We start from the raw sequence: 270484 nt of genomic DNA on the forward strand, positions 1-270484 counted from the left end.
TGAACTAAATACTAACCATAATTAGCAAATAGTCGATGAGAACGGAAAGAACCGAACCCAAGTGTGCTTCATGTATGAATTTATGTTTAGATATTTACAAGCAAACAAATGCGCGTATACATACAATACATATTCCTAACTAAAAATGAAATGAAAAATGAAAAGAAAACCAAGCGACAAGAAAAACTTACAGAATTTGCATATTACTCTTAACGATTAACAAAACTATTGGTGTCTATACATACATATAGTATATTATAATTATAAAGAACTATACCCCCTATATACTATATATACTATTAACTTTGTATGTATGTAAAACGAGTACAGACTTTTGAGAACTGCAAAACGTATCGTCAAATATCCAAAGGCAGACATATTTGTCGCAGCTACAACTTGCTATAAAAGCAAAAACAAAATATTAACAATATATATACATATTATTAAGTGCTCAAGGTGATAGTTGCACTCAGACACCCAAACACACACATACACCCATACAGTACACACACAGATATATATATATCCATACTCGCTGATTTGCTTTTGGTCGAAACTACGAAGAGATACTACTGAAACCCCAAGGGACAGACACTCTGGAATCTGGAATTTCTTGAGTAAGTGCCTTAAAACGAATGTCAGAAAGTCAGAAGAGTGGAGGAGCGGTAAAGGGTGTTTGAAGCATGACAAAAATACACGATTTTTTCGATGCATTTGTTGAAGAGAAAGATAAGATGATACGACCTTTGTTCAAACTTTACTAAAGTGTTAGCCCCCGTGCAAACCAAACTAAAGTGTAGTTCCAAACTGAAATCAAGCAAACAGAAACAGAATAGTTAACTTTATGCTCCGATCTATAATAAGAATATAATTATATATAATTACCGTATACCTTTACCGTCGCATTTCTACATACACAGGAGATGTGTAACAAGTATTTGTGAGTGTTTATTTTAGGCCAGTCTACGTTTTGCTCAACGCACACACCAACCACACACACAACCACACACACAACCACACACACATACTGCAAACGAAAGCCCACACATAGTTACGAGTACACACACCAAAAAAACACAGAGAGATAACAAACGCTTTAGCAGAGTTAAAGACAATTTGTGATTGTTTTGCATGTACCCTAACATTAAACGAGTATACAAGAAAAGAATTAACAATTAACAAGCATTAAAAAAGAAGAAGAAGCCGGAGAAGAGAAGCGAGCAACCAGTACGAGTAATAGCATTAATTGTCTAACAATAAGATTTGTGCATTATACGATAGAAATTCACTTTGAATTCGTATTGAAGTTTATCAATAAAGCGATACAATTTGATTCATATTCGAAGAGAACTTTTAATCAACTCCATATCCCATCCCCAATGAAACTCTTAACATTTCATTTAGTATTTTCCTTTTTATTTCTTAATTTTATTTATTTATCACAATGTGGCCCTAAAAAGTATGCTACAAAAAATAGTTCTTTAAAATAAAATCAGCTCGACTTGGAGGTGGATGTGGCTGCTCTTGAAGCACTCACCGTGGCCATGGTCAGTGTGGTGGTGCTGGTGGTGGCATGTACAATAGTGGAGCCACCATGTCGTGTCTCCATGTGCCTCTGAAGATCGCGGCGTCGGGCCAGGGACTTGTGGCAGATGCGACACTGATAGCCCGCCTCCGATTCGCCTTCGATGTCGACATCGCTGCTGCCACCGCCGCCCTCTCCTCCTCCTCCACCCACTGAACTGGGCTGGGTCTGGAGATGAAGACGCACATGCTTGTTAAGGTTGCTCGGATCGCCGAAGGGGCGCAGGCAGAACTTGCACTTGAGCGGCTTGAATCCGGTGTGGGTGCGGATGTGGATCTTCAGGCCATACTTGCGGGAGTATACCTTGCCGCAGTAGATGCACAAGTGTCCCTGCTTGGAGGCCCCCATGTTGCTGACAATGGCTTCGATCTGCGCTGCCGCATTCATGGGATGCGCTCCCAAGGGTGCGGCTGCCATCGATATGGAGGGTAAGTAGGAAAGCGCGCCAGAAGCCGCCGCGGTGGCCGTGGCCAGAGGCCTCAGTGTCTGCATGGCCGTGATCGGGCGAAAGGCGGAGAAACGGGGAGGAATCTGCAGCGGAGGCGAGTGGGTGGGCGAGGCCGAGGATGTGGAGGAAGCCGCTGGAGTAGGCGACAGGTGAGTGGCAGTTCTTTGGTGGCTTCGGGCAGCCGCTTTCAGGGCGTAGTGTAAGCGCATCCAGAGTATGTCCATGGCACTGCGCCCACACCCGAGAGCCAGGTGGATCTTCAAGGGATGTGGGGTCTCAAAGGTGAGATGGCACAGGTGACATGTGTAGCGACTGTTTCCTGGAAGAGAAACAAAAAGATAATTCAAATTAGTTGAAGATCAGATCAGAAGAAATCCCTTGCGTCGTGCTGTGTGATCCTTACCTTGTATGTTTAGTGGCGTGAGGAAGGGTATGCCCATGAGCAGCACCAGCTCTTCTCCGAACCAGGCCACAATCTCATCTTCCCGAGCCACATCCCGCACAAGTCGCAGCCGCACTTGTCCGCCATGCAGCTCGAAGATCGCATTGAAGCTGTAGACATCTTCGGAAAGCTTGATCTGGCGCAACAAGGTGGCGGACATGATCAGTTCCCCGTTGGACACCTGACAGTAGGCTCGGGTGCCGTCGGTGGGTGTTGCCGTGGAACTGAGGAGGGCTTGCGTGGGCACGGAACTCGAGCAGGTGTCCTTCGGAGAGTACTGCGAGGTGTAGACGCCAGGACGTGGATTGCCCCGCACCCGCTTGACCGGGTTTTGAGTACTCGTCGTGGGCGTCAGCGTGGTCACTGGCGATGTGGTGTTGGTTGTGGTCGGCGATAGGCTGGAGCTGGGCAGCAGCTGCTCGATGCGGAAGATCATGCTGGCCGCCGAGCGCTTCTGTCCGGTTGCCGTCTCTTCCAGCTCTAGACTATCCAGATGAGCGGTCGTGTGCATCGTTCGCGTTCGAATTCGATTCTGCGTTCCAATTGGAAGCAGCGGTCGCTATTTATACCTCATCCGCATCCGCATGTGCACATCCGTACATCCTGCTCCCTTATTTGGATTTGTTACGGCCTTGCAGTGTCACAACACGGCTGGCGTCAAGTGCAAGAATTCCCAGCCCAGTCGAGTCCGGCACGGGCACTGGCACGGGCACGGGCATGGGCTCTGGCACCGGCTCCTGACATAGCTACGCACTTTGCAGCCGCCTCACTCACTCATCCACCTCATCTCTCAGAGCAACTCATCTCCCTTGCTCGCTCGCTCGCTTCGGGCATCCCCTTTTTCAGGTCTTTGCCTGGTGGTGGCTTGGCATGGCAAGTGCAACATCATGTCCTCCCAAATCACCAAAGCACTAAGCCAAGCTAAGCGGCCTGTAGCAAGTGTGCGTATTCCTATGCCAATCTCCTGCCCTCCCTCCCCGTTTGCATCCCTGCCACACCCCCTCACTCTCTCTTGGTCTTTGGTTGGTCCTTTATTTTTTGGCTTTTGGGCTGCGCCTCAAAGGAAAATGTATTTAATTGAAATTAAACGATCGTTTGTTGTTATATTCCCGGATGTTGTTGCTGTAATGCCACCATATACAAATCGCATTCGCTATACTCAATGTCCTTGCCACTCCCTCCCTCATTATGACGCACACCGCTCCCTTCGCTCCCCCCTGCACTCACACCCCGCATTATTCCGAATTCCCTGCTAATGCCTTAATATATTGGCGTGTATCGTTTCACTATTTGCGGTTTGGGGTGGGTCGTGATTTCTACGGATTGTGCTGTTGCTACAGTACACTGGTGCGGAATGAGGGTAGAGTGGCGCCCAAAAGTGATATTAATTGAGCGAAGGAACTAATAGATTCGATTCTCAAAAAATATAGAGATTGTTTTACTCTCTAGATATAAGGCATCATACTTTGGACTGAATATTTGATAGTAATTTTGGATTAATCCATTTTACTCCTGTCAGGCGTGTCTGTTTTGGATCCACACTCTTTTCATATTCCTCATTTGAAGCTTCATTGATTACTACAGCATTTACTGTGCCACATTTCTTGGCGGGCCCAAACTGCAACCCATCTAAAACTACTCCGCTCCTGTCCGCTGACAAATATGCTACGAGGCTAATGTTTTCATTATTGCGACACAATCGCGGCGGCATGCCACCCCTGGGGGAGCGATCAACAGGATAAGGGCCAGGGATTGGCAAAAACATGTGTTGCCAGTCACACAGCCGCCGTTCTGGCTTGACGCTTGAGGCTGGAGAAGTGGCTGCAAGGAGTTCTGAATGAAGGACCCCTTTTTGTAGTACCGAACAGCCCTTGAGCAAGGTGTACCAGGCCAGAACCAGGCCAGGACCAGGACCAGGACAAGGACCGGGCCAATTTCGGTTTGGTGTTTGCTTGTTCTTAATAAGTAGGCCGCCACCTGGAGGTTTTTCATTTAAAACATTTTAATTTTCACTCGAATCCGAACCATTAATCGTATCTTTAGCGGTAGACATAGCCCCCACCGTCGTTGCCGCCTCCCGTCTCGTTGTCATCGCATCCGTGGCAGCCGCCACCTGCAGCCAGCAGGTCTAGTGCTTCTTGAATCTCGATGGGAATGGGTGGGGGCGTGGGCAGATGATCCCCCATCGGCTGGAACCCGTTCTCATCGGCAATGTAGGTCAGCGAGATGGCATCGCCCTCGGGACTAGTGTAGGAGAACGAGCCCTCGGCCACCTGCGCCTCGGACCCCTCCTCGCCAGCATTCTTCAGGTAGCCCATTTCCTCGGCTATAATGCCATTCCCGGTCTCGTATTCGTACTGTTGGGAGATCGGAGAGGAGATTGGTTTGGTCTTAGCACTGGTTGTCCACTTACCTTATAAGAACCATCGGTGTTGACTTTGGATTCCAGCTTGATGATCGGTATATCCTCTCCTCCGCCTCCACCGCCACCGCCTCCCCCACCTCCTCCATTCCCATTTGATGGCGGTATATATCCGTTGTTAGGTGGAGCTGGCGGCGGTCCATAACTGGGCTTAGGCGGTGCTGGTGGCTTCTTTGGAGGCGGTGGTGCTCCATAGCTGGGTCGAGGAGGAGGCGGTGGTGGCTTTGGCTTTCCATTGGGCTTCGGAGGACCATAGCTAGTTTTGGGCGGCGGCGGTGGCTTTGGAGCTGGAGCTGGTGGCTTGGCGGGCAGATAGGTGGCCGGAGGACGAGCACTTGGATAGCCGGCAGGCTGGGCCCAAACGCAGCCCAAGGCGATGCAAACAGCGAGTACCAAGAGAGTGAACAGCTTCATCTTCAATGCGAACTGTGGCTGCTGGTCATCCACCCATGGGGTTTTATACACCCCACTCTCGTACTCTGGCGTTGACCGCGACCTGTTGCCCCCCTCAGTGGGTCAGGCACGTGCCACGGCTTCCGATTGTAATGGGAAAAATGCAATGAAATCGAAATGCAAGCTGAAAACTGGGCCAATGCAAGTGCACTGGGAGAAATCCCCGTCAGATTACCCTCCAGCCAAATGCTAATAAATTGAGTGTGCAATCTCAATCGCCTGGAATCGCTTTGAATCAAAAAACCCCTTTTGGCTAATCGCTAAAAACAACAAAACCCGCCCGGCCACAAGCCAAAACTTTTAATTCAAAAGCAATTTTCAACAGGATCAGGCAACACCTGCATGACCAACCCGGTCTAGGGCAGGCCGGGGCTCGGCAGGGCAGGGTCCAACCCCGCCTGATCCTTTGCCTAATGCACTTTGCCTGTTGCCAAGGGGGTGCTAAGCCCTGGACCCGGTACAAGGTACACGATACACGGGACAACACCCGACAACAGCGACAGGGCTGTCGGCTTTAGTCAATCGTCTATTAACTTTTTGCCAGTTCTCGTTCTCCTTCTGGAGCGAGGACAGTGGGTCCACTTTCATTATATTGGAAACTGAAAAGGCAATGGCTACAGTTTCTCCATCACTAACCTCTATACAGGGCTTACTAATGTATTTGAATGCTTTGGCACCACTGTGCCCTTGGCTTTGGCTGTGGCTGCTATTGTGTGTGTTTATCATTTGGTAGCTCAGCTTGTGCCTGTCGTGGATGCCGCTAATATTGAACCCTCCCCCAGATACCATAGTTGCAGTCATAGTCCATGGCATGGTATACAATGGCATGGCTAATGGCAATGTCGTTTGCAGCTTGTCCTACTTGTAATGTGCTGGCGCACAGCTGACGCGCTCCCATGGACCGACCGAGAGTGTGTGGATTTTGTGAACCTGTCCGGACCGAGCGCAGCGTCAGCTGTGGCCTGTTCGTAGCCGTAGCCCTGTGGCATGTGGAACGTACCATGTAGCCACCAAGCAACCACCACCCGGGAGAACCAGAAGAGCTGCACCGGCTGCATAAACCAACAATAGTCGGTCCTAGGTCCTTGGTCCTTCGGCGGACGCTTCGATACGCACCCATTGCGCATATTCCACGCCCGCATTCGCATTCGCCGGGCATCGAGCACGGAACGATTCTTCATAAGGCGAATTCTGACAGAGCGGAAACGATCTGATTGCAATTTTTTCATTTCATTATTCAAGTTGTGGCTGTGTTGTTTTTGGCTAGGGTTGGCCGATTAAGTTCTTCTAAATAAACATTTAGATGAAGCCCGTTGATAAATTGGCCGCTGGCCCTCGCTGACAGCCTCAATTTGATGCGCGGGAATCTCTGCAACTGTTCCAAGGTCCATCAAATGCTAAAATAATAAGCCACATGGCCATGGCCCATGGGTTTTTCCTTAGATTAACCACGAGTATCTTCAGAAGTATCTCTTGAGAAGTATCTCTTCAGAAGTGTATCGCCGATTCAATGTGTGGGCTTTCTTTTGCTTGATTCTCTGGCTGCTTGCTTAGAACAAAAGTTGGGCCATAAATAATGACGTAATCCGACTACGCAGAATAATATTTGTTTTCATTATACATATGTATCTCTTTAACTTATTTCGGCTGCTGTGCTCATCCCAGGGGCCGCTGCTCATCTTCAGTTGGAGTTAAAACACGAAGCGAACAACAACGATCACAAAAGTTCTAAGCTACTCGTACATATATTCCAAATCTATTCAGTCCCATAAAAGTGCAATGAAATTGGTTGGTATTCGTATTCAAGTTGATTATTTAGTCGTTTACCGATGATAAACTTTTGATTTTTGTTGTTGTTTAGTTAAGACAAATCTTGTGTGTGATTTTGCTGTCGGCTTTGGTCTCGTCAGCGGCTCTAGAGAAGGGTGAGCGTGAGGAGGCACTACACTTCAAGTAAGTCCGATGCGTTCTCTTCTTACGAATAAAGGTCCATCCTTTCCCTTTATCCTCATAAGTTTTCACACGGAAAACGGTCATCAGAGGACCGAGGACATAACCTACACGGTTAGGCCGGAAACGGATCGGGACGCGAAGGAGAAGGGTACCCCCAAACCCGTGGAGTATCGTGGCGGATATAGCTTCATCTCAGCGGATGGCTACGAGTATCAGGTGCTCTACAAGGCTAATAAAAATGGCTTCCAGCCCTATGTGACGGCGCATAAGATCAAATCGGATAAGATCTAAAGACTAATATTTCTTTTGTGTTGTGATAGATGATAAATAAACCGAATTTTTAACTGTGTATTAAGCGTGGCTTCAAAGCTCTCTACGTTCGGGTGCCTGTCATGGCTAAGACAAGCTTTTGATCGTCGATCGTTAATCTTTTGGATACGGACAGGGAGATTGCTACATCAGCATATTAATGAGGGATACCCTAACCATATCTGCGGCTATTGAGACTTTGGCAAACAGCTAAAAACTGGTTTGGACCCTATTTAAGGTCTATTTTCAAGGCTATTAAGATTCATTCCTCCCATTTAAAAAGTGGTTTTGTGATTTGAATTTCATTTTTGGTCTTAGGGTATACAATGGTCAGTTTTCCCTGTAGAAAAACTTTCTTTTCGTGTGGTTGCTTGATTAGTTTTCCATTTTGTGGCATTTTAAATGTAATGCACATTTTCGAGAGTCGCTTGCGGTCGCGTGTGTGGAACTCTTTTCTGTTTTATTATGCAAACAAAATTAGAGACAAGGGATTGGGCAACCACCGTGGGCTTACTCAGCAGTTCCTCGAGGGCCCCGTCATTAAAGGTGGTCGCAGATGAGTCTCTTGGCTGTGGCCTCGACGAAGCAGATTCATTTGACTGCTAGCCGCGTTGGTCGTTGGTTGCGTTGCTCTTCGGTGGATATCTTCGAACAATACCCGGTACCCGTAAAGATGATGAATATATTTTTTTTTGTTGGCACTAGCTGCAGCAGCGGCCAGGAGTCTGGAAATTGTCTCAATATCAACAACAAGTTGGTCCACGGATTGGTCCTGTTGCTGGCTTGCATTTTACTAGGCGCCAACATCAACAGCGCATCCTTTGCCCCTGGCACTGTGCTGGATATCATGCTCGGTGAAACTACTGTGGAGCAGCTAAAATATATACCCCTCGCCGACGGTTATGAGTTTGGGTGAGTTTGGGTTTGCTTTTGGTCACATTCTCCTTTTGAATACTAATCTTGAACCCATTCTTTGTTCAGTTACACCCTACCCAATGGCGCTCATCGCGATGAGATTGGAAAGGTGTTAAGTGGCACTTCGGCCGCCAAGGATCTGGAGAACGCCAACAACTTGGCACGCAACCATCGTCCCTCCCGCGAAAATGGCCTAAAGGTGCGCAAGCTCTCTGGCAAATCCCTCGCATCTCTGGCTGGTTAAGCACCCCCTCCCCATCCATCCATACATCATTTTTTTAAAATAGTTTTCCTCTTGGAATTAGCCGCCATAGTGGACAAAACTGTGCCAACTGCTTTAGGTTTATTTATTAGTATACATACATATGTGCAATCTTTGCAAAAGCCAATAAACATTGATTGATCAAGCAAAAGTGATATGGTATGTACATATGTATATGGTTCGTAAAATTCGCATTTCTGATGCCAACTTGTTTGTTGCGCATTGCGCAATGTGTTCAGTTAATGTAAACAAAAGGCGAGGAGATGCAGATAAAATGGTGTGTAAATAATGTGCAAATTTTGATAGATAGGAGTTTTGACTCGCTACAGGTCACAGGTTCAATCAAATCGAAATTTTCATAGCCATATTAAACAGACTTAACAGATGTTGGATATTTTCTGGGGTACGGAGATAACGTTTATATTAAATGCTTTGGGGAAACAGCTTATACCAGACACAACTATATATACTCCTATGGCAAGGGCAGTACCTTTTTTGGTTAATTCAAATTAGTTGCTAGAAAACAATCAATGACTACATCTTTCACTAAAAACAAACAGCTATAAATTCTTCTGGAGCATTTGTGAGGCTTTGAAAATTAATTTTAAATGATGGCAAAATCATATAAACCTACAAAATTAATGAATATTTGGGTGGGTGCTGCGAACCCATTTACATTTATCAGAAAATATGATGGAATTTCAATTAATCAGAAATTTTTAATGGGAAAATTGCATTGACTTTAAGTTTATTTCGTATTTAATTATTTAGTATTTTTTAATTGAACTACAAAATATTCACACATACTTAAATTTTTAGTTCCACTGCCTGAAAGTATGCCATTGAAGCAATGGGGGGCTTAAAGCCATTCAAGTTTTTTGCTTAAGTCTTTTGACTTGCAGCAAGAAAAAGAATTGAAAACAGGTTTTTAGTTTTAAATGCTTCCATCGTCAATTAAGTGTACAAAGCACTCGTATTTTATGAACTAAAATTTAGTAATAAATGTTGTAAGTGGAAATGCAGGCAAAGTGCAGATAAATTTAAATTAAATTGCACTTCACGGCTATCAATCGCTCGGTAGGCGTTTTTTTACCCCGAAAAACAACATTTATTGTGACCAGCTGAAGATGCATCAAATACAACCGAAATATAAAGAACCGAAAAAATGGTCAGAGCCAGCAATAAAATTAAATTATACGCACCATTCATAATGTCAAGTGTCAGGCAGAAGTATTAAGTATTTCTGTGTTTCTGCTTTTGCGGCATGCAAATATTACGAAACGAATGCTTCGAATGATAATAAAGAAATGAAAAAACAACACCAATGTGACATTTACATACTTCAAGAATTGCGGGAGTGCGGGACAGGGGAGGGGGGCAGAGCAGGGGCGGTATAGAAAGAGACGGGGAGACAAGCTATTAAAACATTGCCATTATCGCGCAAGTGCTAATTTTGCAGACCCACTTGAAGAGGCAGCTTGAGGAGAGGACGGAGAGGCGGCCGAGCCGGCGGGTTGAACGTGAAAATCCGAATCCGAGTCCGAAATACGAAACCCGAAACCCGATTCCGCGGCCGAACTCGTGCCGAGCCAAAGCCGGTCTGGGATCCACTCTGTGGTGTGGTACGTGCCGCCTGGGAGCGAGCGAGTTGGCAACAGCAAACGGCAGCTGAATGGGCAGGCGGACAGTCGAGCTGATAGACGGACAGACTGACAGACAGATGGACAGACGGACAGAGCAGAGAAGCAGCATCTGGCGCTGACCTTGAAGACGTAAATGTGAAGACGCATCCATATAAATATGTATTATATCTGTGGCTGTGCCTGTGGCTGTGGCTGTGGCTATGTCTGGGACTGGGGCCGATACCTTGGTGTCTGTGTGTATAGAAAGCGACAGCGGAGCCCAAACAAGAGAACCTCTTGTTCTCAATGTTGAAAAACCTGTCGATTGAGGCTTGATTAGAACAGTTATGTAAATGATTGCATAAATTTATATATAGTTAAACGATAAGGAAGAAATATATTCACGCTGTTCGTCTTCTGATACGAAAAGAGTATATCTGCATATGTACATATGTATATGTGGACGGGTATCTGTGACAACGCCCCCGCACTCACGAACATACCGTTTCACACACGGACCGATCAATCAAAGCCAGATTAATTATGCAAATCAAGCATGATAAATGCAGCTCGCTGCAGATGCCCTCCAAAAGCCGCAGAAGAAGATCAACTAATAAATATTATGCAGTCACAAGAAATAATGGAATCAGCTTTATTTTCAAGGGCCGAACCTTAATAGCAGAAGCTTAAGCTCCTGTCAGTATTTAAGGGTTGGGGATGCCTAGAGCCCGTTTTCGGTTGGTCATATTTTTTGGAAACGTAAATAATATGGACATTCTTCTCTAAGACTTATTGTTCTCCTTAAAGTCCACAGAATTTTGGCACGATTTTCACCTTCGTCGGTCTGTCTGTCTGCCAGCTTCTTAAAATAAGGTTAGCTTTGAAGGAAACCAAACCTATAGGAAAAAAGTCAAAATGCCAAATTGCAGCTGCCAGAAAATCAAAGAAGAAAATGTATTTTCAAACGGCATTTGAGGAAATGCCAAAATAAATGTCCAACACCCTGCCAATACTTAGGAATAAGATGAAGCAGTTGGCACAATTTCAGACATTGTGACCACGAGTGCCCACGGAGATGAGATGAGATGAGAGGAGAGGAGGATGGCGGAGAAGGAGGACCATGGCGAGCCAGGGTCCGACAGATGACCAATACAAAAACTCGACTGACCGGCTTGGATGAGGCTTCTTCTTCGGCCTGTAGCGGTCAACGAAGGTGGCATAAATTGGCAAACAGAAACGGAGACAGAAAATAAAAAAAAAACCCACCACAAAAGTCAGAGATTTAAATTGCATGCGAGCTGTAGTTGTAGGTTACTCGATGGATTTTCGTATTTTTTTTTTACTATTTTGGTGCTTGTTACCAAGCACATGGAGGCAGCAGCAGTAGCAGCAGCACATCAATCGAACGCTGTAAAGGCCGTTGCATATGCCAAAAGTCATGCTGGGGCTCCGTCTTCTTCACTGCCGCCTGTCCAGTCCATCTGCGACTGCCGTGTACTTTGGCCATCACACACAGTCATATGTGTATGTACCTGCCACAGCCGCATCCTCAGGCCCAGATTAGAGACGGAGTGGAGTGCCCATGTCCGCGGCTTGAACTTGCTGCCCTGCAAATTGCAGCTCGACAGTACTTGAACTTTGTTGTGGGTGGCTGCTGTTGCAGGCACAGTGCTGGCTCGGTCTCGGGTTTCCCATCGTTCTAGCTTCCCATGGCATCTGTCCCCAACCTTTTCCCATGCCTCATCTGGCTGGCTGGCTGGCTGGCTGGCAAGCATGAACTTTTTCAAATTTTCTAAAGCTGCCACTGTTGGTTGCTTTGTTGGTGGCGGCTGGCTATAATACCTTTCAGCCGAGTACATCGATGCACAAAGCCGCTTTAAATGTTACTTGTCGCAGCGACTTTGGCGACTTTGGTGCATCTTTGGTAAATTGAAAAAAAATAAGTAAAAAACACTTACCCGGCGACCGCCAGAGCCACGTTTGTTAGCTTCTTCCACAACTGTGCAAATTTATGACGTTTGCAAATGCAGCCCGACTGCAGTATAAAATGCAGTGGATCCCAATGCATCGCCACCATTAGACAGTCGGTAGTTTGTCCATTCGCAGGTGAACGCTTCGAGAATCGCGCAACAAGATGAAACTGGTAACGTTAAATCGAGGATTACGGTTACCTTGTCGAGGATAACATGATCTTTGGTGTCCTTTGCACAGATGCTAGTCGTTGGATTTATGGCCCTGATCGCCCTGGCCACCGCCCGTCCCCAGAATGATGTGGAGGTGCTGGAGTACGAGTCGGAAAACATTGGCATTGGCGGCTACAAGTTCAGTTACAAGCTCAGCGACGGCACCACCCGCTCCGAGGAGGGTACGGTCAACAATGCTGGCACCGAGAACGAATCCATCTCCATCCGCGGGTCAGTCAGTTGGGTGGCACCGGACGGTCAGACATACACCATCAACTTTGTGGCCGATGAGAATGGCTTCCAGCCGGAAGGTGCTCACCTACCCAAATAGGATGATTATTCCCCCTGGAAGATGATCCTGTAAATACACCATCCCCCATCATGCATTCTGCATCCTGTATCCAATTTCCACCTGCTTTCCGCCACCACCACGCCGTAGCCTTAGGACGAGAATGAGGGAGGTGCTGTGCTGTGCTGTGCCAGTTTCCTCAGTTAGTAAGTCGATCAGTCAGTCAAGTCAGTGTCGTGCATTGTTTTTTTTCTTATTTGTTACTCGCATTAAAGCCGAACTTTCGATTTTCGAAACACCACATCTACATTTATTTACAAAATACAAGGAATATGACAATAAGCCAACGTTTAGACGTGGGGAATGTGTGCGCCCTGAGGCTGGAATCCATTCTCATTGGCGGTATAGGTCACGGTGTAGGTCTGGCCATCGTCTCCCACATAGGTGTAGGAGCCGGACACCTGGAGGGCATCCTCTTCGGGGCCAAGTTTCTTGAGTGTGGCCTGCTGCTCCTGCTTGCTGCCATCGCTCGTCTCATAGGAAAAGTTGTAGCCATCGGCCAGGACCTGCGATTCCTGTTTGACGATCTGCACCTCATCGGCGGGTGCCGCGAAGCACATGGAAATCGAAAGGAGGGCAATCAGGAAGACACACTTCATCTTTGGGCTTTGCTTGGTACTGCTCTGGTCTAGTCTCTCCCCGACATGGCGTTTATATGGAAAAAAGACCATTGCTTAATGCAATTAGCACTTGGAGTGAAGACATCATCATATCATCCCGATATGACCGGCTCCAGCTGAGGTCGGATAGTGTTAATTGAATCTCTGCTTGAGGGGCAGTGAAAATGAAAAGCAAACAGTCCAAAAAGATTATCGGATGTCTGTTAAGAATTGTGGTTTCTTCGAAGAGGAGTCTCCCCAAGATCTTGGACCTGGTCGATATGCGAAAACGATTTACAAGAAACAGTTTCTATGTCTTCCAGATATGTATGTAGATATGTATACATCTATTTTTAAAATGTTTTAAATGAATTTCCATACATGTGGTTTAGAGGCCCAAACTTGTATTGATTTCAAGCTGTGTGTCTTTCATCGACATTTGATTTTAAACTAGTTCCCGACGTTCGACGTCTCAACTCAAAATCAGACTATAAATAGTCATATGACCAAACCAACAGCATTAGTTATCTTTGAAGACTTCAACGATCCACACAATCCTTTCAACATGAAGTTCGTCATCGTCCTCGTTGCCCTTTTCGCCCTGGCCGCTGCCCGTCCCAACCGCGATGCGGAGACCCTCCGTTACGATTCGAATGTCGAACCCGAGAACTACAACTACAAGTAAGTCATATAATAAATTCAAAATCCAAGGATCAGCTCCTAATTTGAACTATTTTTACAGTGTGCAGACGAGTGATGGAAAGTCGGTTGCAGAGGAGGGACATGTGGAAGACTTGGGAACTGAACAGGAGGCCATCGTCGTGAAGGGCTCTTACTCCTACATTGGCGACGACGGTGTCACATACTCCGTCAACTACATTGCCGACAAGAACGGATTCCAGCCCCAGGGCGCTCATATTCCTGTTGCCTAAGTTTATGAAATTAAAATAAATCAGGTCATAAGAATAACATTTCGTGTTATACTTTTCCAGTGGATATTTTTGTTCTATAGTTTCCCATTTCAGCATTTAAGACAGATATAATATTTCAAAAGAAATATTTATAAGCAGTATCAATCGATCGTTGATCTTAATTTTACTGCTTGAAATTCTTTTCTTTACCAAAAAACGTTACTCCTCTCTCATCACCTAAAAATTGGGTCAGGGCATAAAGATTATATCTAAACAAGAAAAAGCACTCCTGACTGGAATTGTTATTAAAATTTGCTTAAAAAAAGCCAAAATTAATATTAAATTAGACAGTCATCCAGAAAATATCTAGATCTAGATAAAAAGAACAAACTTTGCCGCAAAGAAAAGATCAGTTTTTAATTTGAAAGCTTAATACTTCCTAGACGCTAAGCTAAAGCTACAAAAATTTGAGGTCCTATTTATAGTTGCATCTATCAGTTTTTCAAAATTGAAAATTTCAATAAAACCAGATGTACTTATGTTATGTGAAAAAAGAAGCACAACCTCTAGAAAAAATACGTAATAAATAGAATTTTTTTGAAATTATAAAACAAAAACCTTGCCTTAGAAGAACAAAATTAACTTGTTACAAAAATTTAAAAAACTAAAGCTATCAGAAAAAGTCAGTTGGGTTGAAAGTGTAAAAATGCTGTTGCATGGTATAATTATTGGATATCTGAAAATTTTAAGTACATACTTTGCATAAATATGTTTCATCTTGTTCTTTTCGCTACGGATACCTAATATATGTCTGAAGTGGAGGAACTATAGAACAATTATCCAATGGAAAAGTATAACACGAAATGTTTTTCTTATGACCTGATTTATTTTAATTTCATAAACTTAGGCAACAGGAATATGAGCGCCCTGGGGCTGGAATCCGTTCTTGTCGGCAATGTAGTTGACGGAGTATGTGACACCGTCGTCGCCAATGTAGGAGTAAGAGCCCTTCACGACGATGGCCTCCTGTTCAGTTCCCAAGTCTTCCACATGTCCCTCCTCCGCAACCGACTTTCCATCACTCGTCTGCACACTGTAAAAATAGTTGAAGTTAGGAGCTGATCCTTGTATTTTGAATTTATTATATGACTTACTTGTAGTTGTAGTTCTCGGGTTCGACATTCGAATCGTAACGGAGGGTCTCCGCATCGCGGTCGGGACGGGCAGCGGCCAGGGCGAAAAGGGCAACGAGGACGATGACGAACTTCATGTTGAAAGGATTGTGTGGATCGTTGAAGTCTTCAAAGATAACTAATGCTGTTGGTTTGGTCATATGACTATTTATAGTCTGACTTGGGGTTCGGCAGCTGGAACTAGTTTAATGTCTTGCAAATTGTAAAATATGTAAATGCAATGCAGAGCAGAAGAAACGAGAAAAGCTGATGCTAATTTGTAACTTTTTTGTTTATCGTTTGTGTGTCGACTGCATAAAAGCTATTTGATAAAGTCGTGGGCACAGTAGGAGAAGAAAATTGAAGCTTTTTGGATTTTTTGTTTTAAACAAATTGATTTTTTCTTTATTCATTCATCATCGTTTGTGTGGAAAAATCCATATTAGGCAGCAGGGGCCACGGGCAAGTGAGCGCCCGAGGGCTGGAAACCGTTCTCATCGGCAACGTAGGTGACGGTGTAGGTGACACCATCATCGCCGACAAAGGAGTAAGATCCATGGACGACGATGGCCTCATCCTCGTGGCCAGTGTTCTTCAGCACACCATCCTCCTGCTTCTTGGTGCCATCGCTGGTCTCCAGGGCGAAGCTGTACTTCTCAACTCCCACATCGGAGTCCAGGCGGACGATCTGCACATCACTGGGGCGGGCGGCGGCCACGGCGAAGAGGGCGAAGGCGAGAACAATGACGAATTTCATGTTGAAGGTGCTGTTGTGTTCCTTAGAATGCTGACAACTGTCTGATGCTCCACTGCAGTTTGGTGGAGGCATTTATACTCGCTTACTTCGCGAAATGCAAAAGTCAAAGGTGCACAGAATTTGGCAGATAGTATTTATGTATGTAGATCAGTTTAGATAATGAGCAGCGCATCGCATCGCATCGCATTATTGTTTCCGGTCAAACTGGAATACCGGTATGAATCGGAATGCGCGTATCTAACTATTGTTGTGTTGTCACATAACCAGATCTACTCCTCTGCAGTGGGATGCGAGATGGAGATGGGATCTCTGGAAGGAAGGCAGGTGGAATGGAGGCATGATTCAGCTCGATTTTCTTGCCGCGTTTATTTAATAATCAACTTAAAACCATTATAGATAGAACAGCTCTCGGTTTGCGCTTCCAGCTTCCACTTTAGTTGCCAATGGGCACATTGGGCAGATGAGCGCCCTCGGGCTGGAAACCGTTCTCATCGGCGATGTAGTTGACGGTGTAGGTCTGACCGTCATCGGCCACAAAGGAGTACGATCCGCGGACGACGATGGCCTCCTGCTCGGTGCCGACGTTCTTCAGCTCTCCCTCCTCCTGGTGCTTCTTGCCATCGCTGGTCTCCAAACTGTCAAAAGGATGTTGTTAATGGTAATCCTCAAAGCCGACCGAACCGATTAAATGACTTACGCAAAGTTGTAGCCCTCGGGCCTAACGTCCGACTCCAGGCGCAGGATCTGAGCATCCGCATCGGGGGCGGGGGCAGCCAGCACCACGGCGAGGAGGGCAGCGAAGACGAGGGCGATCGTGTACTTCATGGTTGATTGGATTGGAGTACTGATTGTGCTTTGATTCGTGATGAACTTGCGACCGAGCGGCTAGTCAATGTTACTTGATTTGTGATGTCTGTGGCCATGTCCAGGCGCTTATATAGTCGGGTCGGAGGCCGTCGATTGAAGAAAAGTTAGTCGAAAATAAAAATGACTAATTACACGCCGAGCACCAAAGCTAACAAATTGTCTTGAAAAACGCACCAACAACAGATGAAACAACGAAAAAAACAACAACAAAAAATATACACAACAACAAAGAAATATTAACGAAAAACAAAAACTTCTAAGGCAAACAAATCGATGCCGTTTTTAGGAAATACCTCATCATCATTTGCATTTTTCGTGAATCAATCAAAGCAATCGTTTCCAAGTTAAAGAAGACAACAGCCAACAAATTTTTGATAATCCACGGGTGTATTCATAGTTTTTGGTAGTGGGAGCGAGCGAGGGAGCGGGAGAAGAGGGGTTAGCCCCTGCAGCAAAATTCAGTATCAACAATCATATGTGCTCTGACAACTGGAAGTTAGTTTTCCTTCAATTAGTAAGTAGCTGAGAAACCAAAGACTCCCATATCGAAATATATGAAATATCCTTATGAAAATCTCAAATTAAACAAAAAAGCAGTCTGGCGGTAAGAAACTCGAAGAATCGTACATGTATATATTTTTAGTACGAGTGGTATTATCAGAATGTCTGTTACGTTACGTTTCACTCGTACGACAAAATGTTAAAACAAATAATTATTAAAAAGTTAAATTCTGAAAAAATTGTGTTTTTTAAATAGTACTATAATTATGTAGCCCTATATTTACCAACAAAAAGACAAAAATCAAACGTATGGTTTTAAATACGTCCAAAATATGCTTTGGCGATACGTTACAAAAAACAGAAGTGGTTTTTGAGGTTGGGCTACAAAATTGCCAAACTTGGTGAATTGTGTAAGACCAACTGTATAACATTTTTTTGTGCATATATATGAAATATTCAGTGTTCATGTTCCAAGCTTTTTTAAATACCCGAATCTTCAAATACATGTGAATAAATGTGAAAGCTTGCCAACGATGTCTCACTTATTTTCCAGAAGATAATCCCACCTTAATCCAATCGAAACAATTCTACTTTTTTGCGTGAATGAATCTTTTTTTATTATAATGTTTCTGAGAGGAAAACTTAAACATAGTTAACACATTGATGCTGGATGGACTGGAAGGTACTTAGACTTCCATCTAAATGCGATTCCATATCGAAAGGGATTTACTGAACGGCACGGGGCAGATGTGCGCCCTCTGGCTGGAAGCCGTACTTATCGGCTAGATAGGTGATGGCGTAGGTCTGTCCATCGTCTCCAACATAGGAGTATGAGCCGCGCACCACAAGCGCCTCGTGGTCGGTGCCCACGTCCTTCAGCTCTCCCTCCTCCTGGTGCCTCTTGCCATCGCTGGTCTCCACGCTGAAATAAGAGAAAAAACCAGTAAGTGTTACGACCTTGACACAGTGACAAGTCGGTTGGGGGATTGGGGGATTGGGTGATTGGAGAGTGAGAGGTACTTTGCTTAATAAAGGCAAACACTTACGCGAAGTTGTAGCCCTCGGGCTGAACATCCGAGTCGAAGCGCAGCACCTGCGCCTCCTGCTGGCTGGCCGGAGGAGCAGCCAAAGCGGTGGCCAACAGGCAGGCGACGGAGAAGGCAATGGTGAACTTCATCTTGCTGGAGTCGGAGTTTTTGGCTGGGACTAGGCTTGGGTGCTGTGCTGTGTGTTCGAGGAGCTTGCAGTTAATGCATGCAATTCGAATATCGAGTGGCCAATTTATAGCAGCATCGACTCGCGATTTTCGACTGGCGACGACTCCTTTGGCAATGTAATGTAATGTAGTGCGTGTAATTACCAGAGAAACCGAAACTGAAACTGAAACCCAAAGCCGAAATTGAAAGAGTAAGGGCTCGCGCACACTGTTGCTGAAAGCGGAGCTGAAAGCGGAGCTGAAAGCTTATTTTTCAGCTCTGAAAAAACAAACACACTGCACCGGTGCAAGTGCGCACATTGCAGACTGAGCTGAGCTGAAAGCTGAAAAAGCTCGCTCAAATCAGCTCAGCTTAGTTTGATCGATCAAGCATGTTTGTTTTTTCAGCAAGCTGATTGCTGATTTTGTTCAAGTGTATTGGTTCATAAGTGATCGAAAATGGGCTGCAAAACATTTTTAAGCGAAATTACGGTAAACCCAGCGCTGGGGAATAAGCGGGACTATTAAACATATTTGAATAATAGTTTTATTTCTATAATTTCTATGAAGGCGATGAATTGGGCAAAAAAGTTTTATTATTTACCATTACCAATGTAATGTAAAAATGTAATAATTCGTAAAATAAAAGTAATACGAATACAAACTCAGCGGAAATGTGGTTAAAATACAAAAGAAAGAAGAAAACTTCCGTCTGGCTACTGTACGTGCTGTGAAGTAATAATTCATTAACAATATAATAATAATAATTATAATGATATCTATTGATGCCACTTAAGGAGATAGACAAAGGGAGGCAGTGGTTTTCAGCTTTCAGCAATCAGATCAGCCGACAGTGTACGCACCTGCAAGCTGATTCTGCCTGAGAAAAGCTCTCAGATCAGCTGAGCTTTCAGCTTTGATTTCAGCTCCGCTTTCAGCTCCGCTTTCAGCAACAGTGTGCGCGAGCCCTAAGTGCAAGAGCAAGAGAAACCTGTTTCTCATTTCTTTCCTTTGACCCAAAGTCAGAGTCTTAGCGGCGCCGCGGTTACCTAACCAGGTGACTGCTTGTTTGGCGATTGATTGATTGCTCAGCGACAAGCAAAAGGTACATAGACTCATTTGTTTTATACAAATTAAACACATAAAGTGCCCAGCCCAAGCCCAAGCCCAGTCCCGAGCCATGAGTTGCGTTACTTTGCCTAGAAACAGTCCGATGAATGGTGCAATAATTGGGTCAAAGCTTGAATTTAGCTCAAGTGCAAGTGAAATGCAAAGCCAAAGGTCGGAAAAAGTATATATTATTTACAATATCAGTTATCATTCGACTTGGACTCATCCAAGAAAAATAGAATCTTCCTCTATCAGAAAAGTGCAGATCTTACAGCTCAAGCTAAAGGAATAGCTCCCTGAAATGTTAGTTCCTTGTATCCTCATTTCCATGTCGATTATCCACTCTGAGCCTATCCTTCCCAGTCCATCCCGCCATATATTTCAAGGCATATTCAAAACAGCTGCTGCTTTCAAATGACAGACAACGCCTAGAGGTACACTTTGGTTTTAGAGGGTTAAGGCGAACACAACACCATTTGAACTTTTTCGAACGTCTTCGCAATGTGGCTGCTTTCAATTTCATTTGGACTTGATTTGGGGTTTTTGGTGGCACTTTTTTCGTTTGCTTTGTTTTCGAGTCATTTGGTGGCTGTTCGCAATTTTATTACACACTCGCCGCGCTTTTGGCCGTTAATTAGCCTCAAAGTTCGACTTAGTATCAATGGTTGGGATTGGGGGACATGGATATATTGTACAGACTTTGCGCAACTCGCGTTAGTCGCATGCGCGGATCGGCACAGGACAGGTACGGTACGACAGATAGATGGCCAGACAAACGTTGATCCCCATCCTGGCCGGCTTCTGCCTGTGCCTCTGTCTGTGCTTCTCGGATGCAGATGCGGCCAGCGATGGTTCCAATGCGGCACAGATATTGAAATACGAGAATGAGAAAATGGATGGCGACGGCTATGCCTTTTCGTAAGTATTTGGCTGTGGATCTTGATCGGAAAAGTACTCAAAGATATGTATATCGTTTTCCCACAGGTTCGAGACGAGCGATGGTATATCGCGGCAGGAGACAGCCACTCTGAAGCATCCCGGTACGCCGTTGGAGGCCATTGCCGTCCAAGGCAGCGTCAATTGGGTGGGACCCGATGGTGAACACTATAAACTCAACTATCTGGCTGATGAGAACGGTTTCCAGCCGCAGGGCGAGCATTTGCCACAGTTGGAAGCCACTCGCACGGCCTGAACACTGATCACGTGATAGCATTGGACTTTGTGAAACAAATTAAATCACCAAATATGTAGCAGGAGGAGCAGAAGAGCAGCAGGAGAGGAGGAGAGAAGACACAATAGAAATTAAATATAAAATAGCATATAGACACATGAGCTCGTCTGTATACTACCGACGACGGATAGACGGTGGAGTGCTGTTCGGGCATAAATTTTCACCCATCGAAATTGAATTGTATTCTAAGCATGGAATTAGCATATACATCTACATATACGAGTATCTTCGAAACCAGTTTGCACAGCCACTGCCCCTGTCCCTGTCTTCCTCCGTCGGAGTATGTCTTGGATATGGGGAGCACGGGTATGCCGTAACAGAGTAGCTTCAGTCTGGGAGCTGACCGAACCGGTTCAATAAACACCCAACAAAGGTTGCCAAAAAACATAAAAAAATCCAGCAACAATTAAAGAAGACACAATGCTGGCAACGAAAGTGAGAACTCGCAGTCCCGGGAGACCCTTGTTATTGTTGGGCTATTGAGTAGCCTCTCCTCTTTTATCAATCGCTAAATATGAAATAATCAGTCCTGTCTCAGCCTAGACATGTCACTTCAGATGATTGACGAGTGTGTGGGTCCACTGTTTGGGGGTGGCAGCGCCTCGACAAATGACCTGCAATCGCATTACTCATACGCCCGATGGGTTATTGTAGGGCATAGCACGACCGCAGACACTGAACTGAAAGTGTCAGATATTGGCTGTTGTTGCCGCTTCTGCTTAACTGGTAAAAAATCGTTTTTCATTTTATTGACTAAGGTCATCAACCAACACACAGGCCGATGCTGACGTTGAAGCTGAAGCTTCGATGCTGGGGCGCTGAGGCGCTGAGGCGCTGAGGCACTGAGGCAGTGACGATGCTGGTGATTGTGATGGGCGATGATGAAGCCGCGTAATCTTGAATCTCTCGTGCCGCATCTTCACTTGAACAGCAAATGCAGCTGTTGAGGTTTTTCGTATCGTTTCGTTTCGTTGAAATATCTTTGGAGGTTAAAACGCCCAGCCTTAATCGTGAATTATGTCAGCATTCAGCAGCAGTTGTGTCAGGTCGGAAATGCTTATCCAACAACTAAAATCTGCACTTAAGTAATTTAAATATTATTAAATTAAATGGAAGGTATCCAAATTAAAGTTTTATTTAATGAAATTCTTGGTAAATTCAGGGTTCTATGAACCCAACTACATGTTGGATCTTTTCCTGTTCTTTGGATGTTATTTGTTTTTCATGGGTAGCTATGTTATCCACACTTCCTTACTGCTTAATAGTTGAGATTATCTTTTAATTCCTTTGATACAACTTAATTTTTACCCTGGCATACGACTGCAAAGGGTATTATGTTTTACAGCATAGAAGGGGATATATGATTTAAACAAACATGATTTCAATCATTTTCTAATTTTAATAATAAATTTGTTTCTAAAGCTTCCAAAGAATCAATCGGTTGAAAAGCAAGACTTTTTGCGATTAAAGTTTTGTACTTTAAGAAATAATTCCATTAGAAATTACCTGTTGTAGTCCATATACACTGATATCTCATTATAATATCTATACTATAAATACTATATCTTATAGTTTTTATTTGTATAATTGTTCGTAAGTAGTTTTTCCTTTCAAAAAGCAACAAATTCTATCAAATTTCGATGGATAGCAAAGGGTATCTAATGTTTCGTCTTCCAATACTAGACTTCCTTGCTCGTTTTTTGTGGCTTATGTTTTCATAACAATTTGTTTATAAGTACAAACATAGCCATTGACCTATTGCCACATATATCGTACGAAATATGTGGCTTGTGTGTGTGTGTCTTTGTGTCTGTGTGTATTGTACTTATAGACAAACACGCGCATTGGCCAAATATTTGTGAAGAGGCCCAAACATTTCATTATCACTTGCCCCATCATGCCCCATCTTCATCGCCATCGCTATCGCCATATCCATCTCCGATCTCCATCTTAGCTCTCCATCTCCATTTGTTGCTTCCAGCTCCCGTGGCGAAGCAATTGAGATGAGATTTGAGCGCACATCAAATGCCTAATGGGTTTTATACTCGTATTTTTTTGTGTCTTGTTCAATTAAAAGCTTAAGACACTCTCCAGCACACTCGTACACATTCGCTTGCCTTCAATTATATGCGTATGGGTGGATTATTAGGTGTTTGTTAGGGGCCACCTCTCTACGAGTCTTTTGTGGGGTTTCTTCACGGATCGACGGCTCTCTGTCTATATAAATATGTGTGCGTGTGTGCGTGTGTGTGTGTGTGTGTGTGTGGTGTCTGGGAAGTACTTGGAGCTGGTCGGGCTGTTATAAATAGCTCAACGCTCATTACAGGGCAACACACAACTCGTTAGCACCTAATTGTGATAACTACCGGAGCGTGCAGTGCAAACCTAAGTCAAAACTCCACAAAGGATATTTTTAAAAGTCAAACAAACAATATACAAAAATAAACATGCAGTCCATCAAAGTTTGTGTCCTGGCATTGTGCGCTTTTGTCCTTGCGGCCTCGGTCAGTGCAGCTCCCTTGGATGACTCGAAACAGGCCACAATTCTTCGCTACGACAACGACAACATTGGCACCGATGGCTACAACTTTGGGTGAGAGTTTTGAGAAGACACTTCATGGATGGAGAACACCTGGAATAGATTTTCTTACATCCCTTTTTCCTCCCTGATTTCAGCTATGAGACAAGCGATGGTGTTACACGCCAGGAGCAGGCTGAGCTGAAGAACGCCGGCACCGATCATGAAGCTCTCAGCGTGCGGGGATCCGTCAGCTGGGTGGCGCCCGATGGCCAGACCTACACCCTCCACTACATTGCCGATGAGAATGGCTTCCAGCCCCAGGGCGACCATCTGCCCCACAATTAAAATGCTAAATGTGGCACATTTTGTGGCCTACGCTTAAACAGTATTTGTTTTTTTTTTGTAAAATATATAAATATCCTAATAATATGTATAATCAGCCAGGCTCCGTTTTTCACATTCACAAAAGTTTTCCGATTTACTTTTGAATACACATAAATTGGGGCTCCCGTTTTCGCATTCCACAAGATTTATTCGATTTCAAAACGAAAAAATTTTCGTTGTATAAAATTTCGTGTACTTTTACTTTCGTACTACAGCGAAACGAACCTTAATTGCAAAAGGAAAAAAATAGACGACTTATTGATGCATTAACATAAACTTGACACCTATATCATTGTAATTTAACTTTAGCTTTCTTCAAATTTGACTCGGAAAAAAATTGGCCATGGTAACAACATTTTTTCAGCAAAAATATGTGAAAACTGGAGAACCTTTAAACGAAAACGAAAAACGGAGCCTGCCTGAATATTAATTTTAAGGTTTTATGACGTCAATGTGAGTGAAGGAACTGGATCAAAGAAGTTCTTAAAATGATCAGCGTTTCTTCAACCCGGATCAATGTGAATGCTATGCAAATCTTAAGATTCGTTTTCTTTTTGTGTGGAATAATATCCATAACATGTTTGGAGCATAATGAAAAGAAAAGTATGACACAAAAGAAGTTTTGGGCTTCTGTATGGCTTTGATATGTTTCTCCCTATATTCTCCATACGCCCCGTTGGACATAGGCTAGCAGGTATCGTTGTCTCGTCCGGATGACCTTCGTATGGCTGAAATTTGCAAATTTTTGGCACGTTGAAACTTGTTTGGCTTTTTGTTTTCTTTGTAATTAATACATAATTAAAGCCGCGCATATGGAAATATGTGCGAGCGATCTGGCCACGAATGAAAACGAAGTTTCTGAAGGTTAATTTCTGGCGCTGATTTAAATTTCATGCGGTGCTAATGAAATTTGGAAGATGCCAGCCAGAAATACACACACAAAGCACACACCACACAGTCCAACCAACAATCGCATTAATATGCATGAAATAAAAAGTGACAATGATCAAACTAGTTTGGGATAAGCCGATTCCGATGCCGATCCGATCAATCGCTCGTACTGACTTCTGCTTCTTCATTTAATGATGCTGCCGCTGACGTATGTAGTTGCCATGCCCAATTGCGGGTTGAGTATGATCTGCATAAATGTGTGATCAATTTACATATCTATTATCATGGAACTTCTGCTGACCAGCCGCTTACATTTTGCACGCTTTTCCCTTATGCGGCTGCCCGGAATTGTGTGGGTTCGAATGTTCTGCAGGCTTGAATGTTCATCTCTTTACATTGTAATTGAAATCTGTTTTTGAATTCCTTATCAGGGGTACACCCTCCTATCGAAGAACATTTCAAATTCTTCACACAAGTGTAAGGTGTTCAAAAAGGGATTTGTTTCTTGATAAAAGGATACCTTATTTTCTTCATTATTATTATGTAAAATATAATATAGTATATGTTATATTATTCCCTTGAATGCAGATGCCCTCTCGCCCACTGAGAATGGAGACCAAGAGCACAGCTGGGCTTGCATTTACCCCAAGTATTCAGCTCTCTTGGTAGATCAAATCTATTATGTTTGGTACGTGTTTGACTAGTTCCGCTGCCGCATATTAAATAATAGCAACATATTTATCTCTATAAAAGAGTAGACCTAGTCATAGTTGAGTATCATTCGAGAACCGAAGACCAAACAACAAACAACCAACAATCACCATGAAGTTCCTCATTGTCTTCGTTGCCCTCTTCGCCGTGGCTCTTGCCGCTCCTGCCGATGATGTGACTGTCCTCCGCCAGATTTCCGAAGTCGGACCCGAGAGCTTCAGCAATGCGTAAGTTGTTCAAGTTCAGCATCAAGGATCGACTCTAATCTTTATATATTTTGATAGCTACGAGACCAGTGATGGAACATCCGTCCAGTCCGAGGGACAGCTGAAGAACATTGGAGCCGAGAACGAAGGCATCGTCTCCAGAGGCTCGTACAAGTTTGTGGCCGATGATGGACAGACCTACACCGTCAACTGGGTCGCCGATGAGAACGGTTTCCAGCCCTCCGGCACTCATCTGCCAGTTGCCATTTAAGTTAATCCACAGAAGTCAACTTTGATTCAGTCCCCTGTTAATATCCCCAAAAAATATCCCAAAAGCGATCTAGTCTTCTCGATCCAGTTCGAAAGGATGAAAGTCCAAGTCAATTGTTGAATATTAAAGAAAATAATGAGTACCTAACATATGATTATATTCAATTTCAATGTACAACAAGGTTGGTGGAGGGATCGACTCAGAACCGCTAAACATAAGGCACTCCTTCAGGCTCCCAACCCATTGCAGCCTCTTCCAAGCGGAAGTTATTGCAATATGGGAAGCTCTGAACCGCCTTCAAGCAGTTACCTTCGTGGCAAAGCGAAATAATATCTAAAGCGACTGCAGAGCTGCGATCAAATCGCTTATTGCGGCAGACTGCCGAAAATTTCTTTACGAGAAGGCTCAGCAATTTTCTATCATCCTTCGTTGGGTTCCGGGTCACCAGCACATTGAAAGTAGGACATAGCAGACGTGCTGCCCAGATCTCCAGGACATAGAGGAGATTCGTATGTCCATGGCCATCTGTAGGTTTGTCATAAAAGAGCGATAAGGCGACTCACAGAAAATATTTGGCAGCTTGTGCTACAATGTCGAATAAGTCGGCCAACATGTCGGCACCTCTGAGCAGAAAAAGGTGCAGCAAGTCGTACGTTCCCTCAAAGAACATTACGCAAATTGGCACCCACGCAAATAGGCTGGGAGCCCCATGTAATGATTTTGTCCGTAGCTGTAGAGACGAGGAAGAGGAGGAGACGGTGGAACAGCTGCTCTGCTCCTGTACAGCTCTCAGCACAAGGCTACAACACTTGGGCTTGCCCTTCATAACTTTCAGAAAAGTTTTACAAATGAATTGGCACGAATACTAGTTTCTAGTTTAGATATCCAGACCCAAAAGCAAAGCATCTTATTTATTGATAACCGTATTGTTTATTGAACCACGTCAAGACACGTTTTCTTTTTTTGCGGGAAAAATGTTTCTAAAAGAAAAACTTATGATTTAAGTTCCTTGGTTCCTGGACCTTGAACGCTTTTTACACGACACTTAGCTCACATTATCTTTTGGTCTATAAGGTTTTCTGATATCGCATACGGGCATATCCCGATATATGTATCGCGATATGGCTCTAAAAGTATGTAGCGCTAAAGCCACTAAAGCTCTTACAAAAATCACGGAGTGTTACTAATTAATGTTATTTAACTTTCACAAAAAAAAAAATAAAAAAAAACAAAAAAAAAAAGTCTGCTTAGTAATTCTTTTGGTTCTGTTATAGGCTGTTTTTTTTTAAAGTGCAAAATGGTTTATAATTATGAGGCACAGACCTCTAAATAACCACCTACTTTTTAAACTGAATCAGATTTTGTATATATGTATATTGAATTCAATTTAAAACAGTGCCCTGGCAGCACAACAGCAGCGGACCATCTGCACCAAAGTCATGGCGGGAAATGGTTTTATGCAAACATAGTATCACAGACTAGACTATTAACGACTCAGCCCTAACCCAAAACCAATATCACATTTTTTACATTATGCTTTGGACATGTTTAACCAGTTCGGCAGCGATTTGAATAATCGCAAAGAGCTTGCGAACTATAAAAGGGTTCGAGCAACCATCAGTTGGTACCATTCGTCGCAATCTGTTCGAGAACCGCAGACCAAAACCACCAACAACCAACAATCAACATGAAGTTCCTCATTGTCTTCGTTGCCCTCTTCGCCGTGGCCCTCGCCGCTCCAACCGGAGAAGTGACCATCCTCCGCTCTGAGTCGGATGTTGGACCCGAAAACTTCAGCTATGCGTAAGTCCTTAATACAAATCCACATCAAGGATCAGCTCTAACTATGACTCAATTTGGATAGATTCGAGACCAGCGACGGAACTGCCGCCCAGGAATCGGGAGTCCTGAAGAACGCCGGCTCCGAGCAGGAGGCCATCGCAGTCCAGGGCTCCTACAAGTTCATTGGTGATGATGGCGTCACCTACGAGGTCACCTACATCGCTGATGAGAACGGTTTCCAGCCCTCGGGCGCTCATCTGCCCGTGGCCCCTGAGGCTTAAGTTGAGTTGCTTCCATCGCAAGCAGCTTTAAAGCCATCCAAGTCCCTTGTTACCTTCCCCAAAAACTTCCTCAACCCCGATTTTCGAATCCTTATTTTAAAGGAAAGAAAACTAAGCAAAAGACCCACATTTTTTTTTTTTAATTTGTTGAACAATAAAGAAAACTGAGTACCTAAACTTAACAGAATGGTTATTTTTAATCAATTGGAAATTTAGAAAAGGAATAGATCTGTATAAAATATAGATCTGTTATTTGATCAAAACTATTTATATTGCACTATGATAAATTGATGTTGAAGCTACTAAATAATAGTACGAATGTCGTGGCGAAAGAAGTGAGTTTCAGAACGTCTGGGAACGGTCGGGTGATTGACTACTAATTGATTTTAATACTAAATAAAATACATGAACATCTATTCAGTCTTTCGATGATAATATGAGAAATGACAATGGCAGAAACACAATGCACGACGAGCAATAGCAAAAGCTAACATAAAAGACTGTCGACTAGAGAACACCCTTGTTTCTAAAGTTCTTAGTTACAATCTTCTATTGGTGGATTTATGGATGGGATATCCTAAGTGATCCTAAGTGTGGTATTTATTTAATAGAATATGTACACATTATACAGAGATGATGACATAGAATGCAGAGGCTTGTAAAGAGCATTTGTTACATATACTCTCCCTAGCCGATTGCACCCTGATGATGGGTATGAAATGTGTTAATCTGTAATTAAAATGTGTTTTATTGAATTTTTCATTATTCTTGATTCGCTTTCTTTTGTTTTTATTACTATTCGTACGAGTATTTTGCATTTTTTGCCGATGAGGACATTATCTAGAAGTTCTGACGATCCGCCGCCGCCGTATAAAAGGGCCCGAGCAATCGATCAACAGCTCAGTAAAGTGCAGCTAAGTGTGAAGTGTGACTGAAAATGCTTTCCCATTCTACGTGTCTAATTTTATTGCTGACAGCAGGTGTCTGCCTGGCCCTCCCAGCCGGAGACGATGCCCAGGCGGAGACCCTGAAGCTGGAGAGCGAGAACAATGGCGTGGACAAGTATTCCTTCGCGTGGGTATAGCTACATGGGAGGTGTGTTTGAGTCAATCAGCTAATTGTGGACTTTCTTTAATGGACTTTAGCTACGAGACCAGCAATGGCATCTCACGGACTGAGGAGGGCGTTGTAAAGCCCGGCGCCACCGAGGATGATGGCGCGATCTCTGTGACGGGCACCACCAGCTGGTCGGCCCCTGATGGCAAGAAATACGAGATTAGCTTCACGGCCGACGAGACTGGCTATCATCCAAAGTTCCGACTGGTGGCCTAGGATTAGGACTTGCTGTAGCCATCGCTAGTTTAAGCTGAATAAAGCGAGCATTCCCAAAAACCAAAAAATCATTTTTTCCATCGGTTTTAACTGTGAGAGTATCAAAGCTGAAACAACAGAATCCACACGTTTTAAAATATCTTTGGCTCTTCTCTGACGTCATTGGGACTACTTTGTGCGAAGCTTTGTTACAGATTTATTGAAAGTTAAAAAAAAATACTAGGCAAATAAAAAAAGTGTTTGTAAATTTAAATAATGAAATATTTATGTGTTTCGATTCTTTTCAAGTTGACTTTTCAGCATAGCATATATTAAAACTTCGTATTAGGCTCTTAAACGACCAAACTCCAAGCAAAAATGAATACCCAAAACCAGACACATCACATTAACATTGACTTTGCCGATTATGTTTTGGACTCGGACATGTTTGACTAGTTCGACCGCCGCACTTTGAATAATCGCGAAGAGCTTGCGAACTATAAAAGGGTTCGAGCAGCCATCAGTTGGTACCATTCGTCGCAATCTGTTCGAGAACCGCAGACCAAAACCACCAACAACCAACAATCAACATGAAGTTCCTCATTGTCTTCGTTGCCCTCTTCGCCGTGGCCCTCGCCGCTCCAACCGGAGAAGTGACCATCCTCCGCTCTGAGTCGGATGTTGGACCCGAAAACTTCAGCTATGCGTAAGTCCTTAATACAAATCAACATCAAGGATCAGCTCTAACTATGACTCAATTTGGATAGATTCGAGACCAGCGACGGAACTGCCGCCCAGGAATCGGGAGTCCTGAAGAACGCCGGCTCCGAGCAGGAGGCCATCGCAGTCCAGGGCTCCTACAAGTTCATCGCTGATGATGGCGTCACCTACGAGGTCACCTACATCGCTGATGAGAACGGTTTCCAGCCCTCGGGCGCTCATCTGCCCGTGGCCCCTGAGGCTTAAGTTGAGTTGCTTCCATCGCAAGCAGCTTGAACGCCATCGAGTCCCTTGTTACTTTCCCCAGACCGATTTCCCAAACCTTTTATTCAAAAGGAAAAGGATCTTAGTCAAAAGCCCTAGTTTGTTAAATATTAAAGAAAAATGAGTACATAAACAAAAGGTGTTTCGCAATTACACTTCCTCCAGAAACTATATAAAATAGTGTGGCACCACGGATGAAATATTACAGATAGATAATGTCAATATGGGTTTGGCTTTTAAAGCTGATCAACTATATTGAAAGTCAGATGCAATCTATACATATAACGAGGGGGAACGTTGTGAGTCGCAGCTACGGCCGCGATACTCGACACTTAGTCTGTATGGCTCCTCTCCACATTGCACAACGAAGAGTGTTTCAGAGAGACACGGAAAATGAGTAAGCACGTGGACGGTTTTACGTAGCCACTGCAAATTTATTTGTTTCTTCTGGCTATATTAATAATGCGATCTGATCTAGATATAGAATAAATATAATATAATAATATAGAATCTGTGGATGCCACAGATTTGCGTTCTTTGCGGGCCAAAATTTTGAATTTTACAGGCGATCTTATAGATCTTATAGATCTCTGAGAACTTGGCGTCAAAAAAGGCTGATACTTGATGCTGATCAAGAAGATACACTACTGGTCAATATAATAAGTACATATGTATCTTGCTAATTTTTTATGGAATAGCTCGAATTTTTTTGAATATATGAATGCCAATTGTTTATTTTTGGAAAGGTTAAAGTCTTGTCAAATGTTTAAATAAAAAATTTAAGTGAGAAACAGTCTTTATTTAATTTCATGAATACATTTTGTATATACTATGCGGGTTTGGAAACGCTTCCTTCTGGGCGTTTCACACGTCCACTTTCCCACAAATTGAATATATCCAATTTTATATACAAAATATATATGTATACTCAAAATTAATATTTTCCGTGTATTCAGCTCTATTCGTAGATCAAATCTATTATATTTGGTACATGTTTGACTAGTTCCGCTGCTGCATATTAAATAATAGCGACATATTTATCTCTATAAAAGAGTAGACCTAGCCATAGTTGAGTATCATTCGAGAACCGAAGACCAAACAGCAAACAACCAACAATCACCATGAAGTTCCTCATTGTCTTCGTTGCCCTCTTCGCCGTGGCTCTTGCCGCTCCTGCCGATGATGTGACTGTCCTCCGCCAGATTTCCGAAGTCGGACCCGAGAGCTTCAGCAATGCGTAAGTTGTTCAAGTTCAGCATCAAGGATCGACTCTAATCTTTATCTATTTGGATAGCTACGAGACCAGTGATGGAACATCCGTCCAGTCCGAGGGACAGCTGAAGAACATTGGAGCCGAGAACGAAGGCATCGTCTCCAGAGGCTCGTACAAGTTTGTGGCCGATGATGGACAGACCTACACCGTCAACTGGGTCGCCGATGAGAACGGTTTCCAGCCCTCCGGCACTCATCTGCCAGTTGCCATTTAAGTTAATCCACAGAAGTCAACTTTGATTCAGTCCCCTGTTAATATCCCCAAAAAATATCCCAAAAGCGATCTAGTCTTCTCGATCCAGTTCGAAAGGATGAAAGTCCAAGTCAATTGTTGAATATTAAAGAAAATAATGAGTACCTAACATATGATTATATTCAATTTCAATGTACAACAAGGTTGGTGGAGGGATCGACTCAGAACAGCTAAACATAAGGCACTCCTTCAGGCTCCCAACCCATTGTTATTGCAATATGGGAAGCTCTGAACAGCCTTCAAGCAGTTACCTTCGTGGTAAATCGAAATAATATCTAAGGCGACAGCCAAACTATTGATGCTGATTGATGCTGATCAAGAAGATATACTATACGGGGTCGGAAACGCTTCCTTCTGGGGGTTACGCACGTCCACTTTCCCGACAAATTTAATATACCATTTTGAGTATCTTGTATAAAACTGCTCTGTTGGTTTGTAGCTCACATAAAAACACGAAAAGCCCCGCATCGATTGATCTGAAATTTCAGTCTCAGAAAAGCCGCGGCAAGAGCAGTTGCTCCACGTTTATACCCGGTACTCAGTCAGTATAAATATATGTAATCTTATCTTACGTAATCGCCGGAATTGGTATCAGAGCCGATGTATTGCGATGTCTGCCGCAAGCTGTCTCTCTCTGTTTGATTTTTGCTATCGCTGGGGGCTCTCTCTTTGAATTTAGCTGGCACTCTTCATGAGAGATGCCCAAAGAATACAGAGAAAGAGAGGAGCCACGACCGCTAAATGTGTTCTAATGCTAATGAATTATGAATGCTAATGAATTGTTTTATTCCAATTTTATAATATTCCATCTGTTTTCATTTTTTCTCTACTGTTTTTTATTCCTCTACAACTGTCTCTCTCTCGCACTTCTCACAATAACAGCTATCTCACTCCCTTCCGACAGAGGCACACACATCATGATTAAGAGTGAGAGAGAGATAGAAGGAAAGAGGGAGAATGAGTAGTCGCGTGGAAGGAGTAGTGTAGCCGCTCTAAATCGTTTTGTTCATTTTGGCTATAATAATGAACTGATCCAGATCCAATCTGCTAGATATGGCCATTCTTTTTGATTCCGCGTTTGGGCTTTTCTCGTCTTCAGAAATGTATGTGTACAGATATGAACAGCCACAGATTTTCGCCTTTTGTGGGCCTGCGTGGCCAAATTTTTAAACAAACGTGAATCAGTGTGAGTTTGTTTGGAAAGTTTGTTTCTCCACACGGACAAACTAAGCATCCGGGGTAATGCATCTAGAGGTGTATTGGGAGACGGATATGGTCGGAATTCGGTTTTGGCGAGAACGGGAGAAGATCAACTGAAGATTTTAAATATTGTATACCTACTAGTATTAGATCCTCATTTCTTATCAGTGCAGCCACAATATGCGCGAAACGTGACTGGGTACAGCTAGTAAACACACATACATACATACATCAAAATAGCAAATAGCGAACCTCAAGGACCCGAAAAGAAGATCGTTGTACGGAAAATTCGTAATATAAAAACCGTAAAAAAATATTATGTTATATTACAAACTATGTAATATTTTATCAGGGCCTTTTTATGCGCTTCACAAAGGTCGCAGCTAAGCAAGCATTTTTTCCCATTATTCATGAATTTTTGTGTGGCACTGAGTGTGTTTGAGTAATCAATCGCACTCTCTTTCTCCTTTTCTCTCTCCTACACCCACGCCCTCTCTTCCACACACATGCTCTCTCTCACACACACTCTCAAATGAGTTTTCTCTCTTTCTCTCCCCCACGTACTCTTCACTCACTGACTTACGCTGCAGCGCGCTGGTTCCCTTCTTCAAAAAGCGTTGCCTACCTCCAGGCTGTGCCACTAATATGGTGTGACAATCGAATGACTTAGGAAACAAACTTTATATTTTGTATGGCATACTTTTGGGCGTACTGCTAGCGAGACTAATTGACTCGTGCCAGCTCGTGCCTTATTCAAATTATTTATTTATGCTCTCACTCTGAAAAGCAACAGTTATTGCAATTAATATGCAAATTTGTGCACACATCATCAGTCATTGCCAAACTTGATAGCAATATTTCAATTACAATTGGCTGCCAGCATCCGGCAGAGGACACGCTGGCCGCTGATTGCGATCGCGGGTCGATAATATGCACCCTGAAGTGCAAACACCTTCCTCATTGCATTCTGATTTGCTCATCCATCAGATTGCGTGGCTGCCCATTGATTGACTCCAACAGGTTAGCCGACAAGTGGCCGAGAGTCGTTTAATTAACAGCAAATAGTCAATCGATTTGATTGCTGTGGCTGGACCCACAATCTACAACCTACAATCGTTCCGTTTTGTATGTGTCAAGCAATAAATATTTTATCAGCTATTTTATAAAATGGCACATGCAGAATGGGAAATTAGCCAAAAATGTCTCGAAAGAACCACATATTGGTCGATGATTGACGATACCTCAAAACCCAGAGGCGTAGTTCAAGAGCAGAGGGGAGAACAAGTGAAAAATCTGTTAATACAGAAACGCAGTAGCATTATCCATTTGTTCTGGGAATCGAAGAATCAGTCGAACAAACAGAGCACTAAATAAATATACATATGTATATGTACATTTATGTATGTATGTATATACATATGAATCTTAAGAAGCTCAACACCCTCTGACTACGCGCATGATTAGATCAAACGGAACAGAATATTGGTGACTATTGAATGCCTTTCATTTGATGTTTACTCGTAAGAGTACATACATATAATGAGCCAAAACTCATCGCGAGAACTAAGGAAGTTGATATATAAATTTGCCTCTAACTAATTTGTAAACTATTTCATTGCCTTTGCTTGGGGTCCCGTCCCCGTTGATGCAAATAATATTCTTGAAATACATGACAAATGATTTAAATAAACGCATAAATAATCATGCAGTGTGCATGATATTATATACGAGTATAAGCACAGGCTTGGATGATGTTTCGAGAGGCTTGATGCGGTTGTTGCTGTTGCTGTTGCTGTTCTCGTCTTTGCTACCAGATTGGTATGGCAGACGCAGACGCAGACGCACACTTACATATACACATACAGAGCCAGCTGAGCGAGACAACAGGCAGGGGCTGTGGAAGACGAGCGTCTACGTCCGCTTCTAATGTTTTATAATGTTTAACTAATATTATCAACATTGTCAATTCGCTGCCGAACATCGTGGGGTGTGTTCCATTCTGTGACGCTTGCTCCGAAACGAAAAATCTCGTGAGAAACGCGTCGTTATCCGTTTGAAATTCAAATACCTCTACTCATATATAGATGCCCAATTATTTATTGTTTTTTTTTTTCGCTTGATCAAAAGAAGTCGATAATTGTATACTAAAGAGGCGTGAAAATAAAATAAGTTTGTGTCTAATTTAAATACAAATACAAATCGAAATCGACCATCGAAATGAATCTTAAATCAGTGGCCATCGTTTGTGCTGTAAGTGAAAGTGATACGAGTTTTTTTTTTTTTAAATTATTTAAACGCATCCATTTCAAGCTTCTGCTGGCGCTGTGTCTGAGCCATGTCCTGGCCGCCGTGACCACCGTGCGTCCTTACAAGTTTGGCTTCACCATCGACGAGCAGCAGCATCGGGCAGAGCAGAGAGGTGAGTGACAGACAGCTGGGCTAATGACGCTAATTAAACCATTAGCATATCTTGACTACTGTGCGTTCACTTATTGACACCAAAACCGAAATATGTAAATAGAGATGCGTCATCGTCGTCCCAGTGGTCGTTAGAGGCAGCTGGTGGCAGATGCAGATGCAGGAATGCAGCCAGTCGCTGCAAGTGCAACAGCATTAGCCAAAAAAAGGCAATAACTTTTGACTTTTGTACCGAGTGGTTTGTGCAATGCCACACAATACACGTTTCGTTTGCTGCCTCAGCTGCTGCTGCAGGGGCGCTGCACCTAAGCGACAGGTCACCAGCAATTGAAATACTCGCGACAGTCAACAGTCAACAGTCACCGTCACCGTCAGCACTGGACGGTCTCGTCCCGGGGACGGTCAGCAATTAGCGGATGTCTGGCAGAAGACCATTCCATTGTCTATATGGCATGGTCGTTATGATTTTTATTTCTATGCTGAATCGGTAATAAAGTTTTCAGAAAAACGAAAACAAAACTCGAACCATTTGCATAACATGTAGCCGTGTCACAGAAGCGTTGCCTTATTTATGGTTTTTCTTTCTTTAGTTAATGCTAATTCACAAAATAAAAAAACGACCGAATTTCAATATTTATAAGTATAATTCTGGCATATAAAATGCCAGAGTTGAGTCCACAATTCGAATTTCGTTCAAATTTCATCGATTATCGACTTGGATAACGTGTTGTGAATGTTTGCTTGTGTGGGAGATGTGTTTGTTAGAAGTTGTTCCATAACAAACCTCTTTTATCAAACATCGAAAATGATATCATTTATTTTCTATTACACCGTTTTTCGAGCATACTTTAAGGCGTGAGCCCCTATGAATAAATCTGAATATTAAGTTAAATTCGATGTCAGTATGCAGATGACACTTATTTTTATTGCCGAAATAAAAACTTTGTTCATTTATATTGATTTGAATTTAATAGTTTCCATTATTCGGCTAAATTCAATGAGCAATTCGAACGGCAATCTATTAGAACAAAAGAATAATTATTTTTCCATCCAACTGAAATCGATCGTGACAAATGCGAAAGTGACACGATGCCATATCCGAAATATAAAACAAACAAGCGAAAGCCAATTGATTAAAGCCGTTCAAACGTGTTAGCAAGTACGGGTTAAAGCCAGAACCAGAGCCAAAGCCAAAGCCAAAGCCAAATCCGAAACCAGTTTAAGCCCCAAAGGCCACAGAGGCCAAAAACTCGGAATCGTAAACCAATCGAGTGGGTGGCTAGCCAGGATGCATGATTTGCAGTCACACCTCTTTTGGAGAAGATGTACTACATATGTATGTAGTATAATCGAGCCACGCTAAAAATCTTGAAGAATGCTGCTCAGCATAAGATCTATTCATGCGTAGGCAGGTGCCGAAGGGTTAGGGGCGACGAGTCGCCGGATTTAAAACCAGCTCACAAATTATGAGCGTCATTATCGATACAGTTTATTAGATCTTAATCTTTATGGGCCTGTCGGGGCAGGTTGGTTATGAGAAGAATTCCAATAAACGGATCGCCGCCAAATTCGCTTTCATATTCGAAGCGAACATAAAAGAATGTATATGAATCTCAGCTAATCTCGTTTCCCGATTCGCAGATGAACGAGGCATTGTCATGGGCGAGTTTGGGTTCATCACCGCCGATGGTATTTATCATGTGACGGTCTATGCCACCGACGAAGAGGGCAAGTTTCGCATCTTGTCGATGAAGAGTTATCCCTATGCAGGACCCATCGCACCAAGTGAGTATCCACGTTTTACCTAAACGGATATCTGCCGCCTACATTGCCACATCTCTTTCCAGAGACCGTAGCTGCCACCGCCACCAGCACACCAAGAGCCCCGCAGCCGTCAGCTTTGCCCAAGTACAACTTCAACACGGAGGCCTGCTCGGGGTGCTTCCTGAAGAAGTCGCCAGTGTCGGGCAGTCCCAAAACTGAGATTCGCACGCTCTCACAGCCGCTGGCACCGTCTTCGTCTGCCTTTCCGCTGGCTTCCGGACCCGTAGGTAAGCTAACGCCCAGTCGGCTGCAAACGGGCTCGCAGGACTATGGACTCAATGTCCAGCTGCCCTTCCGACAGTCCATTGCCCAAACCATTGAAGTGGCATCGCGACTGGGTCAGAGCCACAGTCACAGTCCAGCACCAACACAGCACAACACGAACACAAACACAAACACGAATAGCAACACCAATTCCTACACTAACACATACACCAGCACCTATGCACCCACAACGAATCCAGGGCCACTCAAAAAGCGGATAGAAGTTGGTCTCGACTTGGCCATGACCACATACACCACATCCAAGGCCTCCGTCACGGGTCACGTGATCAGTCAGATGCAGAATTCGAAAACTCCCAGCAGCAACACAAAAGTAGACTACGATGTGGGCATCTTCAGAACGGGTGAAAAGGTTTCATCGTCACCATCGAATGCCCTCAACTATGCCACGACGGCAGCGGCAACCTTTGCCCCGTTGAACATCAAACTGGATGCGGATGCTGTGAGGCAGGCGAGTGCACTCGTTGCCGGCATTAAGGCTCCACCGTCCTTGGCTGATCAGGCAATTGTCCCGCCAGCCCCAATACCCGCGAATCAGGTGAAAATCTTTGCCGCTGCTCCAACCAGCGAGAAGAGTTCCCCATTCACTTCCGCTGTTAGCCACTCGAATGTGCCGCTGGCCAGTAATGTTGTGCACCAGACGCATCCGGCCGCGTTCCCCAGCCCGGCTGCGGCTCATCCTGCTGGTGGACAGAGATTCGGGTTGGGAGCACAACCCTCAGCACTATTCCCACATTCCGCACCGACACAGACCACACAACAACAATTGCACACAGGAACAACATACACACTGGGCCCACACCAGAGATATCCCTTAAGTAAGCCAAAGCAATGGGAATTACTATTACGACAGTCTGAATCCCCACGATCCTGAGAAAATCCCACACCGATCTGGCCCCATATATCTGAGATATAGCGTTCCGAAGATTTTTATGTGCAAATCATTCGAATATTTGTTTTTTCTGTACGCTATATCTCAGCTATACGGCAGCCGATCTGGGCGCGGCACGCCTCTCCGTGATCGGGAGAGTCCTGCCAATCGACTGCCATCGGAAAAAAAGACATCCATTCTCTCACGATTTTCGCAAAAAATCATGATGGTTACATCATTAAATTTGCAAAAAATCTACCTCATATAAGAAGTCGAGATTTTGGTGCCGAATGACAGTCTGGATCCCCACGATCCTGGGAAAGTGGGTCCTGCACCGATTTGGCGCCGTATATCTGATGATTTCTGATGTACATATGTATAGAGTAGAGTGAGGGGGAAATTTTGTTCAAAGACCTCATTGCACAGTGGCGCTGAAGTAACGTTTATTTTATTGCGATTATTTTTGGAACCAAGCAACTACGTTACATGCATTTTACATGGAGGTTTGTATCCTTACTAAAAATTTCCCATTTATCAGATATACCAACGCAGACCGGACTTTCTGGAGCAGGCGCTGTTCGACCAACCGGAAATGCTTTCCGTAAGTCCATGAGGGTGAAATGAGACAAAATCCTTTAAAGACAATATATATATTTTTTCTTAAAATCCGTAGCAACGAAGTTTGGTGGAAACCCTGCCGTTGAAGCCGGAAGCTCTGCTGGAAGCCTTCCTCAAGGAAATGCAGGTAATAGAGGCGTATCTGGTTCACGACTGGGTGGCGCATCAGGTGCCGCATTCCCTCAGGGAAATGCAGGAAATGGAGGTGTATCTGGTACACCACAGAGTGCAGCATCAGGTGGAAGCTTCCCGAGTGGATCTTCGTCATTCGGAGGAGTATCTGGAGGGGCTGTGACGACTGCAAGTCGCCCAGCTGGATCAGCAGCTGGCGGTGCAGTAACAGGTGGAAGCTTACCAGGAGGATCCTTTCCACATGGGGGTTCTTCAAGTGGTAGTGGGGCTGCAGGAGCAGTATACCGTGGAAGCGGACCAGGTGGAAGCGGTTCTGCTGCCAGTGCATCGGGTGAAGTGGGAGATCTGTACAAATTCAAGTACATTCTGGACTACAACGGGCACGAGGAAAAGGGCAGTCGGAATGGCGACAAAGAGGGAAATTACTTTGCCATCGGCGAGGATGCCGTGCGACGGACCGTCGAGTACATAGCGAACGAGTTTGGCTTCCAGCCGCACATCAGTTGGCAGAAACTGGATGACAAGAACGTGCTGCCAGAGGGCAACAGCCTGAAGCACTACGAGTTCAAGTGGTTCAAGGAAGCGCAGTGAACTTCCCAGTGATACCAGGAATTATTCCGATTTCGAGTGTAGATTCTTGTCCCACTTGCTGTAAATAACAATTTGATGATTTGTCGAATATACACAGAGATTAACAAATAAGAACGGATACCGTTTTGAATTGGGTTTTATTTTGGTTGAAAGTTTTTGCCTTAAGTTAACTAAATTCTTAGAGGGTTTCGGTGTGTGGGCGTTGCTGATGTTTTTTAATTCTTGAGGGGATTACATTCAGAATTTAAAAATTGTATACATCTAGATCGATGGCGTTAAGATCGCCTTGTGGTATTTCTTGTATGGATTTGCTGCATTTGCTGCATTTGCATTGGCATTTGCATTTGAATTTAGTAATTCACACACATTGAAATGGTTACACACATACATATTTCATATTTGTAGGTAATGTTATAGTTAAACGTGGACTTAGGGTTTAAAAAGATTTATTTTTTTACACACAAATATACTATATACTTATATATACTGTATGTATATGCGTATAGTATGTGTAGATTTTCGATTAATAGTATGTTATTTATTTAAATATTCGGTTCGTATATTATTTGGTATTCAAAAAAAATTATGTAAGAGTTTAACTGTACAATCAACTATCACAGTCAACCATCTCGAAAGGATAAGCGATAAGGAAAAACCTAAGGATGTCTCTTAAACGACACTTCGTATGCCCCCCAAAGCAGGGGTGTGGGCACCGAAACTGAATGCATGAACCATTTGAAACACACATAGAAACTACTTTTTATTGCTAAACATTATTACACTTAGTATGTAGATTTTGCATAAAAAAAAAAAAAAAATGTTTTGCATATGGCAAATATTTATGTATATATATATTTATTTACATATCGTAAATTGAAGCGAATATGTGGGAAACTTCTATAACTAGACATTCACTGTGGGTTTGTGGGCCTGTGGGCTTGTTTGGTGCTACATTCTACGAGTAGTTCTGAATCTGCTCTGGTTTCTGGATCGTAGTCCTCTAATCGTATTTCTATTTACACTTCTTCACAGAGAAAATGCTAACAACAATTGAGAACAATATAGAATTATTCAAGTGGAAACTTGAGGATTCTATTGTAGGAGAAAGAGTTTTCCAATAACTTTTTTGCTTGGCTTTCTTTTTCGTTTGGTTGTTTATTCTGTTACACTAAAAACACTAAAAACACTGAGAAGTTTGGGTTTTGTTTTACGCTTTGCAGACTGCAGGTTTTGTTTGATAACTACGGGTTACGTTACTCCTAATTCTTATCGTCTCTCCATCGTACGTACGTATACGAGGATTGGTATTGGAGCAGCAACTACGAAAAAAAAAAACATCTATTCTAATCACTCACTCTCATGCACTCACACACCACACCGCACTCTTCGAATTTTTTGTCTCATTCGCGCACACATAAAATACTCTGTTTGGGGTCTTATTTTTGGGGGTTGGTTTTGCTGGTTGGTTCCATTCGCTAAAGTTCTAAGAATAAAATCCGCTCAAATATTCGAGTTTCTTGCGTTTCGTTTGGATTCATTTTCTGGTGGTTCTGGTTACAAGTTCTGGTTGCATTTACAGTAAAAATGTGGCCTGCTCGCCGCTCTTCATGTCCAGATAATCGTAGAGGGCCCGCTCGTTGGCGCCATAATTCCCTGGATGGGCAGGATGTCCGTGATGAGCCGGATGACCGGGATACGGCGGCATGTTGTCCAGACTGACGGCAGTGCCTGCGGCGGGAGTGGCCGCCGGCGGCGATGGTCCTGCGCCCATCGTCAGCCCGAACTTCTCCAGGTGACATCATTTGAGCAGCGTCGGCAGGCTGCTGTTCATCAGGCGGTTGCCCACGACCAGGGAATTGAGCGTCGAGCTGCCGCCACCCACCCCGACGCCCACGCCCACGCCCACACCCACACCCATGCCGGCCACACTGAGACCCCCGATGGCCCCGAACCCGGCACTGGTATGGGCCGGGGCCGCCGTCAAGGTGGCCGTGGCTATATTCAGATTATTGCTTACACTGGTCGCACCCCCGGCTCCACCGCTGCTGGAGACATGCGAGGAGCCATTGAGGTTGCTGTTGCTGCCGGCGCTGCCGAAGCCACTCATCAAACTGCTCACGCCACCGCCCCCGTTGCCACTGCTGGTGCTGCTGGATGTGGAGCCCAAGCCGCCTGTCGCCGTCCCCGATCCGACTATGCCGCCGACGCCTGTTGCTGCAGTGCCGCCGCCAATGCCTGTGGCACTGGCGATGGCGTTGCTCTCATATTAGAAGGCGCCACCGGACGATGATGGTCATGCGTAGTGGGGATAGCTGCTCAGATGCGGCGCCACATGAGAAGGCGTCACATGGCTCATCGAGTGCGGCTGATATAGATTCGTGGCCGGACTGCCCCAGTTGCCCCACGAGGCAGCCGACGGGAAGATGGAAGCTATACAGAAAAAGAAACAAAATGTAAGTTGAATTGGGATACGGCTTGGGATTTGAGAATCTCCAGCTGGCAGTATAGAGATGCTTACCCGATGACGAGGTCATGCCATGGTGGGGACTCATGAACGAGCTGAGCTTGGCGCTGTGATGATATGGTGTCATGAACAAGTCGCTCTGATACTTGTAGGTGGGATCGCTGGCCGCAGGCTGTGTGGCAGCTGCCAGGCCTTGGAAATCGAATTTGTACGCATACCGCTTGCCGTGCACCTTGGTCATGATGTTCTTGTCGTAATAATATCTGCAAAGATGGAGGAATGGGGGATGAATCTATGTTAGTATTTGCCAGGCAACCCTCCGAGTCAGCAGCTGATCGGAATGTGGGAAAAACAAACAAAAGCCAAGTCCATGGACATGGTCATGGTCGCCCCCCACAGATGGACAATAAATAATTACAAAATAATGCTCGCTTTATGCGTTTTAAGTTAATTTGCTGACATTAAGCGATTTTAGTGCCGCTCCCCAGACACTCTATCTCTCCCTCTATCTCGCTCGGCAATTAAATGGCAACGCCTTGTGCACAAGCTCAAATAGAAATTTCTGCTTTCTGACGGGGGGAATACGAGAACATATATTGTGTGGGCGTCCAAGAAATAGCAACGAAATTTGTTTGCATTCGAGGGGTTGGCTGTGATTTCTTTTCATTAAGTTGGCAATCCATTATAAACCATGGCTGATGGCAAGGTTTCAGGCACATTAAAGCTCATTTGAAAGGACATTTCGCACATCCTTTTGTTCGTTTGCTGCTGCGCTTTAAAATGTCCGCAACTTCCGCTGCAGCGAAGAGGAAAAAAAAATCAGGCAAATAAATTACAAAGGAGCGCACTGGCAAACATTTCAATGCATCAATGCAAATTGGCATAATGCGTGCAGTTCTGTTCGTTCGCTTTTTGTCTCTGTCTCTGCTCTGGGCATAAATTATGCCAATTACGTCCATAAATTAAAACCATTAAAAACAAAAGCTGGGCGAAAAATGCAGGAAAAAATCGAAAAAGGAGAGAAAATGCCACTGCGACGGCGACTGCTCTTTGCACAAACAATCAAAGCCAATCAATAGACTGATGACAGGGACAAAGGCGCACAATCAAGGAGGAGGGAGAGAGAGGGAGAGCAGTGGCAGTGGCAGAGGCAGAGACAGAGATAAAGGACAAGTAAAGGAAGAAAAAGGATTAAAGTAAACCCATTTCGAGGATTGGCCACACAAAAGGGCAGCTGGCTGTGAATAAACATGTCAAATGAAGCATTAAAGCACTTGTCCTTGTTGTCTAGCTCTTTCTCAGTGTGTGTGTGTGTGTGTGTGTGGGTGTTAATTTACACACCCATCCATCCACATATGTATGTATGTACATGTGTACACTCACAGCCATGCATCCACCCACACCCACACCCACACACACACACACTCACACGCACACGTAGCAAACTTTGCTGCGCTCGCATTTCTGTGTAAACATGAAAGCCAACGATGATGATGTCTCTCGCTCGTGTTCAATTGTTCAATTGAGTTGAAATGTGCAAAAGGAACAGACATGTTGAGGCTTCCTGCACATCACATCAAAAAGGATTCTCTGGCAAGGATTTCTCGCCTTTTTACATCTTTATTTACATGTGTGTGGGAGAGCGTGTTGCAAATTGGCTGCCAGGATTTTTCCACTCGAATTCGCATCATTGGCCCTCGTTGGCCGTTTGATTGCAAGTGACAGTTTCAAGGAGCTGGCCTAAAAGGGTTCGCCTCTCCCCGGTGTTCTCGCTGTCCTGCCCAGGGATTAGGCCAACTATACTTTTACTCTTGGGGCCATGTTTGCTCAACAAATTGACCGTTGCACAAATAGTTGTTGGTGCATATGCTGCTGTCATCTGTTCGTAACATAATTTAGGAAAGAAAATAAAAAAAAACTGAACGTAGAAATAGGGAATGCGAAATCGAATTAGAGGGTTCGGCAATTGGATTTTCATTTTATTGGATTTTTGATTACATTCCCGAGCAATTTATGATTGAATCTCTGCCTAGGACCAAGGCACGCCCACACAATCAAGTGGGCTAAACGATGGTCAGCTTTTGGATTGCGCCATGCTTTCTTTATTTACTTATTGTACGAGTATATATGGTTTATTTTTTGGTTATTTTTCTGGATATTTTGTCATCAAAGAGGCTAATCATTGACGGGACAAATCATTTACTGATGAGCCGAGCACCAAATTGCACACATGCTCGCATTTTGATGATGCGAATGCCACAGATATCGACTAATTAGGGAGCACTTGAGTGCACAGGGGCAGAAACCACCCCGAAATAGCACAGATACAGATACGAGTATAGTATAGATACAATTACATATATGAATGTATGTATGTAGGATATAGCTCACCTCAAGGCGCGACTCAGTTTGTCGTAGTTCATGTTCGGCTTGGACTTGCGCTCGCCCCAGCGACGGGCCACCTCATCGGGATCTGTGAGCTTGAACTCCCCGTTGGTGCCCTCCCAGGTGATGCAGCTGGCGTTGTTCGAGTCCGACAGCAGCTCGAGCAGGAATTGCCATAATTGTATCTGTCCGGAGCCTAAAAGATTGGAGAGTGAGAAGTGAGTTATAGCACAATATTATATATACATATACATATATATACGGTATAGAGACATTTAATGTCGGTCTCTGTAAGCCTGGCTAAATGTCCATCAAAAGAGCATATCCTTTTGGCGTTTCGGGCTTAAATTAACTACTGCTGCGGCGGCTGGCAGGGGATGTGGCCAAAATGTAAGCATTTTGTGGCATGCAAAAGCCCCATAAAGCATTTCCTGTACGGATTGCTTGCCCCAAAGAAGCCCCCCGCTGTAGGATCCCCTCTTGGCAATTCGATAAATAACTGTGACTCCATTCCATGCTGGTCTCTGCTCTTGGCGGGGGCAATCTATGACGGCTGCCTCAAATTGTTGCAGGAGAAGTGTAGCGCAACGGAAATGGCATTGCATGTAAGTGTAATGGAAGTTGGGAATGCTTCTCCCCCGTCTCCCCCCTCCCACTCTTGGGGCATAAAAATAGATGTTCTGTCTTGCACTTTCACTGGAAATTTGTCAGAGTCAAGCATACATATAATTTCAGCTGATCTATGACTGAGAAAGCCACCCACTACAGCTCTCTCCAACAGAGAGTACCACTAGAGAGGTATTCCTCCTTCACGAACCCTGGATATGGAGAAGGAATAACGGAATAAAGGAATAAACTGTATAAATAAATCCCAACTTTTTTGGTTATTGCGTCACTGAATATTAGCCCAGCAATATGTATTCGCCCCCCACTTCATGAACCATAGTTCCCCATTTGCCCTCTGACTTTTGGGCTTTCTCATCCCACGCCCAAGCCAAGAAAATCAAAAATTCCTACTCCAATCCGCCTTTGAACTTTGGCATTGTGCGTGCTAAAACATTTACAGAATTATGATTGTGTATTGTGAGCGGGATTCGCTACGCATTCGACGCAGACATCATAAATCGCTTAATCATTTGGCAATTAGGCCGTGGAAGAAGCCCAGGCCCTGCCACGACAACGGGCCACCAAATGTAGTCTCTCTCCTTTCTCTTCTCTGTTTGCTGTCAGACAAAAGGCTCGGGCACAAAAAAAGGACACCACACCGCACTCCGTGCACGGGAGAAGGACGAGCCAGTGGGGGGTGGCTTGGAAAACTTGAGGCAGCTGTGGGGCGGTGGGTGTGGGAAATGTGCGACTTTGGTGGTGGCTTAGCGCTGCTCATGTGTGAGAACGTCATGAATATTGCGTTAATTGCAAATCATGGCCAAGTGAATGTGTTAAGTGCCAACACGGCGATTTACCAACGATGACGATGATGAATGATAATTGTCCTTGGGCTGGGCAGAAGACACACTCACACACAGAAAGAGATAGAGCGAGGGCGTGGCTAGACAGAAGAAACGCCGAAAAAGTTGGGGCTGGGCAGGCAATTGACACGCTATTAACTTTAAACACATGAACAAAAGCCCATTCAGAAGTCATTTCATGATCGATATACATATGTACATACACCAGGGTAGCCCGCAACATCTCTCGCACTTTTTTAAAGCGATCCTGTACAAAATCCAAAGTCCTCAGACTTGCAGACTTAATGAATTCGTATTCTTACGTTTATTGTGAAATGAATTCACTTAGTTATCACTTTGACAAGTTTATATTGAAAGCTTTCAAGTAGTGGAAGAAAATTAGCCTTGGTTTTCAAGGAACAAAAATATCGGAAGTTTATATTCATTCAAAAATGTAAGGGCTAATCGTAGGATTGTACAATGCACTGAAGCTCGGTTCAAGGTAATTGAAACAGTTAAAAAATCCCACATAGGAGGGCAAAAATGCAACTTTAAGAGTTAAGGAGAGAATTGGTTGGGTGTGTGAGCTATAGCGGGCTACCTTTAAGTTTTAAGATTTGTATCTCCAATATATATCCTATAAAAGGGAACCTGGACGATGAGAAAACCATTTCATTTTACTGCATTTTTTTAATACATTTTATGTGCGGCTGCTTTAACTTTGATAGTCAGTATCGATTCGTCTATTGATACAGCTCAGTGATCAGGAATGCTGATCCCTGTGCAAAAATGTGCCAGAGGCCAAGATAAAGCCACACCTCGTCGATTGCTTGCTCAGGAGTATCCCCAAGGAGTTAACTAATTTCACTTGAAAGGCGCTAAGGTTAAACCTTTGACTACAAAAAATATGTTAATTTAATAAATCCCAACGAAAAAAATGACTAAAACCGGAAGTAATTAGCGCGGCCAGGGCTTTGATGTGAGGCTGCTGGGAGTCCCTATTTTTACATAATTAAGGACATTTTTTTAGTTTCTTGTCTTGGCTCATTTAATTATGCAGCGACTCTTGGTTCGTTTTTTTTTTTGTTTTTTTTTATCAGTTTTGTGGTTGCATGCAACTTGCAGCTGGAAAGGCACACACACACATGCAAATAAGTGTGGCATGTCAAGTGTTTGACCAGCTTGCAGCGGCGGTGACCGGACTTGGCTAACAAAGCGGTTCCGTGTCGAGAGGAAGCCATAATTAATCAAAAACAGCATTTTTGCCACCCAAAAAGCGAAAGCGCAATGCATGTGTGTGTATGTGTTAGTTTCTATCCTTTTTCCCTCTCTCTCTCTGTGTATGTGTGTGTTTGTATCTCAGTGAGCTTTTGCGTTCAACTTCAAGTTGAAGTTTAGAGCCAACTCTTGGCAACGGGCTAAACCGCACAACAAACAGTCGAAAGAGAAGTCTAAAGAAGCCCAAAGCCAGAGAGAAAGAGAGCTAGAGGCAGAGGTACAGACACAGGCACAGGCATAGGCACAGGCAAAGGCAGAGCCCGATTCGTGTAAATGTCGCGCCGGAAAATGTTGGGCGTCTGGGTTTTTATGCTAATTCCGTTGAAGCGCCATGTTTCGATGGTGCCCTGGGGCGGGGCGGGGATGGCATGGGGCCGTGGCAGGCTGGGGGTTGCGGTGGGTGGAGCTCATGCAACAATAATGGCGGCGTCAAAAGCTTGCCCCAGCGCAGGATCAATAGGAGTTATTGATTTTACCCCCAACGCTGGTCAGAGAGACTATGAAAAACCTCTGCAATTGACTTTCATTTGTGCGGAAAATTCAGCTAAAATGTGCACAGAATTTAATACAATTCAATAATAATTTGGATTTATTTTGTGAAAGTGTTCTAGAAGCATTAACTCGATGTCATGCCCACTAAACTCTCAGGCTCCAGGGATTATTTATAGGATACTTTGTGTAATACGAGTTTTCTCCCTCTCTTCTTCACAGAGACTTCATTAAACAGGATCCAATAAAAGTTTCGGCTATATGTACATACATAGTTCTTTAATTTTCAATCTCACGGTCATTAATCTCTGAGGCTGTGAGAAAAAGGCTTACACATCCATTGACCGATTTATCAAATTTTATATTAAGAACACGCCCACTTTTGAATACCCCTTTGACTTCGCTTGCATCACTTTTTAATGGATTTTCATGGCGTTTAACAGCAGGGCGCGTGCCCAGAGTTCAGACACTTTCCAATTCCCAAGGAATGAATGAAACAAAAGGCCAAAAGCTGCAAAAAACAATTGCCGAGACACGCCCATACAGACACGGACACAGCCATACACACACACAATCTCTCCTCTGGCACACACTGATGTAATAAATTTACGAAAACACCTTTCGCATAAATTAGAAAACTGCACCCCAAAAGTCAGAGCAGCGAAGGGTTAAGCTCGCATGCAATGGGTTAATTTGTTAGGGTCGTCGTCCGGGCAATGACTAAGTCGAGTCGAATCTCAGCCAGAAATTGATATGATAATGAAATGCAGCCAGAGTCCGTAAGTGTTTTGGGGTTCCACTTCCACACCAAAAGAGATTGGGGAGAGTCCTAGGCCAGGCCAGGCCAGGCCAGGCCAGGCCAGGCCAAAGGACCGAACCCGAACTAGAGAGCCCGAGCCCATGGCTTAGTCACGTGGCCCACGCAATTGGAAAACTAATCGCAGCACCTGCATCTTTATGCTTTTCTGATTGTTCCACTCACCTGAGCTGGCCAGCCTGCTGCTGGTGGGTCCGAACATTTGATATGGATCTGTGGGAGAGGGTTGCAACAGAAAGCGTGGCATTAGTCGAAGTCTTTTATGCAAATATTTTTTAATGAAGGGTGCCGCCTTGAAAACGGCATCGTAAACGGGAAACATTTTTATAGAAAAGGAAAGGAAAGGAATGGAAAAGGCAAAGCAATGGCAAGTTTTAGTTTCCGTTGATGAAATGAAATGCATTACTAGGAAACTGTAGAATACGAGTATATATACACGGGATATATGAGTATATGTATACGTAGACACACATATACATGTGTATATGTATATGTGCATGCAGATGCTTCATTTGTGCGCATTTGTCGAGTGCACTCATACACCAACACTCACATCTACACTCAGAGAGCGACTCACTCACACTCAAAATATCCATTTCACTTATTATCCGGCGCGCGTTTCCTGCATGCAAAAGCCCAGATTTTTACCCCCTGCCCCCCCTTCACGGGGGTTACAGGAGAAAGGTTACTCTGTCTCAATGCAAGCCCTGATTGCAGCGAAACATAGCCCGAGACCGAGACCGAAACGGAGACGGAGACGGAGACCAGGACCAGACACACTACTCAACATACGACACAATTGTCCATAATTCGCATCATCTAGCCAGCCAGGAGTCACCGTATCCGTCTCCACGTCGCTCTGCTCGTTCTAGCCATTGTTTCGCAAACAGTTTCTCAGCCTCATTCGAACATGGCATTGTATTGTTCTCTCAACAGTTCTTTAATGTCCCGAAAAAACTGCCCCCTATTCCGGTATTCCGGTATTCTGGGACTGACTGGCTGGCTGGCTGGCTGCCTGCCTGGCACGCGTCTTATTCATCCACGGCCGTCAATTTTTGACAGCAACAAAAGCCTGGCCAAGTGCGTCTGGGTCTCCGTCCCTCGCTCTCGCCCTCGCCCTCCCCCCTCCACAGTCTTCTAATTGAGAATCCTTTATGGTATTTTCAATTGTTTCCATTACGCTTCAATTCAACTGCTCGGATTGGATCGGATCGGCTCGGCTCGGCACGGCACTTTTGTTTCCATTACCATTTCCAGTGCTCAAGTGGCGTATTTAAGGTTTGATTTTGCGACAGTATTTGCTCGATTTCTGTTTCAGTTTCGGTTCGGTTCGGTTTCGGCTCGTTTTCAGTTGGGTTTCAGTGTGAAATATTCGAAGTGAATTTTAAACCGTAAGGGAGGAAAGCTGCTTTCTAGGACTCTTGGATGGACTGCATCCCAAAGTGAATGAGTGAGTGAGTGTGTGAGTGAGTGAGTGAGTGGCGGCATTCGTATCGGAAGGGACGGAACTCAAAAACCCAAAACTCAAGTGGCACTTGCAGCGTGCGTCCGATACAATGCCGAAACTTTATTAGTGTTGGCAAACAGAGTTTCGTTTCAAATTTGTTTAATATACAATTTTTTGCCTGCGTGTTTATGTTTAATGTTAGGCTAAACAATGCGGCACGTGATCTGAAGGATCTCCCATACACACGGGCATTTTTAATAGAGAGACGAGAGCCAGGAGTGGCATAATATGTACATATGTATATGTACATGTTTATGTGTGTGCGAGGTACTCACCAGGTTGCCGTAGTTGCGAGTGCGGATCATGTTTGATGCTCAAGGCATTGGAACTGTAGCCTAAAAGGGAGATAAAAAGAATATTGAAATAAAATGTGTTTTAAAGAAAGTTAAGTACAAAATACTGAAGGAAATGTTGATTAGTTTCTTAGCTCGGAGAACAAGATTACGATCTGGGCAGCCTACAAGGACATATGTATAATAGTCTGCCAAGGATGGTCCTCTGTGGTATGCCTTGGTATACAACTACTAAGGGTCGTAGCAGCAGATCTTCCGATCAATCAGAGACATGCACTCATAGAGCTCAGAACGCTTACCAAAAAAGGATGCAGGCGGAGGAGGAGACCTCACAGTTTACATATACTTTAATAATAAACGAGTATATTCTAATCATTAGGACTTAACCGAGCTGTCAGTTAACACTCTCAGTTGAACAATCAAAGGCAATCATCAACTCAACCGCAAAACAAACATTATCTCAGCAATGCCATCAAAGAACTCGTCAAATCGAAGGAACGGAACGGAGCCGAGCCGCAGAGCCGCAGAGCCGCCCAAGGCGTTGTCCTGGGCGACAACTGTGACATGAGCAACGATGAACACTGAACACTGAACGCTGAACGCTGTGGGATCTTTCATTTTAATGGAATATGATTGCAGAGAGCGAAAACAATGCCGCTGGCAATTCAATTTACAATTTACAATCTCGGCGCGTTCAACTTGTGGCAAACTTCACGCTTCATACGAAATTAAAGCCGCCGGCAGTAGAGGCGGTAGAGGCAGTAGAGGGCACAGGAGAAGATTTTCTGGGTGGTTCAGCACCGCCCGCTGTTGTTGTTTTCGTTGTCACTTATTGTTCTTAAAAAACGACAACTTTTCATATGACATTTTTTGGTTTTGCGCTTTGTGTGGCCACTCAACTGCGAAGAGCACAAAAGACGACCGATTGCAGCAGCCCAGACCCAGACCCAGACCATCACTAGTGGGTGGAGAGTGGGCTTGCTCTGGTGGTTCTAGTGGGGTTGTGCCTGAGTGGAGTTGAGTGAGGTTCAGTTCAGTTCGGTTCTCTTCTGTTCTGTTAGATTGGCGGGGTGGTGGCAGTGGCTGGATTGCTGGAGTTGTGAACAAACTTTAGCTGTGCACAATTTTGATGCCATCAATGGCCAACACCTAAATGCGTTCAGCCAAGCTGAAATTTGTGTCTATTCTCTTGCCTGTGACTGTGTGTGTGTGTAGAAAATTTCATAAATTTCCAGATTTAAAATGCCTCCGGGCTATAGCCCATGGAGTGGGTGTCAAAGGACAATATAATTTCAATTAGCATTGGCCATAACTAGCCTAATAAGCGATCCTTTTGCCGCTTAACCTAACCCCTCTGCTCGCTTCAATGCCTCGCAACCCCACAAACACGTGTAGTCGTCACCTTTTTCAGTGTTTTATCTATACATCATAGCCAGCCACAGAACCAGAACCAGTACCAGAACCCCCCACCCCAGCCAACTGTCTGTCCGTCTGTCAATATTCTATTGATGCTTGTTGATTTGCTTCAATACATCTATCAGGGCACACATTTTGCATGCTTCACTGGTCCCCGGGTCCTGCGTCCTTCATTCGTGTGAATTTCCATCTCCTTGGGCCTGTGGGCCTGTAGTCGTGTGTGTTTTGCATATTTAATGTTAGCTTATGGGTTTTTTGAGTGCCTTCATTTGATGTCTTCGGTTTTGAGGCATAATTTGCTATAATTTTGGGCTTGGAGCAGAACTTTTTGAGTTTATTTGATGCCAATTTGTGATCATTGAAACTTTGGGAATTATTCAAGTTTTGTTTGAGAATTTACAGCAGGCTCGTAGGATTTATATTGAGCGGAAACCGAAAACATTTATATGAAAAGTAGATGAAGTAGTAGTAGTAGTAAGATGAAGATAGAAGGGAATCAAGTTTTTTGACAAGTGTGGAGCAGTCAAATGAAATACTTTTTATCATTTTTATAAAGCATTTGTGGCTTTGAGAGGCTGAATACCAAGAAGAGAGAACTTTATGATTCTGAAAACAAGTTGGGTTCTGTGCAAGCTCCTTAATCTTTTGCAATTGAAAAGCAATTCAAAAATGCCATCAAATATGGTTTTGATTTAACCATAATCAATTTCTAAGGTGCCCTCCAAAGTTATTTAGGTAATCAAAAGTTAATGATTCAAATGTAAGGATTACATTTCCCTCAAGATTGATCTAAGGTGTTTTGAAGTCTTACTTTCATTCCAATCACTTTTAGCTGTGTTCACCATAATGTGTGTTCTCCAATTACCATCCATATCTTCACTCAATTGATATTATTTTAAACTATATATTCACTGAACACTCACCTTGCGATTGGGTCGAACTGTGGGAACCCCACGACGATTTGTAGGAGGAATCTGCAACAGAAAGAGAATATATTTTGAGTACGCATTCGAATTCTCTTCACTGTATCTTGTACATAGAAAGATGGCGTCAAGAAGCATTAGCCGACGGCAGAGTACGGGTACTAGTAGGTCTTAAGAAGCTAAGGCATTAATTTATTTACTTGGATTCCATGCGGCATTGGTCAGGACCGCGGCCGACGGTCGTGTTGGCTCACACATTGCCCACTCACCTGCGAAGAGCATTGAGAAATTGCTGAAGCCTCCCGTGGAGCGTGACAAGTAATCAGCGGAGGACTTGATGTCCAGCATTGTGGCAGCGGGGCAACCGCCGTCGGTGCTGCACAAAAACGTTGCTTCGCTCGCTTCGGGATATACTCGCAGGCAGGTAGGTGTCGGTCTCCAATCCGTTTTCCTTTTTCCGTTTTCCGTTTCGGTGCCGAACAATTAGTTGGAATTTCAAATTCAAATTACAATTGCTCTTTGTCTTTCCTTTTCGTTTTTTTTGTTCAGCTGTTGTTGTTTTTTGGCAAGCGGTAAATTGGTCGCCGGAGTCCGGAAACTAATAACACGGAGGCAGAGGCAGAGCGAGAGACGGTGACGGTGACGGTAACGGTGACGGAGAGGCGTCTCCAAGTGTTGTCCACAATTGAATTTATTTAAAAAAAAGGCAATACCGCAAACGAGCAGCGAGCCGACGCGCAGCGGAACAGGAAAAGGAACGGGAACGGGAAAAGTGACGATCGGAACCGGTTACCGTTTACCGGACACCTCGACTTCCGCTCGAACTTTCCAATGCACTTCTGGACCCTTCCCTGCCGTTCGCGTGTCCAACTGATTTATATGTGTCAATGGCTGTTGGTATGTGTGTGTTTGAATGTGTGTGTGTGCTGTGTGTGTGCTCTGTGTGTGTGTTTTTTGCCCAGTATTTCTTTGCAAGTGTGCGTGCGCTTGTGTCTGTGTGTAGGCCCACAAAATCGCGTAAATCACTTTGGCTAAGAAAGGATGCTTCTGGCTTCTGGTCTACGGGTATATGTTCGGGTATTGAGCTTAAGCAGTGACACCGGATTGCGTCCGATCTGTGGCACGGCAGCGTAACAATTGATTTCATTCCGTCGTCAAATCGCGCATATCCTGCCCAGGCCACCGTCGTTGTCGCTGTCGCTGTCGCTGACGTTGACGTAGCCGTTGCCTCTGCCTTCGCCTCTGCCCATCGACCAACCCCCAAAGCTTCTCTAATGCCTGCTTCCACATGCCACATGCCATAGTGGGGGTGGCTGGTGGCTGGTTGGGCAGTACTTTGGTGGGTGGTGGTTCGCTCCTTTGTATGTATCTATCTGTCTGGCTGGCTGGCTCGCTGGCTCGGGTTGGGTTGGGCATGTTGCTGGCTCTGTTTGGCATCGCTGCTGCTGCTGGTGTTGTCCTTTGTTGCGCCCCAGGATATACTTAGGGTTTTAATCCACACCAAAAGTACATCCACCCTCTGGTTCCGTTTCGTTCTCGACTCGAATCACCAATCAGCATCGAGACAAGGTGTGGCCTATCCACGGAGTCCTCCGCTCTCGAAAGCTTTCTCTGCGAGACGAGAGCTTTCTGCAAATGGAGAGCTCCACAATGGAGGGGGAAAGGACGTTGGAGTCGGAGCTTAGAGAAGCCCAAACATTGGGTTCTAATTGTTCGAGTATGTCCTCATCAAAAGCAGCATTTCCAGCGATCTATATGGCTTACACTCAGAAATGAATATATAGTTTTATATTTTTGTATTACGCCAGGACAAAAGCTCTCTCTCAGGCTACCTCTTTCTGTCTCTGTCTCTGTCTATCTCTCACTCTCTCTCTCTCTCTCTCTCTGTCTCTCTGTCTCTCTGGGTTTATTGTAGGAGGTTACCGTTTCCACTTGACTAAAAACAAGCCACAGGCCGCTGGTTTGGGAGTTGACTGCCTCTGACACTGCCACCATCTTTCTCTCTGTCACTCTCTCTTCACACACACTATGCCCGTCTCTTTTGCGCGCGGCCACTCAATGGATAGGCGCTGCCGCCGCTCGTGGCAGAGCTTCAGAAGTGGCATCGCCTTTTTAGTGGGTGACACGAAGCAACAAGGACGGATGTATTATCCACTTCCTTTTTCCTTCCACCAAACACAAGGATATTACCGTTTCGTCGTTCGCCTACAACACCCCCAGCTCCTCCCCCGTGCAGCATGTTCCCCATCCCCACCCCCCCCAAAAAGAGTGGGCTGAGGATAGGGAAAGGTGGTGCCGGGAATAGGACGGGAGGAAGGTGGTGCTGGCTTTGAGGGGCAGTGAGGAGTATGGCAAAAACAATGCGCGAGAAGTTGGAGCTTCAAGGATTTGCAGGAGAAATCAACAATAGTTGATTGTGAAAGGCTTTGACTGTTGTAGGGGAAAGAGTGAAAGGTGGAGAAAGGCTAGAAAGGGTGGGAAGCGGAGGTGCACATGCGTTGGCGTCTACGCTGACAGCGCTGCAGCTGCTCAAGTGCAATTGTGGCGCTGCCTGCCTCATGCCTTTGTAGCAGCGCGCCTTGTCGTCATGCCCCTAGAAGCAGTCTACAGAAAATGATAGACACGCATACACACAAACACACGTAGGACAGACACCCACACCAACCTTCACTCACTCAAAGACACCCAACCATCTACACAGCTGCCTTTTGGGGCTGGCTGGCTGGCTTAATTAATTTTTGAATTCCCCATTGAAATTGTTTTTGCCTCTCTGTTTTCTCTGCCTCTTGCCGCTGGCCAAGTGAGGCGCTGTCTTTGTGTGCTGGTATGGTATGGTGTGGTATGGTGTCCCCCTCCTTGTAGGTGGCATGGGCTAATTCATAGGCGTCAACGAACAAATTGTAGTTCCTCACACATAAACGAAAAGCTTTACTAGTTTTCTTCTTTTCCCGTTGTTGCTGTGTGTGTGTTTGTGTGTGTGTGGGGCATGTTTTCCCTAACTATGGGTTTTCTATACCCTATAGAGGAGATTACCCTGTAGAGGAGATTGCCGTCTGGAAAATATTATAAACACCTGAAGAAGAATAAATTGGTTTTTGTAAAGTTTCCCTAGCATTCTATTAAATATTTTAGAGAGAAATTTTGGTAAATGTACTTCTGTTGGTCGTATTTTAGGAATAAACAATCATTTCAATTTATTTTGTTTTCCTAAATGATTAAATTTAATTTTTTTTTTTATTTTAATCAAATCGGAATCAGTTAACAGAGAACGTTAAAAATGTTTGGCTTGAGGGCATAAAATGGTTGAATAAAGTGTAAATTTCATAATTTTATTCCATAAAATTCCACAAAGCTTTATTCTTGTATGAACTTTAAAGTATTTCCATCACCGAGTACACATTCCCAATGAAATTGCCCACGAAAAATATGTTAACATTAACGCAGTACAGGGTGAACATTGTATAGTTTTGCCGTGTCCAACCCAGCCTTAGAATATGATAACACTCGTCGAAAGCATCGAAAGCAAAAAAATTTCGTTCTGGTCTGTATTATCTGGATCGCCAAAAAACAATTTTCATACATACAATCAAAATAGGTACCAAACAGTCGAGTTTTTCCACACTTATGTATGTATGTAGCTGTGGCTTGGCCTGCACTCGCATTTTGGTTTTAGTTAAAAACAAATTTCGCTTTTCACCCACGCATTCATGCAATCCATCCACATACAAACAAAGTAAAAAGTTTAGCTCAACTCGAGGAAACTTTTAATTTATGTGTGTATCAGTGTGTGTGTGTGCTAGTTCGTGTATCTGTGTGTGTGTGTGTGTGTGTTAGTTTGTGAGTTGCTTTGACACGCAGTTATTTAATAAACGTAGCTGGAAGGCAAAAGTGAGGTCTCGTCTCGTCTCTCTCTCTCTCTCTCTTTCCCCCACCTCCCACAACAACCTCTTGCCATCATAAGCTCTCAAAGAGTGTGTATGCTTGTATGTCTATGTGTGTGTATGTGTGAGCCCCTGCTAATGGCATCTAAAATGGCTAAATAGCAATTTGCTGTTCTCCGCCAGAGGAAAACCAAGTTTCACTTGGCTCAAAATGTTTGCCTGTGGCCCGCTGGACGTGGACTGGGCCAAAAGGGAAAGCTTTCCTCTGGATAAAGTTCTCCCTCTGCCTCTGTGTCTTAGCTACGCTTAACATTTTAATTGCATTCATTATGTAATTTCATTTGCACGCTTTTGGGCGAAAAAACTTTAAATTAATTTCTTTTGTTGTGCGATTTCCGCCATTTTGCGACGCCGTAACATTTCCGTCGCCCCCAAAAAGCTGTGGTTACAACGCCTCCGTTTACGCCTACGACTACGCCTATGCCCACGCCCACGACCATTCTTCTGCCCACCCGACACGCCCGCAAGTGAAGTGTTTTAAGTTGACTTTAAGCCACAAACATTCATTCATTCATCTGTCTTTGGAACAGCTCTCGCATCGTCCTTCTGCTGCTTCAGTGACAGGACCACATCTACACAATCAATGCATCAAGGCCTGTCCATTTGTGTTGTGTGTGCAGCCAAAATATTCAGCGGAGCGTCAAGACAAACATGACGACACCACGGCAGTGAATCACTGAATCACAGAACTATGGCCAAGACAGGGAGCATATTGTCCGGGTCTGAGTCCAACCACTGAGCCACTGAACCACCGAGCAGTTAATAAGAAACGCAATCAACGCTGCGATTTGTTTTCTCAAGGCTAGAGAGTGGGGGAGTGGGTGGGGGGGGGGTCCAGGCTGCTAATATCTAGTATGCGTCTTGTCTACGGAGACACTACACGAGCACGAGTATATGTGCAACACCGAAATGGCCCAGCCTACAATAACAACAACTGGAAGTCGGACACGTGGCCATTAATGACGTATGAATGATGTAACACGCGACGGAGTCGAAGTCGCTGCTGACGCGGCACGTGGCCCACGGGTCCGGCGAGGCATGACAGGCCAAGAGTCACCCGGGGCAGCTCCTCGTTGCGGGTCTTTAATGCTCTGCCACTCCGCCACACTGCCACTCCTCCTCCACCTCCGCCTCCTTCAAAGATTGCTCATTTTGCCTGCGGCCTTTGGGCTGTGCATTTTGTTATTGCCAAAATGCGTATTGTTATAATCGCCATAAAAATAATAAAAATACAATACACAAATTTCTGTTCGAGCATAGCCCAAGCCTGGTTCAATATTTGCTAATCAAATGGGCGGCAACGGTGGGGCATAAATCAACTCGAAATTGGCAGCTGTGAAAGTTTTTGTGGAGTATGTGATGAGAGGGTTAAGGAAGCGGCAACAGAAGGATACCATTGAAAGGATGGGTAATAGATTTTGGAGGGAGGTGAACTATGGAATGGCAGGATGTGTGGGAAAACCTCGAGGCAAAAGAATCTATTTAGTCTTTTGTTGAAGTTCTTCGATTTCTGGAAGCTCTTCTATAGCCAGATATAAGGAGACTCAACCATTTTTTATATTTATTCTGATCAAATATCTGTCTATAGCAATATGCTGATTTTTTTCGCAGTATTATAAACTATTTTTGTGGCTCCGAACAATGTTATTTAGTAGCATAAATTGAATGTGAGGAATTGTGAATTGGATCCGTGGTAATGAGAAAACCATTCGATGGTTCTCATGGCGTCTCAATTTCAGGTTTTGAACTTTTTCTGGTGCACAATACATACCATCTGACTAATGTTTTTCTAACTAATGTTAATTCTTTATCCATAAGTAGCACCAATAAGCACTTCGGATAAGCGGAATATTCACTGTTACGCTCGTACTCGAAAGCGAGACGAAAAACCAAGCGGATGATAATGCTGAATGAACTTTTTGGCGTTATCTGCCATTTTCTCTGTGAGTGTCAATTACGTACCGGCGCGCTTGTAATCGCTCCAAATGTCGATGTTGATTTCGTTCATCTCGTGGCTCTTGTGACTGAGATTCACGCTTCTGCGACATGCTCACACGCATACTTTCGTTATCTTTTTGGACTCGTTTGCCTGTTATTTCTGCTCTAATGTTACGCATGTTTCTTTCTTTATTCGTTCATGGCATTGTTAACTATAACACACACACAAATTGACCAAACTGCTGTTCTTACTGATAAAAATCGGTGTGCAAACAATTTACAGTCACAAAAACCCATTGACATGTGTTTACTTTTTCTTTTCTATATTATTCTCTAAAAAAACATCTTTAAAAAAGTGAAATAGTTTTTTGTTTCATACTTTTTCCCTTCTATATTCTTAGGATCACATCTATAATTCTGATGATATGATTCATCGATGCTTCTGATCTTTTCTTCTATCTTATCTAAAGATATTACATCAAGTCTCTCAATAATTATCATGTACGTAGCATTAACTTTCCATAAGCTTTCCCTGATCTGGTCCTCTACCTCTCTCTACTGCTCCTCCGCCCCTTTGTCGACACCTATTACACCTTCCTTATCAATGCCAACAGATCTAGATGACTCCCTGAAACTTGTTCCCACAAAAATAAGAACAATGTCAACTTTGAATTCACACAAATAAAGGGAACACGCCAAATCAAACAATCCCTAACCACAAAGAACCACAGAAAAAAGGTAAGCCCACGAAATGAAAGTGAAAATTGTAATAAAAACAAATTACGGACATGAACAAATAGGCAAAAAGCGTGAGAGGGGGAGAGGGAGGGTGAGGGTGAGAAGGAAGGGAATTCTCACAGAAACATATTGAAAGTGTCCTCGTGGCTGCCTATGTCTATCTGAACAATACAAGCAATAATTGCGCGATTGATAAACAGCAGAAGCAGTGGAAGGGTGGCACGAGTGCCACGGGTGCCACGGGTGCAGGGTTCATGGTGCGTGTCCTGCCTGAACTCCGACGACGACTCCGATTACCAACGTTTGACTTTCGGAGATAATTGCAGGAGAGCTCGTTTACATTTGGTTCTTGTTTTTTTGTGTGATTCTTTTATAAACTGAAAGCTAGCATATTCACACGGCATTCCCTCCGTGGGGTGCACACCCCTTAACCACATCTCCACCCCGCGCCACTTAAGAGCCAATGACAACAAACAGCAAACAAACAATTAACATACAAACTGCCATCGCAAAAGGGGTGGTGGTGGCGGTGGCGGCGGCGGTAGAGGTAGATGTAGAGGTCTATATGGTTCTCGTGCCTCTGTATAGGGCTATAAATTACTGCGGTTCGACTCCGAGCGACCCTCGCTGTCAATTGATAACGCAGATTGACTCTAGAGGGTCGGCGGGTCAAGGGTTCTCCCACGGCCTCCTCTCACGTGAGTTGTGTCACTTGAGATAAAACGTCCGAGCAACGGCAAGCCGTGGAGAGTAGTGTAGTGCAGTGCCATAGTGGCCATAAATTCAACAAGCTCATAAATTCAATTGACAACTAAATTGCAGTTCGCTTTTTGGCCCCACACCGAGACCGGAGACGCTTCGACACAGTCACCTCCGGCTCTGGGTGCGCTGCGTTTCCGCCGTGTAAAGGCTGCTCTCTGGAGGTGCTCCCCCTTCCTTCTTCTAAAACTTTCAAGTGCGCCGCAGCTTTTCTATTTTCTTTTACCTTTCTCTCCCGCTTGTATTTTCCTATTTTTCCTATATATTTTCTCTGATTTTTTTTCGTTATTTGTTTTTTTTTTTTATATTTCATGTCGGAAGCGGGTCATTTCCAGCGGCATAAATCACAAACAAAAAAGCGAGGCCTTCGAAGGCGGAAGCCGACCTGTTGCACTCGCTGACAGTTTTCTATTAGACTTGTGCACCGCGTTTTTTAATTATTTTTGTAAAGTTTTTGCGCTTTTGTTCGCGCAGGCAAATTTGTTTGTCTATCAGTGCGAAATCAATGCTTGGACTGAAAAACTAAATTAGCAAAAAATATTGTATATTTTCCAGCTTGTTGCCGTCATCGAAAGGCGGTGACGACGCTAGTGCTGGTCCTCAGGGGTTGGGCCAACAATGACGTGATTTATGACCGACTCGTGCTTGAATCTCAAAGGGTGGTAATGACTGGAATCGGCAGTTAAGTGAACCGCGAAAAGGGCCATGAATAAAAATATTTGGACATCAATAGGCTCGCGTATACACACACTCGCACATGAGCGGACATGAGCCAGGGAAACCCTGGGAAACGGAGTTTTTCCAGCACCAGAAAGTTGGCCAAGTTCGCTTTTTCTTTATATTCATGTATTCTTCTTTTTTCGCTTGCCATATTAATAAATATGAGCGAATAAATTTAAGCGTAAGCGTCAGCCCGCGAAGCTGTCAAAAAGGACTTCACCGTCCTTTGGCCCCGGCTCAGTGCGGCACGGCCCCGGCATCGCTACGGACCCGGCGCCAGTTGGCACAGCAGCATTTTCAATTTATTTTCACAGCCTGAAACAATTACGGGTGAAAAAACGAAACGAAGAATAAACTGTGCGCAAATGAAATCAGGAATTAAATTTGAAGTGAGCGAAACATACGGCGTCAGATAGAGACCGAAACTGGGCAACAGCACGAGACAGCGACTGGGCAACGTGGAGAAAGAGGGAGAGAGAGAGAGAGACAGAGAGCGACACGGAGGGAGGCTGAGAGACACAATGTGGCGCTTACTTGTGGGTGGCCAAAGGGGGTGTGCCACCCGCTGCGCGTTTTGATGGAGAGGCGTGGGATGGCGTCCAGATTATGTGATTACGATTACCGTCGAGCATTACGAGTGTGTGTGTGTGTGTGCGAGCAACCATAGCGAATAAACAAACGACAGATGATGATAGACATCAGAAATATGATTACAGAATTTAAAATATAATTAAAAAATGGCAGAGAAAGGAGTGTAATATAAAAGCAGAAAGGGAGACCCGCTCCTGAGAAATATACTTAAATATATAGAGGGAAAACATTTTAATTATTTGAGAATTAGAGAAAGGCCTGGCTTGGCTAAGATAACAGCTCGAACTTTCTCTTTGTGTGCAAGTCTCTTTAATCTTCTATAACCACACTAACCAATTATTGAGTTCTTCTATGAGTATAAATCAATCAGTTACATGTGTTCCATCCATATAATTAAACACGCAATCAACGAGCATAAATCTATCCCATCATACATATAATAAACAATAAATTCTATCAATTGTTACTCACTCAATCATGGATGTTAGCGATATCATGCTCCCGTTCTCCACCCTACCCTTTCTCATTATGCACACCTAACCGCTCAATTGTCCGTGCAAGAAGGGAATCCCACACACATCCAAGCCAATCCAATCCAATCCAATTGAGTCCCATCCAGGGAACTCCTCTCCTATCTGTTGTATCTACCACGCTGTCAAGGACGCGTGCGCCCTAATGCGCTTCACATAACATTTTGATCATTTTATGATCTGTCGATTAGCCTCATTGTTGCTCGTTGGCCATCCCTCGAGCGCTGCTCGACGACTGGTAGCCAGAATGTCTGGATGCGCTCGGGGGTTGTCCTCGTCCTGGCCGCACACACTTCACTTCACGTTCCCTGTGAAGTGTGTTTGTGTGAGCGTGTGACTAACACGCTTTAATAGGATTACCGCTGAAGAGCACTTAAGAGTCAAATTATCAACGGGGGCAGTCACAGATAGACAGAGAGTCAGCCTGACGGAGAGACTCCGAGAGGGAATGTTGTGACTGTTGCGTTTTGTATGTTTACAGTCGGCCTGGACAATGAACATTAACAGAAGGCCGTCCAGGCTTTTGTTTGCCAACTTTCCCACTGTCAATAGACTCAAATTCAGTTCCCAGAGGGACCAGGGCAATGGTTCGTATCCCAGATTACGCGCATTAGTCAGGCTTAAGGCATTAAGTCAAGTGAGCAATTGAGATATCAGCACTGGTTCTCATGGATGTGCAGATGGATCGGGAGAACTATAATGGGAAGCTCTTGCAAATAAGATAATTAGTCCCAAGTGTTGATAGATATGAATGAAGATATGTAGCTCATATTTTCACAATTCTTTTATTGTCTGACCTGGAACTCTGAGTGGCTGACTTTTTCGGATATAACTTTTATTTTCATGACTTTCGTCAAGAGGAACATTTTTTGACGAGAAGGTGATATTATGGTCTGGCACTCACTTTCTTATTCTAGGCCATACAATTTAATGCAAAAATCAATAGAGCATCCTTGCGAGGGTCCTTTAAACATGAAGAGTGGCACTAAAAAGTCAACTACCGAAGCTAACCGTGGAGTAATACCTCGAGAAATCTCCCATTTCTACCAGGTTGGCCGCAAGATGAACCCTCGAGGTATTACGACTAGCTTCGGTAGTTGCCTCTTTAGTGCCACTCTTCATGTTTTAGCCATATTTTGATTGATTTTCTATATATAAATATATATATATATAAAGCTGGTTCCGAGTTTTATTGCAGCTTCTCTATACATAATCTTTACCTCCGTTCATGTGTTGGATTGTGCAATGTTTTCGGCAACTAAGATATCACAATGATAAGGAGTTAATTATCGAAATTCTTCTTAGAACGTATCTATGAAAACGTTCAAAAATATAGTAAGGACATGCCATGAAGTACTACTTCCTTAGCTTTCAGAATAACCTTTTAGAACTTTTCTCCTCTACACAGTGGACAATTTTCCACCAAACCACCCCCTGGAAAATTAAATGTGCTCGTCAAGGACATGCCACCCCCTCCCCCCCAGGACAGAGCACATCAGCGCCCTCTTCTGGGTGAACAATGAGACTTCAGGTTGCTGTCCTGACTGAAAGCTGTCACTAAAGCTCAAAGGACATTTTTGACATAGTCACAAAGTTGAAACTTACACAGTGCCGAGCTGCCTGCTCCTGCTGTTGTTCCTCCAACACCGACACCGACACCGCCTCCTCCTCCTGCACCACCGGCGCTGCTGCTGCTGCTCTTACTTCCGCTGTGCCTGCCCTGCTGCTGCTGATGCTGGTCGCTGGAGGCGGACGAGGACGAGGGCACGGCGGAGTGCGAGGATGTTGTGGCGCAGTCCAGCGAGGATTTATCTGCAAGAAGCAAAGAAGCAAACAAAAGGATACTTTAATTGCCAGGCAGCGAAAATTTGCACACTCAGCACGGCACGCTTCGCCTTTTGCCACGGAAGTGAATGGAAAAAAGTAAAAATACTCTCGTATGCCAAGCAATAGAAGTGGAAGCTGGGAAAAAATCATAAATCTCGGCATAGATAATTGTCATCAGAACTAGCGACTGGTTTATTTATTGCCCGAATTATGGTTTCCATTTCTATCTCCCTCCCCCTGCAGTCACAACATGGGTGGTGCCCCAGCGTCACGCAACGTCGCTCGACACGAACCAGCGCACCCTCTCCCTCACCGTCGCCTCTGACTCGCTGACAGATCCTGTGAACCGCAAAGGACATAATCGCGAGGGTTGTCACTTCACAGACCAGTCGCCAGGCAGAAGCCAGAGGACACCATCCAATCGAGAGATGTTTAATTGCCGTAAATCTTTGTTTGATGTAAACAACAATAAGCCAGCAGCCAACGAACAACGAACAACAAAAAATACCAAGAGAAATTTGCAACGCTTTCAATTGAAATGTCAAGCCGGATGTGATACGAGTCTATGATAATGATAGCCATGAAGATGATGGGTATCATGAGAGGACGATGTTCTCCCATGAGAGCTGTCTGGAAATGGACTGTGTCATAATTGCAGCTTCTGAGCGGGATGGGGGAAATGTTTAGGGATCTGAGTATGTGAGCATCCTTCGCTATTATATAGTAGTAAGTCTCACGTTATACTGGATTTTCGTTTAACCAAACTGACTGTTTTAAACTAAGAGAAAGTAACAATTCAATGAGAAAATGTCCAAGATTATATCAGCGAATGTAGTCACAGAAGATCTATGTATATATTTAAAGGCTATTTCCAAAATGCTATTTCCCAATTTGTAGATATTGAGGAAGATGATATGGATCATAATCACTACTACAGGAATCCACATTTTCATGGTCTAAGATTTCCCATCTTTGTCTGCTCTTCGTTTTTCAGAAAATTTTCTCCAAAAGTATATTTTAGCATTTAGTTCAACGTTTGATCCAAAAATGTTTAAATTAGAATGGGTAAACATTTAAGAAGTCTTTCTAATGGAATGTATCCATGTGGTTTTTTTTTATATAACGTTTTTCATATCTGACTGTTATATAATCGTCTTTGTATGTATATGTACTTATATCTTTGCCTTGTGTTGGCTGGCAAGTGTAATTATTTTTTATGCGCTTTTGTGAGCCAAACGTCTTTTCTGTTCAGCACAAAAAATAATGAGTTACGCATGAAAAAATCTTTTCATGCCAAAGGCAGCGGCAAAAACTCAGCTACAGTTGACAGCATCAGAGTCAGAGGAGACAGGGAGACCAGAGAAGAAAGAGATGGGGCCGTGGGGGCAGAAGCTGAAAAGGATTCATTTCATATTTGCTTGAGCGCTTCGGAATGAGATGGGAGGAAAATGAGTTGGCGGCCATTTTGTGTCTTCCATTTGCGATGAGAAAAGTCAGAACTTGTCTACAGGGCTTACACACAACGATAAGGAAAGGAAAATCATCTTAAAGTCTGTGATATAATAAGACAACATTTAAAATGTACAGCATTTTGCAGTCAAACAAACAACTTGTCCCTCAGCAAAAAGAACCACCGACAACTCGGAGGCCTTGTCAGTCTTGTCTAATTGAAACCGAAGCAAAAAGAAAACAAGAGCCATAGCCAGGGCATAAATTTGCCAAAAAAGAAACTTTCTTATAGAAATAAATGGACATGGACAGCGCTTGACTGGGACTTTCAAGGCATAACAAACTCCTGCCAAGCACGCGATGAAATTGTTCAGTTTTGATGGTTCTATCAAAACCTGGTCGCGGACAGCAGCAGCAGGCCAGAACAGAACAGGCCAACAGCCACCGACCAAGGGCCACATTATAAGCCACATCCGCCCAGCCGGCTTAAATTGATAAATATGTAACCGAAAAAAAAATAAACCCCAAGAGCGAGAATAGAAGCGAGACCCCAAAAGACCTCAACGTTTATATGGATAATTCAATTTAAATTTTTTGTGGAATATTTTTTTTTTTGGTGTGTTTGTTGTTTCATTTTTCCAGTTGTTGGTAGAACAAGCGGAATTATGTACATGGCTGGTCGCGGTTTTTGGCCATTGTTTTGGCCATTAAATGTAACGGGGCTCGGACATATTCGTTTGGCCTGAACTAGCGGAGGAGGTTCGTGAGAAGGAGAGGAGGTGTGGCGGTGTGGCGGTGGGTATGGCACATATGCTGTTTGGATGTGTTTAAATAAATACGCGAAATTTGCCACTTTTGTGGCACAACATTTTCGGCAGTTCATTTTCGTCCTTTTGCCACTTGGGGATTCGTTTTCCCTTTGACCGGAAGCGCAGGATTTGTTTTTCCGCCATTTCGTTGACATTTTTGTGCTAGACAATTGCGAGAAGGTCAGTGGGTTGGTGGGTGGACTTGGGTCGAATGGAGAATGTGTTTCAACGGCTGATCCTCGGCGGATTTATATCGTCATCATCTGCTCGTTCCTTACCTGCTCGGACTTTGTGCTCCACATGGGATGTGCTGGACGCCGTTAGCGACGGCAATGCCGGTGCCGCACTAACCGCATCCAAAGTGCCGGATGTGACCTGGCCAGCACTGGACGTGATGACGCCATGCTGTGTGCCGGCGGGCGAACACCCAGCGGGTGGCTGCAATGTATCCAGACGATGGCGCTGCACACTGCTGCTCACTCCGGCCGTACTGCTAGTCACCGCATTGTAGTTGAGCACTCCGGCCACGCCCACACCAACGCCGACGCCCACACCGACACCAGGGCCGTGATTGTGCGGCAAACCCAGGCAATTGCCAGCTCCATTCCCGGTCTGAACGGGCAGGGTGTCGAGGCTGTCTGTCAGGCGCTGGCTGGAGTAAATGTCGCTGTGGATGTGAAAGATCTGTAATGCTGGAGCATCTCTAAAGGATCAAATGACTCACCTGAAAGCACTGGTGGCCCCGAAGAAACTGCTGCGATCCTGCAGCGCCGCCTTGGCCTTCTCCACGCTCTGCTTCAGCTGCTCAAAGGTGGACTGATGGAAGCGGTACGAGGTCCAGTCCGGCGAGCACTGCCCCAGCGTCAGGCAGTCCTCGGTCTTCACCTGGGCGAGTGTCGGTGGCGAGACACGCTTCAGGTCCAGCGCCGTCTGATACGAACACGAGTTCTCGTACATGGTGCAAGCCTGAGAAGCCTCAATGGCTGGCTGTTGGCTGAACAATGGATTCCACTTGACTCTAAAGGGGGAAAGAAATTGAATGATGGGAGTTTTGTAGCGTTAAAATATTACATAAAGTATATATTTTTCATGGATTTATACAGATATTCGTAGAAAACAATCTTTAAAATCTACACTTTAGTTGGAAAATTGTATTGTAATTACTTGAAAGTAATCTAAATATATACCCAAGCACTCACCTCATAGCAAACTACAGAGCTACGGAAAGATATTCATAAATCATAACGCCTGGCCCACAATTAAAGACTGCAATTTTGAGAGGCCTCTTGGGCCAAACAACCGCTCTAATTGCCAAGGCTCCAACACGTTTTGGCAGTTCTCCCTCTGCCTCTGCCTCTGCCTCTCCCTCTCCCTCTCAGGCCTCACGCTCTTTTTGCCAGCATAATTAATAGTGGTGGCTGGTTGGAGCGGACAAGTGGGGCTCCTTTAGATATAGGCACGACGTGCATAATTATCTGGCTTGTTATTTATTGTACGAGTACGAGTACCAGTACAGTCCTGCTCTTTAGAATAGGCCAACGTTGCGTATGAGTGCTGGGCCGTACTGTGCGTGGGTGGCAGCCATTTGAGCGTGCATTTCTAATGTCCATAGAGGGGATAGAGGGTAAAGCAGAGAGTGCAGACCATTGTTAGCTGTGTCCTTTTTGGCCAGTCTGCAGTTAGCCCCGGGAACAAGCACTGGCACTGGCACGGGCAGAAGCAGAAGCACAGGGCATGCAAATTTTTGCACTCTGCCCTCGTCGGAAGTTGCTGAATTTTGATTTATGCCAACGAAATTTATGCCACACAACGTGCGACTTCCACTGTCTCTGGCTTAAAGTTTCCCCCAAACGCAAAAGCAAAAGCGAAATCGAGACGGCTTTAACTTGGGCAGCATCAGCGGGAATAGATTTCATTATCGGACGGTTGCATCTCGTACACAACATCATCAACTTTTGCCTTGTCAGACATTATAAACGGTCTGCACACGCCTCATTTATTATTTATTATTTGTACTTGGTTCGGGTTTGAGCCCTGGCTCGGGCTCGGGGTCGGGCTCGGGCTCTCGGGTTGGCTCTTCTTGTAAGCAAATGTAAGCAAATTTCCCCAAACAAACATTAGCGAGCAGACATCTTTTTTGTGCGTAGCTATCACAATCGTTGCGAGCGCGCGCACACCGGAAATACGAGCGGGATGCCAGGATGTCGGCCTGGAGATGGCCTGAATGCTCGTCTCGCTCTCTGACGCGTGTGGAGTGGAATGATTGCCGGGCGGCTGCCGTGAGTTATGCTTCGGTCGAATCGAGTTGCCAGCGAGCATCTGTTAATGGTATAATCCCCTTGTAGAACGAGAGAGATCTTTTAATTAAGAGGCCACACGCTCGCATCCTCATTAATGGTTTGTAAGATTTCACTGCTCTCGGGTTTGATTGTTCATTTTCAGGAATTTACAGATTTTTGAATGCTTTCGGGGCTCACTGCATAATGCGACTAGTGAGCTGTTTATTTGTCGAACTGATGATGATTTTGTTGCAGCCGCTGCACATTGGGCGGAATGCCGATTTTTTAGCATTTATCTCAAAATTATTTTGTTATAGTTTTATAATTTTATTATTATTCCCCTTCATTAAATGGCCATCCTTGGATTTTTAGAAACCCTTTAAATGTTCCTTGTTTCTGACTGTTAACATTGTGAATGTTCGAATGTCAGCGATTTCCATTTAAGAGAACCAAACAACGTTGTTTATCATGGAAAATGTACATTAAGGTATTTAGTATGTTGGTTAGAATTCTTTAGACATTTTAGGGCCTACCTCAAACTAGTTACCTTTCGTGGTGCAGAAGAAGTAAGATTTCTGCACCTTCGAACTATTTTCATAGATTCAGACAAGGTCGATATTCGTCGTGGCGATTTGCTGGAAGTTTGGTTGAACGAAACTTTTGACTGGATATACGAAGAAATAAATCAAGATTCTTCTCCAGAGACTACTTCGAGTTCTTGCAGTTCGTTATATGCATATCATAACGAATTGGTCTTCAGAAATGGTAAATCAGTAGGGATTCAGAAAAAGCCGCAATAATGACTCGAAAAAATCCAAATGGAAGGCAAACTTTCGACTGAAATGGGATCAAATATAAACAAATCAAGTTAGAATAGCCCTGGAAATTCCAATAATGGAAATACGGCAAGAAGAGCATTTTCAAATGGAAACTATTTACCTCTATATTGGATATCAATAAAGAGTTACTAGGCAAGCTTCACTTAATTTCAATAGTTCTTTCATTCAAGTAGCAAATAACTTCAATTAAACAAATTTTGCTTAAAACTCGTCACTCGGGGGCTTTTGGGGTCGCTGATTACGAATTTGATATTAGTTTTCTAGAGTCAAGATGTATTGAGATATTTTCTCTTCTAGATGTAGATGTAGCAAGTTCGGGGAGTTATTAGTTTTAGGTGAATCCGGCCTTATTGGAGCCGCCATTTTTAATTTTTCAAAACTGACTTTGGTTTTGTAATTATTAACTTCGAAAACACCCGAGTGACGAGTTTCAAGCGAATCCGATGAATTTTCACTGGCATTAGCTCAAAAAAGAATTTCGAATAGGGGACTACCAGCGATTGAGGTAGCAGAGGGATCAGCAGATAACGATAACCATTTTAAAGTCCATGACAATTTTTCATTTGAGTGAGATGTTGTATTCATATATATTTACATACTTATATGTATAAAAATTTTGTTTAATGATTGATTTGAAAATATTCCTGTGGTTTTTTAATGGATCAAATAAATCAGTAAATCAAAAGATCAGATTTTTTCCGACACTGCCATAATTCATTGCGAATCATTTCGAAGTTGTAAAAAATCAGGAACAGACTAAGCGACTAGGGTACAGCAACAGAGAAGGATTGAGAAGATGGCATTCGAAGAGTACTGAGGAAGAACGGGCATAGGTCCGGCCTAGAAATGGACTAAGAATCCACAGGCGTAGCGGTAGACGGATGATGTGGGAAGTCGGCATTGGGGAAAACGGAAGAAGATCATACCCACAAGTATTGCGCAATTAAACTTATATGGAAGGTTTGCTTGTGGTTTGCAACCACAAAGTACGCCACAGCGAAGTGTTAGGAGATATTAATATATTAAAAGCATTAAAGACTTAACTGAAATGCATTATGTGTGGGTGGAGGGCGAGCCTGATTCGAAATATTCAAAGTTTCGTCTTCTATGTAGCTTTACTATGGAGGTTAATGACAAACAATGGCATTTCCGCCCAGTGTGCGCTGCTTTGATTTTTTTGCTGGTTTATGAATATATCCGTTGTATGTCTGCTAATTTGATTAACAGTGGACGAACGATAGAAGCTTTTGTGGGGTGGCCGTGTTTGATTAGTGGGGAATTAGGAAATGGAATTTTCCGAGCATAAGGCTCCAGCAGGTGTCAAGATCCAGGTACTACTCGTACACTAGCTGACTTCAAAAACGTCTTGCCCATCAGATCATCTAAAGACGGTATAGCTTGGAACCAAAAAAGTAAATCCTACAAATGGATAAATAAGTTTCAAGGCATATCGAAATTCAAAATTTTACATCTCCTTCTACATAGTTCCAATCGTTAAAAGATATGAGGATCTAGTTACAGCATTCATTTCTTCGCTTGATTATTATAGGCATCATTGAGATCGTTCTACCTCTAAGTGCCTTAAAAACCCCGTCATAATGAGTTTAAGTCTCGTCAAAGTTTTGACTATATGAAAAACCATCCTTGACTTCCAGATGTCCTACATATTTCTGACTTGTCCATCAGATCATCCAAGTGCATACGGGAACACACTTTACAAAGAAGATCTAGCTCATAAATTTATCTTAATTATAAGTTGGTCTTTAGCCCAAGCCCACACTCACCTCAGGATTATGGCTGTTTCTCTGATAGAGCTTATCCAAAAATACTACTCCGCTTGTAGTCTTAGCTGCACTCGACTTGAAGAACTTCCGTTGGGTGTAGGTAACGTTTCAATCGCAAACACTTCACTTGTTGGCTCAATCGTTAAGGGCCGTTAATCACTCAAAACAAGTGCGTACAATTTGCAGACCGGAAATGAAATTATTGTCAGAATGGCGACGGACATGCGACAAGTGAACGCGACAGCGACGCGCCACGCGAATAAAGGTTTTGTTTGTATTTGATGTCGCCGTAGTAGTTTTGTAGCGGATATGCAAGGAAATTTGTCAGTGCAAGGACAAGGCAGACTGGACACCGACGGCAGCGGAGGCAGCAAAGGCAGCAACGTATACGGCGTTGAGGACGAGGATAAGAACGCGTTCCTTGATGTTCGCACAGGTGCATAGGAGGAAAGGGAGTAGCAGTCGGAGAAGTTGGGGCCGCCAACGAAAGCGGAATGAAAATGAAATCAAAAAGCGAAATTTCTATAATTTCCGCACAAAAATATCCGCGACACACACGGAGGAGGACACATGTGAGTGTTGCAGTTGCAGTTGTTCGTTCGTGTGTGTTTTGGTTGCTATTGCCACGCCCACAGCCAGCAACAAGCTGGGCGTATGTGTCCAAGTTTGCCACTCAACTAACGTGTAACGTGTGTGTGTGTTTCCTTCTTGTCCCTTTTCTTTTTTCGCTAGTATTTTTCTTGTGTGCTGCCCACTTGGCCAAGTGAACGTTTCGTTTTCTTTGCCTTTCCTGTGGATGTGGATGTGGATGATATTGACGACGTGCAACCGACGAATCTTAACCGCAAAATACCGTTATTATGTCGTCCGCGACGTGTTGCACGGTAACGCGCACTCGAAGTTAATGTGGCCCGGTGCTCGCCCAGATCATCCCGTCCGAAACAACGCTTGAACGTTCAAAGATGGCGACACGGACACGGACAGAGGCACGGACTCAAACACACACTCCTCCCACAATCATTATATTTTGGAGCTGTGTGTAATCAGCAACCGCGACGCTGCTAGCAAGGATGTCACCCCATCGTCCGTTCTTGCGGTGGTTGATGCGCAGGCGCGCTCCGCACTCCTGCTTTGCCCTTTTATCTGGTGCTGTCATCGGCTGCTGCTTCTGCTTCTACTGCTGCTGCTGCGAGATGGGCGGAGCCAAAACTGTGCCGCCGTGGATGCTCCTGGTGCTCCATTGGACTGCTCTTCTCTATGTTCTTGGGCAGCACTGTGGCAGCAGGCGGCGGGCATCATTAGTGCTAGCGAAGAGACCCCATTTTGGGCGGAAGTGCGTATGAGCAATATTTTAACAATGGCGTTTAAAACAGTTAAAGAGCCAGTACTAACACACGCTACTCTTATCTATGTGTGTGCATGTGTGTGTGCTAGTGTGTGAGGCCATTAGGCTCTTAGTTTAGCAAGGACTTTAAGACCCAGCCCAGCGATAAGCCCTCCTCGCCGCACACATAATACCATTTTAATTTCAAGCCGAAGTGGCCACAAAAGACGCCCCAAGATCTCGAGATGCGCCTGCCAAAAAGGATATAATTAACATGCCACATGCCCCACAGAATCACACATGTACACGCACACATGCTTACACTTGTATGTACTACATGTGTTAAATGACTTATAGATAAGCGCCCAGAACGGTGACATGATTTAAGGTACTGTGTCGAGGCGGGGATAATTTGTGATAAGCTAGCATATGGCATGGAATGGGGAGCTTCATTTGCCATCTCATAATTAGGGGAGGAGAAGAAGCGGAAGAAAAATGTCTACAAATCGTAGATCTAGTTAATGAGCGCTGAAGCAGAGCCACTAACTATACAGTAGTGTCAGTTCATACAACGAATACATTCCAAAAGAATTTTCTGAATTGCGTCCCTGGTATTCAGCAGTGGCGTTCGGCTTGAGCCACGTCATCACGAGCCAGCCGGTCCAGCAGTGCATTTGAATGTGTTTGAGTAACACACATACAATATCTCTCAAAAATATTTGATATTTATTTTTTTTATTTTTAGCGCTTCGCTTAATTTGGTTTTGTGTTTCGCTTGAGGTTCCAGCGTATTTTAATGGATGGGTGCACAAGTATTCTCACATTGCTGGCGTTTGTGGGCTATTTCACTTTCGTCTTCTGGGCTCACATACCCTTAATTTTTAGAGTATTATGACACTTTTTCAAGAAGCTTTCCCCACAATATCAACAGAACTGTTATAAGATTATAACTTATAAGGAGAAGCGGATATACACATGTAAATATACATCATATATATCATAATTGACTTCACATTCAAAGAAATCTACATTAGGTTATTCAAGGTGCGACGTTTAGCTTCATTAATTTTTTCCATTCGCGTTAGAAATCGAGAAATGGCCAAAAGATTTTAAATTTGTTGGGCAAGTATGACACAATCTGTATAGACCATTTCAAAGCTATCCATAATAATAAATGATATATATAATTTTCTGAACGCAAATCACTTTTGTATATGGGATCAAATGTAAGTTTATATGATACTAGGGGACAAGCCCCCCCTCACAATCGCTTCGCTTGTGCGCCAACCCCCGTTTCACTTGCTAAAGCAACCACAATAATTGTCTCAATGAACTGCAATTTTTCAAGAACTAACGTGTCGGTCATTTGTAACTGAGAAACATCTGCATCTGTGAGATACATTTATATCTGTTATAGTACAATTTTGGGCGACGACGACGACGATCCATAACCATGTATTTCATATACAATAATATGTACAGTACAATACATATATTTACCTACATGCATATGTATGTACAAGTGTGTATAGATAGATGTACAAGGGGAACTCATTATACGGAAAATTCGTAATGAAGTTTTTATTTTTGCAGAATATAGCATATCCGTATTCTGGAAATAAATTCGTTACATAGACAACTTCTTTGTACGTATGTTCGTATTAGAGAAATTCGACTGCAAAAGCTTTCAAATGCCTTGGAAAAGTAACGGTAAATGAAGCTTAGAAAAGGTGAAAGTCCTTGTAGAGCTTACAGTGCTTGAAAATCCTCATAAGCTCCCATAGCTTTAGCCAAGTCAAATAAAACTTGGATCCCAAAAAAACTCGTCATTAAGTACAAAATTATTCAATATTTTTATTGAACAAAACACACACTCATTTACACTTATCACAATAAGTTTGTTGTATATAACTCGCAAGACATAACATAAGTAGTTTCATATATACGTCAAAAGTCTGCCTAGTTTGCACTTGTTCTGTTTAGCCAGTGATAAAATTAATTACAAAAATGCGAAGGGATTCGGCCTTCATCCTGTTGAATGAATGTATTGGAAATGTGCGGATGGGAAGGTAAAAAAAAAGAGTAAGTCATTGTGCAGCATATCCGAGAATCTCTAAATGCGACTCCTTGAATTAGATTTCACATCAAACAGCTTTCGCACGAAGAAAACCTGGAAAACACAATGAAATTAGAATGAAGTAAAAGAAATAGTGGATTAAACGCACCTGAATGGAGCATGTGATCAATATGACCACAATTTGGCTTAGCGAGAAAGTCTGAATGTAGGAGTTATTATCCAAGAGCAGAGCATAGTCGCGGGCCTCGCGATGCCGGCTATGCGCCTGATAGCCCATCATGTCGTTGATGTTGCGCTCCACAGTACCGATGGTGGCCTAAGGTAATAAGTAGATCAGTTTCAGTTTTTGGGTGTGGCTTAGGAAAACAAAACCAGTTTCTGCTTACTGTAAAGTTTTGCATGTTTAGCTGCAGCTGCTCAATCTCTTTGGCGTACTTGTCCCAGGCGTCGTACTTCACTACTGTGATGTAGATGTTGACCAGCTTGCCAGCGAATCGCGAGAACTGGTTGTCAATGCAGACGGAGTAGTAGCCGCCGGGCGAGACCTGGTCAGTGTAGTCCGCCGTGGCCTGCCACTGGTAGGGCTTCACCACTTCATTGGCTGGATTGCGCACGGCAAAACCGGCCATGCCATCGCCGCCACGCACCACCTGGGGAACACAATTGTGAAAATCAAAGAGAAATAGTATCTATCAACGGACTTACACTGAAGGACACATAGAAAGTGGCCCCCGCCTGCACGTACTGATGATAGCAATCTTCTTTGCCAGCGTCTATGTGGACCTGCAAAGAATAAAACAATAATCTCCAGCTGTTCAGACTCCGTACGTCGTGTGGATGCTGCGTACTCCTTACCTTATAGTCCATGGCAACTGCTGGCAGATTCTCATACCACGGCTGTTGCGCCTCTTGGGCTGAGGCAACGTTGATCAAGCAGCAACAACAAATCAGAGCGAATGTCAGTAATAGATTATTAATCTGCTCTCGTTGCCACGTCAATCGCATTTTGGATTTGTTCATCTCAGTGTCACTTTGTGTATGCCAGCTATGGGTACGGACTCTAAAATGCGTTTTTCTCTACACTCCCTGCCGAACGGATGAACTAGTGATTAGGAATTCCTACCGGTTAGCTTTCTATTTGCTAAATAAACATTTAAAAATGTTAATAAACAACCAGTCGACCGCGGATCTATCGATACAATATACGGTCTGACCCTTGAAAATATACCGAAATATACCGATGAACTATTTTCACTCATATTCCATCATATTTCTCGATTTGGATATTCGGTTGAAAGTTAGAAGTTAGCAAGGAACCTCAGCAATGAACAAATAATTTTATCCGACAGTGTAAACAATTTTATACAATAATGGCGATTTGAAGTACTTATCTGAAACTGATTGTTTATAAAATAAAGTATAGACAGAAAAGATCAACGATAAGTTCCACAAAATTATTTGCTTTGCATGGTAACTACACGCTAACTACACATTGGCTACATATTAACTACATCTCTCACCTGTAGGGAAACGTGAACGTTTGTGGGAAAATACTGGAAAATACTAAAAAGTATTCAAAAATAATACACCATAAGAAGTATAAATAGAAATACTGCTAGCAATGCAAGTAAATCCGCAAAAATGCTATAAAATATATAAAAATATGCAAGGTGTTTGAGTTCATAAATATACCAAAATATACCGTCTCATTTTCAAAACATTAAACATGTGCAAGTTGCGTTGAACCGCGAAAAAAAGTGCTGTTTGTAAATCCAATCCAATATAATTTCCTGTAAAATAGTGAACAAGGAACCACCTGTTGGGTAAGCTGCGCATACAATATATATGTATAAATATAAATATTTCGCTAAAGTGCATCGCTCTTATCGAAGGCCTCTCCAGCCCTGTTTCTGATAAGACACAATTTTCATATGTTTGTTATATTTTTTATATACATATTGTTGGTTGCGGCTGTTTTGCGATAATTTAGAGTGTGAATACTTACACACACGTAAATTATATTAAGTGGTGATTAACCTCTACGGCGTTGAGTAGGGCAGATAAAAATGCCAGCGCACTCGGCGCGCAAGTTCATTTTGTAGCTGCATCGAGATCGAAATGGTTCACGTCACCGAGGATGTTTTTGCTACTGGAGCAGTCAATCCATTTACCAAGCAAACGGAACCCATTCGACGCTTTACGCTATGCAATGGCGGTCGCATGTCGGTCCAGGTGATCACCCTAGGCGCCACCATCACCAGCATCAAGACGGAGGATGCCCGCGGCCAGCTGGACGACGTCACGCTAGGATTTGACGACTTGGAGGGTTATCAGAGCGAAAAGAATCCCTACTTTGGCGCCACCATTGGACGTGTGTGCAATCGTGTGGCTAACGGACGCTTCAGGCTGGATGGCGAGGTGGTGGAGGTGTCCAAGAACCGGGATAACAAATTCCAGTTGCATGGCGGATTCGTGGGCTTCGACAAGGCCCACTGGGATGTGGTTTCGGTGCGTCAAGACGGCGTCACACTATCGCACACCAATCCCGATGGCCATGAAGGTTATCCGGGCAAGGTCACGGCCACAGTGAACTTTACCCTCAGTGAGGACAACTGCCTGCATGTCCGGATGATGGCGGAGAGTGACAAGCCCACGCCCGTGAATCTCACAAACCACTCGTACTTCAACCTGGCTGGCCACAAGGCGGGTGCCAACGGTCTCTACGAGCACACCATCGAGATCAATGCCTATGGCATTACCGAAACGGACAAGGACTCCATACCCACCGGTAAGATCACACTGGTGGACGGAACTTTTTTCGATCTGCGCGTGCCCAACAATCTCGGGGAGCGCCTCAAGCAGCTGCAACCGGCCCGCGGCTATGATGACAATTTCTGTGTGGAGTTTGATCCGCCACAGCCCTTCTCTAAAGTGGCCAGAGCAACGCATCCACCCAGTGGACGCTGGCTGGAGGTGGTCAGCAATCAGCCAGGCGTTCAGTTTTATACGGCTAACTTTATGCCGGACGTGGAGCGTGGAGAGGCGGCCATTCCCGGTAAGAGTGGAGCAGCCTATGCCAAGCATGGAGCCTTCTGCCTGGAGACCCAAAAGTTTCCCGATTCTGTGAATCACAGCAACTTCCCATCGACGACCTTGCGCCCCGGCGGGACCTACAACCACGAAGTCATCTACAAGTTTGGCGTCTCCCAATAAGTGCGCCCAAACTCTCTTTCCAATCCCAATATGCCATAAATGCCATGTATCCAAATAACCCAACAACGTAACGATAATAACCAATAAAGAAAAAACACGAATGCACTCGAGAATTATGCAAAAGTTCGATAAGAGCCACAGCACGCCGTGCGGGGCCATTAAACTGTAGCAATCAGTAGAGCTAATAACTCGAGAGCAGGCCATATATAACCAATGGATGGTTACAAGCCATAAATCAGTTAAAATGATTCTTCAGCTGTTTGTATGTCTGATCGCCCAGCTAAGTCTGAGTTTTGGCCAGGAAATGGGCTATCTCCGCATAATGAATGGCACCACGGCTAGGGATAAGCAGTTCCCATACCAAGTGGGTCTGCTTTGCTACTTCGATGACTCTAAGGATGAACCGAATCTGTGTGGCGGTACAATCATCAGTAAACGTTGGATTTTAACAGCAGCCCATTGCTTACAGGAACCGAGATCTGAACTGTAAGTAAAACCAACAATAGCCTGCTTTGAAACGTGCACTAACAAGAGATTCTCTTGCAGACGCAAAGTGATTATCTACGTGGGAAGTCTGGAAGTGGACGAGAGTAAGCCATTTGTGGTCAAAAAGAGCGCAACCATTGTCCATAAGGGGTTTAACCGAAAAATTGTAGCCAATGATATTGGCTTGATAAAGCTGCCAAAGGATCTAACGTTCAATGACCGCATACAGCCGGCTATTTTCCCCGACCTGGGGAAAACCTATGAGGGAAAGATGGCCATTATTTCCGGCTGGGGTCTGACCAGCAAGCAGCAAGCTAGCAGTGTCCTCCAGTACATCAGAGCTCCAATCATTACCAACGAGGAATGCGAGAAACAATGGAACAAGCAGCTCAAAGGGAAAAGAAGGAAGCTCGTACTGGACTCCTTTATATGCATTGATTCCAGGGCAGGACTCCCGTGTCGCGGCGACTCTGGCGGTCCTCTGGTTCTCGATGATGGCTCTAGAACGCTGGTGGGCATCGTCTCGCACGGTTACGATGCCAAGTGCCAGGTGAAACTGCCAGATGTCTTGACGCGTGTGTCTTCGTTTCTAGATTGGATTGCAGAGCAGACTGGAGGTGGTTTGGAATGAATGGGCTCCTATGGAATGGCATCGAGTGGCAATAAAATACGAATCTCTTTTCAAACGTGTGCTTTATTCTTATTACTCATACAAACTCCCATACTCGTACACTTTCTCCTTTCTTTATCTCCCATTTCGTTTCGTTTCCATACTATTTTCTTGTGGCTTTGCTAAATTTGTTATCATTTTTTTATATTATTTTCTTGTCGTTTTATAATGTTATTTGTGACTTTGGTTGCATGTCTTTTAAACAATTTGTTTATGATAATGTTTAAATGTATTCATTTGTGGGCTTCGTTTACGTGTGAGTGTGATGTGGTGTAGTGTGTGTGTGTGTGTGTGGTTAATGTTGCTGATTATTTGTGATCCTTTTTTTTTGTGGTTTTCATATTTTTTTCTTCGTTCTCCCCTTATTTGTTGTCGCTATCTCATAAATGCAGTTCTCAAAATGTACAAAAACCTGAATGGAAATGATACAATGAGTGTGTGAGGAGGGGTGATATATATTTTGGTTTCTTCAACATTTGTTTCCTTTTAGTAGGTATTTTCCCATATACTCGCATGTATTGTATGTACAAAAGGTGTAAACGAAATTGTGAAAAAGCTATACAATTTGTTAGTTAACAAAGCGAATAAGTTTAAGAACTCGGCTGAATAAATTAGTTGAGTTGTATTATCTTTTTGTTGTAGGCTGCTTGAAGACTTCAGAAAAATTCGTTTGTAGCTAGCATAAAATTTGTTTTGGTTTGCTTTTCGTTAGTTTTTCTTTAAATATATAAAAAATGCACATATTATTCGATAGTAAACCATAATAGTAAAGTAATTGTTAAACTGTTTTCCTCTCGTTTTCCTTTGTTACGATCCGATATCGCTTCCCTTTATGTCCGTTTGCGGCCGGCCTCGTATAAAATGATCGATTTACTATGCGTTCAACTAGTGTTATTTTCATATTGAAATATATATGATTTTTTTCGTTACTTTCAATATTGCGTTTATCATTTGCCTATAAATCCATAGAGTTCGGTTCGTGTGACTTGCAACTATATTTTATTATAACTGTTTAATATATTATAATGCGATGATTCAGGGTCTAAGCTGAACCGAACTGAAAACTGAAATTTTAATATATTTTGGAGAAACGATTCCAGAAAAGAACAGATTTTTCGTTTTAGTTACATTGTAAACTTTTTTGTATGCATTTGTCGTTCGGTTTCGTATAAAATGTTGGTTGGGCTTTTTGTATTTTACGAGTACTCGTACTTTAACATACGCAAAATATATTTTGTATATTTTTCCCACTTAGTTTCCGCTTATCTAGGGCTTTATGTATAAACGTTATTTTTAATTATTATTTTTGCTAGACTTTCCTTTTGGTTTTCGGGTTTCCCATTTTCTTATTTCCGTATTTTCCCGTGTTGAAACAGTAACTTTCAGTCATCTTTTAATAATAATAATACATACATACAATATATGCAATATTACATACGTACAATAATATTCTGGTTTCGTAATTTTTTGTTTGTAATTTTAATTTTAAATTTAATTTGTTATGAGCGCGCCGCCGTGTGCAATGCATAAAAAAACGCAATGCATTCCCTTTCTTATATAGTGTGTCGTGTTCATAATTCACATTCAATAATGGTTTTTATTTTGTATAAAAGCTAAAATGTTTTTCCGCTGCGTATGACAAAAGTTTACATATCCTTATATATCTTTCTGATCAGGCGATCCTAGACCCATACAAAAAAAGTTCACCCAATTTCAATACAAAAATTGCCCCGTCCTCGTCCCACGAACTCGCTTCAACAAAATTTGATTTCAACTTTGGAAATGTTTTCCCATCATTTTCTTTTGGCAGTTATCGTTTTGTTAGGTTTGTTTTTGACATGTTTTGTGGTTGTTGTTGTTGTTTTTCTTTCTGTTGCGTTGCTGTTGCTGTGATATTGGTTTAATATCATTGATTTCATGTATGTATATGTGTCGTTATCATTAGATTTATCATTTATCATGTATGTATATGCTAAGCAACTAACATTGGACCATTCCATTGCGCGACGCACTATATAAGAAAACTAGCTACTTGATTACGTGTTATATTTACTCGTACTTGACTTTATATATGCATATATTATATATATTTATATTCATACTTGTATTATTATGTTATGTCGTTATGTTGTACGTTATTATTAAAATGAATTACGCCCATGCGTGGACAGCAGCCAGGCAGTTAGGATACTTAACCCCCACTAAAAAAAAAATGAGTAGAAACTCCCAAAAGACCCCCTTCCCCTTATACCCCCTCTATAGAGCCCAAGGCCCAGATCCAGTGCCAGCTCCAAGTCCAACCTTGCGGAAAAGTATTGTACAGCAAATGCATCAAAGCGGAAAAGTAAGAGCAAAGGATCTGGTAGAGCTGCTGTCGCATGCAGACAATTAAGACTAGGACTAAGACTACGGCCAAAAAAAATCATCAGTCGCACTCCGGCCCCTCCGAGAAATGGCCGCGCACATCGAGAGCCGAGGCCAGCTGAAAGACAATGTGCGATAGCGATGGATGCTCCAGAAGCTCGCTGGCTGGCAGCTGGGGCTCGCAGCGCGGCCGCATGTGGCGACCACGGAACCCACGATGCAAACGCAGCACCACATCACAGAAGACGAAACGTAAGATGAGTGTGCGCAGAAAGTCGTCGCCAAAGAACTGAACATACGATGAGTCTATCCGGCAAATGAAAGTCGAATGGGATTAGATCGTGCTTTGAAGGGTACATATATCAAAGATGCTCCTTACCTATACAGCCTATGCCCTGTTCGATCTCATCCATGCGGCAACGCGTGACCAGGCGCGAGGCCTCCGTTATGAAGCGATCCACATAGGTCTGGCAGCGTTCCCAATGATGGATGGGCACATCGCCCACATTGCAAATGTAGCAGAGGGCCGTGAGCGGGGAGTGCAGGAACAACGTAAACAGCGATCCATGATGCTGGACATCGGCTGAAAGAGATCCAAGAATAATCAGTGATCAGGGATGAGGATCCTCTAGGGTATCCGGGGCACGGACTTACCTTGAAATGCGGATGGTACATCTTGCGGTGACATGAGTACGACCAGCGGCTGGCCAAAGTAGCGGGGTATGTGCTGAAAGACGAACGAGTTGTCCGAGTCGATGACAATGAACATGGGCCGGCGTGTGAACGGATAGAGATCACCCGGATATAGGCAGTGGTTCTCCTTGTACGATTTCCCGCGACACGACAGTCCCCCGCCATCGACACTGTCCCGCTTGGCGCAGGTGGCGACGCCGCCCAGCTCATATCCAACTGGAAAATAAAGATATCGTGATGGTTCGTGATGGACGTTTGGACTGTTTACCATACTCCTTAGAGATACTTACAGTCTTCGGGATGTTTTGTGGTGGAGAAACAGCCGTCCGCGGACATGTACAAGAGTAAGGCGCCACCCAGTGGCAGTTCCCTAACGCCGCTGGCGAGGAAGACCATCAGCTGGCTAATCGAAGGCTTATAAAGTAGATACTTGTGAGGATTGTCTCGAAAATGACGGCCATTCTCCTGGTAACCCTTGGATCCTGGCACACCGTAGGGTGGTATGCGACTGGCCGCAGGACTGGCATCGTGTCCGTGCAGGCCATGCGCCATGCTCAGCGGATTCGTTGCCGATTCCGTTGGCTCTCGCTCCAGCGTCTGCAGCATCCGGAACATGTCCATGGTCAGTTCCGAGAACTTGGCCTGCTCACAGGCAGAGCCCACGATCAGGATCTCCTGCAGGCTCAGCGTCATGTGCGGCGACCGCTCGCAGGGCGGCGTTGTCAGCGGCGATAACCTAGAACCGGAACCACTACACATAAGTCGTTGTAGTTGTGCTGGTCCACAAGCGATTGGCGGGGGCCCGTGCTTTCACAGAAGAATTGAGAATGTGGCGCACTAATGAGGTGACAAGGGTACGGAAGGAGAGAAAGTGGGACTCGTGTGTGTGTTTGTGTGTGTGTGTGTGTGGGTGTGGGTGTGTATTGGGATCGAGGGTGGTCAAACACATGAAATGATAAATTCTTGTGAGTGTCTGAGAGTGGACCATTCTGAAAAACATATTTCCTGTATCAATATACAGAAAATATGTTTTCGAGTGTGCGAAATCAGGCTATAAAACAGTCATCCTAAAGAAGTGGAGTGGATCTGTTTTAAGCCGTAGTATTTATTTAGATTGTGTATTGTGTGTGTGTGTGTGGTGTGGTGTGGTGTGTGTGTAGGTTAGTGGGTGGTGTGGGTGTTAGGTTGGATAGATCATGGTTAAAGTGCGTGACAAAATGACAAAGGTGAGTGTTTTCTCTGGTGTTTCAAGTCTTCTGTGATAAGCACAACGAAATCAACATAATCAACGGCAACCGAACTCAAGCAAAACTTGTATACCTACGCAAACAGAATATAGCGCTACCCAAAGTAGACTCTTATACATATAGATAGATTGATAGATAGATAGATAGATATACTTTTGGCTACCCCAGAAGCTGTCCAAACTCCTCCTCCGCCGACGAAAGCACGGGCAATTTGTACGCGGTATGGGCACAAATTGTGCCAACGACTCACCTGTGCGATAATATGATGGGATTGGAATCGGCATGCAGTACGGCTACGGCTGCCTCGGCCTTGATGAAGCCCTTGATCTCCTCCAAAACCAGCGACCATTCCAAATGATCCTCCGGCTCGTAGCTGAGAAAACTTTAGGATAATCAAAGCATCGACACGGAAAGTATATTGCCACTCTTACGTGTTGGTGTACTCCTGTATCTGCTTCTCCAGTTCGGTGACCAGTTCGCGCACCAGCTTCATCTTCTTGAGCAGCAGACAGACGACAATGAAGCGGGCATAATAGCGCAGCTTTTTCACCATCAGATCGGGCCGATCCTCCTTGGCTGCCCGCGAGTAATACGCCCGTCCACGTATTGCCGCATAAAACTGATACGCCTCATTCAGGTAGTTGGTTTCGCTGGTTCTTAAGCTGCAAGACATAACAGAACTTTGCTGGTTAATTCTAAGCAAAGGAATACTGGTGGGACTACCTACTAATAGTGATAATAGAGCTGGCCAATTTTGCTTGCTATCTCGCCAATCTGCCAACGCTTCAGTCCGTACTTGGAGTCGAGCACCATGCGGTGTTGCTGCTGGAATTTCCACAATTTTGTATAGACATCGAAGGTGCGTCCGAAATACGCTTGCCACTGCCGATGACCATATTGCGGCAGATCCCTAAAGAGAGTACATATAGAATATATTTGTAGCATTTTGGATGCAAGGGATGCGGCAGCATTGCACTCACCTGAGCCCATTGAAGAGCTGCTTGGATTTCTCTAGCAAATGGCAAAACTCCAAGACTAGCTTTCGATCCTGTTCTTCCGTGGATTCCATTTTCACCATGCCGTTCTTCTCAACCTCCACCGCAATGTGTTATGTCTGTGAATCGGTTCTGCTGCAAAAATGCAACCGTTGGGATGAGTATTAATCAAAAGTGCAACGAGTTCTCTCAGCCCCACTTGGCATACTAAATGAGCAGAGGCGATAGAGAGATCCTGTGGATTCTATGGACAGACTCACTCAAAAACTATCCCACAAAATAAACAAACTGAATCATGCAATTCCGCTATATGCATCTATCCATCCATCCACCAATCCACCAATCCATCCATCCATTCATCCATCTATCTATCTGTGTATCTATCGTCCCTCGCAACGTGGCATAAATGACTACCCACTTGAGATTCATTCAGCCGCTCATTCAACCATTGTTGACGTGGATAATGATAATGATGATGATGCTGTCAATGATGCTTTGCATGCAATGAAATGAAATGCCTATGCGGCTTTTTTTCCTCCAACACCAACACCAAACCCCCCCCTCCCCACCACCAAACCAATGCACATTAAATTTTTAATTTTTATGTGCCATAAATCAGGCATCAAAAACCGCAATATATCGTATTTGATTTGGGGTTTTTGTCTAAACCGAAAGACAAACGGCAAATGGTTACGATTTAAAGGCATAAATGTTTTAATGCACGAGTACTCTTACTCTTACAATTACTCTTACTCGTGCTCGTACTATTTCCGTTTACCGGGTTCATGGATTCATGAATGACCGGCACGATACGATACGACACCAATACGAATTCAATTAAAATTTCAATTTGGTAAAAACAATTACGATGCCTTTTAAGTGCACACGAACAGATGGATGAGATGGGATGGAAGCGAATGAAGATGAAATGGGATGAGACAATCGTTATTCTGGCGGTGAGGAAGTGGGGAACTGCCAGCTATGCATCAAAAGCTCAATTAATAACGCCCGACCAGGCGACCAAGCGACCAGGCGAAATTGTTTGAACAAAAAACACAAGAGGGAAAGCGCCCGACGACCCCTGAACCCGAACCCGAACCCAAACCCGTACCAGAACCAGAACCAGGAAAATGTCGAACAGAGCAAAAGAAGAGTGGAACTGAGCAAATGCACAAAAGGGTCGGCAGTGCAAATGGCGCCGCAGCGGCCACATTGATTTGGCTTTGGCCAAAACTAGGTCGCCCCATGGAGCACACAAAAACTTTCAATATGAGCTCATCAGCCAACAGCCAACAGCCAGCAACCAGAATCCAGTAGCCCGAAATGGGAACTGAAGATGGCCAGGAGATTTGGCTGGAGATGGGGCTAAATATGGGCCAGGAGATGGGGCTAGAGATGATGTAAATGTAGTTTAGTTTTTGTGTGTTTGTTCCGGCAGGCAGGCAGTCAGTCAGGGACAAAGGAAGCTGCGTCAACTATGCGTCACCTCTGTAAGGGGTCGACCAACAAGTCAATTGGGCGACAGGCGACAGGGCACACTCTAATGTGGGCACACGCTGATATTTATGGCGCCCTAATCAAATTAAGTTTTCATTTAGCGCATTAAAGTGACATAATATGAAAATTACGCATACGCAACGTTAACAAACAAGACAAGAGTGAAGTAGGGAGCAGTAGAGTACAGTGGAGTAGAGCAGACACAATCAAACAGGGCTGACAGACGGGGCCAGCCGCAAGCCCACTCACTCACTGAATGACAGACCTCGCGCCTTATGCCACTGCCACAGCCACAGGCGGATGCTCTTGCTGCCCTGCTCTCCTGCTTCTGTTGCTGCTGACTTCATCATTGTCATCATCATCTTCATCATCGTCAGCAGAATTTAACCAACATCATCAGCATGTCAACATGTGGAAACCGGAAATGAAGAAACACAAATACTAAGCAAAGTCGTTGCCACTGCGATGTTGCTCATTAACACCCCTGCCTCCGCTGCCCGATCCTGCGCTCTCTCCTCCCTCTCTCTCTCTCTCTCTCTCTGTCTCTGTCTTCTAAGCACACATTTACAGTTAGTGAACGGTAACGCTGTTCACTGTCGCACAGCCAACAAATGTGTCCAAGACCATTTGGTGGGTCATTAGAAAAAATACTCGGAAATATTCAACTGGAGTTTCAAGTAAAAAATGGTTAGGCTTATTCCTGATGCGAAAATGAACACCATGGACACTTTTGTCGCCTGTTCAGTCAGTCAGCAGTTAACGTGGCAAAGTTTTTTCTCCTTTTTAGCGCTCTCTCCTGCTGCTACTGGTGCTGGTGCTGCCGCCCCTGTTGTACTTTTTGTTGCGTGTGCGTTGTTGCCTGTGTGACAATATGTGCAACAACAGCAACAGCTACGAGAGCGAGTACAACTGTTGGGGAAAATCCCAATCCCAGTCAAACAAAGCATGCAGCAACAAAAACAAAAACAAAAACAACAAAAATAAAAGGAACGGAGTATGCAACGCACTTTTGGCGCCAGACGGAGGGGTAAGACTGGCAGAATGGGGAGCGGGATAGCCGCCTTTTGACTGACGGCCAGGCGTAGGTCCTTCCATCTATCTGAGCGAGTGTGTGCGTGCATGCTTGTGTGTGTGTTTGGGTTTTTCAATGCCCGCCAGCACTCCTGAAGCAACAATACCAACAACTATTCGCTGCTACTTCGCGCTCTCTCTCTCTGTGCTGCACATTTTTTTGCCCGTTGCTTTTTTTTAGTACACCCTTGAAGGGAGAGGGTATGGCTTTCATTCGATGGTTACAATGCAGAGAGGAAAGAATTCTCGATCCTTTATGGATGTATGTAGTACTACATACATATGTATCTATGTGCATTCTTATTAAACATTCAGTCTTCTCGTCATCCGGCAGTTTTTAAGCTATTTACTAATCTACTTTTTGGTTAATGTAGTATTTAATTGTAGCTGCAACGTTCGGATTCCAATTTCATATTTGTGCCAAAGAAATAATCAGTCGGATGTGGTCGGATTCCAACGGAATATTCGATATCCAAGGGTATCAACCACTTCGACTTCCCGTAGCTATACTTCCTTCCTTTCTTTTCTTTCTACTTCTGGCCGATGCGAGTGCGAGTGTGTATGTGTGTGAGTAAACAAGCATGCAGTTGCAGGAGGAGCGACCGGGAAGGACCACGGGAGAGAGTGAGAGAGAGAGAGAGCGAGAAGGAGTAAACTCCTCTGGTTGGTGTGTAATCCTTCAAAGGCATTGTAGGCTACACATTTAATGGCATTTTGACGCTGGCAACGCTGATAATGATGTTGTCGTACATGCTACGTCCGCATCCGCAGCAAACTTGAAGTTGTCTGCCCCACAGACCCCCTTTCTGCCCCATTCCTTCTCTGCCCTTGCAATGCAATGCCCTCGTGCTCCCTTGGTCCCTTGCACGCCCCACCAGTCATTAGGACTTATGAATTTCGGTTTAACAATTGAGCAGCACAAAGGACACGCTGGCGGGAATCTGCAAAACTTTGGCATAGTTCAGCCTTCATAATTAATGGCAGCGCGGAAAAAAGAAAAAACTCTGCAAAAATATATAAAAACCAACTGCTTGAGTGGCCCAACTTTAGCCTAATGATACGGACAGACAGACAGACAGACAGACAGACAGACAGAGAGTCGGTCCGAAAGTTACACTTCTCATATCTCTGGGCAGACATCTGAAAGTAGCTCCACAAAAGTGCACACAAAACTTTGTCCCAAGGCTGCTGCTGCTGCTTCTGCTTCTGCCAGCAAACCGGATGTGGAGTGGCCAGCGGAGAACTTTTTCCGTAGCCTTTGGACATTTTAGTCATTTTAAATTTTTTTTTATTTTGAGATGTTTGACTATTGCTGGAAGGCCATTTGAATTTTACATTTAATTGGCAATTGGCATATCCATTGCGTGCAGCGCCCTGTGGTATGCAACAAATTCGTTTGCCAATCTTACCTTATCATTGTTGTACCTGCTGCCGCCACCAACAACAATAGCAACAACAGCAGCAGCAAGAGGAGGAGGAAGAGCGGTGGTCTCCTCCGTCACAGCCTATGGCAGGACGCCGACGCCGACGCTGACACCAGAACCGCCTTCACAGCCGTCTTTGCAGCTTATTGTTGCTGTTGCTATTGGTGTCGTTGTCGTTGTCGTCGTCACCGTGACCGCCGACGACGCCGTTGCTGCCGCAGCCGCCGTCGAGCAATCAAATTAGCGTATGTTGCCGCTGCTTCTGGTGGCGCTCCCGCTGACGACGCCGTCTTCTAGCTTTGTTCCTGGCGCCCTGCACTTGACATATGTACGTATGTATGTACGGAGTATGTTCGGAGTCCGGAATCCCAGATGATGAGTGCGATTGATGAAACACTTTTCACACAATTTCTTTCCCGTTCCACTCGCGATTCTTTTTTCTTTTTTTTTCTTTTTGCCGGCTTGCAATATTTCACTGGCTTCTGGGACGCACTGGCGAGGGCTCGAATGTGGGAATACACAGCCAGGGATTGGGGCAGCTTCAGTTACCGTTCCGAGCTTTGGACAATTTCGGGCGTTTTTCCTCGATTGCGGTGCCGTGCGTGTGGGGGGCAGAGAGTATGTGAATGGTGAAACGCTGCGACCGTCGCGTATGGCTGCACAGTATCGAATTTTTTCGCATTTACATTTTTAACGAGGAGGGTTGGGGGTTGGTATTGATTTTTTTGCGATTCTGACAGCTCGCTAGTGCCAGTGCTAGCCGCCAGGCGGCGTTTTCTGACAGTTGTCCGCTCTTCGGGGGTGGGTGGTTGAACACCGAAACTCTCCACAGCCAAACAGCTGATTTGAGTGGAGAGTAGCCGTTAAGGATATGAAATTTGAATCTTCCCATGGAAATAACACCACATTTGCATCCGTTTTTACACTACATGAACACATTTTTTGAGTTTTATTTGCATTACATTAAGTACATTAACATTTACATTTTGCATTACATAAAAGCGTTTTGAATTTTGGTTTTCCATTTTTGATAAAATTGCGACTAAAATTGTTGCGGTTTTTAGTGCCTTGCCCATTCACTATCACAATGAAATAAATAACATTGTTCTTGGATACAGTTACAGTATACAATAAATATATATACTATTCATGTGTATTTATATGTATATGTATATGCTCGTTAAACAATAGCTGTAGATGCATGATAGGTAACCATATTATATGGCAATTACGGATTTACATATATATATATAATATATATAGTATAATCATCTAACTATCATTATAAGACGCCAGATTTTTCTCTCATTTGGAATATGCGCATAGCTTCAGTCTTTAAATAAATCCAAAACGTCGAATCTAAACGCCAATGCGTCCTAGTCCGTCCTACCTGAATGATACATACATATATACATATACAGTCTGTTTCAGAACTATAAGACAGCTGGACAACGGGGGGGTGGGGTAAATTCTCTTAACTTTGAAGGGCTTAAAGTGCTTCTGATATTATCTACTGTTTTCTGTTTCCTACGATTCCTCCTACTTTTTATCGGTATTGTCATGTGGGATTTTTGCTGCCAGACTATGCCATAGTTATGAAACCCACTCTATAGTAGGTATACATGCATGCATGCATTTATAGTTTGGTTAAATATTGATTCTGTGTTAAAATTTGGCTTGGTTACCATTTCTAATGATTTCGATGTACAGTGATTGAGTGGATAGTAGAGTTGAGATACTCTTAGTGCATTCTGTGCATTCTTTAGACGGTTCTTGGATCAGCCAGCTCCCCTAGAGTATTTCTAGTGTCGCTTACAGACGCGTTGCTTCCGACACCGTGGACACATCCCCAGCGCCGTTGTGCACCTGTTGACTGGTGGAGGTGCCCACATCTGTCGTGGGCCGTGGCAGATGCGAGTAATAGCCCATTTGACAAGAGTTCTGGTGGGTCAGCTTCTGGTTTTGGCTCAGCTGATATTGGGCCGCCTTGAGGGCCGCCTGTTGCTGCGGCGATAGACAATCACAGGCGGCCATCAGCTCCTCCGTGGACTTGGCCGTAATCGTGGTCGTTGTGGTGGTCGTCAGCTCGCCTACAAACTCCGTGGGCGGTGGGGCATAGTTCTCCACATCCCCGTAGGTCGAGAAACGTCCGTACGGATTGCGACGTGGCATCGAGTGACGCTGCTGAGCGATTTGAAGCTTAACCGGCGGCTTCACGGCCACCGTGTCCAGGTATCCATAGCCGAAGCCATAGCCACCCGCTGCCTTGGTGGCCAGATTGTCCCAGGACTTGGGCTTCTGCACGTAGGATATGGTGTTGGGGTAGATCTGCGAGGGCTGAACTTGTGTGGCCGTCACATGGTAGCGCTGATGATAGCCCGGATGATGATGGTGATGGTGGGGCATCGGGTGGGTCTGCTGATGTGGATGCTGTTGCGGTTGCTGCTGCTGCTGCTGTTGGTGGTGCGGCTGCTCGTAGGATTGTCTGGACTTGGTGGAATGCTGTCGCGACTGTCCCGTCTCGCTCTTGGGATCCCAGAACAGAGTATCCGTGCTGATGGAGGTGGTGTAGGAGGCAGAGTCCGCAGGCGCAAACTCGCTGGAAGTGCAGGAGTGGAGGCTACAGTGGCTGGCCAGGCCAGAGGCCAGATCAAAGTAGCGGGAACGTGTGCTGCCCGACTGGGAATTCGCATGGCAGGGAGTCGGAGTAGTCTGTCCCTGCGGGGGATGATGATAGTGATGGTGATGGGGCACTGGCTGCTGTTGCTGTTGCTGCTGCTGTTTTTGTATCTGCTGCTGCTGTTGTTGCTCACGGCTGTGATGGTGGTGATGATGATGGTGGTGGTGTCCCCCTCCATTGGCACTGGGCGAGGCATGCGATTGGGACTTGGGTCTAATCCGCTGCTCCTTGCTCTCCACCCTCTCCCGCTCCCTCTCGCGATGCTTGTGCTTGTGAGTGTGCTCCTTGTGCTGGCGATGGCGGCGTCGGCTGGGCACACACTGCGTATCGCAGCAGGGACTGGCCAGATCGTAGGCATCGAGGCTGACATTGTCCCCGGCCGGCAGAGGACTCTTCTCCGTCGATTTCCAGCGAAAGTGCCCGAGACATGGATTGCACGAATGCCCCACATGGTAGTGCTTCCCTGAGGCGGGCTTCTCCTTCTCCGCCTTGGGCGGCTTGGCTGGAGGCTTGTGCTTTTCACAGGTTCGCGGCGGAGGAGCAGGTGGCTTCACCGTGGCACCTCCGCTGGTGGTGCTGTGGTACTGAGTCGGAGCGGTGGTGGTGGGTTGACTGATCGTATTAGTGTCCACCGACTCGGTGCGGTGCAACATGAAGCGTTGGGCCGTCGGCTGATGGTCGCTGCTGCTCCGCTGTAGGCCCAGGCCATCGATGTAGTCCTCGGAGCTGCCATGCGTTGGCCGGAGGACATAGCGATATGTGGGGTCCAGATAGTGATACGTGAGCATGAACTGCGCCGGTGGCGGAATGATAGCTCCCCCTCCTGCCGCCTGCTGGCGGGCAGCTATATTCCCCACATCCTCTGTGGACAGGGCGGGACGATAAAAGCCCGTTTCGACCGCCGCTTCAGTGGGCGAGACGCCTTCTCCATCGCTGGGCGATGTATTGGCATTGGCCTTCTTCCGCGCGGGCAGGCTGTGCGTCTTCCACTTGCCCTCGAGCAGCTCTCGCTCCCTGAGATGCACCCGCTCCAGTTCGTTCATCTTGTGCTGCAGCATGCTTTGGAGTTGAATGTAACGCATGTGGAGATCCACCTAAAAAGACGCCTATCCATGAGGGATCTATCTATCTATGGATGTGGGATTCGCTACTTACCTTCCGCACACAGTCCTCGAAGAGCACCACCATTCGCATCCTCGTGTCGCACTGTTTGATGAACTCCACGATGGTCTTGTGATCGGCCTTCTCCATGTCCCTGCCATTGATGGAGAGTATCACATCACCTTCTCGCATACCAGATCTGTAGGCCGGACCGCCGTACTCCACATAGTCCACGTAGGTGATCATCTCCAGCTCCTCGTCCCGCTTGTAGTGGATGCCATAGCTCTGCAGGGTGAAGCCGTAGGTGTCGTTCTTCTTCTCCACAATAATGGTGCGACGGCGTCGATCCTCATCCGGCTTCGAGGCCAGAAAGCGCTCCGACTTGTAGCGGCCCAGGATGTGGGTGGACTGCGATAGCTGGAGGGGGATTAAGTGTTGATTAGTGGGTGAAAGTGGCCTCTTGTGCGCTCAACTATTCCGCAGCAGAACTTCCGGTTATTTACACGTCTGTGCAATGTGGCACACCGAATGGCCGCCAGGTGCGGCCAGACCATAAAAATGTGGTGTTTGCTCAAAGGCCATACCCGTATCTAAACCTATTCGCATTCGCATTCGCCCCAAGCCCCCTCACCTCCCTTCCCCACCATTCACTCCTGCTGCTGGTCCTTGGTGCTCTTCCTGCTTTTATTGAAAGCATTTCCATGAATACCCGATGAAGGCCCCCAGCACCAGCAGGCAACACTTTCACTGCCGCCCTCGCTTCCACCTCCAGAAAATGGGAAAGCGGTGCGGCGGAGAAAGGGAAAAGAAAACCAAACAAATTTCACACAAACACAGACGCACAGATACGGATAGATACAACAAATACATAGACAGAGTGGGCAGCTCTTTCATTAACGGTACATTGTGTGAACCCGTAATAACCGGACTGAAAGGCAAAAGGCTTACCCTCGGCAGAACTACTGCCGGGAATTTTCTCGGGAAATTGTGCGGAATTACATGGATGTATAAAAATATACAACATTTATTAAAAGTGGGATACTGTAATCGCAAGTCCTTTCATTATAAAGAAATTGCCGTTGAAAGAACGAAATGATTTAATTGAAGTAGGAATTTAAAGTGTTGCCGGTTTAGAGTTTTGAAGCCATGCCCTGGTCTTTGTTTTAGAATCCCAAACACGAGTGAGTCGGGGATAGCCCATAACTTAAAGTAATCCAATACTAACAGGGGAATGAGGGCTTCGGAAAAATATATTTCAATTAAGGCAGGGGGGTTGCTATGATTCTGAATGACTTCCCCCCTCTTAAGTGATTTTTCCAATATGGTAACCCAACTGGTTAATTTTTGTTCTCTCTAATTGTCTTGGCCAAAGTCATGGCATGGCGCTGCTCCATCCACGGGGGGCGGCGAGCGGGACTCTTTTATAGCTTGGTTTCGTTGTATGTGTAGTATATATGACAATTTACGGGGCACTGAATTATTAACACTTGATCGGAAACCCCGCGCGGTTGCTGAAGCGTAAACTATGTATAACGATGATAAAGAACAAGAGGTTAAACAGCTGAGAGGGCAGCAGGCATTGCAATAAGCAGGAGAAAGAAAACCCACCACCAAAAGAAGCAAATCACCCACCCACTTGGATCCAGTATCCATACCCTGGCCCACACACCAGCACCAGCACCCGCACTCGCACTCGCAAGACAATTTCAATTGAGGCAACGCTGCAGGACCTTGTCGCATTATGACTCAATAAGAGGACGGACACACATAGACATTTCAATTGGATTATAAGTACTGGTACTGGTAATAGTACTAGTACGACTGTCTGCCACTTGGACTTACCTGTGCATACTCGATCTCCTCATCGCTGGCATCGAGACTCTTGTGGAACTTGAGGCGGCCCAGGCTGCCAGTGCCATTGACATAGTGCGATGATGGCTGGTGTGACTGTTGGTGGTGCTGCTGGGACTGCGACTGCGGCTGGTTGTCGTGGTGGTGGTGCTGCTGCTGTTGCTGGCAGGCGGCGGCTATAAGGGAGCCCACCGAGGTGGCGTTCGAGGCGGAGATGGAGACGGCGGCTGCTGTGGTAGCGGCACTGCTGGCCGCCGTTGCAATGCTCTGGCAGCTGCTGCTCATGGGCTTGCTGGCCATTGTTGTGTATTGATTTCTTCACGCAGTCATAATTATTGGGATCCCATTGAAGGAGCTATTCAGCCAGGCAGCCGGGCAGCACACGCAGCAAATCTGCTGCGAGACGACAATGGATACAGATACCGAAACAGAAACAGAAACAGAAACACCGACGACGAAAAAAAACTCACTTTTCACTGAATCTTGGTCTGCCCCAGAGAGAGTGGCTAGGCCCACACGAGTTGCGGTCGCTGGTAATTATAATTTGTCATTCCTATTCACAAAACTCTGCCCTGAACCACTACCTTTATCAATGGTATTTGTTGATGAAAAACTTTTCCATATTCGTGCGGAGCGGAGCGGCGCAAAGCGGCGCAGTGCGGTGCCGTGTGGGTCTGTTTCCGCTTGGTTTGTTCTACTTCCGTTGAAGTTTGGTGCCGTTCTGAACGTACGTTCTATCGGCGCCGACTGCGTCAAGAGCGGAAGCGGGAGAGCGACGCATTGCACCCACAAACAAGCTTTCAGCCATAGGAAAGACGTTAATATTTATGGCACATGTTGACTGCCACTGCTAAATCGGCAAAAGTTATGCTCAAATAGGTAAAGCGCATGCGCATGCTATGTACACGTTGATATGAACATTACAAAATGAGAAGTTATGATTCTTAAATATGAAATTGTAAGTCTATGCAGTCCATTCCAGCTAAACATTAATACTCCACAAAATACTTGGAAGTATACAAGTAATCAACAATTTATCTTGTTCCCCGATTTCCTCATTCAAATTCTAGCGCCACTTAACATTCCTCTGTTAACGTGCGCCTAACATGCACCGACTCCCCATCTGAATATTAACATATCTCTGTAGTCGCACACATGCATGAAAAGGCTTGTTTTGTTGTTGTTATTTTAAAATGTATAATTTATGTTTATAAATGGAATATTTCCTACTCCGCGAGCTCGCCTCCAGGGACCAACTGCAATGGGGATCATTTAAACAACTATACTTATACGAGGCACTAGTACTACGCACCATTGTTATGTTGTTGCCATTCAACAGAATCTGATCCAATTTCGTGATCCGGCGACCGTCTGGCGTGTTTTCGTACTCCGTGACATCGTCCAGCAGCATGTTCACAAAGTCATCAAAGCCCAAGAGAGTGCCAACCATTTCCTTGTCGTTCTTCATGATTATGTGGATGCGGGAGCCTATGCATTTGTCCACCAACTCTGTGGAAAAACAAGGTCCAGGCAAGCCGGCAGAGACGCTGTAGCCGGCAAGACGGGTAACGGCCAAAACCTATTCACTTACCCAGTGGCATCAATGTAGCAATGTTTGCAGGAGGGGGCACGGCAGTCATTTTGCTTTGTTTATGTTGCTAATTTGTTTAAATTATTAATATTTTGCTAGAATTGCAGGACAGAATAAAAAACGCGGATTTATCGATAAAATAAAAAAACGATATTAACCCACTTACCGCCCTCAATTTAAACTAGTGAAAACTTGAGTTATATACGATATGAAAGTACTTTATTAAAAAAAAAAATGACAAGGATTTTCATCTTTCACCTGAGCAGCGTTAAAATTCTTCTAGTTTCATAATGTTCGTAGAGTGTATTGTAATAAAATGTGTTAATCGTTCTCTGTTCACGATCGGTCGATCGTAATATTTTACGAGCTAGCTAAGACTTTTAGCCCTCAACGCATAACTTTATCTAATTGATGAACCAATTTTCCACATGACTGGCTAATTTTAAGAACTCTCTTTTATTTGATAGTAATCAATTTGATTATTATATGCTGTAAGAGGCTGCACAATTTCGATCGACTGGGTGGCAGCATTAACGCTGGTCTGAGCTAACATTACCGCCGGTCACACTGGAAATCATCGATAGAAAACTATTGTCCAGATATCTTTATCGTTGGATTAAGTGGCAGCACAAAACGTATGATTTAACATAATAATAAATAATATTTAAGTAAATAGAAGCACCCCCCCACTATATGCTGCTCTGCTGGGACGACGGGCAGGTTCCCTGCTGCTCACCGCTTACATAATGTCCGTGTCGCTGGCCCTGGGCATGGGACAAGCTGCCAAACTGAAGATTCTGGCGTCAAGTTCAAGGCAATGGCAATGGATGTCACTGCGTCGATCTTTGAATCAAGGTTATTTTCATTTAAATTAGCTTGCAGAGATAATTTTTGATGGTTTCTTTGCAATGCAGACTTGACAACGGCACTGCGACCTTTCTACTTTGCCGTACATCCGGATTTCTTTGCGCAGCATCCCGAGCAGCGAAACACCAACGAAAACTCCTTGAAATTGCTGAGCGAGCATCTCGAATCTTTATACGAGCGCAGGCCGCAACGGAGTGCCGATGCCCAAGTACTCAAGTTCTATGTGCGGGCCAGTGCAGACGCCAATAAACGGGATTCCTTCAGGCTGATTCAGATCCGCACGGACTGGCAGAGCACAAGGGACCCGAAGACATTCATTCAGAGCCTGCTAGAGTCGTGCAATCTCTCTACGGACTATGTGAGGACCATTAAGGCCCAGCCGGAACCCCCCAAGAGCTCGGATACGAGCATGGCCTATAAGCCGGGTCAGGACTACCACTACGACAAGGAATTTTCTGAGTTCGAGTCTCAACTGAGGAATGTGAGTAGATTGTCCCCCTCTCTACTCGATTAATGTTGATCCCTCTTTGACCAACAGGAGCGGGCAAGTATGCGTCCTGTTCTGACCACTTGGCTGGAGGAGAATGCGGACAAGGCTAAGCAGCGGGCCAAGGAAACGGCCGAGCTGCAGGCCGAGATTAATAAGCTGCAAAAGGTGTTAGTGGAGAAGCTGAAGCTGCGCGATGCCCGCTACGAATGCGGCTGGAACATCGAACACTATCGTGGCTGCCTGAAGACCCTGGAGCGCCTGGCCAACACCCACTTGGCGGAGATGGCACCGTTGCGGGATCGTATTGTGGTCTTTGCACCCTTCACAGGTGTCAGCCTGGAGGGACATGTCATGCTGTTCACCGGAGACGTTCTGAACAATTGGATTGACTTTATCAAGAACATTCCGCATCACGACACCTACCTCAAGGTGGTGCCCATCTACGAGCAGACGCTCTCGCAGGTGCTGCGCGGCATTCAGATAGGACGTCGCAAGTTTATGCCAAAGACGCAGGCCCGTGGCTATGCTAACTACCTCATGAAAGTAACAACGTCGCTCGGCGACTATCTGGGGAAGCAAAAATACCCGAAGAACTGGCCAGAGACGCTGCACGAATTCACCATCGTCGTGGAATCAGAGGCAGGTCCTCTGATGGTCAGTCCAACGGGTCAATTCATCACCCCGGCCACCTGTCCCGGCCTGATACTGGTAGACTTCATCAGCCAGAATATGCAATCTTCGCGTGAGCTAATGAACAAGTACGCCGAGGACAAACACATCGAGCAGGAGCTCATGGATGAGTGCATGGAGCATCTGCGACTGCAATCGCTGACTAAGGACGATGCTGTTACACCCGATAAGATGATAGTGGCCCTGAGGGATCTGTCCCAAATGCAGCTGCCGCATTTGGAACAAGTCAAGCTCCATATAACGAACTACTATTCCGTTCTAACCGATGGAGTTGTGTGCATACCCTGGGACTCTATGCAGAGGTAGACCCCTTACATTTTCTTGTGCCTTTTTATTGACAAATAAACATAGAAATAATTATTGAGGGTGTGATTTCTCTCTCTATCTACAGCTAGGTGGCATCGCTGCAATCTTCGACGCTCCAGGTGCACTCCTCTCGATGGGCTGCAAATTCAGATGCCTTGCGTGTGTAGACATGCCGCTCCAGGCCGTCAAAGTGTATGGGATCACCACCACAGAGCACAGAATTCTCGGTTGCTGCATCGTATAAGGACACGCCACCTTTACGATATACCACACGCCACCAGCTGATGTTTGCCCGGCTGTACACGTTTTTGGTAATGGCATTGGTCGTGTTGCTGGTTGCCAGCGGGGATGGCTCCATTAGGATGTACCGATTGCGCCAGAAGGCACTGTAGAAGGCAAACTGCGGTCGACTGTCGTTGCTGTGGCCACGCTGGATGTAGTACGCCGCCTTCTTCGGATCCCGCGCATTGCTGCAGATCAGATACGTCTGCGGGCACTCATAGATGTAGGCATTGCTGTCGGTCACGTTGCGGATGCACACCTTATGGGCAGTGTACAACAGCTGCTCATCCGATGGAAGCTGCGCATAGATCTGCTGTCGCAGCGACGCTTCCACTTCCTGTTCGAAGCTGGGCTGGTCGAGCAGTCTTCGGAGATTATCTTGCATGGCCAGGCCCAAGGTATCGGCTGCGGCCTCGTCCCGTGTGAGCTCTTCACGCTGCAGCAACTGGAGGTTGGCCAGAGCCAACTGAGTGAGGCTGCCCGTGAAGTTGCCCAGACGCTCCACCACACTCAAAGGCGTCTCCAGGGCCAGCACCGCATCGTACACAAGTTCCAGGATGTCGCGCAGATAGTCCAAGGCGCTAAAGGTCAAGCGATGCAGCAGCGAATCGACCAGCGGGAAGGTAGCCGTGCGACTGTTTGTGTAGAAAGGAGCTTCCAACAACTGTGCACTGCGTGAGATAAAGGCCTGATGGACCAGCTGCAATAGTGCTGGCGGGACATCCGAATTAAAAGCCAGTTGGTCGTAAAAGTCTAAGATTTTGAGCGGATCGTAGATCTGTTTGGTCTGCTGCAGCTCCTTCCAGAGTCCCGTGTAGATGGCTTGCTTTAGCTCCGGAGTCCGGGCTTGATTCGCCAATTGAAGCACCACCTGGCCACGCTTCCAGTCGCCACTCACCTCCGAGCGAATCACCGACTCTAGATTGCTGGATGCAGGACCTCTTAATGCTCCTGCCACGTCCGCTTCCCCAGTCCACACATCGATGTGGAAGAGCACTTCATTTACGGGAGCGGAGGCATTAAGGACTGCTAGAAGCTTGCTGCTGCTGCTGCTGCTGCTGTTGCTCGAGAAGCTGTCGCCGATATCCAGTACCGCGCCCAGTGCCAGGACCAGTAGTAACAAAACGCAGGCAGCCATAGCATCTCAACTGTTCGAAGTTCTGTCCCAGGCCATGGTTTTATAGGTGAGTCGCAGATCGGCATCTATTTGTAGTTCATTTCACCCGGTGTTTACTCGGGGTTCTCGGTGTTGACCTGTGTGCCGATAATATCAGCAAAGGTATACAATGTTTAATTGCCTTTTGCACCCCGAAAATCTCCAATCTCCTTGGGGCTGGGCCCTCCCAAAACATCATAAAACGACCCGGCACAGTGCGCCAATTTCAAAAACAAATAAAAAAAAGTTCAATATTTTTTTTTGGATTGGTTTGGTTGCGTTTCAGAAAAGAATGCACAATTCATGAAGTAATGACACTAAGAGTATGAAAAAAATTCTATGGTTAGTGGTAGAGTCCAATAAAGGCGGCAAATCAACCAAAAAGTAAAATGCTCTTTATCTCATATCTGGGAATTGTTTCCCCGATGAAGATACTATCAAAGACTATACAATAGTATTGTATAGTCTTTGATACTATGTTGATTAACAATTTCAAATATAGTGCGCCAAGTGAGTCGGCATCAAAGTTGATAACTTTTGGAGACGATATCTTCATTTCCACTAACGAAGATTAAGAGTTAGACCTACTTAAGTAATCAGCACGCATTCAATGAGAATGCTATACGTTATTATGCATGGTATTTATTGCACGAGTAAGAAGTACCACTGCAAAAACCTGGATAAAATAAGGATGTAATTGTGAAATTCTATTCATTTAATATTTATTATTTTCTAATTTAATTTACATGTGTATCTATAGATACATATTTCAACAAATCAAACAAATACCAGTTTTTATTTTATTTTCCACCCACTTGCCGCCCATTCTTCATTTATTTTGCTTGACTTCCAAAAATAGGTGTCTGTGACAGGAAATGCGTTGCTGGGGCGGCGCGAGCCGAAGACCTGGGAGCGTACTCAGCAAATACGTTTGTGATAGGGCCCAACGCATGTGGAACGCATGCCATTTCTACTTTCTACCCACCAACAAAAAAACATTTTCGTGAGATATTTCGTTATTTATTTGATTTTTTGTTCAGAGGCGCATGAAATTTCTTATTTCTAGTATCACAAAAGTCTTCAAAAAAAAAAAAAACGCTTAGAGGCTAGTCGATGCTAAAAATGCAAGGCAAGGCTACAATTGATTGAGTTTTGACTACCTAAGAGCTAGGGGATTGACATTGACTGATCCTCTAGAGCTTCGTGGAGTTGCGCGATTTCACCGATCTGCGCAATATGCTCGAGCGTAGCTCTCCGCCCGTAGAGGCAGTGAGCGAGGCTCCGGTTTGGGTGCCCCTCACGAAGGCCTGGGAACGAACTTCCACATCAGTGTTTCTTCTCGACTCATCGTCCTCGTCCACCTGTTTGGCCAGGCAGGGAAAGTCCCAAATGCTCTGACCCCTGCCGAACTCCTCCCCGTCAGTGAGGGTTTGTGGCAAATCGTGATTAAGGGTCTCCGGAAGTAACAGCGACAACAGGCCACCAAAGATGCCCAGCAAACCCAGAATGATAAGCGGCAGGGCCGGGGAAATGTTGGCCAAGTATACAACGAATGGTGCAATGATGCTGGCCACATAGCCCATGATGTGGATGAAAGCCACGGCCTGGGCACGCACCACTGTCGGCAGCACTTCGGCCGCCCACTGCAGTCCAATGTTGTAGCTGATATTGACGAAGAAACGCCCCATAATAGCCAAGGCGGCGGAGTATACCCCAACGGGCACAACGGTAGCCAACAGACTGAAAACACCACTGGCCACCATGGAGCCACAGGCCAACCAGCGACGTCCAAAGCGATCCAGGGTCACGGTGAGGAGAGTATCAGCCGGCAGCTCGGTAAAACAGGCCACCGTGAAGGTAAAGAAGATATCTAGCCCCAGGGAGCCGACGTTCCTCACATGCCCATCGAACACCAGAGAGATGGCCATCCAAATGACGATGAGCAGCAGCGTGGTGCGGCGGAGGCGGGGGGACTTAAACAGATCCAGGACGGAGTAGCTGCCATTCTGGGCCTCCTGTTCCCGCATGCGACGGCAGCTGTCAGCAAAGTGCTGATACGTCTGGGCGGGCACCTGGCGGCCGTTGCGTCGCTCCAGCTTCTTGAGTATCGATATGGCCTTGTCCACCTTACCCTGGGCGACCAGCCAACGTGCCGACTCCGGGACAATCAGGGGAGTGAAGACAGCCAGCAGCAGTGGGGCGGAGGTGACGATCGTTAGCCACTTCCAATCGGCCACAAAGTAGGCAATCCAGGGCAGCAGGCAAGCGGCGCCCGTGAAGAATATGGCAATGGACATATTGGCCACAAACGTTCGATACTTGGGACCCACGTACTCCAGAACTGGAAGAAAAATAACGCCTTAAATCAGATGGAGTTTCACTTGAGGTGGCAGCTTGCACACTCACCCAGTATGTACATCATAGTGAAGCAATTGTCGAAGGCGAATCCCACAAAGAAACGCATGGCAGCAAACTCCCAAAAGCTGTTGGCAAAGGCAGTGCCAACGCCAGCAAAAAGGCCTATAAGATTGGTGCCAATCAATGCCGGAATGCGCCCGTAGCGATCCGCCACCCATCCAAACAGAAGGCCCCCCACGATGGCGCCCAGAAAGAAGATGGACTGGGCATAGGTGGGCAGGGCGGCATCATCGCACACCCAATTCTGCTCCGTGGCCACCGTCGAGTAGGGTATTTCCGTGTAGTTGTAGGACCAGCCGTGGCGACACTTCACCTTCGGCCACTTGGGATCGGCCATCACCTTGCCCTGGGCCATAATTTCGGTATAGTTCACATCGTACATGTAACAATTGTTGTATTCCCCATTCATCATGGGTATAGAAAGCGCCAGTCTGTGGATAGGAACGGGGTAGAGACTTAGTTTGGGTACTCGTAGTGGCGGCAATTAACACATCCCCAGGGTCAGGCGTCGGATTGTCTTCGTCTGGCTGGGTATTCAGTTCTCAGTAGCTCCAAGCCATGGTCAAAACTTCTGCACTGCGTATACAGCGTATGCTGACACGCAGACACTAAGATCATGCATGTATCTGTACGACAACTTAATTATCATGATCTTGAAGGGGTACTTGAAAATGCGATTTCAATTCGAAACGTTTTCGACTACACTTAAGCTTAATAATGCTCTATTTAGAATGAAGATTGATTGTGGAAAGAGAGCGATATTGATGGTTGGTAGCGAATTAGCTATGAAACTATGAAAACGGCTATATTTGAACCTCGACCTATATTTGATTGCATACTTAATTTGTGAAAAGGGACTGCTACTCCCTACCATAAAAGTGTACAGAACTCTAAGAACTCCCGAGTATATCCATGAGACAATTACGATTTCCATTAACTATCCACTAAATGTATGAATTGTCTTCTGGTGTAATTGAAAGCGTGTCCAATATTCGTTACCTCCACTCCACAGCACTCCATCATAAAGCTCGACTCACATTACCGCTGCGACTCCACCGCACAACATTAGTCTTCGTGATGGCAGTCTGTAGTGGATGTTGATGTTGCTACTCGTATTCGTAGTGGCACTGGCACTGGCACTGGGACTGGTACTGGCTCTGGTGTGCGGCACGTTTGGGGCCTGCCTGGCCTGCTGCGTTGTCGCAACATTCACGCTGCGCTGCCGCTAATTAGACGGCCCACTGGCTGACTAATACTTGTATCTTATCCAACTCTCCGTTGGGGGAAAACCCTCACTCCTTGCCACTGCCAGTTAACCACCACCAGGAGTGGGGGCTGGCTACTAACTATCTACTGCTGCCCACCCCAGCAATTATACAGATGAACGAACGTTTTGTAAGGTTCTTTGCCTTATTAAGCCGTCGCTTTGACTGGAAACTCAATCATGGCCCAAGGTCAGGCATGCCGTTCTAAGCCAACTTGGACGCATTAATGACTATTCTGTTGGTCAGAACACTTGAACTCAAACTCGAAACTCGAAATTCGTTTCGTTACGTTTCATTCGTTTTAGGTGCTTTTCAATTCAATTCAAATCGAACGTTGAACAACGTTTTAAGCTTTAAGAAATAAGCTATTTTTCTTACATTATAATTTGACTATTAGAACTGTGCGGATTTTGGTCTTGGTCAAATGGGTTTGGTTTGGTATTATCCACTTTGGCTGGGGTTCAAAAACACGCACAAACCGGTATTAGCCTTAGCCTTTCGATTTCAAGGTGATTTGGGACTATTGTCGATCGATCGTTTGGTAGTTTTACTTGTACGAGTGTGTCTAGTAATCGATCAAGTGCGTTTTTTTTTTTTGTGAAAGTGAAACGGAACCGCATTGCTTCGATTGCCATGTACGCACAATGAGATTGTTTCCGGATGGGATACTTGTGCAAACAGGTATTCAGACTGAATAGAATGCCAGCTAGAAAGGAGATTGAGGAACAGAGGGAAAGTATTGTTTAACATGTCTTGAATATAACTGGAAGGCAATCCATAGAAATGTCGCAGCGGCAAGCAGTATATGTATTCATGATAATTTAAATAAACACGATATCTTCATTATAGTTTAACACTTACGCGAACGACAGCCCAGCCACTGAAGTACCTCGTATCCACAGCCGTCTGTGCTAGTAAATAATCAACTTTTCCATTTGCATATTTATGACAGATTACGTGAAGCCGAGCTTGAGTTTAAGCCCGCCCCATAGCCAAGCCATGGAACATGACTACGAAATGGCCAAAATGTTGCCTTAGCTTGGCAAGGTGCTAGATTTTTTGAGGGAAAACCCAGTGGAATAACTCACCTGGCCTCCACATCCAGGCCATCTAGCTCTGGCACATGGCACCAATGTTGCTCGGGTATCAGGGTGAGAAAGATCTGCGAGAAGTACACAAAGGCCACGAAGAACGAGAAGGGTATCATGCAGATGAACAGAATCTTCTGGTATCTGCCAAATTCCCCAATCAGCGGCAGTATGTCATCGAAATCAATGTTGGGTAGGCTGCCATTGTCCCCGCTGTTGCCAGTCAGATCCTGACCCTTCTTCTGACCCAAATCCAATTGAAGTTCCTTCGTGGTGCCGCCGCTCTTCCGTCGATGCAGGTTGTCTGCACCTCCGCCTCCGCCTCCCCCATGCGGGTGTTCTTCATGATTGAATGCTTCATTGACGAAGTATGCTGGCTTGGCCTGACCTTCCATGTTCTTGGTAAACTATATACGAGTGTATATTTATGCAACCTTGCTTTATTCTCAGAAGAACTTCGTTTTGGGCTTTGTGCAGACCGACAAATGCATATAAAAAAAACAAATCCAAAATTCAAATCTAAATCCAAATCGAAACCGAAACCGAAAGCGAACTCGTGTTCAAAAGCTGACGGCGCACGCGCGCGAATTCGTTTCTGTTCTGCAACTGAGTGAGCACGCGCGCCAAATGTCGTTTTTATATAAGCTCCGCTCTGCTCCGGTCCGGGCTTGCGGCTGCTGCTGCTGCTGCTGCACTTGCTGCTCAGAACAAGAAACATACCGCCGGGGCAGGCAGGCAGCCGCGCAGGCAGGCGAAAGTTTGATTCGAGCAGCTGTTTCGTTTGGTTCACACAGCTGGTAAACCGGTTCAAATCGGAATCAGAATCAGAATCAAAAGTCGGCATCGTATGGGATCGGGATCGGGTAAGGGACACTGGCGAGCCCCGAAAACGTTATGATCGCCGATCTTATGGTCGGCATTTGGTGGCGTTATTTTTAAGCCTGGCCAAGCATGACTCCACTCTGCACCCATCAAGAGTGCACCTCGTGTTCCAAGGTGGTTGCACATCTTCGAGCACAGCTGCTGGGTCGGGACCGGGAGCCGCGGGCTTTATTAATAACACCCCAAAAGGCGGCATAATGCTTGTGATTCATGCTCAAACCATTCCGAGGATCGAGGAAATTAGCCAAAGATACATATTATTTGTTCAATTCGTGCACGAGCGAACATATACGTCAGTCCATTCATAAATTGCCACCAGGAGGGGATTCAACTCTCGTCAAAGACATTAAGCGTTCTATATAGCCGAACGATCAGGTTTCGGGCCTTTAAAGATGCTTGGGTATTATTTATTGTTTCGCTTAACTGTTAATTTGTTCAAAATTAATATTTGTGCCTGTGTGTTTTTATCTTAGTTATATATATTTTTGTGTATTCTGTTCAATTATAAAGATACATTTGTTACATGGATCTCCTCCTCCTCCTCCGCACTGCACCGCACCGCTCAGTGGCACATGCATGCATTTACAATATATTAATTATGAAGTCGCACCCTGATTTGATATATCAAATAATTTCCAATCCTCATTACAACTGGACGACAACAAAATATTGTTCTCTTGACCGCTTCGCCGCCTCAAACCAGTTTAATCTTGCTTTATAAATTACATTTTTACGAGTTCTCTTGTATACTCTTGCAAAGTGTGTGCGTTGCATAAATTTGATTAGAAGTTTGCACATGCATTGAAGATTTGCAGTTGATTGATTGGTATTAAAAGATAAAGACGTGTCATCGATATGCAAATTTGAGTAGAATCATTTATAAATTTTAATTGCGAATAAGGATCATCTAGTAATGAATCATTTACTAAGAAAACTCTACCTTAACCAATGGAATTCTTTCTCAAGTGTTGCGCCGTTCTTATTCTCCCAAATCTAAGTGTATTTCAACATTCGACCCCACAAAAGCTAGCCTTCCTTTTTAATTTTATTTGAATTTATTTATCTACGTTTATTTTATTTTGTTTTGTGCTACGCATTTAATGTTTTAATTAGATCTGTTTTGGAGATATTCCAAGGACTTTTGGCCAGCTGTTGGGGAGTTCATAGAACGGCTCTCCAACAGAGATATGTATGTATATGTATATCGAGATAGTGTCATATGGCTAATTTAATTTTTAATGTGTGCATGCTTAGGCTGTTGTCTGGTGACAGGTGTCATTTGGATTTTTCCACATTTAGAAAGCTGCCGCTAATTAAATGCGTAAACTTGTCCTTCTACGGATGAATATGTGCGGTGGGTGTTCTCTGGAGACTCTCTCTTCTCGCTCTGTGAACTTTTGGCGTGGCAAGGTTTCGTCTTTTAACTTTAATACGACCTTCAATTGAACACACAAAAAAATAATTGCAATAAATCCCAATCCATTTCCGTTTTGATTCATTTTTCGCTTAGTTTTCTTGTTTCTGTTTTAGCCGCCTCCCCCTTTTCTCAAGTTATTTGTGTGTACGAACTTTTTATATATTAATTTTATTGGATTCCATAAGTAATACGTTTTAATGAGTCTGGAAGTGTTTTGAGAAATACTTAGCCTCTTAATTAAATTGAGGGGAAGTAAAACGTTTAGGCTTGGATGAATTCGCTGGACTTGGCGTAGAGGTGCGAATGAATGGAGTGGGGAAGACGCCACAAACGAATAACGAATGAGTCGGCAGGAAGCTCATCGAAACCGGTCAGCAAAACTCTTTCATGTCATCGTCTAATCGGAATATTACCGAAGAAAATAGATTTATTGTTTCGTGCTCAATAAAATATACAATTAAATCACATACCCTTGCTAATCGATGTCTGCGGTCTCGACTATCTTAGCGATAAGATTGCGAAATGATATTCAAATCTCTAGAACATACTTCCAATTCTGCAGAGTACCTACTTCTTGAAAAGAGTACATAATCTTTAGCTTATGGTTTTGATTGTTAATTATAACATTTATAAAGATATACATCCAACTATATACTAATCCGTCAAACAAAGCACTCTCTGTCTGAAGTTGGTATAAGCTTTTTATTGGTTATAGTAGATTAGGGGTTTTCTTTGAATAGTTTCTTACAATATTTTTCTTCGTCATGGGCTCGTCATGGCTCAGATCGATAAGCTTACTACGAATTGGGAAAATCTGGCCATGATAAGGCCATACAACTCATTCTGGGCCAAATCAATTCAAACTTATAGGTTCGCTCCGGCGTTCCTTATCGATAGCAATCGTTCCTTTCCTTATCGAAGATTAGCAGCATCGCCATTATCAATCTGTAATAAATTACCCTAGCTTATTCCAGGCGCTGGGTAATACAGCACAGATAGTCAATGAAATATGATCCACACTTGGTCTGGGAATCCAGTATAAAAGCCATCAGATTCTTGGTGAAAACTTTAGTTCAAGTCAAAATGAAATTCGCTATCGCTTCGGTTGTGCTTCTGGTCGCCATTCTCGGCGCCCAGGCCGTGGATTGGCAGTCCGTGAAGAATCTGAACATCGAGACCGATGCCCCGAAGATCCGTCACGGTGCACCCACGGGTCGCATCACCGGTGGCACTTTGTCCAGCCGCAACCAGTTCCCCTACCAGGTGGGACTACTCCTCTACGTTCAGGGAGGCGCTGCCTGGTGCGGCGGAACCTTGATCAGCGACCGTTGGATTGTGACCGCTGCTCACTGCACAGACAGCCTGACCACCGGGGTGGATGTCTATCTGGGCACCCACGATCGCACCAATGCCAAGGAGGTGGGCCAGCAGATCATCTTTGTGGAGAAAAAGTATGTGACCGTGCACGAGGACTGGAATGCTGAAACCATTACCAACGACATTTCCCTCATTAAGCTGCCCGTCCCAATTGAGCTCAATGGTATGGTAGATCTCTATATTCCTAGGAATCCTTCTTAAGCTTATTCTTCTCTTGGCAGAGTACATTCAGCCCGCCAAACTGCCGGCAAAGGCCGACAGCTACAATACCTACAGTGGGGAGACTGCTATTGCTTCCGGCTGGGGCTTGATCAGCGATTGTGAGTAACCTGCTCGCAGAACTCTCTGATGAACCCTGTTCATTTTATTCCACTTTCTTTGGATTAGCTGCCACTGCTGTCACTGACATTCTGCAGTTCATTGAGGTGCCCATCATGTCCAACAGCGGCTGCTCTCCCTGGTACTTGGGTCTGGTCGGCGGCACCAACATCTGCATCAAGACCACTGGTGGTACCTCCACCTGCAACGGTGATTCCGGCGGCCCCTTGGTGTTGGCCGATGGCAGCAACACTCTGATCGGAGCCACCTCCTTTGGTATTGCCTTTGGCTGCGAGGTGGGATGGCCCGGTGTGTTCACTCGCATCACCTCCTTCCTGGACTGGATCGAGGCCAAATCTGGCGTCGCCAACTACGGCAACTAAAAGCGGAAGTGTCTTCAAAATAAATTTTTCTCTTTTGTTAAAAGAAGTACCTTCCCATGATTTAATTGATCAGTACTAAAGGGGAACTTTGTATGAGTTTGACAGGCAGTCCTTTGTGAGAAAGAGTAGTAATCTGTTAAACAAAGAGGTTTTATAATAAGATCAAAGTTCAAATGCTATAATCCCCTTAGTCGTGGGCTCGGCATCTTTATATTTGATAAGCTTACTCCGAATAGATAGATCTCAGCATGATAAGTCTATAAAACTCATTCTGGGCACAGTTCTGGTTTTATGTGCGGTCTTTTACCTTATCGATGACTGGTAGCATCGCCATTATCAGAGTTGGCCGTAATCTATAGCAAATCACATTGGTTTATTCCTGGCCTGTGGGCAGCACCATAGACCCAGCATAGAAGTCATCCGATTCTTGCGAACAAATCCAGTTATAATCAAAATGAAATTCGCAGGCGCGTCGGTTGTGCTGCTGATCGCCATTCTCGGTGCCCAAGCCGTGGATTGGAAGTCCGTGAAAAATCTGAACGTCGAGAGCGATGCACTGGCCTCTTCAACCAGTTCCCTTACCAAGTGGGACTCCTCGCCTACGTTGAGGGAGGAGCTGCCTGGTGCGGCGGAACCTTGATCAGCGATCGTTGGATTGTGACCGCTGCCCACTGCACGGACCACCGGTTGGGATGTCTACCTGGGCACCCAAAATCGAGCCAATGCCAAGGAAAAAGTCCAGGAGATCATCTTTGTGCAAACTCGGTACGTGATCGTGCACGAGGATTCGGCTCCAGAGACCCTTAGCAACGACATTTCCCTGATCAAGCTGCCAGTGCCAATTGAACTGAATGGTGGGGGATATTCACTTAACTCTATATTTTCCGGAATCCTAGCTGAATAAGTAATTCACTTCTTCATTTGTAGAATACATTCAACCCGCTAATCTACCCGTGAAATCGTCGAACTTCAGCTACCGAAACTACAGCGGGGAGAGTGCCATTGCCTCCAGCTGGGTGAGTACTTTCGTGGAGTTCTTTGAATTGGTTTCCAATCTAATTTTACTCTAATTAGCTGCCACTGCTGTTACCGACAGCAACACCCTGATCGGTTCCACATCCTTTGGCCTTCTGTGGGTTGCGAGGTGATTTTTTTATTTTATCCATTCGATTTACAAAACATTTAACCTCTCAAAGTACACATAAATAACTTTCGCTGGCGCAACAACGAATTTTGGCGTGTTAAAACAAAATAATTTCACTAAAGTTAGCTGTTTGCATATTTATTTTATTTTTTTCCCGAAATAACAATTGTTGAACAACCTTAAATATTTTAAGTATTCTTCTGTTGAGTTTATCTAAAATATCTACACTTGTTCTGGCTAATACTAGTATAAGTTGGTAATTTGGTTCGTTCGGATTATAATTTTTATAGTTTAATTTTTTGCCTCAAAACATTCACTTTTTACCAGAATTCAGAAATTCATAACGTCTGCTTTTGGATCTGGATCCGACTAGAATATGATTCTGAATAATATTTAATATTTTGTTACTTTTTGCAATAACTTTTTATTGTTATTAAAAAAAAAGTTTTAAATTAAAAAAAAAAAAATTTTTTTGAAAAAAAATTCTATGATTTACATAATTTGCATAGGAAAAAAGAGGAAGAAGGTATCTTTTTTAATTTCGAGGATGTTATTATATCAGCTTATTTAAAAATAAATGTTTATTTTGGATTATAAGAAGTAAAACTCGTATTCGGACTTGGGTCTAGGACGAGGACGCTGGCGCTTATGCGTACGCATGCTGACATCCTCGGAGAGGTCCTCGTCGGAGCTGGGACGCACGTCCAGCTCATCTGGCTGATCATCCTCCTGCTCATCTTCCTGCTGCTGCTGTTCCAATCTTCGACTCTGGCGTGGCTTGCCATAGTCCCTCATATACTGATCGAAGAAAATCGCCTCCGTGGTGTCCTGATGTGAGTTGACGCCCGTCTCGTCGCTGATCCAGTCCAGGTACGAAGCCACCTTGGTGAAGGCGGCCGGATATCCGCGATCGCAGCCATATATGCTGCCAAAGGAGGTGATCCCCACCAGCACTCGCTTCTTGGATTGTCTTCGCTGCAGAACAAGTGGTCCGCCGGAATCTCCATTGCAGGTGGAGCGGGAATTTCTCCCGCTGGTGCAGATATTGGTGCCGCGATAGGAGAGCGGAAAGTTGGTCTTGCATGTCCGCCCATCGATGATTTGCAGCTGGACATACCGCAAGACATTGCTGATGGCATGGACGCCAGTGGCATAGCGTCCCCAGCCAGAGGCGATGGCCAGCTTGTTCTTGAAGTTGCGGTACTCGTAGTGCCGCTTGGGCAGCTGTATGGGGTGGATGCGTTCTGGAATTTAATTTAAAGGGTATTACTTCCTCTATAGTCTGAAAATCCATCGATTTTACCGTTGAAGCTAACAGCATGGGGCAGTCGAATCAGGGCTATGTCATCCTTCAGACGCTTGGGATTCCATGTGGGATATATGTGAAAATTACTGCTGGGCACCATCATTCGCACCTGACCCTTCTCCTTGGCGTTCTTGATCTCGTTGGCGCCCAAAAAGACCAGAGCGCGTTTGGCCCTGCAGGGAAAAAATCGGTTAAGGGATGGGTTCTGTGGCAGATATCATACCATTCCTACATGTCCACACAATGTGCCGCAGTCAGCACATGCTGATCGGAGATCAGAGAGCCTCCGCACCAGTACAGACCCTTGGGACGCTGCAGCAACATGCCCACCTGGTAGGGGAAGCAGTGAGGATTGCCCACGTTGCCGCCGAATATGCGATCCATGGCCATGGCCCCTTCGGGCAGCATCTTCTCTAGAAGCGGTGTGGTCTCCAGATTCAAGACCAAGGGCTCCTTTACATCCACATCTTCGTCGCTATTCCCATTTCCTCCTCCATTGATGCGGCTCTCCAGGTTGCTGGCACTCGTTTCCGCATCTTGTTCCATGGAGGAGGAAATGGTGGAGGAGGAGGAGGAAGAGGGAGACTGCGACATGGCCATGCCGAACGGTCCCGGATACATGGACACTAAATACATTGGCTTAACCTGTTGCCAGTCCAGTGCCGCTGCCAAGCCGCCGAGGGAGGTGGAGGCGGCATAGAGCAGGGCAATCCAGGTGAGCAGCTTCGTTTCCGATTGAGGCGTGGTGTGGTTCCGATTTGGGGATCGCCTCCGAATGTGATTCGTTATTGTGGCAACAATGGAGGAGGAGGCACCTGCTGATTGTGTAAACATTTGCGTTGCTTTGTTCGCGCACGCATTTAACTGTTAATTGCGATTAATTTAGTGGCACTTTTGCACTGCTTCCTCCTTTAATACATTGGCCACCGCCGCACCTTAACTCTCGCGCGATCGGTCGGTCGGTCACTGCGCTGTTTTCCCGTTTCGAAAAGCCGTTACGCTGGACAACGCGTTTGTAATCTCTGTTGCTACCGCTACTACTGCTGCTGCTGCTGTTTTATTGCTTGCCACCTTGCCACTTGCCACTGACATGAACACCGACGAGCGTCTCGCAAGGTACTGGTGCGGCGCGCGCCGCTTGCCAGCATTTTTATAAACTCTTTCGCCAGCCATTTCTTCGAACCACTTTAATTATTTCGTCTATTTTGCTGCATTAATTTGGCCCCGTCAACGCCACCGCTGCTGCTACCTCCGCCGCTGCAGCCGCATTTTGTGCTCGCAATTGTATTGCAGTTGCATCAATTTCATTTAATTTGACTGCATGTCAATCTGCATATGCTCTCATCTCACTCTCGCTTACTCTCATCATATTCCTTCATTCCACCTTCCACTGCAGCTTTGATGTGGTCACGCTTGCGCTTTTTACCGTTTGACAGAGTCACACAGGGCATTGCATTCTTTCTCTCCATCTCCTTCTTCCTCATTCATTCAAAGTTCGGCTGCCCTTTTGATCGGTTGTCTCCCTCTTGACATAGTGGCGAAAATACCCACGCGTGTGTGTGTGTTTGTATGGTGCTGCTGCCTAGTTGTTTTACCATTTAAATTGTGTTTGAGGCTGTAACTCTAGCTATCTCCCCGCTTTGGTGCTATTACATCACGCGTACAGTGCTCTACTCTCTTAATCTTCATTATGCAGTAAGAGGGAATCTCTTTAGCGAAAATGCTTTCATTGAGTAAAACGCGAGATAGAAAGAGAGAGGGCGAGCGTCTAGCGGTGAGTAAAACAATAAGATTACACGATACAGTTATAATTTTGCATGTCTGGTGTCTCGCATTTCATCTCTTCGCACAGTGGCCTGTGGCCTGTGGCTTGTTGAGGTGCTGTTTTCCCTGCGTGGGTGTAGGAAAACAGTTGATATTACCACAGCCCACTGTGCAGCTTCTCTGACTCTGCCAATCTCAAGGTTATTGCCGGGTCTTTCTGTCGCATGCTTGCCATTTGCTGTGTGGCTCGTAAACAAATTAACAGTTTTCCATTGATGGGCTGGTTGGTTGCATGTGGCATGTGCAGAATTCTTAGCAGGAAATGGAAGTGCAGCATTAAAAATATGTACTTTTAATTAAATTAATTCGTGCACCGCCTGCGGCTGCCAGAAATAACTTTTATTTGGTGTTGAAAGTATTTCTGTTGCCTGTCTATTTAGGAAATTACTGGTACTGCTGCGGTCTGGTCTGCGCCTAGCCAAGCAAGTAAACAAAATCGTCTCGGTGATATGTTCGAATCGAATTCGTCGGTAATGAGGCTAAAAAAACATAATCCACAGCAGCAGCAGCAGCAACAGCAACAGCAACAATACAATGATTATGCAAATGCATGCTCTACACCCGCCCCGCCCCCCTTTCTCTATCCCCCCGTATCATAACACCCCACCTGCTGCGCTTGTTGTGCAGTTCGATTTCGTGCTGTGCGTCGATACCCAACCAAACCAATGCATAAGCATAATCGCGAATTGTGATTACCACGCCGCCGCGGCGGGGCTGCGCTGCCCGTTGCATGTTGCACTGCACTCATTAATAATGGGCGCGTTTTTGTTGCTGCATTTTATTGCACTTGCTAATGCCTCTGCCGTTATTTAATTTCGCACTATTCCCCAACATTTTCGCATTTTGCGACGCCACCTCTCCTTGTGCGTCGTCGCTTTGGCGAATGCCTCAGGGCTTCCGTTTCGCATTTCATTTATAAAAGAATGGTGTTTTTCACATTTTCTTACAACATTTATTTTGCACTTACGGACTACGCACAGAATCGTATTCTATGGCTGGATGATAAGTTTAAATTACTTGCTATTTACATACACATGGGGTGGATAGTTTTAATGGGTTTGAGTAGTTCACCTCCAACTGTGAAACGGCCCAAATGAAACGCTCGACGGCACTCCTGCAACGATGATCTATAGCTAGGGCTAGGGGCGCGCAATGAAATAATGTGAACGATCGGTCGGTAATCCTAGTTTCAATAATTGGTATCAGTACAGGTGACCGCATGCGAGATTGCAGGCCCAGCAGCATTCAATGGGAACTCCCTGCGGTCACATTATATTTGGACACTATTCGTAATATCTATTGTAATTTATGCAATGGGTGTAAGGTGTAAAACAGTGACACAATCTATCCGAGTGCAATAATGATATTACGTACATATGTATGCAGATGTTTCAGTCTCTCTCTACTCGAACGCCGCCGGCTGCGGCTGCTGCTGCGGCTGGTGCATGTGGTACTGGCTCAGTGTGTGCAGCTGTATGTCGTCCATGGTCATGGCAGTCTTGGCTTCAGCGTTTCTTCCTCCGGGACCGGCTCCGGCATCGCCTTCGTCGCCTTCGAGCATTGCACTGTCGAAACTCTTGTTGAGGCGATCGTGAAATTCGGTCATTGAGATCTTCTTTAAGGCGAAGCGTTTGCCAAAGGTCTTCTTCACCTTCTGGCGTCGCTTCTTCAACAGGATTTTGTTCTTGTTCAGTCCGTCACTGAAGGAAATGGCGCGTCGCAGCTTTCGGTTGCCAAACTTCACAATTCGCACTTGGCTGCTGATCGAGCACTCCTCACTGTCGTCCTCCACATCGGCGGCATTCTCGTCGCTGGGCTCCTCGAAGATTGTCTCGAGATTCGTGGGCGTAAACTTCTTCATGCGCTTGTTGGTGTATATCTTCTCGATGCTCTTGAGTGTCTGTGAATTGGTGGTTAGCTCCTTGCGACGGTTCTTCTTTATGGGCTTCATGATGGCACTGCAGACGCGGTTGAAGTTGTCCTTGGAAACGCGTGCTGGCATGCGGCGCCGAGCCACGCCGCCCCTGCGGGTGGTCCCGCTGTGCCAGTCGCTGTCATCGTCCTCCCCGCGGCTCAGCTGCGAGTCCACCTCATCGGACTGATCACTGCTCTCGCTGGCCTCCGATTCCTTGGACCCTGCATCCTGCATCTCCTCCACGTCCGACATGGCCGTAGCCATGGGCTTCAGGCTCCACGAGAAACTGCTACTGCTACCGGAGCTGCGAAACGAAATTAAAATTTGACTTAATTTTGTTTCGCGTGAGACACTCACCGATTCTCCGACAATCCGACTTCTTTCGGCTGAAATGTGATGTTGGCAAAGTTATGCACAATGTTATCCATTACGACTGTTTGTTGGCCGCGGAACCAAGCATTTCCTTTAGCTTTAACTTTACCCTTTGTGGTCGTCTGTCGGTAATCTCCTGGGGGGGGTTTTTCTGGTCACACGACGATTGCCACCACCGGGCGGCAAATTCTCGAACAATCCGACGGTTCAAAACTTTGAGCGAAGGAATTAATGTGAAGTATAAGCGACACACTAGTTTGTGGCTATAATTTTAACGCCTGCTGTGCGTATTTTTGTTGCTAAAATTTTTTTGCTCAAAAAATGTTTATTTTCTTATGAGTTGCCAGAGTGCCTAAAACCATATGAAGTCTATCGATACCAATATCGATATCGAATGTAGTGGGCCCGTACCGTGGTATTATGGAGAAAAATGCACCAGGGGGCGCCTGTGTTAGGAAGGTCGATGAATTTGAATGTCGCGCCCATTGCTATTTTCAAATAATATCTGTATTGGTTATTTGTATATGTATTTTCAATTATATTAAATTTTATTCAAGCTGATAAGGGAAAAACATGATTAAATCTTATCGATAGCTAAACATTTATTGTCTGAAGATTTCGTCAAGTTTCTTTAGTCATATACATAGATAAAACGGACATTTAGTATAGTATTAGTATATGTTTTAAAATGGTGGCTTTGCTTATCTGCATATTGTAAATTATATGGTCTTAACATTTATATTGATTTCCGGCAAAATTTTGCGCAGTACCGAGGGGTATGGTATATAACTCCCAGCGATCATTCAGTAGCCTCCAATAAGTATTTGAATCAGAATGAAGCTGCTGGCGGTTCTGCTTTTGGGAGTGATTGCCTCCGTGTCGGCATTCGAGAAACCAGTGTTCTGGAAGGATGTGCCCGTGGGCAAGGGCTCCATTGAGGGGCGCATCACCATGGGCTATCCGGCGCACGAGGGCAAGGTCCCCTATATTGTGGGTCTGGGCTTCAGCAAGAATGGCGGCGGCACTTGGTGCGGTGGCTCCATCATTGGCAACACCTGGGTCATGACCGCCAAGCACTGCACGGACGGTATGGAGTCGGTGACCATCTACTACGGCGCCTTGTGGCGTCTCCAGGCCCAGTACACCCACTGGGTGGGACGCAACGACTTCATCGAGCATGGTTCCGGCGACATCTCTCTGATCCGAACCCCGCACGTGGACTTCTGGTCGCTGGTCAACAAGGTGGAGCTGCCGAGCTACAACGATCGCTACAACAACTATCAGGGCTGGTGGGCGCTGGTCTCCGGCTGGGGCAAGACCTCCGACGATGGCGGCGTCTCCGAGTACTTGAACTGCGTGGATGTCCAGATCGGCCCTAACTCTGTATGCGAGAGCTACTACGGCAGCTTCTCGGGCGATCTGATCTGCATCCCAACTCCCGAGAACAAGGGCACCTGCAGCGGCGACTCCGGCGGTCCCCTGGTCATCCACGACGGCAATCGCCAGGTAGGCATTGTGTCCTTTGGCTCCTCCGCCGGCTGCTTGTCCAATGGTCCCAAGGGAATGGTGCGTGTCACCAGCTACTTGGACTGGATTCGTGATCACACTGGAATTTCTTACTAAGCGAGCATTACTTTGAAGAATTAAATGTTTTTAAATGGAAACAAAAATCTGAGCCATGTTTTAATGCTCATAATTTGAAGGATTAGTGACTCTGTCACTGAATAGATACCATTCCATCCCCATTTATCACACACTTTTTTCCGGCTGACTTTAACAAGAAAGATGCCAGTTGTCACAGTGAGGGATATTGACCAGCACCCAGATCTGGATCGCATCGCCAACCAGATTGTGTTCAAGCAGCGCGATGCCGCCAAGTTGAAGGGTCCCCTCGTCATTTCCAAGTAAACGTGGATCGCAATCGAAGTCTGCAACATTTTCAAGCATTTACTTAAGCGTTTCTTGATTGAAATGGGAATGCATTTAATGCTTTATATTTTTATTCACAAATCATTTATTGATTAGTAGGAAATGCCCGTGTGGTCACGGATCCAATCCAAGTATGAAGTGACGCGAGTCATGCCCTTCGGACTGTTCGACAGACAGCCAGCAGAAGAGCCAAAGGACACAATGGCCACCTGGCGATTGCCGTCGTGCAGGACCAGGGGACCGCCGGAATCTCCACTGCAGGAGCCCTTGTTCTCGGGCGTGGCGATGCACACGTGGTTGGGCGTGATGGTCGTGGTGCCGTAGTGGGCCTCGCACACGGAATTGTCGGCGATCTGAATGTCGACGCAGTTCAGGTAGTCGGCGACGCCGCTGGAGTCGGAGGTCTTCCCCCAGCCGGAGAGCAGGCCCCACCAGCCGTAGTAGTTGTTGTAGCGATCCTCGTAGCGGGGCAGCTCCACCTTGTTGACCAGCGACGAGAAGTCCACGTGCGGAGTGCGGATGAGGGAGATGTCATTGTTGATGGTCGTCGTGCTGTATGCCTCGTGCTGCACAATGTCCCCCTGTTGCACCACATGCGTGAACTGCGGCTGGTTGCGCCACACGGAGCCATAGGAAATCTTCACAGAGCTAGCCCCGTGCGTGCAGTGGGCGGCAGTGAGGACCCACGTGTGGTCAATGATGGAGCCGCCGCAGAACCAGGATGCGCCGATTTCATTGCTAAAAACCAGGTTCACAATATACGGAACCTTGCCCTCGGTCGCCGGATAGCCCATGGTGATGCGTCCGTTCACATTCTTGCCCACGGGCATGTCCTTCACGGGCACGGCCTCCTCCAGGGCTGCCGCCAAGGCAATCCCCGCAATAACCAGAACTGCAAGCACTCTCATGTTAAACGAATATCATCACAGTGGCGGTATTGAGGGGCTTTTATAGGCGGCTTCCGAATCGGACCATATCATTGCCACTGTTCAAAAGCATTCACCTCAAGTTAAGACGACAATTTACAATCCCCTCACCACCATCTGATAACTTTATTCGACCGTATATCAATGCACCTCAATTGTACAGAACGGCAATTTTTTTTCCGGAATCCCAGACACACCCCATATTATCATGATTTCTCATATCTCTCCAGTTTAAAACAGAACTGGGACCTTTCTTATCGGTTGAATATTGTGGGTTTTCTATTTATTGGCCGCTCTACGGGGAATTCAAAATATATAGAATTCATAGAATGCATGCTTTTTAAGCTAAGATTTTACAAAGTACAAGTACCAATCGATTTTCCCTAAAATGTTGAATTAATAAGAAAACTTGTATTTTTAATATGTTTCATAATTTTAATAAATACACCTAAATTTTAAACTAAATATTTTCATATTTAGATACAAAAATAGTTTCTAAATTAAAGTATTTTTTATAAAGATTAAATATGGGTCATATTATAAAGTCCACTTAATACATTCATGTTTATATTAAACTTAACTATTTATTTTATTTAAATACCGAATATTTAATTTAATAACGGCTGTGTTTCCATTTTCCATGCCATTTTGTGGTTGTGTAAAATCACCTTTCTATGGAAACTGAACGGATTTTGTTCGGGAATGTCTTGATTTCTAAAACCCAATTTAGTTTATGGTTTTTATAGATGCCAGAACTAGCAGCTCATAATCGGGTTCGTTATTTCTGAGTTACGTGTTCCAGAAATGTGGGAAATCTATTCGTTTTCGTACCATTTCATATCCCTCAAATATTAATGCTATTGGAAACACTTATAACTGAGCCAAACATCTTCATTTCAGTCGAAGGTTCCTTTCGGAATAATGATTGAATATTGAATATAACAATTCATCCGTAAAATAATGATAATAGGCAATGGAGTACGGGATTTTTTCAAATGCATTTTATTTGTTCGGAAGAATAATTTTCTAGAATTTCATTTAGCCAGAAATTCCAGTGTTCTGCGCGATCCAGTCCAAGTAGTAGGTGACACGGGTGAAGCCAGCGGGGGAGCCGACCTCGCAGCCAGAGCTGGAGCCGAAAGAGACGACACCAATCTGGGTGCCATCGAGGGCCAGGGGGCCGCCGGAGTCGCCGTTGCAGGTGGAAACGCCGTTGTAGGTGCCAACGCAGATGACCCTATCGGTGACGATCAATGAGCCGAAGGTCTGCTCGCACAGGGAGTTGGCGATGACGGTGAGTTCGGCGTACTGCAGATGGCTGGCCACGGAGTTGGAGGCATCGGAGGTCTTGCCAAAGCCGGAGGCGACGGCGGTCTGGCCGGCATAAGTCGAGTAGCTGCTGGAGATGGCGGGCAGGGCAACCTTGTTGATGGCAGCGGTGAAGGCAACAGCCGGGGTCTTGATCAGCGAGATGTCGTTGCGCAGGATAATCGAGTTGTAGCTGGCGTGCTGGATGAAGTTCGAGCTAGTCACAGTCTGGGTCAACTTGGGGGCGGTGCGGACAGTAGCACCATAGCCGACGACCACAGAGGAGGCACTAAAGCAGGGCGAAATCGGTTAGTATTGGTTCCAGGCGAATTCCTCGATCACTTACCCGCTGGTGCAGTGAGCAGCAGTGAGGACCCACTCGGCGGAAATGATGGAGCCACCGCAGAACCAGCCGCCGCTGTTGCTCGCAAAGTTAAGGGACACCTGGTAGGGGAACTGATTCTCCACAGCGTCCTTGCCGTTGGTGATGCGACCCTCGATCGATGGGCTCACAATTCTGTCACGGGGATGCACAGGCAACGTCTTGGGCAAGACGCCGGCGGAAGCGGTGGCCAGAGCCAGGGCGAGAACTACTAGAACTTTCATGTTTGTTTGATCGTTTAACGAATGATTACTCCATCGACTGGTTGCCCATTATATACCCATTCCCATGGCCCATTGCCCATTGCCCATGGCCCATTGCCCATGGCCCGTTTGGTCTAATCAGGCTAGTCACCTGTCGTTTATTTCGATCATAAATTTGACCACCTAATCAGTGTGTCTTTGCACAGTTGCAGGATATTTTATCAGTTTGCAGATACGAGCACCGCGATGTCTGGAACTTTTAATCGTTCTGCATCTTAAGAGATTTGATGCGATTAAACGGACAGCGAATGCGAATGCGAGTGCCAGTATTCTAATCGTTCAGTGATCGACTCCGAACCTCGTTCCACGATCGAACAGTGTGCTAAAATAAGATTACAATTTATGACGGGGCTAAACAATTTGAAGTTTTTAATGAATCTCCTCCTGATATCGATGTTTTTATGTTTTATTTCTTTCTCTTTTTTTTGAGCACTGAAAAGTATACAACAAAAGATGTCGGCATTTCTGTGGCAGTTTGTCTCAGCTTGTTTGCAAAATACATTTTGATCCTTCATACATTTCATTGTGTAACACTCTAAGTATCTTTGGTGATATTTCAATGATAATTCTTCAGATTTCTCAATTGAGAAACTGAAAGTATTTTCTTGAAGCTTAACAGTGAGGAGGATTTTCTCTTCTCAGCTAGTTTCTTTAATCCTTTAACCCATTCAGATTATGTATAGAGATGGAGGGAAGGAGTATTTACAGTTCTTAGAGTTTTGGTTATACATATATTGTGCTGGGTTTTTTCTCAGTGTATGTATGATGACTTGGTGTCTTCGATTTAGTGTTTTTTGGGGGAGGGTTAGTGGAAGAGAGTTTGCTCGTTTGTTGGTGCCAGTTAGAGGTTTTTGTGTGGAGGTCGGTTTGTTTGGATTGGATATTTCGGTTGTGCTGTGGCTTGGGATGTACATATTATGAGGGGATATTTGGAGATAAGTTTATTATTATTATTATTATTATGATCTTAGGGAAGTGATTGGTAATTAGGTTTCTGATCGAGGAGGCCTAATAGGATTGATTATTGGGAGTCGGTTCAGATAGATTTTCGCTGGATAGCACCGATGAGTATAAAGGTAGCAATCGAATTTTTATAGTTGATGAATCGTTGCCCCGTGTTATTTCTTAGAAATATAATTAATGCTACTCGTAACTTAATTCCGATTCTATTGTGTGTATAATTGTTATTATGAAATTCTATAGAAACGTATCAGAGTCTCTCAAGTGCTTTGATTAAATACAACAGCAGATAGAGGAAACAAAGATAAGAACTACAGAAGTATTCTATCTACTTATAATTACTCTAATCAAAAAAAAGTTCCTAAAATATTGGTACTTTGAGAACCCCTCCCCATTATCCCAAAACAAAAACCATCGTGTACATTTTATAGATTATAATCGGTTTTTTTATTTTGGAAAAAAAAGAGTGCTGCTGCTCTGCTTAGTAGGAGACTCCACTGTTGGACTGGATCCAGTCCAGGAAGCTGGTGACGCGGGAGAAGCCGGCTGGGGCGCCGGACTCGCAGCCAGCGCTCGAGACGAAGGAGGTGACGCCGATCAGGATGTTGGTGCTCTTCTGGACCAATGGGCCGCCAGAGTCGCCGTTGCAGGTGGAGATCTTGTTGGGGGTGGCAATGCAGATGACGCTGGGGGTGATGATCAGCGAGCCGTAGGTGTTCGCGCACACGGAGTTGGTCACAACGGTGAAGTCGCTGTACTGCAGGGTGTTGGTCACGGAGGTGGCAGCATCGGAGTCCTTGCCCCAGCCGGAAGCGACGGCGGTGTCACCGGCATAGGTCGAGTAGCTGCTGGCAATGGAGGGCAGAGCCACCTTGTTGATGGCCGAGGTGAAGCTGACGGCGGGGGTCTTGATCAGGGAGATGTCGTTCCTCAGGACAACGCTGTTGTAGCTGGCGTGCTGCACAAAGCCGGAGCTGGAGACGGTCTGGGTGAGCTTGGCGTTGGTGCGAACAGTGGCGCCGTAGTAGATGGTCACATCAGAGGCACTAAAGAAAGCCAGTATGATCTTTTGTCAGAATGCTCTTGCAGGCTGGAGAGAGAAAGAGTTGTCCTTACCCGCTGGTGCAGTGAGCAGCTGTGAGCACCCAGGAGTTGTCGATGATGGAGCCACCGCACCACCAGCTGCCGCTGGAGCTGCCGAAGCTTAGTCCCACCTGGTAGGGGAACTGTCCCTCCGAGGCGGCCTGGCCGTTGGTGATACGACCCTCGATCGAGGGCACCACCGGCAGGTCACGGGGATGCACAGGCAGAACCTGGGGCAGCAGGCCAGCGGAGGCGGAGGCCAAAGCCAGAGCGAAGACTACGAGCACTTTCATGATGATCGAATGAATGTCCACCAACTGACCAAACGGTTCTTTTTATATAAATCGCTTATCAGAGTGCCCTGCCCGTGGCCTGCCGGGCCGTGCCGTGCCTCTTGTGTTTTGACCAAGTCATTTCTGTTTATTTCGAACGTTTGATTTTTTTTTGGCGCTTATCGGCGCGCGTGAGTTGTGGCTTTTTAACTCGAAAAACATAAGCAGCATACGCCTGCCATTTTTCTATCTCCCGCTTTCTACGGAAAGGATGTACATATGTATGTATGCACACTTAGAGAAAACAGCCCTCAGAATCGAATATCTACACTTAAATTTAAAAATGTATTCCAATAGATTTGCGGCGAGAGTGTACTTGTTTTCACTTACATTTTGACCTCAAACTGAAAATATTCAAACAAAATATTATCCATATTTAAATTAAATATTTTTAAATATACTTAAAATTTAAAGTACATTTTTTTTTGTATTTAAAATATATAAATTATAAAATTTTCCTCTATGTTTGCATTGAAAACCCGAATATTTAACTCAAACATGAGTGTTTTTCTTTCAGCTATGCCATTTTTCTTTCAGTGTAGTTCTGGTTATCATTTGAGAGATATTGGCATTATCGGCAGGGCTTTCTATTTGGCCTATTTGGTATCTCCGGCTATCGTTCACCTCCACCAACGGCCTATTGTTGTTTTTTCTGCGATTGTGAGAAATCTATTAGATTACTTAGTGGATACACCGCAGGCTTTCAATTAAACGCACTCGAAGAAATCAAAAGGCGGCAGACGTCTAGCACTCTGCCCTGCCACTCGTGATAAGGCGAAGATTTCTTATAAATGACGACAATGCTTTGCGCAGATATTTATCAATGGAGCGGAACGAACGGGCGACTTTTGAGCTTTATTTTTAGGTGTGGGAAAATCCCACTTCAATGAAATCATTCTATTCGAAATTCGATTTATTAAAGTTGCAAAAATATAATTTTACAACCCGAACGACTTAACGATTGTGTTTGGCCCGAATTGAGATTTACACCCCCACTCTCAGTGCCACTCTGTCGAGTGGCAGAAATTCCCAGCGATTATCTTAAATCATATTAACCATACGCAATGGTGTCCGACAAAAGCTGCCAAGTCATTTGGGGGCGGGGGCAAGGGATAGAGGGCCATAGTTGAATCTGGGAAAATTGAAATCAAATCGCCTTACGTGATGGGAATGCCCAAGGAAATGCCCTGCCCGGGTCTCGGACTTTCGGGGGACATTAGCACATAAAAACAATTCATTGCCTTTCATGCTGACACATGTAGTTGTTGCCCGCCTGTGTGGGGCATGTGGCATGTGGCATGTCCTTGTGCGTGTCTGGGCCATAAATGCTAAGCGGGATTCGTATGTGGCCGAAACTAAAATAGATTTCTGTCCTGAAGATTGCTTCTATTCTTGGAAAGGAAATGGAAAATAGCTGGTTCTCCCATTTAATTAGAAGATAACATTTATCCTGCGGCTTTCCTCCCACAGATATCTTTAATCCCTTGCATTAACTGCACTTTATTGATTTTTTTTCTCTCTGCCTTTTTATGGTTGCTCCTTTCGCTGATTGCGAAAAAATGGCCCGCCCTTTGTCTCTGTCTCTTGGGGGAAAAAACAAAAGAAACTAATTTTCTTGAAATATTTGCTCTCATTGTTGTTCAAGCACAACCTTAAAGTCCAACCAAAAGGGAAGGAATAGAGAGAAAAGGAAACGCAACGCAAGGCAAGGAAAGGAAAGGGTAGACTAGAGAGCACTTTAAATTGCTCGACAGTTGATATATACCACTCGTTCGTATTATATATATTACGTATACGTAATGCGCTTACTCAACACACACGCTTATTAGACGCATACCCTGCTCTCCACGGAGTCCAGCGACCCAGAGCAACAGCCTCGACTGGACATTGTTGTCCACACACGAAACAGAGAGAGACAGAGCGAGGGGGTAATCGAGTATCCAGTTGCGTAGATGGCGATATCCTTTCGCAGGAAACAGTCCCAGATTCGTCAAGAGCTACGCCTCTGGCCTTAAGTTGAGATATATATATATGTACACGAAACGAAGGCATTTCCAAATGTCCCCCAGCGTGCGCTCTCCTTTGACGATGGAGACGACGACGACAAACAAGATTGCAGCAATAAAATTTCGACAAGTGAACAGCAAATGATAAACGAAGCAGCAGCTTGGGATAAAAAGTGGCAGTGGAAGGTGGTGGAAGGGAGCAGGAGCAGTAGCAGGAGCAGGACTTGGACGTGGAGAAACACTTGAGCACTGCTGCTGGTCCCCACACAATTCGAGGCAACAATCTAATGTGAGCCGCATCGATTACGCTCCACGGACATGGCATTTCACTGCCACTCCTCGGACCCTTCCTCTCCTCTCCTCTCCGCTCCACTCCTCTTCCCTCCACTGTATGTTTTTTTGGCTGCCATTACATTGTGTATTATTTGGCTCAAATGGAAAACTCTGTTCAGTTTTTCTGTCTTTTTGTTGTCGTTGCTGTGAGCGTGTGTTAAATTGTCATGAAAATGTCGCAGGGCCTGCGGTACGGTCCACTTCATAGTTGACCAAAATTAATGACAACTGTCTGCTACAGCTGACCTGACGCTCCTGCTCCTGCTGCTGCTCCTGCTCCTCCTGCCTCCCTTTTCGGTTGATGACTTATCACATGGTCCATGTCTATTTCCTGCTATAATTCAAATTGCTTTTGGCTGAGGAGGCTGCCTTGGAGAGCCTTCGGAGGTTGTCAACAGCAGCCGCCTCATTAATCATCCCTCCTGGGATATGCCTTTGCGTATGAGTAATGCGTTTGTCCGAGTCACCTCCTCTTGGCCGGAACTTATCGCCTATCACAGCCCTCCCAAGATGTTACCAACTCTACTCCGCAAAGTTGACTATTTTTTTTTCCTCCAACGAAATGCAATTTGTTGCTGCACATAGGTACGATCGAAGGATGAATGGTGGTTGCATGCCCCCTCCTACAAGAGTTTCCTGGCACTTGGTCAAAGTTTTTGTGTTTTGTGTTGTTGTGTTGCAGTTTGTCAACTCGTTTTTAATGCGCGATGTATTGAAAAAGTTTGATTAGGGAAGCAGCTGGTTGTCTGGATAAACTCCCCAACAAACTGCTACCTGAGTGCAATTTTCAACAGGAAAAAACTTGATAAACAGTGGGAAAGGGAGGGAAGGAGAGGGGGCCGCTGTATCGATCCCACCAATCTTCAGTTACTCCGGATAGCTGTCAATATCCAAGAGACAAATCCCCTCCCCAAGTGGCCAGCATTCAGTTTTATGTCCAGGGATCAAACTAAGTTATTATATATGGATATATTATACGAGGATATGGTCCCTCAGTCGTCTTCTATGGCTGTGCAAATATTTGCGGGAAATGCACGAGGACATTTTCCCAAGATATTCTATCAATACGCTGGCGCTTGGCTTTTGCATATGAGAAGGCCTGCTTCTGCTTCAGCTACTGCTGTTCCCTCGAAATATATAAATATAAATTCCTGCCATGCAAACAAATCCTTTTCGATAGATTGCTTCTGGCTAGCCTTTTTTTTTTGCCTCCCCTCAACCCCGCCCCTTGGATTTTATTACGAGAATATTGTGTGCAAGTGCCAAGGATTTTTGTCTACTACGACAATTGGATTTTGTGCGGCATAAGATTTGGGGGGATTTCCCGAGGCAGGCACCAGAAACGTGTCCCCCCAGTACGCGGTGGCACTTGTCTGCTTATTGGCATAGGCATTGGAGCATCCGAAAATGATTCCGTGATACTGCTACGAGTATTCCTTTTGTTCCGTCCATCAATATTGCAACTTTTCTTTTGTGTAGCTCTTGTCTGTTGTCTGGCATTGGCGGTGGCGGCGGCGGCGGGGCTTTTCATGCTGATTCTGAATCTGAATCTCCAATTTGAATGCAGTCTGGTCTGATGTTCTGCTCAACGGGTAAGCAGAGCAGTCTTTTTATACCATGGTAAAAATCTCCTCCTTTGTTGGGGACTTCATTAATGCCAGTTCTCGTGTATCGTATATTTTGTTGAAATATTTCCCCTGTTCAACTTAATATAATGGCAGGATGCCTGTTGTTGTTGTGCGCCGGAAAATATATAGAACTACTCATCAAATTTTAGCATGCAAATATTTATATACACGTCCCATAGAATGAATGAATTTCTGGAGCAGAATGGAATGCTTTATGGCTTATAAACATTTTTTGTTTGCCAATATGTATTTTGTTTCTTTCACAGAAAAAGAGATTCTGTGCGGCTGAGCCCCATGTGCGCTCTGCGCTCTGCTTTTGTTGTAATTTCGGTTTATTGTTTTCTATATATTTTTCTGCTTGAACGCACTAAAAGCTACTCGGAATGCCAGTCAACCAGTCCGTCCATACAGCCATCCCAGCCATCCATCCAATCCACCTTTCTCCGTGTCCCTGCTCTGCTCCTCCTCGATGGGAGCAGCATTTGTTTGCTTTATGTCTTTATTTTTGTGCCCTGCCCCCTGCCCTTGCCCCTGTCCCAGTCCTTGCAAGAGGAGCCAAAGTATTACGGATATTATTTTTTGCTCTACTCTCGAGCTGTTGTTTTTGTTCTTTCATTTTTTTTTTGTTTTTTACAGAGAGTGATGGCTGCCACCGTGCCCCTATAGGAGTGATGGGATTTTTGGTGAGTGCTCTCTGAGCGGCTTTGCATATGCGTGTGTGTGTGTGTGTGTGTGTGCCATCTACTTGAGAGCCAGACAGGAGAGAAAACCCCCGAAATGTTTCAATTATTACTGCCCCGAACTCCCGTACAAGTATTTATATCCTGTGGGTACACCTACAATATACAATGTACAAGAGTATATTTATATATATATGTATATGTAGAATGAAGTAAGCCATTAACTTTTCCTGTCAATCAATTGTCACTCCCAAATCGCAAAAGAAGGAAGGAGGCAAAAACCTAAAAACAAAAGGCACAAGACCATGACAAGACACTTTGGAGCCATGCGAAATGGAATGAAATTAAGAGAAAAGCAAGAATTCTATATATATATATATATATATATACGTACGTATAATAGAATACATGTAGATGAAATGGTAGACTTGAAAATGCTCTAACCAAATGATAAATGACAATAGGTAGGAATAGGAAGGAAAGTAATTTAACGAACATTTGTACATAATTTCGGAGCATCCAAATGATATATGATAGGGCTTGTACCTGTATAAACAAAAAAGTAATCCAAAAAGCAAAGAACATACTATATATGATTGCTTTTGACCTCAGTAAATCATATACTTTCTTTGACACTTTCTTTTAGATGGCACCAAAATGATATATGGGGATATTCAGGTACATATGTACTTATGTATATCGAAAGACACAGGCAAAAGTTATGCCATTCCTTGGACTGAAAGTGAATCATATCCTTTATCTGTTGAGATGATTTCAGAGAGCATCCACTTTGGAGCAGAACAAGTATTACCACTCAATCAGTAGCAAAAACAGTAGCCAGAAAAAGTCTTTGTCTTTGTCTAGCAAAAAAAAGCGGCGAACTTTTGCCGTCAAGTCATTGTTGTAGAAGAAGGGCGAACTCTGTTTTGCTGGCAAGGAATGGGTTTCCCGTTTCCCGTTTCCCGTGGAGTGGTGTGTTGAGTGCGGAGTGGAGGAGTGGAGGAGCCACCGGCAGACAAGCCCGAACCCGAACGCCAGACCAAGAGAGAGGCAAAGCAAACCAAAGTGTTGTTTGGATTTCATTATACAATTATCTTGTTACCAGAAATAATGGTGTCGAGCCGGGCAACATGCCAAAAGCATTCAATGAGCTTGATGCGTTCTTCCTTCTACCCTCTCAGTCCTCTCCATGCGAGTTTGTGTTTTTGTGTGCGGGGATTGTCTGTCAGTCAGTCAACCCTCATACGTGGAATGTGTGTGTGTGTGTGTGTGTGTGTGTGTTTGCCGGAAGTTGAGCGCGTTAGGAAAAGCAGGAAGTCATTAGCCAAAAAAAAGCAACAATACTCTGGTGATGGCGGCTACTGCCGGGGAGGGGATCCGGGTATTTGGGTATTTGGGTATTCGGGGAGTAGAGAGAGAGGGAGAGGGAGAGAGTAATGCGATAAATAAATGAAAATGTTTGAGTTAAATGAATTAAGTGTACGATACGCGGAGCGGCGAGCGGTGGAGGTCTCTCTTTTCTAGACTGGTTAGTACAGGGGGGGATGGTAGATGGTGGATGGTGGATGGTAGATGGTGGCTTTTTGTTAGAAACACTTTCTGTGTTGGCCTGTCATTCTCTCACCGAAGAGAAGTGCTGAAGCAATCGTAATTGCCGGGCACTTAATTAGCCGAACATCGCTCAAAGTGTCACAGAATCAACAAAGGGTTAAGTGAATGCCAGTCAAAGTTTCCACTTACAACACAACAACAGCTCGAATATTGCTGGTCATTCAGTGGATACATATCATATGTGTATGATTAGGATTAAAGCCAAAGATCAGAGATCCTAGAGGTCCCCAAATATCGTATATACTCGCACACTCTGACTCGCACTCGTCTGGCTTTCATTCGGGTTTTTTTCATGCCTTTTCACTCCACTTAATTAAGTATGTGGACCCCCTCCCCAACCAAAAACCCTTAATTAAGTTGATTGCTTTGAATCGACTGGAATTTATTAGCCAGGATTGCGTTTGTTGACTCTCCAGTCAAAAGGCTCTGCCACACAGACAGACACACACACACACAGGGGGAGCCTCCTCCCTCACATTGGGTGGGGGTGGCATGGCATAATTGATGAGCCGACAGTTTGTTAATTGATTTCGCTCTGTGATTAGTACTTTAGTACCGAAATCCGAATTGATTTTATCAAGAAATCGAACTAAATATTTAATTGTGGGACCTCCTCTGTGCTCAGTGGAAGTGGGTCAGTAGCCAGCAGACAGGAGCCAGCAGCCAGCAGCCAGGAGCAGTCCCAAAGGTGCCAGGAGACAAATAACCAAATTAAAGTGCATCCATATGCAGTGCCACAGACACAGCCAGAACTAGAACTAGAACTCTGTGTGGCAGTGTCTGGTGTCTGTGTCCGCAGGCTGGCCAAATATTTTGCCAATAAAATGAATCGTAGAAAACTGCTTGACCAAGTGACTGTCATGGCTTTGGGTTTGGCTTTGGCTTTGGCTTTGGCCCCGAACCACAGGAACGAAGTCCATCTCAATCAGAGAAGAGCAATGAAGTTTGTGGCCAAGAAAAAAGGAGAAACGAACATTCAAGCGTTCAATCAGAGAGCCATGAAACTGGCTCCAAAGTGGATTTTAAACACGAGGAAAAACTTTCTCCATAAACACACGCCGGACCATTTCAAAAAAGTTGACATTTTAACTAACTTTGGACCTTCACAGATACCACACACTTATCCCACTCTTATCTTCTATGTAGAACTGGAGCCTTTAGTTATGTATGATATTTTGTCATATCTAAACCACAAAATACGAATGCTCGTACTCGCACTCGCACGATAGCTGGAAACTTTTTTGTGCTGTCATAAATTTCCGCAATGCAAACATTTATCAGAATGGCTATGGGATTCCCAGAACCTCAGCGTTGCGAGTGGGTCCTCATCCTGGCATCCTTCCTCCGCCTTCACTGACGGACCTTATATGTTTCGGGATGCCAGTATCTGCTGCTTCTGTTTCTGGGACTCTCTCAGTTTCAGTTTCTGTTTCTGGTTTCTGTCATTTGGGTCGTGTGTTGAGTAAATGCTTTTTATTCCAACCGCAGGACCAGATGGTCCCTGCGTTTCGCAGAGCGACCACCTGATATCCTACCCCCAGCATCTGCGTTGCTGCCTTTCCTCGGAGAACTCATGTGGCATGTGTGTGTGTGTGTGTGTGTGTGGCATGCACTGAGAAAATCATTGGAAAATAAGAGCTGAATGACTCTTTAAAGTCTGCCTGCAAAATGTTTAACTTTTCCCATTTATTTAAATTTCTTGTAATAACTTAAGTGCTGACATATTGTCGCCTTGCCACGCCTCCATTCTCCATCTCCATTCCCTCTCTTTTGCTTTACTTTCACTTGCGGCGAAACTTTTTCCTTTATTTATTTTCGGCCCCCAAGTTTTTCCCGCTTTTATTGTGTCGCTGCGAAAATTTAATGAATTTTAATGAAAACTTATGTGCCGAATGCCGAGAGAGTGTCTTGCATGTGGCGCCCCGTAACATCCTGGCCCTGCCACGGCCCCTCCCCCATTTGCATGACAAAACACTTGCAATTGTCGTTTAATGTCAATTTAAACTTTTCATGTGCCCATTGGAATTCATTGGAGCTGCTCCAGACTGAAGGAAAACGCAGATGGTGACAGCCATTCGTTGGTAATCTTTTCTATATTTATGCGAAACTCAAGTCCTTCATTGACTGCTCCTCCTCCAGGTTCAGGCTCTGGTTTCAGTAGGAGATGCCAGTATTGGTCTGGATCCAGTCCAAGAAGCTGGTCAGACGGCTGAAGGCCACTGGCAGCCGGCGACAGCGCCGAAGGAGGTAAGACCAACCTGGACCTTGGAGGACTCGAGCACCAGAGGGCCGCCGGAGTCACCGTTGCACTGAACTCAACTGATCTTCCATGGTTCCACACGACTCTTTTATAGAAGCACACCCCGTGTGGTCCGTGATTAGTTTTGATTTTATAAATAGAGTTCCTTCGATTAGATTTGCACGTTTCGAAGACATCATCGGACCAAAGTCAGTGCGTTATCTCAGCAAAAGATTGATCTAAACTTTAGGAACGTGACCAATAAATATTGCTCTAGTTTATAGGTCCAGGTTGGTCTTACCTCCTTCGGCGCTGGCGCCGGCTGCCAGTGGCCTTCAGCCATCTGACCAGCTACTTGGACTGGATCAAAACTCGAGTAGATTCGGGATATGAAAATGAGAGAGACGGAAAATACGACGTGTAGGTGGGAGAATCATCTAAAACGGGAAATGTTCCTTTTTATTCCCGATACTCAAAAATGAGTAAAGGGGTATATTATATTTGTGGTGAAAGTGGATTTTGTAACGTCCAGAAAGAAGCGTTTACGACCGCATAAAGTATATATATTCTTGATCAGCACCAATAGTCGAGTCGATAGAGCCATGTCTGTCTGTCCGTCCCTATGAGCGCCACGACATTTTGTATCCAGACTTCTGTGATATGTCACTTTTAAAAGCGTATTTCAAAACTTCACCCCGCCCCTTCCGCCTCCACAAAGGACGCAAGTCTGTTGCTTCCACAATTTTAAAGAAACGAGAAAGCCAAAAACGCAGAATCATAGAAAATGACTATATTTTCTAGACTGCAGAATCTTAACTATATCGTATCATTATTATAGCTAGAATGATGGCGTCTAGATGCAAACTTCGGTCATATCCGACTGGATATTGTGTATCTAAAATTTCAACATCGAAACAAAAAATCATTTTGCATTCAAAATTCTAAATATACTGTTAACGCGGTTTTGATGAATAATGATCTTATCGTCTTGAATTGAATATCGTTTGAATGCGATGTGATCATCATAGTCAGACCGAAAAAGAAACATTTCTCCTTGTACATGATTCTCCCACTTCCACGTCGTACTTTCCGTCTCTCTCATTTTGATATCCCGAATCTACACGTTTGCAAACCACCCCTATCTCTTTCTGTCGCTCTCTTCGATTGTGATTCGTACTTCGAACATGTGCGAATCGGATCACTATACGTTTTTTGATAGCGATTGATTGATGTTTGTTAGTGTAGGGGACTGATGGTCGGTCTTCACAAGTACATATATCAACCTCGGAACAAAGTTTATATTCCATTTATCGTATATAATTCATCAATTTGGATCCATTTGAAATTAATTCGAGTTTCATTGGAGGAAAGAGTAAGATAGGATATTGGTTTCTTTTTTTATATTTATGCGAAATTCAAGTCATTCAATGACTTCTCCTCCAAATTTAGTAGGAGATGCCAGTGTTGGTCTTGATCCAGTCCAAGTAGCTGGTCAGGCGAGTGAAGGCAGCGGGGTAGCCCTTCTGGCAGCCGGCAGCAGCGCCGAAGGAGGTAAGACCAACCTGGACCTTGGAGGACTCGAGCACCAGAGGGCCGCCGGAGTCGCCGTTGCAGGTGGACACACCGTTGGGGGTGGACACACAGATGTTGGAGGCGGTAACAATGGAGGTTCCGTAGGTGTTGGCGCACACGGAATTGGTGATGACAGTCAGCTTGGCCCACTGCAGGTTGTTGGTCACACCGGTAGCGGAGTCGGAAATCTTGCCCCAGCCGGAGGCGATCACGGAATCACCGGCGTAAGTGGAGTAGGAGCTGGCGATGGCTGGGATCCTGGCGGCCTGGATCTTGGTGCTGTACGAGGTGACGGGGATCTTGATCAGAGAGATGTCGTTGCGCAGGTTGGCGCTGTTCCAGCCGGAGTGGATGAGGATCTGGGAGCTGGCGACGGTGTGGGTGACCTCAGCGGAGGTACGGACGGTGGCACCCAGGTAGACAGTCACGGACTGGACACTGAAAGCGGAAGGGAGGAGAATGATGAGTACTGGGATCCTCAGCGATCCTGAGAGGAGGAGGAGGCACTTACCCGTCGGTACAGTGAGCAGCAGTGAGCACCCACTGGTTGCCGATCAAAGAGCCACCGCACCAGGCGCTGGAGAGAGCGCTCAGCTTGAGGGATAGTCCCACCTGGTAGGGGAACTGGCCGGTGGTGGCAGCGGATCCTCCGGTAATGCGACCCTCGATGCTATCCTGGACGGGCATCACGCGGTTGCGGGACACCAGCTCGGGCTCGGGGAAAGCCGAAGCGGAGGCGATCGCCAAAGCCAGAATGATCAGGAATTTCATGATGATATTGTTGCGTGTTCAGTTAAAGGAACTCAACTGATCTTCCATGGCAGAGTGTGGGTCTTTTATAGCACCCTTAGTTGGGCGAATCGAGCCCGGTCTCCCGATTAGGTTGCATTTCACAAATAGAGCTCCTTCGATTAGATATGACACTACCGACGCGCAGACATCATCAGTTCTCAGTGCGCTATCATCGGAGATTTGTGCGGAAGATATCGATTGGAGATTAAGCGAAACTTCGGGCATGCGGCCCCAAAATGACTCTCGTCTTTTTCGCCGAGCTGTTTGGCAGAAGTCCGGGAGGGAATTAAGGGATATCTGAATTCCCATCTAATCTGAGATAGGGCCTGCTCCAGGTGGGATCTTTGCCTGTCTACTAATTAATTTGATTAATTTTTAAAAATATCTTTGAATTAGCAAGGGTTTGCTTTGCTTTGTTCAGCTCTAGACGTGTCGCGGTGACGTCTTCTCTGCGTATCGGACTTTTTCAGAGGTGGTTCTGTTCTGACCAACTATCTTATCTGTTCGCCCTCTTAGGAGCGTAGAGGGTGCCTAAGCTTGTGGTTCCTGTGGTTGCTTACTTTGGACTTTGCTGAAGGTCAAGGGGTGCGTGGGTGCGTGGGTGTGTGTGGCAGAAGGGTTGCTCTAGACCTAAGCCTTAAATCCCCATAGAGCAGCTCCCGATTGATGTTCGCTGTAATTTCGGAAGCTTCTTTTGACTTGTGAGCGATTTCACAATCTAAATTCCAAATTAATCAACCAATGATTGTGTATATAAAGTACGGGAGTGCATTGTCTCTCTCTCCCTGTGTCTGTCTCTTTTTTGTTTATAAATCAAAAGTACAGTTGTTCCTGCGACCGCAAAAACCCACCGCAACCCTCATGTCCGACAATTGCCGCGTGATTTGCCGACGTGCATTGCCATTTCCTAGAGGCGTGTCGACCAGCCGCAGAGCTGCGGTTAATGGCCCATTCAGATGGCCAATTAAAGACGATTAGCCCCAATATACGTACAAAAAAAGGAACCACAGTACTCGCAATCAAAACAATCAAAAGCGAAGAGACAGGTTCAATTTCAACATTGAATTCATTGGAATTTCGTTCATCAGAATGCTTCTTTATTGGCCCCCTTTATTGGGCTGTATTCTTACTGCCAAATTGGCTACAGAAATTCTGATGTTATTGTTATTTATCCGATACAATTTCCATTCCACTCAAAGGGCGAAAAGCAGCCCCCTTGTACTCGTAAAAAATACCATTTTCACCTAACCAAAGAGAGGTCTCCCTCCGGTCCACTGCTGGCTGCTGACTCCATTTCATTGTGTGGCTTTCTGCTGCTCAAATTGGTTTTATTGTTTGTCTGGTCCGCCCGCTCGACTATATTGTTTAGCAATTAATGGCCGACAATTAGGCGTTAATTGCATTTAGTTGGTCATTCCCGTTTGCTGTCGGATCCATGGCAAATATGCGGTTATCCTGGTGTAGACAGTCGGGGCACCCAGCTCACAGCCCCCAATGCTCCCGAACGAGGTTACTCCAATCAGGTAGCTGACGTTGCGCCACTGGTAGACCAGGGGGCCTCCGGAATCGCCCTGGCAGGCGCCACGTCCGCCCCGTCCATCGGTGCACAGGTGTCGCCGCGTGCTAACCAATCCGGGCAGGAAGGCGCACATGCATCGCTCCTGGTCGAGCACCTCCACATCCAGATAGTGGAGCAGTCGGGTTCTTTCCACGGCTGAGTCCCCTAAGCTGCCCCAGCCCGAAACGGTAGCTGGCTGCCGCTCAACGAACTTTTGTTGCATGAAATCCCCCGCCAGGGCGATGGTTTGCACTCGGTCTGAGGGGATGGCCTTCCTGGGCAGGCGAATCAATGCCAGATCATTGTATGCCCCGAAGCCCAAGTATCCCGGATAGACCCCGAAATCCTGGTGCGAAACGAGAAACTCTTCTGCGGCCCCTCCCCTTTCAGCCAACTGAATGACCCCCAGATAAACCCTGGCACTGACGGCATCCGTCAGGCAATGGGCAGCCGTCAAAACGAATTGGAGAGTGACGAGGGAGCCCCCACACTGTATGAGATCGCCATTACTCAGTTGCACGATGATACCCACTTGATGGGGGAACATTCCTCCGTCGGCCAGCTCTCCGCCAGCGATGCGAGTGCTCACTGGAGATGTGTCCTTCTTCTTCTCCTCAAACTTCTCGCAGAGAATGCGATACTGCTCGTAGCCAATCTGCCAGCGACGCTCCATGATCGTCTCATCGTCTGAGGTGTCATCGTCTTCCCTCTGATCTTTCCAGGCCTGCGATTGCGATAGCCCTCCCATTAAGATTAATAACAGAAGGAGTGCTGAAATCGACTGGTGATTCTCCATCTATTACGAGTACGAGTTGGAGTACGAGTACGAGTATATATGAACGTGGAGTGTGTCCGTCTGAGTGGGTCCTCCACATGGAGTACATAGATGGTTTTTGTTCGTTTCTATTGAGTTTTATAGTCGGGAGCGCGTCAGCGTCTTCGGTGTGTGACGGCACGTGTCTGTCTGTATCCCCAGTCTGTTAATTGAATTTTCTTGGGTTCCCATTGCAAATTATATACGTGGCAGCAGCAGCAGCAGCAGATGTTTGGCATTCAGTTCTTCAAGCATCCATGTAATTGCCGCACGTTTTGGCGATTATGTTGCTTAGGTTAGGCCTTCGACAGCTCCACCACCATCGGCAGCACTCCACTCCACTCCACTCCATTCCATTCATTCTGCTAACTGCAGCTCCCTTAATTGCTTTCGACTCATTCATTTAGCCGGCTTTCAATTGCATGATGTTCTGTTGGCAGTCTTTACTACCGGGTCTTTACTACCACCGACTACCTTTTTATCAGAGCTTTGATTATTATTTATTTGATTTACTGTCTATACGAGTATGTGTACATATGTTTTTTTTTTCATTTTGCCATGTGAATTGCCCATTGATAGTGTACCCGGAGGTAGCCAAAGGCACGATATCTTTCTGTCATTCAGTTTTATAACGATCGTAAATGAACTCTCAAGTGTTTTTCCCTTTAATATGCTATTTATTTAATTGGAGATTAGAATGTTTGTAGAACTCTAAGGCTGGTTCCGTGAACTGGGGGAACCTTCGGCAACTACCTTTGAGTTATTCTATAGAGACTAGCAAAATATCTAAATATATATATTTTTGATTATATGTACATATTTTTGCTGCTTTTTGAGGGTCAATTGATTAGCCTTATCTTCTTTGAACAAAAACCTTATCCTTAAATAATGATTCTTATCCCGAATTATCAGCTTTCTAACTTGAGGGAAAAAAGCACACCTATGCCAAAACTTAGTATTCGGGTTTTAAATTTATATATAAAACACTTTAAAATAAATATAATTGATCACTTTTTTTAGGAAATATTTGTTATCTAAATATGAATACTATTTATTTTAAATAAGAAATTTATGTATTTTTTAAAACAACTTTATTTGCTTTTAATATTCATTTTTTTGTATATTTAAATAAAATATTTTCTTTTTACGGTATATAATAAATTATATTTCAAATTTTTTTTTTAAATTATAAATTTAACAAATTTCCGTCATTTTTTCTCTAGGTGTAGATCTTTCATACCCCCTTCAAGTGCGTAAATCCGTTTATAACTCTTATCTTAAGTAATCAGAACCCTAAACGATTCCTATGGGAGTTTGTTTTTGTTTTAAAAGTTACTTAAATTTAAAAAAACCAAAGTTTTGGAGCATTTAAAATATAATATACAATTTCTACGAATACATTACGAGTACTGCCACCTCTTATCGAAAGTTTTTTATCGTGTATTTGGAAATCTATTCATGTTATGTATTCCCGATTGCCGAAAGGAAATGCCCCAAGAGCAGAGCACTCTCCCAAGCCTTGTTTGACTTCCATCCAGAAGTGGAAGAACTTTTGTTTGCTCTTTGTTCAATTTTTATTAGATACCATTTTTTTGCGTGCCTCGAATGGATCCACTTGCAACCCCACCCCGCCCCCCACTCTGGTCGCTCTGTACCCTCTGCACCCTCTGCTGGTGTCTTTAGCTGTTGTTTCCCTGCTACTTGAGGCCGAAACCTTGAAGGTTTGCTGCGTGGAGGAGCTCTGTTTTTATGTTTATGCGGAAATCTGCAGAAATTGTGTCAATATCAATAAAATTAGATTAGTATCGAGACGACGGCAAACAGCCAACCAAAGTGTGGCAGGCAACAAATAAACCCACCCCACCCCAGGCCCCTCTCTCCCTTAACCAATTTCATGTGTGTGTGTGTGTGCTGTGGGGTCTGCTTCCGTTATTGCCGAAGCTCACTTCCGGCTACAGAGTGCGTCTGTGTGTGAGGGTGTGTGGGAGGGTCTGTGTATGTGACAAATGGTTAAATGCCTTGAAAATTGTTGCAATTTTCATTCATCCCGGAATTGGGGGGGGGGTCCAAAGAGCATACGGGCCGGCAGCCACACTTAATCTCAGTTAATTTTCTTAATGCAAAAGTTTTTTCCACTCTCCACTCTCCCCAATTTCTTTCCTCCTGTTTTTTCGGTAGGCTCAAAATTGCTTTTCACTTAATTCTTTTCGGTGCTGGTGGAATTTTATGTCTCGACCCAATTTTCATAATGCGCAAATTAGAAAAGTTTTTCCCGGGGAAAAGTTTTCTCTATTGGAATTTTACTTGTGTTCTCTTTTGGCTTACAATTCGCTTTAAAGTGGAAGCCCTAGGATTGGTTTCCCATTCACAACATTCCCAGCATTTACGTGGGGCATTATCGCCCAGAAATTTCCTCTCGCATTAACAATTGTGTCTCCATTTCTCATCTGGTGATGTAATCTTTTATATAAACACAGCCGTGCTTCCGCGCGCTCCAACACTTTTCATTTGATGTCCGACTAAGAAAAACATTTGCACAATTGGCAGCCCCAGAACGAGGACATAAAGCGGAAAAGCACGAGAGTGTCAGGCGGTGGTGGGGTGGTGGGGTGGTTGGGAGCTGTCGTGGTGGTTGTGGCAGAGAGTGTGACAGTCGTCGAGTCTCTGGTCCTCCTCCACACACCCGAATCACGTGACGAATGATTGAGTGCACTTCTGTGTGCGCTTTTTCACTTAAAATGTGCGATTTCAATCACTAAAAGCAAAGGTACACATCGGAAAATCGAATCAGCCATGGCTCACTGCGGCTGATGGAGTTCCTCGAGTGCCATTCACCATTCAGTGTTCGGCATTCGCTCGATTCGAAGTTTTTGGCATTCGAAGGACCATTAACCGCAAGGTGACTGTGGCTTTTGGGGCGGATGGGGGGCAGGGGCAGTGCCAAAAACAAAAGACGTTCACAGTGCATTCGTAAGAGAGATAGAGAGAGAGAGAGAGTGAGAAAGGGAAGTTGGCAATAAAATGCTGAAACAAGTTATGTGCAAAATGTCCGGGACACGTGATGGACTTTTCAGAAAAACCAAAAAAAAGAAACAAAAAAAAAAGCAAGTCAAGAGAGAGGGAGAAAGAGAGTTTCGCTAAACATTCCGCACATCAAAACGACGCGCCACTTAACAAATCCCAAGTTGTCGTTGCGTGCCACGTGACTGGCATACGGAGAAGACCATGGGACGAAAAGGAACTCCGGGGCAGAGGGCCGTGCCTGCCGAGAGCACCGAAAACAATAGCTCTGCTTTGGCCTGTCGGAATGTTACTTGTTCGCTTGTTACTTTGGGGAGTATCTGGAGGGGCCGGGAGAATGCCGGCAAAACGCTTTCACGCACGCTCGCCCGGCCAGGCGACCTGCCGCGCTTAATTTCCGCTTGTAATGGACGCACGATAAATCTTGGCAAGCGTTTCCGAATCTCCAGGAGGACTTCTCGCCTGCACGCAATCGAAATACATCTTTTGTTTGGGTTTCCTCTTTTCGGGGTCTCTTTTGGCAGCTTGTTGCACTTGAAAAAGTGCCCGGCGATTTATGGGGAATTTTATTCATTTTTGGGAACGAGAGAAATACCAGAGAAATATTTTCCAGATTTTGGTACTGAAAATATTCTAGTATTCAATGAATATTAAATATTTTATCAAAAAATTACCATTTTGTTTTAGCTTTCTGCTACAGTCTGCAGTTTATTCAATTTGTTCTGACATTTGCTGGAAAATACTTTAATTTCAATGAAATTTGCTTGGCCTACAACGGTCCCCTTTGTCCCTCTTTGTAGACGCAGACGCAGGCCATCATTTAAAATTGGAAATCCTTTTAACTTGCAACCGCAATGTGCCAATTGCCAGGGCAATTTTTATTGTCGCCCCATCGTTAGTCACAGGCTAAAAGCGTTCGGGTAACAACTATTCGTATCCTTTTACCCATCCTCCAGGAGCCCAGGAGCCCAGGGGCCCAGTAGCCAGGAGCCAGGAGCCAGCCCACCTGTGCGTGCCGCTTAAGCCGGCGATAAGGCGAGCACATTTGGTGTGGAAGCGAAACCCCTTCGAATCCTGGATCCTGGATCCGGCTGGAGCCTGGAACCTGCTACGTGCCTTTCTTTGTGGCTGCGATAAATTGCTATTGGTTTGCAGTTGGGCCAAAAGGTAAAGCTGCTAATTTATTAGCCAAAGCGACAAACAAAGCATAAATAAGCAGAGGAGAAAGGGGCCAGAGTTGTGGTATGGGAATGCTATCCGGATAGCAGTTCCATCAGTCTGACCTTAAACATTCGATTCCATTCCATTTCCACTCTTTGTCGCTCTCCATTTGGAAATGTTGGCTTTAATGTGTCCTGTGTCCTGTGTGGGTGTGTGTGTGCAAGTGGCATATAAATTTCAATGGGCATAAGAAGCCGCTAAGCTTTGGCTTTTCTCTCTGTCTCTCATGTGCCACGCATACAATGGGGCGTTAGGGCTTTCCATTGGGAATATGAGTCTCTGTGTGTGTGTGTGTGTATATGTGTGTGTGTCAAACAATGGGACAACGACAACGCATATTCAATAATGTCGCTTTCAACTTTTATGCTTGGAAAATGCAAAAATCTGCATGCGGCAAAGACAGAGAGAGAGAAAAGCAGGAAGAGCTGTGCCAGAGGGGCATAGAGGGAATGGGGCAGATAGCGAGTTGGCTAAACACATTCTCATGCATTTTACAATGTCGCCAAAGCCCCGTCGGACTACAGTTCTTGGCTGTGAACAATAGAAAAACGAATTAAACAAAAAGCCAAGCCAGCGGCAGGTCCCCCCCGAGTATGACCGTGTGTGTGACTGTGGCTGTGTGTGTGTGTGCAACAACAATAAGTAGAAAAGCAGCAGCTGCAACAATGGGGAACAGCAAAAATGAATGTGCGATTCCAAAGTATGTGTGTGTGTGTGTGTTTGTGTGTGTGTTAGATAGGAAAGGAGAGCGGAGCGGAGCGTAGCGGGGGATGAAGGAAAGGCAGGCAGAAGGCGAAAAGCAGAAATGTTCTACTGTTGCTTTTACTGGCTTTTGTTCGCCTCACCACCTACGACCTGCCTCTCTACCCGCCACATCCCGTGCTTTTGTTGTTGCTGTTGCATTAGCAGCCATAGTGCATTAAAGTGGCACGCCCGAGCATGTGCGCACACTGAAAGAAAGAGTTGATTGCAAAAACCGTAGAATATGTGCCACAAATAAAGGAACCGCTCGCCAAAGACTGTGTATTTTGTTGCTGGAATTCGGGGACTCGACTGCCGCAATATCTTGGCATTTTACAGTCCTTGGCTAGTATTAGGAATAGTACGAGAGAAATTGCCTCCCTGTGGCACTCAGTGGTTCCCTCAGTGTACGCCCCTGACGGCGCATCGCATGTGGAGCTAAGGAGCGGAGCGCCTGCAATCGAAATCCATCGTTGCTGAACAAGATTTGATCAGATTCCGATATCAAACGAGTGTGTGTGTGCATAAATGAGACCAAATGGGATATTGATAGTCCAGAGAGAGAGAGAGCGACGACTTCTTTTGGGTTTAAAGATACTTGCAAGCTGAAGTGTATCCCCAAATCTTAGCTGCAACTCATATACCCCTTGGATACCCCCTAGAGCATTTGTTGATACTTTCCGTTTCCGCTTTTATTGCTTTTGTTTTATTTCAGATTTTTCGCAGCAGAGCTGCACTTATAGTTGATCGAACTGCGCTGGCAGAGCAGAGTGTTCGTTTTGGAAAAGTTTCAAGTGCCGGAGCAGCCGTCACAGTTGCACCACCAGCAAGAACAGCAACAACAGCTCAAAACTCCACTCTCCGAGTGCTCCGTCACTTGAAATATGTTGAATTCTGGTCAATAGCATGCAATTTGGGTTAGGCAAACAAGTAAACCCGGTCAGACCCCTGTCGGAGCCCGTCTGGGGCTCTGCTCCTTGTTGGGTGTGGCCAAACATTATGGCATAATCAGGCGGGAGCTGCCTCCACCCCATCTGCCAGCTGCCAGCTGCCATCCACGTTCACGTCTGCTGCTGCATTCAATTGGCCCTGGGGCACGACACACGAGGCGGCTGTCTGCCAATTGGCCGAAAAATGCCACAAAAACATATTTGGCAACAGTGGTGGGGCCGCTGCAGCAGCAGGACGACCGCCTCCTGGGTCAATGTTGATTTTGTTGTTGGTTTTGGACACGAGACGGCGACTTGGTTGCAGTTGGGCCATAAAATCAGGCAGTCAATGAGCCAAATAGCCAAATAGCCAAAATAGCTGTTATTGTTAGTGCCGCAGCCCGGCAAATTAATGAGGTGTCCTGTTTAGGCCATCAGACCAGGCCAGTCCACTGTGCCCAGTCGGAATCAGAATAGGAGCTGGAGCCCCGGCTCTGCTGCAGGCTTGTAATTGAACATGTGGGGAAATGGTAATGGTATCTCCCGGGTGCAGACATTTAAACGGATTGGCAATTGTCCATTGGCCAAAAGCTTTAAGGGGTATCTTCGCGGAAGATTCCTCTGGCTGTCTGCACAGCTTTAAGGATGTATCCCCCTGCAGGCACTCTAATCTCTGATGTGGCATTACATTTAGCCGCTTTCTTGGCCGCTTTTGCGAATCCTCCATTGCCTGACAGTCCAACAGCAGTCCCCAGACAATATTTGCATGAAAACTGTTACTGACACTTGAGCATATTCCTGCCGAAAAAATAAAAAATAATATAAAGCAAGTGGCAAACTTTCCCGTCCTGTCACCACTTCTTTTTTATTGTTTTTCGTAATTTTCTGTCGCCAGCGCATTGTTGGATGTTTTAATGACAAGCGAGGAGCAGGGCAGGGCAGAGCCGAACAGAGAAGGACTCTGGCAATTGTCGCCTTAATGCCAGTCCAGGCGACAACGTTGACACACACACAAAGTGTACAAAAATGTTCGCTCGAGTCTACATTTGTATGGACGGGGACTGCCAACTGCCAAAGTTACTTAAGATGCACGGGCCTAACAAGTTTGGGACGAGATTTTCTAGCTACAGGCGAAAGTAAACCTTTTTTTCTCGCTGCAGGCAGTGGAGGGACCTCCACCCACCATTTCGGTTGGAGTGGAATCGCATAGAAGTTCGTTTACCTCGCAGCCATAAAGCACTTATTGCGCATACGCCATGTGTTACAATTGCCAGCCAAAAGAACTTTCAAGACATTGGCCAAACACTCTCCCTCTCGCACTCATTCTGTCTCTGTCTCCGTGCCACAAACATTTTTAATTAGCCTAATGAAAAAGTTCAAATATAAAAGAAGAAAATCTCTTTTCATATTTTTTTGTGGCCCTGAACAAAGGGGATCCCGGGTGCTGTCGCTGTCGCTGTCGCTGCCGCTGCTGACAAATGAAGAAAGCGCAGCGCAAATAAGCAAAGCAATAATTTCTGTCATTCTGCAGTGGAAGTTGCAGCCAGGGGACTGTGGCAGGACAATCTGGAGAACAAAGAAATGCGACTAATGAAAGCGTTTGCAGAGGAGAGAAAAACTCTAGGTAAATATGAATGACTAACACCCCAATCCGGAGGGAGTCGAGCCCGGCGTGCCTTTGTCCTTCAACCGATTGGAGAGCATTGAGAATGTTCAATTAAAAAACTTTCTTCGGGGCCGAGAGACAAAACGCTTAAGCCACTTAAGAATTGTGGACGGCTTTGCTCCCGACCTTTGCACAGACGAACGGAGCTCCTCCGATAAGTAGGCATTGCATTACGAGTATAATTGATTTTCGACGTCTGACTGTTTGTTGTGCCACTCGACCACTTTGGCTTATTAAATATTTAAGAGGGGAATTGTCAAAAACATCGCAAGTGAATGACAGGACGTCCCCCGAGCGCCACTCCACTCCACGCGCTTTTTCCCCTATTTTCGTGCCCGTTTGTTTGTCCCGCAATAATTGACAAATAAAGTGAAAAAGCAGGGAAAAACTTTTCAAGACTTTTTCCCCATGAATACTTGATGCTTCTTCGAGTCTCTGAGGCGGTGAGGGTGGGGGTGGTTTGGCAATTTTCGAAATTATTTAAATGGCAGCCATTTGCTCTTTTTTCTCGTTTTTTACTTTTATTTCATTTACGCACGCCTTCGTGTGTACCGATGCCGATAATTGCAACAAAGCAAAAGTTTTCACCGAAAAAAAAAACCATGAAAGAGAGAGAGAGAGAGAGAGGGAGAGAGAGAAAGCGCCCAGCAGAAAAGTAGACAACACTTTGACATTGAACACAAAAGGGGAAGAAGGGGGGAGGCTGGGATGCTGTGATGTTGGGGGAGGGTTGGAAAATTGCCGCTGGCCAGAAAGTTTTCCATTGAAAAGATTTGCCACACACAAGAACGAACGAACGAAAGAAAGAAAGAAAGAAAGAAAGAGAAAAAATGTGTTTGGGGATAGCTGCAATTAAAAAAAGGGATTACGCTGCTGGCCAGACTTTCGATTTGTCTCCATCCTTCCTTCCTGCCGGTCCTGCCGGACCTGCCGGTCCTGCCGGTCCTTCCGCTACTGATTTTCTTAGCTTTCTTCGATTAAAAGTTTAGCAAATTAAAATCGTATAATGACGGTGATTAGGCCACAGAGCAAATGCCATTTGAAGAGAACTTTAAAGTTATACTGCCGTGAAAATGCCAGCCAGCGCCATAAATATGGAAACTGTGTCGCCGAGCAATAATTAACGTGTGAAAATTTATTTCCACATGCAGCTGCCCCATCGACCAATTTGCATAATGAGTCAGGAGACGAGAAATTGATTGTTATTTCCCTCTGTGTCTGTGTCTGTTTATGTTTCTGTTTTATTTAAAAAAAAAAAACAACTTTATTTACTCAATTATGTTACGGTAGTGAATTATTTACATATTTTTCGGGGTCGAATTTTCATTTTTTGCCTCGCTAGGGTTTTCCATTTTGCTTATATTTAAAATATGCATTTCAATTAGTTATATATTTATTTATTTACGCTTAACAATTGAAAGCAGCAACAACATTTAACATAGAGTTATTTATTTTATTTTTTTTTGTTTTCTGTGTTTATTTTGTTTGTTTTTCATATATATATATATATATTTTTAATTTTTGAAATTTTTTGCAGTGGAAAAATGTTGGAGGAAAACTATTGGTAAGTTCGAGAAGAAAGTATTCCCTGCTTTTATTGCAAATATATATTCCTTTCTTTTCTTGTGATACCAAAGAATCTTTTTCCTTAGAATTCTGGGAATTCTGGGAGTTCTTGGACAACAAGCCAATATATGGATGATGGTTAATCCCAACTTTTCAGTTAGCTTTCTCACAATTTTCACTTTTCTTTTACACAAACCTCAAGAATAAATCAATTAAATTTAATTTAAGTCAAAAAAACTAAACTAAACTAGAAATACTTTCACCATTTATCAGCTAGGCGTTTCATTTGCAGTTTCTGTGTGTGTGTGTGGTTTTCTTTTCCATAGAGAGTATCACATTTTCGTGGTATCGATGCCCAGCAAAATTGTTTTGCTTTCGCCCCTTCGAACTTTCGAACTATCGAACTTAAATGTAATTTTGTGCTACCAGATGATCGATATCCGCCATTAGCTACTGCTGCTGCTGCTCCGACTCGGCGTTTTTGGCGCGCAGATACTTGAGCAGCATTTGCAGCGAATCGTAGGTATCAAAGTCGTCGAGATTCCGCCGCGATGAGGAGATATTTGTGGGCCGTGGCATGGCCAGGGGCACGGGCAGCAGCTCGGGCATCACCGAGTGATGGGTGATCAAAGCCTTGAGGCTGGAGAATTCCTTGCGAAAGCCCTGAAGGGTGATTGTTTCTATGAGTGATCTCTCTGAGGGAGAGAGGAGTGAGGAGAGAGGTATTCTTACCTTGATCTTGTAGCCCCTGGGTGATCTTAGAATGATATAGTTGGCTATCTTCGGTCCTGGGGGCGAGGGCACCCGTAGCGTCAGGGCATAGCATCCCGGCTTTGAGCTGCTCTTGCGCACCAGAAACGCGCCCGGACTCTTGCTCTGCAGCACCTCCACGGCAATGTCCCGGGAAATGCCCGCCTGATACCAGCAGGCGTCCTTGAGGTCAGCCTCCTCCTCCTCCTCGGCACCCACATTGCTGTGGGTGTTGGCCAGGCTGCTGCTCCGCTGGCCACTGGCCCCCCCCTGGTTCATTCGCAGGCGATTGGCAAAGATCTTCGGACTGGAGTTGGCTGCAGAGGGAAATCAATGAATTGGGGACCCCACTATCGATATTCATATATCCCGTTCCTACCGCTGCTCGTCTCTCGCAGATAGCGCTTCTTCAGGTTGAACTCGTTGTTGTCGTTCAGATTGACGTTGTCCAGCATCGGAATGGCTGTGAGGGACTGACGGCACGAGTCACCGAACTTGCTGTCGATGTAGGAGTCCTCGTTGATGTAGCCATTCGAGTAGACCGGCTGGCTGTCCAGCGGAGCCCTCAAGGGCGTCATGTTGCCCACCAGTGGGCGGGACTCCTCGTTGTGGCGCAGCAGACCCATAGTTAAGCGTTTGACCTGTGAACAGAAATCGAAATCGACTTTAAGCTTTAAGCTTCAAGCAATCCTCCCCCCGAAAAGAAGGATCAAAGACGATGGAGATGTAGATGTACATAGATGGCAAAGGCGAAGGCAAAGGCAACGGCAACGGCAAAGGCAAAGGCGTTCAAGTGGCAACAAAATTAACTACAATTTAAACACCTTGTAAGCCGACAAGGATCAGGCCAGAGGATGCAGTCAAGGGCGGCCAGAGCATGGGCGTGGGCGTGCCCCGCAGCCACAGACGTGGGCGGACGGGCGAAAAAAAGAAGCAAAGAATTTATTACCAAGAACCGCAACGAGACAAAATGCTGGCAAAATGCGCCACCGAAAAAGGAAACTTTTTCTCTCGTTTTTTTCGGCTTTCGGCTGGTGGCACTTAAACAGGAAACGGATGCTTGGACTAGGCATTACGGCTGGAGGATGGTAGCAAAGGCAAGAAGAAAAAGTGGCAGAGTGTGGGAGTGGGGAGGACTGGGGAGGAGTGGGGGTGGCAGGAAACGAAGAAAGAGTGCAAAGTGCGCTTGGAAAGGAGGAGAAAGGCGCATAAATTCGTGGCAGACTCGAGAGTCGCGCTCGCTCTCTGTCTCTGTCTCTTTTCCACCCATTGTGTGTGGCTCACATTGCAACCGTCTAAAATGTTGCATAGCAAATGGCGAGGCGTTGGCGATGCGGCCGCTGTGGCACGCTAGGCGGAATTGTGCCGCAGGACACAGAGCCCAGGACCAGAAATCAGCAGTAGCATGAGCCAAAAAAAGAAGACGACAAGAAGAAGAACAGAATAGAAAACTATGTGGAGCAAGTGTTGAATGCTGGTTGGCCTTTTGTGGGGCAGAAAGTAATCGACTAGGCGATGATCTGTAGAGAAGAATACTCCTTTTCCTTTGTGCTTTCTATTGAATTCCTCCAAACTGTACAGACATACAAATTTCATTGGAAAGTAGCACCCCCAACTGTGGCACCCACGAATATACCCCTTCCCGGTTAAAGGGTATTTATTCCGGCTGGAACCTACAGCAAAGGGCCGACCGGCGATAATTCAGATGCACTTGTGCGCCGCATGTTGAGATCCGTGTTCCTCTCGTGGCTCCTTCGCCTCCGTTTTCGGGGTCAGTGGCTTTGAAAAAAGTCTGCCTGGCTCTTCTGCTACAATGCTCTTGTGTCTGCCCCGAAACTAGACTACAGTCTAGGCGCTCCACCTCCCCTCTGCTACCCACTCTCTTGGTCGTGCTGTGTGGCATAATTTAAGGCGACATTGACAATGAGATGGTGGCTGTGGCGGCGGCTTTATCCTCCTTCCTTCCTCGTAGTAGCAGAAGTAGAAGTAGTAGTAGTAGTAGTCGTAGTCGTAGTACCTGCTCTGCTGTACCGACTGTGAGAGAGTCTGACAGCAATTGTTTGGCCATTGCTGCATAATTTAGGAAAAAAGTGCGCTGCATACTTTCGGGCGCTGCTTACGGGCGAAAGCCCTCCATTGTTTGCATATTTCACGGCGCATTGCACACTGATTTGCGGCCTTGTTTGTGTGTGTGTGTGTGTACATTCGTGGGGGATTCCCGGAGAGTGGGAGTTCATTTCTTTTGGATTTGCGCCCCCCCCGTGCCTGATGATGAAATGAATCGTTCCACCAGGTGTTTACTTTCGAGGGAAGCGAGCGAATCGTCTCGCTTTTTCGTTATTTGCTTTTCGGCTTTTGCTCATTTCGGGTTTGGGTTTGGGTTTGGGTTTCGGGCTCAGGCGATTCATGGGAGGCTGCCGTGCCCATGCTGCCTCCCCAAGAAATACACCAAAACACTAATTGCCTTGTACGGCCTGTTGCCTTAATGAACTGCCACCGAGCTGGACATTAGTGGCAGATGTTGTGCCCCGAAACAGGCAGCACGTGCTCCCACGCACCACACCGCCCAGAGAAACACACACAAAGCAAAAAAACCAACAGCAACCAACACTTGCCGCAAAATGCTCAACATTTATGCAAATTTAATAAACTCTGAAGCTGGAGCCTGGCAAAAGGCTAAGGAGCCAAACGGATCTCTCATCTCTGGTTCTCGTTGGTGGGGGGAGGAGGCGGAGGCGAAGGAGGGGGGAGCCAAAGGGTCGGGGGCCAGTTTTAAATCAAATCCACCAACTGGTTTTTGTGGGCGTTGTGTGTGGTGTGTGTATGTCGGGGGGGCGTGTCCCACAAAATATTATTTATGGCTTTTGAGCTGGAAATATACATATATTCCGTGCAGGAAAACACACACACATGATACATGATACATTGGTGTAGGCGTGACGAGAGAACCAGGATCAGAACCGACCCGGACCCGACCCGACCCGGACTCAACCAGGCCATGCCACATGTGGCATACTGATGGCTGTCGCTCAATGTCGGAGCGGAGCGGGGGTAGCGGAGTTGCAGTTGCAGTTCCTAAACAAACATTTAGCGGCGTCGAGTCAACAGCATCGATGCATCACCGCCAGGAGAAAGTCGGGTGGAGAGGAAGTGGAGTCAGCCATGACAGACAGCGCGTCATTTCCGGCCGGAGGAAGAGTGCTGCAGGAGCCTGCAGCTGGGGCAAGGATATGCGGGCGACTCAGACTCGGCAACCGACAGCAAACTGCATAATGTGGCAACGCATTTGTCTTTGACTCTTGACTGGCTCCCACTCTCAGCCCCTTGCCCTTGCCCCTTGCCCCTTGCCCTGCCCCCTCCGGTCGCATGTGCAGCAGTTGGCTGCTGCTTTATTTTGCTTATCTGAAATTGAATCAGCCAGCCAAGCAGCAGCAGTGGTAGTGGCAGTGGCAGCAGGAGACGACTGCTACGACGACAAGGACAACGAAGGCAAGTTGCCTGTTGGGCACAATTAGGGAAGCATCACGCCCCTCTATATAAAGCCCCTCGCCCCCCCCCCAGCAGCAGCAGCGCCCATTGGCAACTCCCTCCCCAAGGGGGAAGCAAAAATTAATTTGCTTATCGGGCCGCACCCTGCAACAGCAACAGAATGATGTTATTGACAGGCAGAAGGCGGGCACGCCAGGCAGTATGTTGAACCACAGAAAATAAAAACAAAAGGAACAAAAAAAGCGAGGGAAAAATGAAAACCAAAGAGTGGAAAAAAAAACTATGCAAAACAAAAGGATATGCCTGCCGCCTGCCGCTTGCCGCCTGCCTCCTGCCACCATGTGCGGCGTATGCGTGTTATTTGCTGTTGCCGGCGCAAAAAATGTTTATAGCCAAAATTGATTTATTGACAAAACAAGGGGCGATACACGCCAAGAATATGAAAAATACTCGTACCAAAAGCGAAAGCCTGAACTCAACCCTTTTTTTCCTTGGTTTTTTTTTGGTTCGACATATGGGAAATGTCAGGCGGAGAAAGACGGGGATAGAGGGTAGAAGGAGCACTAGAAGCAGCGGCAGCAGCAGCAGCAGCACCAGTGTCCTTGGCAAGCATTTTGCATGGCATTCCTATTGACAATATTTATGGTTTGCCATTAGAGGCAACTGATTGCTTTTCGCTTTCAATACGTTGCCCCGATGTCGATGTCGATGTGCCGATGCCCCAATATACGATTTCAATTTCTCAGAGTGTTGTGTTCTTGCTTCAGTTTCTCTGTATCTGTATCTGTATCAGTTTCTGCCACTGGTTTCTGGTGCTTGACTCGGCCTTGATTTGATTTGATTTCATTTGATTCGAGTAACGTTACGGTCCTGCAGTTCTGCTCTGACAGCCTCTTGCTCTCATTCTCTGTCTGCAGACATTTAGGTTGCGTTGCGGCCATTAGTTTACAGACGTAATCACCATAATGCGCAATCGAGTCGAGTCGCATTGCTGCCATAAATAAGACAAACACATAACGTATACGCAGCGTGGCACAACACACACGAGGAGCAGAGTCGAGTGCAGGAGTCGAGCATGAATAAACTCTCACGTACTTATCGCATAGACTATGCTCGACTGAGCACAGCTGCCGAGACTCTCGCTCTCTGCCTCCCTCTCTCTCTCTCTCTCTCTCTCTCTCTCTACCTACCTACGCATACCCATGCTCAAAGATATAGTATACGTGTATGAATATTTAAGGCGTTGAATTTATGAAAACAACGTGCCACACAAGTCGAAGTCATCGTCAACGTTGGTAAAGGCTAAAGTTTTGCATTGCTAAAACTTTTCTGCCCCTATCCGAGGCGTGGCCGCCCATCACGTGACAAAGAACAGGCGGGGCGAAACATTTGATAAACATTTCGGGATGTGGACTGTGGGATGTGGGAAGCTCCTCTTCGACATCTACGTGTTATGACACACAGAAAAGAACCCGAACCCAAACCCGAGCCAGAAAAATCCACAAGCAATCCAGCAAATGGTCTGTAAGAACCCAAGGGTTCTCTCAGGGCTTAGCGCGTAGCCGAAAGTTGTCTAAAGTTCCTCTACCAGCGAATACTTTTCCTCCAATAATTCATAACAAAGCGCTGAAAAAAAAAGAATATACACATACATACATATATGAAATATTCTTGGCCCCAAAGTCTTTGAAGGAGTGGCACAAAAAACCAATAAACGGTTCGGAGTGATTGCACCCTTATCAAAGTCAAAGCCAATGCCAGATCCAAAGCCAAAGCCAAAGCCAAAGCCATCAAATATGTTTGATCTTCTCAATGGGATAATGGGGGAAATATTTGTAATACATTTTCTTTCGTAGGAAATCTGCTAAGCAAATCCTAAACCCTAAATATTCAACCACTTACCAGAGGAGGCTTGTCCGTCAGACGCTTGCAATTGTTCAGCTCTGTGGGTGAGTTGTCCTCATCGGAGCTGGGCGTTTGGGCCACCTTCTCGTTGTCATTGCAGCTGGGGATTATAGATTGTTGGGAACCGTGTATCAGGCATACTTATAGCCATGAAAGGGTAGTGTATTTATCTGTGCGTGTGTTGTCTGATGAATGGCGATTAAAGCTTTTGGTTCGAGGGAACTACTACGAGTACTACGAAGCGCGTTTCGAGGGCTACTCACTTGAGATTGGCGTGCGTGAAGAGCTGCAGTGGCCGACGACGTCCCAGAGTGACTGGCGATGGGGGCGTGGCCAGTCCGAGACCCACACCCAGACCCAGACCGTGGCCATGACCGTGCTTACCTCTGCTAATGGTTGAGACATGCATCGGGGATCGTGGAGTGGTGCTGGAGGCCTGCTGTTGGCGATTGCTGCTGCAGGAGGAGGATCTGAAGCGGGCACCGGCTCCCGTCAGCACGGCAGCCAAATTGGCGGCAATGCGATTGTCGAATCGATTGAAATAAGAGTTTGAATTGGAGTTGGAATTTGAATTTGAGTTGGAATTGGAATTGGAATTGTCGGCCGTCGGGGAGGAGTTGTTGCTGCTGCTGGTGCTGCCATTCCGGTTGTTGCTGCCTGTTGTCATCGTGGTTGTTGCTGCTGTTCCTCCTGCTGTTGCCACCGCTCCCCCTGTGGTGGAGGTCCTGCCACTGCCACTGCTGCTGCTGGTCCGGTCATAATCCAAATTATTGTTGGTTATCATTGCGGCGGCTTCGCTTTTGGGCATTAACTTTTGGCAGTGTTTTCCACTTTGAATTATGTGCGCGTATAAAAACGCTGCGGGCGGCTTTTGTCGCACTGCGTGTCGCCCCCAAAAATAAAGGACACAGGATTCAGGATTCAGGACATCGGCACCACTGGCACCACTCACCACCAGAGCAGCTTTTCAACGACGACAGCTCCGGCTCCAGCTTCGGCCTTTATTAAATTTGACTAGAGTGGGGTCGGTGGGTGGTGGGTGGGAGATGGTAGTGGAGTGGGGTTGCGGGTTGTGGGTGGCTGAGAGTCTGTGAGTCTGTGCTCCAGCCGCAGGGGTTCTTTGGCGGCTTCAATCCCGTAAACTGCAGGCGACGCAGCACGAAGGACAACGACGATTCGCAGATTTAAACACAGAATTAATTCAAGCGGAAATTGGCAACGAAGTGGGCGGTGGGAGAGGCGAGGAGGGTGGGAAAGCAAAACAAAAATGGAAAGCGTGAAGCATAAACAAAAAAGGAATGAAAATGGGCAGATAGCAGAGGGTGGTCGGGGGGGGGCAGGCATGCAGTGGATGGGGGCATGCACGAGGCAGCGATTGAAAGCGAAAACGCAAATGAAAACGCATAAAAGACGAGACCAATTTTTTGGGGGAGAAGCCGCAAAAATGCACATAAATAGGAATAGAAAGAGAGAGAGAGACAGTGGGAGCGGGGGATGGGTGAGCAGGGGGGATGGTATTGATGGGGGCAGTGTGGGTGGCAGTTGGCAGAGGGATGAGCAGCACAGGGGTTACCAGCCATGACGTCATACCAGCATAAAGCGCATAAATAGCAGGATTTTCGCAGGGATTTTCATGATGATGAAAATGATGATGTTGTTGTTGTTGTTGTTATTGTTGTTGTTGTTTTTGTTGTGATTGGGAATACAAAATAACCAGATTATTGTTTTATTCGTTTTGGTTTTTGCATATTCCATTTTATTCGAATTTTGATTTCGAACCCCAACAATTTTCCCCAATTTTCCGCAGTTGAAAGCAGGTTTTTTTTTTGTTGTTGTATTTTTCGCCAATTAGTTGCCAATTTTCGTTTTCGCATAAGATTGAAGTCGGGGGATTGTTGGAGCAGTTTTTTGTAGTTTTTTTTTTGCCAATTTCGTTTTGTTTTGGGTCAAATTTCATGTAAATAAAGAGTGGAAAAATATTGTTGATATTTTAGAGCATGTTTTTCGGTTGCTTTTTGCAATTTTAAAATTTAATTTCCAGCGAAAATTTGCATTGAAACTTTCAGGCGGAAAGCGAGAGCTATTTTGCTTTTAAAATACGTACACATATGTGTATATTTTTGTACACACTTGTTTTGATAGACCGAAAGGGAAAATTTCAAAGCAAATTCGTGGATAGTTTTTGTTGCTTTTCTTTTTTTGGGCTGTTGGTGCACTCACATTGGTCCGGGGGGAGCAACCAGACTTTTCATTGAGCCTTCCTTCAGTGGGCCACGTTTACAGACGAACGACGATTAGAGGGGCTTCTGCAAGAGAGAAGAGTTCGATTTAATTAAAATCAATCCGAAAGCATTGCTCAAGTGTGTGGGTGTGTGTGTGTGTGTGTTGCGTAGGGGATGTAAGAATGTGCATGTGGATGTGGGGGCTGCTGTTCTATAGCAATCATTAGACGTTCATAGTCAACACCTCATTAGGCGACTAATCAAGCGTACGCTGGGCACGAAACAACAACCAGTTCAGTCCACTGGCAACAGATTAAAGAGAGAACCAGCCCAGCTCCAGGCTGGAGAAGGAGAACGAGAAGGAGGAGAAGAAGGAGAAGGAGCCAAAGGAGCTCCGTGCTGAAGCCGGAACAAGGCGCCAAGCCACAGACACTAAACAAAACCCAAGCAAATCATCAAGATTGCACCCATGAAGGAGGAGACAAAACTAGAGATGGCATCGTGTCCACGCGGAGTGACCGATCCCAGTACGAAGCCAGATTAGAGGCCATCCCCAGCGGTGGCTGGTGGACGCAATGAAGTAAACAAGAAGACGATGCCATGCCGCAAATAAAACGCACAGATTAAAGGATGCCCGGGTGAAATGTCTTCTTAATTACTTCGCAGAGTCTAAGGAGTCGAGTCGAGCAGCAGCATGAGGAGGAGGAGGAGACGGAGGAGGAGGAAGAGGCGCTATAGAGCTAAGGCTGGGAAGGATAAACAAGGCTGGGTGGGATGACTGAAGCGTAATTGAGAAGTCGCCGGGCTGGGACCTAGTACTGGTACTGGTACTGGTACTGGTACTGGTTCTGGTCCTGTTCCTGTGTCTGGCTCTGGCTGTGGCTCTGGTTCCTGTGTGTCTGCAGCGCAGTTTAAGCGGAAGTAATTTAATTAATTACAAATGAAACGGAAACACGACAACGACGACAAGAGAGGGGTCCAGAATGCATCGTGTGTCGATTGTTTGCTCAATTGGATGGAGCTGAAATGGCGGAAACCCCATGAAGAACCCGCTTTTGGATGGAAGAACAAGAATCCCCTCTAAATGGATAAGCCATATGGCTGGAGAATACCCCTTTTGAATGCAGAACCCCTTTTTAGACGGGGGAAAGCCCTCTAAATTCCCTCAGCAACAGGAAAACAACAAATCCAATTCTGTTTTTTGCTTTTTTTCTGTTGCATATGGGGATGCGGATGTATGGGGATATATGGGGATGCGGCCTAAGCGTTTTTCAAAACGAGAACAACGAAAAAATTAAGCGAAACTCTGGCTCCCAGCAGTGCAATTAAATTTGTTCCCTGCCTCCCACCACAGCAGACCGCAAACTATTTGAGGGCACTGTGCGATACACACATCCACACCCTCACCCACACCCACAAAGTCACGCACACAGCAGACAGGGCTGTACGCATTAAGCACAGCTCATTTGCATTGCGGTTTTAATTGCCAGAAAGAGAGGGACGGAGAGCGAGAGAGCGAGAGAGGGAAAGGGAGAGGAAGAGTGTGCTATTACCTCGGGTTCCCTGTCCTTCGGCACGGTTCGCTGGCGGGGCTTACAAGGATAATGAAAACAATTTAACGACTCTCTCGACAATTCGCAGGACCAAGGGGGAGTGGAAGGTGGAGAAGAGTCCTGGTCCTGCAAGACCAATCGAGGCCCAAACGCAGAGCAGAGCCAGACAGACAGAAACGAATCCTGGTTAAACAAATCTAGAATCCCTTTTGCCGCCTCCTGCATTTGCTTTTGCTTTTTGCCATTATTTTGCACCCCTTTTTTTGCTCCCCCTCCCATCGAAAAATGCTGCGTGCCTGCGCAAAATATTTTCATTAAAATGTCAAAAAAATATCTGAAAATATTCTGCGTAACATTTCTTAAAAAACAGAGAAAAAAGGAATATGAAAATGGCTGAAAGCAGAAAGCAAAAAGCAAAAAGGACAAGCCCCTTCGCTGATGAATACTTGATCCTTTTCGCTGGCTTAATATTATTTTAACGAAGCGGATTCCCCCGCTGAGAAGGGATAGCGAAAAATGGCTGAGCGGAGTGGGTCACTTTTAAGCCGTGCTGATGGCCAGTAATTAAATGCTTGACATGCCTTTGGGTGTGAGGTTGGGCCGGCCAAAGGATTAGCGCGGCTAAGAGAATGTCAGAGCGGGCCAATGCCAAACTGCGAGAAATTATGCAGCAAATATAGCGCGTAGAGCGCACAGCAAAATAACTGCCAGAACATTCTCCCAGTGCAACAATCATGGCAGGAGGAGAGAATTAACGCTGATGCTGGCATTATAATTATGGCATGCAGTTAAGGCGATTGTTTGCCAGCCAGCCAGGAGCTGAAGCTGGAGCTGTGGCTGGAGCTGAGGCTGGAGCTGAGGCTGGAGCTGAGGCTGGAGCTGAGGCTGGAGCTGAGGCTGGAGCTGAGGCTGGAGCTGAGGCTGGAACTGTCAGGAATACCCTTGCTCCTGGGGAAAATACGCTCAAGATTTCGCAGTCAGCTTCCACTTTATTCTGGCCATAATTACCGGTTTTATTGAGGTGCGTGTAAGCTGCTGCTGCAACAGGATGTTTTCCTGCTGCTGACTCATTAAATATTTGCGAATTCTCAATTTGCTTAAGTGAGCAGCAAATAACAACAATTCCAGAATAAAATCAAGAAGCCTTAACGAAAATATTTGCACAGAAGAAAAAGCAAACAAGAGCCAGAGCCATGAGACAGCAGGAGATGTTCTTCAAATTAAAAGAAATCAAAATCATATGAGAATTTTCAAGTGATTGCCGCATGTGGCAAGGCAGGATGGGAGGCTGGCAGGAAACGCGGGCAAACATAAACAAGCAATTTAAGAGGTACTCCCGCACATACACAAACACAGGCTGCTTCGAGGGGGCATCCTTGAGGAGGCAGGAGGCAGGAGCCTGGAGCAGCATCGGAGTCGGAGACTCCATCGCCAGTTGGCAAACAAACGAAGCGTTCAGGCGAAAAAGCCGGGGAAAAAAAAACTCGGGCAGCCTCGAAACAAGCAAAGCGTTTTATGTGCCGACAACATGGCCAACATGCATGAGTGTGTGTGTGGCACCGCAGATTTCTCACACACACATAGTCTTAAAGTATGCCGCAAGTTTTTCACGCTCTTTGTTAATGAAATTTTAATCAAGCCTCCGCTGCCGCTGCCGCTTTTGCTGTTGCTGCAAGCAAGAAAGAGTTTTCCTGCCGACTAAGTTTTCCCCAAGCACACATACTCTGTACACCCCTTCACCCCTTCCTCATCTGCGGCTCCTTTAAGCAGGGATTCTTTTTCTCTCTCATCTCTTTCGTTTTTTTTTTTGCCAAATAGCCAGCAGCTTCATTAGCACTCATCCTCTGCTCCGGCTGCTGCCACGCGCTGCGTATACGTAATAATTTATTTAAAATGCAATTCGTTTATGCCAGACATTAATCATTCGACAGTAAACGATAAGACGTCGAGAGTCACGTTCTGAGGCCTGCTGCATTTATTAACAATTTACGTCATAAATAAAATTGAAAAACATTCATAATGTCAAACAGAGACGAGACGAAAGACGAGAGACGCGAGTAGAGGGGAGGAGGACGTGAGAGCACGGACTGATGGCAATTTCATAAATTACAGGGACAGCGAGAGAGAGACAGAGAGAGAGAGAGAGAGCTGTACTGTGGAGTGTGAAAGAGCGTTCGGATCACATAAATTAGACAACAAATTTCCATGCAAAATGGGAACAGCACGCAGGCACAGGTAAATCACAAAAGTGGCCCCAAAATGACAACATTACTCGTAAGAGCGGGGTCCCAAAGTGTGGGGGAGTTGGGCGGTGGACAAAACACTTTTACTTGCTATGTTTTGTGTGTTGTTTGCCGCTGTTGCGGTATCAGGCAGTTGTTTAACATATTTGTGTTTTGCTGTGGCTGTTACGCCTTTTCCTGGCCAACACAGCCCCAGCCACACAGCCACAGGCGGAGCAAGGCCCCGCAGTTCGGGTGAAAAATGTTCGCTTAGCACGGCAAATAATTATTTCTCGCTTACTGCCAACTGGCATGCCATTTTGGCCAGGCTTTGAGCATGGCTGACTGTCGGTTCGGCTGTATTTTGCACCCTCTTCCACCCTCTCCCACCCTCTTCGCGGCTTTGAGTTCATTATGTGAATTTTGAAATTGTTTTTTCTTGTTTTTTTGTTTTTCTGCTGCGGGGCACAGAGCTAAAAAAAAAGAAAGAAAAAGGAACCAAATGCCAACACGTTGCCGCCTCTCATGGTCTCATGGAAGGCAACAGCAACCATCATCCCCTCGTCGGAAAAGGTGTTGAGTTGAGCCAAATTACAAAAAATTGCTGCTTTTGTTGCTGTGCATATTTTTCTTTAATGATTTGAATATGCAAAGCGGTGCCAGGGCAAAATAAAAAGAATTTTAATTAGTTTTCGCAATGCTTTTCGGCTGCAATTAAAGTCCTGAATTGTTGCCAGCAATAAACAGAACAATGATTATGTTTCTGTTATGCGAAATTCGAAATTTTCATACTCCAAAAACAAAGGAGAGCACATGTCTATCAGAGAAGCTCGAAAGGGAAATATTTCTGGTATTTTTTGCAGAACGAAGTCGGAAAACTACAAATTTAAACATTTAAGCATTTGACTGTTTGAATGCCTAATTTATGCTTAAAAAGGCAAAAATTGAACTAAAGAAAAGCAAATATGCAAAGCAAAGCAAAGCAACGCGAATTGATTTGGAAATTCTTATGCAATTGGCCGACATAGAAACGGAAAAAGTGGGAGACCAAAGACACAGAGAAGAGGAAAAAGTGTAAATTTGTATATTTTTCTCGACTGTTGGATACCCACCCACAGTGGGGATGGTGCGAAAAAACTTTTAGAAGATCATTAGAATCGGATAATTGAAAGTGCCCATAAAAAAGTGCTATTTAATAACTTATTTTTTATATTTTGCTGCAAGATCATGTTGACTATCGGTAGATACAGTCTCTAAATATGCAGCAGTTCCAAGGCAAAGTTTCAAATGCTTTAAACTCTCGATTCCACACACTTTTTCTCGGTTTTCAGAGGAGAAAACAAACGAATGTCTGAGGGGGCTTTAAAGTCTCCGAAACGCTTCCAAAACCAGCATACACTCACACACTGGAGTACTCGGTATGTAAACCTGAACCAGATCCTGCCAAGATGCCAATAAAGAAAAGGAAATTCCCATTGATTTCTGTACCTTGGCTGGAATTTAAAAGCAGCAGCAGCTGGAGGAAGACGAAAAAAAAACTATTTCCCATGCAGCAGAGCGGCAACAACAACGAAATAATTCGACTACCTTTCGTTGAATGTCTGGGCAGTGTCCCATGACGTGAACCCAGAAGCAATAAATGTTCAAATCAATTGAAACGTTTTGCCAAAGCCTCACACCCTATTCTGAACGAATCGAAGGCAGTGGGGCCACAGCCTCCCCCAAAAGATAAATGGAGGAGGGATGGGAGTAAGAGTGGAGGAATGGATTCTTGGACAGCTTAAGGCGGCGATTTGGTTAGCCCCAAACAACAGAAAATCGATAGAGGATGCCGAACGAACACCAATAAGGGAAGAATGTCAACTTGTTTGGCACTAGTCCCGTGATGAGCCCAAGAAACAGACGGGAGACAGAGTCCTGTCCCATATTCGAGGCTGGCAAACTTGGGACTATATGTATGCGATATATGGACCAGAAATCGACAGAAGTCGACGGCAATAAAACGCCATTTGGTCATAAAAATAGTCGAACGTTGCAGGGGCAAAGTGAATGCGACAACTGCCCCAAGGGGCAGTCGTAGTCGTAGTCGTAGTGGGAGCGGGCACGGGCGCGGTCGCAGGAGGCGATTGGGTGTCCTGTCTGCCAGAGCAAATTACGAATTTTGCATATTGCCAGTGGCCAGAGGCCCGAGCCGGTCCTTTCTTCTCCTTTCTGCCTGCTCTCTGGTTTCTTTGCCCCTTTGCCCCATTAGTCATTTCGGGGCCGGCGCTTTGGCTATGCCTCTGCCTCCGTCTCCGTCCCCGCCTCCACCTCCGCCTCGGTCGCTCGGTTGCTGGCTATGGCTTTGGTGTGTCGCCACTTTGCAGGATGAATGACCCCGGACCCGGCATAGTAGTTGCTGCCGGCACTGGCAGCACGGCCCTACGGCCCCACGGCCCCACGGCCCCTTTCCCCTCTGGCAGCGGAAATTGCGCACACGTCACAGGGCAGCAATTTTCATATAAGCGTTCTCCATTTCTTTTTCGATTCATTTTCCATAGAAGAGGGTTGTGTGTAGACCACAAGAAAATCGGGAATGGAATGCACATTATATTTATTTAGGGATGGAATATAAGGTTTACTCAGGTTTTACACCAGAGACAGACTCAATCCAGTCCAGGTAGGAGATAACATCCGTAAATACCGTCGGGTAGCCCAAATCACATCCTTTTTTATTTCCAAATGAGACGATTCCGACCAATTTCTGCTCGTCTTCTAGCACCAGCGGTCCACCAGAGTCTCCGCTGCAGGTGGACCTTTTCTTGTCCGTGCGAACACACAATGCGCCTTTCAACTTTCCGTACGTGCTTTCGCACTCAGATATATCGCCGATCTCTAGTGCGACCCAATTCAAACGATCCACTGAATCTCCCCCTATAATTTCTGCACCCCATCCGGCGGAAATGACTGACTGGCCCGGTCTAATCGACCTTCTACCGTCTCTGGGTGATGGCAGGGGAATTCTTTGAATTCGATCAGTGAACTCAACCGCGGGTGTGCGAATCAGGGCCACATCGTGACGGTAATTATTATTAAATATTATTCTGTATCTCGGATGTCGATGAATGTTAGACCTCTTCACTGTTTCAACTTTTGCATTTTTTTTCTGGGTAGAGCCATAGAATATCTTTACCTCCCTTGGCCGTCCTGTAGTGCAATGAGCAGCCGTAAGTATCCATTCATTGGATATAATGCTGCCACCACACACAATGTAACGATCTTCAGGAGATGCAAGGTCCCTGGGTCCGAATATAAGTCCAACAAGGTATGGAAATTGTCCTTCTTTGGCCAGCTCTCCATTGGCGATACGCTGCAGCTGGTTGGATTCTCCAGCAATAAATAGTTGTGCCACCAGAAGACACAGAAAGATTACCATTTTGACGGTTCAAAACTGACTTAAGTCTAAGTTCAGGTGAGACTGCCTTATATACTGTTTTTTCTTATCAGCATTTGTCCGTTTTTCTATTAAAATACCACATTTCGAATGGGTGCAATGACAAGACACGTGTACTGATGAGTGATTTTTCGACTTTCAATAAGTGGTTATTTTTGCGCAGAACTTCTTCGATTTTAAGTCAAGGCAACACAAATTCTCATATCGGGACTGCAAAATTTTGAGTACCTTTAACAAAAATATTTGTTTTAAATGCCTCGATGCACAGGTTGTTCAATTCGTGTGCATTTTGTGTCGTTTATTTTACGTTTAATTGATTTTCGCAGCCGAATGCATCAAAAATGCATGCGTACGCAATTAATGACATTACCGGAGTGCAGTCCCCGTCCGTTTTTCATCCCCTCCGATCCCAGTCCCGTCCTGGATGGGAAAGAGACAGAGACAAGCGCTCTTTTTAATAAATTATCACTATTATCATTATTAAGCAAATGGAATGCCGAACAGAGAGCTGCCATAATGCCAGAGCATTAATTTAATACGAGTAGAATTAAATTTCTGAATGATTATAAACCGGCGGATAAACCGAATTTACGAATTGAAAATACAATTCTATTCGAAAGGAGAACGAACAGCCTTAAATGAAAATACATATCTACGGGAAATGAGAGGAAAGGTTTCGCTGACAAACGCCATAAATAATTAGTGGAAATGTGGTACACATGTATATTCGTGGCCTTGCCTTCGACAACTGCCGCTCCCACTGGTCCCCTGCCGCCACGCACCCGCACCCGCACCCCCCCAAGCAGACACTGCGCTCCCATGTAGGTCATAGACTGCGCAAAAAAGCGTTGCATACCTTCGGGCTGTCAATTTATTTTTCGCGCTTCGCATGTTCTTTGGCCATGTTTTTCGAATTTCCCACTCCACTCCGCTGCCATCCATTCGGTCTCTGAGGCAGTCTTATGTCCTTGAAATTTATGCGTTCGACGCAGGCAAACCGCCAAGTGCTGAGCACATCGGATGGCAGATAGGCCCAAGTGCCACATGGCATGTAATGCGCTCATTATGTTGCCTCTCCGTGGCACACGAACACACACAATCGCATAGAGCAGTAGATGAATGCCACATGCAGAGGAAGCCTACTCCTGGCGCGCCCTTGGAACTGGGCCAATGCGAACGGCATTGTCTTTTGGGGTCCCGGTCTCCTCCACCAGGAGATAATAACAACAAATTATTACACTTGCCAAGGGACCCTTTTCGGAGGGTGGGTATGAGAGGGATTCCATGGGCTTTCTGTTGTAACTAAATTAAGCATATCGTTGATAACTCAACGCAGATCGGACGGAACACGATAAGCCACAGCAAGTCTTGTTGTTTCCTTGTTGGGTTTCAGTCCCAAAGTTGTAATGGGTCCCATCACATTCTTCCTCTCCTCCTCCTCCTCCTCCTCCTCCTCTTCCTACTCTTGTCCCTGGCCATGGCCTTGAGGAGCCTTTTATCGATTTTGTCATAACCATTTTGTTTAGCAATTTCCATGCTATCTGCATTTCGCTTGCCAATCAGGCGGTCAAGGCCGACAACGAGTGCTCGTATCATTAAAATATACCCATTCCGTATACGCAGTGGTGCCAGATATGCTCTACTGTCACTTCCCTTTTTATATTTATTTCATAATTTTTCGTGTCAGTACCTCTGAGCCATATCTCGTTCACTTCCTCGCAAAACCGAATTGCACTTCCGCATAAAAAAAACAACAAGCCAGCGAAAAACAACGAACAAGTTTCGTGGAAAGCCAGATTATTGCAATCATAAATTTTTATGATTTTTCCATTGGTTGCAGCTCTTGGGGAGGTGGCAGTGGCAGTGGCAGTGACAGTAGCAGGGGCAGTGGCAGCCTCGAGGGTATAGTGTGGCACGAATGCGTGAGAAAAATACTACTCACATGCCGCTGAAAATTTTATGTGAATTTAATAGCCCTGCAGATATGATGCAGAAAATTATTATAGTCTGCTCCGGCTCCGGCTCCGGCTCTGGCTCCGGCGGTCCTTCGCTCTTTGCTGAAAAGAAGCGATAAAAAAGGAGGCAATAGCAGCTGTATCAATACACCTATATATATTTTAGATACATATGTATACATTTCGGTGTATTGATACATTTTCCCACATCCGGCGGCAAAGTTGTTTTTTTTTTCTGCGTGGGCCATTAAAAGGAAATTTAATATAAACTTAGGAAGGAAGATGGGATGACAGGGGCCGTAAAAAGCATATTGACAATGCCGCAAGATCCATCCATCAATCAATCAGGCCTGACAGTGCCCCAGCGGGAGGGCGGTGGCAGGTAAAAAAAAACCAAAAAAATATATAAAAATTCAGAAGTAATCTAATCCAATTACTCAACACTGGCAAACAAGCAGCCGAGCAGGAGAACAGCAGAGCAGCGGAAGGATTCCATGCAGGGCGCTAATGGACGAACGCCCCCACATGGAGGATATCACATGTCTACGAAAAAGTTAAATAACCGAAGGGCAATCCCAAAGTATCAATAGCCAGGAAGCGGAGACCAGCAGGGCAGGCGGTGTAGATGGGCTCTAAGCCACAGGCACATTTACATCATCCCCAAACGAATGCGTTTGATTATTAACCAACAAAAGGAAAGGGGGAGGGAAAGGGGAAGGGAAGGGCAAGGGTGCTGACGAAGTGCAAATCCTGGCCAAAAAACACAAATTGAAATCCAGACGCATTCAATGCGAGTCCTCCCAGGGCTCTGGCTCGGGTTCGGGTTCGGGTTCGGTCTCGGGACCGGGTTCCTAGCTTTTGTTGTTGCCACGGGGCTTACAAGGCCCAGGACCCGGAACAGAGCCCGCACTCGCATTCTATTGACGAAATTATAATTTTTGTTGCTTCAATAAAATGACAGGCCAAAATACTAATATGGTTTCATTTCTGCCTCTTCCCCAAAAGCCCTAAGCAGGCTTAGGCATCAAATTGAAAATATAAGAAGCGGCGGGTGGAAAGCTCTTTGTTCGAGGGGAGACACTGGCACAATAGGGGAGGAAAGACCCTTGGCTGAGGGCTGATTGGATGGCAGAACTTTCGTGATGATGATGATGCGGTGACATTGATAGGATATCGAAGGAGGGAAAACTATTCTCTATTCACCGCAACATACTTAATCATTCAAATTAATTCAGGGTATACTTACTCGTATTTCGTAAGCCACCCCCTCAGTGATTTATTCGCCCCGCCATGAGATTCATTTAGCTTTGCCACCGGAACACAGCCTTTCACCTTTCACTTTCGGCAATCAAATAGCAATTATGCCTGCCCATAGTTCAAATATTTGCCACTGACACTGACACTGATGCTGATGTTGATGCTGGGATTCCTTTCCCCCTTTCCTCGGAACACCCGTTTATGCAAATTTGTACGGGTTAACGATTTCATTAAATGCCATACCCGGGCACGCCTTATCTCTGCTGGACGGACAGGCGGCACTGGCAGCTCCTGTGGCATCTCGACTAATTTCAATATCACCAACCGCCTCGCCTCTTCCAAGAGCTTGCATTAATTTTCACATTTAGCCATAAGCCGCAAGAGGCGTGGCATTGTTGATAAACCGCCACATCAGAGGGGCATCCGTTTGGCCTTTGCCTCCCTCCCGTCTCTTGTGTCTCTTCCAGTCACTGTTGCTGTCTTCTTTCCCTGTCTCATGTATCGCTATCGCCCCCTGTCTCTTGTGAATCTCTCTCCCATAAGTCTCAACCGAAGAGGCGACAAGCTTCCCCAACAAACACATACCGAATCCTCCCCATCAGGGCCTCCCAGGATGTCCGGGATATGCTCGTCGCACAGGCACAGGAGCCCGGAAGACACATGAACGACAACGACAACAGCAACGGCCAAGGGGTCAATTTGGAGAGCTTCAAAAGGGACAAGAATTTTATAAACTACAGCTGTGGAGGATGGTCTGTCTGTAGTCTGGGGCCAGCATATTTATAAACACATTAAAAACGCTTCACTGGCATCCTGGCCCCCGTCCCATATCCCACATTCTCGCAAAGCCAAAAGGATATGAGAACTTGATGAGTTATCAGTAGGGAGGACTCCGACTCCGACTCCAACTCCGACTCCGAGTTCTCTCTTTTCTCTGAGGTTAGGCGTGTGTACTCCTCTCTGTCTGAGGGATATGTGGGTAGAGTTTTCCCCTTCGGAAAATTAACACGAAACAAGTCAAAGTCAATGTTGGACGATGGAAAGGGGATCGTGCTCGTTCTCGTGGGGGAAATCCCACAACATGTTTGAAAAATGTCAGTTGCACATGAGGCAGCTGGGAACCTCAAACCTCAAGAATCTCGGCAGTCATGCCGCACCAGAAGTCGGGCACATGTGTGTGTGTGTGTGTGTGTGTGTGTGATGAGGAATTGCTGCAAGTTGCAGCTGACGGTTGCTAAGCTTGTCAACATGCAGCGACACTAAGGCTCCCCAGAGGGAGACACCTCGAGAGAGAAATGCAGGAGGCAGGCGACAGGCGGCAGGAGACAGGACATGCAGGAGAAGGCTTCAGCGTAACAATTGAATGTACCGCCACATCCACGCACTGCATCTCGCACATGAATATTTTCCAGGTCAAGCCACATTTGACCCGGTTCTTATCTAAAAGTCAACAGTTTAAATGCCATTTAACATTTTATGGCTCAACGACAGACAGAGTCAAAGGAGACGGAGACGGAGACGGAGAGTGCGAGTGAGAGTGAGAGAGAGGGAGCGTAGTCTTAGGGATGGGGGGACCATAACGATTTGTAACCTTCATGTTAATACTCTCGTCGAGTTATTTATGTAAATTACTTGCAACTGCAATGCCAACTACTTGGAGGATGCTGCTGCTTCTGGCCAAGCTCTTGCTGGGACTCTGGCTGTGGCTCTGGCTGTGGCTCTGGCTCGTGCTGCTGCCAGCGTTCATGTTTTATAATTAAGTCAGTAATTTAAGAGGGAAGGAAACTTTACTTGACTGCATTCCTTGTGGCTTACAATTTGGTTGAGCGCAAACTTTTCGTTTGTTTCGTCGCCCCCGCCACCGCCCCTGCCCCTGCCCTCGCCATCGCACTAAAAGCAGTGAAAAAAGCCAGCGAGAAAAGAACGCGCCGGGGTAGGGGGAGACAGAGAAAAGCCGTGCGAAAAAGCGGAAATGTTAACAACTACTTTGACATTTGCCCCATGCCTCCCAGAGAGAGGGTCACACCAGAGAAAGAGATTCGGAGAGAGAGAGAGAGAGTTCTGGGGGGTATTTGTTTGCAAGTTGAAATTACTTAAGTGCCAGCGCGACGAGGCGTGTGAATGCCAAACTGAGTCCCGAGTGAATAAATGAATGCGGGGGCTGTGACTCCTATGAATGAAATAGGAGCGCCAGAGATGGAGCTGTGGCCCGAACTCTGGCTCATAGACTAATGTCATTGCATTAAAGCGAATTAGGGAAAAATCCCGTCTCATTCTCTCCCTATCTCTCTCTCTCAGTTGCTGCATTCTCTCCTTCTCTTTCGCTGCAGTTTCTCTGTGCCTCTCTGATGCTGCACTTTCCCACCGCCTGGGGGCTAGCGTTTACTATACAAAAAAAAAGCGAGGGGAAAAAGGAAAATAGGAAGAGCAGTGCTGCAGTGTCGAGTGTAACAGAAGTTATTCGTGCCCCCAGATGCAGCCAAGTGTGAAGGACAACAGCAACAGCAACTGCAATCAAAAAGGGAAAACCCAAACGAATGGCAGAAAGAGTTGATGCCTCAAACGAATGCTGAATACCGTAGAAGTACAAGTACCACGGGGTACCCCCTATTCCCCTAGTTATCTGTGAAGCCTTTCTTTGCTGTTGCACCCAAAAAGCGTAGCGCCTGCTGTGCAACGGCGGGCCCATGGCATGTCAGGGTGGAAAATGTTAGTTAAATTTCGTAGTTACATTTGTTTTGTGCTGCCCGCCCAGCCTGCTCCACACAGCATGCCCCACAAGGCATCCGGCGAGAGGGAGAGAGAGAGAAAAGAGTTGGCAACTCAACTGCATGCATAGTGCATAAGTCAGTCAGTCAGTCGGCGAGGGGCAGCAGGAGGCAGTCCGGACAAGTTAGTAGTCCTGGCATGACTTTAAGACTTATTGTTCGTTGACTTTTTGGCAGCACTCGAGCAGTGGAGCCCCGCCGTCACCGCGAGTCCTCTCTCCGCCTTCTCAATTTCCCATTCGCACTTACTCGTGCTCGTACTCGTGCTCGTACTCGTACTTGTTCTCGTACTCGTAGTTCAACAATGAAATGCAAAGCAATTTACGTTTAAGATCTGAGATACTCGTACAAAAATGCTGGCCATAGAAGAGCAGCATACCATAAACACGAGAAAGTTATTAAAATGTCAGTCACAGAGTGGCCTCTCAAAGCACACATACTTAGATACTCGTACCTGGGATGACCTGTACTTTGCATAATGTTTCAAACTAGATTTCCCTTTGATTTTCTTTGTTGCAGCTGGGACTTGGGGTCAGACTTTTGCTCCTTGGAGTCACTTTAGCTTCAGCTTCAGTTTATCTTTGGCCATTTTATTTTCTGTCTCGTGATATATCCTTAAGGTATGCTTTAATTACAAGGATCATAAAAACGGGGTGAAGGCAACGCCTGCTCTGCTCCAAATTGCAGTGGCAGGCACAGACACACGATCCCTGGGTCCCCGAGTCCTTTTACTTTGTGTTACATTTTGCATTTTACGGCCCCAGACTATGGGCGGGTGTATCCTACGCTCCTGCTCCTGCTGCTCTCTGGGAACCCTCTCCCTTTATGGCATGCCATTGTTTTGGTGTTGCAATCAGCCAGAAATTTCGAGTGCATAGTTTATGTGTGTGTGTCTATGTGGATGTGGATGTGTACATATAAGACTCCAAAATATTTGTCTCCTGCTCTAAAGCTTTTCATAAATTGCTCCTTCTGTCGTTTCTCCTCGTCCTGCTTTAAAATTTCCCGCTAACAAATGACGAACTCATGTCGAGGGCTCGTTTGTTTTATGGCCAACGCTTAGGCAGCCAGATGTGGTCTTTGCCACTTTCATTCCCCTTCTGGCTCGTCGTCGTCCTCTTTCTCTCCTGCTGTTTCTATCCATTTCGCTCTGTCTCTGTCGTGTTGGCCCAGTTATTTGACACGCTTTTTTCCAGCCTTAACTGAAAGGCAGACGACAGACAGTTGGGGAGTTCCTTCATTACATTTTTCGAGGAGGCAGAGAGGTCTGTGGCATTGTTGCATGGATCACACACAGTATCTCCCCCGAAACACCCCCACCGAAACGCCAAAGAACACACAACGCATATATGTATGTATGTATGTATAGTATATGCAAAATATAATTGCCTACTTTTAGGGTCCTGCCAAATACAAAATCTTCAAAGCATCGTCATTCGTCTTGGCGGCTTTATCAACTTTATTATACGTGCGCGCCAAAAGTTGCAAAATTAACAACAGAAGGGCAGAGCGAAGGGGCGAAAAGGCGAAAGAAAGGTTTCAACTGCAGGCCGCGACCATTTTATGAGCCACACTCACACACACGCATACACGCATACACTCATATACAAAAGGCTGAAAACTGTTTCAATGTCTGACGCAGCAGCCCAGCTGCTCTCTGCTCTTCGCTCTTCTGGTTCTTCTGGTGTCTTGTTATACCCTTCAAAGAGGTCACGACGGTTCTTAGCAGAGTGTTTAGAGCAGTGGACAGACCATAGACCAAATAAAGCCAAGAAAGCATCACATCCCAGTATCATAAATAGGTCGGTCCTTGCAAATGCCTGTCGAAAGAGTTTCATCGAAATTCTATACATATCTTCCATAGAAAGATTGCATATGTTAGGGTATCTGCCGCTTCCACCAGCCCCGAAACCCGTTTTCCTTTTCTTGTTTATCTCGTTTGTGTTTGCCCTCGTTCATCGTCGTTCAACCAGCCCAACTTGATGGGCCCCCTGCCCTGCGTCTATCCCTCACCTCCCTCTTAACCAACAAAAAAAAGGAGAAAAAAGTGTCTTACTTTGCTCGGCTTTTTCGCTATTTTGCGCTGCGCAACTTTCACGACGATTTTGTGTGCCTGTTTAGTGGTGTTTGTTTGTATCTGTGTCGGTGTCTGTGTCGGTATCGGTGTCCGTGCATTATGTGCATGTTTAAGTGTGCTGTATTCTGCACCGTGTGTACTCGTACGCTGGTATTGGTATTTGTGTGTGCGTGTGTGTGTGTGTGAAGTGCGTATTCCATTCGACTGCTGCGACTGCTGCTGTTGGTACTCTCTCTAACAATTGCTGAGCGCCTGTTCCAAAATATTCACTGTGTGTGGGTGTATCTCACACGGATACAAGCCTGCAAAGCAGAATCACGCATGTGGCTGTGCAGTGGCCTGTGTGTGTGTGTGAGCACCAGAAGCTGTGCCATGATGGTGGTAAGAGTTGCGCTGTGAGCATGTTTCGGGCAACGTTTAACAATAATTTTTGGCCAGAATGTTGCCAGGCTGCAGGAGGCTGAATGAAGTGTTTTGATATCGGGTTGGGACCCCACTAAGCCGGTGAGATTTCACTCATATGCAGACATAACTCGGCAATTTTAAGCGGCTTACCCGACTCGCAGAGTTTTCATTACAAAGGTGACTCCACTCCATCTCCCCACGCAAAGCCTCCCTGCCTCTACGTCCCTCTACGCCCCTCTGCTCTTCAAGACAGCACTGGCAAGTGCACAGTCTTTTGGTACTTCAAAAGGCAGACAGATTTCTATAGAGCCACTCTCGGCGAGGCGGGGCGGGGCGGGCAAACACAGATCAAATCTTATCGGGAATCATTTTATGAGCAAAATTAATACGCTTCAAGTCAACTCAAGCGATGAGAGACTGGAAAATTTGTTCTTGGCTGTTGCTCCTGGCAACAAGCGCAATATAATGAGCCAAGGCAGGTGGCGGTGGCGGTGGCGGTGGTGGTGGCTGCTGCTTGTCCCCCTGACTGCCTGGGAGTGATATCAAAAGGGATATAAGACTCTTTCTGTCTCTCTCTCTCTCTCTTGTGGGCGGGCAACGACATCGTCATGGAAATTCTTCATTAACTCAACTTGGGCGCTCAGAGAAAAGAAGTTTATGTTATTAAGAACACAGTGACGCTTGGTGGAAAGGAAGGGCATGGTTGGGTAAGGGAGTGGAGTGGAGTGGAGTCGGAAATGTTGGCAGGGGCATGATGAAAATGGTAAGCACTCTCCACTCCCTCGAAGCATTTGGCAGGAGGCGTGGCTAGGCCCCAGCAGTGGAAGCAGCTGTTGTTGTACTAAAATGTGTGTTTTACTTGACAAGAAAGAGATAACGGTAAATGAATATGCAGCAATTTGCACGCCCACATAATGAGCAAAGGAGTAGGCGGACGGAGAGGCAGATGATGGCAGGGGAACCACTGCCGCCGGGCAGAGACTGAAATAATAACAGCGGCAGCAGCAGCAGCAACAACAGCGACTAAACAAAAGTCGATAAACATAAACCAGGACCCAGCGCTGAAGAGAGCGCTGATAAGTATGCTACACTTTCCTTTCGTCCCCTCCCAGCCTCAAGTGAGTGTGTGAGTCCCTCCTCCCATATGTGTGTGCGTGCGTGTGTGTGCGAGGCAAAAGTAAATTAAAACGATTTTAATTACGGTTGCCAAGACGATGAATGAAAATGTCAACGCGATGCTGGGGCAACAACGCTGGTGGCTACAACCAAACAGCAGGTGGGCCAGCGAAAGGACAGAGAGAGAAAAAATAGCTAGAGACAGTTTTCCTAAAAGCCTTTCGCTGTACCGCTTGTCGCCGCTTGTGGGAGTGTGAATTATAGCACATGCAGCCAGCCGTAGGAGCCGTAGGATCCGAAGGAGGAGGCCCTCATGTGTGTGGGTGAAGCTGAATAAAAGACGGGAAGCCGCTTACTCGGTAGCTCCTGGGAGCTGCCGTCAAGAAACTCGTTTAAAAGCGACTCGACTGCTGTGCTAGTGTTGTCTTTAGCCACTCGAGAAGCCAGGCCCAAAGTCATTGCCAAGAGCGAAAGCAGCAGCGGCAGCGGCAGCAGCAAACTTGGCCAAATAAAAGTGTTAACACTGCGGAAGGAGAGACCAGAGAGTGGAGTGTTGTGGAATGGAGTACAAAAACACAGCAGAATCTAAAACAAACAAGCTTCAGTTTTATGACGCTCCTTTCTCTCGTTTTTTCGAGCTGCTGTTCCGGTTTCCCCCTTTTTTTTATACCTTATTAACGCTCCCGTTTTCTATGCGGACTGCTCGTTGAAAATGAAAAGTTTTCGTGGCGGGCGTGAAATTTTTTGCCATTGGCCGCGCAAGCCAACAAACAAAAAAAAAGAGGAGAGAGAAGGCCCACCTTGGGGGTCGAGGGCTTTGATATCCTGGAATGCGATTCGATCGTAGGATGACTATGTGATATGACTTACTCTGCGTGATCAGGGAAAAGGGTTTGACTTTCTTCACAGACGTGCATTAATATTCCAACTGATGTGCCATGTCGAATATTTATACCTTTCTGGGATCAAGAATTAGTCCCTTTCTATTTTCCATAAACCAGACTATCCTCTTCAAGGGTACGACTAAAAGCTGGAAAACCACGAAAAAAAGCTCGGAAACCCTGGCTTGCTGATTAACTTGACACGGCCAACGAGGGGGTGAAAGCTGTGGGCTGGGGGAGCGGGTGGGGGTGCGGGTGGGGGTGCGGGTGGGGGAATGGAATTCGCGGTTTGAATGCAGCTGACAGGCAGCACCTGTCGCCGCTGCGGAAGTGGCGACAGCGACGCCGCGGCGACTGCAGCAGCTCCTGCGAGGGCAGGCAGCAAACGCAAACCACGCTTGACATTTCCTTGGCGACGGTTGGCTTTCAAGGATAAGCGAGGGCTGAGGCGGAAGCAGGAGCAGGAGCAGGAGCGGCGATGGGGCTGGAACCCCTGCGGTTGTGTATCTTATTTTGAGACTGCATTTAAGTGCAGTGTTTTTATGGAAGAGATTTACGCTTAAGCCAGCGTTTGTCAAAGTTTATTTAAAGGTTTAGTTTCATTAATTTTAGTTGAGGTTTTATTAATACCATTTAAGACGCGGGACCAAAAGCAGCAGTAAAACCCAAACCCACAAAGGAGTGAAACGGATTAAAAATCTGTTTTGCGGTGCAGTACGAAATGTGGGGGAAACCATTCTTTGGAATGAGATTTCAATCGAAAGTGTCTCCGCCCAAGAGTAGGCAATGCTTTCTCTTCAAACTTGATCACCCTAATTGGGATCCCTTGCTCTTTTTCACACTTCCTCCCCTCGCCAAGTATTTAAACTTCCTCTTGAGAAAACTGTAACACTTCACTCCAAACATGTTGACAGCTTAGCAGGAAGTCTCCCTCAACAACTGCTGCTGCACAAAAAATAGGTTGATTCCTCCCGCTGGCAACTTTAACCGAGCCAAAAACTGCAACTGCAACTGCAGTTTCGTGGCAAAAGTTTGCAGTGCATTTTGATGCGCCTCGCACAAAATGTCAACCTTTGGGGGCAAAAGGTGGATGGTACTCGTTACAGGGGAATGCATCCGCTGTTTGAATAATTATATAGATGAAAGGAGCCCCCGAGGCAGCGGAGTGGGGCCGTGAGACAGCGGGAGCAGCGGCCTATCCCCCCTAATCCCCAGCCCATTCAAGTCAAGGCCAGTGACCTTTTTAACGCTGTTTGTTAACGACTCAAAGGGAGCCCCCACACACACACACACAAAGCGCCAGGAGGATACTTTGATGTATCCCAAGAGCTGCAAAATCATACACAAATTGACCAAAAAAAATGGTATATTATGACCGAAAATACACCCATAAATACGACAATGTGAACAATGAAATTTGTTGCTCGTTTAACTCACCGTTGGATCAATTTTTGGCGGCAAAGTTTGCTGCTTTTGCGTGGCGTGTTTTCTTTTATTGCGCGACGGAGACGAGGACGAGGACAATCCCCTGCCAAGTTTTCGCATAAAATTCAATTACGATTGTGAACTCATAAATTTCAACACTTGGCCGCGTTTTACGATTACGCCTTTTGATTTGAGTTTGGGTTCTGGTCTGGGTCCTGGACTAACACGAAAAAAAAGTGTGAAACTTTGGGTAACTGCTCTTTGGCTACTTTGTTATCACTGTTATCAGTCCGCGGTCCGCAACAGCAGCAGCAGAAGCAGCAGCAATGTGGCAATAAAAAAAATTACCCCGTCGTGGCATTAAAAGTTAAGCGTCGCCCTTTTTCGTGCTAAACTGGCAGATTTGTTAAGTTTTTATGGCTCTTTGCCGTTGTGTTTGGGCTTGGATTTCTCGTCAGATTTCTCGTCGATTGTGTTTCCCAACGACAAACTTTTCTGGGCTCTGAGGCGCCTTTTTGGGCCAACCTTTTCAGTTGAAAGCGCGCAAGGAACTGTTGGTTCTGGCCCCATGTTCTGGCATTTATGTGTGTGCCGTCCTCGCACAGGAAACTTGGCATCCACCAGGGCGCAGGCGTTGGATTCCATTCATGGGAATGGGCATGGGGAGCGGGGGAGGGGAGTGGATCCACTTCCAGTGAGGACTTGTTTACTCGACATTCAACTGGTGGTTGACTTGCCAATCCTCAACGGGCATCCATATGTGACGTGTTCGCTGGTTCGCTCGTTGGTGGTTGTCGTGACAACTTGATTTTCCTTGTAATTTCATCACTGGAACCCATCCCCTAACGCCCAATCCCCCAATCCCCCATGAGGTTTCACATTTCGCATTGCTTTAAAGTTAATGAAATTGTATTTTGATTTCTGACTATACTCCACTGCCAGGGGCAACCTTTGAACTGTGTTGTGTGCTCGTTCTGTGTGTGTGTGTGTCCGTCAGTCAGTCTGTCTGTCCATTAGTTTGAAATCCAACTCCGGGGATATTTTCCCCATCTAATTATGAGAGCGTTTAGCCAGTGCATACTTTTCAGCGCTCAACAGGGATTTGCGAAGGAAGGGTCGGTAAACATCTGAAAAGGAGAAAACTGAATGACATTACGGCAAATCCGCTTACAGACACAGCATCCTCGTAACTAAAAGATACGGATACAGATACGGATACAGATACAGCTTCAGATGCGAATGCGAATGCGGCTAAAGATACAGAACCCACTGTCGCACATTGTTTATGCAAGCGCATTAAGCTGAGGCTCAGCCCTGGCACTGATGCGACCCCAGATACGGCAACGACACATGCAGATGGGCATATGCAGATACAGATACAGATACATGTACTTGTACTTGTACACAGATTGAGATACACAGAGCAGCAGATACAGTAGCAGCCGCACGCACCTTCATCACACCCACGATGGCAGCAGAAGAGGGAGAACACGTTGCGGTTTTTCTGAAGAATATTGACCTGCCCTCCGTTGCCTCCTTCAGTGCATAAACAAATGGCCAAAACCGCATCGCAGTGGGCGTGCCGGGGCCTCGTTAGGCCCTTCTTGAAGCAGCTGCCACAACGAGAGCTGCTGCAACAGTTGAAACTCAAAACTCCGACACGGAAAAGTCAGCGAAGCGAATTGAACTCATTAACTCTGAAGCGAGGGGATGAGAGAAAGAAAGAAGGAGTCGAACATCGCCGAGCATTGTCGTGTAATTCAATGCCCCAGCCACCGGAATGGGTATCGCGTATCTCATGGATACACGCCAATACGTGCACACGTATCAAAAGGGCTAATAAAAGCAGGAAAAACCAGCAGAAAGAAATCGAAACCCGCGTTGATTTTTCGTGATTTTCCGCACTCTCTATGGGGATATGGCATGCAATTTTCTCTTTTTATATGCCATCCATTTTATTGTTTATTTAGAGCATTGTTTAGCAGTATACGTATACGTATACATATATGTATATGTATATGTATACTATATAAACCTGTATATTCGTGCTGCTACTGCCGTGATTTAATGGCTGTAAATTGAAATGGGAAATTTCAAGGATGGGAAAATGGAAAAAATGTTGGAATAGCTGAGAGATGTTGATTTGCCAAAAAAGATACGAGTACATCTATCTACAACAAATATTTATTGAAAAAGTTGCCAGAAAAAAAAAAGAAAAAGAATCTAGACTTTGCGAAAAGTGAACAAGGGATTTCATGGATTTGTAGGCTGAAAATCCAGCCAGCTTACGTCATCAATTCGATATCATTCTTTATGTATTCGATTCCATTTTGGGTACCCGGAAATTGTGTTGAATTGTGAAAGAAGAAGTGGTTTGTACTAATAGTTTTCAGACATTTCTTCCTCTGAAAAACCATTAATTTAATATTTGACATTCCAGGGCGGTTCTGTCTTTAAAATTCGGTTCATTTCCTTACCCTAACTCGTTAAGAGTACACAGCTTTCGTTGTGGCGCTTCTTCCTTTTTATCTGTACCTCGGATTTTGTATCTTTCGTTCGTTTTGCTTACATTACAAGCGGAAATTTGATTTGTTTCTGATAAATGCCATTTATTTTACTTGTTTAAGTCGAATATGCTCGCTTCTTCCGCCCGGCTTCTGCCCACTTTCCTGACTTTTCCATGAAATTCAATTGCCAAATTGATTCAACTTTTTGTGCCATCCTCTTATCGTCCTGCCCCTCCTGCTGCTGCCGCCGCGTTGAGCCACAGATAATTGAATGATTTGAATTTTTATATTGAATTTGGCTTTATGCTACAGTCCCCCCACCCCGTCACACATAGCTGAACACGCCCACTTTGCAGCTAACGCCTGTTCCCGCCTGACCCCCGCCTAAGAGCGGACTTTCATCATATTTTGGCATTTGTGCGAAATTCTTCTTTCTTCTTTTGTGTTGCGTGGGATTTTTCTATTTAAATGGAAATGAAAATTAAAATTGTAGGCGAATTGGAAAATTGCTTATCAATTGATGCGCGGCGGGGGGGCAGGGCAGCATATGCTCCAAGGATCAAACGGAGGCTCAAATTGAATTTCCCAGTCACCCAGGCACCCGGCACCCCCTATACCCCGCATATTTGTAGGGCCCCCTGCAATTAAGCATTAAATTAAGTTTTTCGCTTGGAAGCGACGAACGACAGCAAACTTAATTGAGTTGTGTGTTATCCGTATATGAAATGCATTACCATCGCGGTCCGGGGCGGGGTGCGCGCTGGAGAGCGAAAGAGAGAGAGAGGGGTGAATAATTCAATCTACTGAAGCGTAACACCCGCCACAGAATGCATAGCAAATTTTTGGGAACATTGCGCCAAGTTTTTCATTTCTTTTTGTAATTATTTGTGCGGCTTATGGCCCTGGGAATACTAGACAACTGCCCGCATGATGATGTAACGAAGAAGGTGGAGTGGTGGGGGGGGGAGGGCTGCAGTGCTGTGAAGTAGGAGTACGAGGAGGTTTAATGATGTCTCTGGAACCATTAGCCGGCCTCGCAGACACCGAGTCTAAGAGAGTTTCCTTCAAAGGCTACGTGCGCTACCCCATGGCTAACGGCAAGGTGCACTCGAGTTCCATTGTTGCCTTTGAGGCAAGAACAGAACAAAACTATTGCTTATTGCTTCGTGGAAGGCAACTGGAACAGAGAATAGAACGGTGCCGGGAGGGGAGGGAGGGGTATGCTGAAGGGCCTCTCCACAGCTCGACCTTTGTTTCGCAATCGAGTTTCAATTCAAAAGCAATACAAACACGCACTGCGGGTGCCACTTCACCCATACAAATGGAAATGGGACTCGAAATGAAAATGGAATTGGATCGACAGCAGAAGGAGAACGGCGAGGGAATCGCCTGAGAAACTGCGTCACCATAAATTGTAATTACCCAGAATTCACGCGACTCTCGAAAAGAAGTGTCAGATATGGGGCGTATGCAGCGACACTCTGCTCAGCTCTGCTCTGCTCTGCCTTGGGATTCCGTCGCCTTTCCTGCTGCCTGCTGGCACCAGGTACCACCGCCTGTGGCTTTATGATGTCGGTTCGTGACTAGAGATGGTAAAGTGAGGACTAAAGATAGAATGTCTGAGTGATTGCTGCATGAGAAGCAATAGTTAGGAGACAGTTAGCTCTGTAAACCAACAGACAGAATCTTTCGCCATAAATGTGTAGCTTGAAGCTTGAAATATGATATAAGGGCCTCTTTTAAGTTCCAAGCACTCGGTTTCTTTTAGTTTTTCATTCATAATTCTTTAAAGATTGCAAAATTTCTACTAACTTGAATCGGAAACTTTACTCCCAGTGGCTTTTACTCGTAGTATTTCCTATTAACATTAATCTATAGATGATCCATACGTTTCACGCTACCATCACTAATCCTTAAGCATACATGTGTGTCGCATAGCACAAAGACATTTACAAATGAATTAGCCCCGTCCGTCGACCGTCGACCGTCGACCGTCGACCATCGCCATCGTCAGTGGGTCTGGGCGCAGGCGCACAGCTTGAGGTCTCCAAGGCATAACCGTAAAGTGAATGGAAAACTTCATGCCAGACACTCTGACGCAAACCACATGCTGACTTTTCACAATTTTCACGTTGCGCCGCCTCCCCACCCCTCCCAAAAAAAAAAAAGAACGAGGCAAAGGCAAGGGAAGGGAGGGGAAGGCATTCCTAATGCAAAACGTGTGGCAGGCGACACTTGCACACGTTCGCATGTGTTTGGCAGCTGTGTCTGTACCCCAGCGAACCGACCAGACCAGACCTCATCCCGAAACCGAAAGAGAACAGTCTCAGAATTTCCCATTCGAGAGCGCAACAAATGGTTTAAAATTAATAACAAAATACTTGGACTTGTCGCTGACAGTAATTGAAGTGTGACATACTTTTAATGTGATTACGAGCTGTTCTGTTCGACTCGAGTCAAAACTCATTTCGAATGCTGATGAGATTATACAGAAACGGTGCCAGAATGATGATGTGCTGCCTGCCGCATGCACCGAAAGCCAATTACAAACGGTCCGTCCCCTACTATCCCACCATTCGATGATGGAATTACAATGTGTGTGGGGGGAGAACTCTCGCTTTGGCCCCCGCCCCAAAGGAGTGGGGTATCCATTTACGACAAATGCTTTCCCTTTTCCGCTCACTCTCTCTCTCTCTCGCACATCGTAAAACACACCTTAACTTTCCTTAACGCCTAGACGGAGAAATCTCAGCCGGGAAGGAGTCCCACTCTCTCTCTGGTACTGATCCAGTGCTCAGCCATATCAATAATTCGGAACTTGCGGCGAACATAAAAGTCAAGAACTTAATTTCCAGCTGCTGTCATTTTAAAAAACCATATATGTACACTTTTATGACTTTTTCGTACTTTGGAGAAGAGAGTGAGATTACCAGGAAAAACTTTTCGATATCCGTCGCTATATCCGGCTCACACACAAACACACACATACACCGACAAACACAGATGGCAGGGCGGCTGCCACTTTGTTGGCTTTGTGTAAAGTCGCAGCTTAAAACAAATAAAATGCGAATGAAAATGTATTTTATGCATGTTGATGCTGTCGTCGTTGTCGTCGTCGTCGTCGTCGTCCTCGTCCTCGTCGAGTGCATTGTTTTGGCAGCGAAAACACACAGATAGACACACACACACAAACACACATGCCCAAAGAGATACAGTTACACCTGCACACACAAACAAACAGACAGACAGATAGAGAGAGAGACGCACACGTGATGTTTGCCTGCCACTGCCACTGCCACTGCCACTGCCACTGCAACAAAATGTAAGCTGAGATGCTTCTGAGCTGCCTGCGTCTTAAGGAAGTACACACTCGTATCTCTGTGGGGCACAGTGTCCGAAGTCCAGCTAAATCCAACCCGAAATAAGACTCCTTGATATTGGGTTTAATTTTTAATCAAATCGGTGCTGTACAAGAGCTTAAAAATACCCACCCCCAAGAATATTACCAGTATATTACCAATATTATTCTGCCAACATCAATCAACACACTTGTCCTGAGTGGTTTTACAGAAGCAGGTGTCTCTTCCCTATCAGAAACCTAATTATTGAAACTGGAGCTAAGGAATGTCGTTTCTTTTAATAGAAAAATAGTTGAGTGTCGATAAGAAAGAATATAAGTATATAAGGCAGTCGCACTGGAACTTAGGGCTAAGTCAGTCTCGATCTCAAAATGTTAATATTTTTGTGTCTTCTGTTGGTTCAAGACTTTATTGTTGGAGAGGCGAAGGTGCTGCCGCGTATCGTCAATGGAAAACTGGCCAAGCAAAGGCAATTCCCATACGTGGTTCAAATTGAGATCAAAGACGGAAACAACGAAACCTTTCTGTGCGGTGGCAGCATTATAGCCAACGACTGGGTACTCACGGCTGCCCATTGCACTGATAATGCCACGTGGGTGACCCTCTATTATGGCTCTATACAGAAACAATATAATTCATCCATGAAGCTATTGGTGAAAGACCACGTATTCCCACATCCCCAGTACAAAAGAAACGGAGGAAATGCTGTCCACGATATTGCACTAATTCGCACGGAGTGGGTAAAGTTCAGTGCTCGCATTCAAAGCATCCCACTGGCAACAGAACCCAAATATGGCTATAATGGGCCTAGTGACTATGTGGGTTTTTGCGCTACTACCGCCGGATGGGGTAATCTATATAACAATCACAAGGGATCCGATCGCTTGTTTTATGCAACGCTGCAGATCATCGATGAATCCGAATGCAGAAATCGATACGGAAATTACTTGAAAGGGGTATTGTGTGCTCAATCTGACGATGAACAGTCCACCTGCCACGGGGACTCTGGTGGACCGCTGGTACTCAATGGGGAGTACAAATTGATCGGAGTCTTGTCATCTGGATCTGATTCAGGATGTGAAGATGGCGAGCCGTTGGTATTTGCTGATGTTTCCAGATACTTGGGCTGGATTCGCCATCTCTCTGGTGTAACGCCATAATGTCAAATGATTCATTATCATATATAAATATATATTTGCTGCACTCTCCCCATGAGAATCGAACCACTGTCTTCAAGGTATCTGAAGCTTAGCGGGCCAACTGTAAGATCTATTTGTGGTTTGGCTACTCCTGAGTTTGGTTTGGTTTGGTTTCTGTTTGGTTTCTGTTTGGTTTCTGTTTGGTTTCGTTTCGTTTCGTTCTGCTGGGCTTGTTTATTTGCTTGCATCGGATACGGATACGGAGACGTAGTCAGAACCGTAGCCGTAGTTTCAAGCGGCTGCTGTGGCTGCTACTTTTCCTGATGCTGATGCTGCTGCTGCTGCGTTAACATTTACACAAGTTGGGCAAATAAAATCGTTAAGCGGAAGGAGAGCTGGAGCTGGAGATGGAGATGCCACAGTAGCTGCAGCCTTAGTTGTAACTGTATCTGGTCAGAGAAAGATGCAAGCTGCAGTCACCATGGAGCAAGTTGTATTATCTTGATAGCGACAGCTGAGTTCTACTCCCTCCCGCCGGCTCCCTCCCTCGCTTTTCCTGCATACAAAGTGATGTCGCTGCTTAATGCTGCCAATTCTGGGAGCGTACAACTGACATGATAAACAAGCTAAACACAACCCAAAAGCTGTCCCGGCCACTGGTACTACTCCAGCTTCCACTCGTCCTGCTTTTTAGTACCCTTGCAGGGGCTATGACGGCTTTGAGCTGATGTTTTCCACGGCAAGGGGCAGTACTTCCGAATGAATACATTTCCAGTCCCCTGGCTCTTGCACAGACTCTATTGCAGCTTTGGCATAGCCAAGTTATAGACTATATCTAATAGTTTTCATATGATATATTATCGACAAGGGTATCTATAGCTTCGGCTCAGGATTCTTTCACGCTCGTTTCTTGTTCCTCCCTGGCCTGACAGCTCTTTTTCCTGTCTGTTGCTGTTTTGCACATTTATCCTGTTCCTGTTAGTGACACCTTCTTTGTCCTGGCCCCCAGTGCCCCTTGTTCCCCGTGCCACACAGCTTGTCTGCATGTCACTCTTCATTCGCCTTCATTCGCCCCCGACTGCGTGCCACTAATGTTGTCGCCATATGAAAATTCAAAGCAACTGCTTGCATGGCATGGCATGCCTCTCCCTCTCCCCCTCCCCCATACTCTCCTTTCCCCACCACCAGCCCCATCCCTACGTTCAGCTAAAACGTGGAAATTGATTTTCTATTTTGTTGCTGGTGAGTTTTCCTTTCGTTTTTCCGTCTGCAGCGATTGTCAGTGTCAGGCTACACGTGATTGAGTCTTATCTTTAGTTTTGTCACTTCAATGGCTGGCAGCTACTTTAAATGTCAGCACCACAGCAGCACCCCTCTCACCCCAGTGGACCCCTCCACAGTCCCAGTCCCACCCTCCGTACTCGTACTCCCTCATCCGTTTACGTACACGTGCTGTTTGGCGAATTTTCCCTATCCAACGGCGGGTGGAGGCACGAAAGGAGGAGCAGTGCAGGAGGGGAGCTGTCAAAAGGCTTAGAGGGGCGCGTGTGCTGCATGTGTGGGGATGGGGGGGGATAGAAGTAAGAGAGGGGACTTTCCCCGGTGGGGTTAAGTGCAACACATGTTGGCACTTTGTTTTTGGGGGATTTGCTTTGGAGCTTGTTTTAACCATTCCGATAATTTTATAAAGGAAGTGTTGCACATAATCCATATGGCTTCTACTGCTTCCTGGATATCCTTGGGGAGAATGGAGGACTTCCAGCAGATAAAACAGTATTCTACGAGCATAAATTCCACAACTTTCTTAAATTAACTCACACCAGGAATTGCCTCACTCCACCTTTGCTGATTGAATCCCCCTGCTGGATGAATCACTTTCCCACAATTTGAGCAAAATATTTGCTTACACATCAACAGATTCGGCTGCCCAACCCCACCCCACCCCACCCCACGGCTTTCTCCCAGCCCTATTTTGGGGCCGCGACCACAGCACAAAGTTTGTTTAAGCCTCCATGAAGATGCAGAGACATCTCCTAGAAGTTTCACTTCTGGCCCTAACGCATTTTTTATGCCCCGTCCTTCGACGTCTTTCGCTTTCGTCGTTTTGGGACCCATTAACGAGCCGCGATGGGGACCAAAGTCGGCCCACTCACGCACATTATGCTTTAAATTTATGTGATTAATAAATTTCCATAATTTTCGGATACAACGATTTTTTTTCTTCTTTCCTTCTTCCTTTTTTGGCCCAACGAATGGAAAATAAAGCAACGGAAACGGAACTGCTCGGGGACGAATGTCCTGTCTGTCAGCAGTTTTCCTTTTCCATTTGCCGTCGTTCCCTTGGTTAATGGCTGCCGAGATTGGCCCCAGATGAAAATTAAAGATTTTTCAGCCAAATTCGTACAACATTTCCATCTTCATCCTCTTTTAGGTTTCTTTGGGTTGCAAGTGCTTTTCGTTGTGTGGTTCTGGGGCGTATGAAAATAAATTTGCGCGCTTAGTTTTGGTGGCGAGGAAAATGAATAAAAATTAGTTTGCAGACCATAAAAAATTAGGGCAGCTTAACATGGGATCTGTGGGCTCTCAGAGGGCACTGCCGCTCCGGCACTCTGGCACTCGGTGGAAATTTATGACAGTTTACGCACAATGCATAAATCCTGGCAATTGTGGACGATTTTTAATGCTAGTTAAATCGACTGAAAATGACAGTTTAATGATTGACATGCGCCCGAGTTGATGCCGCCTCTGTTGCCTCTGTTGCCTCTGTTGCCGCTGTGCCGCACTGTGGTTGCCACTGGTAGATCACTGTATACTGAACCCCGTTTTGGGGGGTATATCCCTTTTTTTTCCCTGCTACTGCTGTTGGTGCCGCCGCTGCGTTCTGGGTTCATGAAACGTTTCAAATGAATGTCAACCGTCCTGTCTGTCTGCTCGAATGACGAATACAATCGTTAAAGGGCATACGCCGGAATAAGTCCGACGATTCCACAATTTGTGGAGCGTAGCGAAACGTGGCAGGGGGTTAGTCGGGTACTCGGATACTCGGATACTCGGATACGCGGATACGCAGATACTTGGGTAGTTGGTCGCCCAGCAGTAGATGAGAAGGAACAGTAGCACCACTGCCGCCACTGCCACCGCTGCCACCGCTGCCACCGCTGCCACCACGCCCACTTGTCAGTTGTCAGTGGCACAAAAGCAGCTACGAACATCGCCCTGCGTCATCGTCGTCATCAGCATCAGGCATCAACATCAATGTCAATGTTTATGACAGGCGCAGAGGATTAGCGGGTTACCCATTCGGAACTGTTTTAACCCCCGGCAAGGGTGCAGAGTTATGCAAAATGCGCATAGCTCAAATATGCTGCACTGAAAGAAATTATCATATACTTACTACGCTTCAATAAGCGGGAGGGGCTTCGAAATTTATGAACGGGAAATGAGAGTCCACTCCCAAAGCCACGAGCCATAAAAAACCATAAGTAATTGCTAGGAATATTATTTTTAGAATAGTACACCAATATTTTACCATCATCAATCAATAGACGTATCTTGTGTCGCCCTTCTTTATGGGGAAACTTAAATATTGAAACCTAGACTAAGGAATACAATAATGTTTGAATGTTGATAAGAAAGAACCGCATATAAGGCAGTGGCAATGGCACTTAGGTCTAAGTCAGTCTCGATCTCAAAATGTTGATAGTTTTGTGGCTTCTGTTGGTCCGAGACTTTATTGTTGGAGAGGCGAATGTGCTGCCGCGTATCGTCAATGGAAAACTGGCCGATCAAAGACAATTCCCATACGCGGTTCAAGTCGAAGCCGGAAACAATAGAACCGTTCTGTGCGGTGGCAGCATTATAGCCAACGACTGGGTACTCACGGCTGGTCATTGTACTGAGAATGCTACGTGGGTGACCCTCTATTATGGCTCCGTATGGACCAAACATTATCCACTTATGACGCTAGAGGCCAAAACTCACGTGTTCCAACATCCTCAGTTCAGAAGTGTCAGCGGAGATATTATCAACGATATTGCACTGATCCGCACGGAGTGGGTGGAGTTCAGTGATCGCATCCAAAGCATTGCACTGCCAACAGAACCCAAATATGGCTATAATAATTATGTGGGTCAATGGGCTACTGTCGCCGGATGGGGCCAACTACATGACCATGGAAGTGGATCCGTTCGCTTGTTTTGGGCTACACTAAAGGTCTTGGATGTATCCGTGTGCAGAAGACGATACGGAAATAAATTGGTAGGGCTATTGTGCGCTCAATCTGGCGATGCACAGTCCACCTGCTACGGGGACTCTGGTGGACCGCTGGTGCTCAATGGGGAGAACAAACTGATCGGAGTCTTCGCATTTTTGTCTTATCTGGGATGTGAAGTTGGGGATCCGGTGGGATTTTCGGATGTTTCCAGATACTTGGGCTGGATTCGCAGTGTCTCTGGTATTGGAAATAATTAGAATGTACCTAGATGTGAATAATAATAGTTTCAGTATAAAGTACTCACACCATATTATATCATTACATATAACAAAATTAGATTTAGAGTCGTTCTCATCATATTATAGCGAAAGAGGTTTCCTAAATGGATGTAGGTATAATGAAACTGATGCCAGAGAGACGTAACTACAAGATACTTCAGAATATTATCAACTGAAATACGATGCAGTGTGATATTCTTTATCTGTGGTAACTTTTCTCCGACTGCAGCTATAAGGTCTGTGTGGCAGTGTCTCCATTTCGTGCACCCTCGGACGCAATGCGGCTGTCAATCAGCGCCCCTTGTTGAGAATGACGAAAAGTGCATAATGTGGGCACTGATGGAGCTGGAGCTGAAGCCGGAGATGGAGATGGAGGTGGAGGTGTAGTAGGGGGCTCCATCGTGTATGTGGGTGTGGGGGGCTTGGTCTTGGTCTTGGGCAGGGGGTACACGGTTTTCAAGTGGCCTGCGGAATAAATCATGCGTGCATTGCTGACCGAACGACCTCCCACTAGAGACGACAACGACGATGACGACCACACTTGAAGCTGCATTAAGCGAGGAAGTAAAGAGAGCGCTCAGGTCTCCCCCGTCACCCCCCCAATCTATGTGCCACAGTCCCTGCCGCACTGCCGCACTGCCACAGCCTCAATCATTGCTGACTGATCTTATTGTTGATAAATGCTGCGTTTCATTCGTTGACTGCCTCCGGCGTTGCCGCCCGTCTGCTCTGCGGCTGAGGTTCAATTGGATGCTATGAAAATTGACAAAAAACCTCACTTGAGACAAATTGTGAATTTGTTTAAGAATCATCGTGAAGTGCGCTTAACACAAATTTGTTTTGTTAGGCATTTTGTGCTGTGCGTGTAATGGAAAATGTTTTATTAGCAGCAGCAGCAGCAGCAGCAGAAGACGTTGCTTTGGGGAGGTTACAGATGGAGGAGCTGTCGCGTAGGCGTTTGATTCCAGATTCTAGATGAAGATTAATTACGCTCCACTCAAGTGACGGCAACAAAAAAGACACAGGCCAACGGGGAGGTCACCCCCCACAGCCACCCCAGCAGCAACAGCAGCAGCCCTATATAGAGGCCTATAGAGTGAGAGCTGCTCTGCTCTTGTCTGCTAGATGATATCATATCATATCATATCCGATTGCGCATAGGCCGGCAACGGTAACTGGAGCGGAATAAGCCCCGTACAAATTGTAGATCTGCAACATGGTTACCTCTAACAGCAGCGATGACATAATCTTGTCTCTTTATAGTGACCGTGAGATAGACATCGCAAAGGTACGACCGAGTATCATTACAAGGACTTTCAGCTATGGTTACAGCAGGGCAGCACGGCAGCATGGCAGCAGGGCAACAGGGACTGAAAGCAGCGGAGGGTTGCAAGTTAGCCAAGTGAAAAACAAGCAAAGTACACGTGGACAGAGGCACACGCCAGCGAGACCTTCCTCTGCCACTGTCTCTCCCCCTCCCGCTCTGAAGGTCTCTCCAGTGCAGCAGTCAACAGAAATTATAATAACAGTAATTACCAGAAAACCAACAGACCATCAGGGAACCCCTTACGCGAACAGAACTCCACTAGACACTCCATAAAGGGGGGAAATCGAAGGGAAAACTTACGTGTTTCCTACAATCAAATTTACAACTCAAGTGCAGGACAACAGCAGTACTCCTACTCCCACTCCCACTCCCCCCCACAACAATAAAGCAACAGCAACAGGAAGTGGCGGCCCAGACATAGTACTAGAAACTACCCCCAACAATTTGGCAAAAGAATCGAAGAATAGGAATCCATACAGTACGCGTAGTAGTTGCATGTTCCGCTCGCTTGTTGCAAGTCTAGTCTCCTGCCCGCGACGCAGTTGATAAATGAGGCCACGTGCCTTATCAGCCGTTCCCTTAACAAGCAGCGGACGCAGGACATATAAAAATAGACCCCGCCGCAGAGAGAGAAGAGATCACCAGCACGTACCCCCCTAATGTCACAGCCCAACCCCTGATTATGCAGACAGGCAAAATAGATGCGAGTGGAACACGAAAACCAATTTGTAAACGACAAATGCAGACAGCCAGAACTACGAACTTCAGGAGCGGCAGGGCCAGGGGAAAGTCACGGTGTGTCCGCCACTAATGTGGCAAGCAAACAGAAGTGCATTCAAAGTAACGCCAATAATAATAAACTCAAAATCGAAAGTGCAAACAGATAACTCTTCAGGGAGTTGGAGGCATAAACATGAACCTGAACCCTCCCTCAACTTTCGCTTATGGGAGAATGGGAGACGCATAAGCTGCCGGAATCCCAGGGGACTTTGGTTACTGTGTGGCGGCCACAATAGATACTTTGCCCTGTCTCGTGCTCACCTTTTATCGGGGCTTTCATCAATTTTACGTCCTTTTCGGGCTTTTGGATTCCATATTTTAGCAATCAGACAAAAGCCTTAGAAGCGCGTGTCCTGAGAGCGTTTTGAATTAATTTAATGCCTTGTGCTCGAGGTCCCAGATGATGGCCCCGTCTGCGTCTCCGTCAGCGTCAGCGTCAGCGTCCATGACCATGTCGCTTCCCAGCGTCAACATTCAACATCATAATTCAAAAAATTCATTCGAAAACATGACGTTTTCATTTCGGCACGCGTCCGAGCCAGAGAAGGAAAAAACTTCCTTCATTCATTCATTCACTCCGCTCGAGGGTTGATAAAAGTTTGTTCGGTGTGAAACTCGCCAGCGGCGTTTGCATAATCATAATTTCATTTCGCTCCTAAGTGCTGAGAAATTATGTTTGTGTTTAGTTTAATTTGCAGTTTGCAGCTGAGACGACGGACAGCGGACGACGGACGAGCGCTGTGAATGTTGCGAGGGTGAAGGCCAAATGTGGCCCTGACATGCAAAAATAAAAGGAAACACCCAAAAGAATATCAAATGCAACAAGAACTCCGCTCTGAGCCCAAAGTCGAAGGCTTTTAGTGTCATTATTTGGCTTGGGCGGATGTCAGGCATGAAATTGCAGACTAATGCCCCCGTTCCCGTTCCCGTTCCTGGTCCTGGTCCTGTTCCCGTGCCAGTCCATTCCCCACCCGAGCCGACACAGGGTTGAATGAGACAGTCTTGTGTCAAGTTTTGGTGGTTTCTAATAGACCTGATTGATGACTCAGTGGCAGAGTGGCATATGTTCTGGCCGTCAAAGTTTTGTGGCAAGGCTAAACCCAAGAGCAGCTGCTAAAAGCAACATAAATCCCCAGGGGAGGCAAAGCTTTAAACTTAAAAAAAAAAAATAGAAACTCTAATGCCACATAAGCTGCCATTAAGACATAGCTGTCAGATCCAGCTCCAGCTCCAGCGCCAGGCAGGATGTCCTGCAGGTCCTGCCATTAAAAATGAATAAAAATCAATTTAATAATTTAAGCTAAAGACTTTTTCAATTAATGGAACAGTCAGAAGACCGCAGCCTAAGCTGCTGATGCCTTAAGGACATCCAGACATGGCCGTAAGCCAGCAGGACACCATCATCATCATCATTTTCATGAGGATTTTGTGGGTGTGGTCAGCCAGCAGATGAGGCAATGGAGCGGAAATCGAAACCAATAAATTTCACGATGTGGGAAATTATGAAAATCCTAATTGAAACGGGGAAAGAGCGACCTGCCTCGATGTGGGCGAGGGGTCCTTCTTTAGGTAACGATTTACCTGGCCGGCAAAAAAAAAAACAGAGAACATCTTTATGGAGGCGTTGGCCGTTAATAGCATTCCTAATTGGTGGGCAGGCGGCTATTTTTCCTGGTACTACAAACGCGGCTCTGCGGTGGGACTCTTTGATGTGGGGACACACACGATCAGTGGTGCCGGTAAATGCTATCCCTGATCAAATTTAGGGCGAAAAAATTGCTAAATAAATACTCAATTTCTCATTTAAACTAGTCCTATAAACATCTTTGAAATATGTCAACAATGTGACTTCTATTCCGGCACATCTTCAGCAAATATATGTTGGAAAAACTCTTCCCCAAAAGGCTTAGGTTCTGCCTATAGAAAAGTACCCCATAAATCAAATTATTTCCATGCACTTTGCAAATATTATAATCTCAAATTTCCCCCAGCTTGTATTCACATTTCCTAGATGTGCTTTCCTCGAATACATTTTCCAATTGAGCCTGTCAATTTTGTAACACCCAAATCTTGATATAATGCCACACGCCACGCCTGTCCCGGAAACCCAAAAAAAGAAAACTTTTGCGGGGAAACCCATCGAGCGCACAAAAAAAGAGGAAAATCAGCAAATAATAAGCGAAGTGTCGCGCTTGATTTATGTGATTTGTTGTTTGGCGCTCTCGGAGAGTAGGTGCCGTGCCTGCCCCGACCAGGACCAGGACCAGGACCAGGACCAGGGCCAGGGCCAGGACCGCAGGCCCAGCCGTGTATGGGTGTAAATGTGCCTTTAATGACGCTTTGTCATCATCAACATTTGTCCTTATGCCGAGTGCGTAGCCAGCAGGCAACAAGAGCCAACAGAAGCCGCAGGAGCAGCACCAGCGGCAGCACCATCCAGGATATGATTTATGTCCTCCCTTTCGAGGCACCCGCATATGTGTAGTTTTCGTGCTGTATTCGTATTTTTTTTTTGGGTCCTTTTTTCGGGAAACCACAGAAAAGCCGCAGCTAACTTGGCTTATTGTCGGCTGCTTCTTTTCCGGCTTGAACTTTTTCTGGCTCTGGCACTGGCACTGGCACTGACTCTGGAGCTGGCACTGGCATTGGCCTAATGACAATTTTTCACGTCATTTGCTTTTGTGTACGGACTTCCCTAATGCCAGGATAATAGTCCAGAGAAGAGTCCACAGCCCGCAGTCCCTGGGTCCTAATCAAAATTTATATACATTTTTGCTTACACTTGATATCGTATTTGTGGCATTTGATTTATGTGATTACCTTAGCGCTCATCTGATTCGATTTTAATGTAGTCGTAGTTCTTCTTGTTGTTGCATTGAACTCTCCTTCGCCCATTGAGTCCCTAATGATCGCAAAGTTTCTACCCGAAATAGACTTTGATTTAGACCCCCGGGAGTACTGCATTGAGGAGTGATTGATAGGATGACACTCGTCTTCAATTGCAGACAAAGAATCGGTTGACGTTTTTCTTGGTTTTCTTCTCGCCATCGCCATCGCCATCAGCCATCCGCCATCCGGCATCAGGGGTCGTAAATCATATTTCTCTTGACATTTCAACTCGGTTTCAATTGGAAATATCTCTCGAGCCCGAGATGCAGCAGCATTGTTTACATAAGCCAATTTGATTACGCTCCGTTGACAATTGAATGGCAAGCCAATCAATCAGAACTATTCCGTCTTGGCCCAGAAAACAATGGGGGCACATAAATCAGCTACAAAATGCACTCGGAATACGAGGAATACTCGCAGTTTTCGCAATTGAAATGCAATCTGCAATCGTCAATCGATGATGGGAGAGGGTACAGCGACTGCGACTGCGACAGCGACTGCGACAGCGACTGCCATCGTTATGCAGCGACTGGGGATGCTCTGTCCGGGTCAATAAAGTAATTGAGACTGGCGCCGAGGCGGATAAACAAACAGAAAACCGAGAGACGTCAGAATGGCCCGAAGGGGTTGCAAATGGATGCGGGCCGGGCCCCTCTGCATTTATGCAAATGATATAGGGCAGGACTCTCGATGAGAAGATACAGTTACCCGGTTCGAACAGAGGGTAGGAGATCAGACTAGAGATGGGAGTGCAGCAACAAGGATAACAGAAGGATAGTCAGTCGGCACCCAAGACTTATCGAAGATCTTTTTTTTATAATATCTTTTGTCCAACATGCTCCAATGTGGTTAGAGATGGTAGTATTGCAATGATGATCTTTTCAATAGAGATAAGTGTCCATTCAGAGATCTTATGCACCAAAAGCGGGTACAAAATGGGAGGATAGTGCCAGAAATAATCTACAAAAGACTAAACAGGATTCTCAAACTATTAACTTTCGTTCTAGATGCAGAACCACTCTATAACGATAAATCAAGTGAGGCTACAGACTGAGGCTACGATACCCATTCGAATGAGATACAAGAAGGTAAAGCTATAATCAAATTTATCTATGACTCTAGCCCACGATGAGAATTGACTCTATAATGAGCCAACACGCGCCCATCCCTAGCCGGAGCTCGTTCTGGTGCTGGTTCTGGTGCTTCCAGTCACTGACTGACAGAGGAGTAAAGTAAGGAAAATATTTACACAGTCAGCTCGCATTTAAAAGACATCAACACGAAAAGGGTTAAAACGATGCATTTGAATTACCAAAATAAACACGAAATACGAAAATACTTTTTAGTCGGTCGTGTGTAAGGTGAGAGGGGGAAAGGAGAAAGGGCAGAGGGGAGAGGGGAAGAGAACGATATCGCAGGCGTTCGACTAAAGGGTTAATTGGACCGTTTTCTGTGTAGCGTGTATCTGAAAGATACTGACTGACAAGACCTCTCACCCCCGAGGGATCGCTCTGCTTATGACAGCTGTCCGACTGCTGTCTCAATGAGTGGCTAAAAGTTCGTTCTCCCTTTCTCCCGTTCTCCTTTTCTCCTGCACGAGTTCTCTTTGTACGGTACGAAAGGTATCTCTGTCGAAAATTATGATTGGGGAGCGGTTCATTAAACAAGCGTTTTCGTATTTTCTTTTAATTTACTTGCCCCATTGTTGGGCAAAGGATGTGCTCTGGGTACGAGGGGTACGGGGACTGCCTGCTGACAGCACCATTTAAATTGGCCATTGTGCGAAAGGATATATATGGGGTACGGCGTACAGGTACAGGTAGGTGCAATTACAATTGAATTTTCCTGTGCAGCTGCCCCGAGGCACTGGAATTGACTTTACTGACTCTGATTGTGTGTGTTGCATATTGCGGTTGATAGACGGCGACGGATAGACTACGTCCACTGGGAGGACACAAGGACACGGGGACACAGGGACACAAAAAAGGAAAACTCATTATTTCCCGCTTTGTTTTCCATTGCAACGTCATTAACTGATGTTCCTGCCGCTGCTGCACTATAAATTCTCCTCGGGCTGTGCCAAAATTCATTTACCCTTGAAGCGAAACGCCGACGTGTCTAGGTCTAGGCCTAGGTTCCAGGTCCGTCTGTGGCAAGGATACTCGTACTCGTACTTCAGCCCGACAATGGCCTCCTGCTCCGGTGTGCCTGTCGGCGGCGCTCTCAAGCTGTCCAGACAGTCAGGCACTTCTTTTTGTTCTACTGAAATTCTTTTTCTATTTTCTAGTTTTATTTTTTGCAATGCTTTGTTCCAGTTTTTGGCATTGTCTACGATTTGTTCCCTTCGAGGTGCTTCAGCCTTGAAAAATGTTGGAAAACGGAATCTAATGGACGAGGAGTCTGAGCCAAAGCCAGAACCAGAACCAGAAACAGAACCAAAGCCGACAAGGACATTCGTATTGCTTTCCACTTGAAAATCGCATTAAGCGGATTTCGTTTCGCGCTGTTGTCTAGCCGCATCTTTCACTCATCAGATTTTCCTTCTTTGGGGGGAAAAGGGAAACAAGGAGGAGTAGGAGCCGGGATTAGAGAGGATCTTTGTTGCCAACGAAGCGAAAATGGGTGATGAAAGTGTGCAATGGTGACATTTTGCTGGGGATTAGGTCATAGGTGATGCTGATGCGATAACAAGAGGCGTGTGTGGCGGGATGCTACTGAAGTAAGAGTACCTCTCATCTTGGGATGGGACAACAAAAGCCAGAAGAACCTTTAGAACTTTTTTCCTTTCAATTTCGGTTCTTTATGTAAAACTTTTCCCTTGCCGGGCAAACAAATCAAAATCGCAGTCGGACAAAACTAAGTCCAAGTTCGTTTCACTAAAAGGACCCCACCACACACACACACACACACATACTGGATCCCATCCCGGTTCGCATCAGCATATGCTGTAATGTCCTTAAAGATAACTCAATTTCCACTGATTACCCTCATGAGTCACATCAAACAGGAGGCTAAGGACCACTCTCACTGTCTCTCATCCTCCTTGTTTTCCTTTTTTGTTTGTGTGCCTTTCTCCATCGGAAATATATTTTTATGTCTAAATTTCATTAATTCCAAACAAATACGAGTACGTTGGAGAGGAGGCGCCCATATCGAAAATTACAAGTCGCACTTCCTGCCGAAGGAACGGGACTGTCTGCCTGCCTGGGAAAAATATCAAATTTCATCCAACACCAATATTCAAATGGATGGAGGATGTCGGATGAAGGATGCAGAGGAAAAGCAGCGTCTGCCGGCAGCTGCTAAGGTCCGCCAAGGGCTGGGCCATTAATTCGGAGAGGAAAACCGACGGCTAAGTAAAGGATAACAAGCCTAACGACTGCACATGTCTTCATCTTGATTATGGCACATCCTGGCGGCACCAAACGCACACGTACCACGCCGCAGAGTCCGTCCGTCCGTCCGTCCGTCCGACAGTCCTCCTCTCGTTCGCTGCACCTTTAAGGGTCGCGGCCCGAATGTCGCGACAGGAGGGGAAGATGTAAATGGAAGGAGTCTGAAGTCTACAGCTCGGGTTCAGGTTCAGGTTCATGTTCAGATTCGGGCATATTTTTTATGTCTACTCGTAAGCTGCAAGTGTGACATTCTCACTTGGCCATGACACCTACTGTGCGTGTTCGTGTGCGTGTGCCAGGGCCTTGGGCAGGTCCCCTGCCAGTGGAGCAGTTGTATCCTTTTCCTTTGAGAAATTGTCACACATTTGTTCTTCTCGGGAAATATGTATGTGTCTGTGCCTCCCCCCTCGACTGTGCCAGCACACTCTCTCCAATTTCATATGATTTGTGTTCCCATCTTTTGTAGTTCATTAATCTTGAGGGGTTTTTACCCGCAAAATGGAATTTCTTACGCTGGTAGTAGTTCTCCATGTGGTGGAAAATTGGGTCACTAAGGCAGTCGTTAGATGGCAGTGGCAGTCATTAGTTGGGCTGGAGTTTTACTACACCCTGGGGGACTGGAAAACTAGATATCTTAGACATTGAGTCCCGCCCGACTCTCGATTCTCGAACCCGTAGCTGCTTTGACACATTCAAATAATGAAGCATAACCTTTATGCGTGCTATCATCCAATTTCAAATCTGTTTGCCTCGGTTATCGCTGCCAAATAATCGCCAAAAAATGCAGCAAATTTCCGAACGAAACGAAAACCTAAACAAACCTCTGTGCAGCTGTTCGCACTCTCACTCTGTCGTATCTTTTGGCATATCTCCTCGACGCCGACCGAACAAAGGAAAACGGCACCTTCAGCAGCACTACGGCATCTATCATTACTCCGCCATCGTTCTACAGATTTTCCAGTGGCGATAACACTTCACTACTTCCGCCACGGAGAGGAAAAGGGCCCTACAAAACAAAGGCCGCAACCGCAAAACGCCACTTGGAAATTGTTCCTGGCCCGTTTCGGCAGTTTTTCACGCTACGCTACGAGTTTTCCATTTTATCCATTTTAATGAGCATGAAAAAAAAACCCCGAACCACTCGATACGAGACGATCCTATCGTATAATAAAAAAAAAACCCTCGTACGCCAATTACGATTTATTTGTCTGTTCTGAAGTAGGAACGTAAATAAAAACCCCCCGTAACCCGTAACCCTGATCCCCGATTCCAGGCCTAGACCCTACTCCTACCCCTACCTCCACCTCTATCAAAATGTTCTGCATTAAATGCAGCGATCTATTCTGTTCTGTCGTGTTCCACCTTATCGAGCCGAGCACTCTCTGCTCTGTTCTGCTCTGCTCTGTTCTGTTCTGCTCTTTTTGTGGTTGTTCTGTGGTTCTGCGGTTCTGTGTGCGCATAAAAAACTACCATTCGTTCTGGCTCGGAAATAGGGTCACACTTTGCTATCACAAACTTGCATTTTGTCACGTTTTTTTATTGGTTCGAAATTCCTCTTTGACTCCCGGGTCCGGGTCCATTTGGGGTACGTTGTACGGGGTACGGGATACGTTTTGTGTGCATTTTTCCAGCGATTAAATGTATCATGCATCCAAATATGCTCATTAAGCGCGCACTTGGTCTTGGAATCGGAATAGGTCTTGGAATTGGAACTGGAATTGGAATTGTAAGGGAACAAACGTTTTGTTCCCTTACTCGCATGTACATATGTATGTATGTAGATTGTGCCTGCCTCTCTTTCTGTGTTTTTTTTTTAGTAATTGCCGTACAGGAAATTAGTTATTCAAGTTGGGTTGTGCCTAATTTATGCATCGCTATAATTGTTTGTGCTGCTGGAAAATCGTTTTCATTGTTCAACCGAAGCGAACGGAAAGTTCTCGTTAATGTGGGCGTTATCGAAACCATTACGGAGAATGCAAGGGAAAATAAACAAGACCCCTCCGACTACAACATACATAAATTTGATATATAACGAAACGTGTGAGAAATTCCAAAATGCAGCGGGCGCTTTTTTTATCTGAAGAAATATGGGAATGGGCGGTGCTCGTCCGATTGATGGGAAAAGAAAAGGTAAAGTGAAAGAAACTTTTGCTGACATTTGATAAATGACTGATCGATCGGGAAATGCTAACTATGGAAAGTCTCCTCTCTACAGCGACTACGGCTGCACTGCCTCTCCACTAAGGCCATGTCAAATAAAATTATCTTTTGGGACAAGTTAATGTCCTATAAAATATGAATAAGAAAAACTGTTGCCCGCTTCTTCAAAGCTAAATCAAAATTAAACAACAAAAATTATTCAAAAAGGGCGATGTTTGCCCTCCCCCAAAGAAACCCCAAAATGATTTATGATTCTGGAGCTGGGCGGGGCTCTGTTTAGGGGGGAAAACAGACACACAACACACAACAGACAGCACAAAACACAAAACATATAAAATGAGAACATTGAAAAACGCAAAGCGCAGCAATTAAAAAATATCTGTAGAACTTGCCGGCGCGCAGTCGTAAACCAAAATTTAAAATCCAAATGGGGAAAATGGGGAAATGGGAAAAATGGAAAACGAACAGCCAGTGCCCCAGAGGCTTTGACAACAGTGCAACAAGCAGAAAACAATTAAAGTTAGATTTAATGGTTTTCACACATAATTTTTGGGACGGATAATACATAAGTATGCGTATAAAATAAAGGATTACCCAGAGACCCGAACCACTTGAGATAGAGCAGCAGACCACCCCTAACAAATCATTTATAAAGATACATAATTGCTAGAGACACTTGAGAATCGGGTTAAAGATGAAAGAAAAAAATGTGGAATTTAAAGAAAGAACTCCAAGCCACACAAAGACACCGCAGGCCATATATTCTTCAATGGGAAAGCCCCCAGACCCCCAGACTCAGACTCAGACTCAGACTCAGGGCCAGACGCAATCTTGAAGCCCTGGAGCTGTGTCTGGTGCTGGTTGCATTTGTTCTTTGGTTTCTTTCAAAAACAAATTGTTGTTAAAGCCTATCGGTTAACTACATTTTTAACACTTGCTGTCGGCCTCCTGGTGTGGTGTGTGGTGTGTGATGTGAAACCGAAATCGTAATTCGAAAGAGCCGTATTTTGCTGCCATTGTCTCTGTCAATAAATTAACATTTATTTTTCTTACGCGATGCGATGCGATGCGACTATACTCGTAAATTAAATGCCGAAAAGTAAAACCCAACGACCTGAACAACAATAACAAACAGAACAGAAATCCGAGAGTTCCTTATAGGCCATTTATCGCTGTCGATGGAGAGCCTGATGAAGCCATTACGCGGGGGTGCGGGATGCGGGGTGCGGGGTCCGGGGAGTGCGGGGGTGTAGCCTGCAGTCAATGGCTGCTCTGTAAGTGCAAGTGGCCATTAAAAACAATTTAAGGGGAGGATCACCATTGAGTGGCGAGGCATTTAGGAAAATATTGCAAATTACTGCAAATAATTGACGAACATTAAGTGCTGCCCTGCCCTTTCGGTGGATGGGAACGGGGGGATGGGGTTCTGGGAACAGCTGCCAAAATTTACACAACATTCAATTGGAAAAATCAAAAAAAAAAAGAAAGAAAATCTCCAAGAAAATTGATGTTATTGTGATGACAAATCAACCTCAGAGTGGGAGTGAAAAGCTTTCTATCTAATGAAACTGCAATTCACACAAGCGAGCGATGAGCAGCAGCTCTCTTCAGTCGGGCTCTCAGGGGGTTGCACTTGATTTATGTACGAGAGTACGAGTATACTCTCGTTGCGCTCCTTAAGTGTCCCGAAAGTGCTTTCTCATCGATGCGATGCGATGCGATACAATGGAAAATGGGATATTTTATTAAACGCTGCAACCGAATTCAATTTTCGCAACTGTTGCCAAAATATCAGCTAAGCCAAAGGAGGGTCACCGTCATGCCACCGCCACCCAAGGGGAAGAGGGTGGCACTGTGGCACTGTGGCCCTGTGGCACTGTGGCACTGTGGGATGATGCGATATATGCTGGCTACAAAGCGGAAAATTTGAACATTTGTTAAAGCGACTTATTAATGTTATAATCTAATTATAATCAGCAGTCCTTTGGCTCTGATTTCCTGCCATAAAAAATTATTTTGTCCAGAGGGGTGCAAAATGTGGGTAATATTTTTGTCAGGATTCAATTCTTTATCGTGGGCAGGCCTGAAAGAGTAGAAAAAATATGGGATTACTTTAAGGCAGAGGGAGAAAAGGGGATTTTAGTATGATATATTAGGTTTCTTAGGGGTTTGATCAGGTATTAGCTGCAGCTGTTCTGAAACTCCAGTAAAAAGTATAGTATAGTATAGTATATTCCTCCCCGAAAACGGTTTCAATTAACCCGATCCTTTGCTGGTTTATGCCTCAAACTATCCGCTGCACTGCACTCCTGATGGAACTGGCATCCTTCCGAGGCGTCGCACTAATTAAGTGGGGAACAAAGGGGGAGCGCCAGAAGCCAAAAGCGGAGCAGCTCAATTAATAATAAAATGGGGAAAATGGTGAAAATAGGGAAAATGGGAAATGAGAAAATGGAACGAGCCAAGCGCAGCCTCGTAAACAAGCCACAAAAAAGCTTGAACTCATAATTTCCGGAGGTGCTAATAAGTTGCAAAATTATTTTCAATGAAAATGGCTCCAAAAGGCAGCGGGGGTGGCTGGGGGAAGCAGCAGCAGTAAAAGTTACCACAGAGTATAAAAAATTGACTTCAATTAAAGTGCCATAGTTGCCTGTATAAACAGCACGGGAAAAAAGCGAAAATGAAAAGCGCAAAATGGGAGCGACCGAGAGAGAGAGGGGGAGAGGGAAAGCGAGAGGCAAAGGATAATGATAATTACGGCATGCTGTGGGGTGGGGACCTTTGGATCCCACTGCTGAATGAGACTGCAAAAGTTTTTTGTGTTTATTTTATGCTCGGCTCGGGCAAAAAGGCGAACGAACAAGAAGAAGCTGAAAGTTTCAATGTAGTCGAGATGCTGGGGGCTGGGGAATGCGGAATGGGGAATGGCGCCCAGGAGGCAGTGCATCCGAGTGGGTGGTACGATTACGAGTGTACGTTAAACAAATAAGCAAAAGGCACCCAGAGGCAAATGAAGAAGCCAAATGTAGAGCGTGCATCAATGACACACTCGCACACTCGCCCACTCGTACGGGGAAGGGGGGGGAAACACTCACGCATACAGTGAAGCACTCGCACAGGGCGCCAAAGCCTTCAATACAGAAATGAAAAGTCAAAAACTTGGCTTGGACGCTTTTCCTTCTGCTGTCCAAAATGAATGACTCGCTCGCCAGCGGCCCAGCCTGCCCCTGCCCCAGCCCCCGCCCCTTGCAGCCACCCACTCTTGACTCAACTTGTTGAGGACTCGCCGAACCACTCGCTCACCTACCCCTGGGTCAGCAGTCAGCCGGCAATCGTCCGTCCGACTCAAACTCAAACTCCGGGCTGTATTACAGCCCTCGCATTTCATTCACTCTCTTCCGTCGCCGCCCCAAAGCCCTTGCCGCCAGCCCTACCATGCCCAAAACAGAAGTTCCTCTCATTTTGTACTTTTGTACTGTCCTTTTTGTTTTGTCTCGATTTTTTTCTCTCAGTGTAGTTGTAGTAAATTTTTCTCATTTCGCTTTTTGTTGGAGTGGTTTTTTCTTCGTCTATTTTGCTTCTGCTGCTGTTTTGAGTGTTCGTTCCTCTGTGTGTGACTTTGCTTGTGTGTGTGTGTGTGTGTGTTTGTTCCTCTGCGTGTTTGTGTGTTTGGTCGCTCTTTGTGTGCCTGTGTTGGTTTTTCTTCACTCACACACAGACACACAGAGGCATAGAACTAGCGGTAAATGCATGAACAGCGCCGGTGGACGTCGACGCTGACGTCGTCTGCCTGTCATGAAATTTGTATCTCTGCCGCTGCCCTCGTTCCTCTCTCTTCACTCTCTCTCACTCGCTCTCTCTCTCTCTCTCTCTCTCTCTCTCGCCTCAGTCACCCTCGCCCTAGCCATGGGCGCTGCCGCCTGCTGCCTGCTGACTGCTTGCCCTGCTTCTTCTTTGCTTTCGTCTCGTGCTCATTTTCCGTTGTACTTTTTCGAATGCATTCGGTGGCGTTTCATTTCATTCCCTCTGCGCACTTCGAACTGATCGCTCGCATTGCTCCCCGGACTCTGGACTCCGCACTCGCTCGCTTCCTTCACTTCGGACTTCGACTTCGACTTTGATTCGATTACGCGCTAAATTATTGAACACATTTCGACGGAAAGAACCCCATAAGTTTCCCAAGATTACGACTTTTGCATACTTCTTGCGGCATACGCGGTATTTTGTTTTTTTTCTGAGTGAAGTGTAAACATACAAAGCGGAAAACCGAAACAAAAAACTGCTCAAAATGGGTCGCCTGTTCCAATACAATCGCTTTGGCGCCACGGATAACATCAACAAACGCAACAAGAAGGATACGCAGACCAAGAACAAGATGGTGAGTCTTGAAGAATATGCAAAAGGGGGAATAGTTTGGGACTATCTGAGGAAAGGACAGTTAGTTAAGGCAGGGAGATTTGTGATAATAACTTCTCTAAGGACTTTTAGTGATATGAAATGCCCAAAAGGGGAATTAAACGTGGCTCTTCTAGAGTACGATCGATCCTTTAAAAGAACACACATTGTGTGGTATTTACGCACTGGAAAATCTCAGTTAAGTGAATATCCTTTAGACCATCCAAGAGATCTGCTATCATAGTTTATAGAATATCACACACATTACAGAGATGCCCCCCCCCAATAATCCATTCAGATTTCACACTCCCCCACACACTCGCAGAGTGCGACCTAGTAGTATCGCCCATGACAACCCACGCACTCTTAGCACTATACTATCAACAGTAAACTCCGTTCCATGTTGACCATCTGTGGAGAGCGGTGGAGCGGTGGAGCGGGGGAGCGGTGGTTGGGGAGCTGGGTTCTGGGGTGCATAACGAAATTCAAAACACGAAACGACAACAATTAAAATGATTTAGTGTCACAGATAGGAGATCCCACAACAACACAGCAAGAGCGGACACTGAAGCATAATAAACTCGACTGTCGGCGTAAATCAGTGGAACACTAAATCACATAGAATCAAATAAATATGATTTGCATAAAAACCAAATCAAAGTATATAAAACAAACACAGACACAGACAGAGACAGAGAGATAGGGACAGATGGGGAGGGGGAGAAGAGGAGCCCTAAGCCGAGCGTTAAGCCAACAAACAGAAATCAGGAAAATAAATCAAATAAATCAAATTGTAAATGCAGCGATTTCTGGCGATAAGTAGAGCAAACAAACGGAATACGCACTGAACCCGGGGAGTGGGATCGGGGAAATGGAAACATATGTTGCTCCTCGCCCATAAAGATAATGATTGATTCGACTAAATGGATTTCTATTTGAGTATTTGTATTTGATTAGCGATAAGCGCTAACTAGGCTTTATCGTCGCTATAAGTCGACTGTGTGGAATGGCAATGGCGACGTCTGTCTCTGGCTCTGATGATGATGATGATTCCCAAAAGCAGATTAGTCAAATATCTTAATTAAGACAAACTACCTGGAAAGCTACCTGAATACAAAAAGTCAACTCTCTCTCTTTCTGGTGTCTCATTTTCTCCAGATCTGGGTACAAATCTTCTTAGGTAGCTACTTTGCTTTACTAATCTCCTGCTTTGACTTCCCCGCTCTACGATGCTGCAGATACATAGAGTGACAATGCGCTCAGGCAACAGCATCCAGACCAGCCACTCGTACCGTACCACCACACCAACCGCCTCACCATTTATCAAAATATTTATTTAAAAGAGCGACAAAATCTGGGGAAAAAAGTTTGTAATTTCAAACTGAATGACAGTTTGCGTTTTGCCTTCTGTCCCGGCTACTCCTCTTTTATCTTCCGTGCCCTGTGCTCTGTGCTCTGTGCATTTTCCATCATTGTTCCTTCTGCGCCTGTCATTTTTCACGGGAATTGACACCCATCCCAGAGCCAGAGCCAGAGCCCGAGACAGGGCCATGGCCATGGCGAGTCCATTCCATTCCATCCCACACCGTTGCCATACCACACCATACCATACCATAGTACTATGGCCCTGCCACTTTATCTCGACTCGGATTCTTTTTGTTTTGATCTATGGAAATCTGTCTTATTTTCCTTCCTTTTATTCAATTTTTTGCTGTGGGTGTAGCCGTGTTTGGGCTCCCTAAAGGATTGTCTTTTGAAATAGGAAGTTGTTGTCGCTTGACGGTTGACGCTTGACGCTGTGACGGGTGTGGCCGCAACGGGAGTTGATTTACCTAGAAGACTTGAACCGCACAAAAGAGTTCTTCAAACTGAAAAGTGCAAGAATGCAGAGTCTGGAATTCCATCTCTCAGATGCTTCCCCAGTTCTCTGAGCATATCTCAGGCAGCGTAAATCGTTCGACACCTCCCCAAAACAGAATCGAGAATCCGCATCCGTTATCAAAATCTATTGCCCGAGAGAATTGCCTTTCTGTTTACAGAACGGACTGGCCTGGGCTGGGATGGGATGGGGCTGTGTGCTGACAAACGATTTCAATTAGCCGACTCACGATACGAGATAAAAGGCATCGCAGCGCATCGCATCGCAGCGCATCGCATCGCATTGCCTGTCGCGGGTCAAAGATACGAGGCGGCACTCGTTCAAAATGGAATCGAGACAAGCTGCACAAGACCAGAACTAATAAAATTGTCACCCAACTGTTGGCTTGGGATGTCAGCTGGACGCGGTCTGTCGTTTCTGAGATGACCATATGTTCGTGCTGTTCGTGGGAGGATGGCAAAGGAGGGGAACTGCAACCATATTGCCTAGATTAAAATCTAAAACAATTAAGAAAGCAAAAGATACCCTGAAAGCGGAATTGAGTTGATATGTTTGTGCCTTGGAGTTGCTATAGTACGGAGATCAGTATTGGCAAAGGAGTGGATCAATCGTCCTCTCTTTCTCCCTCTAAGACGATCGAAATTACACGGAATTCTTATGTGTACATTTGAGTTATAGTTCCATGAACGTTCTCCGCCTAAGCGTAGCATCTTCTGCAGGAAGAATGTAGTTATGATTTATAGTTTCGTGATACTCTCTCCTGCATAAACATGCGCCTAGACTCACAATGGAGCCGAGGCACACACACAACTTTGCGTATCATCTGTTGGAGGAATCTTTTTTGAGGCATCTTCCTCTCGGGGTACTTTATGGTGCCATGCTCCGACGCCATCATCGCCCTGCCTAAGTGGCTTCTGGTCTGCTCTGTCTATCGTGCCCTTCCTGCCGCTCCGGCTGGATTGCGGAGATCTTGGCTGGGATCGACTGCTCTGGTCTGGCGCATGATAGGCCTCATAATTCTCGATGAGATGCAGCTAAAATTAAATCAACTTCTGGCGACGATTAGCAGCAATGAGCTGAGGCATTTAAATTCTAAGGCATTTTAATGCACTTTCCCTTATAAGAACTCTCGCTCCGTCGCTCCGTCGCCCCCTCAAGGCCAATGATTAATGCTTATATCCCATGGTCGTGTTCTACACATGTAAAATGTATTTTCGAGGGCATGTGAAGGGGGGATGGATGGGGCTTTGATTTTGGGGCTCGGCTCGGCTTGGCTCGGCGCATCGGTAAGTGGAAATTCTAAGGATAGAAATTAATTGCGATGCTTTTAAGTGCATTTAATTTGAAATTTCCAACCAGCAGACGACGCCGCTGCCTTGTTGACTAAACCGAAAGATTTATTAGTGGCATGTTGATGGGGGGCGGGGGCGGGTGCGGGGGGGCACTGCAATTGCGACTGCAACAGAAAGCTGCACAATTGATGAGCATAATTAAATAGCCGGCGACTGGCAAGACTCGGATTGCAGTGCCTTTCATTGCATTGCATTGCATGCATTGTTGTAATTTATGCTCCATATTTTGCCAAACTACTGCTCTCTGCTCACGGATGTAGCTGTAGCTGTTGCTGTTGCTGTATCTGTATCTGACGATCTGTATCTGAGTGTGACTCCGGACTAGCCCCGTCGTTTTGAGTAAACAACAATTTCACTTATTTTCATGCTGTCTGCCGTCCGTCGTCCGCCGTCTGCCGTCTACTGTCTGCCTTCCTTCGTCGACCATCATCTGTCTGCATTGTTATTTTTACGCTCGACTCAATATAAATTTTCGCAGTGTGCTCGTGTTTCGCCCCGTGCCCCCCGCTGCACTGTCCTGTCCCTCGTTTTGTTTGCCACATGCCACGCCATGAAAATGTAATGCAAATATGCAAAAAAGCTTTCAACGGTATATCCAACCCGTCCATATATCTCTCTCCCTCCCTCTCTCCCTCTCTCTCTCTCTCTCTATATCTACGTACGTGTAGGGCCTGGCTACAAATAGTTTTGGGTTTGGTTTAGCGTCTGCCCGTCACTGCCCAACAGTCCGGCGGCCAGCAAACCAGGCGGCCAACATCATCGTTATCACCAGCACGTTGTCCATTCCCGTAACCGCTCCGGTGTCCCGTGTCCCGTGTCCGCGTCGAGCTGTTTGAGTTTCATATGGCTTCCCGCCAAGGATTTGTGTGTGCATTAGACGACGAAACGACTCTAGACCCGGCTCTCGGGCAAACTATTTGCATGCGAAAACTACGACTACAGACAGCATAAGTTGACTGGAGTGACTAGACCAAGAGCACATAATACCGACCAGTACTCGTAGTTTTTCCCTAGTTGCGGACAAAGTTGCCTAGTTTCCAGAGAGTGGGAGAGAGGGCGAGAGAGAGTCTCTCTAATTAAATTGTTCGCTAACCCTCAAAATGATAAATTCGAAAAGTTCATTGCCTTGACCATACCATGCCACTTGTACGAATGGAGGGGATACCCCTATCCCCCGCCGTTGTTCCACTTCATCTGCATAGGAGACCCTCCTCAAAAGAAACCCTCTTGAGAATTCTCTACCCACACACAAGAGAATACAAAGAAAACGACCTGCGCCCATAAAATACAATTAAAATTTCAACAATTTTTTAATTTGCATTTAATAAACCCATCAAAATGGTTTTTTAAACTCGCATAAAACGCACACAGAATATACAGCCAGAGAGTAACAGAAAAGAAACAACTCAATTCGTTTCACATTTCAATAATTTTTTATATGACCCAATTTTTTACACCTATAAAAATGCCACAGAAAAGCCTCGGAACGGAACGCCGTAAAAAGAAGCCAATGCCACACGCCACACGTGTCTAAACAAAGGATTTTCCAGCAAAAGGCAAAGCTAATTGCTATAAAAAAAGAATATCAAACAAAAGAAACGAAACCATAAACATTTTCCCTGCATATAAAACTAAATTAGTGGGAAAATCATTTTACGATCCCCAAAAAACGAACTCGTTTAACAAAAACTTTTCCGCTGGTTCCCTGAAAAGTGTGTCTTTTTTGGAGGATGGCGAGGGGGCGAAGGGGGGAGAGGGGAGGGTGAGCGAAAGATGTGTGTGCCAGCGAAAGACATGTTTTTAAAAAATGTCATAAACTACTCGCGAGTCCATGTATCTCTGACATTTTGAAAGCCCCGAACAGACACGACACGTGTGTGCCGGGGATCACTTTGAACGCTGCTCTGCCCGTTCGTGTGGCATTAAACTGTCAAATTAGCTGGAACTAAAAGCGAAATGTCTACAAAATATTCAAAAATGTTTCCCTAATGCTCGCTACCATCTGAAATATTACTAATTTCCATTCGAAAATGTCTAAAGGAATCTTCAAAATTTCATTGATATTGCCATGGGTGGAACAGAGGACGGAACAGAGGGTGGAATGGGTGGTGGGCTGCTGGAGGAGGAGGAGCAGGAACGGGGGAGGAGGGCTTCTGGAAAACAGAAGGTGGAGGAGTTTTGTTTTGGCCGCACAGCTGCTTTGGCAATTGCCCAATTTGTGAGGATAAGCGAGTGGTTAGCGTTATTGCGGTTGCAATTTAATAGCCACCAGGAAGAACCACTGAAAAGCTGCAGGTTGTGGTTTGGGCCGCCCAGGAAGGGTGGGTCCTGGGTCCTGGGTCCTTCAACAGCTGCTTGATTTTTCATGGCTGAAAATTCAGGCATATGTCCATGAGTCCTCTGTGTGGGACCTCAAGTGGCGCTGCTCGGAGTTCGGCGGTACTCATGTGGATAGACAAAAAGGAAACATTTCAATAAATTCATCAACTCATCTTGCCCTGCCACTTCAACTAATTTTTCTTTTCCCTCCCGATCTCCCCTCCCCTCCCCACCCCGCTCCGACTCACTCTAAATGCACAATAAATGAAAATTTAACAACTGTTTTTATAAGACCAAAAAAGGCATGGGGGGAATGAGGAAAAGGGCGACCGAAAGACCGAACGACCGAAGGGTTCCCTCTATCTTCTTTTGTTGTCCGTCAGCTGTCGAAGGTGCTCCGATGCGTTGGCTGCTCTTCTCTTCTCTCTTACCTGAGTTTTCCTCGAGTTTTTATTGTAACACATTTTGATTACGAAAATATGCTAACACCTCGCAGGCCAAACAAAGAGATACGATAGATAGAAGCCCGAACAGAGTGCCGTGCCAGTGGGCTCGGGGCTATGCTTCATCATCAATTAGAGTTACCTTTCCGCAGGGCAGGATCAGGCACAGACAGACAGACAGACAGACAGAGGGATTGATGCAGAGAAGAGGTCTCCCAGACCTATGATTATTGCATTAGCACGCACACAATCAAACGAGGGCAACGCCAACACCTTTTGATATTTTGGTCACTACTGTATGGAGAGGCTCAAGTTTTCCTCTTTCTGTTTCTGTTTCTTGATTTCATTTTGGAATCTTCTTTGGGGTCTATTATCATTGAAATTACTGTTCCTCGGTTCCTTTTTTGGGGTTTGGTTTGGTTCGGTTGGGCCCTGGCTTGCATAAATTAAAACTCATGTAACTGGCAAGAATCGTAGCCATTAAACGCTTGTTGGCCCATTGTGTGTTTGATTTAAGCCGATAAAAGGTACACTTTGAGGCATTTTCACGCCGCTTTCCCCCCGCCCCCCAGCCCCCAGCCCATCTTTGCTCCCCTGCCCCCTGCTCCGTGCTCACTGTTCTGTTGTTATGTTCTGTTGGTCAATCTCCAGCAGATTTATGCGCTGCGTGGCCACATCAAAGAAACTCTTTTGGCCATGGCTCGTTGGCTCCGAATTAATGGGCATTGGACAAGATGTAGAAACAATTTTCGTCGGGTCGGTTTGTCCGTTCACATTCACATATAAGCAAGATTTTCAATTGGAAATGCAAATCAATGGTGCAACGGAAGTTCTGTGTCTACACTTCCTTTGTTTGGTTTGCATTTGGAATTTATTGAATGTGTTGAATTATGAGAGAGGCGAGCCACTCCCCTCTTCCCGCTCCCGCTCCCGCTCCCCTTACTCTTTATCCATTGAATCCAGATTCATTATCCCACGTATAGAGAGGGAGAGAGAGAGCCACTACCTGGAAGACCATTGTCCCGGACTGCCATTCAATTGAATGCTCATTATTTTGCCATTTTTTGGAGTGTTGCACGAGTGTTGCGAGTGTGTGCGTGCTGAAGTGTCGCACACGCAATGGATTTAAGCATTTCGATTCGTGCCAAAAAGGGGTGTGCCAGCAGCGGTATGAGATCTGTTCTCCCTCTTCCACTAGACTAGAACAAAGGATGCAGCAGGAGCAGCAACAGCCAGAGCGATGAGCGGATTCCAGGGACTTGGGCAAGCGGCAGGATCTGCCGAGTCCGGATCCCTGCCCCTTACCATGGGATCCGTCCAGAGACCATTGTAGACAACTTGCGTTACACGTCTCCGCAAGGTGTTGTCATAGAAGCCTTTGAACTCGAATTCCCATGGCTTACCCGACATATCCACGTACATGTACACTTCCCTGGCAGTCGCTGAGCTCTAGAAGTGGCGAAAGTTATTAAAGATCAGTAGAAGGAAACCCCTTATCTTGCCACAAGGAACAGCGTCGGCAGCAGCAGGAACAGCAGTTGCAGCAGTGGAATTGCTACAAGTTTAAAGTCAAAAGCGAGCATTATTCAAATATTTTCATGTGACAGTGAGGGAAAGCTAGCTAGGATCCGCATCCCTTCGAGCCCTCGGAACCCCTGGTACTCTGGTACTCTGGTACTCATGTGCTGCCTGCCTGCCTTATGAATATTTTATGGGCGAAATGAAAGGCAAATACGAGAAGTGAAAACAACAGGCTGGCAAATTATACAACAATGAACAAGTAGAGCAAGCGCATTACAAGGATATCACAGCAGCAGGAGGCACTGACCCAAAAGCATTAGCAGGAGTCGGAGTCGGATGAGAGTCGGGCGATAGTCGAGAGAGATTTGAGAAAGGGAAAGGGAAAGGTCCCTGAGAATGGGAATGGGAATGGGATTGGTACGAGTATGACAATGGCAAGAGCAGAACAAAGCGCACTAGGAGACTGTGAAACAAAAACAGGGATAATGGTGTGTTATCTGAATGGTTCTCGTTACATAAGAGCACTCTTCGACGGAAAAAATGCGAGCATGGGGCTGGGGATGGGGCTCAGGATTTGTTTTATTCTGGGATACAAGATTTATGTGACATTTGGTACAAATTCTCTCGGCCAAAACTAACCAACAATTTCACCTTGTTTGTTCTCGTTCCGACAGCTACGCAATGCCATCAAGTGTCCGGCCTATTCGGACATCTATGGGCAGTACAATGACTCGTCCTTTGAGAAATGCCAACAATGGAGCAACAAACTGCAGTTCCCAACGGCAGTGGCAGCGGCATCAGCAGTGACACTGCCAGCCGAGGAGCCCAGCCAGAGTCGCACCCATAAGGTCTACGATAGCATGAAGAACTTTCTGCAGCGCAAACTATTTGCCCAACCCTCGCACAAGGAGCGAACACTGAATGAAGACCCCACTAGTGATTATGATGAGGTTAGTAGACCCCCGAAGAAAGTTCCATTTAAAATGGAGGACTAACCAGATGGTTTCTCTCTTCAGCAGGACCTTCTCGACTCCTCGTACCAGGCAGACGCGGAAGAAGAGGAGGAAGAAAGAGATGCCGATTGCAGCTGCAGCTCCAACTCCAACTCCAACACCAGCTCCATATCCAGCAGTAGCCATGCGGACACGCCAAAACGCTCGCCCCAGAAGTCGCTACTGTCGCTCAACTGCTGGCAGAGCAGTCAGCCAAGCGACTCCAACAAGGAGGAGGATGACTCCGATGCCGGAATCTCCGACTGCTGCCAACTGCTGGTGGAGAACACATCGAGCAAAAAACAGCGACGCAGCTCGCCCAAAAAGCGGACATCCCTGCCCCGCTACAACAGCAGCAACAGCACCGAGGACGATGATGATGATGAGGAGCCGGAACTGTTGGCCTGCGCCTGGTACCAGCCCCGCATCAGTGCGAAGGCTGCCCAAGAGCATCTTCAGCAGTCGACCCCGGGCAGCTTCCTGCTCCGCCGAAGCACTCCCCGCCACTTCGAGCTCTGTCTGCGCCTCGAACGGAAGGTGAAGACGTACCCGGTGCAGTCCACCCGCACCCAGATGTATCGCCTGAAGGGGGCCAAGAAACAGTTCAGCACTCTCAAGGCCTTGATCACCCACCACTCGGTGATGGCCGAGCAGCTTCCCCTCACACTGGACATGCCCAGGGAGCGACATGTGGTCAAGCCGTCGGCGGTCCGCTATGCGGACGATTTCGAACCGCTGGAGTCTCTGCAGCTCCTGGGCATCCTCAAGAGTCTGCAGGCCAAGAGCATTGAAATATAGACTAAGAGGGTGGAAATGGGGTAATTTAAGGGGGTTATTAATATCGAACTGCAAAGGGAACGATAGGTGAAAGAAATAATATATAGGAATTGTTTTTCTTTTTTTTTTCTATGCGTATTAGTCCACTAAGGAGGCTTTGTGATATAGTTTATGGATCTAAATCGGGATCTGGGGGGCAAGTAACCCCGGCTTTAGTTGTACATTAAGGGTCCACCATTTACCAATTAATTGAAATATTTCTATTCGTATTGATAAGTTTTCTATTGTGAAAGTAAATTATACGTAAATAAAGATCGAACAATGCAATCCGCAAATGCAACCCTCTAGAGGGTTCAATCTGTGTCCACGCCCCAGCAATCCACACGATTTCCTGTCACCCCCTCATACCCCTCCCTCACCAACCGCTGAGTGAGTGAGATAAGTTCTGGGGGAGGGTTGGCCCGGGAACGCTTCACTTACATGTGATTAGCGATTCAAGTGGCTCTCATTAATTTTTTAAGTGCGGTTCGTGGAGCTCTCGACGCAATGCGCTTGGCAACATGTTGGCGGCAACATTTCGGTGGCATAAATAATTAGCAGCAACGACAAACGTTTTAGTGGTTGCAGGGAGTGTCCGGGCGTTCAGCCACCGACCTATAGACTTGTAGACCTCATCAAAAGTACAGATTGCTCGACAAATAAATAGCAGGGAGAATGCAAATATTTGATATAATATCCTTGATCACTGACAAGGACTCGAGGGTGCGTGACACGCCCTAACCGGAAATGAAATGGCTGAGGAAAGTAAGTGTTTAAGCGGGTTATATATCCTTTATCCTTAATAAGAACTCTATCAAAGCAGGACATTCTTCCGATCACTGGAATCGCACGCCAAGATCGGATCACAGACCGAGGTACCGGGCGAACAGAATTCCCTAGAAGGAAACTCATCCAAATTAAATTTTTGTTGCATACTCTTGGGTTGACCAAAAGTGAAGTTGCAAAAAACCGGCCTCATATTAGAAGTCGAGATTTTGGTGCCGAACGACAGTCTGGATCCCCACGATCCTGGGAAAGTGGGTCCTGCTCCGATCTGGCGCCATATATCTGAGATATAGCCTTCCGCCGAATGGTTGGATGTGCAAATCATTCGAATATTTGTTTTTTCTGCACGCTATATCTCAGCCATACGGCAGCCGATCGGAGCGTGGCATGGCTCTGCGTGATCGGGAGAGTCCTGCCAACCGATTGCCATCGGAAAAAAGGACATCCATTCTCTCACGATTTTCGCAAAAAATCATGATGGTTACATCATTAAATTTGCAAAAAACCGGCCTCATATTAGAAGTCGAGATTTTGGTGCCGAACGACAGTCTGGATCCCCACGATCCTGGGAAAGTGGGTCCTGCTCCGATGTGGCGCCATATATCTGAGATATAGCCTTCCGCCGAATGGTTGGATGTGTAAATCATTCGAATATTTGTTTGTTCTGCACGCTATATCTCAGCTATACGGCAGCCAATCGGAGCGTGGCATGGCTCTGCGTAATCGGGGGAGTCCTGCCGACCGATTGGCACCAGAAAAAAGGACATCCTTTTCATCACGATTTTCGCAAAAAATCATGATGGTTACATCATTAAATTTGCAAAAAGCCGGCCTCATATTAGAAGTCGAGATTTTGGTGCCGAACGACAGTCTGGATCCCCACGATCCTGGGAAAGTGGGTCCTGCTCCGATCTGGAGCCATATATCTGATATATAGCCTTCCGCCGAATGGTTGGATGTGCAAATCATTCGAATATTTGTTTGTTCTGCACGCTATATCTCAGCTATACGGCAGCCGATCGGAGCGTGGCATGGCTCTGCGTAATCGGAAGAGTCCTGCCGACCGATTGGCACCAGAAAAAAAGAACATCCTTTTCATCACGATTTTCGCAAAAAATCATGATGGTTACATCATTAAATTTGCAAAAAACCGGCCTCATATTAGAAGTCGAGATTTTGGTGCCGAACGACAGTCTGGATCCCCACGATCCTGGGAAAGTGGGTCCTGCTCCGATGTGGCCCCATATATCTCAGATATAGCCTTCCGCCGAATGGTTGGATGTGCAAATCATTCGAATATTTGTTTGTTCTGCACGCTATATCTCAGCTATACGGCAGCCGATCGGAGCGTGGCATGGCTCTGCGTGATCGGGAGAGTCCTGCCAACCGATTGCCATCGGAAAAAAGGACATCCATTCTCTCACGATTTTCGCAAAAAATCATGATGGTTACATCATTAAATTTGCAAAAAACCGGCCTCATATTAGAAGTCGAGATTTTGGTGCCGAACGACAGTCTGGATCCCCACGATCCTGGGAAAGTGGGTCCTGCTCCGATCTGGCGCCATATATCTCAGATATAGCCTTCCGCCGAATGGTTGGATGTGCAAATCATTCGAATATTTGTTTGTTCTGCACGCTATATCTCAGCCATACGGCAGCCGATCGGAGCGTGGCATGGCTCTGCGTGATCACGAGAGTCCTGCCGACCGATTGGCACCAGAAAAAAGGACATCCATTCTCTCACGATTTTCGCAAAAAATCATGATGGTTACATCATTAAATTTGCAAAAAGCCGGCCTCATATTAGAAGTCGAGATATTGGTGCCGAACGACAGTCTGGATCCCCACGATCCTGGGAAAGTGGGTCCTGCTCCGATCTGGCGCCATATATCTGAGATATAGCCTTCCGCCGAATGGTTGGATGTGCAAATCATTCGAATATTTGTTTGTTCTGCACGCTATATCTCAGCTATACGGCAGCCGATCGGAGCGTGGCATGGCTCTGCGTGATCGGGAGAGTCCTGCCAACCGATTGCCATCGGAAAAAAGGACATCATTTTCATCACGATTTTCGCAAAAAATCATGATGGTTACATCATTAAATTTGCAAAAAACCGGTTTCATATTAGAAGTCGAGATTTTGGTGCCGAACGACAGTCTGGATCCCCACGATCCTGGGAAAGTGGGTCCTGCTCCGATCTGGCGCCATATATCTGAGATATAGCCTTCCGCCGAATGGTTGGATGTGCAAATCATTCGAATATTTGTTTGTTCTGCACGCTATATCTCAGCTATACGGCAGCCGATCGGAGCGTGGCATGGCTCTGCGTGATCGGGAGAGTCCTACCGACCGATTGGCATCGGAAAAAAGGACATCCATTCTCTCACGATTTTCGCAAAAAATCATGATGGTTACATCATTAAATTTGCAAAAAACCGGCCTCATTTTCGTAGTCGAGATTTTGGTGCCGAACGACAGTCTGGATCCCCACGATCCTGGGAAAATGGGTCCTGCTCCGATGTGGCGCCATATATCTCAGATATAGCCTTCCGCCGAATGGTTGGATGTGCAAATCATTCGAATATTTGTTTGTTCTGCACGCTATATCTCAGCTATACGGCAGCCGATCGGAGCGTGGCATGGCTCTGCGTAATCGGGAGAGTCCTACCGACCGATTGGCATCAGAAAAAAGGACATCCTTTTCATCACGATTTTCGCAAAAAATCATGATGGTTACATCATTAAATTTGCAAAAAACCGGCCTCATTTTCGTAGTCGAGATTTTGGTGCCGAACGACAGTCTGGATCCCCACGATCCTGGGAAAATGGGTCCTGCTCCGATCTGGCGCCATATATCTCAGATATAGCCTTCCGCCGAATGGTTGGATGTGCAAATCATTCGAATATTTGTTTGTTCTGCACGCTATATCTCAGCTATACGGCAGCCGATCGGAGCGTGGCATGGCTCTGCGTGATCGGGAGAGTCCTGCCAACCGATTGCCATCGGAAAAAAGGACATCATTTTCATCAGGATTTTCGCAAAAAATCATGATGGTTACATCATTAAATTTGCAAAAAACCGGTTTCATATTAGAAGTCGAGATTTTGGTGCCGAACGACAGTCTGGATCCCCACGATCCTGGGAAAGTGGGTCCTGCTCCGATCTGGCGCCATATATCTGAGATATAGCCTTCCGCCGAATGGTTGGATGTGCAAATCATTCGAATATTTGTTTGTTCTGCACGCTATATCTCAGCTATACGGCAGCCGATCGGAGCGTGGCATGGCTCTGCGTGATCGGGAGAGTCCTGCCAACCGATTGCCATCGGAAAAAAGGACATCATTTTCATCAGGATTTTCGCAAAAAATCATGATGGTTACATCATTAAATTTGCAAAAAACCGGTTTCATATTAGAAGTCGAGATTTTGGTGCCGAACGACAGTCTGGATCCCCACGATCCTGGGAAAGTGGGTCCTGCTCCGATCTGGCGCCATATATCTCAGATATAGCCTTCCGCCGAATGGTTGGATGTGCAAATCATTCGAATATTTGTTTGTTCTGCACGCTATATCTCAGCTATACGGCAGCCGATCGGAGCGTGGCATGGCTCTGCGTGATCGGGAGAGTCCTACCGACCGATTGGCATCGGAAAAAAGGACATCCATTCTCTCACGATTTTCGCAAAAAATCATGATGGTTACATCATTAAATTTGCAAAAAACCGGCCTCATATTAGAAGTCGAGATTTTGGTGCCGAACGACAGTCTGGATCCCCACGATCCTGGGAAAATGGGTCCTGCTCCGATGTGGCGCCATATATCTCAGATATAGCCTTCCGCCGAATGGTTGGATGTGCAAATCATTCGAATATTTGTTTGTTCTGCACGCTATATCTCAGCTATACGGCAGCCGATCGGAGCGTGGCATGGCTCTGCGTAATCGGGAGAGTCCTACCGACCGATTGGCATCAGAAAAAAGGACATCCTTTTCATCACGATTTTCGCAAAAAATCATGATGGTTACATCATTAAATTTGCAAAAAACCGGCCTCATATTAGAAGTCGAGATTTTGGTGCCGAACGACAGTCTGGATCCCCACGATCCTGGGAAAGTGGGTCCTGCTCCGATGTGGCCCCATATATCTCAGATATAGCCTTCCGCCGAATGGTTGGATGTGCAAATCATTCGAATATTTGTTTGTTCTGCACGCTATATCTCAGCTATACGGCAGCCGATCGGAGCGTGGCATGGCTCTGCGTGATCGGGAGAGTCCTGCCAACCGATTGCCATCGGAAAAAAGGACATCCATTCTCTCACGATTTTCGCAAAAAATCATGATGGTTACATCATTAAATTTGCAAAAAACCGGCCTCATATTAGAAGTCGAGATTTTGGTGCCGAACGACAGTCTGGATCCCCACGATCCTGGGAAAGTGGGTCCTGCTCCGATCTGGCGCCATATATCTCAGATATAGCCTTCCGCCGAATGGTTGGATGTGCAAATCATTCGAATATTTGTTTGTTCTGCACGCTATATCTCAGCTATACGGCAGCCGATCGGAGCGTGGCATGGCTCTGCGTAATCGGGAGAGTCCTACCGACCGATTGGCATCAGAAAAAAGGACATCCTTTTCATCACGATTTTCGCAAAAAATCATGATGGTTACATCATTAAATTTGCAAAAAACCGGCCTCATTTTCGTAGTCGAGATTTTGGTGCCGAACGACAGTCTGGATCCCCACGATCCTGGGAAAATGGGTCCTGCTCCGATCTGGCGCCATATATCTCAGATATAGCCTTCCGCCGAATGGTTGGATGTGCAAATCATTCGAATATTTGTTTGTTCTGCACGCTATATCTCAGCTATACGGCAGCCGATCGGAGCGTGGCATGGCTCTGCGTAATCGGGAGAGTCCTACCGACCGATTGGCATCAGAAAAAAGGACATCCTTTTCATCACGATTTTCGCAAAAAATCATGATGGTTACATCATTAAATTTGCAAAAAACCGGCCCCATTTTCGTAGTCGAGATTTTGGTGCCGAACGACAGTCTGGATCCCCACGATCCTGGGAAAGTGGGTCCTGCTCCGATGTGGCGCCATATATCTCAGATATAGCCTTCCGCCGAATGGTTGGATGTGCAAATCATTCGAATATTTGTTTGTTCTGCACGCTATATCTCAGCTATACGGCAGCCGATCGGAGCGTGGCATGGCTCTGCGTGATCGGGAGAGTCCTGCCGACCGATTGGCATCAGAAAAAAGGACATCCTTTTCATCACGATTTTCGCAAAAAATCATGATGGTTACATCATTAAATTTGCAAAAAACCGGCCTCATATTAGAAGTCGAGATTTTGGTGCCGAACGACAGTCTGGATCCCCACGATCCTGGGAAAGTGGGTCCTGCTCCGATGTGGCGCCATATATCTCAGATATAGCCTTCCGCCGAATGGTTGGATGTGCAAATCATTCGAATATTTGTTTGTTCTGCACGCTATATCTCAGCTATACGGCAGCCGATCGGAGCGTGGCATGGCTCTGCGTAATCGGGAGAGTCCTGCCAACCGATTGCCATCGGAAAAAAGGACATCCATTCTCTCACGATTTTCGCAAAAAATCATGATGGTTACATCATTAAATTTGCAAAAAACCGGCCTCATATTAGAAGTCGAGATTTTGGTGCCGAACGACAGTCTGGATCCCCACGATCCTGGGAAAGTGGGTCCTGCTCCGATCTGGCGCCATATATCTCAGATATAGCCTTCCGCCGAATGGTTGGATGTGCAAATCATTCGAATATTTGTTTGTTCTGCACGCTATATCTCAGCTATACGGCAGCCGATCGGAGCGTGGCATGGCTCTGCGTAATCGGGAGAGTCCTACCGACCGATTGGCATCAGAAAAAAGGACATCCTTTTCATCACGATTTTCGCAAAAAATCATGATGGTTACATCATTAAATTTGCAAAAAACCTGCCCCATTTTCGTAGTCGAGATTTTGGTGCCGAACGACAGTCTGGATCCCCACGATCCTGGGAAAGTGGGTCCTGCTCCGATGTGGCGCCATATATCTCAGATATAGCCTTCCGCCGAATGGTTGGATGTGCAAATCATTCGAATATTTGTTTGTTCTGCACGCTATATCTCAGCTATACGGCAGCCGATCGGAGCGTGGCATGGCTCTGCGTGATCGGGAGAGTCCTGCCGACCGATTGGCATCAGAAAAAAGGACATCCTTTTCATCACGATTTTCGCAAAAAATCATGATGGTTACATCATTAAATTTGCAAAAAACCGGCCTCATATTAGAAGTCGAGATTTTGGTGCCGAACGACAGTCTGGATCCCCACGATCCTGGGAAAGTGGGTCCTGCTCCGATGTGGCGCCATATATCTCAGATATAGCCTTCCGCCGAATGGTTGGATGTGCAAATCATTCGAATATTTGTTTGTTCTGCACGCTATATCTCAGCTATACGGCAGCCGATCGGAGCGTGGCATGGCTCTGCGTGATCGGGAGAGTCCTGCCGACCGATTGGCATCAGAAAAAAGGACATCCTTTTCATCACGATTTTCGCAAAAAATCATGATGGTTACATCATTAAATTTGCAAAAAACCGGCCTCATATTAGAAGTCGAGATTTTGGTGCCGAACGACAGTCTGGATCCCCACGATCCTGGGAAAATGGGTCCTGCTCCGATGTGGCGCCATATATCTCAGATATAGCCTTCCGCCGAATGGTTGGATGTGCAAATCATTCGAATATTTGTTTGTTCTGCACGCTATATCTCAGCTATACGGCAGCCGATCGGAGCGTGGCATGGCTCTGCGTGATCGGGAGAGTCCTGCCGACCGATTGGCATCAGAAAAAAGGACATCCTTTTCATCACGATTTTCGCAAAAAATCATGATGGTTACATCATTAAATTTGCAAAAAACCGGCCTCATATTAGAAGTCGAGATTTTGGTGCCGAACGACAGTCTGGATCCCCACGATCCTGGGAAAGTGGGTCCTGCTCCGATCTGGAGCCATATATCTGAGATATAGCCTTCCGCCGAATGGTTGGATGTGCAAATCATTCGAATATTTGTTTGTTCTGCACGCTATATCTCAGCTATACGGCAGCCGATCGGAGCGTGGCATGGCTCTGCGTGATCGGGAGAGTCCTGCCGACCGATTGGCATCAGAAAAAAGGACATCCTTTTCATCACGATTTTCGCAAAAAATCATGATGGTTACATCATTAAATTTGCAAAAAACCGGCCTCATATTAGAAGTCGAGATTTTGGTGCCGAACGACAGTCTGGATCCCCACGATCCTGGGAAAATGGGTCCTGCTCCGATGTGGCGCCATATATCTCAGATATAGCCTTCCGCCGAATGGTTGGATGTGCAAATCATTCGAATATTTGTTTGTTCTGCACGCTATATCTCAGCTATACGGCAGCCGATCGGAGCGTGGCATGGCACTGCGTGATCGGGAGAGTCCTGCCGACCGATTGGCATCAGAAAAAAGGACATCCTTTTCATCACGATTTTCGCAAAAAATCATGATGGTTACATCATTAAATTTGCAAAAAACCGGCCTCATTTTCGTAGTCGAGATTTTGGTGCCGAACGACAGTCTGGATCCCCACGATCCTGGGAAAATGGGTCCTGCTCCGATCTGGCGCCATATATCTGAGATATAGCCTTCCGCCGAATGGTTGGATGTGCAAATCATTCGAATATTTGTTTGTTCTGCACGCTATATCTCAGCTATACGGCAGCCGATCGGAGCGTGGCATGGCTCTGCGTGATCGGGAGAGTCCTGCCGACCGATTGGCATCAGAAAAAAGGACATCCTTTTCATCACGATTTTCGCAAAAAATCATGATGGTTACATCATTAAATTTGCAAAAAACCGGCCTCATATTAGAAGTCGAGATTTTGGTGCCGAACGACAGTCTGGATCCCCACGATCCTGGGAAAGTGGGTCCTGCTCCGATCTGGCGCCATATATCTGAGATATAGCCTTCCGCCGAATGGTTGGATGTGCAAATCATTCGAATATTTGTTTGTTCTGCACGCTATATCTCAGCTATACGGCAGCCGATCGGAGCGTGGCATGGCTCTGCGTGATCGGGAGAGTCCTGCCGACCGATTGGCATCAGAAAAAAGGACATCCTTTTCATCACGATTTTCGCAAAAAATCATGATGGTTACATCATTAAATTTGCAAAAAACCGGCCTCATATTAGAAGTCGAGATTTTGGTGCCGAACGACAGTCTGGATCCCCACGATCCTGGGAAAGTGGGTCCTGCTCCGATCTGGCGCCATATATCTCAGATATAGCCTTCCGCCGAATGGTTGGATGTGCAAATCATTCGAATATTTGTTTGTTCTGCACGCTATATCTCAGCTATACGGCAGCCGATCGGAGCGTGGCATGGCTCTGCGTGATCGGGAGAGTCCTGCCAACCGATTGCCATCGGAAAAAAAGACATCCATTCCCTCACGATTTTCTCAAAAAATCATGATGGTTACATCATTAAATTTGCAAAAAACCGGCCTCATATTAGAAGTCGAGATTTTGATGCCGAGCGACAGTCTGGATCCCCACGATCCTGGGAAAGTGGGTCCTGCTCCGATGTGGCGTCATATATCTCAGATATAGCCTTCCGCCGAATGGTTGGATGTGCAAATCATTCGAATATTTGTTTGTTCTGCACGCTATATCTCAGCTATACGGCAGCCGATCGGAGCGTGGCATGGCTCTGCGTGATCGGGAGAGTCCTGCCGACCGATTGGCATCAGAAAAAAGGACATCCTTTTCATCACGATTTTCGCAAAAAATCATGATGGTTACATCATTAAATTTGCAAAAAACCGGCCTCATATTAGAAGTCGAGATTTTGGTGCCGAACGACAGTCTGGATCCCCACGATCCTGGGAAAGTGGGTCCTGCTCCGATCTGGCGCCATATATCTGAGATATAGCCTTCCGCCGAATGGTTGGATGTGCAAATCATTCGAATATTTGTTTGTTCTGCACGCTATATCTCAGCTATACGGCAGCCGATCGGAGCGTGGCATGGCTCTGCGTGATCGGGAGAGTCCTGCCGACCGATTGGCATCAGAAAAAAGGACATCCTTTTCATCACGATTTTCGCAAAAAATCATGATGGTTACATCATTAAATTTGCAAAAAACCGGCCTCATATTAGAAGTCGAGATTTTGGTGCCGAACGACAGTCTGGATCCCCACGATCCTGGGAAAGTGGGTCCTGCTCCGATCTGGCGCCATATATCTGAGATATAGCCTTCCGCCGAATGGTTGGATGTGCAAATCATTCGAATATTTGTTTGTTCTGCACGCTATATCTCAGCTATACGGCAGCCGATCGGAGCGTGGCATGGCTCTGCGTGATCGGGAGAGTCCTGCCGACCGATTGGCATCAGAAAAAAGGACATCCTTTTCATCACGATTTTCGCAAAAAATCATGATGGTTACATCATTAAATTTGCAAAAAACCGGCCTCATATTAGAAGTCGAGATTTTGGTGCCGAACGACAGTCTGGATCCCCACGATCCTGGGAAAATGGGTCCTGCTCCGATCTGGCGCCATATATCTTAGATATAGCCTTCCGCCGAATGGTTGGATGTGCAAATCATTCGAATATTTGTTTGTTCTGCACGCTATATCTCAGCTATACGGCAGCCGATCGGAGCGTGGCATGGCTCTGCGTGATCGGGAGAGTCCTGCCGACCGATTGGCATCAGAAAAAAGGACATCCTTTTCATCACGATTTTCGCAAAAAATCATGATGGTTACATCATTAAATTTGCAAAAAACCGGCCTCATATTAGAAGTCGAGATTTTGGTGCCGAACGACAGTCTGGATCCCCACGATCCTGGGAAAATGGGTCCTGCTCCGATCTGGCGCCATATATCTGAGATATAGCCTTCCGCCGAATGGTTGGATGTGCAAATCATTCGAATATTTGTTTGTTCTGCACGCTATATCTCAGCTATACGGCAGCCGATCGGAGCGTGGCATGGCTCTGCGTGATCGGGAGAATCCTGCCGACCGATTGGCATCAGAAAAAAGGACATCCTTTTCATCACGATTTTCGCAAAAAATCATGATGGTTACATCATTAAATTTGCAAAAAACCGGCCTCATTTTCGTAGTCGAGATTTTGGTGCCGAACGACAGTCTGGATCCCCACGATCCTGGGAAAATGGGTCCTGCTCCGATCTGGCGCCATATATCTGAGATATAGCCTTCCGCCGAATGGTTGGATGTGCAAATCATTCGAATATTTGTTTGTTCTGCACGCTATATCTCAGCTATACGGCAGCCGATCGGAGCGTGGCATGGCTCTGCGTGATCGGGAGAGTCCTGCCGACCGATTGCCATCGGAAAAAAGGACATCCATTCTCTCACGATTTTCTCAAAAAATCATGATGGTTTGCCAGATCCTCTGCCTTCCTGCGGCAGCCTCCTGGCACGACAGATATGCACGCTATATCTCAGCTATACGGCAGCCGATCGGAGCGTGGCATGGCTCTGCGTGATCGGGAGAGTCCTGCCGACCGATTGGCATCAGAAAAAAGGACATCCTTTTCATCACGATTTTCGCAAAAAATCATGATGGTTACATCATTAAATTTGCAAAAAACCGGCCTCATATTAGAAGTCGAGATTTTGGTGCCGAACGACAGTCTGGATCCCCACGATCCTGGGAAAGTGGGTCCTGCTCCGATCTGGCGCCATATATCTGAGATATAGCCTTCCGCCGAATGGTTGGATGTGCAAATCATTCGAATATTTGTTTGTTCTGCACGCTATATCTCAGCTATACGGCAGCCGATCGGAGCGTGGCATGGCTCTGCGTGATCGGGAGAGTCCTGCCGACCGATTGGCATCAGAAAAAAGGACATCCTTTTCATCACGATTTTCGCAAAAAATCATGATGGTTACATCATTAAATTTGCAAAAAACCGGCCTCATATTAGAAGTCGAGATTTTGGTGCCGAACGACAGTCTGGATCCCCACGATCCTGGGAAAGTGGGTCCTGCTCCGATCTGGCGCCATATATCTCAGATATAGCCTTCCGCCGAATGGTTGGATGTGCAAATCATTCGAATATTTGTTTGTTCTGCACGCTATATCTCAGCTATACGGCAGCCGATCGGAGCGTGGCATGGCTCTGCGTGATCGGGAGAGTCCTGCCAACCGATTGCCATCGGAAAAAAAGACATCCATTCTCTCACGATTTTCTCAAAAAATCATGATGGTTACATCATTAAATTTGCAAAAAACCGGCCTCATATTAGAAGTCGAGATTTTGATGCCGAGCGACAGTCTGGATCCCCACGATCCTGGGAAAGTGGGTCCTGCTCCGATGTGGCGTCATATATCTCAGATATAGCCTTCCGCCGAATGGTTGGATGTGCAAATCATTCGAATATTTGTTTGTTCTGCACGCTATATCTCAGCTATACGGCAGCCGATCGGAGCGTGGCATGGCTCTGCGTGATCGGGAGAGTCCTGCCGACCGATTGGCATCAGAAAAAAGGACATCCTTTTCATCACGATTTTCGCAAAAAATCATGATGGTTACATCATTAAATTTGCAAAAAACCGGCCTCATATTAGAAGTCGAGATTTTGGTGCCGAACGACAGTCTGGATCCCCACGATCCTGGGAAAGTGGGTCCTGCTCCGATCTGGCGCCATATATCTGAGATATAGCCTTCCGCCGAATGGTTGGATGTGCAAATCATTCGAATATTTGTTTGTTCTGCACGCTATATCTCAGCTATACGGCAGCCGATCGGAGCGTGGCATGGCTCTGCGTGATCGGGAGAGTCCTGCCGACCGATTGGCATCAGAAAAAAGGACATCCTTTTCATCACGATTTTCGCAAAAAATCATGATGGTTACATCATTAAATTTGCAAAAAACCGGCCTCATATTAGAAGTCGAGATTTTGGTGCCGAACGACAGTCTGGATCCCCACGATCCTGGGAAAGTGGGTCCTGCTCCGATCTGGCGCCATATATCTGAGATATAGCCTTCCGCCGAATGGTTGGATGTGCAAATCATTCGAATATTTGTTTGTTCTGCACGCTATATCTCAGCTATACGGCAGCCGATCGGAGCGTGGCATGGCTCTGCGTGATCGGGAGAGTCCTGCCGACCGATTGGCATCAGAAAAAAGGACATCCTTTTCATCACGATTTTCGCAAAAAATCATGATGGTTACATCATTAAATTTGCAAAAAACCGGCCTCATTTTCGTAGTCGAGATTTTGGTGCCGAACGACAGTCTGGATCCCCACGATCCTGGGAAAATGGGTCCTGCTCCGATCTGGCGCCATATATCTTAGATATAGCCTTCCGCCGAATGGTTGGATGTGCAAATCATTCGAATATTTGTTTGTTCTGCACGCTATATCTCAGCTATACGGCAGCCGATCGGAGCGTGGCATGGCTCTGCGTGATCGGGAGAGTCCTGCCAACCGATTGCCATCGGAAAAAAAGACATCCATTCTCTCACGATTTTCTCAAAAAATCATGATGGTTACATCATTAAATTTGCAAAAAACCGGCCTCATTTTCGTAGTCGAGATTTTGGTGCCGAACGACAGTCTGGATCCCCACGATCCTGGGAAAATGGGTCCTGCTCCGATCTGGCGCCATATATCTTAGATATAGCCTTCCGCCGAATGGTTGGATGTGCAAATCATTCGAATATTTGTTTGTTCTGCACGCTATATCTCAGCTATACGGCAGCCGATCGGAGCGTGGCATGGCTCTGCGTGATCGGGAGAGTCCTGCCGACCGATTGCCATCGGAAAAAAGGACATCCATTCTCTCACGATTTTCTCAAAAAATCATGATGGTTACATCATTAAAATTGCCAAAAATCGGGCTCATTTTCGTGGTCGAGATTTTGACGCCGTTCGACAGGCTGGATCCCCGCGGTCCTGGCAAAGTAGGTCCTTCCCCGATCTGGCCCTATTTGCCTGAGATATAGCCCTCCGAAGATTTGTATCTGCACATTATTCAAATAATGGTTTCTTCAGCACGCTATATCTCTGCAATGCGGCAGCCGATCGGGGCGTGGCATGCCATTTCGTGACCGCGAGAGTCCTGCCTACCGATTGGCACCAGAAAAAAGGACATCCATTCCATCACGATTTTCGCAAAAAATCATGATGGTTACATCATTAAAATTGCCAAAAATCGGGCTCATTTTCGTGGTCGAGATTTTGACGCCGTTCGACAGGCTGGATCCCCGCGGTCCTGGCAAAGTAGGTCCTTCCCCGATCTGGCCCTATTTGCCTGAGATATAGCCGTCCGAAGATTTGTATCTGCACATTATTCAAATACTGGTTTCTTCAGCACGCTATATCTCTGCAATGCGGCAGCCGATCCGGGCGTGGCATGCCATTTCGTGACCGCAAAAGTCCTGCCTACCGATTGGCACCTACCTCGTCCTCTCGGGAGATCCAAAGGATGTGCGCCTGGCTGGACTGTGGCAGCCACTGGCTGGACTGTGGCAGCCACTGGCTGTCCTGCTGCGTCCATAGCTGTAATACCGCTGCTGTGTCACTGAGTCGACAATGTGGCGTTCCGTCCGCTGCAACAGGGACCAGTCATCGGCGGCGGAATTGTTGGCTCACGCCCGCTGGAGACAATGACTCCGAATCAAACGCTGGGATTTAGCTTCGATACGCGTAAGTGAATCAGATTTATAATTGTGGATATATTTTAAAATCTATCTTCCTTCACAGATGACCTACTATGTACCATACGCTTTGCCGCAAACCGAGTCGTGTCTGATTTCTCCTGCCATACGGAGTCCTATCAAAGCATCTCAGCCACACAGAATCGTTGTGTGTATCTGTGCAAGATTCGAACTCAACAAGCCATCGTCATCCTTCGACTTGGCCATCGACAACAAGGAAATCCCTATGGAAATCAAGGAAGGAGCTACGCGGGCTACTAGACTCCAGATAGATATCGTTTCTTTTAAGTTTAAGGATATACGCGAACATATGTATATTTAGGTAGTAGATACAAATCTTTTCCACTTGTTTTTTATTTATACTAAGCTAAGTTTTTATCAATAAAACTATTAAAAAATGGTCCTTGCTGTGTTCTTTATCCTGGAAACTATCCCGATTATCCCGATCGGTTCACAAATAGCGGAGAAAACCAAATAGTTTGTATTGCAGAAAATGTCCTTGATCCTTGATAACGACTCCATCAAATCAGGGACATTTTTTCGATCACAGAAAACAGGATATATATTTCTGGAGAAAATATCCTTGATCCTTGGTCCTTGGTCCTTGATAAGGACTCCATTAAATCGGGGACATTTTTTTCGACTACAGAAAGCCGTCGCACGTCCCGATCGGGCCCCAAATAGCCGAGAAAACTAAATATGTATGTTTGAGGTCGTTGGAGTCCTTATCGAAGGATCAAGGACATTTGTCTGATCACGTGGGGCCATGGAAAGCCCCGATCGGGGCACAGATAACGGAGAAAACAAAATATATATGTCTGGAGAAAATATCCTTGATCCTTGGTCCTTGACAAGGACTGCATTAGATCAAGGATGCTATTCCAAACAGAGGGAGCAATCGCTCAACCCGATCGGGCCACAAGTAAGGGAAAAAACAAATAATATATGCCTGGAGAAAATATCCTTGATCCTTGGTCCTTGATAAGGACTTCAATAGATCAAGGATGTTATTCCGAAAGCTGGAAGCCATCGCACGTCTGAATCGGGCCACAAGCAAGGAAGAAACCAAGATATATATGTCTGGAGAAAATATCCTTGGTCCTTGGTCCTTCACAAAGACTCCATCACATCAGGAACAATTTTCCGAACACGGGAAGCTGTCGCACGCCCAGATCGGGCCATAAATAGCGAAGAAAATTAGTATTTTTGATCCTTGATATCCTTGGTCCTTGAAAAGGACCATTAAATCAGGGACATTTTTCCGAGCACAGGAAGTCGTCGCACGCCCAGATCGGCCCACAAATAACGGAGAAAACGAAACTGGCCTGTAATTTATTTTTGAAAATGTAGTTCAAGAAATCGCCGAGAGGGGCGCCACCGTACAAATAAGAAAAACTCGCGTCAAATGGCTAAAATCTGGATGGGATACCAGGCGAACAGAATCAGCAGCAAGCAACTTTAGAAAATGCAAAAAAGTGGTGCATACTTATGGGGGCTACAAAATTTTTAAAAAAATTCAGCGACCTTCTGCTGATTTCTGTTCGCCTGGTATCACATGCAGATTTTGGCCATTTGACGCGAGTTTTTTTTTGTGTACGGTGGCGCCCCTCGGCGATTTCTTGAACTACATTTCTACAAGGACCAGTTCGTTTTCTCCGTTATGTGCGGGCCGATCTGGGCGTGCGATGGCTTCCTGCGTTCGGAATAAAATCCTTGATCTATTGAAGTCCTTATCAAGGACCAAAGATCAAGGATATTTTCTCCAGGCATATATTATTTGTTTTTGCCCTTATTTGTGGCCCGATCGGGACGAGCGATTGTTCCCTGTGTTCGGAATAGCATCCTTGATCTAATGCAGTCCTTATCAAGGACCAAGGATCAAGGATATTTTCTCCAGACATATATATTTTGTTTTCTCCGTTATCTGTGCCCCGATCGGGGCTTTCCATGGCCCCACGTGATCAGACAAATGTCCTTGATCCTTCGATAAGGACTCCAACGACCCCAAACATACATATTTAGTTTTCTCGGCTATTTGGGGCCCGATCGGGACGTGCGACGGCTTTCTGTAATCGAAATAATGTCCCCGATTTAATGGAGTCCTTATCAAGGACCAAGGATCAAGGATATTTTCTCTAGAAATATATATCCTGTTTTCTGTGATAGAAAAGATGTCCCTGATTTGATGGAGTCCTTATCAAGGATCAAGGACATTTTCTGCAATACAAACTATTTGGTTTTCTCCGCTATTTGTGAACCGATCGGGATAATCGGGACAGTTTCCAGGATAAAGAACACAGCAAGGACCATTTTTTAATAGTTTTATTGATAAAAACTTAGCTTAGTATAAATAAAAAACAAGTGGAAAAGATTTGTATCTACTATCTAAATATATGTACGTGTATATCCTTAAACTTAAACTATCTAGAGTCTAGTAGCCCGCGTAGCCACTCCCTTGGTTGCCATAGGGAAAGTCTTTGTTGTCGATGGCCAGGTCGAAGGATGACGATGGCTTGTTGTGTTCGGATCATTCAAGGGGACCGCTTCTGCCCTGCCGGGCTACGATTCTGTCTAGCTGGGATTGGACTCGGTCTGTCTCGAATACGCCGCGGTAATGCTTGAATAGAACGACTTTTGGCGGTGGGAAGTCGGAAACGACTCTGTTAATGGCAAAGCCAAGGGTACATAAGTCCTCTGTGAAGGAAGATATATTTTAAAATGTGTCCACAATTATATACTAATTCACTTACGCGTTTTGAAGCTGTAGCCCATCGTTTGATTCGGCGGCGTATTAATGAGTGCCATGGCTGGCTCATGATGATGCGGCGTTAGCCGAACGCCAGAGCCGAAGGGCCTGGGATCTAATCCAGAAAGTGCGCAGATTTCGCCTCGTTCATCTCTCCTCCCTCGAGAATCGAAGGACCATTTCTGCTTACGTATAAATCTATAACCTCGTAGTGGGTAACATAGACTGCCCTGACTTCCTTAGTAGGTTTGGCTTGAGTACGCCTGCAAGGAGCCTAAGGACCCATGCACCCTTTGTGGTTGAGCTCCAACGGACCAACTGTGGCAATAATAAGACCATCTGTTGGCCTCCTCGAGATTTTGACGCCGCTCGACAGGCTACATCCCCAAGGTCCTGGCAAAGTAGGTCCTTCACCGATCTGGCCCTATTTGCCTGAGATATAGCCGTCCGAAGATTTGTATCTGCACATTATTCAAATACTGGTTTCTTCAGCACGCTATATCTCTGCAATGCGGCAGCCGATCGGGGCGTGGCATGCCATTTCGTGACCGCAAGAGTCCTGCCTACCGATTGGCACCAGAAAAAAGGACATCCATTCTCTCACGATTTTCGCAAAAAATCATGATGGTTACATCATTAAATTTGCAAAAAACCGGCCTCATTTTCGTAGTCGAGATTTTGCTGCCGAACGACAGTCTGGATCCCCACGATCCTGGGAAAGTGGGTCCTGCTCCGATCTGGCGCCATATATCTGAGATATAGCCTTCCGCCGAATGGTTGGATGTGCAAATCATTCGAATATTTGTTTGTTCTGCACGCTATATCTCAGCTATACGGCAGCCGATCGGAGCGTGGCATGGCTCTGCGTGATCGGGAGAGTCCTGCCAACCGATTGCCATCGGAAAAAAGGACATCATATTCATCACGATTTTCGCAAAAAATCATGATGGTTACATCATTAAATTTGCAAAAAACCGGCCTCATTTTCGTAGTCGAGATTTTGGTGCCGAACGACAGTCTGGATCCCCACGATCCTGGGAAAATGGGTCCTGCTCCGATCTTGCGCCATATATCTGAGATATAGCCTTCCGCCGAATGGTTGGATGTGCAAATCATTCGAATATTTGTTTGTTCTGCACGCTATATCTCAGCTATACGGCAGCCGATCGGAGCGTGGCATGGCTCTGCGTGATCGGGAGAGTCCTGCCAACCGATTGCCATCGGAAAAAAGGACATCATATTCATCACGATTTTCGCAAAAAATCATGATGGTTACATCATTAAATTTGCAAAAAACCGGCCTCATTTTCGTAGTCGAGATTTTGGTGCCGAACGACAGTCTGGATCCCCACGATCCTGGGAAAATGGGTCCTGCTCCGATCTTGCGCCATATATCTGAGATATAGCCTTCCGCCGAATGGTTGGATGTGCAAATCATTCGAATATTTGTTTGTTCTGCACGCTCTATCTCAGCTATACGGCAGCCGATCGGAGCGTGGCATGGCTCTGCGTGATCGGGAGAGTCCTGCCAACCGATTGCCATCGGAAAAAAGGACATCCATTCTCTCACGATTTTCGCAAAAAATCATGATGGTTACATTATTAAATTTGCAAAAAACCGGCCTCATATTAGAAGTCGAGATTTTGGTGCCGAACGACAGTCTGGATCCCCACGATCCTGGGAAAGTGGGTCCTGCTCCGATCTGGCGCCATATATCTGAGATATAGCCTTCCGCCGAATGGTTGGATGTGCAAATCATTCAAATATTTGTTTGTTCTGCACGCTATATCTCAGCTATACGGCAGCCGATCGGAGCGTGGCATGGCTCTGCGTGATCGGGAGAGTCCTGCCAACCGATTGCCATCGGAAAAAAGGACATCCTTTTCATCACGATTTTCGCAAAAAATCATGATGGTTACATCATTAAATTTGCAAAACACCGGCCTCATTTTCGTAGTCGAGATTTTGGTGCCGAACGACAGTCTGGATCCCCACGATCCTGGGAAAATGGGTCCTGCTCCGATCTTGCGCCATATATCTGAGATATAGCCTTCCGCCGAATGGTTGGATGTGCAAATCATTCGAATATTTGTTTGTTCTGCACGCTATATCTCAGCTATACGGCAGCCGATCGGAGCGTGGCATGGCTCTGCGTGATCGGGAGAGTCCTGCCAACCGATTGCCATCGGAAAAAAGGACATCATATTCATCACGATTTTCGCAAAAAATCATGATGGTTACATCATTAAATTTGCAAAAAACCGGCCTCATTTTCGTAGTCGAGATTTTGGTGCCGAACGACAGTCTGGATCCCCACGATCCTGGGAAAGTGGGTCCTGCTCCGATCTGGCGCCATATATCTGAGATATAGCCTTCCGCCGAATGGTTGGATGTGCAAATCATTCAAATATTTGTTTGTTCTGCACGCTATATCTCAGCTATACGGCAGCCGATCGGAGCGTGGCATGGCTCTGCGTGATCGGGAGAGTCCTGCCAACCGATTGCCATCGGAAAAAAGGACATCCATTCTCTCACGATTTTCGCAAAAAATCATGATGGTTACATTATTAAATTTGCAAAAAACCGGCCTCATATTAGAAGTCGAGATTTTGGTGCCGAACGACAGTCTGGATCCCCACGATCCTGGGAAAGTGGGTCCTGCTCCGATCTGGCGCCATATATCTGAGATATAGCCTTCCGCCGAATGGTTGGATGTGCAAATCATTCAAATATTTGTTTGTTCTGCACGCTATATCTCAGCTATACGGCAGCCGATCGGAGCGTGGCATGGCTCTGCGTGATCGGGAGAGTCCTGCCAACCGATTGCCATCGGAAAAAAGGACATCATATTCATCACGATTTTCGCAAAAAATCATGATGGTTACATCATTAAATTTGCAAAACACCGGCCTCATTTTCGTAGTCGAGATTTTGGTGCCGAACGACAGTCTGGATCCCCACGATCCTGGGAAAATGGGTCCTGCTCCGATCTTGCGCCATATATCTGAGATATAGCCTTCCGCCGAATGGTTGGATGTGCAAATCATTCGAATATTTGTTTGTTCTGCACGCTATATCTCAGCTATACGGCAGCCGATCGGAGCGTGGCATGGCTCTGCGTGATCGGGAGAGTCCTGCCAACCGATTGCCATCGGAAAAAAGGACATCCATTCTCTCACGATTTTCGCAAAAAATCATGATGGTTACATTATTAAATTTGCAAAAAACCGGCCTCATATTAGAAGTCGAGATTTTGGTGCCGAACGACAGTCTGGATCCCCACGATCCTGGGAAAGTGGGTCCTGCTCCGATCTGGCGCCATATATCTGAGATATAGCCTTCCGCCGAATGGTTGGATGTGCAAATCATTCAAATATTTGTTTGTTCTGCACGCTATATCTCAGCTATACGGCAGCCGATCGGAGCGTGGCATGGCTCTGCGTGATCGGGAGAGTCCTGCCAACCGATTGCCATCGGAAAAAAGGACATCATATTCATCGCGATTTTCGCAAAAAATCATGATGGTTACATCATTAAATTTGCAAAAAACCGGCCTCATTTTCGTAGTCGAGATTTTGGTGCCGAACGACAGTCTGGATCCCCACGATCCTGGGAAAATGGGTCCTGCTCCGATCTGGCGCCATATATCTCAGATATAGCCTTCCGCCGAATGGTTGGATGTGCAAATCATTCGAATATTTGTTTGTTCTGCACGCTATATCTCAGCTATACGGCAGCCGATCGGAGCGTGGCATGGCTCTGCGTAATCGGGAGAGTCCTGCCGACCGATTGGCACCAGAAAAAAGGACATCCTTTTCATCACGATTTTCGCAAAAAATCATGATGGTTACATCATTAAATTTGCAAAGAACCGGCCTCATTTTCGTAGTCGAGATTTTGGTGCCGAACGACAGTCTGGATCCCCACGATCCTGGGAAAATGGGTCCTGCCCCGATCTGGCGCCATATATCTGAGATATAGCCTTCCGCCAAATGGTTGGATGTGCAAATCATTCGAATATTTGTTTGTTCTGCACGCTATATCTCAGCTATACGGCAGCCGATCGGAGCGTGGCATGGCTCTGCGTAATCGGGAGAGTCCTGCCGACCGATTGGCACCAGAAAAAAGGACATCCTTTTCATCACGATTTTCGCAAAAAATCATGATGGTTACATCATTAAATTTGCAAAAAACCGGCCTCATTTTCGTAGTCGAGATTTTGATGCCGAGCGACAGTCTGGATCCCCACGATCCTGGGAAAGTGGGTCCTGCTCCGATCTGGCGCCATATATCTGAGATATAGCCTTCCGCCGAATGGTTGGATGTGCAAATCATTTGAATATTTGTTTGTTCTGCACGCTATATCTCAGCTATACGGCAGCCGATCGGAGCGTGGCATGGCTCTGCGTGATCGGGAGAGTCCTGCCAACCGATTGCCATCGGAAAAAAGGATATCCATTCTCTCACAATTTTCGCAAAAAATCATGATGGTTACATCATTAAATTTGCAAAAAACCGGCCTCATTTTCGTAGTCGAGATTTTGGTGCCGAACGACAGTCTGGATCCCCACGATCCTGGGAAAATGGGTCCTGCTCCGATCTGGCGCCATATATCTGAGATATAGCCTTCCGCCGAATGGTTGGATGTGCAAATCATTCGAATATTTGTTTGTTCTGCACGCTATATCTCAGCTATACGGCAGCCGATCGGAGCGTGGCATGGCTCTGCGTGATCGGGAGAGTCCTGCCAACCGATTGCCATCGGAAAAAAGGACATCATATTCATCACGATTTTCGCAAAAAATCATGATGGTTACATCATTAAATTTGCAAAGAACCGGCCTCATTTTCGTAGTCGAGATTTTGGTGCCGAACGACAGTCTGGATCCCCACGATCCTGGGAAAATGGGTCCTGCTCCGATCTGGCGCCATATATCTGAGATATAGCCTTCCGCCGAATGGTTGGATGTGCAAATCATTCGAATATTTGTTTGTTCTGCACACTATATCTCAGCTATACGGCAGCCGATCGGAGCGTGGCATGGCTCTGCGTGATCGGGAGAGTCCTGCCAACCGATTGCCATCGGAAAAAAGGACATCCATTCTCTCACGATTTTCGCAAAAAATCATGATGGTTACATCATTAAATTTGCAAAAAACCGGCCTCATATTAGAAGTCGAGATTTTGGTGCCGAACGACAGTCTGGATCCCCACGATCCTGGGAAAGTGGGTCCTGCTCCGATCTGGCGCCATATATCTGAGATATAGCCTTCCGCCGAATGGTTGGATGTGCAAATCATTCGAATATTTGTTTGTTCTGCACACTATATCTCAGCTATACGGCAGCCGATCGGAGCGTGGCATGGCTCTGCGTGATCGGGAGAGTCCTGCCAACCGATTGCCATCGGAAAAAAGGACATCCATTCTCTCACGATTTTCGCAAAAAATCATGATGGTTACATCATTAAATTTGCAAAGAACCGGCCTCATTTTCGTAGTCGAGATTTTGGTGCCGAACGACAGTCTGGATCCCCACGATCCTGGGAAAATGGGTCCTGCTACGATCTGGCGCCATATATCTCAGATATAGCCTTCCGCCGAATGGTTGGATGTGCAAATCATTTGAATATTTGTTTGTTCTGCACGCTATATCTCAGCTATACGGCAGCCGATCGGAGCGTGGCATGGCTCTGCGTGATCGGGAGAGTCCTGCCAACCGATTGCCATCGGAAAGGACATCCTTTTCATCACGAATTATTATAATAATAGTTATTCAATAAAAATCAAGAATTAACCCACCAAGGAAAAGAAGACTCAAAAGGTGTCATCCACTGGATATCCCAACTAGATCCCTCCTATAACATTTCATTAACTTTTTGTAAATATTGTAAATAATGTATGTACCTTTTCCATATATGTTACATTAATTTTATGTATGTATCTCCTGTGATCAATTGTTTTTCTTCTTAAATGTAAAACTAGATTAAGTTGCCAGGAAAGGTAGCAGTAAACTTGTTTACAATAAAATACAAATTTTCCACATGAAAAAAAAGAGTAAATGTATATATTATATGGAAATAATTTGCTTACACACTTGAATACCCTAATGGATAAGTATTCCGAAGTGAATACAAAAGGGACAGATAGGCAAAAGATCTACTTTCCCAGTATCGTGAGAATCCAGACTATCGATCGGCATCAACATCTCTGATTCAAACATTTAACATTGCTCTCTAGTGCCCCCAAAAGATTCACCTTGGTTTAACTTAACAGAGCCCCGTTGCACTTTTTTAAAATCGTCAGCCCAAAAGTATGCCAAGATTTATTGATGATTATCCTCTAGCTTAGAGGGAGTTCTCGTGTAGATGAAGATTTCAATACGTTTCATGCTAAGTTCCAGATGGATTTAGAACCTTAAACGAGAAGAACAGAGATTACAATTTAATGATCATCGCTAGGGACTTTTTGGATACCCGTTTCAGGTTTCATTATTCGGAAAAATGTATTTTCATGGCCAATGATTGATATTTGGTATTATTTTCCCATACAAAATAAGCGCAATAATTTACACAGGCCAACAATTGGCAGACAAGTGAAATACTACTGAAAAAAACAGAATAAACTACAAATATTCGCATTGACAGGCGCCGGACCGAGAGAGCGACCCGAGACCAGAGGCGGTAAAACAAAAGGCCATTAACCATAACGAGGCTCGAAAAAACATTGGCAAATAAATTATAAATAAATGGAAACGCTGACAGCATTAATAAAGTTACATTACATCATTAATGAATACAATAACAAAGAATGGAATGAGAATGGCAAATTCAACAATTATGACAATAAATTAAGTGCAAAATATATAAATCAGCATGAGGTTGCCCTTTAGTTTGCTTATTTATTCATTTATATGGTTGATGTCGATATTCGATTTGGGTTTCCATTTAAATCCGAATCACCCAATCCCTAATTGCCTGTCAATACTTCAATAATTTCGACCGCAAAATGAAGAAGTTTCAGCCCGAGTATCCTACATTTATGGTATTCCACTGCTAACTATCTTAATTGTGGGTAAATTATACAATCGAAGCTGTCCTCCTTATAATCTTTCGTTGAAACTACCTTTCGATTGGGCCTCAGGTTGAGCCAGGAGTGGTGCTCCTAAAGCCTGTACATATCATCCCCAAGGAAAATGTGTAGCGAGACATATACTGTTCTTCCGGCTGCTGGACCCCAGCCAGAAGTCCGTCTCCAGTTACAATACCTCCATTCGGTTTTTATCGTTGGCCATAATGAAATTCAAAAGGGAGTTGAGAATCCGCATCCGCATCGTCTCTCTCTTCGTGGACCCATGAATATGTGAAAATAAACATTCAGGATTCTCGCTAATGAAGTGCTTTCATCTGCAATGTATGCTAAGTTTTTTTATACTTGCATTTCACTTTTGCCCCAGGCCTTTCACTTGAACTGTTTGCACAATGTGTGCAGCAGTTTGTTTAGCTTTTCAACGCTGACAGCCATCCCAGTGTCGCCCTGGAAATTTCATTTTCATTTGTCTATGCCTCACTAATTATTACGCAAATGTTGCCATAATGTGATATAGAACTCCCCTCGCCCCTCTTTCGGGGTAAACATTCGCAAGCAGAAGCTGTGATTCAAATTAAATTAAATGGAAATCAACTTTAATGAAATTAGACGGCACTCAAAAAATATAAAAAAAATCAAATCCAAGCTGGAATTAGTGTGGATTTTCATTTATGATTGGATTATGGATCTCATTCTCTTCATTGGCTGTGAGCCGTTCTTCTGCCACCTTTCACCTTTCCAGCTCAATTTCAGCTATCCCCCAAAGCCTTCCCCACTTAACAGGCTGCCAATTCTGCTAATTACAAAACACAGTTCTTTTTCTATTTCAATCTCCACCCAATTCTCAATCGGCACTGCCTTTCCCTGGGAAAATCAATAAATCCCGACGAGTGCATCCATGGATGGCCAATCATTCAGCAGAGGCCAGCAGGCATTCTCATTCATTCACTTGTAGCTGCAGAGCACTGCCAAAGGAGCAGGAGATGGAACATGAGCAGCGGTAGTCAGTAGCTGTTACAGAAACAGGAGCAAGAGCGGGAGCTGGAGCGGGAGCAGGAGCAGGAGCAGGAACAGGAGCAGGAGCCCCTGCGATGAATGGCATTTGCAATGATGTTGGCTGGATTATCTCCTGTTTATATGGGATTTATTTGCCAGTGGTGGAGCCAGAGTGGGAGCAGGAAAATCAGCAAAAGAGTTGCAGGAGCTGCGAGAAGCTGGGGTGAATGTGTGTTGCCATGGCGGCCGACGTGGCTTTTGTGTGCCTTGTCTGGCATTGCATAAATGTTTTGCCTTTTAATTAGCACGCATTTCACATTCGACATTCTCCGATGGCCTCCGATGCCGATGCTGAACCAGGATGCTCCTGCTACTGCTCCTGCTACTGCACTGGCTGCCCTTTTAATGCGCTTAAAGCTGATCCGCAGTAGGCCCTGACGATGGCGATGGCGATGATGAAGGAAATGACGATGGTTGGGTGCAAAATTCAATCAGCGACAGCTTCGAACTTCGGGTCGACTCCAGTAATGCAATCAGGACAAGGCGAAGGAAGACTCTGACTGAGAAAAATCTAGCAATGCTTGCCGCAAGCTTGTGGCAGCGGCAGCGGCAGCGGCAGAGGCAGCCCAGCGGAAATGATGTGCCACTCGAGTGTCCAACGAGCCGTGACCCCAAGTATGATGCAAGACAGAGAGAAGGAGGCAAAATTGTGTCAGCAGTGGCACTGGCACGCACAGGACCGACCAACTGACTGACTTTGCCTTATCCTTATCACTTTGGATAAGCTACGTGAGCCGTCGACGACAACAGCAGCGCCTGACAGTATGCAACAAGCAGCGTAAAGTGCACTCGATTGTTTAGCTGCCTGCGGGTGGTGGGGGTTGGGGTTGTAGAGTCTCCTTTGTGGCACACACAATATCTATATAAAACAGAAAATCACTTGGCATTTGGCCAAGTGCATACTAAACGCAGTCAATGCACCCAATGATAGGGAGAAAAGAATGGCATTAAAAAGGGCGGATGGAAATCGGATTTAAAGTCCCGTCTATACTAAAATAAATTACTCATAAGTCACTCATTAAAATTGCGAATATATGTATGTAATGATCCCGCTTATGGTTTGCATCCCCTATCGTTATAATCATCCGCTTCCCGCTTCCAGCTTCCAGCTGAAAGGCAAAAGAATATAAATCAAAAACTCCATCTGGTCGTTGCAGACACGTACTCGTACATATGATGTGTGTCTTTGTATCTCCACTTCGTCGTCTCTCTCTCTCTCTAAACTTTTATCTTTTAATTTTGTTAATTAATCGATATGTTCTCCTTCTCTCTCTCTCTCTCTCTCTCACACTGTTTGTCTGTGTCCCCTGTGGCCAAGCAAACAATTAGAAGAAAACGAAAAGGAACATCCAGCTGGCAAAGCGCAAAAGGCAACAGTGGCAAGCAACAGTCTATGGCCCCAGCCCCATTTTGTGCCCCGTTTTGTGGCAACAATAACACATGGCATCGACTCTTAGTCCCCCCTGCACCACCACCACCACCACTCCCCCACTTTACTTCTCATATGATTTACAGTCTCAAAAGCCGGCGGCAAAAGTTAAGAAATGAAATTTCAAGAAAATTGCACAAACAACAGGAAGCCGGGCAAAGGGCGGGAGCGGTGGGGTGCGGTGTGGTATGGTGTGGGGAGAGGCTTCGAGGGCATCGAGCCAAAAAGGAAATATTGTAAAACTCTGGCTATAAAGCAAATACACGATACATATCATCCATCGGGAGCGGTTGCCACAGAGACAGAGCAGGAGAGAGAGTGCGGGAGACCCCAAAAATGTGAACAGCACAAAAGTCGTTATCTTAATTACTTTTATAGCTTCGATTTGGGGCAAGTGGAGGAGCAAGCAGCAGCAGCAGCAGCACTACGGAAAAACAGTAACAACAACAACGGAAACATGACAACTGAAAATAAGAAGTGCGGGGCAAAAAGAAGCTCAACGGCAGGGATACCCTGGAAGTAAACAGTACCAGAAGGTATGTTAAAGTTTATTTATAGTTTAAGGGGACACATAAATACAAACGTTGGTAAAATACAGTAGTTCCAATTCTTGTTCCCTTCCTTTCCGCCTGGGTATCGTTTTCCAACAATATGGAATTCCTCTAAAAGCGACCACCATTTGTAGCTCAAAGCACTTAAAGAGCCTTAAAGCAGCCACAAAATATAAGCCCAGGCGATGTATGATATAAGGATATTATGTCATCACACACACACACATGTGGTGTATATTCAAACAGACCGCACTCACACACACACACACACACAGAGCCATCAGATATGGTAGATGCTGCCTCATTACCCCATAGAAATCTCCTCATATTTCGCACTTCATTAAGTCACATTTTTCAAGCGTTATCATCAAGGGGGAAGGATGGGCCTGGGGATGCTATCTCGGGATGTAGATGGTAGATACGGTATGGATGGTACGGGTACGGATACGTGTATGTGTATGTGTATGTGTATGTGTTTGCCTAGTTAGCACACCAGTTAATTAACTGCCTTCGCGCAAATATGTATGTACATATGTCAGAGCAGGCTCTATTCAGGTTACTGGGCCTGTGACTGTGACTGTGCCCGGGCCTGGGCCTGGGCCGTTGCCTGAGCCTCCGACCGGGCCTGTCCTTGAGCTGAGAAATTTTTGATGAGCCCCGGCCACAAGTCGGCACAGCACAGCCGCTTAATATTTCATGGCTGACTTTGGCTTGGCTTTTAAACTAGACACTTAATTAACATTTGGAATGGAAAGCCCTCAGCCTTCACACACGCCTCGCCTAGTCCCCTCCCCACCAACGGGCAGGCCAAAATCAATTTCCCTTTTGGGCCCTGGCAAACAGCAGCGGAAGCTGTGTGAGGCCGGATATGAAAGACGAATGCCCGCGGGCGACAATCGCATGGGGGCGTCACCAGGCCCAAAAAAGGAGACACACCCAAAGGGGGGAGCTGGTGGCAGCCACAAAAAGAACAAGCACCCAAGAACAACAACAAGTGGAAGAGGCTTTTAGTGTTGAAATTATTTTGCCATTTTCCATTTACGATTTACCATTTGCCATTTGCCTGTAAATGCGTTTTATTTCTGGCTTTTCTCCTTTGATTATTCATGTCGCATCAGGCAGGCGGCAAGGGGCTGGCGGCCAAAAAGCCAACATCAATAAACTGTTGACAACTTGGAAATAACAGCGAAAGAACTGTCGGCTGAGAGGAAAGGAAGGGGTTGGTCGGGACAGGGACAGAGACAGAGGCAGAGGCAGGGGCAGGGGCTCCTGCTTCTGGCACTTTGTTTATTGAAGTGCGCTAAACTTTTTAGTCGCCGTCGACGTTTACGTCTCGACTTGTTAATATTGAGCAGCGCATTATTTATGGCAAACTTTCCACCAAAACACTTTCAATTGAGATGGCGAGAAAGGGGGTAGAGCACGGAGCACGGAGCTCGGAGCTCGGAGCAGGGGCAACAGCAAGGTGAGACAGCGGTGTTCTTGAGTGTAACTTTTAACGAGTTCTCGCAGTTCACTCGAGTTGTGCCTCCACCACCTGAAATTTTCTCACCTGCAGTGCATCGAATGCAGTGCAAAAGTTTTTCGCAGTATCTTCACAACCAATAACTTTAAGTCCTGGCCTCCTGGCTTCCTGGCAGGTAGCCCTAGAGAGCGGGGGGAAATGTGGACTCGAGTCGAGTCGAGTCTGGGACTCGTGTCCGTGGCCACAGAAACCAACCATAAGCATTTCATTATTAGAACACAAAAATGTTTAAAATTTCATTAAATGGCTCTGTTGTCCAGCTCAAAACAAACATGGTCCCCAGCACAGTCCCCCAAGGCCTGGCCGGGATAACAAGGAACAAGTCAGGTGTTTCTTCAGCAAGGAGAAGCTTGGATACTCTTCAAAGAATGCCTAAAAAGGTGCCTAAATTACTTCACAATGGGACGTAGCTGATCATTGAGTGTCTTTGGATCATCGTTAGGTTTCGTGATCTATCACAGCGGCTGCAATCCTGTTCGATCTCTCATTCAGGCGAACCTCAGCCGATCTTAGAGTACATCCAACCAGCTACGCACTACAGCGCTTTCAGCCCTCTTCTGGGGCTGCGCTTGCCCCACAGCTAGTTGCTACCCCAAACCGCATCATAACAATAGCAGCAGCAGCAGCAGCAACAACAATAGTCGGGCAGAGCAGCAAACAATTCATAAAAACGTTTAACAAAACGCAAAAGTGAAATGCTCCTCTCCCCTCTCTCGCCATCACGGACACACAAACAACCGTACACTGACCAAACCCTGAAATGAAATTCCCAGACAAGCAAGCAGCAGGATCTGGACGGGAGAGAACGGAAGGGAATGGACCGAACAGAAGGGGACTGGTTGCCCTGGCAAACATTTTTCTGCGCTGCAATCATAATGAGCAGCCATTCCAAGCCACCACCGCCACAGGAGGAACCACCACCACCTCCAGCATCGGCAAAAGTGGTGGTCAAATTGGTCAGCAGCAAACATTGCAATTTCATTTAATAACAAAATATTTGGACAGCTCGAATGTCTGTCTAAGAGGGGAGTTCGCACAGTCAAAGGTCGAATCGGAGGGGGGAGAGCATGTGGGGTGCATATGGGGAGGAGGTGGAAAAGAGTTGAGGCAAATTATGACGTCTTTATGCAGAAATTATTTATGATTGCTTTGTCTAGACGTGGCGGCGGCGGCGGCGACGAAGCCACACAATGCACCGGAATTCCGGCTCCAAGTCGGGAGTCCTTACAATGTTTATGCGGGTAATTTATGTGCCGATTGCTCATACGCCACGTGCAACCAAGCAAAAGGTGAGAGGCAGCAGCAGCCACAACTGAAACTGGCTTAAAGTCCACTTGGCCACAATTTCGGGCACTTAAATTGGCCAGAAATTTCATTCCTTATTGTTTATCCACTCGTTAAATTTGGTTTTCCCGTGCCACGATTTTAAATAGGTCATCACTTCATGTCTCCTTCCACCGGAAGTAATGTTTTGAGAGGCTGGACATATACTCAATACTATTGACGAGCAGCCGGAAGCGGAAGCGGCATAAGGAACGAACGGCTTTAAAGATAAAACCTCAAACCAAAGGGCAGAAAAAAGAACTGAATGTAAATTGCATTGGGTTGAATTTAATTAACGTCGCATTGAATTTTAATCAAGTTCATTCAACAGAAACGGCGACACAACGTGACACAGCACGTGACATTATTTGCATGCGAAATTAACCCGTGACAGGCGACGGGTGGTAGGCGACGGGTGGTACCGGGTGGCGGTACCTTTACAAACAACTTTTTCACACGTTATATCCACGATATTGGAGGTAGCGATATACATACTATAGAGCGAGCAAGTGGAAGGAGTACCATGGACAGCAGCATTTTTTAATCAAACTCTTTCTCTCTCTCTCTGTCAGGCTTTTTCCCATGTCTGTTTGCCATTGATAGACAGTCCGTTCGTTCGTTAATAGATTGGAAATGTGAAATTGATAGGTGGCAACAGCACAGACGGAGCTCTCTCTCTCTCTCTCTCTCTCTCTCTCTCTGTTCCTCTATGTCCCTCCCTCTTTCTCGCTCTCAAATGTGCAGCCAATCCATTCGGCATACGATTCAATTGCAAATTGTTTACTGCCGTTGTCTGGCCTGCACAAATTTGTAGTTTTTGCCCCAACAAATTTGGCCAGAAACAGGTCCACAGAGGATCCACTGAGTGGTCCCAGTCCCAGTTCTAGTCCCAGTCCGAGTCTCAGTCGCAGTGTTATTTCAATGTGTGTGGGCCCTATAATCATTTCGTTTATTACGGGTGTACGGTTGCTGTTTTCCAACAATAATTGAAATATGATTTTCTGATTTACCAGTCAGACAAACAAGCAAAGCAGAGTAGGAGCCAAAGGATGCAAAAGCAAATTTGATCTCTGACTGAAAATGTATGCAAAATGAATTCATGACACGTCCTCGTCCCCCCCCCCCCCCCCCCCACACACACACACACACACACACACACATCAATTGGCACTGCCACTGCCACTCCCCCTTTGACTTTATTCATATGCACCATGCAAAACTGTCCAAAAAGTGTCACTTGAATGTCTCCCCCCCTCTTTCTCTATCTCTGTGGCAGTCCTTGTGGAAAGTCAGAAAGTTTTGTGGCCTTCGACCAATATGCAAAATAATGGACCTGCTTTTGGGCTATGCAAAATATCCAAGTCAGCCAATCGCTCGGGTCTGTTTAGGGAGAGACGTTTTTCGAAAACGAAGCCAGCACTTGAAATAAATTCAAATTCAAATTAAAATTCAAAATAAAGTGAACATGTAAATTGCATCTGTGTGGCGTGGTGTGGTGTGGTGTGGTGCGGAGCGGGGCGGTGCGGTGTGGCAAGTGCGGTTCCGGGAACCTGCTGCTCTATAGTTTTAGCGTTTCATTTCGTTCGTTTCGGTTTAGGGGTGAAATTCAATTAACTTGTCCGACGAGTTGATTGAAGTTTTGGCTTAGATGTTGACAGATTTCAAAAGTTGCATGTGACGGCGGGGCAGATGTCGTCAGGCCGTCAGGAAAGGTGGAAAGGTGGAAAGGAAGGCAAGGAATGTGGGCTAATATTTTGATATACATACGTATTCTGGAAGGTTTCCCCCTAGGTTGCGTGGCCACAATTCTTTGCCTCTCCCATTTGCATGCTCTACTGCATTCCTTTCTTTATGAGTATTCCTCTCTCTCTTTGTCTTTATCGGGGTTCTTCCTTCGCTCTCTTCCGCTCTTCGGTGGGTCACACACGAGTATTCCTGCTTTAGAGCTTTAGAGTTATTCACTTTGCCATCCAGTCCAGTTAACTGCTTGACATATGACCGTCATCATTTAGCACATATACGAGTATGTATCTCCTCTGGTGAAGCCATTTAAGAGCTGCTCTTAAAAACCATTTCAAATCACGCACAGTCCCCGACTCCTCCCCTACCCCTCTTTCGAGGAGAGACTCCGTTGGCAGCCCATTGAGTGGGCGTGTCAATAGCCCAATGCTGCATTTAAATTGTCCATTCCATTCCATTCCATTTGAACGTTTACGAGATGTGGACGATGTGCAGCAATGTCTGTGGTTTCCTTCTGCCCCGAAACCAAGCACTTCCCTTTCCCTCCTGCATCCACCATCTACCATCCACGACTGTTGGCCCACAAGCAAATGCACTTTTCTGGCCACGACTAATTTTATGGGCCCCCCAGTCCTGTCCCCATATCCATACCGTCTCCATCTCGGATCCCGGACTGAAGCACAAACTTTGTGTGCGCGTCTCCACTTTTTTTAATGGGCCTGGGGTCTGGCAGAGTGATTCCTCTTAACTCATAATTGCCAGCATGGCCAGCGCCGTCTCGGCCATTATGACAATTGGCAATGCACCAAAAAAGAATTAAGCAAAGAGCGGGCCAAGTTTCTGCTGATGCGTGGCCATGAAGCCATCGAGGAGAGCAATTAAATGACAAGCGAATTTAATGAGCAGACCAGACCAGATCCCAGCCAAGATGCTGGATGACTCTGGCTGGGATGTCCATTGGCCCTTAGCTCAATGGCCAAATTATTGTCACTTTGAAGTTGGCGCCATTGAAGATCAGGGCTCAAGCCGCAATCAGTAATTTAACAGCCGAAATAACATTCAATTCAACATTAATTCAACAAGCACCCTCAAAAATAAAAGTGATTCCTATATGAATGCAATTGTTGAACTGGCGATGCGTCGCTAATTCCCCAACGGACGGACCACAAACAAAGGTCACTGAGGCGTGATCTTTCACCCAGAACACAAAGCGATCCCACAATTCAAAACCCCAACGAAATGCAGTTTAAATTCTGGCTTTAATGTAGCAACAAATATGGTTAAACAGCAGAGAGGTCAGTGGGGTTAAAACCCTGCCCCCCTCGGGTTCAATTGTGTTCTCCCGCATTGTACGCGGCGGGGAGTGGAGGCCAGTGGAGTGGAGTGGAGTACTGTACTGGTACGATAGTGTATCTATTTGGTCATTTTATTTACATAACACTTTGGCATTAATCGATTTATGGCGCCCCCCTGGCGTTGACTTTCCGCGTCCCACAACAGCATAACGGTTCATTGAGCCTTGCTCGAAATTGTGCAAATAATTTGCATTATTCGTGGGTTAGTTTTCGCGGGCAGGACGGACAGCACGGAGAGCACGGGCACGGCCAATCATTGAGAATTGTTAGCGATAGTTAATTGCATTTTATGCGCAAAAATTTCAATTAGTTATTTAATTAAGTTGTAGCCAGGCCAGATAACTGGGGGTGGGGAGCGGTAGGGGGCCAGGGAAAAGCCAATAAAACTACTAAGCGACTCCTGTGGGATGTGGCAAATCAAAAGCAAATAAACATCGGAAATCCAATTGGAAATGGAATATTGAAATTGATTAATTCATTGGGTAATCGTATAAGCATTATCCCATCATATGCTCCATCTAGCGGCAATTTATTCCAACGATAAGCACCCCAGCCAGACGACCCATAAAAAAAACTAAACCCAAAACAAGATTTCCTTCCACTAGACCCGAAAAAACAAAATAGAAAAGGGGGAAACTGGGGGAAAAAATCTCGACCTGAGCTTCGTAAATGTTGTTAACATGGTAACGGGAGAATGAACACACACACACGCACACTCAAAGATACAGAGCACACGCACACACACACACACGCAAGCAGCACCTCCTAGATAGAGCACTCACACACTGGGATACACACAGGATAGAGGAACATTCGAGCGTTTTTAATTTGCGTATTTTAGTCACGTTCAGGTAAATCTCAATTGAATCGAATGTGACACCGGATGTGAAAATTGTGCACATTTTCCAAGCATTTTCCAAAGAGAAGAGGAAGCGGGATGGACAGAAAGAGGGAGACGGTGACGGAGATGGCGAAGGAGAGGGGGAGGGGGAGTGAAATGGCCATGTTGCTGCTATTATTGCTGCTGCTGCTGCTGTTGTCATCGACGCTTTGCTGTTCCCATTGCCACCACGCCCCCCAACCATTCCCGCTCATTCAGTCGAATGGCTCCTGATGGAGAGCGGAGCGCACGAGGCACAAACAAAGATCGCATCGGTAAGCATGCTGCACAAATGTTCCATGGAAAACACGTCGTCAAATCTATCTTACAGATGCATGGCCCCAGCCATGGACAGCCGTAGATGAATGACGGGGCATGACTCTGGGCCACCATTTCCTACTACACCTAGAGAAATTACAAAACAAAAAAGAATCCATTTGGAAGGAAGTGACTGGAAATTCGAGTGCGCGATGAGTGCTGTCATTATTTAGAGGTAATCTTTAGAGGTAACTATTACTATTTCCATGATTTGGGATCTACAATTATTAAGATATGTCTTTGGTAAAAGGTATTGACTCAGATCTACATAATATAATAGTATAAGTCCTATCCTAAGTTTTGAGCCATCTACATGCATATATTCCTTGCTTTTCATCCCGAAAATTCTCTCACTGCAGAGAGAAATCATGGGTATCGTTGTAAACAAAGCATTTACAGGACAGTACGAGAACGGACAACATTTCCCTTTCTCCTCTCCTCTCGCTCGCTCGCTCTCTCTCTCTCCGCTCTGGATTTTACCATTTTCAAATTCCCATTGACGTGAGCCCCGGCTACTTTCTGTCCGTGCCCGTGCCCGTGTCCTTGTCCGCAGAGCTGTCTCTAATATGCCGCACCTGATTTTTATGACGTCGAAGAGTGTGAACGATGTCCGAGTGTGGGAGGAGCAGCGGCAGCAGGAGGAAAAGGTGTAAAAGAGGGAAATGTATACTTGTAGGAGGATGCCTCGGATGCCACTTTGAGGCACGCACTTTGCGTGCCTCTTGTTGACCCAGGACAGGTGGCCAGGTGCCTAATGGAAGGATATTCATGTTCACGTCCTGGCTTGAAGCTGTTTCTGGTGCCTGGTTTCTGTTTCTATTTCTGTTACTCGCTTTGCTTTGATGTCGAAGCGTTGGGCAAATATTGACCCGGAACATTAACGCCAATTCAAATGGACCCTCAGGCTTCACAGACAGGAAGGAAGGCAGGCAGTCAGGCAGGCAAGAAGAGATATTTGTTCTTCGTTTTGTTCCATTCAGAATAGGGATATGAGTCTTCAAGTTGGGTACACTCCAGCCCTCGAAAATCAAGTTAGCCAGTGGTCTGGCTCTCCACATAATTACATTGTTATTTATTGAATTTTCGCCCCGAAAACTGCTGCAATATCAAAAACAGGAAGAAGGGGCCCAGCGACAGGGCCCCATAAACAACGTCAACTTTTGCCAGGCCAAAAATTGTTTAGCGACAAATTGTCACAGGCGCTGACAAGAGAGCCCCCGGACCCAGCCTCTCAGTCGAAGCTCAGGCTCTGATAGACGGACGGACTGACTGACAGACGGACGGACTGACGGACGGACGGACGGACTGACTGACAGACGGACATGATGCGTTGCTGCTGCCACAAAATATTCCACAAAGTCAACAGCGGCAAACAGCGAAATGAGGTCAACCATGAAAATTGCACCAGCGGCAGCAATTTCTCATTTTGAGTTTAGCCGAAACCAAAAAAAAAAAAAAACAAAAAATAAATAACATAAAAGTACTCCACACAAAATGAGAACGAAGACAGAGACTGAAGGATCGAAGCCTCAAATACCCTTGCAGATACACAACTCGTTCAGCGCTCAGTGATCGATTTCATAGTGCTGGTAAACGCACATGATTCGTGATTTTAGCGTTGCATAAAATCATCCATCTGTACGCTCCATTGTCTTAATACTTGATGGATTGCGTTTGGCTTAAACAAGACGAATTGTACAAAGAACTATTTAAATTTCACGTGACTGTCTTTTGGTGCGAGTCGCTAAGCTTTGCAACCAATATCGATAGGTGCTGAGCCGATTCTTTTAACGAAGACGGTGCGACAGGAATGTATCACCATCATACGCGTTCAGCAGCACTCAAAACATGATGAATGGAATCCATCATCGAGCGCTGATCAAGTCCCGCATTGATGTTACGGCTAATAGATATAAGATCCTCCTAAGATATTAAGATATAACCATTGAGTATTGTAATTATTATCCCTTTGATCGGAGTTAAATAAATCTCTATGAAATTGAATAAAATCTTCTTTCTGTTTTTCAAACAAGTTCCGAAAGGCATAATATCCTCTTCCAGGGTACAACAAATAAAAGTACTCCACAAAAAGAGGGAAAAATTTCGCGATGCGGTCTACTGGCTGCCGCTGTCGCTGCCACTGCCGCTTGTTGCTGTTGTTGTTGGATGTTCCTGCGGTCGATCGAAGAGAATGTTGTTGCTGTTGCTGTAGCATTGGTGTAGCATTGTTGTTGCTGCTGGAGCTGCTGCTCCTGGTGTCATGTCGTTCATCAGCGTAACAATTTTTATTGCTGTTCGGACCGCAACTTTGTTGTCGATAAAATTTTAATTCGCTTTGGCTTACATTTTTTACGGTTCCTTCGATTTCAATTTGCGGCACAACCAAAAAAAAGCCAAAGAGTCAGTGGAGCGGGGAAAGAGTTAATGAATTGAAGTAGTTTTTCTGCGTATGGCGATGAGGGCATGGTCATGGGTATGGGCATGGGCATGGGCATGGGAATTCTGGAGTCTCCAGCAGGGCATTCCCCATTCGTTGCAGCTCAATCTGCGGGGCATTTTTGCATGCATCCTCCGGCGGGGCCCTGCGCCAAATTGATTTATAGCGTTCAAACATGTTTCCCCCGAAAAAAAAGAACAGAAACGGGGGGATAGGGGGACAGACCTGGAGCTGTAGCTGGAGCTGGAACAGCGATCACGTCCCCAATTATAAACACAACTAATTGCCCCGCCAAATGTTGCATGAAAGCGTTGCAAATTTTTAATAACATGGCACACAAATTTTGTGCTAAATTGTCAACATTACCAGAAGGAGAGGCACAAAGAGGAGCCCCGGCAGCAGCAGCTGGAGGAACAACAGCTACATTTGCAACCAGAAACCGCAGCAGAACTTGCAACAGCAACACTTGACACAGCAGCAGCAGCACAAAGTAAGCCACAAGAACAACTAGAGGAGCTCCCCAAAAAGCAGTCACAGATTCTTCTATGAGGCACATTTATCATGGCTACCGTTTTTTTTGGCGCTGCACGCTTTTGACCTGCAACGCGCGTGCCACCAGCAACATGCACCGCAGCAACATGCAGACCAGCAACAACAATGGCAATCCGAAACGTTAACCTTGCCTTCAAATGATCTTTGATCTTATCTTGGGGCAGCAACAGCAGCAGCAGCAGCAAGAGGTAAAAGTGTTATAAATCAGTTGCATCTTTGCGCCATCTCTTTCTTTCTTTCCTTCCTTCTGTGCATGGCCCTCTCTTTCTGCTGTTTCCTCCTCACTCTCTCCCTCCTTCTCTCCCGCTGGGATTGCCTCCTTTTTGCCTGCTGATTAATTGAAATTTCACATTTTTCAAGCTCTTCGCAGTCTTCATTAATCGCCTTGCTCCCTCGCCCTCTCCCTGCATTCAGCATAATGTGGGGCACGCCCCAGACATGTTGCAAGTGCCACTTTTGGGTTGTTCTCCTTTGCTGCTGCTTCCCTTCCTGCCTTCCTGCCTTCCTCCCTTGCTGCCGCCCTGCTATTGCCTGCATTTGTTGTCCGCTGTTTAATGCGTTTTTAAAGTGCACAAACCACGCCCACGGGGCGTATGAAACCTTTTGCCGTTTCCAGCAATTAGCTCGGCGAATGTCATAAATGAACCACTGCTCCACCGCACCACCGCACCACCACACCACTCTCAGCAGCTGTCAAAAACTGCTCCGAACTAATGACAGTGCGATTGGACCAGAAACTGGAATTGGAATGGAAATGGAAATGGGATTGTGGAATAGGATAGGATGAAGCAGGAGATGGAGCTGCAGAACAGATGGAGTGCAGCTGAGTGGAGTGAAGTGTGGCAAGCCAAGGCAATTACACATGCAAATGGCTTGCCACAAACCTCAGACTGGAGCCAAGAGAAGATCATAAATCAGACGTCAGTAGGAGCCTCCTGTTAGTCGAAGGAAATTTCCAACTGCAGTCAAATGGCAGGGGGGGCACATAGAAAGACATAGAAATCAAAGATCATTCAGCTGTTTAGTCAAAATATCAATTAGTTTAGAGACCGAAAAGAAAGTCCACGGAGAAATGAACAAAAGTTCAGACCGAGGAAAACTACTTAATTCTCTTGAAGAATGTCTTTCCATTCTTGAAGTGAATACTATGCGGCCTCCCTACCCTTCATTGGGCTTGAACTGGTTCGCTTCCTCAACCCACATACCTCTTGGCAACATGGAATTCAACGGCAGTTGCAGTTGCCACACTGCCATATATGTTGCTGCATCACCAAAATGTCGCCCAGCAGCAACAGCAATTGCTGCTGACGTCGACGCGGAGACAAAAAACACGCTGCCAAGTGATGCGGCGCCCAGCAGCAGGCTGCACGTGGATGTTGCACAGTGGCACAACAGAAGAACCAGCAGCAACAGTAGTAGTAGTAGTAGTAGTAGTAGTAGTAGAAGTAGAAGAAGTAGAACTAGTAGCAGCGGCCGCAGCTACTGGCAGCTGGGAGCTCGGATCTGGCAACGTGTGGCAGGCTAAAACCGCGTGGCAGCAACAAGAACAGCTTTGGCTTCGTGTGCGAGAGAGGTTTCGGCTGCTGCTGCTGCTGCTGTTCGTGGGATTTGAGTTGAAGATGTGGCCGTTGTCGTTGCCATTGGGGGCTCTGAGTGTTGCTGTGGCATGTGGCATAGGGAAATGGTTGAGGCTTTCCACGATCCCTGTCCCGTCCCGTCCCATCCCGCTCCCTGGCTGCTCTCGTTAAAGTGCCAACATGTCCAGTTGCTTATCAGTCAACTCAGTTTTTCCGCCGCTTGTCATAAATTATGGGAACTGTTGCAGTTTTATGGCCGCCTTTTGTTTGAACAGCAGGAACCCCAGAGTGGCACACCCACACCCACAGCCACTCACACATACATGTGCATACACTGCGCACACGCTCACACACTCGCAGAGGGAAGACTCACGCGTGGTCGCCGCGATAACTCATCCAAGTCACGCCGTCTGACGCTGCTGCTGCCGCTGCCCTGCCGCCGCGGTCTCCGACATGTTCCGCTTTCGCCATCAGAGGGAGAGTTCATCTAACAGCGGGAAGAGATGGTCTAAAAACCGCCTAGCATTTCCTGCCAATCCCCGTGGCATGCCCCTCCCTCCACCCACCAGCAGCATCGCCGCATTGCAAATCAGTTTTGAAATGCAGCGACGCACGCAAGAAATGAGCTCTCGTTTGAAATTCAAACATTTTAGTCGCCTCCTTGCCGCACTCCACCTCCACCTCTACCTCTACTCAGCACCCTTTCGCCTCTCCCCTCCCCCTCTCGCACCCTCTGTGTGGCACTCCTCACTTATTCATTGGTGCGTGTGTTGGCAAATGCCAAACATTTTTAGATGCGACTGCGAACTGAAGCTTGTAAATACTTTGGAGTTTTCGCAAAAGTGGAAAAAGATTTGCTGCCGTCGCAGTTTGAGGCATTTACAGTACTCGCTGTTGCCGTTGTTGTTGCTTCTGGCGCAGCAGAGTATTTGCTGTACGCGTCTTTTCCGCGCTGCGATTGGCATTCCTCCAGCAGTGGAACAGTGGATGGAAATGGTGGCGGAGGAGGAGGCACTGGCGGGCCCTGTAACCGAGTCGGAAATGAGTGAAGCAAACATTTTTAATGCATTTTTAATTAATTTTTTGCTGCCTGAATGGTTGGGTGGTGGGGCGCAGGGCCAGTGGCAGGGGCAGGGGCAGGGGCAGCTGCCAACGGAAGAAGACAAAGTTGCCACGGATGTTAACTGTTAACTGTTCTTGTCGGGGAATTGGTAGAGCCGGAACTTTTCCAAAGAGTCTTTTGCCATTAAAAGGATTGCGGAGACATTAAATAAAACAAGAAGGAAATTGTCAAACAATGGGAAAAATGTAAGTTGTGTCTGAATGGGAATGGTATAGAGATTCAGAGGGAGAACTATCCAATTCTCAGGCAGAGGTACCTTTTTTATGGTTCGACATAAACCGAAACAGGAGGAGGATTCAGACAGTTCTTAAACTGATTCTGTAATGGACCAAAGTGGCATAGTTTCCACACAGGAAACCAGTGATTAAACACCCACATCCACATCTAAAACTGAAAGGCTAACGATACCCGGCATCGGCATGTTTTACCATCAATTATTGAAACACCACTCATCCGAATGCCCATTCAATTGCATCTTAACTTGAACCATAATTTCCTCCGCTCAATTAGGACCAAAGATCCGTGCCCAACAATCGTAAAAATCAACCCACCAGCCCCACATTTACGTTAACAGAGAGAGAGAGAGAGAGCCGGAGCTGTGTACATATCTGCCTCCTCATCAGCAGAACAGCAGAACATCAGAGTAGAAGAGTAGCAAAGTTGGGAGTTAAACACACCTCTTTACGAGCATGAATACCATCATCCTCTGTCTAGAGCACTAACCCTGATAGAGCCATCAATTAATTAAGCCAAACGAAGCACCAAGAAATAGTAGAAATTATCAATTACATGGCCCCAAGAAGTGGGCATTAAAAATTATGAAACTCCCTGAACCGACTTCGAGTCCAACTCCAACCAAAACTACGAGCAGTACTACCAGTGACCAGGAACCACGACTCCCCTATGCCATAAAAAGCGAGACTGTTATCATAAAAGATAAGAAAGCGAGGCAGGTCGTAAACGAGCCATGTGGATGCTGGAATGCCGAGTGAGGAACGTATGTAGTTCCGCACACTTGAGTTCCACAAACAATGTCCGTGTGAATGGAAGGAAACTGGTTGTTGCTGCCGCCGCTACAGCTGCTCTGTGCCGCTGCCACTGCCACATCCACTACCTCTGCCTCTGCCTCTGCCTCTGCTTGTGTGTCTGCCTCTGAGCTCCGGCGCGGCCTGGCCTGGTCTGGCCCGGCCCGGCCTGGCCTATTGAATGTGCATCAAAATTTATGTGGCCTTTTTTAGTCGTTTGCGTTGAGCCAGCGGAAGCGAACGTCGTCGTCGGAGCAACAGCCTCACATCGCGCGTCGTGTGTTGCCGTCGTGATTCGAGTGGATAGTGGGATATTTTTTGTACGCCAGTGCTCGAATTGCACTGCCATACGAGTACGAGTGCGAGTACGAGTACGAGTACGAGTTCGAGTCTGAGCGGAGCGTCAGATCTATAGAGAGTGCCAGAGAAGCCAGCGATGATTTCGTAATAGTCCAAAAAGTGTGTGCATTCAATAGGAAATAGTCGCACCACAAATGATAGCATTTTGTATTTCTGCAGTTCAAAATACTTTTCAAATTTCTATAATAATTTTAGACAATTCCAAAAATAATCAAATCATTTAATTTAAACAAAAATCGTCCAGTATATTTAAAAAAATATATTTATTTGAACAAAGATCCTCAACAAAAAGTGACTTTTTTTGTTTATCTTTTCTTTGTAGTTTCGAATATAAATTGTGTAATTTAAAACAACCGAAAAACGCATAGGTGGATTGTGGATTTAAATGTTAACCAATATTCCCAAAAATCAATCTTCCTGCAAAGATCATTGAACAAAGACTCAAAGATTCATACACATTCGTTTTGGGCCTGGCCGAGTGACCTTTCCATTCGAAGCTTTGAACTGTGCAACCTGTTGCTGTTGCTGTTACTGTTGCTGGCATTTGTGGACACTTTTCCAATCGGATGGAAGTCGCTCCCATTGCACAATCCCATTCCCCCCGTTTAAATAAGGTACGAGTACGAGCATGTTATCTACTATGTATGTATGTATGTTTAAACATCATTAAATAATTATGAAATCAGTTTAAATCTAAGCGCCCGAGACAGTGGAAATTAATCAAGCCGCGCTGGGTAGGCACAAAATATGCAAATTAAATTGAGGAAGTCGCTGATTGTTACACTTTGTTGGCCAGCAGCAAAGAGAACTTGTTCTCTACTCCCATCCCCCCCATCCTTCATTCACGTCCTAGTCTGTCTGTCTCTTTCTTCTCTCGAGAAGCGTGAGAATATTCACTGGCCATTAATTAGCCAAAAGAAATCATTTGAGAGCCATCGACAAGAGTGCGGGTTCCGCTGGCAGTGAGGCATATGTGGAGTGTGGTGTGTGGTGGGACTCGGACTCCCAACTAATTGCTGGAGATCTTATAAGAAACGAACACGCCATTCCACCGGCTGCTGGCTGCTGGCTGCTGTCTGCTGTCTGCCGTCTGTGGAGGAGTGCAAAACAATTGAAGGAATGGAATTACCAGAAATATGTATGCTCAAATCTCTGGCTAGAGATTATCCCCCAGCCCCCTCTCCGCAAATGCTTCGATGTCTTAAAGTGCTCGTGAACAGCATAAATCACACCCCAGTCCGAGTAACCATGTTGCACAGCATGGTACAGAGCCAGAGAGCCGCAGAGAGACCAGGCCGAGGCCGAGGCCCAGGCCCGAGCCCGAGCCAAACCCCATACCAGACTCATTAAGGTTTTAATTTACAAGTTTAACTGGAGATTTAAACACTGAGATTTATATGCGTGCCGCGAAAGGCAATAATCAACGGCAACAACCAGCAATCACGTAGTGCTACAAAACCAGCAACAAACCTGCAACAACAACATGCGCCAATGTCCACCTACGCAGATTGGTTAAACAAACCTTCAATGAGGGGCCCCGCGAGGGCAGCCTCTGGCCCAGGCTCCGCCTGTGTCTGTGCCAGTGCCAGTGCCAGTGCCAGTGCCAGTGTCTGGGTGTAATCGAATATGCAACTCATGAGGGAAACTTTAAAACAAAACATGACAACTGCAACATCAGCCACAGCACCAGCCCCTGCCACAGCCACAGCCACAGCCGCGGCAACAACAACAACAGTAACGCAGACGATGAAGATTTGTGCAAACAGACAGACATTAAAATCATTTAGTTGGCAGAGAGGGAAGATGATGCTCAGCCAAATCAAGAAAGAAAGTGTAGATGCGGGTGTAGTCTGCAGATCGTGGGATCATAAGAAGGTCCTTTATCTGGGAGATTCTATATGGCAATGGTAATTCAGATGAAAACAAGTCTAAGATACTGTCTTCAGGCATGGCTAGATCGATTCTATATACTTTATACGGTCGCAAGAGCAAAGAGGGAACCCGTTGCCTCACAAACATCTAGCCAAAATCATATGGCCCTTTTGCGTAAAGGGTATAGAAAAAACCGAAATTACTGAGTTGATTAAGCCAGCCTTGAAAGGGAGGGGAAGGAGGGGGTTTGGAAGAGGCCTGACCTTACACAACAGCAGCAGTAGCTCTACTGGGGGCAGCACCAGTAGCAGCAGTGGGAGACAGAGGCCCATCAGCAGCATCCGAAATGGCAGGAGTGGACGAGGCAGGGGCCGACGCAGGGGCAGCTTCAGCTGCAGCCACGCACCTGCAACAGCCGCCAATCATTCAGCTGCAGCAGCAGCAACAGAGACAGACTTGAACGGAGAGAAGATCTCTCGCTGAGGAGGAGGAGGAGAAGACTCTCTGGAGCAACACGTGCATGTGATTTGAGAGACAAAAACCGTTCTAATTTCTCAACTGTCAGCCGAGAGATGCGACCTCCTCCTCCTCGGCAGCCCCGCCCGGAGCACATCCCTCCCTTCTCCCCCCCTCACCAGACCCAACTCGTTAGCCGACTCTGTTGCCATAGCAATTATGTGTGTGGCAGCCCCATAGCAGTACAAAAGAAGGTCGGCACTGCTGCTGTTGCACTGGTAGTGGCACTGGCACTGGTTTTGACTCTGCCTCTCGGCCTTTGCTCATGTCTTCATTTTTGAGCAGTCTTTTTGCACGAGCAGCAGCAGCAGCAGCTACAGCAGCAACAAAAACTACACATGTTGCAAGGAGAAAAAGCAACAAACAAACAGGAGAAAGAGAGAAACGCTTTTGTTTGTTTGTTTGTTTGTTTGCATTGCCAACACTTTTGGCCTTTGGCGCTGATGTTAACCCCACTGTGGCACCACGGGCCCACCCGCCCTTGTTGCCTTTATTAAGCAACCGCAGCGATTCACTTGCTGCAACACCAAAAGCAACAGAAACAACACCAACACCAACAGCAACAGCAATAGCAACATTACTAAAAGAAACAGAAACTCCCCACCCCACTCCACCCCCCTTAAAAGCAGCAACAACACAAATCGGGGGGATTTGTGTACCCTTTTAATGGAGTATTACGATCTTGAAAAGATGCTTGCATTGAGGGCAATAAAGAGTTTCATACAGCATTCTGTAGAGAATTCTGAAGAGAATTCTGAAGAGAATACAAGGATTAACGGTAGGCAGACTGAAAACAATGGAAACCCCAACGAAGAGGTAGTCAATCGATTCCAGAAATATAAATGGTATTATAGTATGTATGAAAAATTCACATTTCAAAGAGAAATATTCCCGGTTTTTCATTTGAAAGACACTTCCAAGGATATTTTCTATTGCTGCAGACAGCCTCACCCCTATATCACATCGTAAGAAAAATCGGTGTTCCCAAAAGTGTATCTCTTTAGCCTCAAATGCAGCCCAAGCGAAACTTTTGTTCATAGCTTTTGCATGTTATATAAAAATCGTAGCACTATTTTCTATGTATTGTCATAGTAGGGGCAATGGCAATCCGCGTAAGAGTATCCACAGTGTCGGCCACCCCAAAAGTCATCCTTCATTTCTTCTTTAATAGTTATTTTTTTTAGCTGGAAACAAGTTTTTTAGCTGGAAACTTGGGTCTCGGGGACCCTCTGGTGTTGACGTCCCCGCTTGTTGTCGATTTGGTTTTGCTGCTCATTCGCTTGCCCCTCCCCTCCCCTGCCATGCCCTGGCCTGCCCTGCCCCCTCTTCGCTGTCTCTAATTTGCACCGCTTTAATTTTTGCCTTTTTATTTGCAACACTTGTCGTTTAAATGCAGCAGCAACAGAGGCAGCACCAGCAGCAGCAGCAGGAACAGCAACAGCAACAGCCGGGCAAAGTGTGGCCAATAAATTAAAGCAAGCCAAAAACAGAAACAACAACAAGAAACCAACTTAAAAAACTTAAAAAAAGAGACACTGACTCGGCCAGAAATATCATCAAAAGAGCAAGTGCCTGTTGGCTGGTGTTTGCGAGTCAGTGGTCCGCAGAAGGAAATTATCTATGTGTGGCGGCTGCCAGGTTCTCAGCTCAGCCTCGAAAGGAGTCTCGAGTCTCCCCCCGGCCCCACTCTGCTGTCGCCAGTCGTGGGTCTCTCTGGCTGTTGGTTATTCCGTGGCATGGCACAATCGCAACAAATGGCATTTTTATTGATATTTCGCTCGGTTTGCCTGGCAGCCGCATGTTGAAATATGCGCGCCACCTGTTGATTTTGTTTGGCGATTGCCACAAGGCTCTCAGCACTCGGGGGCCGCGGGGTACTAGCACCACTCCACTCCACTCCATCGTAGGAGCTGCTGGTGGCTGTTGGCTGTTGGCTGGTGGCTCTACTTCTGGGCCTGGGGTCCCGCGACTCGTGATTTGCAGTGCAAATTAAAAGCGAGGGCGCTGCATATAAATAGCAATTTGGACAGGGGAATTAAGGTAAACGACTGCGGGAACTACAAATCTCACAAATACTAGCGACTCGTACTCCTGCCACAGCGAAGAACTACGGAAGAAATACGGAGATCGTTCAGTGTGTCTGTCACATAATAGAGTGGCATTATATCAACGGCGTGACTTTAATTTCGAACAAATTAAACAGAGGAAGCAGGGGAAGCCGGGGAAGGAGTTAAAATGATGTTCGAATTCCTCTAGAGATGATCTCAAAAACCTTTGAGGAATAGTCCAAAAAATAAATAATACTCTAAAGAAAACATCCTCAAGAAAGACTCGTACAGGATAGAATAAAGAGGAAAGACAGAAAAAAAATATAGACAGCTGTCAGAAATAGTTGAAACTGAATCTTCTTCGTTTTATGAACTTTAATTATTAAGCTATTTATTCTAAGATTTCTTTGGAAAACAGAACTCCTTTCTAATCCCAAAAACTTTCCATTCGAAGAAGACAGAAGACTTCGTTTTCTGTGAATCAATAAAAAGAACGAATGACTTTGCCTCTTCATCCCTCTGAAAAAAGAAATACGAAAAGTTTCGGGCAATAAAACTTCCAACTAAATTCCAATTTTATCACTTGCTTGCTTACCCACTCGAAGAAAACCTCAACTTTATCAGAGGAATTGCATCCAATTAAAGGTATTTTCCGAGTAAGTATTTTGTGGGTTGCATTTTCGTTTGCTCTAATAAGATAAGTCTGTCAAGGGGCAGGGGAAGTGGAAATGGAAATGCATTCGCAGTTAGAGCTGCAGAGACCAAGAGACCGGAGACCGGAGACCGAAGACCGAAGACCCAAGACCGAAAGACCGCAGCCCTAAGCCCCTGCTATAAAGTCGTAGATGTTGACAGAGAGACGACAGCCAGAGATGTAGATAAAGCGCTGATAAGCAGCAAATTTGACAGCCATAAAGCAAACAACAAACTGACGGACAGGTAGAAGATATATGGGAGTGGGAACTGAAATTACTCCAAAGCAGGAGCAGGAGTTGGAGTCTCTCCGCAGTCGGAATCGGGGAATCGGGGAATCGGAGTCGGAGGGCAATGAAAATTAATGAAACCCGTTTCGAGCATTCTTTTTTTATTGTATTCCGTCTGTCGTTTAATTAAAAGACAATCAAAAGCTGAAGCCGATGGGGCAGCTGGATCCCCAGAAAACAGGAACAAAGGCGGGGGAACGGAGGTGGAGATGGAGATGGAGAATCCTACCGAAGAGTAGAGAGATGCCAAGAGTTCATCATGGGAATCCAGAGCAGAGAATCCCAGCTACAGAGACTTCAAGAGGGAACTGGAACTCTCGAACTGAACCTGGGACACCACACAAAAACCTGCTTCGGGATTCTTTATCGACATGTTTATGGGCTTCGTATGCCCCCGAGTATCCAGAACAAGAAGTCCAACAAATGTATAAATATTTACACGAAATATTTACGATTAGGAAGGGAAGCACAAAGAAGCAGGAGGCGGGCGGCGGCGGCGGGCGGAGGCGGAGGCGGAGGCAGGAGCCAGGAGTCACAGTGGGGCAACCGCAATATCGCCGCCTCTTAATGAAATGCTAACGATATTCATTGGAAAAATCAAAAGCGTAACGAGCCAAGTGAAAACCGCAGAGATGCCAACACAGGCAGGCCACAGCCTCGGCCTCGGCATCAGCATCAGCCGGCCAAAATGGGATAGACCCTGGCCAGAAGAAGCCGCAGCCACAGCCATAGCCACAGCCACAGCAGCAGCCGCAGCAGCGGCACCAGAGTTTACATTACAAAATGTTGCAACAAAAGAAAATTATGTAAATGCTGGGAAATTGTTTCGACCGTTTTCCTAGCTATCGCTCCGCCTCTACCTCGGCAACCCGGCAATTTTCACCGAGCATTTTCGGCAAATCAATTTCAATTGGGATTCGGGCTCCATCAGCCCGAGGGAGGTTCAGCCATTGGGCGGGGCAGGGGCTGGGGCCGGGACCATGGCTTATAATAATAATTGAATACATTGAATGTGGCAGAGAGATGTGGTAGGGGGAGAGCCCCCCCTCAGGGGAGAGCAGCAACAGCAGTCGAGAGGCAGGTGTAAGTCGGCCAAATGGAAACGCTTTGACTTCCATAATGAAAATGCTACTATTTTGCTGTTGTTGCTGTTGCTGTTGCTGGTGCAGTTATTGGCAAAAGCCTGCGGTTATTGCCTGACTATTATTGTGAGTCAATGCCTTTTGGCCAGGCTGAAATGCAATTGCGTTTGCTTTGAGCCAAAAGCCAAAGATCGAAGATGGCTACAGAGAGATGCGATGCGAAACCAGTTGGAATGTATAATTAAACCAAATATGTTTTATGATTGGACCCCGAAAATGGGGTTAAGCACTCGTCCTCGTTCCCTCGTCCTCTCGCTCTCTCTCTCTTTCTCGTGCACGTTCCATGCCTCATCTCATTTGCATGGCATGCTGCTGCTGCTGCTGCTGCTGATGTTGCATCCTACAATTATCCCATCGTAACTCGGGATATACCTGGTGCTTGTATCGTTCGTAACTCACGAAACGAACGACCACACAACGATGTAAATCAGTTCATCAGTATCATCGTCGTCCACGCTCGTCGAGATCCCCCCTTTGCCTATGCCATTCCTCATGTCTTAGCCCATCATTCAGCTCAAATCCCATACCCTCCTCATCCCTGCTGCTCTCTTGGCCATCATCCTGTAGCCACTGTAATAACTGTAACTCTTCATCAAAATAATGTAATTATCCAAATTGTTTTCTTTGAAATTTGTTTACATCATTCCTTCAGTTCCTCTCGCGAATCTCAGCAAAAAACAACAACAACAACAACAAATTACGAAGGTTGCAAAAAACGAGTAGGAAGATAAATAAGTGGAAGATTGCAACGATCTATGGATACCCTTTCCTGAAGTTGCTTTAAAGCACTTCCCTTTTAAATTAAATTACAAATATTGTATATTGTCCCACAGGCCCTTGGAAACTATAGCCACCCTCTGGCCACTCAGACGCTTTGCTTTCTGCCAATTTGCCACAAATTTCAGCTGACATTTATTGGACCCTAAGCTAGGGAAAGAGCTTAAAAATTCCATCTGTAGCATGCAATGCAAAGCGGTTCCCGTTAAGAGCCACTTGAAGTCATGCAATACACACACGTTCTCGCAGATATAAGCACACACAGATACACAGATACGCAGATACGCAGATACAAGTGCAGATGTGTGGACAGCAGGCACAAATAAATGTACACACATATAAAGACCCACAAGCAGCTTCTGCTGGTGATGCTGCTGCTGCTGCTGCTGCTGCTTTGGCTACAGCTTTTGCACTTTTCCAAACCAACGCTTCAGCAACAATTTCATTATAGCGCCAGCAGCAGCATCAGCATCAGCATTATCATGCAACTTTAGCGCCAACACATCATCTGCATCCACATGCACATCATCTCTCTCTCTCTGCAATCTGCCTTCTGCCTCCTGCCACATGCCACAAGCAGCAGCATAATCTTCATTATCATTAAAGCAGAGCACAGGAAAGCGCCGCTAAACTGTTTAACGTTTCTTTTTTCCATCCCTTTTTTTGTTCGAAGCTTCCGCTTTTGCTTTTTATCCGCTCCCTGGGACTCCCTTTCTCCCTGGAATTTCCCTCTCTGTATGCTAAGTACTTGGTCGGAACAGATCCTGAATATACTACACATACATATGCATATACTCGCAGCACTCGTATGTTTGCTATAATCCGTTTTGGTAGTTGCATTTTAATTGCATTCCACACTTACGTTGAAAACTTTGTACGGGCTTCGTTTTCCCTTACTTTTTTAATGAAATATATTAGTGAATGAGAGAGAGAGTGGGAAAAATAGGGACAAGAGAGCAAAGAGAGTTAGAAAAGTGCGTTTAAAGAGGGACATGAGGCATGGGGAATGGGGCATGGAGCATCAGGGGGATACATTTGAAGCCGTCACTCAAAGTGGCATTTCACACTGTTCAAAAAAATTGAGCCGGAAGGCTCTTAACTTTCAAGTGGCGGCTTCCCCATTCCATCCCATCCATCCATTTAGAAAGCATCTCCAATCTCCAATCCAAAGTAACTTCAAGCTGAAGTGCACTGAAGTATCTGCCTCCGTTCCTTTCCGTTCCGTTCCGTTCCGTTACCGGGATAGTTTCGATGCTGCGTTCGATCACTTTTCCACTCAATTGTCGGTCTAATTGCTTTGAAAATATTTTTTCGACTCTCTTGTTGCTGTTGCTGTTGCTGTGTTGCCACTTTGGGGAATACTCGTACGTACAGGTACAGGAGCACGTTCCCAGGCAAACCGTTCTCTCTCCGTCTCCCTGCGAAGCGCCGCCGCCTAAATTGCTCGCTGTCACCGTCGAGCCGCATGTCAACTACAATAATAATTGTAATAACCAGCGAAGAGCGACGAGACTACGAGTATGAGCCACTCGCATGAGCCATATATTCACGTATGTACATGGCTAACTATTAAGGCCATGTTCTGCTGGCAACAGCCTGACAGGCAGCAGGCAGCGGGCAGCGGGCAGCGGGCAGCGCGCTGGAGGAAGAGCTGGGGCACAATCAAGGCAGCACAGACGATTTACTTTCCAGCATCATCGTGTGGGGCGCCGCTGAACTGGATATTGTCCGCTAAGAATAGCGCCTAAAAGTGGGGAGATATTTTTGGTGGCACGAGGCGAAGGAGCAGACCTGAAAGTAGGGCCTTAAATGGAGACCAAGGTTGCCAGACTCGAAAACAAAGAGTAGAGAAGTTACGAAACTCTAGGAATGTGGGGATCTATGTACATACAAATGTACAATATACCTTATAGGTACAGCATTTACTTGAATTCTCCCTGGAAGATGCATTCAAACTAGAGCCTAATTAAAGAACTTTTTAGTACATAAATGTTCGATCCCATTAAAGGGGAACATTAACCCATCAACCAGTAGCCAGTAGTCGTTTCAATTCGCAATCAATGATCCATTGATCGTGGAATTTGCTTCCACTTAACCCACTTTAAGGGCAAAACAGGCAGCTCGGAATTGGGGAGGGGAGGGTACGAGAGTTACAAGAAAACACTTCCCAGAGACAGGCGAAATCCAGACAACCGATCGAAAATTGCCCAACTTGATTAGCAATTCCAATTAGAAGTTTTCTCATTTCTGACAGACAGACAGACAGACAGACCGAGAGACAGACAGCCGGACATTCAGACATTCAGACAGACAGACAGACAGGCATAGCATTCAGGGGCCACTCCAATCCCAAACAATCTTCAATCCAATCATCATTATGATGTTCATCTGGCATGCACAATAAAAATAAACAGATCATAAATAATATATGAATTCAATTCATATCTAAAAGGATTTGCGGTTAAGACGCCGCCACGCACAAATATGGTTGCGAAACGAGTTTCCACGGAGTGGAGTCCACAGAGTCCACAGAGCCACATCCGAGAGCCGGGAACCGAGAACCGAGAACGGAGATCGCGTAGATGCAACATCCAAACCGAAAAAGGAAACAAAAAACGACATCAGAAAAGCAAAAAGAAAACAAGAAAAACACGTAGCTGCTGTTGCTGCTGCTGCTGCTGCAGCTCCTACGATGCAGCTTCAACTCACTTTTTTCCGCGCTGCAGCGCTGCAGTTCGTCTTCCAGCGATTTCCCAATGCCGGTTGTGAAATTTCTGCCGAGCTGCGAATGTTTCATGGCCAAGTTAACAGGCGCACAGAGCCACAGAGCAGGCGGGCAGCCAGGCAGCCACCGAGAGAGCAGCCAAGTGAGCCGCAATTGCAGTTCAGCCAAGCGATCTAGCCATCGGTGAGAGACAGGAGAGAAAGATTAGCGAGAGAGAGAGAGAGGGAGAGAGACCGAGACAGAGAAACCATCATTAAGTTGTGTTTTGTGGCATGCAACATGCAACAACAACCACTGAAGTTCAAGTTCAAAGCCAGGCCGGGTTCGGGTGCGGGTTCGGGTTCGGGCATGGGTACGGGGACGGGAACGAGTTATTGTTTCTAGACAAGATTCTTTCCACTTATTACACAAGTCATCAGTCGTCAGTCGTCATCCGCCTCGTAATCATCATGCTCTTCATCATCCTCTTCATCTTTGTGGCTGTCATCTTTGACATTAGCTCTGATCTCTGGCTATAACCCTCTTTCCGCTTTCCGCTATCTGCTATCCACTTTCTGCTCTTAACGCTCGAAATTGCAGAAGGCGTTGCCGCATCATTATCAACTGATTGTGTGCATTGATGACCATGCTCCTCGCTTTGGCTCTTCCCTTCCCTTCCCTTCCTCAGATCTCAGATCTCGGATCTCTCAGCAGCTACCGTATGGGGCTATTCGGATCGGATCCAATTTTGTGCACCGGAAAGCGACGACGCAGCACATCAAAAACGAACTCCAACTCTTCCCATTTTGTGGCAGCCCCTGTTTGACGGCACTAATTGTTAATTAATGGAATGCAGGCGTGCCCCGGGGCATGCCCTGGTGCCTGCCTGCCTGCCTGCCTGCCTGCCACTGGCATTCCGATGATTTCCGCCGATTGAAACGGTTGCCGCCGCAAGTCATTCCCCAGATTCTTATACCCAGATATCTTCATTTACTTTATCCTGTCTGCTCGGATGACGGCAAAAGTTACTGCGGAAAATCCCCAAAGCAATTGGAAAAGTCAGCTAGGAAAGGAAAGCGGAAAGCGGTTTGCCTATTGATACTGCACCCGAAAAAAAACACCCAACGAACGAAGGATGAAGATGAAGATGAAGAATGATGCCTCAAAATGTCTCCGAAAACATATTTCATTTTCCCAGTCAACGAGGTAAAAGTTTTTCAATCTGCACATCACCGTGAAGCTCCGTCCTTCCCCCAGTTCCGCAAACTGCAGCTGCAACCACGACACCTTCCAGGTGTTTGGAAACTGTGTCATCATCTCGTGGCATGGCATAACTTTTATTGAACTGTCGCCTGGCATGCAGATGCCAAGTGGAGCCTCTGCTCTCTCTCTCTTCCTGGAAGAGGTCTTGGGGACATCTCTGCCAAAAAGGTGACAAGTGCGGAGTCAAAAGCCGCAGATATTTGTATAAATTATTACAGTCCTGTGCATGTCGATATGCATTTATGATTGCATGTGACATTTGCATGATGTTGCCACACCCCGTGTCGCCTTTCACCTGTCCACCGCCCAGCGCCCCGTACCCCGTACCACTTTCCCACCTCTACTACCCGCTGTAGCTGTGGAACAGCTGACTTTGGCTTATTCCGAGCGGGGTTTCTTTCTCTCTCTCTCTCTCTGTGCAGTCGCGATGGTTTTCTTTTTGTCATTTTTGCTTTTGGTATTTGCACGACACAATCATTAAATAGCCATGGCCAAGTGCTGACAACCAAAGCCACAAAAAACAACAAAAAAACAGCCACAACAGAGGCAACAGCAACAGAAACAGAAACAACAACTACAACAAATTACAAGCTCACATTGTCAGAGTTGCACTTTAGGCGACATAAATTTCATGTACATCGCCAGAGAAATGCCCACAAAAAAGGAACAGAAACGTAGGTCCTCTTGGGGAGTCGGAGGTGCAAATACCCTCACGTGGATCTCCTCGGTGGTTCCTCGGAGAGGACTATCGTAACATTTACTAGAAACGATTGTTCCATCATTTGTGGTATTATTTTCTTAGAATTAATTTGGCTTGGGATAGATCTTCGTTTTAGACTCCTCTGTTATGTAGCCACAAATATGATAATTCTTTTAGGAACTATTTTCCCTATAGCAGATGATTTTAATAATACTACAAAGCCTTGAAAGTTGCATATCTTTTGTAAAGAAGTGTGGGGGGATCTACGAAAATATGATAATAGATAGCATTAGTTATATGTGGCTTCAAATATATATAGTTATGATATCCTTAGAAAGGGTATATACAAAAAGAAGACCAACAGAAGAGCAACAGCCAAGCCAAGAAGGTGTCAATGTACAATTGCAGGCAATGCCGACGCCAACAAGGAGCTCTGTCACAACAAAGAAGCCATTGTTGTTGCTGTAGCTGTTGCACATGCCAAATGTGGACATAGACACGACGCCAAGGAGCCTATGCCTGTACCCCTGTGCCTGTGCCTGTGCCTCTAGAGCGTTCTTGGACACCACCATGGTCTCCAATGGCTAGGTTCTCTTTCTGCGACTGCGACACCAGCTCCGACTCCGACTCCATCTCCGACTCCTACTCCAGCACGGTTACAAAGCATTTCTCACTGTTCTATTGACACACGCAACGTTCTCTCGCGCATGAGTTAAATGCCTTGGAATGTTGCCGCCGTTGCGACCGTTGTTGCTGTGGTTGCTGTTGTTGCTGCTGTTGTCGCCGTTGTCGCCATTTCTTGTGTAATTACGAGAGGCGCATTAGCGCAACAAATCGACCCCACAGAGCTGCATTTAATTAGTCGTAGAGGAGCAGACAGTAGGAGGAACAGAAAGAAGGAGGAGCAGAAGGGAAGGGCAGGGCAGGGCAGGGCAGGGGCTCTGGCAGGATGAGGTCCGACAGCAAACATGTCAAATGAAATTGTTGGCATAATTCATAATTGAACGGCATTCGTGGCTGCCACACGCTGCAGCAGAAACCACAGCACCCAGCACCCAGCTCCGAATACCCATTTCCCATCTCCATTCGCTTTGATGGCTACATAAATTTTCTGATAGGTTTGTTTTTGTGGCGCTCCAACATGGGGATAGATACTCCGGTATACGGGTATTGTTTTGTCGTGCCTCTCTGCACCTTTGTGCCCTGCCCTGCCCTGCCCTGCGCTGCCCTGCTCTGTCCTGCCCCGCCCTGCCCTCTCTGAGACTTCGTTTGAGCCTCATTGCTGGCTCGGATGGCTTGTTGCCATTGTCGAGTGTCTTTTAAATATTGTTGCCTCATTGTTGCCCCTGGGCGCACCTACAACATTTGAAGTTGTTGCACCGTTACTTCTCGCTCTTCAGAGGCACCACCACACGCTGCCTCCTTCTGCTGTGTTCTGTCTGCTGTCTTCTGTCTGACGGGGTATTCATATTACCACAATTCACATGTTGGCCCAGAGCCAGAGCCAGAGCCCACCCAGGTTCAAAGACTGCTGTGACATTCGTTTGTGATTGCTATTGTTGTTTTCTGCAACCACATCCGTTTTGGCCGCATGTTGCACTGTTGCACTGTTGCAGCGTCGCCGCTCATTGATTGACATAAGCGCTTTAAAGACTTTGTCAGCGAGCCCATAAGCCACGACGAGCCCCCAACGATTGGGGTTTCGCATTAAAGACATAAAGACCGAAAAATATGAACCAGAACCACTAGAGAGCGCTGTGGGAACATGTCACAGCGGCAAACATGAGAAACCAAAACAGAAACAGAAACACTTCATATATGACAATCCAGTCGGGCGAGTCCTCTGTCTGAGAGTTCTAAGAGTTGCAGCCGAAAAGGAAAACAATTCCAAACGATTTAACAATGAATTTGGTAACAAAATCTCGTACGAAAATAGAAATAAACGGGGCCGGCACACAGCAAAGGGGGAGACAGACAGACAGACCAGACACGAGTTGGCCACGGGAATAACCATAATATCAATTTCAATAAACTAACAAGCAAATGTGCCAGCGGAAGAGGAGTAGAGTTCATAAGAACTAATACAAGCACACATACGAGGAAGTGGAGGGATATGGCGGATATGAAGGTTGTCATATGGTGGTGCCAGACAGACAAAATAATAGAAGGCGAGACGGCGACAGACAGACACTCCATAAAGGTAAATTTCAATTCCATCTAGAGAGAAAGAGAGCGGGGCAGAGAGAGTTGGAGTTGGGGGATTAAAGTGCGAGTCAGCGCAGAAACTATTGGGCCAGAAGAAAAGTTCAACCTTAAGTTGGGGCAAGGGTTTCCTTAGCATTTCCTTTACCCTTCGACTTGTTCTTGTTTCTCGTGTAATTTTCAATGTCTTTTCTGTTTCCTTGAGAAGATAAAAAGAACTTTTGCTTACCACCAAACAAATAGCAATAAAATGGAAACTTTTTTGCTTTCAAATTTATTGAACTAAACTTTAACTTGATTTGAGCCAAAGTACACAAAAAAAAAAGAAACAGAACTAAGTCTTCTCTGTCTCGCCTGAAAGGGGTAAGAAAGTAGTTCTGGAACCTACTTTTATCTCTCCCTCTGTCTCTCTCTCTATCTGTAAAGGTTAAGGAACTGCAAAAGTTCCATCTTTCAGAGGAAACACCCAGAAGAGTATGCTATGGTTATGTCTGCACATACGAGTATTTGCAGCTTATTAGAGCTGTACGTACAACAGTTTTGCAGCATGGTGATGCATTGTGTGTATGACAAGCTAAATTAACATGTGAGACATGCCATGCCCACACCACACCACACCTCCCCCGAAAGCAGAGACACAAAGTTCTTGTTGCTATTTTGACACTTTACAGAACTTTACATGGAGTGCCAGCAAATGTCAGCACATTTGTGACTTCCCCCGGTCTTCGTTTCGTCGCTACTTCGCTTCTTCGCTTTGCCAAATTAATGCCCGGCCAGCATGGCGTATACTTGTTAAATGCAGATGGAGAACAGAACAGAACAGAACATCACAACTGTCGCTGGGTGTTGCAGTTTGCTTTTCTTACACTTCTGCACAATGATTTCCCTTGCCTTTTGCACTCGTCTTTCCTTTTTTCAATGTTGGCAGGCAGTTCTTTTGTTGCATGCAACAGCAGCCATCTCTTTTGTCTGCTGGAGGATCTTTCGTTCGTTTGCATTGTTCGCGAAGCGTTGAATGTAGGTAAAGTGATGCGCCAACAGAACAGAACAGAACAAAAGTGGGAAACCTTCGGGCAAAGTTAAGGCCTCCTTTTCAGACTTCTCCTTCCTCTTCGTCTTTTTCAACCTTAACCCACATTCGGCTTTCAATTAAGAGACACTTGGCTGGGAACCCGCAAGCCAGAAGACCCAAAAAACCATTGAAGGAAAAGCTTTAAAAATTAATATGCTGAAAATCTGGAAACAATTTGCAAACTAATAGCAAAAGGCTTAAAATCGCATTAAAAGTTTCCTCCCAAGTACCACACAGCACACACACACACACACAGCACACACACACAGACAAACACTACACTACATGTACGGATCCGAGTATCTCGTAGAGAAACAGAGAGATTCAATAAGCAAGGAGACTTGTGGGTTGAAAAAGTTTGCAGTTCGTAAAGGCTTAAAGCCTTAAACAGGGAACAGGGCCAGGACCACGACCAGGACCAGGACCAGGGCCAGGGCCAGGGCCTGAGCAAAAGTGGATGCTGCTTAAGGCAAAAGTTTACAGTTTTCAGTTTTTAAGAAGGAAAAATGCTGTTGTAAAAAAATAAGTCAAGAAATCATCATCAGCAGCAAAAGAAGGGAAAGAAACGAAGGGCGCAGAGCATTACCATAAGGTCCAGAAGTGACCGAGAGGTTGGGTAAAGTTTCTCGCCCCCTTAAGAGCTTCGAAAAGTTTCATATTTTTGGTGAAAGGGTTCTCAAGTGTGGCACGAACTTTTAACAAGCCACTCACGCACACACCTCTCTTGCCCCACAGATGCGCTAAAGGGTTACTAGCCACAACAGCGTCCTACGGATATACATATATACACATATATTTGAAGTGCCCTTCGATATTCATGGCCATGCAGGATATACGGCTACGCCTGGAACCGCAGCTTAGTACAGTCACAGCCACATTCACATCGTCCTCGTCCTCCTCCTCAGCCTCAGCCTCCTCCTCCTCCGCGTCATCGTCGTCATCGAACACGGCTGAGACCACGCTGATTGAGACGGCCCAGAAGTCGCCCGTTGCCACAGAGCAGATCTTCAGGTAGGCAAAAGTAATTTTCCCTAGCTTTCCTTGCCTTCACTTAATTCGTGGAAATCATTTGCTAACTGCCACAGTGAGGCAGCTGCTGGAGCAGGGACAACGAATACATCTCCGCAGCATTACTTCCATCATCATCATCACCATCCGCACCAGCATCCACAGCGTCCGCAGTCGCAGTCGCACACGCACTCGCATCCGCATCCGCACCATCCCAGACGCCACGTGGAGCAGCTGCAGCTGGTGCACAGCCACCACAATGCCCAGGAGCTGCCCGAGCAGGAGCACCAGCATCAGCTGCAACTGCCGCGCTCCCCCAGCTCCGAGGAGGATAATTCACCCACAGAAATGAATAATTGCCGTCGTTTGGTTGATAAACCGCCGCTGGTAAGTCCACAGTGCCACAGTTCCCACTCCCCATTCCCCGTTCCACGTTCTCCATTCTCCACTCCTGCTCCTTTATCAATCTTTTATTTTTGTATATTTTTTTTTTTGTTTGTTAATATTAACTATTAGCCTAGTAGAGGTAGTAGTAGTCGGATGAGGCAGCAGGACCTGCCTTTGGGAGCATTCCTTTTTGTTCGTATTGTTGCCAGGTTTCTTTGTGCATGATTTTTTTCATGGCTTGCAAATTACTTTGCACAGAGCGCATAAATCTGCTTACGCTGGTGGATTTGCCAGGGAGGGCTGAGATGGGGAAAGGGGATCCGGAAATCCATTGAAGCATTAGCTGGGGATGCACTTAATGCCGGAAAATGCCGGCAAAGCAATGCAAATGGCTAAGTGGAAACAACAAAATGAGGAGAGTAGAGGAGAGGAGAGGAGCCTTCAAATTGAGACAACATCAACAGCATTTCAGGAATGAGAAATGAGTAAAAATTGGAAAAAATAATGGCTGGAAAATCCTTTGGGATTCTTGGGTTCCATAGGAATTCACTGTTCTGTTGACTGGCTCTCTCTCTCTCTCTCTCTCTCTCTCTCTCTCTCTCTCTCTCTCTCTCTCTTTTACCGTAACATTTGAGGCACTTGGGGGAAATTGCACTGCTTGAATCGCAATCAAATGCAATTTTCCCTCAACAGTTTTCCGTGTAGTGGACGCACTCGAGGCTGCTGAGTGAAGAGCGGAGAGTGAAGAGCGCAGAGCGGAGAGCGGAAAGTGGAAAGTGGAGAGGGAAGACCAAAGAGTGTTTGCCACTAAACAAGCTGCCCCGAAAAAGAGTTCATTAAATTAATTTGCACAAATGCAAATTTTCTAACTAACGGCACTTTGGCACGCGCCGTTAGCAGAGGAGGAGGAGCTGCTGCAGCGCTTACTGAGAGGCACACTGAGAGAAATGAGAGAAACTGAGAGCTAGAGAAAGCTTTTTATTTCTGCCTATAAATATGGCCCAAGAGAGATGGTAGAGGGTAAATAATCAAAGTCTTTCCCTTCCACGAACCCTTAGAGAGCGAGTATACTCGTACATTCATTGCAAAAATATTCATAAAATGTAACAGAGTTTAAGTTTAAAAATGTATTCAAATTTTCGCTCAGTGCACTCCTAGCAGCGAAAGAGCGATAGAGAAAGAGAGAGACATAAAGGTAGTCAGAGAACAATGCTAGATGTCTGGCAAATGGCAGCCAAATGCCGTTAACTTACTGACTTTATGACACATAAATCGCAGCAGCACCAGCAACAGCAAATGCATCCGACAGTCCCATTGCTGTCACGTGTTTTTCCCCCCTGTACCGTGTACACTGGTCCGTATATAGGCCTAAGAGACAGAGACAGAGACAGAGGGAGACAGAGATAGAAGGGACGGACGGACAATGGGAAACTTTTGTCTGGCGGCGCCTGAAAGTAGGCAACGTGGAAAGTTTTCAACAGATAACGAAGCACCAGGGAGCAAAAAAGAAATAAGAGAAAGGAGAGAAACAAGAGCAAGGAGAATGGGGAATGGGGAATAGGGAAAATCAAATGCCAGAGTGCTCTGAATGTTCTGAATGTTCTGCTCTCAACTTAGACACGTCTATTGTCCCATTGTCTAGGCATACCTTGCCTGCACCACCCACCCATCCGTTGCATTCTTTATAGTTGGGGATTTGTCGAGCATCGAGTTCTCGGAGCTTGAAGCGCCTTCGAGCGTCTGGCAAGTGGCACTTCTTGCATTGTCTTGCCCTGCCCCAACTGGATTTGCATAATGCGTGAGTCCTTTCCAATGTCATTAGCATAATGGGGGCATTAGGACGTTCTGTTCAGAAAGGAGGCCCGGTCCTGATTGCATACTTAATGAAAGAGCCAAGTGCCGTCGCCGTCGCCGCCAATGTGCCAATTTAATTAGCCAATGCAATTGCAAAGACAATGCTCCAACGGGCAGCTTAATCATTCCTTCTACTTCGCGTAGTAGAAGTTCTCCAGAATTAAATGCAGATAACATTTAAGACGCTGTCCGCTGGCCGCTATCCGCTGGCTGCTGGCTGCTGGCTGCGGGCTGCTGGCCACATTATTAAGTAAACTTCTCTCGCGCTTTCATCTCTATAAAATCAACATAATTATCACAAATTAGAGAGGGGTAGATGGCTGATAGCTTGCCCCACATTTTGGATTCGGCGGCTAATTACAAAACGCAATGGGAAACAATTTAAACGGAATCCCACAGAAGGCAGGAAGAGAGGAAGCCAACGCCAATGGCAGAAAACTTTCAATTCAGGCACCAAACTCATTTCAAAGTAATTTTCCGCAGAAGCCAACAAAATGGGGTTGGAGAGTGGGCGAAAGTGGGTGAGTGTGGGGAGGGAGGGCGGGGGCGTGGGCGTGGCAAACACTGGTTAGCATTTTATTGGTAACCAAAAATTTTACACATCAATCTGGGACATTAGAGGGGGGGTAGGGGATGGCGGTACCATGTTGCGGTTCTGGTTTGTGAGAGCCAAAGTGTGTTTGATGTTTCCTGGTTTTGTGTGGGGGGATGCAGAAGGAGTGATAGGGGGACGGGACGGGGGCTTAGGAGAATGCTAGTTTTCAGGGGAAAAGCACAGCTGAAACTACAACAACTAAACAATCCCCAAATGGCGCTGCACCTGCTCTGATATTGGTCAGACAACAATCCCAAATTGCCATTATAGCAATGCGAAAACTTTTACCAAATTGTCAGACAACATGCAACATGCAAAATGTAGCATTTGGCCAACAAACCAACTAACCAATCCTTTCATTTGATCCTCCTCCGTTCTCTGTCCTCTATGCAGGTGAAGCGCCTCACCATGGGCATTGGCCTGCTCCGGGGCACCGAGGACAGCCGCCCACTGGTGCACAACACATGCGGCTCCTCGTTGAACTCGGGCTCATCGCAGACCATTTCGGATGGCTATGTGAACGAGGCCATCTGCGAGCCGGACAAGTATGTGGCCAGTAAATTTGGTGACTCGTGTCGCCAATCGCTCACCGCCCTGGAAACGGCCACACAGCGCCTGCAGGTGGAGCTGCCCGGCAACAAGAAGTATTTGCGGGAGACATGCAGCGGTAAGTGAGGGAGCATGACCGAAAGCCCGCCCGCCCGGGGCCTAGTCGGAAAGGAAATAGTAACCGAAAGTTTCACTCACCCCTTCTCCTCACACACACCCACACGTACACATCTGCAGCTAATTCCAGTCCAAAACTGTTCGCCGGCAATGGATCGCTGCGTCTGGATAACCTTAGCTTGGCCGAGCAACAGGAGCTTAAGGGGGCCGCCTGGTTCCAGGCGGGCATTCCGCGCGAGATCTCACTGGAGGTGCTCTCCCGCCAGAGTCCCGGCGCCTTCCTGGTGCGTCAGAGCAGCACCAAGCCAGGCTGCTTTGCCTTGTCGCTGCGTGTGCCGCCGCCATCACCGCGTGTGGCCCACTATCTGATCCTCAGGACACAGCGGGGCTACAAAATCAAGGTGCGTATGAAATTCATTTTTAATGGAGTTATTACTTATTATTACCCATCCGCTTACTTTGCAGGGCTTCACCAAGGAGTTTAGTTCGCTGAAGGCCTTGATCACCCATCACTCGGTGATGCCGGAGCTGCTGCCCGTGCCGCTGACGCTGCCCAGGCCGGCGCACGTGCGCTCCCACGCCCAGGCACAGGTCTACGGGAGTGGCAGCGGTGGCGGGGGCGGGGACTTTGAAATGTACGGCTCGCTGAATGATTTTCGCAACATGATGGCCGATTTGAATGTGTGACCGTTGGGCGCACTTAATTAATTAAGTAATTATGTCACGTTGATTCAATTAAGCCACCTGGCTTGTCATATTGTCCGGGGTCGCGCGGGGGACGAGATGTGGACGTGGGATGGATGCGACGGGACGGGATGGGGTCCTGTCTGGACAGGATAACAATCTGTTTAATTTGCGTAATTGGCTGTGCTGACGGTTGACGTGGCTACCAATGAATGGGCCGGGGCCGATGCCGATCCATCTGTCCACCAGGTGCTACAAAAATTTGCAAAAAATGTTATGAAAATTGATAATAAAATCAGCCACTGAGCTGGGGTGGAGACTGTGGTCACGGTTGGGCAGATGGGTGAATAGGGATGAGATGGTATGGGATGGGGGTACTCATGTAAGCGCACACACACAAAAAAGAATGTGCTCAAATCACTTTTATGAAACTGATTAAAAAAATGCAAAAAATATGCAATATGTATGTATACGCAAACAGAACATGCCAGTGATTATTATATTGCAC

At 45.8% G+C, this 270484-nt stretch overlaps 43 protein-coding genes and 2 long non-coding RNA genes across 64 annotated transcripts in view; 22 read left to right on the forward strand and 23 right to left on the reverse strand.

Moving 5' to 3' along the window:
• Positions 1 to 1475: 1475 nt before the first annotated feature.
• Positions 1476 to 3018, reverse strand: Prdm13 (PR/SET domain 13). The gene is made up of 2 exons (XM_001353789.3): positions 2437 to 3018; positions 1476 to 2352 (listed from the first exon to the last, which is right to left on the reverse strand). Exons 1-2 carry the CDS (start codon positions 2984 to 2986, stop codon positions 1493 to 1495), a joined length of 1410 nt encoding a protein of 469 aa, XP_001353825.2. The 5' UTR covers positions 2987 to 3018; the 3' UTR covers positions 1476 to 1492.
• Positions 3019 to 4493: 1475 nt separating this feature from the next.
• On the reverse strand, positions 4494 to 5328 carry Cpr65Az (Cuticular protein 65Az). The gene is made up of 2 exons (XM_001353790.3): positions 4889 to 5328; positions 4494 to 4832 (listed from the first exon to the last, which is right to left on the reverse strand). Exons 1-2 carry the CDS (start codon positions 5309 to 5311, stop codon positions 4515 to 4517), a joined length of 741 nt encoding a protein of 246 aa, XP_001353826.3. The 5' UTR covers positions 5312 to 5328; the 3' UTR covers positions 4494 to 4514.
• Positions 5329 to 7006: 1678 nt separating this feature from the next.
• Positions 7007 to 7654, forward strand: Cpr65Ay (Cuticular protein 65Ay). The gene is made up of 3 exons (XM_002135035.3): positions 7007 to 7138; positions 7212 to 7303; positions 7366 to 7654. The coding sequence occupies exons 1-3, from the start codon at positions 7130 to 7132 to the stop codon at positions 7592 to 7594; spliced, it is 330 nt and encodes a 109-aa protein (XP_002135071.2). The 5' UTR covers positions 7007 to 7129; the 3' UTR covers positions 7595 to 7654.
• A 514-nt stretch (positions 7655 to 8168) lies between these two features.
• Positions 8169 to 8789, forward strand: LOC6900709 (uncharacterized). Its single transcript, XM_002135036.3, has 2 exons — positions 8169 to 8524; positions 8594 to 8789. Exons 1-2 carry the CDS (start codon positions 8169 to 8171, stop codon positions 8769 to 8771), a joined length of 534 nt encoding a protein of 177 aa, XP_002135072.2. The 3' UTR covers positions 8772 to 8789.
• A 3666-nt stretch (positions 8790 to 12455) lies between these two features.
• Acp65Aa (Adult cuticle protein 65Aa) lies at positions 12456 to 13179 on the forward strand. The gene is made up of 2 exons (XM_001353795.4): positions 12456 to 12554; positions 12623 to 13179. The coding sequence occupies exons 1-2, from the start codon at positions 12546 to 12548 to the stop codon at positions 12923 to 12925; spliced, it is 312 nt and encodes a 103-aa protein (XP_001353831.3). The 5' UTR covers positions 12456 to 12545; the 3' UTR covers positions 12926 to 13179.
• On the reverse strand, positions 13165 to 13572 carry Lcp65Aa. Its single transcript, XM_001353794.4, has one exon. The coding sequence runs from the start codon at positions 13540 to 13542 to the stop codon at positions 13234 to 13236; it is 309 nt and encodes a 102-aa protein (XP_001353830.1). The 5' UTR covers positions 13543 to 13572; the 3' UTR covers positions 13165 to 13233.
• A 484-nt stretch (positions 13573 to 14056) lies between these two features.
• LOC6900710 (larval cuticle protein 65Ag1-like) lies at positions 14057 to 14508 on the forward strand. Its single transcript, XM_002135037.3, has 2 exons — positions 14057 to 14223; positions 14285 to 14508. The coding sequence occupies exons 1-2, from the start codon at positions 14108 to 14110 to the stop codon at positions 14472 to 14474; spliced, it is 306 nt and encodes a 101-aa protein (XP_002135073.3). The 5' UTR covers positions 14057 to 14107; the 3' UTR covers positions 14475 to 14508.
• An 809-nt stretch (positions 14509 to 15317) lies between these two features.
• Positions 15318 to 15769, reverse strand: LOC6900711 (larval cuticle protein 65Ag1-like). The gene is made up of 2 exons (XM_002135038.3): positions 15608 to 15769; positions 15318 to 15546 (listed from the first exon to the last, which is right to left on the reverse strand). The coding sequence occupies exons 1-2, from the start codon at positions 15721 to 15723 to the stop codon at positions 15357 to 15359; spliced, it is 306 nt and encodes a 101-aa protein (XP_002135074.2). The 5' UTR covers positions 15724 to 15769; the 3' UTR covers positions 15318 to 15356.
• A 231-nt stretch (positions 15770 to 16000) lies between these two features.
• LOC4813480 (uncharacterized) lies at positions 16001 to 17305 on the reverse strand. The gene is made up of 3 exons (XM_001353791.4): positions 17080 to 17305; positions 16819 to 17017; positions 16001 to 16451 (listed from the first exon to the last, which is right to left on the reverse strand). The coding sequence occupies exons 1-3, from the start codon at positions 17205 to 17207 to the stop codon at positions 16068 to 16070; spliced, it is 711 nt and encodes a 236-aa protein (XP_001353827.2). The 5' UTR covers positions 17208 to 17305; the 3' UTR covers positions 16001 to 16067.
• A 1036-nt stretch (positions 17306 to 18341) lies between these two features.
• LOC4813481 (larval cuticle protein 65Ag1-like) lies at positions 18342 to 27722 on the reverse strand. Of its 2 annotated transcripts, XM_033383162.1 has the most exons (3): positions 27612 to 27722; positions 18797 to 19130; positions 18342 to 18672 (listed from the first exon to the last, which is right to left on the reverse strand). In XM_033383162.1, exons 2-3 carry the CDS (start codon positions 18925 to 18927, stop codon positions 18477 to 18479), a joined length of 327 nt encoding a protein of 108 aa, XP_033239053.1. In that variant the 5' UTR covers positions 18928 to 19130; positions 27612 to 27722; the 3' UTR covers positions 18342 to 18476. The 2 variants fall into 2 exon arrangements, with proteins under 2 accessions (XP_033239053.1, XP_001353829.1); XM_001353793.4 differs by lacking the exon at positions 27612 to 27722 and having other exon boundaries at positions 18797 to 19149.
• On the forward strand, positions 20757 to 21828 carry Cpr65Aw (Cuticular protein 65Aw). Its single transcript, XM_001353796.3, has 2 exons — positions 20757 to 20973; positions 21040 to 21828. The coding sequence occupies exons 1-2, from the start codon at positions 20819 to 20821 to the stop codon at positions 21245 to 21247; spliced, it is 363 nt and encodes a 120-aa protein (XP_001353832.3). The 5' UTR covers positions 20757 to 20818; the 3' UTR covers positions 21248 to 21828.
• Positions 23587 to 24243, forward strand: Cpr65Av (Cuticular protein 65Av). The gene is made up of 2 exons (XM_001353797.4): positions 23587 to 23879; positions 23963 to 24243. The coding sequence occupies exons 1-2, from the start codon at positions 23734 to 23736 to the stop codon at positions 24150 to 24152; spliced, it is 336 nt and encodes a 111-aa protein (XP_001353833.1). The 5' UTR covers positions 23587 to 23733; the 3' UTR covers positions 24153 to 24243.
• LOC6900712 (larval cuticle protein 65Ag1-like) lies at positions 25860 to 26419 on the forward strand. The gene is made up of 2 exons (XM_002135039.3): positions 25860 to 26020; positions 26078 to 26419. Exons 1-2 carry the CDS (start codon positions 25905 to 25907, stop codon positions 26268 to 26270), a joined length of 309 nt encoding a protein of 102 aa, XP_002135075.1. The 5' UTR covers positions 25860 to 25904; the 3' UTR covers positions 26271 to 26419.
• A 147-nt stretch (positions 27723 to 27869) lies between the features above and the next one.
• LOC6900713 (larval cuticle protein 65Ag1-like) lies at positions 27870 to 28462 on the forward strand. Its single transcript, XM_002135040.3, has 2 exons — positions 27870 to 28073; positions 28135 to 28462. The coding sequence occupies exons 1-2, from the start codon at positions 27958 to 27960 to the stop codon at positions 28331 to 28333; spliced, it is 315 nt and encodes a 104-aa protein (XP_002135076.1). The 5' UTR covers positions 27870 to 27957; the 3' UTR covers positions 28334 to 28462.
• A 765-nt stretch (positions 28463 to 29227) lies between these two features.
• Cpr65Au (Cuticular protein 65Au) lies at positions 29228 to 29733 on the forward strand. The gene is made up of 2 exons (XM_001353798.4): positions 29228 to 29407; positions 29479 to 29733. The coding sequence occupies exons 1-2, from the start codon at positions 29271 to 29273 to the stop codon at positions 29663 to 29665; spliced, it is 324 nt and encodes a 107-aa protein (XP_001353834.1). The 5' UTR covers positions 29228 to 29270; the 3' UTR covers positions 29666 to 29733.
• Positions 29734 to 30197: 464 nt separating this feature from the next.
• On the forward strand, positions 30198 to 30766 carry LOC6900714 (larval cuticle protein 65Ag1-like). Its single transcript, XM_002135041.3, has 2 exons — positions 30198 to 30350; positions 30412 to 30766. The coding sequence occupies exons 1-2, from the start codon at positions 30235 to 30237 to the stop codon at positions 30608 to 30610; spliced, it is 315 nt and encodes a 104-aa protein (XP_002135077.1). The 5' UTR covers positions 30198 to 30234; the 3' UTR covers positions 30611 to 30766.
• A 926-nt stretch (positions 30767 to 31692) lies between these two features.
• On the forward strand, positions 31693 to 32260 carry LOC6900715 (larval cuticle protein 65Ag1-like). The gene is made up of 2 exons (XM_002135042.3): positions 31693 to 31865; positions 31923 to 32260. The coding sequence occupies exons 1-2, from the start codon at positions 31750 to 31752 to the stop codon at positions 32113 to 32115; spliced, it is 309 nt and encodes a 102-aa protein (XP_002135078.1). The 5' UTR covers positions 31693 to 31749; the 3' UTR covers positions 32116 to 32260.
• Positions 32261 to 35290: 3030 nt separating this feature from the next.
• On the forward strand, positions 35291 to 40203 carry l(3)mbn (lethal (3) malignant blood neoplasm). Its single transcript, XM_033383128.1, has 6 exons — positions 35291 to 35603; positions 35664 to 35772; positions 37413 to 37556; positions 37619 to 38695; positions 39287 to 39349; positions 39422 to 40203. Exons 1-6 carry the CDS (start codon positions 35571 to 35573, stop codon positions 40087 to 40089), a joined length of 2094 nt encoding a protein of 697 aa, XP_033239019.1. The 5' UTR covers positions 35291 to 35570; the 3' UTR covers positions 40090 to 40203.
• Positions 40204 to 40207: 4 nt separating this feature from the next.
• Ets65A (DNA-binding protein D-ETS-3) lies at positions 40208 to 72296 on the reverse strand. 4 transcript variants are annotated; one of them, XM_015187719.2, is made up of 10 exons: positions 71314 to 72296; positions 67136 to 67429; positions 66690 to 67078; positions 63932 to 64138; positions 53110 to 53160; positions 50753 to 50812; positions 49136 to 49183; positions 44945 to 45134; positions 42608 to 42816; positions 40208 to 42519 (listed from the first exon to the last, which is right to left on the reverse strand). In XM_015187719.2, the coding sequence occupies exons 2-10, from the start codon at positions 67366 to 67368 to the stop codon at positions 42383 to 42385; spliced, it is 1524 nt and encodes a 507-aa protein (XP_015043205.2). In that variant the 5' UTR covers positions 67369 to 67429; positions 71314 to 72296; the 3' UTR covers positions 40208 to 42382. The 4 variants fall into 4 exon arrangements, with proteins under 4 accessions (XP_015043205.2, XP_033239020.1, XP_033239021.1 ...); XM_033383129.1 differs by lacking the exon at positions 71314 to 72296 and adding an exon at positions 67611 to 67742; XM_033383130.1 differs by lacking the exons at positions 63932 to 64138; positions 66690 to 67078; positions 67136 to 67429; positions 71314 to 72296 and adding an exon at positions 53310 to 54370.
• LOC117184629 (uncharacterized) lies at positions 59629 to 63959 on the forward strand. The gene is made up of 3 exons (XR_004470038.1): positions 59629 to 59726; positions 63525 to 63661; positions 63735 to 63959. It is a non-coding gene; the product is annotated as an uncharacterized lncRNA (long non-coding RNA).
• Positions 72297 to 74471: 2175 nt separating the features above from the next.
• Positions 74472 to 75928, reverse strand: loj (p24 family member logjam). Its single transcript, XM_001353800.4, has 5 exons — positions 75570 to 75928; positions 75420 to 75497; positions 75101 to 75364; positions 74863 to 75030; positions 74472 to 74807 (listed from the first exon to the last, which is right to left on the reverse strand). Exons 1-5 carry the CDS (start codon positions 75732 to 75734, stop codon positions 74751 to 74753), a joined length of 732 nt encoding a protein of 243 aa, XP_001353836.3. The 5' UTR covers positions 75735 to 75928; the 3' UTR covers positions 74472 to 74750.
• A 760-nt stretch (positions 75929 to 76688) lies between these two features.
• Positions 76689 to 78037, forward strand: LOC4813658 (aldose 1-epimerase). Its single transcript, XM_001353801.4, has one exon. It carries the CDS (start codon positions 76833 to 76835, stop codon positions 77925 to 77927), a length of 1095 nt encoding a protein of 364 aa, XP_001353837.2. The 5' UTR covers positions 76689 to 76832; the 3' UTR covers positions 77928 to 78037.
• LOC4813060 (brachyurin) lies at positions 77988 to 79103 on the forward strand. The gene is made up of 2 exons (XM_001353802.4): positions 77988 to 78413; positions 78474 to 79103. Exons 1-2 carry the CDS (start codon positions 78145 to 78147, stop codon positions 79042 to 79044), a joined length of 840 nt encoding a protein of 279 aa, XP_001353838.4. The 5' UTR covers positions 77988 to 78144; the 3' UTR covers positions 79045 to 79103.
• Positions 79088 to 89145, reverse strand: LOC6900722 (protein SCAI). Of its 5 annotated transcripts, none has more exons than XM_033382792.1 (9): positions 88360 to 89145; positions 84368 to 84514; positions 84115 to 84297; positions 83819 to 84049; positions 83638 to 83769; positions 82431 to 82891; positions 82102 to 82356; positions 81827 to 82030; positions 79088 to 81753 (listed from the first exon to the last, which is right to left on the reverse strand). In XM_033382792.1, exons 2-9 carry the CDS (start codon positions 84463 to 84465, stop codon positions 81509 to 81511), a joined length of 1809 nt encoding a protein of 602 aa, XP_033238683.1. In that variant the 5' UTR covers positions 84466 to 84514; positions 88360 to 89145; the 3' UTR covers positions 79088 to 81508. The 5 variants fall into 5 exon arrangements, with proteins under 5 accessions (XP_033238683.1, XP_033238684.1, XP_033238682.1 ...); XM_033382793.1 differs by having other exon boundaries at positions 82431 to 82876; positions 84368 to 84517; XM_033382791.1 differs by having other exon boundaries at positions 84368 to 84517; positions 88360 to 89144.
• A 192-nt stretch (positions 89146 to 89337) lies between these two features.
• On the reverse strand, positions 89338 to 95045 carry ssp6 (short spindle 6). 3 transcript variants are annotated; one of them, XM_033382790.1, is made up of 5 exons: positions 94591 to 95045; positions 94477 to 94536; positions 93998 to 94399; positions 92210 to 92572; positions 89338 to 92148 (listed from the first exon to the last, which is right to left on the reverse strand). In XM_033382790.1, the coding sequence occupies exons 3-5, from the start codon at positions 94304 to 94306 to the stop codon at positions 90187 to 90189; spliced, it is 2634 nt and encodes an 877-aa protein (XP_033238681.1). In that variant the 5' UTR covers positions 94307 to 94399; positions 94477 to 94536; positions 94591 to 95045; the 3' UTR covers positions 89338 to 90186. The 3 variants fall into 3 exon arrangements, with proteins under 3 accessions (XP_033238681.1, XP_033238680.1, XP_002135086.2); XM_033382789.1 differs by having other exon boundaries at positions 93998 to 94402; XM_002135050.3 differs by having other exon boundaries at positions 94477 to 95045.
• Positions 95046 to 95178: 133 nt separating this feature from the next.
• Positions 95179 to 95746, reverse strand: LOC4813464 (U6 snRNA-associated Sm-like protein LSm5). Its single transcript, XM_001353806.3, has 3 exons — positions 95598 to 95746; positions 95319 to 95515; positions 95179 to 95262 (listed from the first exon to the last, which is right to left on the reverse strand). Exons 1-3 carry the CDS (start codon positions 95644 to 95646, stop codon positions 95233 to 95235), a joined length of 276 nt encoding a protein of 91 aa, XP_001353842.1. The 5' UTR covers positions 95647 to 95746; the 3' UTR covers positions 95179 to 95232.
• Positions 95747 to 96122: 376 nt separating this feature from the next.
• LOC4813874 (T-cell activation inhibitor, mitochondrial) lies at positions 96123 to 98177 on the forward strand. Of its 3 annotated transcripts, XM_015187726.2 has the most exons (4): positions 96162 to 96452; positions 96512 to 96945; positions 97003 to 97946; positions 98036 to 98177. In XM_015187726.2, exons 1-4 carry the CDS (start codon positions 96344 to 96346, stop codon positions 98037 to 98039), a joined length of 1491 nt encoding a protein of 496 aa, XP_015043212.2. In that variant the 5' UTR covers positions 96162 to 96343; the 3' UTR covers positions 98040 to 98177. The 3 variants fall into 3 exon arrangements, with proteins under 3 accessions (XP_001353843.2, XP_015043212.2, XP_015043211.2); XM_001353807.3 differs by lacking the exon at positions 98036 to 98177 and having other exon boundaries at positions 96123 to 96452; positions 97003 to 98004; XM_015187725.2 differs by lacking the exons at positions 96162 to 96452; positions 98036 to 98177 and having other exon boundaries at positions 96809 to 96941; positions 97003 to 98004.
• Positions 97956 to 99395, reverse strand: LOC4813875 (uncharacterized). The gene has a single exon (XM_001353808.4). It carries the CDS (start codon positions 99368 to 99370, stop codon positions 98036 to 98038), a length of 1335 nt encoding a protein of 444 aa, XP_001353844.3. The 5' UTR covers positions 99371 to 99395; the 3' UTR covers positions 97956 to 98035.
• A 991-nt stretch (positions 99396 to 100386) lies between these two features.
• Positions 100387 to 104839, reverse strand: LOC4812864 (organic cation transporter protein). The gene is made up of 3 exons (XM_015187727.2): positions 104160 to 104839; positions 101795 to 102237; positions 100387 to 101729 (listed from the first exon to the last, which is right to left on the reverse strand). Exons 1-3 carry the CDS (start codon positions 104552 to 104554, stop codon positions 100582 to 100584), a joined length of 1986 nt encoding a protein of 661 aa, XP_015043213.2. The 5' UTR covers positions 104555 to 104839; the 3' UTR covers positions 100387 to 100581.
• Positions 104840 to 107521: 2682 nt separating this feature from the next.
• On the forward strand, positions 107522 to 108585 carry LOC4813467 (brachyurin). The gene is made up of 3 exons (XM_001353803.4): positions 107522 to 107998; positions 108057 to 108155; positions 108223 to 108585. Exons 1-3 carry the CDS (start codon positions 107542 to 107544, stop codon positions 108534 to 108536), a joined length of 870 nt encoding a protein of 289 aa, XP_001353839.3. The 5' UTR covers positions 107522 to 107541; the 3' UTR covers positions 108537 to 108585.
• Positions 108586 to 109826: 1241 nt separating this feature from the next.
• LOC4813269 (transmembrane protease serine 12) lies at positions 109827 to 112763 on the reverse strand. The gene is made up of 3 exons (XM_001353811.4): positions 111219 to 112763; positions 110984 to 111159; positions 109827 to 110924 (listed from the first exon to the last, which is right to left on the reverse strand). Exons 1-3 carry the CDS (start codon positions 111818 to 111820, stop codon positions 110272 to 110274), a joined length of 1431 nt encoding a protein of 476 aa, XP_001353847.4. The 5' UTR covers positions 111821 to 112763; the 3' UTR covers positions 109827 to 110271.
• Positions 112764 to 113739: 976 nt separating this feature from the next.
• tant (tantalus) lies at positions 113740 to 115481 on the reverse strand. 2 transcript variants are annotated; one of them, XM_001353817.4, is made up of 3 exons: positions 115083 to 115481; positions 114185 to 115029; positions 113740 to 114106 (listed from the first exon to the last, which is right to left on the reverse strand). In XM_001353817.4, exons 1-2 carry the CDS (start codon positions 115151 to 115153, stop codon positions 114213 to 114215), a joined length of 888 nt encoding a protein of 295 aa, XP_001353853.3. In that variant the 5' UTR covers positions 115154 to 115481; the 3' UTR covers positions 113740 to 114106; positions 114185 to 114212. The 2 variants fall into 2 exon arrangements, with proteins under 2 accessions (XP_001353853.3, XP_033238688.1); XM_033382797.1 differs by having other exon boundaries at positions 113740 to 115029.
• Positions 115482 to 115908: 427 nt separating this feature from the next.
• On the forward strand, positions 115909 to 116767 carry Jon65Ai (Jonah 65Ai). The gene has a single exon (XM_001353804.4). The coding sequence runs from the start codon at positions 115932 to 115934 to the stop codon at positions 116718 to 116720; it is 789 nt and encodes a 262-aa protein (XP_001353840.2). The 5' UTR covers positions 115909 to 115931; the 3' UTR covers positions 116721 to 116767.
• A 326-nt stretch (positions 116768 to 117093) lies between these two features.
• LOC4813497 (transmembrane protease serine 3-like) lies at positions 117094 to 119900 on the reverse strand. Its single transcript, XM_001353816.3, has 3 exons — positions 119607 to 119900; positions 118994 to 119549; positions 117094 to 117940 (listed from the first exon to the last, which is right to left on the reverse strand). Exons 1-3 carry the CDS (start codon positions 119864 to 119866, stop codon positions 117119 to 117121), a joined length of 1638 nt encoding a protein of 545 aa, XP_001353852.2. The 5' UTR covers positions 119867 to 119900; the 3' UTR covers positions 117094 to 117118.
• A 1384-nt stretch (positions 119901 to 121284) lies between these two features.
• Positions 121285 to 122264, reverse strand: LOC5495507 (serine protease 1-like). The gene is made up of 2 exons (XM_001353813.4): positions 121982 to 122264; positions 121285 to 121911 (listed from the first exon to the last, which is right to left on the reverse strand). Exons 1-2 carry the CDS (start codon positions 122239 to 122241, stop codon positions 121347 to 121349), a joined length of 825 nt encoding a protein of 274 aa, XP_001353849.1. The 5' UTR covers positions 122242 to 122264; the 3' UTR covers positions 121285 to 121346.
• Positions 122265 to 130615: 8351 nt separating this feature from the next.
• Jon65Aiv (Jonah 65Aiv) lies at positions 130616 to 133161 on the reverse strand. Of its 2 annotated transcripts, XM_015187728.2 has the most exons (3): positions 132861 to 133161; positions 132364 to 132787; positions 130616 to 130820 (listed from the first exon to the last, which is right to left on the reverse strand). In XM_015187728.2, exons 1-3 carry the CDS (start codon positions 133118 to 133120, stop codon positions 130740 to 130742), a joined length of 765 nt encoding a protein of 254 aa, XP_015043214.2. In that variant the 5' UTR covers positions 133121 to 133161; the 3' UTR covers positions 130616 to 130739. The 2 variants fall into 2 exon arrangements, with proteins under 2 accessions (XP_015043214.2, XP_001353851.2); XM_001353815.4 differs by lacking the exon at positions 130616 to 130820 and having other exon boundaries at positions 132163 to 132787; positions 132861 to 133160.
• A 1055-nt stretch (positions 133162 to 134216) lies between these two features.
• LOC4813706 (brachyurin) lies at positions 134217 to 135885 on the reverse strand. Its single transcript, XM_001353812.4, has one exon. The coding sequence runs from the start codon at positions 135493 to 135495 to the stop codon at positions 134545 to 134547; it is 951 nt and encodes a 316-aa protein (XP_001353848.4). The 5' UTR covers positions 135496 to 135885; the 3' UTR covers positions 134217 to 134544.
• An 8676-nt stretch (positions 135886 to 144561) lies between these two features.
• Positions 144562 to 172689, reverse strand: PVRAP (PVR adaptor protein). 3 transcript variants are annotated; one of them, XM_015187730.2, is made up of 7 exons: positions 153022 to 153107; positions 151754 to 151943; positions 151065 to 151680; positions 150799 to 150901; positions 145787 to 146048; positions 145390 to 145724; positions 144562 to 145320 (listed from the first exon to the last, which is right to left on the reverse strand). In XM_015187730.2, exons 3-7 carry the CDS (start codon positions 151607 to 151609, stop codon positions 145108 to 145110), a joined length of 1458 nt encoding a protein of 485 aa, XP_015043216.2. In that variant the 5' UTR covers positions 151610 to 151680; positions 151754 to 151943; positions 153022 to 153107; the 3' UTR covers positions 144562 to 145107. The 3 variants fall into 3 exon arrangements, with proteins under 3 accessions (XP_015043216.2, XP_033238686.1, XP_033238685.1); XM_033382795.1 differs by lacking the exons at positions 151065 to 151680; positions 151754 to 151943 and adding an exon at positions 162174 to 162191 and having other exon boundaries at positions 144564 to 145320; XM_033382794.1 differs by lacking the exons at positions 151065 to 151680; positions 151754 to 151943 and adding an exon at positions 172128 to 172689 and having other exon boundaries at positions 144565 to 145320.
• LOC6900725 (serine protease 3-like) lies at positions 159375 to 160243 on the reverse strand. Its single transcript, XM_033382798.1, has one exon. It carries the CDS (start codon positions 160211 to 160213, stop codon positions 159416 to 159418), a length of 798 nt encoding a protein of 265 aa, XP_033238689.1. The 5' UTR covers positions 160214 to 160243; the 3' UTR covers positions 159375 to 159415.
• A 5629-nt stretch (positions 172690 to 178318) lies between the features above and the next one.
• Positions 178319 to 179204, forward strand: LOC6900726 (serine protease 1-like). Its single transcript, XM_002135053.3, has one exon. The coding sequence runs from the start codon at positions 178353 to 178355 to the stop codon at positions 179139 to 179141; it is 789 nt and encodes a 262-aa protein (XP_002135089.2). The 5' UTR covers positions 178319 to 178352; the 3' UTR covers positions 179142 to 179204.
• Positions 179205 to 182774: 3570 nt separating this feature from the next.
• On the forward strand, positions 182775 to 183669 carry LOC6900727 (serine protease 3-like). Its single transcript, XM_002135054.3, has one exon. The coding sequence runs from the start codon at positions 182814 to 182816 to the stop codon at positions 183588 to 183590; it is 777 nt and encodes a 258-aa protein (XP_002135090.2). The 5' UTR covers positions 182775 to 182813; the 3' UTR covers positions 183591 to 183669.
• A 14480-nt stretch (positions 183670 to 198149) lies between these two features.
• On the forward strand, positions 198150 to 208175 carry LOC4813474 (tensin-4). Of its 2 annotated transcripts, none has more exons than XM_001353819.4 (3): positions 198150 to 198540; positions 206746 to 207021; positions 207091 to 208175. In XM_001353819.4, exons 1-3 carry the CDS (start codon positions 198451 to 198453, stop codon positions 207859 to 207861), a joined length of 1137 nt encoding a protein of 378 aa, XP_001353855.3. In that variant the 5' UTR covers positions 198150 to 198450; the 3' UTR covers positions 207862 to 208175. The 2 variants fall into 2 exon arrangements, with proteins under 2 accessions (XP_001353855.3, XP_015043218.2); XM_015187732.2 differs by having other exon boundaries at positions 198151 to 198540; positions 207088 to 208175.
• On the reverse strand, positions 205388 to 206189 carry LOC26531960 (uncharacterized). Its single transcript, XM_015187733.2, has 2 exons — positions 206053 to 206189; positions 205388 to 205999 (listed from the first exon to the last, which is right to left on the reverse strand). Exons 1-2 carry the CDS (start codon positions 206131 to 206133, stop codon positions 205745 to 205747), a joined length of 336 nt encoding a protein of 111 aa, XP_015043219.2. The 5' UTR covers positions 206134 to 206189; the 3' UTR covers positions 205388 to 205744.
• A 22784-nt stretch (positions 208176 to 230959) lies between the features above and the next one.
• Positions 230960 to 269866, reverse strand: LOC117184673 (uncharacterized). 2 transcript variants are annotated; one of them, XR_004470086.1, is made up of 3 exons: positions 269739 to 269830; positions 269374 to 269680; positions 230960 to 231579 (listed from the first exon to the last, which is right to left on the reverse strand). It is a non-coding gene; the product is annotated as an uncharacterized lncRNA (long non-coding RNA). The 2 variants fall into 2 exon arrangements; XR_004470085.1 differs by having other exon boundaries at positions 230961 to 231579; positions 269751 to 269866.
• Positions 249259 to 270484, forward strand: part of Egfrap (EGFR adaptor protein) — a 21267-nt gene continuing 41 nt past the window's right edge. Inside the window, exons 1-7 of one of the 2 annotated variants that reach the window (XM_002135055.3) lie at positions 249260 to 249602; positions 249826 to 250117; positions 265518 to 265793; positions 265868 to 266177; positions 269020 to 269293; positions 269413 to 269693; positions 269758 to 270484. The exon at positions 269758 to 270484 is cut by the window's right edge and continues 41 nt beyond it. In XM_002135055.3, coding sequence (XP_002135091.2) covers positions 265600 to 265793; positions 265868 to 266177; positions 269020 to 269293; positions 269413 to 269693; positions 269758 to 269979 — 1281 coding nt within the window. In that variant the 5' untranslated portion in view covers positions 249260 to 249602; positions 249826 to 250117; positions 265518 to 265599 and the 3' untranslated portion in view covers positions 269980 to 270484. Of the gene's footprint in view, positions 249603 to 249825; positions 250118 to 265517; positions 265794 to 265867; positions 266178 to 269019; positions 269294 to 269412; positions 269694 to 269757 lie in introns of both variants that reach the window. The other variant, XM_033383275.1, reaches the window with a different exon arrangement.

The sequence above is a fragment of the Drosophila pseudoobscura genome, chromosome X (genome assembly GCF_009870125.1).
Source record: "Drosophila pseudoobscura strain MV-25-SWS-2005 chromosome X, UCI_Dpse_MV25, whole genome shotgun sequence".
Classification (NCBI taxonomy): Eukaryota; Metazoa; Arthropoda; class Insecta; order Diptera; family Drosophilidae; genus Drosophila; species Drosophila pseudoobscura.

Coding starts and splice junctions, on each gene's coding strand:
- LOC6900714 (XM_002135041.3), top strand. CDS start 30,235: ATGAAGTTCCTCATTGTCTTCGTTGCCCTCTTCGCCGTGGCCCTCGCC. Junction 30,351..30,411: donor CCCGAAAACTTCAGCTATGC/GTAAGTCCTTAA, acceptor CAATTTGGATAG/ATTCGAGACCAGCGACGGAA.
- Lcp65Aa (XM_001353794.4), bottom strand. CDS start 13,542: ATGAAGTGTGTCTTCCTGATTGCCCTCCTTTCGATTTCCATGTGCTTC.
- LOC4813875 (XM_001353808.4), bottom strand. CDS start 99,370: ATGGCTGCCTGCGTTTTGTTACTACTGGTCCTGGCACTGGGCGCGGTA.
- Cpr65Az (XM_001353790.3), bottom strand. CDS start 5,311: ATGAAGCTGTTCACTCTCTTGGTACTCGCTGTTTGCATCGCCTTGGGC. Junction 4,833..4,888: donor ACACCGATGGTTCTTATAAG/GTAAGTGGACAA, acceptor ATCTCCCAACAG/TACGAATACGAGACCGGGAA.
- loj (XM_001353800.4), bottom strand. CDS start 75,734: ATGAACAAATCCAAAATGCGATTGACGTGGCAACGAGAGCAGATTAAT. Junction 75,031..75,100: donor TAAACATGCAAAACTTTACA/GTAAGCAGAAAC, acceptor TTATTACCTTAG/GCCACCATCGGTACTGTGGA. Junction 74,808..74,862: donor TGATCACATGCTCCATTCAG/GTGCGTTTAATC, acceptor TGTGTTTTCCAG/GTTTTCTTCGTGCGAAAGCT.
- LOC4813874 (XM_001353807.3), top strand. CDS start 96,344: ATGTCCGTGTCGCTGGCCCTGGGCATGGGACAAGCTGCCAAACTGAAG. Junction 96,453..96,511: donor GCGTCGATCTTTGAATCAAG/GTTATTTTCATT, acceptor TTTGCAATGCAG/ACTTGACAACGGCACTGCGA. Junction 96,946..97,002: donor TCGAGTCTCAACTGAGGAAT/GTGAGTAGATTG, acceptor TTTGACCAACAG/GAGCGGGCAAGTATGCGTCC.
- LOC4812864 (XM_015187727.2), bottom strand. CDS start 104,554: ATGGAAGGTCAGGCCAAGCCAGCATACTTCGTCAATGAAGCATTCAAT. Junction 102,238..104,159: donor GGCCTGGATGTGGAGGCCAG/GTGAGTTATTCC, acceptor TCCTATCCACAG/ACTGGCGCTTTCTATACCCA. Junction 101,730..101,794: donor CACTATGATGTACATACTGG/GTGAGTGTGCAA, acceptor TTTTTCTTCCAG/TTCTGGAGTACGTGGGTCCC.
- LOC4813474 (XM_015187732.2), top strand. CDS start 198,451: ATGGGTCGCCTGTTCCAATACAATCGCTTTGGCGCCACGGATAACATC. Junction 198,541..206,745: donor CGCAGACCAAGAACAAGATG/GTGAGTCTTGAA, acceptor TCGTTCCGACAG/CTACGCAATGCCATCAAGTG. Junction 207,022..207,087: donor CCACTAGTGATTATGATGAG/GTTAGTAGACCC, acceptor TTCTCTCTTCAG/CAGGACCTTCTCGACTCCTC.
- LOC26531960 (XM_015187733.2), bottom strand. CDS start 206,133: ATGCTCGCTTTTGACTTTAAACTTGTAGCAATTCCACTGCTGCAACTG. Junction 206,000..206,052: donor TGCCGACGCTGTTCCTTGTG/GCAAGATAAGGG, acceptor CGCCACTTCTAG/AGCTCAGCGACTGCCAGGGA.
- Jon65Aiv (XM_001353815.4), bottom strand. CDS start 133,120: ATGAAATTCCTGATCATTCTGGCTTTGGCGATCGCCTCCGCTTCGGCT. Junction 132,788..132,860: donor GCTGCTCACTGTACCGACGG/GTAAGTGCCTCC, acceptor TTCCGCTTTCAG/TGTCCAGTCCGTGACTGTCT.
- LOC6900709 (XM_002135036.3), top strand. CDS start 8,169: ATGAGTCTCTTGGCTGTGGCCTCGACGAAGCAGATTCATTTGACTGCT. Junction 8,525..8,593: donor GCCGACGGTTATGAGTTTGG/GTGAGTTTGGGT, acceptor TTCTTTGTTCAG/TTACACCCTACCCAATGGCG.
- LOC4813497 (XM_001353816.3), bottom strand. CDS start 119,866: ATGAAAGTTCTAGTAGTTCTCGCCCTGGCTCTGGCCACCGCTTCCGCC. Junction 119,550..119,606: donor GCTGCTCACTGCACCAGCGG/GTAAGTGATCGA, acceptor GCCCTGCTTTAG/TGCCTCCTCTGTGGTCGTCG. Junction 117,941..118,993: donor AGAACACTGGAATTTCTGGC/TAAATGAAATTC, acceptor TGATGATATTCG/TTTAACATGAGAGTGCTTGC.
- LOC6900726 (XM_002135053.3), top strand. CDS start 178,353: ATGTTAATATTTTTGTGTCTTCTGTTGGTTCAAGACTTTATTGTTGGA.
- PVRAP (XM_015187730.2), bottom strand. CDS start 151,609: ATGCCCAAAAGCGAAGCCGCCGCAATGATAACCAACAATAATTTGGAT. Junction 150,902..151,064: donor TTCACGCACGCCAATCTCAA/GTGAGTAGCCCT, acceptor TATAATCCCCAG/CTGCAATGACAACGAGAAGG. Junction 145,321..145,389: donor CCAGGGGCTACAAGATCAAG/GTAAGAATACCT, acceptor ATCACCCTTCAG/GGCTTTCGCAAGGAATTCTC.
- LOC6900715 (XM_002135042.3), top strand. CDS start 31,750: ATGAAGTTCCTCATTGTCTTCGTTGCCCTCTTCGCCGTGGCTCTTGCC. Junction 31,866..31,922: donor CCCGAGAGCTTCAGCAATGC/GTAAGTTGTTCA, acceptor CTATTTGGATAG/CTACGAGACCAGTGATGGAA.
- LOC4813467 (XM_001353803.4), top strand. CDS start 107,542: ATGAAATTCGCTATCGCTTCGGTTGTGCTTCTGGTCGCCATTCTCGGC. Junction 107,999..108,056: donor CGTCCCAATTGAGCTCAATG/GTATGGTAGATC, acceptor TTCTCTTGGCAG/AGTACATTCAGCCCGCCAAA. Junction 108,156..108,222: donor CTGGGGCTTGATCAGCGATT/GTGAGTAACCTG, acceptor TCTTTGGATTAG/CTGCCACTGCTGTCACTGAC.
- LOC6900712 (XM_002135039.3), top strand. CDS start 25,905: ATGAAGTTCCTCATTGTCTTCGTTGCCCTCTTCGCCGTGGCTCTTGCC. Junction 26,021..26,077: donor CCCGAGAGCTTCAGCAATGC/GTAAGTTGTTCA, acceptor ATATTTTGATAG/CTACGAGACCAGTGATGGAA.
- LOC6900711 (XM_002135038.3), bottom strand. CDS start 15,723: ATGAAGTTCGTCATCGTCCTCGTTGCCCTTTTCGCCCTGGCCGCTGCC. Junction 15,547..15,607: donor CCCGAGAACTACAACTACAA/GTAAGTCATATA, acceptor CTATTTTTACAG/TGTGCAGACGAGTGATGGAA.
- Jon65Ai (XM_001353804.4), top strand. CDS start 115,932: ATGAAGCTGCTGGCGGTTCTGCTTTTGGGAGTGATTGCCTCCGTGTCG.
- LOC6900713 (XM_002135040.3), top strand. CDS start 27,958: ATGAAGTTCCTCATTGTCTTCGTTGCCCTCTTCGCCGTGGCCCTCGCC. Junction 28,074..28,134: donor CCCGAAAACTTCAGCTATGC/GTAAGTCCTTAA, acceptor CAATTTGGATAG/ATTCGAGACCAGCGACGGAA.
- LOC6900722 (XM_033382792.1), bottom strand. CDS start 84,465: ATGGTGAAAATGGAATCCACGGAAGAACAGGATCGAAAGCTAGTCTTG. Junction 84,298..84,367: donor CAGCTCTTCAATGGGCTCAG/GTGAGTGCAATG, acceptor TACTCTCTTTAG/GGATCTGCCGCAATATGGTC. Junction 83,770..83,818: donor ATACAGGAGTACACCAACAC/GTAAGAGTGGCA, acceptor ATTATCCTAAAG/TTTTCTCAGCTACGAGCCGG.
- Cpr65Ay (XM_002135035.3), top strand. Junction 7,304..7,365: donor GAGGAGGCACTACACTTCAA/GTAAGTCCGATG, acceptor TATCCTCATAAG/TTTTCACACGGAAAACGGTC.
- LOC6900710 (XM_002135037.3), top strand. CDS start 14,108: ATGAAGTTCGTCATCGTCCTCGTTGCCCTTTTCGCCCTGGCCGCTGCC. Junction 14,224..14,284: donor CCCGAGAACTACAACTACAA/GTAAGTCATATA, acceptor CTATTTTTACAG/TGTGCAGACGAGTGATGGAA.
- Ets65A (XM_033383129.1), bottom strand. Junction 67,079..67,135: donor GGGGCCACCAGTGCTTTCAG/GTGAGTCATTTG, acceptor TCACATCCACAG/CGACATTTACTCCAGCCAGC. Junction 42,817..44,944: donor AAACTGAGTCGCGCCTTGAG/GTGAGCTATATC, acceptor CCATCTTTGCAG/ATATTATTACGACAAGAACA.
- LOC4813480 (XM_001353791.4), bottom strand. CDS start 17,207: ATGAAGTACACGATCGCCCTCGTCTTCGCTGCCCTCCTCGCCGTGGTG. Junction 17,018..17,079: donor CCCGAGGGCTACAACTTTGC/GTAAGTCATTTA, acceptor TCCTTTTGACAG/TTTGGAGACCAGCGATGGCA. Junction 16,452..16,818: donor CCAATGTGCCCATTGGCAAC/TAAAGTGGAAGC, acceptor CGAGTATAAATG/CCTCCACCAAACTGCAGTGG.
- LOC6900725 (XM_033382798.1), bottom strand. CDS start 160,213: ATGGTAATCTTTCTGTGTCTTCTGGTGGCACAACTATTTATTGCTGGA.
- LOC4813481 (XM_033383162.1), bottom strand. CDS start 18,927: ATGAAGTTCACCATTGCCTTCTCCGTCGCCTGCCTGTTGGCCACCGCT. Junction 18,673..18,796: donor CCCGAGGGCTACAACTTCGC/GTAAGTGTTTGC, acceptor CTCTTATTTCAG/CGTGGAGACCAGCGATGGCA.
- LOC6900727 (XM_002135054.3), top strand. CDS start 182,814: ATGTTGATAGTTTTGTGGCTTCTGTTGGTCCGAGACTTTATTGTTGGA.
- LOC4813060 (XM_001353802.4), top strand. CDS start 78,145: ATGGTTACAAGCCATAAATCAGTTAAAATGATTCTTCAGCTGTTTGTA. Junction 78,414..78,473: donor CAGGAACCGAGATCTGAACT/GTAAGTAAAACC, acceptor ATTCTCTTGCAG/ACGCAAAGTGATTATCTACG.
- Prdm13 (XM_001353789.3), bottom strand. CDS start 2,986: ATGCACACGACCGCTCATCTGGATAGTCTAGAGCTGGAAGAGACGGCA. Junction 2,353..2,436: donor CACGCCACTAAACATACAAG/GTAAGGATCACA, acceptor TTTCTCTTCCAG/GAAACAGTCGCTACACATGT.
- LOC4813658 (XM_001353801.4), top strand. CDS start 76,833: ATGGTTCACGTCACCGAGGATGTTTTTGCTACTGGAGCAGTCAATCCA.
- ssp6 (XM_033382790.1), bottom strand. CDS start 94,306: ATGGCCAGCAAGCCCATGAGCAGCAGCTGCCAGAGCATTGCAACGGCG. Junction 92,573..93,997: donor AGGAGATCGAGTATGCACAG/GTAAGTCCAAGT, acceptor ATCCCCCTCCAG/CTATCGCAGTCCACCCACAT. Junction 92,149..92,209: donor TCGAGGACTGTGTGCGGAAG/GTAAGTAGCGAA, acceptor GCGTCTTTTTAG/GTGGATCTCCACATGCGTTA.
- tant (XM_001353817.4), bottom strand. CDS start 115,153: ATGGATAACATTGTGCATAACTTTGCCAACATCACATTTCAGCCGAAA. Junction 115,030..115,082: donor GTCGGATTGTCGGAGAATCG/GTGAGTGTCTCA, acceptor TTCGTTTCGCAG/CTCCGGTAGCAGTAGCAGTT.
- LOC5495507 (XM_001353813.4), bottom strand. CDS start 122,241: ATGAAAGTGCTCGTAGTCTTCGCTCTGGCTTTGGCCTCCGCCTCCGCT. Junction 121,912..121,981: donor GCTGCTCACTGCACCAGCGG/GTAAGGACAACT, acceptor GGCTTTCTTTAG/TGCCTCTGATGTGACCATCT.
- Cpr65Au (XM_001353798.4), top strand. CDS start 29,271: ATGCTTTCCCATTCTACGTGTCTAATTTTATTGCTGACAGCAGGTGTC. Junction 29,408..29,478: donor GTGGACAAGTATTCCTTCGC/GTGGGTATAGCT, acceptor AATGGACTTTAG/CTACGAGACCAGCAATGGCA.
- LOC4813464 (XM_001353806.3), bottom strand. CDS start 95,646: ATGACTGCCGTGCCCCCTCCTGCAAACATTGCTACATTGATGCCACTG. Junction 95,516..95,597: donor TGCTACATTGATGCCACTGG/GTAAGTGAATAG, acceptor GTTTTTCCACAG/AGTTGGTGGACAAATGCATA. Junction 95,263..95,318: donor ATGGCAACAACATAACAATG/GTGCGTAGTACT, acceptor TCCCCATTGCAG/TTGGTCCCTGGAGGCGAGCT.
- Cpr65Av (XM_001353797.4), top strand. CDS start 23,734: ATGCAGTCCATCAAAGTTTGTGTCCTGGCATTGTGCGCTTTTGTCCTT. Junction 23,880..23,962: donor ACCGATGGCTACAACTTTGG/GTGAGAGTTTTG, acceptor CCCTGATTTCAG/CTATGAGACAAGCGATGGTG.
- Cpr65Aw (XM_001353796.3), top strand. CDS start 20,819: ATGGCCAGACAAACGTTGATCCCCATCCTGGCCGGCTTCTGCCTGTGC. Junction 20,974..21,039: donor GGCGACGGCTATGCCTTTTC/GTAAGTATTTGG, acceptor GTTTTCCCACAG/GTTCGAGACGAGCGATGGTA.
- LOC4813706 (XM_001353812.4), bottom strand. CDS start 135,495: ATGGAGAATCACCAGTCGATTTCAGCACTCCTTCTGTTATTAATCTTA.
- LOC4813269 (XM_001353811.4), bottom strand. CDS start 111,820: ATGTTTACACAATCAGCAGGTGCCTCCTCCTCCATTGTTGCCACAATA. Junction 111,160..111,218: donor GCGGCACATTGTGTGGACAT/GTAGGAATGGTA, acceptor TTTTCCCTGCAG/GGCCAAACGCGCTCTGGTCT. Junction 110,925..110,983: donor CCATGCTGTTAGCTTCAACG/GTAAAATCGATG, acceptor ATTAAATTCCAG/AACGCATCCACCCCATACAG.